This window comes from Delphinapterus leucas, chromosome 19 (assembly GCF_059928025.1).
Source record: "Delphinapterus leucas isolate spDelLeu-1000000601 "Yukka" chromosome 19, BTC_Dleu_Yukka2, whole genome shotgun sequence".
Taxonomy (NCBI): domain Eukaryota; kingdom Metazoa; phylum Chordata; class Mammalia; order Artiodactyla; family Monodontidae; genus Delphinapterus; species Delphinapterus leucas.
The window spans coordinates 56629016-56872808 of record NC_143147.1 but is presented as its reverse complement, the minus strand read 5'-3'; the positions used below and the strand labels follow the sequence as shown (position 1 = coordinate 56872808).

At 40.8% G+C, this 243793-nt stretch overlaps 3 protein-coding genes, 1 long non-coding RNA gene and 1 other non-coding gene across 22 annotated transcripts; 3 read left to right on the top strand and 2 right to left on the bottom strand.

The window, feature by feature from the left end:
- The first annotated feature begins 3078 nt into the window (after window positions 1-3078).
- On the top strand, window positions 3079-135534 carry BPTF (bromodomain PHD finger transcription factor). Of its 18 annotated transcripts, none has more exons than XM_089901433.1 (32): window positions 3079-3945; window positions 36420-37242; window positions 50364-50587; window positions 52606-52809; window positions 53365-53553; window positions 63691-63879; window positions 67738-67925; window positions 69667-70022; window positions 70514-70645; window positions 82670-82799; window positions 83213-83351; window positions 85509-85688; window positions 86762-89075; window positions 93296-93420; window positions 94168-94296; window positions 96073-96223; window positions 97033-97156; window positions 101392-101638; window positions 101998-102159; window positions 102376-102527; window positions 103421-103529; window positions 107353-107570; window positions 110308-110530; window positions 111261-112153; window positions 113987-114069; window positions 114396-114621; window positions 118176-118504; window positions 121343-121516; window positions 122275-122467; window positions 123402-123486; window positions 128984-129170; window positions 134635-135534. In XM_089901433.1, the coding sequence occupies exons 1-32, from the start codon at window positions 3333-3335 to the stop codon at window positions 134669-134671; spliced, it is 9528 nt and encodes a 3175-aa protein (XP_089757559.1). In that variant the 5' UTR covers window positions 3079-3332; the 3' UTR covers window positions 134672-135534. The 18 variants fall into 18 exon arrangements, with proteins under 18 accessions (XP_089757559.1, XP_030617937.2, XP_022444896.2 ...); XM_089901441.1 differs by having other exon boundaries at window positions 3081-3945; window positions 97033-97075; window positions 111261-111727; XM_089901439.1 differs by having other exon boundaries at window positions 3081-3945; window positions 111261-111727.
- On the top strand, window positions 3962-23089 carry LOC149746781 (uncharacterized). Its single transcript, XR_016389021.1, has 2 exons — window positions 3962-16139; window positions 16422-23089. It is a non-coding gene; the product is annotated as an uncharacterized LOC149746781 (long non-coding RNA).
- A 4182-nt stretch (window positions 135535-139716) lies between the features above and the next one.
- On the bottom strand, window positions 139717-144740 carry C19H17orf58 (chromosome 19 C17orf58 homolog). The gene is made up of 4 exons (XM_022589203.2): window positions 144615-144740; window positions 141792-142328; window positions 141350-141541; window positions 139717-140689 (listed from the first exon to the last, which is right to left on the bottom strand). Exons 1-4 carry the CDS (start codon window positions 144688-144690, stop codon window positions 140499-140501), a joined length of 996 nt encoding a protein of 331 aa, XP_022444911.2. The 5' UTR covers window positions 144691-144740; the 3' UTR covers window positions 139717-140498.
- A 14598-nt stretch (window positions 144741-159338) lies between these two features.
- TRNAR-CCG (transfer RNA arginine (anticodon CCG)) lies at window positions 159339-159411 on the bottom strand. The gene has a single exon. It is a non-coding gene; the product is annotated as a tRNA-Arg (tRNA).
- A 3814-nt stretch (window positions 159412-163225) lies between these two features.
- On the top strand, window positions 163226-173109 carry KPNA2 (karyopherin subunit alpha 2). Its single transcript, XM_022589186.3, has 11 exons — window positions 163226-163359; window positions 164698-164795; window positions 164948-165085; window positions 166877-166965; window positions 167844-168112; window positions 168383-168477; window positions 168574-168837; window positions 169029-169262; window positions 169499-169681; window positions 171197-171346; window positions 172757-173109. The coding sequence occupies exons 2-11, from the start codon at window positions 164721-164723 to the stop codon at window positions 172847-172849; spliced, it is 1590 nt and encodes a 529-aa protein (XP_022444894.1). The 5' UTR covers window positions 163226-163359; window positions 164698-164720; the 3' UTR covers window positions 172850-173109.
- The last annotated feature ends 70684 nt before the right edge of the window (window positions 173110-243793 follow it).

Here is a 243793-nt window from a genome sequence, read left to right as displayed (position 1 = left end):
CGCCTGCCGATGCAGGGGACGTGGGTTCGTGACCCGGTCTGGGAAGATCCCACATGCTGCGGAGTGGCTGGGCCCGTGAGCCATGGCCACTGAGCCTGCACTTCTGGAGCCTATGCTCCGCAACGGGAGAGGCCACAACAGTGAGAGGCCCGTGTACCGCAAAAAAAAAAAAAATTAGTGAACAAGATGACTGGACAGGTGGGTGAAGACCTTTTCCTAGTCAACCCAGTGCCTGCTCATTGGGGTCATGAGCTCATCACAGGATTCTCCTCAGCAAGGCTAATCTGTTGCCACTGCAGAATGCCCGTTTTAGAAGGAATCATTATCATGTATTATTTCTGTCAAGGAGGTTAAGTGAGTCAACCTCATTGGGATGAGGTTTATACTGAATTTGGATTTCCTTTCCTACCAGCCATGCCTTTACCATCCTTATCCTAAGTGGGTTTACCAAATACCTTATTCACCATCATGGCATCTTATACATCATGGTATATGTCTTAGTTCAGGCTGTTATCACAAATTACCATAGCCTGTGGGGCTTATAAACAACAGAAATTTATTTCTCACAAGCTGGAAGTCTGAGATCAGGATGCCAGTGTGGTTGGGTTCTAGTGAGAGCCCTCTTCCGGGTTGCAGACTGCCGACTTATTATATCCTCACCCAGAGAGCAGAGATGGGAAGCAGGCTCTCTCATAATCTTATAAAGGCACGAATCTCATTCATGCGGGCTCTACCCTCATGATCTCACCTAATCCTAATTAACTCTCAAAGGCCCCATCTCCTAATACATCACATTGGGGGGAGGATTTCATCTTACGAATTTTGTAGCAACAGAAACATTTAGTCCATAACAGGATCTGACCAAGGAACTAACTTTACAGTGAAATAAGTAAAGAAACTGGCTGTCCTATCAGATTCACTCGCCCTGTATTGTGGACCCCGACAACCAGAAGCAGCTGGCTTTAAGGAATAGTGGAATGACCCAGGGAATTCTCGCCTACTGAGCCAGCTGGAAGACAAGAGCTTGAGAGCTTGGATTCTATTTACAATGGCCCCTGGGTATCCTCGGGGAATTGGTCCAGGACAGCTCTTCCCATACCCTCTCACCCCCAGATACCAAAATCCAAGCTTGCTCAAGTCCCTTATATAAAATGGCATATAACCCACACACATTCTCCCATATACTTTAAATCATCTCTAGATCACTTATAATACCTAATGAGAACCTATTTGTTTATTTTTAATTTATTTTATATTTTTTGGCTGCACTGGGTCTTCGTTGCTGCGTGTGGGCTTTCTCTAGTTGCTGCGAGCGGGGTCTACTCTTCGTTGCGGTGCGCGGGCTTCTCATTACGGTGGCTTCTCTTGTTGTAGAGCACGGGCTCTAGGCGCGTGGGCTCAGGATTTGTGACTCGCGGACCCTAGAGGGCAGGCTCAGTAGTTGTGGCGCACGGGCTTAGTTGCTCCGTGGCATGTGGGATCTTCCCGGACCAGGGATCAAACCGGTGTCCCCTGCATTGGTAGGCAGATTCTTAACCACTGCACCACCAGGGAAGTCCCGAGAACCTATTTTAAAGTAGGTTTCTTCCGTTATGAGATTGTAAACTCTGAAGGCTGTCACCATTTTTAATATCTTTCTATTTAAGTACATAGGGTTGTACTTTATATAGTGCAGGATACAGGTTGCAAACTTGTAGATTCTCAGCTATATCTGAACTGCATTCATTTTGATCAATCTGAAGTGTTGTTTTTTTTTTTAAACTGACAGTTGCCAACATTTAAAAATCAAGAGATTTCATGTGAAATGCACATTTCCACCTTCTCTTGAAAAATTCGAAGGTCTGGCCATTTTAGGCCCACGTTCCCAAAGTTGCGCTCTTTAAACAAAACAGGCATTTCCATCCGCCAAAGTCCTCACCTTGCTCACTTGATTTACTTTCACTAGTCACCTGGTCCCTGAAGGCATATAAGTTTGCCACCCTTGCTGCTCAATGGAACTATATTGAATAAATGAACTTGGCAGTTAATGCTTGTACGTTCATTTTCATTACACATACGCGTTCTATCCTTCTAACTCCATTATAATAAGCCACTTGGTGGACAGAATCCTGTTAACTATTTTTCCTTAAATAACTTTTTGGTGGTCACGTGCTTCAATAAATATTAATGTTTATAAAACCTTGCTCTTAGCCCCAGACCACTGCGAGTTGAGTCTCCCTGCGTTGGTCTGGGGATGCCTAAAATTTCATCATTATGATTCGTTCCCTGGGTTTAAGCCGAGACTTGGTTACTTGTCAGGTAAAGAGATTAAAATTATTTCCCGATAACACAAACATACAACATTTTAAAGTAGGTATGAGGTGGGAAGTTACCCTTTCCACAGCAAATAAAAAAGTTCTTTCAGAGGTGGTCAAGTTTCTAGCTGCGACCCTGGGAAAGGTGGAGGAGACTGGAATGCAGTTGCATTCTGAAGTTTATCGAAGGCTTTTTGGGTGGGAATTTTATCCGAAGAGTCTCAGAGCGACCCTCGCTCGGGTTCTGGCAGCTTTGGGCGTGGCTTCTGGCACAGCCCCCGAGTAGTTGTCACTGGGATCAATTTCAGGACTCTCTAGAGCCCAGCCTTCGGAGTTTCACATTTCTGGGGGCTCGTCTCCCCGCCCTCAGGTAATTTCCCTCCGTTGCTGGCGCTGCCCTGCCCCCTCGGTCGCTGGAGTCTCCCCCCCTGCCCGACACCCTCTCTGGCTCTTTCAGCATCAGTTTCCCCAAGGAGGCAGGAGGGAGACGAATTTGGGGGCTTCCCTGCCCTCGTCTTGGAGCCGGGGAAGGGGAGATGCGGGCAGGAGGCTCACTCTGTGAGTTCAGGCTCGGCAGCCGGCTCCCGAGGCCTTCGGCCCGGGGCACTTTGCGAGGGAGCGACCCTCTCCTCAGAGCCGCCAGCGGGTGCAGTCCAGCCACGCCGAGCGGAGGGGGCCCGGGGCTCCCCGCCCCCGACCCGGCGTTGCCGCGCTCCCCCTAGCGGCCGCCGTGCGGCCTCGCTCCGTCCCAGGCTCGTCGGCGGCGCAGCTCACGTGACCGCGCTCCGGGCCTGCGGCCGCTGTCGGTTCCCCCAGTCACCGAGCGAGAGGGAAGAAACAAGATGGCGGCTGAAGGCGATCCGGAGTGGGGCCCCAGCAATTCGGATTGAGCCTTCTCCCTCCACCCGCTTCCGCCGGCCGGGCCCCTCCCGCCCGGCCCCGCGGGCCTCCCCACCCGGCCCCGGCGCCCCCCACCGCCACCCCTCCGCCCGCCCCTCCCCCCTCCGCTTTCCCTTCTCCCCCCGCCTCGGCTCCGACATGAGGGGCCGGCGGGGCAGGCCGCCCAAGCAGCCCGCGGCTCCCGCTGCGGAGCGCTGCGCCCCGGCCCCGCCGCCGCCGCCGCCGCCTACGTCCGGACCCATCGGGGGGCTCCGCTCGCGGCACCGCGGCAGCAGCCGGGGCAGGTGGGCCGCCGCCCAGGCTGAGGTGGCGCCCAAGACGCGGCTGAGCTCGCCCAGGGGGGGCAGCAGTAGCCGGAGGAAGCCGCCGCCACCGCCGGCCCCCCCTAGCACCAGCGCCCCGGGCCGGGGGGGGCGAGGAGGCGGGGGCGGCAGGACGGGGGGCGGGGGCGGCGGCGGCCACCTGGCCCGGACCACCCCGGCCCGGAGGGCCGTCAACAAAGTGGTGTACGATGACCACGAGAGTGAGGAGGAAGAGGAGGAGGAGGACATGGTCTCCGAGGAGGAGGAGGAGGAGGAGGACGGCGAGGCTGAGGAGACCCAGGATTCCGAGGACGACGAGGAGGATGAGATGGAAGAGGACGACGATGACTCCGATTATCCGGAGGAGATGGAAGACGACGACGACGACGACGCCAGTTATTGCACGGAAAGCAGCTTCAGGAGCCATAGCACCTATAGCAGCACTCCAGGTACCCACCCAGCCCAGTTGCTGCAGACTCCTTCCCCACCTCCTCCCCCTTCTCCCCTCGCTCACTCCCTCTCTGGTCTCCCCCCACCCCCTCCTCCCCCCTCAGACAGAGGGGAAATGCGACGGCACATCAAGTGGCAAAAAACTAGATTTACTAGAGGAAAGAGGCGCATTGTTCAAAATGGAGATTGCATTGTTGCAGTTCGCAGGCCACACACTCGCGCTCTCTCTCCCTCTCCCCCCACCAACCCCCTCTTTTTCCTCTTAAAAATTTGTGCCAGTGCAGTGTCTCCACCGGGCAGGGTTGAAACTTTGGCACACACACATCCATTGCATTCATTTTTCACCCCTTGTTTTGGTTTGGTTTTTTGGAATGAAAGAAGCCTCTTGTTTTTGCAGACCTCTTTGCATTTCTAATGTGGTTTCTTTTAGATATTTATTCTATATCTGTTCCTAAAAAGGGAATTCAGGATTTAGACAGATTGTGCCATACAAACACACACAAAACATGCTTCTCTTCACACCCCGAGCTGTGTGGTTTTAAAAGTGTGTTAAGGAAATAGATCAGTTGGGTTAGTAGGGGAGCCTTATCTGGTCCTGTGTGTTTGTTTTTATTCTTGAGTGCTAATGGGCGCGTGCAACAGTTGCGGGTAAATGGCCGATTAAAAAGCAAAGCAGAAAAACCAAAGGAAACCAAAACAAATTTAGTATTTCATCTGATTCAAAATCATTTCGGTAAAATGCAAAATAAAATAAGAGACCTCAGGAACATGCGTCTTAACTAATTTGATGCCTTTGCCTGAGAAATGCAGTTTCCTGTCACCTGTTGCAGAGACGTATAGTTGATCATGCAGACGCAATTGCTGAAGATGAACTTTTGGACCAACTCCCAAGTCACAGCAGAAGTATAGGGAGATTTATTGCAAAATGACTTTTTATTTTCATTCTGTTTCTGAGGATAATAGTCCTCCCTGATCTGTAATGAATTTCTCCATGGTGACTCCTCTCCTATTTTCTCAGAGTTCCTCTAGGCTGGTGCTGAGATACGTTTTGTTTATTTAAAAAACACACACAATGGCGGCTTTGTATTAAATACGTACTTGCGGCTTACTAAATTGTGAAAAAAAACGTAATTTATAGCGATAACCTACAAGACTTTTCCTTTATATTTTTGTTAATCTGGATTAACTAAATTAGAATCCAGTTTTCAGAGCATTTAAAAAGTAAAGTTCATGAGGGAATAGGATCTTAACGAAGTGATAAAGGTGTGTCACTTGTTTTTAAAAGAGACTAGGATAGTAGAAGTGGTTAAATTTAAGTGTGTCTGTTTTTTTATAAATACCTAAATACTCATTGGAGGAGTATGAGTATTAAGTCAGATGTAAACCTGTTTAGATTGTCCTAACAGCACATGAAAAAGGTAATTTCTTTTGCCTGACAGAATATCTGCCTGTCTTTGGGGTCGGGTGTGGGGAGAGCTGGCAGGAGAATGAAGGGAATGAATCAAATGTCAAGTGTTTGTGTCCTGTATGTAGAAGGGACTACACACCATTCTTCATTTCTTGCCAACTTAATTTTAGTACATCTTTTATAGTAATAGTTTTTACTTTAAGAAATCACATGTGGTCTTTTCTACCAAGAGCCCAGAATGGAAAGACCCGTGGAGAGTAAATTACACTATTGGAGGAAGTTTTCTCAGATGAGACAGAGCTAAGGTGTTTTGGCAGGGTGGTTCAGCTAACTTTAACTCCTCTTTGAAGGCCTAGAAAATAATATTTAGGGTTGAGAGCAGTGTATATGCTGAGTTAAATGACAGTTTGTGGTTAGGTTTCCTTTTTTAAAAAGATGCTTATATCTTTATGTACTTCCATGACATTCCGTTTTTTCTGATGACATTCGTAGTGCACCTTGTGTATGCTTGTCCTATCTTTATGTGAAATTATGGATTATATATCCTTATATTAATCTTATACCCCCTGCATTTCCTAGTACAGCGTCTCTCACACAGCCGGTGCTCATCAGAGATTGGTTGGACAGATGATTGTTAGTAGGTGAGAACTTGTAATAGATGAAGTTGTGCTAATTCTACTGTGGGTGCCATAATTCCTAAATATTTTGGATTTGGGAAACTAAATATTGGTCTAATTAGATTTTGATACTTTGACCAGGGAATGTTTTTAGTAGCAGAGTTAGTGTGTTTTGAGCTGCTGTTTCATATTGCTTGCCAGGCATTTTCCTTTCTTTATTGGATGTGGTGTTAACGTGTTAGATGTTGTACTTTTTGAAACATTATTTCTCAAGATTATGGTAGAAGAGATGATACATTTTGCGTTCTAAACTTTTAGAATACGTCTACTTGCCTAGAATAACAATGCACGACAGTGAGTTGTTTAGGCTAAGCACCTGTTTCATTAGTTTTATTGTCTGTACTTCTAGGTAAGTGTGTATGTATGTGCTTTGGAAGGAAAAATGTTCTAGATGGTTTGATATCCCCAAAGCTCATAAATAAATATGTTTGGTGGATTTGAATCCAGCTGTATTGTCAGGGCTCAGAGAGGAATATACTTTATTGGTAATTTAGAGGAGATTATTAAGCTTTGTAAACTAGAATGTTGGCTTAAGTACTAAATATTCAATTCCTAGTATAAGAAATTACTCATTCATCTATTCATATGTTGAGTACTTTGTAGGTAATATAACTGTTGATGCGAAGACATTGGTTGATGTTACTAGCTTAATTTTCTAAAACCATATATTTAAAAACGTTTATTCACTGGAGGTGAAATGTTTTCCTTTTAATGGAGAAATTTTAAATGGGTACGTAAGGTACTCACATGACAGATATTATTATAGGTATAACAATTTGTTAATACAAAATTGAAATCATCTAGTTTTGCTTCAATTCAAGGCATTTGGTTGAATATGGCTTTTATTTTTATTGTTAAAATTTAGAGTTATTTCAGCCTGTAGGTTTTATGACATAGTTTGCCAGTACATTGAGAAGGATTGTGTAGAAAATCTTTTGAATAAGCATTTGGTAAAGTTCTGACAGCACCTTGAAATCAAGCATTTTCTAATTCAAAAAAGTTAAATTAGACTTTAAACAGAATAGTTCTTGCATTTAACTTGTGTGGAACTTCTGAGAATACCTAGGTGGTATTTTGATTTTTTTTGTTGTTGTTGTTTTGCGGTACGCGGGCCTCTCACTGTTGTGGCCTCTCCCGTTGCGGAGCACAGGCTCCGGACGCGCAGGCTCAGCGGCCATGGCTCACGGGCGCAGCCGCTCCGCGGCACCTGGGATCTTCCCAGACCGGGGCACGAACCCGTGTCCCCTGCATCGGCAGGCGGACTCTCAACCACTGCGCCACCAGGGAAGCCCCTAGGTGGTATTTTGAAATTTGGAGCTTCTGATGACTTCAGAAAGCAAAAGCGCTGGTGTTGCCCTGGGAGAGTTAGTGATTTATGTCCTCTAAGGCAGGGGTCCGGTACTGGTCCGCAGCCTGTTAGGAACCGGCCTGCACAGCAGGAGGTGAGCGCGAGGAGTGAAGCTTCATCCGCCGCTCCCCATCGCTCGCATTACCGCCTGAACCACCACCCCCCCCCCCCCCCCCGTGCATGGAAAAATTGTGTTCCATGAAGCCCTGGTGCCAAAAAGGTTGGGGACCTGTGCTCTAAGGATTATGACAGTGGAGATGGGTGGCGTAGGTGCCATGAATGAACTGTAGATTGATCTGAAGCAGAATTTGTTACCTGCTGGCAGTATTTATTCTCACTGGTGTCAACCAAGTATCTTTTCATTGTGCTTGGAATTCCTGATTGCTGCAAGTGAGGTACGAAGTGCAGTGGAGATTTAAAGGAGGGCGAGATCATACCCTATTTGGGGGAGTTGGTGTGGGTGTATGCTTCCTGGATGGACATGTGGCTACTGAGGACGGACAGAAGAAGGGAGGGAGCAGCATGAAGCAAGGCACTGATTCTAAGGTGCAGGCAGGCTTAAGTAACCTGCTTTAGCAAGAGCCTGAGTATGTGAATAGGAAATAAAAAAATAAAGCACCATTGTTGGGCAGTACTTAGAGAACCAGGCTATAGCATCTCCTCTCTCCCTCATTTGTAGGATAACAATTGGGGTAGATCAGTGATCCTCAGTCATTTTTCACTCCTGGAACACCCAAGGGATTTGCTGTATTCCTATCAGCACCATGTGGGAGCATGAAACAAAACCAAATCAAATCGTGGATACTGTTAAATCACTGATGCAGCCAGTTCTTTCCCCCACAAATTGAGAGAATTAATGGAAGAGGTGATTTCTGAAGTCTCCTCCCCTCCCACCCTCCTGTCTATTTCAGATCTATTTCATTTGTGGGTATTGGGGATCAATCAGAAGATCTGGAAACAAGCGGGATATGATTTCAGGGGGACATCAGGAAGTTTAGCATTACTTCTGTTCTGCAAGATGGATTGGAAGAGGACAGATAACTGGTGGAGATCTGGATGGGTTTTGTAGCCCTGGATGGGAAGATCAATTCAGGAGGTACTTCAGAATTCTCCAGCATCAGAAGTGTAGACAGAGGAATGCATCAGATATGCCTCTGTAAGAGTGGCAATGCTTTCAGTAGGAACAGGAATTCAAGATTATAAGGGAAATTAATGAGATCTGTTTTCAGGTATTGGTACCTGAAGAGGTTAAACATGAGAATTAAAAGAAAGAAAATGCGGGCCCCAAAGAGTTATTAAAAAGTTGGACAACATGACCTGTGGGTATTAGAGAGGTGTGTCTGAGGTATGCAATAATAGATGGTCTGTGTACAGCTCAGGCTCAGTACTCTTCTGGTGTATATTTGGAAGTGGAGCTGGGTATTGAAATGTGGGTGTGCAGCAGGAATGAGGATATTAAGGCCAGGAGCTCTGGTCTGTTCCGTTAGGTCTGCCTTTCCTCCCTCTTCAAGACCCCATGTCCTCCCTGTGACTGCAGATCCTTGGTGGGGGGGGTGCCACGGGTGAGAAGGTGGTGGTAGTGGTGGCAGACTGGTAGTCTGGGTGACACAGACAGGAGCAAATCCTAGTAGATGCCCTCTTTGCATTGGTTAGATTGCTCCCTCCCTGGTCCTTAGCCATGCTCTGGGGATCTCTTCCTAGAAGTCTTCCCAGAGTTCTGTTGCTCACCTTGGTCTCTTCTCTCTCTCTCTCTCTTTTTTTTCTTTTTGGCTGCACCGCTTGGCATGTGGGATCTTAGTTCCCCGACCAGAGATCGAACCCGCACCCCCTGTAGTAGAAGCACGGGGTCTTAATCACTGGATCGCCAGGGAAGTCCTCTCTTCTCTTTGAATGCCTCTTATAGCAGTTATAGCCTCATCTTCATAATTTAGCACTAGTTTAGCACTGACCCTCATTATTCTAATTTTTTTCATGCTTTAAGTTCTTTAAAATGATAAGCTTCAGGAGACAGAACATTTCTTAAAAAAAAAAAACTTACAAAATGCACTTTAAAAGATAGACAGTAAAATGCAGATAGTATTAAGATGCATATAGCTAAATATAATGTTTTAATTGTTTGGTATACTGGTATGTATCAGATTATTCTATATATTTTTCTAGATACTAAGTTACATTCCTCAAGTATTTTTTGATTGCTGGTTGATTTTTAAAAATAGTAACAGTAAGAGCTAACATTGGACATCTAAATTACTGAATTATTTTTGAGAAGTATTTAATAAAAATTACATTTAAAAAATACCAAAAAATTGGGAATTCCCTGGTGGTCCAGGGGTTAGGACTCTGAGCTCTCACTGATGAGGGCCCAAATTCAATACCTGGTTGGGGAACTAAGATCCCACAAGCTGGCATGGCAAAAAAAAAATTTTTTTTTAAATTATACACACACACACGCACACACACACACACACACACAGTTTTGCATTTTTAAAATAGCAGCTTTATTGAGATACAGTATACGTACCATAAAATTTACCCTTTAAAAAAAGTGTATTATTCAGTGGTTTTTAGTATATTCACGGAGTTGTGAATACATCATCCCTACCTAATTCCAGAACATTTTTTATCACCCCAACAAGAAACCCATATCCATAGCAGTCACTCCCTGTTCTCTCCCTCCCCTGCTCCATCCCCTGGCAACCATTACTTTCATTCTCTGTTGATTTGTCTCTTTTGGAACTTTCTGATGAAAGGAATCATACAATATGTGGCTCCTTTCACTTAGCATAATGTTTTCAAGGTTCATGGATCTTGGAGCATGTAACAGCACTATATTTAAATAATATTCCATTATATGGATATACCGCATTTTGCTTATCCATTCATCACTTCATGGCTATTTGAATTGTTTCTACTTTTTGGCTGTTATGAATAATACTGCTGCTAACCTTCGTGTATAGGTTTTTGTCTGGACAAGATGTATTTATTTCTCTTGGGTATATCCTAGGAGTGGAATAGCTGGATTATTACAAATACAATTTTAATAGAATCTTTATAACCAGACTTATTTTGTTCATTACAGTAGTTTTAAAACAGTTCTCTTAGGATGAATGAGAGCTGGTTTGTAAATCTTCCAAAATAGCTATGATTTTTGGATTGCTTTAGGTCAGCTTGGAGAATTTATACCAGGGTTTGTCAGAGAAGGAGCAGTGTAAGTGGAGTCATTTTCCCACATAGTCAGTGTGAGGGCGTCTGGCAGGCTTCGGAGGCATCCACATATGTCAGCCCACCGCAAAATTTTAGGCTGTCATGATACGTGAGAGTCTCAGGATTTTAGATAAATCTTTTATGAATGTCAAGGATCTAGGGAGGTAGCATGTAGCACAGAGTTTTAAAGAGTGAAGGATCTGGAACCAGTCCTCATAGGTTTGAATCTGGGCTCTGTGATGATGGGCATTTTGCTCAGCTCTTTGTACCTCACTTACCTCCTTTGTAAAATGGAGATATCATAGTACTGAATTCAGGATGTTGTGAAGGCTGAATGGGTTAATGCATGTGAAGTGCCTAGAACAGTGCCTGGCATATATATAGTAAAGATTCAATAAATAGTAGCTATTATTGTCTGTTGATTTGTTCCTGAACTGAAAGTGGATATTCTGTAGGGATATAGGGACCTTACAATGTAGTGAGGTAGTATTTTATTCTGTCGAAAGCTGTCAACTGACTCACAAGGTATAAAAATATTTTAAGGACCACATTAAATAAAAATGTACCTGAAAATAGAGCTTTATTTTCCCCCCTTTAAAAGAATTACTAAATGTTTAACTTACCCATTCAAAACATTCAGTTTACCTAACATCTGATTTATTCTAGAACTATAATAAATAATACATTTACTTTAGTTATTTACAGGGGTCAGTTAAAGTAGAAATAGTGCTCTTGATAATTTCAGCTCTTTGGCAGTTCCTCTCCTCCATGCCATTTTCCTCTGCCTGTTCCTTAAACACCAGGTTTCCAAACCAGCCCCTGACCCCCTCACTGTCTCCCTCCTTCCCCTGAGATCTCATTTATTCTCAAGTTGTTTTTAAAAATTGCAATGAAAAATTTAAAAATAGTGTAGATTTACTCCTTTGGGAAAATACATATAATATAAAGATGAAAATGAAAATCATCTGTAATCCCACCAACCAAAGATACTCACTAGACATGTTTCTGTGTATATATATATATATATATATATATATATATATATATATATATATAATTCCACTTACTGTAACCTGCTTTTATCTACACATTTTTTAAAAGTTATAACTAGGATGACACTAAACAAACTGTTTTTCCCTGATATACGGCAAGGTTTTCCCATATCACTGTATCTTTATCAGTCAGTCATCCCTAATGATTAGTAATGCTGAGTATCTCTTCACGTGCTTATTTGCTGTCTGTGAAGAAAATCATTGGTGAAGTGTCTGTTGAAATATTTTGCCCGTTTAAAAAATATTTATTTATTTATTTAGGCTGTGCTGGGTCTTACTTGTGGCATACGGGATCTTTAGTGGCAGCATGTGGACTAATTAGTTGCAGCATGCATGCAGGATCTAGTTCCCCGACCAGGGATTGAACCCAGGCCCCCTGCATTGGGAGCGCAGTCTTATCCACTGGACCACCAGGGAACTCCCTTTGCCCAGTTTTTAATTGGGTGGTTTTCTTATTATTGAATTTGGAAAGTTCAGCTAACATTATAATTATTTATGATATATAATTTCCCAAAGCTCTTTTCTCTGTTCCTTTTTTTTTCTCTTTGATATTGGAGACTTTTTTCAAGTACCTCGTGATCCTCAACTGTTCATATTTAGGAGTGAAGCACTGGGTAGCACTTTGTGGGTGGCCATGGGTTGTCACCTGGTGGGTTTCACTGCAGAGTAATTGGGCAGTGGAACCCCAGGTATCAATATTTGTTTTTGTTTTTGTGAATTTTTGTTTTCTCTTTCACTCTTTTGTTTTTTCCTCCTGTGAGTCTATTTGGTTTCTTAAGGGAAGATTTCTTAAATCTTTTTTCCTGGGGCTGGGAGTAGGGGTCCGAGGGCACGTGACCAATATCCTGGGAAGCCAGATGAGGGAGGGTGACTAGGGCTCACACCTTGGAGTAGGCACACTTCACTGAGTTTCTCTGTTACGAACCCTGAGCCAACTTTTTTTTTTTTTTTTAAGCGTGGTGTAATTGACATACAACATTATCTTAGTTGCAGGTGTACAGCATAATGGTGTGATATATATATATATTGCTGAATGATCACCACAGTAAGTCTAGTTAACACCTGTCAACATACATAGTTACAAAAACATGTTCTTTTTCTTGTGATGAAAACTTTTGAGATCTGCTCTCTTAGCAACTTTCACATATACAATATAGCACTCTTAACTACAGTTACCATGTTGTACAGTACATCCCCATAACTTATTTGTATTGATATTATAACTGGAAGTTTATAGCTTTTCACCCCCTTCACCCATTTTGCCCACCCCCTATCCCCTGCTTCTGGCAGCCATCAGTCTGTTCTCTGTATCTGTGAGCTTGCTTGTTGGCTTGTTTTTTAGGTTCCATATATAAGTGAGATCATACGGTATTTGTCTTTTTCTGTCTGACTTATTTCACTTAGCATAATGCCCTAAGGGTCCATCCATGTTGTCACAAATGGCAGGATTTTCTTCTTCTTTATGGCTGAATCATATTCCATATATGTATATTGTGTGTGTGTGTGTGTGTATGTGTATACACCACATTTTTTTTTTTTTTTTTTTTACACCACATTTTTTAAATCCATTCATCCATCAATGGATACTTAGGTTGTTTCATGTCTTGGTTATTGTAAATAATGTTGCAGTGAACATGGGGGGTATAGATGTCTTTATTTTTTTTGGCGGTACGCGGGCCTCTCACCGTTGTGGCCTCTCCTGTTGCGGAGCACAGGCTCCAGACGCGCAGGCTCAGCGGCCATGGCTCACGGGCCCAGCCGCTCCGCGGCATGTGGGGTCTTCCCGGACCGGGGCACGAACCCGTGTCCCCTGCATCGGCAGGCGGACTCTCAACCACTGTGCCACCAGGGAAGCCCCTAGATGTCTTTTTGAGATAGTGATATCTTTTCCTTTGGATATATCCAGAAGTGGAATTGCTGGATCATATGGTAATTCTATTTTTCATTTTTTGAGGAACTTTCATACTGTTTTCCATAGTGGCTGCACCAATTTACATTCCTACCAGCAGTGCATAAGGGTTTCCTTTTTTCCACATCCTCGCCAACACTTGTTATTTCTTGTCTTTTTGATAATAGCCATAATAACAGGTGTGAGGTGATACCTCATTGTGGTTCTTTTCTCTTTGTTCTAGTATGTTTTTACCTTTTGTACTTCTTTGTTGTCAATTTACCAAGTGTTGAGAGGAAAAGGATATTAGCTCATGTTGCATATTTATCATATATAAAGTGAAGTCTCATTAAGTATTTCTTTACAAAACGGTTAAAAAATAACTTACCTAATACTTATTCAGCGTGCAAGGTACTGTGTTAAAACCTTCACAGAGATCCAGTGATGGATAAGAAACGGTCCCTACTCTCAGGTCTTTATTCTTTCAAGAGGGAATAATAAAACAGTGCATAAATATAAAATAATATAGGGCAGGCTGTGGTAAGTGCTGTAAGAAGAACAATTAAATTAGGGAGAGAGATCATATTCTATATATTTGGGAGATCAGAAATGGTGTCAAGAACAAGGTTGAATTTGAGATATTTCTTGAAGATTGGGTAGGATTTCTCCAGGTGGAGGTTGAACAGAAAGAGAAAGGAGGAGGTGAAAGGTAACAGATGACAGGAAGGTGAATATTCAGGGACTGCGTACTTGATGTCTGAGTGTGGAGGAGGCGAGACTGTAGAGAAGTGGAGATTATGTTTTGGTCCAATTTGAATAAATGCCAGTCTGAGGAATTTGAACTTAGTAGGCAGTGTGTAGTCATTGAATGTTTTAAAAGTGGCGTATGTCATGATAAAGTTGAGCTTTTTGGGAATTCCCTGCCAGTCCAGTGGTTAGGGCTCCACGCTTCCACTGCAGGGGTCATGGGTTCGATCCCTGGTCGGGGAACTAAGACCTGCATGTCATGTGGTGCCGCCAAAAAAAAAAAAAGCTGAGCTTTTTGAAAAATAATCTGGCTTTGGTGTATAGGATTTATTGGAATAGGAGGGGGCTGGTATAATAACTTTTCATAGCTACATAAGATCCCATCCTAAGGCTTTACCAAGTAGTTAAGCTGTGCTGTACAGTCATTCCTTGGTATCTGCAGGCAGTTGGCGGCTGGACCCCCACCCCCACCCCATGATACCTAAATCTGCTGGTGCTCAAGACTCTTATATAAAATGGTGTTGTACAGTTGGCCCTCGAAATCCTTGGAAGCCAAACCTGTGGATACGGAGGGCCGGCTGTTTACGTTTGCTGTGATTACCTGTAGTGACTAAACCTTTAGATAAATCTTGGTTCACATTCCTGGTTTTTTTTAAGGCTTTTACTATGTAATACTAATAATTATAAATATTATATAACATATATATTAGGTAATATATAATATACATATTATACTAATACAATATGTGTCATTATATTATAAATATTAGAAATATATTTCCACCAGTAGTGTATGAAAGTGCCCATTTCACCAGCACCAGTTATTTATAAACCATCTTTGCATCCAGTGGGTTAAAAGCTCCTTGTTTCTCTTGTTTGAATTTGCATTTTTTGACTAATAAAATTTAATGCTTTCATGACCTCTGACACCCAAATCTCTGTAGTCATGGTTTCCTTCCTGTGTTTTAAGTAATGGATGAGTGAATACTTCTTGAACCCCTCCACTTAGAAGTCCTGTAGGCACATCCAGTTCAACATGTTCCAAATAGAATTCATGCTTTAGAGACTGCTCCTAACCTCCCATTTCCTTGTTCAGTGAATAATGGCACTGCCCACTGAATTGCCCAAGTCAGAAGTGAGGAAGTACCAGACTCCTCCCTGTGCCTCACCCTCCATGTGCAGGCTTGTCACCAGGTCCTGTGAAGTTTACATCTTACATATCTCTTAAATATATTTCAGCTCTCTTGTCCATCCGTGCTAATGGTTACCTAAATCAGACCTTCTTTATCCCTTACTTGGCCTCTTAAGGAAACAGCCTGCCTGCCCGCCTGGCCTCCTTTTGTCCATTCATCTCTCATATCCACCTTCCACGTACATACTGCTCTGCTCTGAGACAAATCTGACCATGTTATGCCCTTTCTTAAAAATCTGTAGGAAAATAATTATGTGCTTTAGTGTAGGTGGATAGTTCTGACTTGGCTTTTGCTTCCTCTACCAGCCTCATCTTCTGTTGCTTCATTTATTTGTTCACTTATTTTAAAAATACCTGTTGAGAACCTGCTATGTTCCAGGCACTCTTTGGGATGCAGCCAGGAATAAAGCAGACATGGCCCCTGCCCTGAAACAGCAGGGAAGGTAGCCAGTGTAACAGTGAGAGAAGTGCTTCCAAAAGGGGCAAGTAAGAATGACTTCATGGGCGTGGGGGGGGAGTGTCAGAAAAGGCCTCCCTGAAGAGGTGACAGGTGAGCTCCAAATGGAAGTAGCCGGCAGAGGGGAGGGGAAAGAGGATTCTAGGCCATAGGATCACCACATGCAATGGACTGGAGGGAAAACCATGAAGGATTTCAAAGCCAGCAGTGCTGTGATCAGGTTGGTGTTTTTTAAAAAAAAGTCCCTCTGGCTATAGAATAGATAATGAATTGGAGTGGGATAAGAATTGATGAAGGGAATTAGGCTGTTGAAGTAGACCAGGTGACAGATTTTGTACCTTGGAGAGAAATATTCAAAAAATAATTTAGTATTTAGGATGTCACATCTTAGTGATAGATTGGTTAGTTGGGATATGGTCAAGGTTGAATTGACTTCTAAATTGCCTTTATTTCTCTCTTTATTCACAACTTATTTCTCTTCACCTTGAATTTGATTGTCAAGTAATGCTGAATTCTTTGTAAAAGTTCCCCTCAAACACCTCATAGTGGGGCTTCCCTGGTGGTGCAGTGTTGAGAATCCACCTTCCAATGCAGGGGACACGGGTTCGATCCCTGGTGTGGGAAGATCCCACATGCCATGGAACAACTAAGCCCGTGTGCCACAACTACTGAGCCTGTGCTCTAGAGCCCGCGAGCCACAACTACTGAGCCCGCACACCACAACTACTGAAGCCCGCTCGCCTAGAGCCCTTGCTCCACAACAAGAGAAGCCACCGCAGTGAGAAGCCCACGCACCGCAACGAAGAGTAGCCCCCGCTCGCCGCAACTAGAGAAAGCCTGCGTGCGGCAATGAAGACCCAACACAGCCAAAAATAAATAAACAAAATAAATAAATTTATTTAAAAAAAAAAAACACCTCATAGTTATTCACTGCTGTGATGACTAACTCCTGGTCACCCATCCATCACCTTCTCCAGCTTGTCTTCTCTGGTCACCATTCCCTTTTCCTTAGGTGAGACTAAGTTCCTTTACCTCTCCCTAACCCCCCAGGACCATGTGCATTTATATGTTTAGTTTCCAAATATTTCAAGGTGTTCTAGGTTTCTTTCTTTCTGTTACTGATTTCTAATTTAATTTCATTGTGTTCAGAAAGCATACTTTGTATGACTTTAATTCTGTAAAACATTTTTAGAGGTTTGTTTTGTGCCCCAAAATGTTGTCTGTCTAGGTGAATGTTCCAAGTGTACTTGCAAAGAAGGTGTATTCTGCTGCGGGTGGGTAGAGTGTTCCATAGTGTCAGTTAGGTCAAGTTGGTTGCATTATGAACGCCTTCTGTATCCTTGCTGATTTTCTACCTGCTTGTTCTATTGATTACCAAGAGAGAATTGTTGAAGTCTACAAATATTGTCATGGATTTGCCTATTTCTCTTTGGAGTTCTGTTAGTCTTCATGTATTCTGAGGCTCTGTTATTAAGTACTAAACATTTAGGAAGGATTATTTGACCCCTTCATCATTATATCTTTATTTGTTAAGACATCGTACTGAAATGGACTCTAATTATCTGTCTGTCTCCTTCATCCGAACCTGTCTTAGGGCAGGGAGACTCTCATTCATCTCCCTCTCCTTCGTGCCGCTCAGTCTCTAGCATGCAGTAGGCAGCACAGGTAATTGTTGAACTGAGTGTATGAGTCAAAAAAAATGTCTCTAGATTCTTTTCACCCTTAGTTCTGCCCTGTCCAGTATGGCAGCCACTAGCCACGTGGGGCTATTTAAATTTAAATTGAGTAAAATTCAAACTTCAGTTCTTCATTGACACTAGCTACATTTCCAGTGCCCAGTAGCCATGTGTGATGTAGAACATTTGGGTCACTTCATATCATCACAGAAAGTTCTCTTGGGCTGACCGTGTTACTGTCGCCAGTCTGCTTCTGCTAAGCTGTGAGAACTTACCTAGCATCCCTTTTCCTCTAGCCTTTTATTTGCTCTGAATCCTGCGCGGCCTGGGTAGCCCCAGCACTTGGCTGTGGTTCTTCTCTGTTAAGCCTGTCAGCCCAGCGTTATTTGTGGATGTGATGGTGTTGAATTTCTGCAGTGAGACTTGGGCTCATCTTTGCGACGATGGCATCACTTGTTGTTCTCTGGGGTAGGGGAAGAGGTAGTCAGCTAACCTTCAGTTTTAGAAAATCTGCCATGGTCCTGATAAAATTAAGCTAAGTCGTAGATGCAGGACAAAAGGGAAGGAATTAAAATTCAGAGACTTTTAGGTGAGAAATTTAGTTTGATAACTCAGGGAATTCCTGTATTGTAAAGGTTGGTATGTGAACTGAATTGTCACATACTGGTGTGTTGTTTCAGTTGTCTGAGTTCTATATAAAACCTCTTTCTCAGGAGTCTCTGGACAAATGATTTAATTACTTCAGTAGTTTTCAAGGAAAAGACATCACTTTTTAAGTGGAATTCTTTTGTTACTTAACCAATGTTAAATTGCAATTATGGAACCTCAGAAGATTTGCTAAGAAAGCTCATGCTTACACTCTTCTCTACTCATGGATGTGTTCTAGAATTCACACACTTGGGAGACTGCATGGCCAAGTGATTCATACTGAATGACAGTGTTCAGTAGGTGCAATTTCTACATTTTGCTGCTAAGGCTTCCTGCTTGGTTTCAGGATGTTAACATTGCCTCCTTTGAGGTCTGTTTATAGTGTATTCTATTTATGGAACTTAAAAAGCATTTCAGAAACGCACATATTAATCTGTGTGGAATTTCTCTTCTTGTCCTTTTTCCTTCTAATGCTTGCATAGCTATATTGAGACTTGTCTGAGGAAATAGTCCAGCATTTAAAGTAGCTAATAAAATTTTAGCCCTTCCCATCAGCGCAGTTTTCCCTGTTTTTCTAGACATCAAAATTATTTCACACACTCTTTGCAGTCTTAGTAAATTACCCTTTTCTCCAACTTATGACCATAATCTGCTTTCACAGTGTTATGCAAATAATTAAAAAATTAAAAAGTGATTTTACTGTAATTTCAGATACATATTTGAACTTTTTAGTTTGAATTGTCTGGGTGAAATGCCTCAAATTTCTGATTCTCTGTAAACTTGGAAGATTGCCTTTATCCAGATATATTATTATCCTTAATTACCTAAACAGCTTGAGTTATAAAATCTCCCTGCATTTCAGGAGAAACCTAACAGTGGGAGCTTGTTTATGGCAGGGGACACAAACTCAAATGCTACAGGGTCCAAGTAAATTAAAGATGTGAAGTGGCCTTTTTTTTCCTTTATTAATACAAAACTGCATTTGCTGTTAAAGTTTATTTGCCTTGAAAAACTAACCCTATTGGAATTTTAGTCCCTTTTTGCTTTTACAGACAGTGCTGTTGTAAATGTGCTAGATGTATCTTTAGTCACCCAGCCTGGTGTTTCTATAAGGTAGATTCCTAAAAGTAGGGTGGTTGGGTTACATTTCATAGGCTGAACCAGGTTATACTCTCATTACTATTGTTCTTAGACCTTCCCTAATCCGTGTTTATGTGGCTTTTAAATTGACTTTTTCTGGAACTTACCGAAGTTTACTCAGACCTTTAGCGGGTATTTTTGGATATAGACTAGGCCCCAAATCCTTTCCTCATCAATTTATTGGTAAATACACTTATTTATAATATGAAAGCCTGAGGTTTAGCTCCTAAATTGGGAGGCAGATGTCTCTCTTCAGAGTTTTCTGGCCAAGTGGGAATGGAGTTTTTTTTATTGCTTCTTAGCTTGAATTTGACCTTAGAGGCGTCATTCCTCTGTGGGCCTTATTAGTTTACTCACCTGTAAAGTGTAGATTGGACTAGATGATCTAATGGGCAAGGGATTGGCAGACTTTTCTCTTAAAGTGCTGTATAGTAAATATTTTAGTCTTTGTGGGCCACACTGTCTCTGCTGCAACTACTCAACTCTGCCACTGTAACACGATCGCAGCTGGAGACAATAAGTAGACAAATGAGTATGGCTGTGTTTGAATAAACCTTTATTTGTAAAAACAGTCTGTGGCTGGCCATAGTTTGCCAACCTCTTTCTGAGGTCTTGACATTCATTAATCTGTGATTTGGATAACTAGGTTAGGAAAAAAAGCTTTGAATTTTTAAAATAACACTTTTTTTTTTTTTTTGCGATACGCGGGCCTCTCACTGTTGCGGCCTCTCCAGTTGCGGAGCACAGGCTCCGGTCGCGCAGGCTCAGCGGCCATGGCCCACAGGCCCAGCCGCTCCACGGCACGTGGGATCCTCCCGGACCGGGGCACGAACCCGTGTCCCCTGCATTGGCAGGAGGACTCCCAGCCACTGCGCCACCAGGGAAGCCCCTAAAATAACACTTTTGAAAGTCTAGTAAGAACTTCAAATTTTATTTTTGCTTTTTCTCTTTATCAGGAAAGAAATATAGAAAATTTAGAAACCTCAGAAGATAACATTAATATTTTGGTCACTCTCCTTTGATAACCAGCTTTGTGTGTATATTCATGAGGAGTACTTACATGTGTAGAAACGTACATATTTTTTATAAAATTGGATAATGCATAATTGGTTTTATGAATCTTTTCCCTTATACCATGAAATCTTACTGTATCTTTAAATAATTTGTGTATGAAAATGTCTGCTGTCATGGAGCTTCTAGTGGAGAGCTCATGGATTTTAAAAATTAATTTTGTATTTAGCCACCTCTTCTCTTTTCTAATAGCTTATTTTTTTTTTTTTTTTTTTTCTAATAGCTTATTTTTTGATTGGGTTGGAATTTCTAGGAATAACATTTCATCAGCTTCAAACATGAAGCATATACATACATCTGCTTTTCTTATATTTATACCTCCTTTTTGTTTCTTTTCAAATTGCATTGTCTACCACCTCTAAAACAATGTTAAATACTAGTTGAAATGAGAAGCATCTTAGTGCACTTTCTAAATTTAATGGGACTGATGCTAATATTTCACTGTTAATTGTTATGCTGACCATTGACTTTTTTGTTTTGTTTTGTTTTTTGCTATCCTAATAAGCATAAAGGGATATTTCATTTTGGTTTGGAATTTAAGTGCTTTGTTGCCTATGTGATGTGCATGTATTTTCTCCTGGTCTGTGGCTTGTGTTTCACTCTCTTAACTGTCTAATCAATGAGCACATTTTGTCTCTCCATTAATTCAAGTCTTTGATCTCTTTCATCAGTGTTTTATTGTTTTTGGCATACTGGTCTTTTTCATATTATTACATTTGTACCTAAGTATTTGATGATTTTTGGTGCTATTACAATTAGTACTTATTTTTTAAATTTGAATTTCCAGTTATTTATTGTTATAATAGAAATATAATTGATTTTTGTGTATTGATCTTTGTGACCTTGTTAAACTCAACTGTTAGTCTAATAGATTTTTTTTTTTTTGGTAGATTTCTTGGGATTTTCTACATAGGTAATCATGTTGCCTGGCAAATAGAGATGATTTTATGTTTTCCTTTTCCAAGCTGGATTTTCTTTTTCTTATTGAAGTATAATTGATTTACAATATTGTGTTAGTTTCAGGTGTACAGCAGAGTAATTCAGTTTTATTTAATTCTTTTTTTTGATTCTTTTCCATTATATTTTATTATAAGATATTGAATATAGTTCCCTCTGCTATACAGTAAATCTTTGTTGTTTATCTGTTTTATGTAAAGGTAGTGTTTATCTGTTAATCCCATACTCCCAATTTATCCCTGTCCCCCCTTCTCCTTTGGTAACCATAAGTTTGTTTTCTATGTCTGTGAGTCTGTTTCTGTTTTGTAAATAAGTTCATTTTTACTATTTTTTTAGATTCCACATATAAATGATATCATATAATATGACTTCACTTCGTATGATTTCCTCTAGGTTCATCCATGTTGCTGCAAATGGCATTGTTTCATTGTGGTTTTATGGCTGAGTAATATTCCATTGTGTATATATACCACATGTTCTTTATCCATTCCTCTGTTGATGGACACTTAGGTTGCTTCCACGTCTTGACTATCGTAAAAATTGGTTTCTAATTTAACTTCATATGTCAGAGAACATACTGGGTATGACTAAAAATGTTTAAAAAATGAAGTCATTTGAGATTTGTTTTATGACCCAAAGCATTGTCTGTTTAGGTGAATATTCCATGTGTACTAGGAAGGAAGAGTCTGCTGCTGTTGGGTAGAGTGTTCCATAAATGTGATTAACTGTTGTTGATAGTGTTCTTAAAGTCTTCTATATATACCCTTGCGGATTTTCCATCTACTCGTTCTGTTGATTACTAAGAGAGGAGTGTTGAAATCTACAACTGTTGCTATAGATTTGTTCTCTGTCTCCTTGCAGTACTGTATGTTTATGCCTTATATATTTTGTGGCTCTGTTATTAGGTTCATAAACATTTATGGTTGTTGGTCTTTTGATTATTTGACCCCTTTATCATTATGAAATGACCTTCTTTACTCTGGTAATATTCTTTGCTTAAAATCTACTGTTTGATATTAATATAACCAGTTCAGCGTCTTTCTTTTTGAATAGTGTTAGCATGGTGTATCTTTTCCCACCCTTTTCCTTTTAGTTTGTACTATGTCATATATATATATATATATATATATGTATATATATATATATTTTTTGGCCGTGCTGCATGGCATGTGGGATCTTACCCCATCCAGGGATCGAACCCGTGCCTCCTGCGGTGGGAGTGCAGAGTCTTAACCACTGGACCTCTATGGAAGTCCCTAGTATGTCATATTTTAAAGGGGTTCCTTGTTTTGTTTTTTTAAAAAGCCAGTCTTCTGACAGTGAATTTAGACTATTTACATTTAATATAATTTTCTTTTTTTTTCTTTTTTGGCCGTGCCTCACAGCTTGGCTTGCAGGGTCAGTTCCCTGACCAGTGACTGAATCCGTGCCCTTGGTATTAAAGCGTGGAGTCCTAACCACTGGACTGCCAGGAAATTCCCATCGTTTTTTTTTTTTTTTTTTGGTTCCTCTGTTTCCCTTTCCTGCCTGCTTTTGGATTAGTTGAACATTGCCCTATTTTAATTTATTAGCTTTTTGGTTTATGTCTGTGCTATTTTTTTAGTGGTTCCTCTAGGAATTACAAAATACTTAAAGTTAGCATTTTATCCCTTTAAGTAAAACTTAAAAGTGTCACAACCATAGAGGTTCCCTTATCCTAGCCCTCTCCCCAATGCTATAAGTGTCGGATATATCTACAGTTGTTCCTCTATATCTGTGGGGGATTGATTCCCAGGACCCTTGCGGATACCAAAGTCTCTGGATGTCAGATCCCTTGTATAAAGTGGCACCGTACAGTTGGCCCTCTGTATCAGACTCTACATACATTAAAGCTCCACTAGATGATGTTATAATTTTTGCTCTCAACCACTGTACATATATATATATTTTTTAACTGTACATATTTTAAAGTGCTTAAGAGTTGAAACAACCTTTTTTGTTTGTTTTTAAATTTATTGTTCTTCCTTTATTCCTGAAAGTCCAGTTTTCACTCTGGTATCATTTCTGTTTCTTTTACCATTTTTACCATTTGTTTTTTTGTTGTTCTTTCATAATTGAGATTTTATTGGCTGTTTTGAGGATCAGTACACAGACATTTCAATTTGTACACAATTCTTAACATACATACCAAAACTCTAAAAAATCATGTAGTTGTGATTCTTTTCTGAACAGTTATTCCAGTGACTTTCCAACTTAAAATGTGGAGGCAAATTTTCCTTGACAGGATATCAAGTACCAGTATCTTCAAATATTGATATGCTGTTACATCATTAAGTCCCACTAATTCACAATTTAATATCACATACACTACATACTAAAATTGTCAGTCGTCTACAGCACATTAACAAAGTTACTAGAAGAACTGGACTACCATGACCAAAGATGTTACAGAGTACACAAAATTCTGACCAGGAGAGCCAAGATCAAGGAGTGAGTGGTTTGCTTTAGGAAACTGTTAGTTTTCCTTCATCTGAAATGTTTTTATTTTGCCTGAATTGTGGAAGAGTATTTTTGAAGGATATAGAATGCTGGGTTGATATTTCTCTAAGCACTTTAAAGATGTCCCATTCTCTGCAGTTATTTGAATTATTGTTCTCTCATGTAATGTTTTTTCTCTTGCTGCTTTGTAGATTTTTCTTTAGCTATATGTTCTGGAATTCCTTCCATACTCTGGCTTGCGGGGGGGCCCCTTTTCTTGATCTACTGGCTAGAAAGATGTGAGTTTCTTATAGATTCTGTAGTTGGAGCCTCCCTTGAGGCAGGGGCCGGAAGAGGGGAAAAAAAAGTAAAATAACAACAAAACAGGGGATTTCCCTCATGCTCTTCAGCACACAGGGGACCCTTTTCCTCAGTCCTCTGCCTGAAAGACAGGGCTTCTCTGAGTTTTTTCTGTTCATGCTTTTTGCCGTAGATTCACTGTGAGCTTGTTCTATTCCAGGAGAGAAAATAGGGAAACAGACCTCTGCTTGTTGTTTGTTGTTGCCTCTTCTAGTTTCGACTCCCCTACCTGGTCCTTGTGCTTTTGCTTCCCCCCCTCCCCCCCATAATCCTTTGGTGGTTGCTTTTTCTGTATTTTGTCCAGAGTTTTCAGTTTAGTGGAGCCATTATCTCCAGTGAGCTTATTACTCCATCTTGGCTTGGCTTTGGACCACATTCTTCTTGTGAGCTGCATAGTGTTCCCTTGTGCGGAAGTACAATATTATAGTTTTTTGTTTTAGCCAGTTCCTTACTGGGTGGACATTTAGGTTATATACAGCTTTGGCACTGTTGCAAACAGTGCCAAAATGAATGTACATGTGAGTTATGTTATATGGTAAATTCTTAGAAAGGGGATTGCTAGATTAAAAGGTATGTATTATTCTGTAATTTTTCATAGATATTTATAACACATAGTATGCTTCTGGATTTTATTTGCTATTTTTAACTTTATTTTAGTAACTATGATTGACCCATCATTTCTTTTGTGGAGGGGGTGGTGCATGTCTTTTGTTATTAGGTTTTGGTGTCACTGTTATCCTGGTTTTTTTAAGTGGACTTTTAAAATCTTTTCTTCTTTTTCTGTCCTCTGGAATGTTTTGAAAACCATCCTGGCTGGGTGCTGTTTTAGGGGCAAGAGCTCGCTGACATCTTCTTCAGTTTCTCCCATAATTATTGGTTTGTTTTCTGTTCTTTGATTTAGTTTTGGTGTTTGGTAATTCTCTGACGGTCATCCTTTCACCCAGGTTTTAGACTTTATTAGCATTCTTTTAATAGCTTCTGTACCTGTGGCAAGTTCCCCTTTATCATCACCAATTTTATTTATTGTGCTTGGTCCCACCTTTTCTTGATTAGGTTAGTTCTAGTTGTGCCCTGTAGATTGCCTGTCTGTCCTCTTTACTCACTCTTCTACCTCCTCTTTGTGGACATTTGAATTTGTGACCTGCGTTCATGTTAGCTATTTAGTCAGTCTACTAGAGCTGTTAAGATTAAAAAGAAGTGTCTTAAAGTCTCCTGCTACTATTCTGTTTCTGTCTAGTTCTTCTTGGATTTCTTATAGTTTTGCTTTATATTGTTTGATGCCAATTTATTTGGTTTATTAATTCATGCAGCAACTAATTCAGGAATCTGCCATGTACCAGGAAGTGTAATAAGTACTAGGCCTGAGAAGCCAAACAAAAATTGTCCTGGGCTTCCCTGGTGGCGCAGTGGTTAAGAATCTGCCTGCCAATGCAAGGGACACAGGTTCGAGCCCTGGCCTGGGAAGATCCCATATGCTGCGGAGCAACTAAGCCCGTGCGCTACAACTACTGAGCCTGAGCTCTAGAGCCCGCAAGCCAGAACTACTGAGCCCACGTGCCCCAGCTACTGAAGCCTACGCCCCTAGAGCCCGTGCTCCGCAGCAAGAGAAGCCACAACAGTGATAAGCCTGCGCACCGCAACAAAGAGTTAGCCCCCGCTCACCGCAACTAGAGAAAGCCCACGCGCAGCAACGAAGACCCAACGCAGCCAATAAATTAAAAAAAAAAAAAATTGTCCTGGCCTTTGTGGAAGTTGCAGTCTAGTGGAGGCATATGTTAATTGAATGAAACTGTAAGGCTTTTAAGTGTGATAAAATACTGAGGGAAAAGACCTGAATGAATGAGGAGCTGGCCACTTGACAGAGTGGGAGAGAGTATTCTAGGTAGAGAGAACAGCTGTGGGGAGGCAGCGAGCTTTGCATGATCCAGGAGGCCAGTGTGGCTGAAGCAGAAAGGAGAGGGGGAGGCTGAGTTTGGAGCAGTAGCCAGGGCGTACCTCGCAGAGGGCCCTGTATGTCTCAGGAAGGAGTTCGGATTTTAATCCAAGTATGGTGGGGACTCACTGAAAGGCTTAAAGTTGGGGACTGGCACAATCATATTTACTTTTTATTAAGTTGTTCATAACTGTTATATCTTCATTGTAGACTGCATCCTTTATCATTACAAAATCTTTGTTCCATTTAGGGATTTAAAAATTTTTGTTTTGAATTAAACTTTTGTAACTCCTTTTTATTTCCATTTCCTACAAAGAGAAGTGTACCTGGGACATCCTGTTGAAAATAGCTAGTAGGCAGTTGGAAATAATGTCTCTGGAGTTCTGAAGCGAGGTCTGGGTAGAGAAATGCATTTAGAAGTCATTGATATTTGGGTGGTAATTGAGTCCACTGATAACTGGGGGAAAGCAGGAGAATCTGCTGAGGACTAAACTTTGGGGAATTTGCACATGTAAGAGAGGTGTTTGGCAGAGGGACAGCTGGTCAGGGAAATTGAGTCCTGGGTGGCACAGGAAATTCAAGAAGGGTGTTGTGGCCAAATATGTCAGATGTTTTCAAAGAGAGGCTAGGTAAAACAGGTGGTATGTTACAGCACTTTCTATCCCAGGTATCGGTTGATGTTTACAAGTTTGCAGTTAATTTAATAATCTTATTTAATCTTACTCTGTATTTAGGCTGTAACATGGTATGTCCTGTTAGCTATATATATTGAAAAAATTGAAACAAATAATTGAAACAATTAGAAGTAAGGAGCTTTAGAACAGATTTTCTGAACTTTTTGCTTTTACTTTACGTAATTTCAAATATGCCGAAAAGCTGAAAGAATAGTACAATGAACACCCAGTATACCCTTCTCTTGGATTCACTGATTTTTGTTGTTTATAAATTTATTTATTTATTTATGGCTGCGTTGGTCTTTGTTGCTGCGTGCGGGCTTTCTCTAGTTGCGGCGAGGTGGGGGCTACTCTTCCTCGTGTGTGCGGGCTTCTCATTGCGGTGGCTTCTCTTGCAGAGCACGGGCTCTAGGTGCGGGGGCTTCAGTAGTTGTGGCTCGCGGGCTGTAGAGCGCAGGCTCAGTAGTTGTGGCGCATGGACTTAGTTGCTCCGCGGCATGTGGGATCTTCCTGGACCAGGGCTCGAACCCGTGTACCCTGCATTGGCAGGCGATTCTTAACCACTGCACCATCAGGGAAGTCCCGGATTCACCAATTTTTATAAACATTTTTGCCATATTTGGTTTCTCAGTCTTTTAAAATTTTCTTTTTGCTGAACCACTGAATAGTAAGTTGTAGACATAATAGCACTTCACCTCTAAATACTTCAGCATACTCAAGACATTTAATTTAACATGGATATAACATTACATTTCAAATTTCCCCGATTGCCCTCTATTGCTGTTTTGTTTCTTTATCCAAGATTCAGTCAAGGGTCATGTATTGCTTTTAGTTGACATCTCTTTTGTTCCTTTAATCTAGAGCTCTTCTGTCACTTTTGGAGAGGGAAGGGTTCTTTTGTGACAGTGACATTTTTTCATTGTCCAGGCCAATTGTCTTTAGAATGTCTCACTGTTTGGGTTTATCTGATTGTTTCCGATAGAAACACACATTATATAGAGAGTTATGAGGTCTAGAAGTATGAAAACACTATAAATATTCTTCTTAGAATTAATACAATAAAAATGTATGAGCCAAACTGAAAAGTCTACTGTGGCGTCTGGATTTTAATCTTGGCATGACCTCACCCCTGGACCTCTAGTTTTGCTTCTGGGTATCATTTGTTGAACACACTTTTTTTTTTTTTTTTGGTTATTACAATAAAACATGGTCTGTGCTCTCAGGGAGTTAACAATGAGCTGGGGGCACATGAGTAATTGCCTGTAATATAAATGCACTCACACTATAATGGAGAGCTGTACAAAGTGTCAGAGAAGCACAGTGCCTGGAGGCACAGGAGAGGACAGAAGAGGCGACATTTGATCAGGGCCTTGGAAAAGGTCTAGGATTTCTTGCAGCTTCAGCAAATTAAGGCAATATCTGCTTAAAATGTACAGAGAAGTTTTTAAATTAAAAAAATGAGAAATTAACAAATACAGATGGTGCCCCACGGTGCATATTTAAAAAACCCAAGCATGTAGAAAAGGACCCCAAGCAACAGTTAACACTTGGTGAGTATTGTTGCCAGTTCTTCCAAAGAGCTCAGAGAAGAGAGCATCCCTATAGACTCTATGAAGTAGAATTCTATTGTGGAATTCAAAGGAGTGGGAAGTTTTGCCTTAGCAACTGTCAGGTCGTTCAGATAAGGTGCATAGTAGCATAATTCTTCTATTAAGGTAATAATCTGTCACATGGGCCAGAATCCTTGTTTAGTCAAGAAACTCTCTCCCTTGGGCTTCCCTGGTGGCACAGTGGTTAAGAATCCACCTGCCAGTGCAGAGGACACGGGTTTGAGCCCTGGTTTGGGAAGATCCCATGTGCCGCAGAGCAACTAAGCCCGTCCGCCACAACTACTGAGCATGCACTCTAGAGCCCTCGAGCCACAACTGCTGAGCCCATGTGCCACAACTACTGAAGCCCTCACACCTAGAGCCCATGCTCCACAACAAGAGAAGCCACCGCAATGAGAAGCCTGCTCACCGCAATGAAGAGTAGCCCCCACTCGCCTCAACTAGAGAAGGCCCGCATGAAGCAACGAAGACCCAACGCAGCCAAAAATAAAATAAATAAATTTTAAAAAAGAAACTCTCTCCCTTAACCTAGACTGTGTTGGAAATTCACTGACAAATTCTTGCTGTTTGGTTTCCCGTACCCGCTCCCCACCCCCATGCAGACCACTTTCCATCCATAGCATTTTCTTCTTGTAGGCTTATTAATGTCTTTGATTAGGCTTCAGCTTCCTTTCACACCTGTCCTATTCTAATCATACCTTCTTAGGCAGCTTCTTGATTCTCTTGTTTGAGTTTCCAAAAAAGCCCCACTTTTTGCTTGGTAGTGGGAATATCCAATTTCGGTAAAGCTGTGATTTTCACACTTGGCTGCACATCAGAATTATCTGGGGAGAAAGATAAAAATACAGATTACTGAGCTTCACCTGGGGTTCTGTAAATTTGAATTGCATTTTGATACTCTACTTTTAACAGTTTACCATGTGATTTTGCTGCACTTCTGGTTTTAGGATGGATAGTTTTCAAGGCAGCATGTCAAACTTTAATGTGTACATGAATCACCCGAAGATTTTGAGAAACTGCAAATCCTAATTTAGTAAGCCTGAGATTCTGACTTTATTTCAAGCCTCATAGATAATGCCAATCACATTTTGAGTAGCAAGCTTTGAAGGTAACTGGAATTAGTGGATTTCATTTGATGTGTATTAATTTTTACTCAACTGAATCTCAGAAGGATAACCTTTTTGAGTTCCAGGGCAGTGGTTCTCAAACTGTGGACCTCAGACCAGCAGAGTTAGTATCCCATGGGAATTGTTAGAAATGCAAATTGAGACTCTTTCCTAGTCCTTTGAATCAGAAGCTGTTTTAATTAGAATCAGCTCTCCAGGTGATTCTGATGCGCAAAATTTGAAGACCACTGTTCTAGGACTTCTCATGGTAGTCCTCTATTTATTTATATAGTGAGGAGTGAAAACACATTTCTGACATCTGCAAATAATGTAAAGACATCATTTTCTTGTGTAATTGCATAGGCTAGAGTTTGAAACTACTGATTCTTTCAGCAAAGTGTTTCAATTTTACATATATATATTCTTTTTCATATTCTTTTCCATTATGGTTTATCATAGGCTATTGAATATAGTCACCTGTGCTATGCAGTAGGACCTTGTTGTTTATCCATCCTGTATATAATAGTTTGCGTCTGCTAATCCCACACTCCCAATCCTTCCCTCCTCCACCCCACCCCCGCCCCCTGCTTGGCAACCACAAGTCTGTTCTGTATGTCTGTGAGTCAGTTTCTGTTTCACAGATATGTTCATTTGTGTCATATTTTAGATTCCACATGTAAGTGATATCGTATGGTATTTGTCTTTTTTTTCCCCCTTAAAATTTATTTATTTATTTAGTTTTGGCTGTGTTGGGTCTTCGTTGCTGCGCACGGGCTTTCTCTAGTTGTGGCAAACGGGGCAACTTTTCATCGCGGTGCGCAGGCTTCTTATTGCAGGGGCTTCTCTTGTTGGGGAGCAAGGCCTCTAGGTGCATGAGCTTCAGTAGTTGTGGCACGTGGGCTCAGTAGTTGTGGCTCATGGGCTCTAGAGCACAGGCTCAGTAGTTGTGGTGCACGGGCTTAGTTGCTCCGCGGCATGTGTGATCTTCCCGGACCAGGGTTCGAACCCGTGTCTCCTGCATTGGCAGGCGGATTCTTAACCACTGCACTACCAGGTAAGCCCTGTCTTTCTCTTTCTGATTTACTTCACTTAGTATGATAATCTCTAGGTCCATCCATGTTGCTGCAAATGGCATTATTCTTTTTTATGGCTGAGTAATATTCCTGTGTGTGTGTGTGTGTGTGTGTGTGTGTGTGTGTGTATTACATCTTCTCTATCCATTCACCTGTCAATGGATGGACATCTAGGTTGCTTCCATGCCTCGGCTATTGTAAATAGTGCTGCTGTGAACATAGGGGTGCATGTGTCTTTTTGAATTATAGTTTTGTCTGGGTATATGCCCAGGAGTAGGATTGCTGGATCATACGGCAACTCTAGTTTTTTGAGGAACCTCCATACTATTTTCCATAGTGGCTGCACCAATTTACATTCTCACCAACAGTGTAGGGAGGGTTCCCTTTTCTCCACACCCTCTCCGGCACTTATTATTTGTAGACTTTTTAATGATGGCCATTCTGACCAGTATGAGGTGGTACCTCATTGTAGTTTTGATTTGCATTACTCTAATAATTAGTGATGATGAGCATCTTTTTGTGTGCCTACTAAACTCCTGATTCTTTCAGTAAATATTTATTAAGTATTCACAGCAGCAGAAATACACAGACAAAACTCCCTGCTCTTAAGGAGATTACATCCTAGTGTTGATATTAACTACTAGTTCATATATATATTATATATATACATCCATTCATCCATAAGCAGTAGATAAAACTGTTTTGCATGGTTCCAAATTGTTTATCCTTTTGTAGCAATTTTTTTTGCTAGCAATTTCATTTGTTTCATGGTGTTTTTATGATTGATCCATGCCGACATATGTAGCCCTTGACTGCTCTATGGAATTTTATCAAATGGGGAATTCCCTGGTGGTCCACTGGTTAGGACTCCATGCTTTCACTGCCGGGGGCCGGGTTTGATCCCTGGTCAGGGAACTAGGATCCCGCAAGCCAAGCAGCATGGCCCCCAAAAAAGGATTCTATCAGATGAATGTTTCACAGTTCAGTCGTTCCCCTGTTGATGCACATTTTGGTTGTTTCCAGCTTGATTGACCACTTGCTTTTATACGCAATGTTCAGTGTTCTGCATATGTATAAGGAGAGTTTCTCTAGAGAAGTGTTTTTCTTTCTTTTTTTGAGGGGTTGGGTTGGGGTGTGGCTTGTGGGATCTTAGTTCCCTGACCAGGGGATCAAACCTGGGCCCTCGGCAGTGAAAGCTCAGAGTCCTAACCACTGGACTGCCAGGGAATTCCTGAGAAGTGTTTTTCAAACTGTGGGCTGCAACCAGCATAATTTAAAAGCAGAAAGAGAATGGAATAGAAGGTATTGGAATGGGATGGAAGAGAAGATATTAGTATAAGAGTAGTGCTTTGTAGAACTTTAGTTTTGGGGTAGGTGTGTACTAGATTTAAATGTAAAATGTATTTCTTACTTTGGACCATGGGCAAAAAATTTTCAAACTGCCCCTTCAGGGTTGTGTGCACAACCTTAACCTGACTGTTACTGAATTGCTCTCCAAAGTGGTGATGGCACTTACAGTCCCGAGTGTGGTATACTGGTGTCTCTGTTGTTCTCCGTTCTTCCCAAAAGTTTGTTTGGATGGACTTTAAAATTTTTGTCCATTGTTGAGTATGAAACAGTATCTCATTGTGGTTTTAATTTGCCTTTTCCTGATGGCTAGTGAGGTTGACGTTAATCCCTTTTTTTTTAAATACAGGAAAATTAATATACTTTATCTGCTAGATAGTAGATGAGTGTTGAAAATGGTAATGAGTGTAATCCTCAATGGTATATTATAAATACATTTCCCTGAATAGTTGAAATATCTTGACTTGCTAATACTAATGATTGACAGTTGAGGGGCTTAAGTGGTTTAATTTTATGAGTTTTCTCTTTATACACTGTAATCTGTGCTCAGTTCTGTAAACCCAAATCTTTGAATTTGGCAAAATGACCTTATATTTGTATTCATACAAGACCATCAGTAGCCATTACTGGTAGCATATTAATATTTTTATATATTTGTATAGATACCCGCCCAATATTTTTCTTTAAAAATATTATAATAAAAATATATGCATGTGGTATTTAAGAATATAAAAGGATAAAAAAATTAGTCTTTTTTTTCCTCCATTTCTCCTCCCCAGGAACAGCTACTTTAAAAAGATTCATATATGACCTCTTCGATGTATATACTTTATTATTGTTCTCTTTTCTTTTTTTGTTTCTAATTTTGTTTCTCAAATGACATTCTAGTCATTGTTCTGTAGCTGGCTTTTTCATCTACTTAATTATATATCTTAAAGATTTCTTATTTCAGCACATGAATTTTACCTTATTCCCGCATGCGTGCTGCAACTAAAAGATCCCCTGTGCCGCCACTAAGACGTGGCGCAGCCTAAATAAATAAATTTAAAAAAATTGAATCGATTTAAACTCCCAATAATGCTTCAGAATGAACTGGCCAGCATTTAATGCTAACTTGTAAAAGTGCTCACGTTGTTCAGTATGTATGTAGTTGTAGTTTGAATAGATACTGTTTTGTGGTTTCCAGCTAGATGATAGAATGTAGAATTTATGAACCTTTGTTTGCCTTTCTTCCTTTTACCTTAGAAAGCTAACAGACTTTAGCTTAATATAAAGCTAAATGAACTGTTAAATATTAGAATAATACATGCTTATCCAAAATCTTTCAGCATCTGTGAAAGCTGATATTTTAAAATTAGATATCAAATTAAATTAGACTACTGTTACTGTCTAAGTTAATTTACTACAAAAGAGTACTATCAACAGTTTTTTTTTAAACATTAACTGCTCTCACTGATAGTCTTGAAATGGCAATTTACTGAGTTTCTCATTATAAAAGGCTTGTATACAGTGTTAGATACTGTTTTAATCAGTACTCTTTTATTTGCAAGCAACAGAAAACCAACATGTTCACTTAAGCAAAAGGGGAGTGGTTTTTGGTTTGTGTGACTGGGAAATTTGCTTTTTAAAAATTTATTTATTTATTTATTGTCTGCATTGGGTCTTCATTGCTGTGCATGGGCTTTCTCTAGTTGCAGCGAGCGTGGGCTACTCTTTGTGGTGGTGCGTGGGCTTCTCACTGTGGTGGCTTTCTTGTTGCAGAACCTGGGCTCTAGGTGTGCGGGCTTCAGTAGTTGTGGCACGCGGGCTCTTGAGTGCAGGCTCAGTAGTTGTGGCGCACAGGCCTAGTTGCTCTGCAGCATATGGGATCTTCCTGGACCAGGGATCGAACCCATGTCCCCATGAACCCATTGGCAGGCGGATTCTTAACCATTGCGCCACCAGGGAAGTCCTGACTGGGAAATTTGAATGACAGGCTCTGTCAGTACTCGTGAGTTATCAATACTTATCTCCCATTTCTGCTTCTGTCTCTTGTCCTTATTCCCTTCTTCCACAAGGGAGGTAAAGGTGGGTTAGCCACATACAGCCTCTGGCCACCTTCATGGAAAGAATGGGCTTCAGAGCACTTCTCACTCAGCATCTGAATATAAAATCCCAGGCAAGACTCTCACTGGCCTGCCTTGCCAGTGATCAAGAGGTGGAATACTGTGTTTGGGGGCCCCATCAGAATCACATGGTGTAGGGGAAGGGTAATTCTCTAAAGGGAATGATGCTAGCAAATGCTTCCAATAAAACAAACGTGCCAGATCTTTCTTTGGCATAAGAGGTGGGTGTTCAGCTATGGAGGTGGAATGGATACCATGAATAGGTAAATTGTAGGGTAACAAATGATTCAAAGAAGGCTACGAGAATTCAGAAGAGTTTGGGGGAGTTAGAATAGCGTTTTGGAGGAAATGGTACCAGAGTTAAATCTTAGGGCGGTGGTGTTATGTTCCACACCAGTTGGTTTCTTTCTTCATAAGGTCACTTTTATTCATCTTTTTCTTCATTCCCACAGCCAGACTCTGAATCCAGGTCTTTATCTTCTGGGTAGTTGCAGAAGATGCCCTGTGTCTGGTTTGTTCCCCCTGTCCTATTCATTGTATACACTGAAGCCAGAGAAGTCTTTCTGGAACATTCTTCGCATGTCCCTGCCCTGCTCAAAAAGTCTTCATTACTTCATTCAAAGCCATCAACCTACATTACTGCCAGAATAAAGTGCTGTAAAAATGCCTACACCTAACATTTACGGATCCATGTTCTGATCCTAGAACTACTTTTCCAGCCTTTCCTTATGTAATCCTTTACTTGGACTCTGTTTGACAGCATTTTGCATAAACAGCTGAGAGGTACACAGGGACTGTTTCTATAAGCAGGTTTGTCTCATTTGGTGACTTGTGTTTCTTCTCCTGCACTTGAGGGTATTCCTCTAGGTTCAGTCTTCCCTTTAATCGTTTTCTGCTTTCTCTCATTTATACTTTTGCAAATGAGGCCCAAATAACTTCCAGAAGACAGTGAAATGGACTGGATTACCATCGTGATGCTTATTACTAGCATGGTGATTCTGTGATTTAATTGAATCTGCGAAAACGGCATCTTTGTAGTAGATGGATATTTGCTGAGATGGAGGAGGTTTCTTTCTTACGATGTAGGCTCACCAGCAAAGTCTGGCCCAGAGTGATCCCTTGGACTTTTTTCTGCAGAAACTAATGGATATAATCTTATTTGGAAAATCTTTCCAGTGAATGAATATGGGGGGGTGCATTGTATAAAATAAAAGATCTTGACCTTTTATATTCTTTAGCATACTTTCTTTTCCTGGTGCCCTGTACCCTTTTAGTTTGTACATGATGAGAATTCACTAGATGTGAGGAGGGCACAGCAATGGGGAAGGGAGGAGGCAGTTAAGAGGTGACCAGCAACCCAAAACCATAGTTAATAAAACTTAGTTAATAAAACAATAACACAAAAATAAATTTAATGTTAATTGATCTCATAAAAAGTCTGCTATTTAAAAGTACATTTCCTATTCTGTAAATATCATTGGAAATGCAGGCATGGGCATGGCAATTCTGGAGAAAATTGTTTCTTTCCATAAGTTTCTTATTAATACCTCATAGACTTGTTCAGAGGATTAAATGAGATCTGCTTGCTTGTTATGAACTAAGGTCTCAAGTGCTATATATTGATACATTTACATACATATATATTCCTGGACTGTACATTTCATAAATTGGCGAACAGGCACGCCTCCTGTTGCTTAATTTACAGCTAAAAATTATAATCTGTTGTCTGTTTCCTAAGTGAGTCCCGCTCCCCCTTTTTCTCCCAGTATTGGAACCCTGCTTCTCTTCTCTCTTCCTTACTTCTTCTTCCTTTCTGTCTCAGCCCTAACCTTGTGCTTCACTGTGGAACTCCCCATTACATGGCTCTCAGGAAGAACTGGCCAAGGAAAGGGTGCGCTGCACCAGAGAACTTCCTGTCTGATTGCTGAGAGGCATTTCTTAGTGCAGCTGGCACCATGTGCGATCTGTTACGCCTGTTCTCTTCTTTGGAGATGTCTTTTTCTCACTTATGTTCTTGTCAGATCTTTCACAAATGCACTGTTATTTTTTATCATGGTTACCTGTAAACCAGTTAACCCCTCTAGGTAATTGAGAACTGATTATAATTGTAATTTTTTTTTTACTTCTAGTTTGGGATATAATGGGAACACTTTAAATTTAGATTTTCTGTAGACTTAAAGATTAGAGCTAAATCATTGCTTCTTGGTATTATTTTAATTTGACAGTTACTGGAAAAATAGAAGTATGCTTCTCTCTTTTTGGGGCTATATGTCCAAATAGGAAAAACCTTAGTTTGTAGAAATGATGTATTGATTTGTAATTATACCATTTCTTTATTTACAGGTAGGCGAAAACCGAGAGTACATCGGCCTCGTTCTCCAATATTGGAAGAAAAAGACATCCCACCCCTTGAATTTCCCAAGTCCTCTGAGGATTTAATGGTGCCTAATGAGCATATAATGAATGTTATTGCCATTTATGAGGTACTGCGGAACTTTGGTACAGTTTTAAGGTTATCTCCTTTTCGCTTTGAGGACTTTTGTGCAGCTCTGGTGAGTCAAGAGCAGTGCACACTTATGGCGGAGATGCACGTAGTGCTTTTGAAAGCAGTTTTGCGTGAAGAAGACACCTCCAATACTACCTTTGGACCTGCCGATCTGAAAGATAGCGTGAATTCCACGCTGTATTTCATCGATGGCATGACGTGGCCAGAGGTGCTGCGGGTGTACTGTGAGAGTGACAAGGAGTACCATCATGTCCTTCCTTACCAAGAAGCAGAGGACTATCCTTATGGACCAGTAGAGAACAAAATCAAAGTTCTGCAGTTCTTAGTCGATCAGTTTCTTACCACAAACATTGCTCGTGAGGAGTTGATGTCTGAAGGGGTGATCCAGTACGATGACCACTGTAGGGTTTGTCACAAACTCGGGGATTTGCTTTGCTGTGAGACCTGCTCAGCAGTGTACCATTTGGAATGTGTGAAGCCGCCTCTCGAGGAGGTGCCAGAGGATGAGTGGCAGTGTGAAGTCTGTGTAGCACATAAGGTTCCTGGTGTGACTGACTGCGTTGCTGAAATCCAAAAAAACAAACCATATATTCGACATGAACCTATTGGATATGACAGAAGTCGGAGGAAATACTGGTTCTTAAACCGAAGACTCATAATGTGAGTAAATCTGGTCTTAAATTTTTGTATGTATTTAAAATTAAGCCAACTTCCTTCATGATTGATGTAGAGCTGTGCTGCTGATGTGATATAAACCTTGGTGATTTAATAATGAGTTGTATAGTTTAATAATTTCTAACTTGAAAGAATATGTACATTAAAACAGTTTTTAAAATTGTAAGGAAAGAAGGGTGTATGAAAAAAAGCAAAATACACACCATTGTACTCAATGCCTAGGATGGAAAGCAGAACGTTACTTACTAGGTGGGATGCCACATGCTATTGTGGGCCCTTCGCCCGTTAGATTCCCTGCAGCCCACCATGAGGTAATCTGCATCCTAACTTTGGTGTTAGGATTTTCTTGCTTCTCTTTTTAGTTTTACTATATTTGTATATAAAATGGAGCAGCAAGAACAAAGAAACTGTCTAAGGAAAGATCAGTGCTGCCATGATTGATTGCAGCCTCCCAGGAGAAGCCCAACCTGAGGGTTTTCACGAGATTCTTCCAGGCAGGACAGTGGGAAGGGCGGGAGGAAGTCTGGGGAAGTGAGGGTGCTTGGCAGGGTTGTAGTGTGGACTTGGTTTTGGACATCCTGTAGAAGTATGGCCAGAGGGAGTGGGTTACTTTGTATTTTCAGCTTCTAAAGCTTTTCTTTTTAAAATATTTTGTTTATTCATTCATTCATTCGTTTATTTATTTATTTTCTTTTGGTTGCGCTGTGTGACATGTGGGATCTTAGTTCCCCGACTAGGGATCGAACACCCTGTACACCCTGCAGTGGAAGCACGGTGTCTTGACCACTGGACCACCAGGGAAGTCCTCAGCTTCTAAAGTTTTCAAAGCCTTCTTCAAGCTCTCAGAATTAGGTCAAATCAGAAAATTTGTGGTGAGATGAAATGAAAGAGCAGGCATAGAGAAGAGAGAAGGAACTTCATCAGCACATGGTCAGGCCAAGCCAGGTACAGAGAAGTATCTTAGCCAGGTCCACCTTTAGTTTTTAAAGATGGTACAGAGTAAACAGCGAATTTCAGAATTTTGTACAGTTGTCTTCTTGTAGTGTTGCTGTTGAGAAATCTGAATCCATTCATTGATTCTTTGTATATAACCACTTTGGACTTACCTGGAAACTTGTAGAATCTTCTCTTTGCCTTCAGGGTTTTCTGCAGTTTCCGAGTGATAGGGCCTTGTGTGGGTCTGTTTTCATCCATTGTGTGTGTGGTGGGCACTTGCAATCTGACAGTTGAGTCAGTTCTGAGAACTTCCCTTGAGGACTTCCTCCTCTCCTTTTGCCTGTTGTATTTATCTTGAACTATTACTTTATTGAATGTTGGGCTTCCTATTTTGGTCTTCTGATTTTATCTTTTCACTCCAGTTTTCCTCTTTGTCTTTGTCCTCTTTGGAATGTGTGTGTGTGTGTGCGCGCGCGCGCGCGTGTGTGTTACTCAATTTTTCTAGATTTCCTTATCTTGATCTTCAAGCCCTACTATTTATTTTTTATATTCTATCACATTTTTATTTTCTAAGAGCTCTTTTGCTCTTAAAATCATCCTCCTTTTTAAAAAATAAAATCAAATCTTAGTTTTTTGTTTTTTGGAAATAATAATTTCTCTTTCGAGGATGTTATTGATAGTTTTTTCATGTGTTTTTCCCCACAGTGAATGGTCTGTGTTTCTTCCAGGCTGCTGCTTCCTGCTGTGTGTATTGGTCTGTCTCTTCCATCCTCAGATGTCTATTAATCCTTAATTTTCTGCTCCTGATTAGCACTGCGGGATTATACAGCTGATTGGAAGTTCTGAGCAAGTGTGTAGGCCATATCAATTTTGAGCTTAATCGTTGGGTGATTTTCTTAATCTTTTTTCTTGGTGGTCCCTGATGTCACTCACTATCTTTAGTCCTTCCTTCTGAGCTGGTCAGGTGACCCAGAGAGGCCTTCTCTGGTGTTCTGCTTGGAGCATGAGGGTTTGACTGGCTGGGTGGTGGAGGCGGGCTGCATTTACTATGCACACCGCATTTACTGTGTACATAGCCACTCCAACCAAGCCACCTTGGTTTTCTGTACAGTACCTTTGTTCACACCTGCGCCTGGTGTCCCCTGGGCCAGAGAACCTCACTTTTACCTCCTGTAGAGACTAAACCTTTAGTGGCTTGAAGTGGATTGATAGGTGGCCTTGGGATCTGCTCCTAAAACAGCTTTCAAGCACTTCTCTGCTGTCGATACTCCCCTCCTCATTTTGGTGATTGTTGGTTCTCAGCTCCACCCTTTACGTTTCGGATTGGGCTTTCTTGGCTCTGATTAAAGGCGGTTATCACTTGTCCATTTGCTTTCCTGCTTCCAAAAATTTTTTTGTTGTCTCTCTTATTTTCTCTAATCTTGTAAGTTTAAACCTTTAAAAATATTTCTTTAGTGGTTTTAAGAGGGTTTCAAGAGGGAGCAAACTGAGATGTGTGGATTCAGTCTTTTACCTTAATCCAGAAACTGATATGAGAAACAGTATATGAAGTTTTAAAAGTTTTAAATATACAAAGTATATTTTGTATGATTTGGTTTGGATCAGTTATTTTAAAATTTTGTATAATTTTTTTTGTTTTTTGCCCCCGTATCTCCCAAATATCTGGTTGTGGTGTTTATTGTGCCACCTTTCTCATATCATGCTATGGAGATGTAGCATGGAAACTTGTGTTGGCGAGGTCAGTACAAATGGAAAGATGACTGTAACCACATTTTGGTTTGAAGCTTAATGCAGTTTTTCATTCTATGTGAAAAGTCAGTGAGACTGCCTTTCAGGGAGCCTGGTGCTTGTACTCTCTAGATGTTCAGCACAGCAGTTTACAGACCCTATCCACTCAGTCTCATGTGCCTTCCCGGAAGGTCTCAGAGTCATCAGGATTGCTGTGAACAAATCAGGAAGTAAATGAAATTTATTCTGTGCTCCTGTTCTCCCATTCTTTTGTTCCCTTCCCTATCCTGCCTTTCTTCACCCTTTTTGGATGTTCATTCTCACTGCCTCTCACTTCATTCCCTGTGCTGCTGTTTTGGGCCCCAGACATCCCAAAGGTGTTTTGTCCACATATAGGTAGGCCTTGACATCTGTAATGTAAGGCTTATCACACAATAATCAATGGTGTAGGCCTTGGTGTTAGGGACCTATAGGTGGAACTAGTTGCTGATGGGTTAGTAATAACAATAGCCAACATCAACATTTATTCAGCACTTAATATATGCTGTACAGTTTTTTTGTTTGTTTTTTACATATTATATTTACGTAGGAAAAAAAGGAAGTTAAAATTTCAACAACTTTTTTTTTTTTTTAAACAAAAAGTATATCCCCAGCCAGGAAAATGGGTAAATCTAGAGAGATCCTCAAGGAGTTTATTAAACTGTCAACTTGCCCTACGGACAGTAACAGATTTAATTTATCATTGGATTGAAAAGTTCATTTTTATTTTTATATAACCTAAATAGTAAATTTGCCTTTTCTCTGAAAATTTTATACACAATTTTATAACCTTCAAAAATGACAATAAAAAATCAAATTATGTTTATAAATTTTTGTTATTTCAGTATATAAGAACCTTTTACTTTCTTTTTGACATTTATGGTTTCACAATATATATCTTAAATTTGTATGTTTACTTTTTTTTTTTGTCTTTATCCAGGTCATTTATTACTAGACAGTTGTCATACAGAGTGGTTAAATATTAAAGCTCTGAAACTAGCCCTGGTTTGCATTCCTGGCCTTGTTAATTACAAGTTCTGTGTCATATTAAAGCACCTACAACCCTTCTAAGCCTGATTTTTTTCACCTATAAAATGAGAATTGTCATGGCTTCATGAATTGTGAATGCTTGTATGTTTATTTATTTATAAAATTTATTTATTTATTTATTTATTTTTGGCCGCGTTGGGTCTTTGTTGCTGCATGCGGGCTTTCTCTAGTTGCGAGGAGCGGGGGCTACTCTTTGTTGCGGTGCGCAGGCTTCTCATTGTGGTGGCTTCTCTTGTTGCAGAGCACAGGCTCTAGGCGCGTGGGCCTCAGCAGCTGTGGCAGGTGGGCTTAGCAGCTGTGGCTCGTGGGCTCCAGAGCGCAGGCTCAGCAGTTGTGGCACACAGGCCCAGTTGCTCCACGGCATGTGGGATCCTCCTGGACCAGGGCTCGAGCCCGTGTCCCCTGCATTGGCATGTGGATTCCCAACCACTGCGCCACCAGGGAAGCCCCTGTATGTTTACTTTAGTAATCAAGACACTATTTGTGAAGTATACCTAGTATTTTTATTATTCTGTTATTTACTTTAACAGCTTTATTGAGTTGGGTTTTTTTTTGTTTTTGGCTGCGCTGTGCTGCTTGCGGGGATCTTAGTTCCCCGACCAGGGATCAAACCTGTGCCCCCTGCAGTGGAAGCGCAGGGTCCTAACCCCTGGACCACCAGGGGATTCCCTGAGCTGTTTATTAATTTATGTATTATAAAATTCTATTGTTGTAGATATACAATTCTATAATTTTAGTAAATTAGCACTGAAAGTCCCACATCCCAGGAAACATTTTCTTCTGAGACAAATCCAAGTGGTTGGTTACTCCACATTTCAGTCATTCTGAAAGTGGTCTCATATCTGTTTACAGTTAATCTTACTCCCATTCTCAGCCTTAGAAAATCACTCTGCTGTTTGTATAAATTTGCTTTTTCTAAACATTTCATATAAAAAGAAACATATAATAATATTATTTTGTATCTCAGTTCTTTCACTTAGAATAATGTGTGCCTTACAGTTTTCTAATAAGCATTTTGTATATACTTTTTTTCATTAACCCTCACAACAACCCAGTAATGTGGGTACTATTTTTGTACATTTTATAGATGAAGAACTAAACTCAGAGAAGTTAAATAACTTGCTCTAGGACTTGCCCAAGACTCTATAGCTATTAGGAAGTAGGACCTAGAATTATTTTTTCAGGACCTATTTATAAGAATATTCTCTTTTCTTGTTTCTTCTTTTCTTTTTTTTGACCACACTGTGCGGCTTGCAGGATCTTAGTTCCCCGACCAGGGATTGAATCCGGGCCAAGGCAGTGAAAGTGTGGAGTCCTAACCACTGGACCACCAGGGAACTCCCAAGAATATTTTCAATAGCTAATTTTATACTGTAGTCTAGTTTCCAAGCCATCATCTTGAGAAGTCGGCAATTTGCCTTGTTTTAGCTGTTAAAAGCAATGCTCATAACTGGGGGGAGAAAGATAGTATAATGGTTTTGGCTCTGTTGGGACTGGGTTTTTCTGAGATCTTATAAATTTGAAACACAGGCATTTTTAGAAAATATGACATAAATTAAGTGATGTTTCAAAAAAGTCCTGTTTCTTGATAATTCAATATCAGTATATAAAACAACACTCAGACAAGTAGAAGACCCTTTGAATGTGGTTAAATAGGTGCAAAGCTTTAAAATTACAGGAGTGAAAGGACTTAAGAAGGTACCCATGCATGGATTCGTGGTACATTACCAATGAAATGAAATAATCTACTTTTCTAAATAGAACAAATTCTTTAAATTACATGTTTGTCAGGGAAACTATTCACTTACATTTATTTGCTTTAAAAGCTTTAGTCATAATCTCTCAAACTGCCTTTCTTATTGCGTAATAAAGTACACAGAATTTAATGAAAATCTCAGATGAACAAGTATGATACTTTTTTTCATGTGTTGTGACATTTTGACTATTTTCTTTGTAAAAAGTCAGATACAAAGATTTTTTCAATTTTTAAAAATATTTATTTATTTATTTGGTTGCGCTGGGTCTTAGTTGTGGCTCACCAGCTCCTTAGTTGCAGTACGTGGGCTCCTTATTTGTGGTATGTGAACTCTTAGTTGCAGCATGTGTGTGGGATCTAGTTCCCTGACCAGGGATCGGACCCAGGCCCCCTGCATTTGGAGCACCACCAGGAAAGTCCCTAAATATCATTGTTAATAATAATTGTTCCTTGTGAATAATTTGAGTAAATGTGAGATTTTACATCATTTTAAAATTTAGATCAAAACAATTTCCGTTTAAGCGCCCCCTTGTGGTAGATGATATGTGGACTACTGATGAAAGTTTTGAAACCATTGTAAATTGCTCAGCTTATGTTATGTGGAGATCTGGTATATGTTTTCCCTGGAAGCCCAGAAGCTTAAAATGATAAATCAGTGGACTTATTGCCCAAGGGGGTTATGTCTAAAACAAAGTCTGGGGCAGTGAACACTTTAATTGTGATACCAATAGTTTATAGAAACTATTTTCCTCTTACTGCTTTTATTTGTTTAATACTCATTTAAAAATGTTATTTGAATAGGTTAGGGAATAAAAGAAAAGTTTTTAAACATCAGTTTATAGTCTACCTGAGGAACCAGGATACTTACTGAGCAAACAATTTAGAGATCAATTTCAATCTGTTATGTAAGAGAGCCAGTCTTTCTTAAATATTGCTTTCATTCTATCAGTCCTTTGCTCTCAAATTGGGACTTCTAGTAAAATAGGAACTGCCAGATTAGACTAGCACCGTTTCCTGTCACTGTCTGTTCTGAATAAAATTACCTTGAACACAGCATTTTAAAGCTCTGCATTTTTTCATTTTCCAGATGAACTAATTTATGCTTTTTAACCTGTACAGCTTTCCACCTGCACCTCCATCTTCTAGCCATAAGCCACCTATTTACTTGCTGACTCAGTTGCCATCAGACCTACGCCTGTAATCCTTCTGCCTGTGCCCAGTTCTGCATACCAGCAGCCTCCTGGACAAGTCCACATAGCAGGCACCTCAGATACAACATGTCTAAAACTGCATGCATCACTTGCCCCCATTACCTACCCTTCATTCAGTGTTGCCATCTTAGTAAATGGGATCACCATCCTACTGGCTGCTCAGGCTAGAAACCTGGGAATAGTCTTTTGTCCTATGTTGTTTGTTATATCTTTTAATTACCTCTTAAATATTGAATCCATTTCTCTCCATTCTCACTGTCAACATCATCTTGATTAGACTAGTTTAGTAGTCTCCAAACTGGTGTATGTGTAACTCCCCAATTCTCTTCTCTGTTCCATAGCTGGATGATTTTTTTTTTAATATTTATTTATTTATTTTGGCTGCATCAGGTCTTTGTTGTGGCACACGGGATCATTGAGTTGCGGCATGCGAACTCTTAGTTGCAGCATGTGGGATCTAGTTCCCCGACCAGGGATTGAGCCTGGGCCCTCTGCATTGGGAGCATGGAGTCTTAGCCACTGGACCACCAGGGAAATCCCCATAGCTGGATTATTTTTAAAACAGCCATTCTGATCAGGTCTTTTCCCCCCAAGTTTAAAAACCTTTCAATTACATACTTCCATTTGCTCTTAACAGAAAGTTCACAGATCCCTAATTTTGTGTATTTATTTCTTTTGCTTCCCACCACCCAAAACAAAATCAATAAAAAGCAAACTAAAAACCCGCAAAGCCTTTCGACTAACTTATCCCTCAAGTCAGCCTATTTATGCCATTTCCTAGGGCTTTTTCCCCTGAATTTCTCTCCCTCTTGCACCGTGAAACACATCTTTTTTTTTAAAACACCCATTAAACTTGTAATTATTTGTTTTAAGGTAAATATCATATACTTCATCAGATGAAGAACATAATAGCAACCCTGCAGATTGCACCCACCACGTGCTGTCAGTGTTCGAAGCACTTTATGTGTTTTATCCTCACAACAGCATTTTGATGTAAGTACTGTCACCCCATTTTTCAGAGGGAGAAGTTGAGGCAAGAGAGAGGTTAAGTAATTTATCCAGTATCATACAACTAGTAAGTGGCAGAATCAGAATTCAGTCCCAGGCATTGTGACTCCAGAATGTGTGCTTTTAACCTCCTTGGGCTGCCTTTAATCCCTGACTCCTGAACCGCATTAGTTTCCTGTGGCTGCTGTAACAAGGCAAAGTGAGAGATTAATTTTCTCACAGTTCTGGAGGCTAGAAGTAAAAAATCAAGGTGTCAGTGGGCCCACTCCCTCCAAAGGCTCTAGGAAAGAATTTTTTTCTTGCCCTTTACAGCTTCTAGTGCCCCAAGTGTTCCTTGGTTTGCTGGCAGCATAATTCCAATCTCTGCCAACCTCTGTCTCTTCAAGAAAGTCTAGGCCTTTTCTGTCAAGTGCCTCAAAATTCTTCCAGCCTTTTCCCATTTCCAGTTCCTAAGCCAATCCCACGTTTTTAAGTATCTGTTATAGCAGCACTTCCTTTCCCAGTATCAAAATCTGTTTTAGGGGACTTCCCTGGTGGTGCAGTGGTTAAGAATCTGCCTGCCAATGCAGGGGACACGGGTTCGAGCCTGGTCTGGGAAGATCCCACGTGCCGTGGAGCAACTAAGCCTGTGTGCCACAACTGCTGAGCCTGCAGTCTAGAGCCCACAAGCCACAACTACTGAGCCTGCATGCCACAACTACTGAAGGCCGCATGCCACAACTACTGAGCCTGCACTCTAGAGCCCACGAGCCACAACTACTGAGCCCGCATGCCACAACTACTGAAGGCTGCATGCCACAACTACTGGGCCTGCGCTCTAGAGCCTGCGAGCCACAACTACTGAGCCCTCGTGCCACATCTACAAAGCCCGCATGCCACAGCTACTGAGCCCACGCTCTAGAGCCTGTGAGCCACAACTACTGAGCCCGCGTGCCACAATTACTGAAGCCCGCATGCCACAACTACTGAGCCTGCACTCTAGAGCCCGTGAGCCACAACTGCTGAGCCCGCGTGCTACAACTACTGAGCCTGCACTTTAGAGCCCGTGAGCCACAACTGCTGAGCCCGCATGCCACAACTACTGAGCCCGCGCTCTAGAGCCTGTGGACCACAACTGCTGAGCCCGCGAGCCACAACTACTGAAGCCCTCATGCCACAACTACTGAGCCTGCGCTCTAGAGCCCGGGAGCTACAACTACTGAAGCCCGCGCGCCTAGAGCCCATGCTCCACAACAAAGAGAAGCCACTGCAGTGAGAAGCCCGTGCGCCACAACTACTGAAGCCCTCATGCCACAACTACTGAGCCTGCGCTCTAGAGCCCACGAGCCACAACTACTGAAGCCCGCGCACCTAGAGCCCATGCTCCGCAACAAAGAGAAGCCACTGCAGTGAGAAGCCCACACACCACAATGAAGAGTAGCCCCCACTTGCCACAACTAGAGAAAGCCCACGCGCAGCAACAAAGACCCAATGCAGCCAAAAAAATAAGTTAAAAAATTAAATCATAAAAAAAAAAGCATGAAATCAAAATCTGTTTTAGTTTCCTAGGGCTGCCATAACAAATTGACCATAAAATGAGTTGTTTAAAGCAACAGGAATTTATTCTCTCGCGATTCTGGCAGCTAGAAGTTTGAAACCAGTGTCAGCAGGATTGTTTCTTTCTGGAGGCTCAGGGAGACTCTGTTCCATGCCTGTCTCCTAGCTTCTGGTGGTTGCTGGCCTTCCTTGGTGTCTCCTGGCTCATAGGCAAAGGCACATGACTCGAATCTCTGCCTCCATCTTCACATCACCTTCTCCACGTGTCTCTTTGAATCCTCTCCTCCTCTTGTAAGGATAGCAGTCATTTGATTTAGGGCTCACCCTAAATCCAGAATGATTTCATCTCAAGATCCTTAGCTAATTACATCTGCAAAGACCATATTTCCAAATAAGGTCACATTCTACAGTTTCAGGTGGACATAACTTTTTGTCAACCCACCACACTAGCGTTCCTCACTCTTATTAGTTTCTGTGGGTTTGTTTAGAAATGAAACTCAAAACGTACTGTTAGTCATTAACCTCTTACTTATCTTGGCTAAGTAAAAGCCAAACAGACTTTAAAATGTAGGCATATAATCTGTAAGTTTGCTATTAATTGTATTTTTGGCCCATATTTTCATTCCATTCTGTCCTCCCCTGTGACTTCAGGGAAGCCAGGCCAGTTTGGGTGTGCAGAAGGAACGTTGTAGAGACAGAGCTTCTGTAGAAACCAAATTCTAACCCCATAAACAAAGGTACTTACAAATTGATGTATATTCATCTAGGAAAGCAGTTGTCACTTTTACAATTAGAACAGATAATCTTGGTTATATAAACTGTGTAAACGTGCCCAAGTACATCAATATTAAAACTTCTTTGAAAGCATTAGCTGTTATTGTTCACTCAGTTTTGCTACTTTATGCTTTTGATGAATTTATCCTTCTGTAGCTTCAAGAAGAAAATAAATGGTCATTGTTGAGTATTATCTTTGATGAGCAGAATGAAAAATAGAGCTATTTTTACTTTTTTTTTTTTTTAATATATATTTTTGGCTGCATCGGGTCTTAGTTGCGGCATGTGGGATCTTTCGTTGCATCTTGTGGGCTTCTCTCTAGTTGTGGCATGCTGGCTCCAGAGCGCATGGGCTCTGTAGTTGTGGCATGTGGGCTCAGTAGTTGTGGGTGTGGGCTTAGTTGCCCCGCTTCATGTGGGATCTTAGTTCCCCAACCAGGGATTGAACCCGTGTCCCTTGCATTGGAAGGCGGATTCTTAACCACTGGACCGCCAGGGAAGTCCCCCAATAGAGCTGTTTTTAGAGGGACATTGACAAAACTGTACATTTAGGGGAAGAATATCAGGGTAGTGACGACTGGAAAACATGCTGTATGAGGAATAAAGTATTTGAGCATGTTTGGCCTGAAAAGAAAAAAAATGGGGTAAAATTATAGATGTTGTGAAAGAGTTGATGGACTGTGTGTGGAGGAGGCATTAGGTTTATTTCAGAGAATTCTAGCAGGCAGAATCAGGATGGACTGGTGGAAACACTAGGTGTGTGTCATCTCTTAAAAGGAAAAAACTTTCTAACAGAGCAGTTCCAATCTAGAATAGACTGCCACCACATAAAGTTGTGAATTCTCTGTTAAGATGAAAATTAAGATTAAAATTAAGTGTTCTCCGTTAAGATGGAAATTATGCAGATGCCAGCATGGGCTAAGTCAGTCAACTGATAAGGACCCTTTTAGTAGCCTGTGAGTTGCTTGAAAAATTGGACAGAATGTCCATTTAATTAAATTTGTTCCCATAGCATCTCACTTTCGTGTAGAAATCTTATGCTTATAAATTGTTTTCTACCCCAAAAACGTTTTTATGTAGAATGTTTTTCTTGTTCCATTGAAATTTGTAGATATTTCTGAATCAAGAGGAAAAAAGCAAACAAGGAAAGAATTTGATATCATTAAACAGATGGAAAATCCTTAAGATTGAAATCTTAGAAAACAAAGAATTAGGCTGACCTGTAACTCTTGTGCTCCGTCAAAGCTCACTATGTACTTTTTATTTATTTATTATTTATTTTTGGCGGCATTGGGTCTTTGTTGCTGCGTGGGCTTTCTCTAGTTGAGGCGAGGGTAGGCTACTCTTCCTTGCGGTGCGCGGGCTTCTCATTGCAGTGGCTTCTCTTGTTGCAGAGCTCAGGCTCTAGGCGCATGGGCTTCAGTAGTTGTGGTACGTGGGCTCAGTAGTTGTGGCTCGTGGGCTCTAGAATGAAGACTCAGTACTTGTGGCACACGGGCTCAGCCACTTCACAGCATTTGGGATCTTCCCGGACCAGGGCTCAAACCCGTGTCCCCTGCATTGGCAGGCGGATTCTTAACCACTGCGCCACCAGGGAAGCCCCCTATTAATCTTTTTATTTAGAGGATTCTGACATCTTTAACATTTTAAATTGGAGTAGACCATGGTTCTCACTCAGTCATAAAAAGTCAGTAGAAATACCCACTGTAGAGTGAAATCTAGAGCAGCTTAAAAAAATGATTTTCAGAAATTTTTGTAAAAAGCTTCTAACAGAAATATATTAATATCATATGTCAGCAGATGCTGATTTGAAAGAGGGAAAACAGGGACCCTTTATTAATCTCTTTTTCTTTAAAATTTTTGATAATTTTGATATCCTTTTATTTATCCATGATTTAATATATCCCTTCTTTGTTCAGAATTATTGAATGTCTCATTCCTGGAATTCTGCTACATTTTAATTTATTTACTACCTTACTAGTAACAATAATATTTTCTATTTATTGATTGCTAATGATGTTTTCCAGGCACTATGATAGATGCCTTATTATAATACCTTTATTTACCTTATAGTATCTTACAGTGTCCCTCAAGACAGGTACTGTTGTCCTCATTTTACCAGTGAGGTGAATAAAATGTCTCAGAGGCTCAGAGGAGTTGTGTCTTGTCCCCGTTCACATATCTCATTTAAAGCCATATCTTTAAGAAAGTGCTCTTCTTTCAGCTTTGTGAGTTTGCCTTTGAGCAGACAGGAATGTTAGACTCTTTCTTGTTAGGTACCTCACACATACTCCTGAATTCTTCTGAATGAGAGAAGAACTAAGTCACATATGTTTCTTGAAGTCTGGTCCTAGACATTAATTTGCCTTGTGTTTTTAGTTATTAGTGTTGAAGTCTCCACCTCCATTACAAGTGACTGGCATCTTTAGAGAGATTTAAGCAGGAAAAGAAGCTGCTGTGCTCTTCTTCTCTCCAGTTTGAGCTTTGATTGTCCGTTAAGAAAGAGGGATGAGGCATTGTTACTTGATTGAGATGACTCCTTCAGGGACCAGAATTTAGCAGAGCATTTACACCATTTGGATGGAAATGTTTCTAAACTATACTGTAATGTGAACCTGCTCTGTACCTGCCAAGTACTGAACATAGTTTAAATATTTCTGGTTATTCTGCTCCTCGCATTTTTACAGTGATGATCTTAAAGTTGATTGAAGTGTAACCAAGACTGTCCTCCACCAAGTACTCACACGCTCTGAATTTTAAGGTCATGTTTCTGCATGTCATGTTTTTAGATATCTTTCTTTGCTGCTATACTAATTCCTCTCTTCCCACTACTACAAGCAAATTATTTTATCCTAAGCTGCTATGGGCTAGGAAATCAAAATAATTAGAGGTTCAAATAAAATGAGTACCTTGAGTTTGAATGAGACTTGATAGGATCCCTTATGAGCAAATATACTGAGCTTTAGTGCACAATCTTCGTGTGTTTTAACTTCCACTGGATAGATAAAATTGTCAGGTAAGTGCCATTTTGTCTAACATCAAAGTGTTTTTGTGCTTTTTTTAAACAGAGAAGAAGATACGGAAAATGAAAATGAAAAGAAAATTTGGTACTACAGCACAAAGGTCCAGCTTGCAGAATTAATTGACTGTCTAGACAAAGATTACTGGGAAGCAGAACTCTGCAAAATCCTAGAAGAAATGCGTGAAGAAATCCACCGGCACATGGACATAACTGAAGACCTGACCAATAAGGCTCGGGGCAGTAATAAATCCTTTCTGGCGGCAGCTAATGGTGAGAGGGAAATTTTCTTATTTTACTTTTTGTTACATTTCCTGGTATGAAATCACTACAAAATATGAAAATATATTAAAATTTTCAAGTATGATTATTTTAATTCTCTATATTTCATTTTCTCAAGAGGACCTTGTTCATCCTAACATAAATTGGGGATCCTGTGCATTTTAGTGTTTTGTACCTTGCCTTGCTCATTACTGATGTTCCCCAAATTATATTTGTTTCTTTCTTTAATTCAAGAATTTTATTAATAAACCTTTTAGGGAGTCCTATTTTTAATTATGAGAAATGGTATTCCTTTAAAATTTACTCTTTGCTTTCTTATTTTCTAATAAACTTTTAATTTTAGAATAATTTTAGAGTTACAGAAAAGTTGCTAAGATAACACAGAGGGTTTCACGTACCCTGCAGCATGCTTCCCCTATTGTAACATCCTTTTTTTTTTTTTTTTGCGGTACGCGGGCCTCTCACTGTTGTGGCCTCCCCCGTTGCGGAGCACAGGCTCCGGACGCGCAGGCCCAGCGGCCATGGCTCAGGGGCCCAGCCGCTCCGCGGCATGTGGGATCTTCCCAGACCGGGGCACGAACCCGTGTCCCCTGCATCGGCAGGCGGACTCTCAACCAATGCGCCACCAGGGAAGCCCGTGGGGGCCACTCTTCATCACGGTGCGTGGGCCTCTCACTATCGCGGCCTCTCTTGTTGCGGAGCACAGGCTCCAGACGCGCAGGCTCAGTAGTTGTGGCTCACAGGCCTAGTTGCTCCGCGGCATGTGGGATCCTCCCAGACCAGGGCTCGAACCTGTGTCCCCTGCATTAGCAGGCAGATTCTCAACCACTACGCCACCAGGGAAGCCCCAGATCATGACTTCTAAATCTCATTCTCCAGGGGTTCCCTGGTGGCACAGTGGTTGGGAGTCCGCCAGCCGATGCAGGGGACGTGGGTTCATGCCCCGGTCCGGGAAGATCCCACAAGCTGTGGAGCAGCTGGGCCCGTGAGCCGTGGCCGCTGACCCTGTGCGTCCGGAGCCTATGCTCCGCAGCGGGAGAAGCCACAGCAGTGAGAGGCCCACGTACCGCAAAAAAATTTAAAAAATAAATAAATAAAAAAAATAAAATCTCATTCTCCAATTAAAAAAAGAATCAAGACTCCTTGAGAATTCTAGGGCTGGGACAAAGAAAATACAAGGTAAGTCTGGAATGTCTTGCAGTGCTGGAAAGTGAGGAAGCACAGAAGGAAGGAAGGTGGGAAGGAAGTGTGTTTAAAGGTTACAGGACTCATGTTTTTAAAGGATACAGGACTTACCTGGAAAAGCTCCCAATGGCCAAAAGCTGGACCGATTTGAGCAACAAAGTAAAAATGATAGTATTGGATCATAACCCAAAGAACATTATTAATATACAAGAGTCTATGCTGATATAACTTGTGGTCTGCACCCATGCCGTAGTATCACTCCACCCTAGTTGAAAGAAAATTAGAGCCATTAGGGATTTAGTGACTTCCAGAAAGTTATGGGACTTCAGAGAGAAATGTTTCCAAATGGGCCTCTGTTTTCTCATTTTACAGTGGAGGCCTGAAGATTTAGTAGCCTACCCCCAGGCTCACGTAGTTAATTCAGGTCAGATCTGTGCTCGGTCCTGGGTCTCTAGGTTTTTGTTACTGTACCACACTGCCCAGACTGTGGGTCTGTGTCAGCTTAACAGGTTTTCTCCTATGGCGGAGGATATCACAGTAATCTATATCAATCTCAATTTTAAAAGATAGACTAATTTTTCTTTCTTTTTTTAAAAAGAAATTAGAGCCTATATTATCATGTATTTTCTAGAAGTGAAGATAACCAAATCGATTGAGTTCTCTAAACATCAAAATGTTACTGGTAATCTTGATCCTTATTTCATAGTTCTTAATGCTTTTAGCAAATTTATCTTTAATAACTTGTATTGAAACTCTTAAGTGGCATTTGTAGTACTTTTATACTTGGTATATATGGAAACATACTTTTATTTGTTTTATTATAGAAGAAATTTTGGAATCTATAAGAGCCAAAAAAGGAGACATTGATATTGTTAAAAGTCCAGAAGAAATAGAAAAGGAGAAGAATGAGACTGAGAATAATAACTCCAAAGATGCTGAGAAAAGCAGAGAGGAGTTTGAAGACCAGAGTCTTGAAAAAGACAGTGATGACAAAACACCAGATGATCCTGAGCAAGGAAAATCTGAGGGTAAAAACATTATTTGGTTAAAAAGAAATATTTCGTCAGTGTTACTTACGAAAACTCCAGTTTTACTTGCAAAATGAAAATGAATCTTTTTTATTGCAAACAACTATTTAATTTTACATTTCTGAAGAGATTAGGATACCCTTCCTCCATATATAACATGTACAGTCATTGTAATGAGTTTTATATATTGGTGGATTTACTATAATGTTATACCCATATCTCTATTTATACTTCTTAATAAGGTGCCATTTCCCTATAAGATTTTTTGGTGAAAATCACTGTTTTTATACCAGAATATACACTTTTGTATGTGATATAATATGTTCCTTTTTATGTTAACTACTTAAACATTCTTAATATATCAAATATTCTTAAATACCCTTTGGATTACCTGCTGCAAAATTATCCCAGAATCTAATTGCTTCAAAATGGCCATCGAATAGAAGCCAGGTTTTTTGGTGATCATTCATTTTTAGTAGTTGACTGAATGTGGCCAGTTGTCCTAAAGCAATTTTAAAGGATATCTTTAAAGTTTTGTTGTGCATTTTACTGTAGAGCCAACAGAAGTTGGGGATAAAGGTAACTCTGTGTCAGCAAATCTTGGCGACAACACAACAAATGCTTCTTCAGAAGAGACTAGTCCCTCTGAAGGGAGGAGTCCCATGGGGTGTCTCTCAGAAACCCATGATAGCAGCAACATGGCAGAGAAGAAGGTGGCATCTGAGCTCCCCCAGGATGTGCCAGGTACAGAGGGCAGTGTATCAATGCCTCTGTAATGGGGGGGAAATCCTTCCCTTTAGTAGTAAAAGCTGAATGTCACCTAAAACTTTAAAGTATGTGTTCATTCATGCTGCTTGCTTACATAAGTGCCATCCCTGATTGCTAAGTTGTCACCTAACATTTGGAGTTTGACAGATGTTCTTGCATTTAGTGCTTGAAACTCATCATAATCTTCATGCTTTTTAAAGTTCATTTAGCTGTTTTTGTCTAATAGACTTATTTTTATATTTTATCACCAGACCATAGTGGCAGATATTTTGGTTTTAAGTACTCACATACTAATGGCTCAGTGTTGAATGATTTGACCATTCCAATTCTGTATGTACTAACAGATTAATTTTATGTTTGCATGTGGTCATGTAAGTTTTTTTTAACAACATCTCAAGCCATAATGTTACAATAGAAAACCATTGTCACAATATATTTTGACATGAAAATGTAAATTAACCAGTAATAAATTTTAAGCTTTTTTTTTTAAGCTTTTTAAAATTAAACTCAAAATAAGTTATATCACACCAAGAATGTTATTATGCCTTTCCTTTTGCCTTTTTTAAAAATGAAAAAAAAATTTTTTTATTATAGGAGCTGTGTGTATATTTTTGAAAAACAAATTAGAAAATTTAGATGAGCAAAACAAGAAAAATACTGGTAATCCTATCAAAAGTCAATAATTATAGTTAATACTGTATTGGAAATCCTTAAAGAGTTTTTCTGTGTATTATAAGAATGTCATGTAGTTCTTTCCTTTTTTTTTCCCACCTCTCTTTATTTTAGCCATTCTGGTAGGCATGTAAGGATATCTTCTTGTGATTTGAACTTGTAGTTCCCTGGTGACTAAGGATGTTGAGCTCCTTTCGTGTGTGTGTGTGTGTGTGCGTGCGTGAGCGCGCCTATATGTGTGTGTGTGTATATGTGTATATATATATATATTAGACATTTGGTTAACTTCTTTTGAGAATTGCCTGTCAGTTCTTTTGTTCATTTTCTATCAAGTGGTCTCTTTTTTGTGTGTGTGTATGTTTCATTGGCTGGGCTAAGTCCAGTCCCTCTACTCCATCCTGACTGGAAGCAAAAGTTTCTCCATTGATATTTTTAAAAATGTTAACCCAATCTCATCATATTCCTGGAATAAATACAACTTGGTTGTGATATGTTCTTGCTCTTGTGTATTGTTGCATTTCATTTTTTAATATTTTGTTTAGGATTTTTGCGTCAACTTTCATGAATGAGATTGACTTGCAATTTTCTTTCTGTGATAATGTCTATGTCAGGATTTGATGCCTAGATTATGCTGGCCTCATAAAATGAGTTGGTACAAGTTCCCACTTTTCCTTTTGTCTGCAAGAGTTTCTGTGGGTTGGTGTTATTTTATTCCTTAAATGTTTGCTAAAGTCTTCTGGTCCTGGAGTTTTCATTGTGGGAAAGTTATTAACTGTAGATTTCATTTCTTTGGTAGATAGTAGGCTGTTCATATTTTCTGTTGTTTTCTTGTGTCAGTTTTAGTAAATTTTATTTTTCTAGGAATCTACCATTTCATTTAAATTTAAGATTTTATTGACATAATAACATCCTATTTTTTAAATGTCTATAGCATTTGTAGTGATCTCTTTTTTCAGTTGAGAAATTGGTTATCTGTTTTCTCTTAATCATTTCATAAGACTATTAACAATTTTTATGAGTCTTTAAAAAAATAACTTTGGGCTTTGTTTATCCTCTCTATATTTTTTTTAGGTTTTTATCTTATTTTTATTTCATTCCTTTTATATTTTTTCATTTCTGTGAATTTTTCTTCCCTGTCTTTTTTTTTCCAAAACCACTCTATTGAGGTATAATTAATATACAAAAAGCTGTACATATTTAATATGTACAGCTTGATGAGTTTGGAGATAAATATATACCTGTGAAACCATCACCACAATCTATGACATAAACATATCCATCACCTCCAGAAGTTTCCCATACCCTCTTTTTTTTTTTTTTTTTTTTGGTTGTGGACCATTTTTAAAGTCTTTATTGAATTTGTCACAGTATTGCTTCTGTTTTATGTTTTGGTTTTTTGGCCGTGAGGCATGTGGGATCTTAGCTCCCTGCCCAGGGATTGAACCTTCCTCCCCTGCACTGGAAGGCAAAGTCCTAACCACTGGACCGCCAGGGAAGTCCCTCTCATACACTTTTTTTTTTTAACATCTTTATTGGAGTATAATTGCTTTACAATGGTGTGCTAGTTTCTGCTTTATAACAATGTGAATCAGTTATACATATACATATATCTCATACCCTCTTTATTATTTTTTTCTTCTAGCTTCTTAAGATGGATGCTTTGATTATTTTTTATTTTTTCTATGTCTGTTGTCAAGGCTATAAATTTCCCTCTATGTACTGCTGTAGCTGCATCTCACAAACTTTAATATGTTATTTTGTCTTTATCATTCAGTTTAAAATACTTTCTAAATTCTATTATGATGTGGGTTTTTTTTAACCCATTGCTTATTTAGAAATATATTGTTTAATACTCAAACATTTAGAGATTTTCTTTTTTTTTTAAATTAATTTTTGGCTGCTTTGGGTCTTCATTGCTGTGCACAGGCTTTCTCTAGTTGTGGTGAGTGGGGGCTACTCTTCCTTGCGGCCAGTGGCTTCTCTTGTTGTGGAGCACAGGCTCTAGGCACGTGGGCCTCAGTAGTTGTGGCACGCCGCTCAGTAGTTGTGACTCTCAGGCTGTAGAGCTCAGGCTCAGTAGTTGTGGCACATGGGCTTAGTTGCTCTGCGGTGTGTGGGATCTTCCCGGACTAGGGCTCGAACCCATGTCCTGTGCATTGGCAGGCGGATTCTTAACCACTGCGCCACCAGGGAAGTCCTAGAGATTTCTAGTTATCTTTTTTATTGATTTCTAGTTTAACACACTGTAGTCAGAGAACATTCTGTACATGATTTATGTCCTTTAAGATTTGTTGAGGCTTGTTTTGTGGTCCAGCATTTGGTTAATGTTGATGAACTGTCTCATATACACTTGAAGAGGATGTCTGTTTTTAGTTTTGGGGTGCAGTACAGAACAACTAGGTCAGGGTTTTAATTGTGTTGTTGAAATCTATATGTTTGCTATTTTTTTTCCCCTCTATGGAAGATAATTTTTTTTTAACATCTTTATTGGAGTATAATTGCTTTATAATGGTGTGTTAGTTTCTGCTTTATAACATATGCAAGATACTTTTAAGTTATTTCTATTTACTGTGGGGTTGCCTTTTTATCTTTTAAATATTTTTAGTTTTTGCATTATATAGTTTGAGCCTGTGTTAGTAGGTGCACATAATTTTTATGTTGTTGAATTAACTTTATCTTTGTGAAATGTCCTTTATCTTTAATAATACTACTAAACTACAGAAGCTTTCTTTTGATTAGCGTTTGTATTTTATATCTTTTCTGGAATGGAAAGATACTTAAAAATAACCTGAGAATTTAAAATCTCTTTCAAAATACATCTACTTTAGAAATATATACACACATATGTATACATATATACAGATATGCATATTTATTTATTTCAAGCTGTATTTTGTCAAGTCCTGTCAGAGAGCACTATCATTTTCTTATGATAGACGACATTATGCAAAAGAAAAATTATAAGTCTGTGGTCTAAAAATCTAAAGGAGTGAGAACATAAGAAAAATGGGCAGATTTCATGATTTCAAATTGGGTATGATTCAGAAAGATTTTATGTGGCTGAGATTGAAGTTTAAACTGAAAAGTTGGGCCATATTTTGGGAAATGTTTGTAGACATCACTTTAAAAAGTTAATCTCTGGGGCTTCCCTGGTGGCGCAGTGGTTGAGCGTCCGCCTGCTGATGCAGGGGACGCGGGTTTGTGCCCCGGTCTGGTAGGATCCCACATGCCGCGGAGCGGCTGGGCCCGTGGGCCATGGCCGCTGGGCCTGCGCGTCCGGAGCCTGTGTTCCGCAACGGGAGAGGCTACGGCAGTGGGAGCCCCGCATATCGCAAAAAAAAAAAAAAAAAGTTAATCTCTGAATATCTGTTCCTGAGATTTTCCACCACTGCATCTGTATTCCAGACATTTCACTTCAGTTCATGAAAATGGTTATGTTGCCAAAAACGACCCCTTATAGCAAGTGTACTGTTTATTATTCAGTATAACTTCTTTGTAGTTAACAAATAGCTCAATTTCAGAATTACACTTTCGTTCTGGATTTTAGATTAGAAACTTTTTTACCAGGTTGCCAGTTTTTCAGTATATAAGGAGAGACAGGGGCATGTGTCTTTCTAGCATCTTAACCTCAAATGTACTATTGAGAATTTGTATTCAAACATATAATGAAGACAGCATTTGTTTTATTAAAGTTATGCCTCTAGATTTAATGACTGGGACTAAGAAAATAGCAGCAGTAGATAAAACTGGCTTTATTTCCATAACTATTTATAATTGCTTTGAAAGTGTTTCCATGGACATATTGAAAGTCTAACATCTGTAAAGTTGAACTATAAGAACATATTAATTTAACCTGTTTCTTAACTTTTTGGAATAACGACATCTTAAAAGATAGTACTTTGCTTTAGGTTTGGATTTTATTGTAAGGAAATTAAGTGGAGGTAAGAGGCTGCTGATACTGGATGCTGAACTGATGTGCTTCCCGTTTACTTTTACCTCATTGAGTTGATTGATAATGGCTTTTAGAGGTTCTGCAGCTAAATATTACTTTTGTTTCTTATTCTTTTTTTTTTTTTTTTTTTTGTGGTATGAGGGCCTCTCACCACTGGGGCCCCTCCCGTCGCGGAGCACAGGCTCCAGACGCGCAGGTCCAGCAGCCACGGCCCACGGGCCCAACCGCTCCATGGCACGTGGGATCCTCCCGGACTGGGGCACGAACCCACGTCCCCTGCACCGGCAGGCGGACTCCCAACCACTGCGCCACCAGGGAAGCCCTTCTTATTCTTTTAAATGTGTTTGGTTTTAGCTTCTAGTGTAGAATATTTGAACTGTGAGGACTGTTGGTAGGTGATATCTTCTTTGTGGTGTTTTAAAGCAAATGCTTGAGATTTCTTTAATCCTAATGAAGTAAGGATGTAAAGAGTTCTAGAGCAATTCCTCTCAACTGAAATGGACGAAAACTTAAGGCAAATTAACTTGGGACAAGTCAACAAAAAAGCTATGTATTATGAGTTATGATAGTCCTCAGCTTGTTAGCACCTTGAAAGTTTAAATGGACAGATTCTGAATTCAGTTTGCTTTCAGTGGGTTAATGGTTTTTTTTAAGATCAAAATACCTTGGGATGGGATTGATTGCCTATTCTTTTATGAAGTACCATTATCTTCCTAACAGCAGAGAGCACTTTCTATGAAGTATTTTAAGATACGATTAGGTGGAATCTCTTAAGTCCTATCCCAGAGTTATTGTCTTGGTTAAAACCATACTTGGGGTGTATTGTATGCTGAAACAGTTTTTTGTGGGCTAGTCTAGAACCCAATCACTTTTTATTATACTTCTGTGAGAAAATGCACTCTGAATTCTGAGCTCGTAAATGAGGGGATGTCTATATACTGTTTCATTATTCGAGAAGATGATTTTTAGACAATTATAAATTAAGAATACAGCACATTTCAAAACTAGATCTACAGATGTGAAAGGAATGATTAGTGAGGAATTTGATGCTATTCATGTGAGACTTCTCTTCCAAATATATGCATCTTCCAACATGAGTTAGTTGATTATATTACTGGTTTGCAGCTGTCAGATTTTAAGTTTGCCATTTCTGTCTTTCATGTAAAATTTTCTTATTATGAACATGCACGAAAGTTAAGAGAATAGTATAATGACCCCTCCCCCATATTTTAACACTTAGATTAGAAAATCATCAATATTTTGTCATACTCGTTTTACTCATGCTTTTTTTTTTTAACTGCTTTTTTGAGTGGGGAGGACTCAAATTTTTAAAAATCGCCCCCCTTTGACCCCATGTGTACACTATTAGATAAATCATAATCCTCAGTTAATTGCACTCATCATTGGTCATTACATAGTCCCCCTTAATTTATTCATTCACGTTTGAAATGATCTTTATTAATGAAATAAACACCTAGGAACCTATCACCCAAAACAGAAGTCTAAGTCCTGCTTTGAAACTCACCTGTATCGAGCCATCTCCCCGTTCTCATCGCCTGCATCCTTCTACCCTACCTGAAGTGATTGTCACCCTGAATCCTGTGTTCACTAATATTTTCTTTCCTTTTTATAACAGAAATCCAGTAGAATTAAGACTATTGATACTAGAGGTCAAAGTGATGTATAGCCCACATAACTGTTGCTTCATTGAGTTGATCTACGTGGTTTGCTAAAATCTATGTATTTCTGTTTCTTTATTTTATTTTGCGGTACGCGGGCCTCTCACTGCTGTGGCCTCTCCCGTTGCGGAGCAACAGGCTCCGGACGCGCAGGCTCAGCGGCCACGGCCCACGGGCCCAGCCGCTCCGCGGCATGTGGGATCTTTCCAGACCGGGGCACGAACCCGTGTCCCTTGCATCGGCAGGCGGACTCTCAACCACTGTGCCACCAGGGAAGCCCTCGGTTGTTTTAAACTGTGTAGCAAGTGTGTTAAGTATGTCTTATTAAGTGTATGTGTTAAGTATAACTTCGGGGAACTTAATCTTTCCGCTTTATATTACTAATATAATGTTGTATGTTGCTGGAGTTCTTTCACATTAACTGTATTACAATACTCCTTTGTGTAACTATACCACAGTTTATCCCCTTTCCTGATGGTGTGAATTTGGGTTGTTTCCTTACTGCAGTATTCTAAAGCAAATCCCAGACCTCATGTTATATCAGTCCTACATACATTTCTAAAGAATATGGACATTTTCTTATATAATTACAGTGCCATTATCATTTTAATAAAATTGACAGCAATTCCTTACTGTCATCTACTATCAAGTCAATTTAAATTTCCTCACTTAAAAAAATTTTTTTAAACATTGGCTGTGTTTTAAATAACTCAAAATAAGATCCCCACGTGACATGACATTTGGTTTTATATCTACTGAGTCTCTTAATCTAGAGCATTCTCCCCTTCCCTGACTTTTTAAAGAATCCTAGTATATCCTACTATGGAATATCCCACATCCAGGATTTTCTTTCCTTCTTAGTGTTTAATTTGTTCTAAAGGCTTGATTAAATTCATTTTCAACGACTTTTGGCAAGAATACTTCATAAGCTGTGTTCTGGGTATTTCACATCATATTGCATCAAAAGGCTCATTGTGATGTCTGTATGTTTTACCTTTACAAATTCTAAGATTGATCAGTGAGTTCAAAATCAGCTGTCTATTTGGAAGTTATAGTATATGATTTCTAATTCTATAATTTTTTTCAGTATTTTTTTAACTGGGATTCTTCTGTAAAGAATTTTCCCTCATTAACTAAGTCTATTTGAATACCTTGAAATATAATTAAAGCAGAAATAAATGCTTAATTATTTCTCTTAAAATCTGATTTTCAGAGTCAGGAGTTGGTGTCCAGTTACCTTCAGTGGTGATTTTTGAGTTATGAACTTTGGGGGGAGGGGCATGATTTTCTCATTTTAAGTATCTGTTTGAACTCATGGGTCTTTATGTATGCAGTTTGTTTCAGTCAGTTGTAGTTATCATTAATTTGGTTATATTGATTTTCAGGAGGCCCTTTGTGTTGGATTTTGAGTCCTTTTTGCTGTGTATGACCCCAGTAGTCTCTTTTGCTTTTTTGCTTTTTGGCAGAATAAGATGTATGCGGCTTATCTTATACATTTCTTACCCCAGACCTGGAATCAGTAATTCCTGCAAGAAGCCCTGTTTCCTTTTTGTGGGAAATGATATTTAGAGACTGTCATCTGGGCCCAAGAATATTTACTGCTCTTGGGCTCTCACTGCCTCTAGGCTTTTTTATTGGGTAGTGTTAGGAAATAGGTATTTTGGAAAAGAAAAAAACCAATTCATGTTGACATTTCAAATTCAGATTGAGGATTGCATACTTAGTTTCTTTTTTTACACTTGTATCTCTTTTCCTTTATACTGAATGCCTTAGTTCCTAACAACAGTAACTTAATTATATACTTGCTTTATCCTGTTATAGATGTCCATTAATAATATATATTATTTTTATAATTATTGTTAATATCCTGATGTGCATTAATAACAGTAACAAGAAATGATTTAAATAGCATAGTAATTTCATAATACCAATATTATTGCTCACAGTAAGACTACTGAACCGCATTTAAGATTTTTTTGCAGCTCTTTATCTTTATACCATATTTCCAGTAAGAATGTATAGTCAAATTTCTGTGTTCCAAAGTCACTTGAAATAATCTTTTTCTCTGTGTGGTTATGCCAACAACTTGATACACGATTAGGCTGTTTTCTTTCAGTTTTTAGGGGCTGCATTTCTAACTTGAATTTTTAAAAAATGTAAAACATTTACATGATTCCAAAGTCAAACTTTGTAACTGTTACCTATTCAGAGAATTTCCACTTTCATCCCTTCGTTCTCTAGGTAACCATTTACTTCCTTTCCCTTACAGGTAGCTATTTTTATTAAGTTTTGGTTATTCTTCTAGTGTTGTTTTTTTTTTGTATAGAAAAGCAAAATATGTGCATAAATTCACATTTCTCTCCCTTTCTTACATGAAATTAGCATACTCTAAGTACTGTTCTGCATCTTTCTTTTTACATTTAATCTTGAGATCATTTCATATGTGGATATAATGATTTCCTCAGTCCTTGTTATGGTGCATGATATTTTATTGTATGTACCACCTTTTATTCAGCCAGTGCCGTATTGATGGGCATTTTGTTTTTTCTGGTCTTTTGCCATTATAAATAGTGCTACGGTGAATACCTCTGTAAATATCAGTAAGTAATTTAGTATTTTTGCCAGTGTATTTCAGGGTAGATTGCTAGGTTAAGAGTAAATGCATCTGTAATTTTTCTAGATATTGTCAGTTCCCTTTTATCCAGTTTGCACCATTTTACAGTCCTACAACAATGTGTGGCAGCACCTCTTAACCCACTGCCTCTCTACCTGAGTGTATCACGAGACTTGGATTTTTGGCCAGTCTGGTAGCTGAGAGGTAGTTTCTCTATACGATTTTACTTTGCATTTCTCTTACTTTGAATTAAGTGAGCATATTTCCATGTTTAAAGGCCATTTTTCTTTTTCTTTTTTGTGGCTGAATCGCATGGCTTGTGAGATTTCAGTTCCCTGACTAGGGATTGAACCGGGGCCCTTGGCAGTGGAAGCGCGGAGTCTGAACCACTGGACCGCCAGGGAATTCCCGCCATTTTCATTTCTTTCGTCACTGTTCATATATTTTTCCCATTTTTCTATCAGGTTGTTGGTTTTTTACTCAAAAAAAAAGTTAGGAGCTCGTGATGCATTACAGATAGCCTTTGTGATATACTGTCCACGACTTTTAATTTAGGGGATTGATTTAAAAGGTATCTTAATAGTGGCAAAATGAAATGCACAGGGAGGCTCTAGATTTCTGAACTGCCGAGGAAAGACCTAGGCTTTCAGTTCATGGTAGTATTCATTTTGATATACTTTTAGGAACTATACTCCTAGTGATACTATTATATTGGTCTTAAAATTAACAGTCACTTAGGCATTACCTTCTAGTTAAATTTGGGGGTATAGAATTCAGGCAGAAAACCTTAGAGATAAATAATCCTGTTTAATTCTGTTTCGAATACTGTTTGAATACTTTATGAAAAGTAAGAATATAAACTTCAGATTTTGAGGGATTTTCTTCACAAAATCACTTCTGCAGTATTTGGCACATAAATTTTGTGAGATTGTTATATCACTTTATTATTCTGAAAGATTGTCTGCTTTGTACTATACACTAAGGTGATAAGAGCCTGAGTTAATACTGGGAGACTTAAAAAACAATTCATAGGATGTTGTTTGCAATTTTTTTCATACATTGCATTATTCATACATGAGCAGCTTTTTAAAATCTAGCTTTGTAATGCAACCCTAAAACAATTAAATGTCTTTTCTGACAATTAGTTGTTTTTGATGTGATTTCCAATTTAAAAATCAGATATTCTATTTTTCTAGAAGAACCTAACAAGACATGTGACAGCAGTAACACTAGTGCTACCACTACCTCCACCCAGCCTAATCTGGAAAACAGTAACAGCAGCAGTGAACTAAATTCTTCCCAGAGTGAATCTGCTAAGGCAGCTGATGATCCTGAAAATGGAGAAAGAGAATCTCATACACCTGTCTCTATTCAAGAAGAGATAGGTAAGAATACACTTCATACATTGAAAGGAGCTTTTTTATTTTTTTAATTTTTAATTTTTTAAATAAAAGTTTGATGGGGGTGGGAAGATTTGGATTTTGTTTTCCCTTTTTTTTTTTTTTTTTTAAACACAAGTGACACTTGCACTCAGTGTTTTTGTTTTAAAAAAATAAAAAAGCACTTGGGAAAAAATACATCTTTTTCACACCCCCTCCCCAAAGGTAACCACCATTATTTGGTGTGTAACATTTTATATCTTTCTCCGTGCAGTTACATTAATGTATGTATGTTTACAAAAAGTCTTTTTTTTTTTTTTTTTTTTTTTAATATAAACGGGATCATTCTGCATGTGTTGTTCTGCATCTTGCTTTTTTCACTCAGTAATACATGTAGGGGTTCTTTTCATGTAATGAATTGAATTTATTCTTTTTTAACTGCTGCATGGTACTCCACAGTACAGATGAACCATAATTCATTTACTATTTCTCTATTAATGGACATTTAGGCTAACAGTTTTTTCATTATTACAACTAGTGGTGCTTTTTAACATCCTCACCATGTATCTCCGTGTACTTGTATTTCTGGCAGTATAGATACAGTAAATGGAATTGCTGGATCATATGGTAGGTACATTTAAAAAATAGTGATGGCTACTGCTTAATTGTACGTTAAAAGGAATTTATACTAATCATTTACATGTATGTGTATTTCTTCATATTCTCGCTAAATTTGACATCATCTATCTGTTACATTTTTGCCAATGGTGAAAAGTATTTCATTTTAAAATTTGCATATCCCTGCTTACTAATGTGATTGACTTTCTTTTCATGTGTTTGCTGAACTTTCTGTGAATTGCTTATTCATATTTTTTGCTGATTTGTTCCTACTGAATTTTGATATTTTTCCCAAATGAGTTTTAGGAATGCTTTATGTATTGTGGGTATTAATTTTTGATTTTACCTATATATTTATATAGTCATTGCTTGTTTTTAACCCTTTCTGTTGTTTTATAAAGAAATTTTTACATTTTTTATGCAGTTAAATTTATCAGTCTTTTTCTTTAGGATTTCTCTGGATTTTGTGTCTTACTAAGGAAGACCATCCCTATCCCAAGAACATACATATATTTTACAGTAATTTCACATAATACTTCTATAACTTTGTTTTTAATCCTTCTGGTGTATAATTTTGTGTATGATATGAGATGGAGATCTGTCTTAATTAGAACCTTTTCAAGTGCAAGTGACCAAACCAGCTTAAACTAGCTTAAGCGAAAAGGGAATTTAATTAGCTCATATAATTGGGAAGTCCAAGCCATCACCAGGCATAACTGGACCTCCAGGTATCAAAACTCTTTCCATTTTCCTCTTTCTGTCTCACCTTTTGGATCTGCATATGTTTGTGTGTTAACCTCATTCTCTCCTAATACAGACAGGCTTTCCCCAAGTGGCAGGGAAGATGGCATCAGCGGTTTGTATTCATATCTTTCCAAGGTCTGTGACCCAAAGGCAAGGCCCCTACTCCTGCTCCAAATCAAAAGTCCTTGAGGAAGGAATTTGAGTGGCCTATCTTGGACATATTGTTCCTACTCCTGTGGCCAGGGCAGGCAAGGTATTATGATTGATGGCTCCAGCAAAAGTATATAATTGGAGTGGGGTAGGAATGGTTTTCCAAAGGAGAGATGCTGTGAAGATAGGAAACAGCAAATATCCACAGTTCCACCCTAGCTCAGTACAAACGTGTGTATTCAAATTTAAAAAAGCCTCTGCCTAACATAATGGAAAGATCTCACCCACAACTGAAAATTTTTTTAAAAACTTCTCTCCCAAAATGAACATCTGGTAATTTTAACTGTATCTAGGATTTCTGTGTATTGTGTGTATTATTTTGATTATGTGTGGTTGTGGCTTATCTTGATCTTACAATCCATGAGCCAAATTATGAACTTAGCTACCTGTAACACTCATTAACCTGATGGTGGACGGTGTTCTCTGATAAACCTGGCTGCCCTTTTCTGGGAGAATGGATATGGATGAGAAGTGAGAAGCATACGGGAAGGTCCCTCTTCTGGAGGCCATTCTTCTTTAACAGGCTAGATCCAGCTGACTTCTGTCAGGGATGGCCTGCTGGAAATTGCTGTAGGTTTGAATAATTATACATCCCAGTGTGACAGGTTTGGGGTTTTTTCTGGCAGTAACACCCCCTTATAGATTGCCTGAATACCCAGCTAGTATCTAATGCCCAGAAACTTGGCTCAGAGTCTCTGAGGGTAAACCCCCTCTACTTGCCCAGTTTGTCTGCCTCAGCCCCCAGGTGAGCGAAGTCTGTCTAGGCTCCTGCCTCTTGACTCATTAAACAGTGAGTTAGGGAGGCTAGGGCCAGGCAGCTCTGTACTTAGCCTCCAGGCTGCATCACAGTGATCCACTCCTTTAAACAGGAATGTGGCCTTTGGGCAGGGTGTGCTAGACAATGACCTCCACTCTTAGCCTTGTTCCCTCTCTCTGCTCCTTCAAGTCGTACCCCCAGGGATGAATTTTCTGCCTCCTTTCCCTTATCTGCACTAAATTTAGCAAGTGGCAAAGGATTGACTCTCACCTGTTGGATTGTTGGCTCTAAATTGAGGCGCTTAATTTAAAAAGTGCTGTGCCATTCCCTTTCTGCTTTTAGGAAGTCTGGCCTTGACTAAATGATGTCTAAAAAGTCTTTATTGTAGAACTTCAAAGACAGTCCCAAGAAGTAGCCACTGTAGGGAATTATCTGGTAGTTCTGTGGTTGGGACTCCACACTCTCACTGCTGAGGGCCCGGGTTCAGTTGCTGGTTGGGAAGTTAAAATCCCTCAAGCCGTGTGATGTGGCCAAAAAAAAAAAAAGTTGCTGCTATAGTTCATCATGTTGGCACAGAACTCTAGCATGGGTAGAATCATGGTCTGAGAGCCGAGAGAACATCATGGATAGTCTAACTAACCAACTGCTTTGCTACCACACATTGAAGGTTACTAGCTTTCCAGCCTGAGATGGCAAGATACCCAGTACCCCCTACCCCATCTTGATTTAGTCAGTGCCATATTTTCTGCTTGGTTTTTCATTTGCCAGTGCCACACTGTCTTAGTTTTTAAAAGCTTTAAATTAAGAAAGAAACATGAGATCTTGTTCAGCTGTCTGGCCAGTGGAAATTGGATAGTGATGCAGTCATTTTAGAACGTATAGAAATTTTCAGCTGAAGTGAGATTTTTGGAAAAGCAGAAATTGCTCCTTGGCAGTTACATCTGTCACTTTAAAAAAATTAAGATATTATGAAAATGTGAGAGGCCTTTATTGTATCTAAAAAAGCTAATGTAGTTGATTTTCACATGTACAGTTATCTACATACACAGATAATTGTCTAGATTCTTTAGGAAAGAATTCACTTGACATTTATGTTTATACGCTTTAAATTATTAGGTATTTAAACAGAATTTCAGTGGAAATCTTTCTAAAATTAATTATATCCTTTACTTTTAATATAGAAATCCATGTCGAATATATAAGGCAATATTTTATTAGTGTGCATTTTGAGTTATGTTTGTTACTTGTAAATCTGTAGCAGCCCTTCCTCTTTTCTAGTAGCTAAGCTTTAAAACAGATAACCTGGCATGTTTGAATTTTCTGTAAAATAATAAATGACTCACAGTAAAGTTCTGACATACTTTCTTTGGAGTGAAACTTTAAGAATTAATGCATTTGCTTTGGCTGTTCAAGGACTTTTTATTTTCTGGATCTTAGTTGTCTACCAGATAGAAGTTTTGGATAAGTAAGGTGTTATTACTATATGTAATTTACTTACTGTTAGCAATTACTTTTGGCTTTTTATTTGGTAACAGGTGATTTCAAATCAGAGAAGTCTAATGGGGAAATAAGTGAGTCTCCTGGAGGTGGAAGAGGAGCGTCTGGTTCAACTCGGATTATCACCAGGTTACGGAATCCAGACAGCAAACTGAGTCAGCTGAAGAGCCAACAGGTGGCAGCCGCAGCCCACGAAGCAAATAAATTATTTAAGGAGGGGAAAGAGGTGTGTTTTTCCTGTTTAAAACAAAAATCTCTGGAATGTAAAATAATTTTTAAAATAGGGGCAGGAAGTTTGTAGAGGTACTTTTGAACTGTATTTTCCTCACTTCCGAGAGTGTAACGAGATTAAAAGTGTTAGGTTTGTATTATGATAAGTATAGCTGTACACCCAAATTTCAATCCATGCATAGAAATGCTGTAAATGGGTAGTATTCTTTCTTACTATATGGTTAGTTTTATTGTATATAATTCTAAAGAGATAGAGGCTGCTTCTTCACATGTGGGAACAGGTAGGCTATTTGTGGGCTTTATTAAAGATTTAATACTCAATTCTGGCTGTAGTCATTTTAGATGAACCTGCAGCTAAAAGATAAGACTTACCCCTTGATGGCAGAGCACAGTGTATAGAACAGCACAGCATCTCAACTCTGACTGTGAACAAAAAGATTGAAGCTAGGACTCAGTATTTCTGTCTCCCAGCAAGCCATGATGATAGAATAAGGGCCACAGCTGTGTCTCTCAGATTTGAGAATTATTTGCAGGGTAGATATGCAAGATTATGCAGTGTTTTGTTTTTTAATGCAGTGTTTTTAACATCAAAGAAATGACTTTAAGGCAGTGGCTTTCAGGCTTCTTTTTACTCTGACCCTCACTAAGACATTTTTCATAGCAACCCAGTACATTCAAAAGTTTCCTGAAGTAGGGCTTCCCTGGTGGCACAGTGGTTGAGAGTCTGCCTGCCGATGCAGGGGACGCGGGTTCGTGCCCCGGTCCGGGAAGATCCCACATGCCGCGGAGCGGCTGGGCCTATGAGCCATGGCCGCTGAGCATGCATGTCCGGAGCCTATGCTCCGCAACGGGAGAGGCCACAACAGTGAGAGGCCTGCGTACTGCAAAAAAAAAAAAAAAAAAAAAGTTTCCTGAAGTAGTATTTTACCATGTGGGAAGCATTCTGGTATTTTCTTTTCTAGTCTGTTGTATTATATTTCATTTTTTTTAAAGCTGAATAAGCCCCACTATTGATTTCACAGTCCACTAAAGGATTGGAATCAACTATTTGAAACACTATTTTAACATATCCATGGGCTCTTATCTAAAGCTGGAATGATAAAAGGAGCAGAAGAAAAGGTATTTTTAGGAATATATGTTTGCGGGAATAGTACATGTAATGCCCTCATGCCCTCTTTTGTCTCTAACCCCTGTATATTGTAAGCTTGAGAAAATGATTGGTGAATGATTTATATATCACACATTTAGTTTCATGTGTATATTTGAGATACATGAAAGTACTTAATAATGTCCAACATATAATAGGCACTTTAATAGAGCTTAGCTTTCTTTCTTTTTGCAGACATATCTTGGTTGTTTAATTATAAACAATTAGCTTTAGCTTTTAACTCAACTTTTAAACTTCAGAAGTTTAGGGACTTCCCTGGCTGTCCAGTGGTTAAGACTTCGCCTTCCAATGCAGGAGGTGCGGGTTCGATCCCTGATCGGAGAGCTAAGATCCCACATGCCTCTCGGCCAAAAAACCAAAGCAGAGAAAAACAGAAGCAGTATTGTAACAAATTCAATAAAAGACTTTAAAAAATGGTCCACATCAAAAAAATCTTTAAACTTCAAAAGTTCAGTCATAAGATTTACCTTAACTTATTTTGAATGATAAATTACAAATTATTGAAAGACAATTGATCAAATTTACATATTTGACATAAATAATGGAATCTTCTTATTTTCTTGGTCAGGTACTGGTAGTTAATTCTCAAGGAGAAATTTCACGGTTGAGCACCAAAAAGGAAGTGGTCATGAAGGGAAATATCAACAATTATTTTAAGTTGGGTCAAGAGGGAAAGTATCGCGTCTACCACAATCAGTACTCCACCAATTCATTTGCTTTGAATAAGCACCAGCACAGAGAAGACCATGATAAGAGAAGGCATCTTGCACATAAATTCTGTCTGACTCCAGCTGGAGAGTTCAAATGGAATGGTTCTGTCCATGGATCCAAAGTTCTTACCATATCTACTCTGAGACTGACTATCACCCAGTTGGAAAACAATATCCCTTCCTCCTTTCTTCATCCCAACTGGGCTTCACACAGGTAAAGGAAACTAAGGTTTATTTATTGCTGTAAATATAGTAAATATTTACAAAATGATTATTGCAGTTGCATACTTTAAACTGTCATTATTAATGAATTGAATGAAGTCATTTTAGTCAGCAGAACACTGAGGATGTTAGGAATATGAGTAACTTTACTTCTAAAGTTACCGATCCAACACTAACATTGGGAAGATTTCTGGAAAGCAGAGTCTTTATTCCCGGAACCAAGTGGAGTCCAGAGTTCCAGAACATCATAGAAGGTTTAAAGATTTGGAGGACGAATTGACCTCTGAGATTCCTCCAGTGTTTAAAACCTATGATTCTGTGAGGTAGAAACTTCCAGTAGCAGTGTATTTTATACCTGCTTAGCCTAGAAGCATATGCCGTATAAGATGAAGTCTTCATAAATTACAGCTCTTGTGCTTTTAATTTAAGATCAACAAGATGAAATTTTGTTTTTTCCTTTTTTTTTTCCCTTCTGAAATTTAGGGCAAATTGGATCAAGGCCGTTCAGATGTGTAGCAAACCCAGAGAATTTGCGTTGGCTTTAGCTATTTTGGAGTGTGCAGTTAAACCAGTTGTGATGCTCCCAATCTGGCGGGAATCTTTAGGACATACCAGGTAAGTGAATTCTGAGCCTTGTGAATGGTGTGTTAGTCTCCCTTTTAGAATATTAGTCTATTAATAATGAAAGTTAATGTGTTGAAAAGGCCATAATAAAGACTTAACTCTTCTTGACCTCATTTTCCTCCTATAAGATGGAGGAAAACATGTAAGATGTAAACCTGAATAAACATTAGTTCTTATTTAGGATATAGGATTATAATGAAGATGAGAAGAGATCAGGTATATGAAAATTAAAAATATGTTCTAAAGTGAAAAATGTTTTTATTGAATAGAAGGAATGCTTATATTTTTTGAATATTCTGGAGTGTGCTAGACATCTTGATTTATTTAGAGTCGAGTATCTGGCCAAAGATCATGTAGCTCCTAAGTGGACCCAGAGTTGTGTGACTTTAGCAGATGGTTAACAAAAAAGATAAATTTTGTGACTTGAATCTACTTTTTAGCCCTAATGGATTTATTTTTTAACTTTAATTTTTAAAAAGTTCTTATTATAAACCTAATATAAGCTTATGGTAAAAAATGTAAATTATTATTCAGTGTAAAAAGTAAGGCTCCTTCTACCTTCCCTGCCCCTCTACAGGTCCCACTCCAAAGATATAATGCTGTATTTTTTTTTAATTTAAATATATTTTGTGTTGCTTTCTACACCTGTGTTTTATCTTTTTTTAAAAAATAAATTTATTTATTTATTTATTTATTTATTTATTTATTTACTGGCTGCATTGGGTCTTTGTTGCTGCTCGTGGGCTTTCTTTAGTTGCAGCGAGTGGGGGCTACTCTTTGTTGCGGTGCGTGGGCTTTTCATTGTGGTGGCTTCTCTTGTTGCGGAGCCCGGGCTCTAGGTGTTCGGGCTCCAGTAGCTGTGGCACGCGGGCTCAGTAGTTGTGGCTCGCGGGCTCTAGAGCTCAGGCTCAGTAGTTGTGGCACATGGGCTTAGTTGCTCTGTGGCATGTGGGATCTTCGTGGACCAGGACTGAAACCCGTGTCCCCTGCCTTGGCAGATGGATTCTTAACCACTGCACCACCAGCGAAGCCCCCTGTGTTTTATCTTATAATGAAAAATTTTAAGAAAAATAAATATGCCTACTAAATATTTTTCATCTGCTAAGGGTTGCTTTCAGTTTTCTGTAGTGTTTCCCCCCCATAAATCTTATGGATACTCTTTCCTCTCTCCCTCCTATTTTGATTGTAATTGCTGCTACTGGTAGAAGCTTCCACAAATGGAATGGACTTAATTCTTCCTAGGATTAAAAAAAAAAAACACAACAGGGTTAAGTTAAGGTGCTACGAACGGCGCAGCCCAGGAGAGGAGAGCTAAATGGGTGGTGTGCCTGTATTTTTCTCACTGCCGCCTTTTCTCAGGGCAGGGAGAGCAAGGGGAAAGTCAGAGGCAATTGTGAGGCCTATATTTCTGTTTTTCCTTCTTGCATTTACTTCCAGGCTTTCCCCAAACTCTTCTGTCCCAACAGTCTCCTATTCAGTGCTCATCCTGAAACTTGTGTTGGTGGTCTCTGGTGGCAGAGACCAATATTTTGAGAACTAAAGCTAAGCTAAATGTTGCTAAAGAAAACTTCAGTACTCAAATGTAACTTAAAATGACTAAGTCAGGGCTTCCCTGGTGGCTCAGTTGAGAGTCCGCCTGCCGATGCAGGGGACACGGGTTTGTGCCCCGGTCCGGGAAGATCCCACGTGCCGTGGAGTGGCTGGGCCTGTGAGCCATGGCTGCTGAGCCTGCGCATCCGGAGCCTGTGCTCCGCAACGGGAGAGACCACAACAGTGAGAGGCCTGTGTACCAAAAAAAAAAAAAAAAAAAAAGAGACTAAGTCAAAGCTTTTATAAATTCATTTCTAAATATTAAACATTCTAATGAAAATGCAATTCATTTTTTTTTTTAGTTAGGGTTTTTTCCCCTCCTGGTATGTCATTATGACTAGTCTTTTATCCTGTTTTATTTTATTTTTTTAATTTTTTTTGGTGCACTGCGTGGCATGTGGGATCTTCTTTCCCTGACCAGGGATTGAACCCGGGCCCTCGGCAGTGAGATCGTGGAGTCCTAAACTTTGGACAGCCAGGGAATTCCCATGACTAGTCTTTTAAACCTGTAACTAGAGTTATAAAATTGTATCATGCATTGTATTAGTATGACACATCTGGTAATATATACGAAAGAACTTTTTTTTTATTTTGATGAGGTGATATAAAATAGCATACTCTGAATTTTTAAAAAATTAGAGACCATGATTCATGAAAATTAGAAATTAATAATAGGACTTACACTTTGGCAGTAGTATGGTCACAAATGTTTAGGTGACAGACTTCTAAGACTTGATCCTAAGGCAGTATCTAGAAATTCAACCAAATATTTTATTATAAAATGTTTGTTTATTATGATATTCAATAGTAAAGGTTTGGAGGCAGGATCTTTTTTGAAAAAGTTTATGAAGTCTTGGTTGAAAAACATTAAAGAACACCTAAATAAATGAAAATATATCTCCTGTTCACATATAGGAAGACTCAGTGTCTTGACAATGTCAATTTTTCTCACCTTAATATACAGATTAAGTTCAAACACATTAATAATTATAGTTGGGCTTTCTGTAGAATTTCACAAGATGGTTAAAAAGTTTTTATGGAAAGGGACAACAATAGAAAAGGTAAATTTGAGGGACGAGGTGGAAGGACTTGCCTTCCCATGTAACAAAACTTACTTGGTAGCTATAATACTGTGGTATAAACAAATAGACCAGTGGTACAGAATAAACAGTCCAGAAAGAGACCAACCCATATATGGAAATACAGTATGTGATGGAAGTAGCATTGGAAAGGATGAACTGTCTAATAGAAGATGAGGAGGAAATTAGTTGTCCGTACAGTGGTAAATTGAACTTCATTCTTTATATTATACACAGTAGTCAGTTCCAGGTAGAGTAAATTCTAAATGTGAAAAGCAGACGTTAAAACTCTAAGAAGAGAATATAAGAGATTATCTTTGTGACTCTGGAGCAAAAAAAGTTCTCTTCTTCCTCCCTCCCTCTCTCCTTCTCCATTTCCTTCCCTTTTTCCTCCCTTCTTTGCCTCTCTTTGCTTTCACTCGTTCCTTCTTCCTGCTTTTCTTCCTGCCATACTTCCTTCCTTTTCTTTTCTGATTGTTTTATTTCCTTCTTGATTCATTCAGTATCTCCCCTGACATAGCTAAGGCAGGCTTTATTTATTTCATTTGTAAGAGTGCTGTCTGTCAGATTTGAATGAGTGTGCATGTGTATGCCTGTGTGTGTGCACGTACTAAAAGTGACTTTCCTTCTTCACATTTATTATGTGATATGTACATAAGATTGTGTGAAATACATAAGCTATAATGGGTAATAAAAAAATGAACACCTGTGAATTCACCACCCAATTTAAAAATAAGAACATTATTATTGCATTTACTTTGCATTCATATTACCTTGCCTTTCCTGAGAGATAACCATCATTTTTACATTTGTGTTTTGTTACACCCTTCCTTTTACTGTGTAGTTTTATCACATATGTATATAGCAGTAAACAATGGTTTTCTGTGGTTTGAGTTTTATAGTAATGTGTCATCCTAAAAGACTGAATCCTAGACTGGTTGAAGGTGTTTTTATTGTTTTATTATACTATAATCAAAAAAGGGTTAGTATACACAGTATATTCAAGAACTTCTACAGTTCAGTAAGAAAAAAAATCAAACTATTTAGTAGAAAAAAAGGCCAGAGGTGCAAACATAACTTAGGGAAAAGGAGACACAAATAGCCAAGAAACGTGAAAAGATGCTTAACCTCCCTAGTAAGTTGGGGGAAAAGCACATTAAAACTAGGGGTTGGGCCAACATCGTTTTCAATGATGAAAAACTGAAACCATTTCTGCTAAGATCAGGAACAAGATAAGGTTGCCCACTCTCACCACTATTATTCAACATAGTTTTGGAAGCTTTAGCCACAGCAATCAGAGAAGAAAAAGAATTAAAAGTAATCCAAATTGGAAAAGAAGAAGTAAAACTGTCACTGTTTGCAGATGACATGATACTATACATAGAGAATCCTGAAGATATTACCAGAAAACTACTAGAGCTAATCAATGAATTGGGTAAAGTAGCAGGATGCAAAATTAATGCACAGAAACCTCTCGCGTTCCTATACACTAATGATGAAAAATCTGAAAGAGAAATTAAGGAAACACTCCCATTTACCATTGCAACAAGAAGAATAAAACACCTAGGAATAAACCTACCTAAGGAGACAAAAGACCTGTATGCAGAAAACTATAAGACACTGATGAAAGAAATTAAAGATGATACAAACAGATGGAGAGATATACCATGTTCTTGGATTGGAAGAATCAGTATTCTGAAAATGACTGTACTAGTCAAAGCAATCTTCAGATTCAGTGCAATCTCTATCAAACTGCCAATGGCATTTTTCACAGAACTAGAACAAAAAATTTCACAACTTGTATGGAAACACAAAAGACCCCGAATAGTCAAAGCAGCCTTGAGAAAGAAAAACGGAGCTGGAGGAGTCAGGCTCCCTGTCTTCAGACTATACTACAAAGCTACAGTAATCAAGACAGTATGGTACTGGCACAAAAACAGAAATATAGATCAATGGAACAGGATAGAAAGCCCAGAGATAAACCCACGCACATATGGTCACCTTATCTTTGATAAAGGAGACAAGAATGTACAGCGGAGAAAAGAAAACCTCTTCAATAAGTGGTGCTGGGAAAGCTGGACAGCTACATGTAAAAGAATGAAATTAGAACACTCCCTAACACCATACACAAAAATAAACTCAAAATGGATTAAAGACCTAAATGTAAGGCCAGACACTATAAAACTCTTAGAGGAAAACATGGGCAAAACACTCTATGACATAAATCACAGCAAGATCCTTTTTGACCCACCTCCTAGAGAAATGGAAGTAAAAACAAAAGTAAGCAAATGGGACCTAATGAAACTTAAAAGCTTTGGCACAGCAAAGGAAACCATAAACAAGACGAAAAGACAACCCTCATAATGGGAGAAAATAGTTGCAAACGAAGCAACTGACAAAGGATTAATCTCCAAAATATACAAGCAGCTCATGCAGCTCAATATCAAAAAATTAAACAACCCAATCCAAAAATGGGCAGAAGACCTAAATAGACATTTCTCCAAAGAAGATATACAGATTGCCAACAAACACATGAAAGGATGCTCAACATCACTAATCATTAGAGAAATGCAAATCAAAACTACAATGAGGTATCACCTCACACTGGTCAGAATGGCCATCATCAAAAAATCTAGAAACAATTAAATGCTGGAGAGGGTGTGGAGAAAAGGGAGCACTCTTGCACTGCTGGTGGGAATGTGAATTGGTACAGCCACTATGGAGAACAGTATGGAGGTTCCTTAAAAAACTACAAATAGAACTACCATATGACCCAGCAATCCCACTACTGGGCATATACCCTGAGAAAACCATAATTCAAAAAGAGTCATGTACCACAGTGTTCATTGCAGCTCTATTTACAATAGCCTGGAGATGGAAACAACCTAAGTGTCCATCATCGGATGAATGGATAAAGAAGATGTGGCACACATCTACAATGGAATATTACTCAGCCATGAAAAGAAACGAAATTGAGCTATTTGTAATGAGGTGGATAGACCTAGAGTCTGTCATACAGAGTGAAGTAAGTCAGAAAGAGAAAGACAAATACCGTATGCTAACACATATATATGGAATTTAAGAAAAAATAAATGTCATGAAGAACCTAGGGGTAAGACAGGAATAAAGACACAGACCTACTAGAGAATGGACTTGAGGATATGGGGAGGTGGAAGGGTAAGCTGTGACAAAGCGAGAGAGAGGCATGGACATATATACACTACCAAACGTAAAATAGATAGCTAGTGGGAAGCCGCCACATAGCACAGGGAGATCAGTTCAGTGCTTTGTGCCCGCCTGGAGGGGTGGGATAGGGAGGTTGGGAGAGAGGGAGACGCAAGAGGGAAGAGATATGGGAATATATGTATATGTATAACTGATTCACTTTGTTATAAAGCAGAAACTAACACACCATTGGAAAGCAATTATACTCCAATAAAGATGTAAAAAGAAAAATCTACAACCAATAAATGCTGGAGAGCGTGTGGAGAAAAGGGAACCCTTTTGCCCTGTTGGTGGGAATGTAAATTGATACAGTCACTGTGGAGAACAGTATGGAGGTTCCTTAAAAAACTAAAAATAGGGGCTTCCCTGGTGGCACAGTGGTTGAGAGTCCGCCTGCCGATGCATGGGACATGGGTTCGTGCCCTGGTCTGGGAAGATCCCACATGCCATGGAGTGGCTAGGCCTGTGAGCCATGGCCGCTGAGCCTGTGCGCCCAGAGCCTGTGTTCCGCAACAGGAGAGGCCACAGCAATGAGAGGCCCGTGTACAGCAAAAAAAAAAAAAAAAAAAAAAAAAATGTACAGCAGAGTGAAACAGTTCTTCGCCTGAAAATGTATGTAGTGTGATTCTATTTATGTAAAGGTTAAAAGAATGTATGCTAATATAATGCTGTATTGTTTAGGGATGTAGACATTTGTGGTAAAAGTTTAAAGAAGTGTAAGGCCTATATGCTTGACACTTAAGAAATATACTTCTAAATAAATAACAAATGGTCAAAAAATCATAATGGAAACTAGAAAACATTATGAATTGAATATTCATGAGAATACAACATAAATTGAAATTTGTGGGAAACAGCTAAAGAGTACCTAGGGGAAATGGGTAGCCTTCAGTGCTTACACTGAACAAGAAAAACTGCAAATTAACTAGCTAGGCATGCATCTCAATGAGTCAAACCAAAGATGGGAAATATGTCAATATTTGATGAAATAGAAAACAGATGTGTACCTTAGATACTATTATATTTACAAACCTCTGTTGAGATTATCAGGAACGGGGCGGGGGGGCGGATAAAGAACAAATAACCAATATCAAGAATGAAAAAGGGGTCGTAACAAACAATATTTCTGAATCTCTCTCACTGATACTTTGGATTTCAAACCTTCACAGAGTCCACTAACATAGCATTCAGGCTTCCTACATCCATAGAGAAAGTGCCCCACTGGACTCCTCCTTTTGGGTGGGGGAAGGGTTAGGGAGGAAGAGTCCCACTGATCTGAATCATTGGATAGTAGGGCAGAGGCCACACTCTTGGGCAAGAAAAGGATTTCTGGTTCAGTTTGAAGGATATCACTGCACATATCAGTAAGGAGATGGGCAGGACCAGATGATTTCATAAGGAAGTTCTTCAAATTTTAGGAAACGGGTAATTCTGTTTAAACTGTTCCATAAAATAGAAAAAGAAGGAAATCCGGTTCAGTATTATTTCTGTTAGTACAAAACTGTTCTAAAACTTGTTAAATAGATAAATAGAAAATCATGGCCCTGTCTCATTTATTAATATTTACCATTGATTAATAATTAATAGCAAATAGAAGTGTATGCAAGAAATCTTAGAGCATTAGCAAATATAGTCAAGAGTAAATTAAAAGAATAATAAATCGTGACTAATTTGACTTCCTCTAGGTATGGAAGATTTGTCTGTTCTTAGGAGATTATTAATACCTTGCTATTTTAAGAAGTCAAAGAAAGAAAACTTTGATTTTCTCATTAGATGTCAAGAAGGTATTTGTTTATTAAGAAGATATAAGTTCATTATTAATTCTTGGTTTATAAAAAAACTTGGGTAAGTAGAAATAGATGAATGCCCCCTCCCCTTTTTCGTAAAAATGTATTTCAGACCAAACCGTCATGTTTTTTGATGAAACCCTTGAAGTATTCCCATTAACATTTAGGTGGAACAAAACAGAGATCCCCACTGTTGCTGTTATCTTTTAACTTTTCTTTAAAGTATTAATGCAATTTACTGAGAGAAATAAAACATAAATAGGTAAATGTAATTATATATAGTTGATCTCATTATATACTTAATTGACTGAAAAACTATAAAACAATATGAAAATAAGGTGACCCGCATACTGAACAGTCGGTTTTATATATGCAGATAGTAACCATGAAGAAAAGCGGGAGTTCTGAGTTAAAATAACAAATTGAATGAGCACATCTAATTTTGCTCCCCACTGAACTCCACCAAAACTATGGCAAAGGGATTTTTTCAAAGCATAAACCCACAACGGACAAGGGGAACAACGGAGAAGACAGCACCAGTAAAACTGCAAGCAGTATTGCCAGAGGATGAGTGGTACCCTACCCAGGAAAGCCAAATCCCAAGTCAGTGGGGGAGAACTGAGAATTTTCACCAGTCACGCCATAGAATCCTCAAAAGGCACAAAAGCAGGAAGAGCAGAGCGATGCATGATTCTGTCTCTGCAGTGCACCTGTTTACACATGGTCCTGCCAGGTACCCTGAGCGTGGTGAGCGCACTGTCTTCTAGGCGTTGCTCATGACTGTGCCCTCTGATTGCACCACAAGAGGCTCTTAACTTGTGAAAGGTGACCTGGAGACAAATTCATTTTTTCCTGGGAACCTTCTTTTAATAGTGACAATATTGTTCTTGCTCATGCAGCTAGTTTTCTTCTTGCTGAGTTTTCAAAAGCCAAACTTTATATTGTTTGGGATACACACATAGGTGGTGGTAAAACTATAAAGAAAAGCAAGGGAATGATAACACAAAAGTCAGGATAGTGGCTGCCTGGGGGTGGGACACACTAGTTTTGGATGTAGTGGTTATTGATAAGGTTCTGTTTCTTAACTTGGTTACAGTTTACATATTTCTAAAAATTACAATGAAGAAAATATCCAGCAACGACAAAACACCTCAAACCAGGAATATATTTAATAAATATTTAGGAGCATGTAAAGAAATCGTTAAAACTTTACTAAGGATATAAAGGATACTTTGGGACTTCCTTGGCAGTCCAGTAGTTAGGACTTTGCACTTCCACTGCGGGTTCAATCCCTGGTTGAGGAACTAGGATCCACTTGCCGTGCAGTGGCCAAAAAAAAAAAAAAAAAGATACAAAGGATACTTTGAGTAAATGAAAAGATACATCATATGCTTACATATGTATGTTGCATTTTTCTAAAGATGCCATGCAGTATATTAATTATATTGACTTAATCTATCAAATTTAATATTCATTTGCATTGTGAATAGGAGTTTTCTTCCTGGAGGGAGAGGGAGGCATGACCAAAATGATACAAATATTTCCTCTAGAAAATGTGTAAGAAAAGGGAAGTAGGTATTACAAAAAAAGGGAATAGATATTTAGAATGTATCTTGAAGCTATGATAATCAGAATAATTTGTACTACAGAAGAAGTAGAGCAGTGGAATCAAACAGAGAATCCAGAAATAGACCTAAACACATGTGGGAATCCACTGTGATAGCTTTGCCTGTCAGAGAAGGAGAAGAGGGTGTGTTTGGGGAAAATATCACCCAGATTCCTGCCTCAGCAAAAACATTCAGACAAATGAGGATTGAAAAATACCCAATATATTGTTAAAAACTATAACAAAAAACTTAAGAGCACGTGGAGTAATTTATGTTTCTGTTGTGGTACTTTTTTTTCAAACAGATATAAAACCCAGATGCCATAGATGAAAAAAGTGGATATATGTATTTAAAATTCTGAGTGGAAAAATATTATAATCAAATCCAAAAGACAGATGACACACTGAGGAAAAATATGTGCACCACAAATGGAAACTTTCCTTTTATAAATGAAAAAGACCTTTTATAAATGAAAAGCCCATTACAGATAAGACACAGGATTTGAACAGGCATTTGGCAGAAAAATAAATATAAAAGGCCAGTAGACATAAAAAAGTGGTTACTTCTCTCATAATTAAAGAAATGTAAATAAAAACAATGGGATAGTATTTCTTCTCTCTCAATTGGGCTAGTAATTGAGAAGTTTGGTACCAACTTGAGTGAGGGTGCGGGAAAGCAGGGTTGCTTTATAATTGATGGCAGTGTGAAGCGTACAAATCTGAAGAGCAATTGGGCACCATCTGTCAGCACTTTAAATATAATACTCTTTGGACTCAGGCATTCTACCAGTGGGAAACATAAAGGGATATTCCTCAAGTTTGCTAAGAAACACGTAAAACATGGTTTCCTGTAGCTTTGTTTGTAATAGGAAGAGAAACACAACAAAACCCTGTGGAGGTGGGGAACGGAGTTGAGGCTCAGTCCACACTCCTGGCCCGGCTCTCTGAACCGAGGATGTGTGGAGGGAGCCCCTGCCCCCAGTGCACCCACCAGTACGGAGTGGTGTCTGGAGGCTCGTAGTACCAGCGTCAGGCTGCCAGCAGTAGCCAAGATTTCTGCCCAACTAAATGGAATTGAACCCCTGCAGAGCTCACCTTTCCTGCTGCCTTTTCCCATAAGGATTGTGTTGGAGATAGTGAGAACTGTAGAGTCTATTCTGGGAGAGCAGACATCACAGTTTAGCTACAATACTACCTCGCTGGCCTGGCGTCAGCAAGATGAAGCCTTTGTCTTTGATGATGAAGATGGACCTGTTCCCCATGTGAACACCAAGAGCACAAGCTGAGTGCCCAGCTTAGCCGTGCGTTCCCAGAGTGTCACTGCACTGGAGTTCTCCCCAGACAGTGCTCCATTCCTGGCCACCATCTGGGAAGATGGCTCAGCTGCTGTGCCAGACCTGGCCTTTTATAGGTGTTTAAAGCTGAACCCACAAAAACCCTGTTGAGAAATACTACTTGGTCGTAGCTCGGTCACTACTTCTTTACTCTGGAGAGCTGAGGCTGGCAGGTTATCCACTATGTTGTGCCTCCAGAGTTTTGCCCACTCCCTGGTTGCAAATTATGGTATCTGAGACTAAATTAGTCCCCAGTGAGAATCCACTCCCTTTCCTCTCCCATCAGTAGTGAGAGATGAATCTTTGCTATACTAGTTGTGTGCAGTTAACAGGCATGAGCTCTTGGCCTGGGGGACACTAGATTCTAGGGTGCTGTAATCACAAGGACACAAAACTTTATTCAAATTGGAGATAGATAAATAGGAAGTTTTTGGTGGAGGGACAGAGGTGAAAAGAATTAAATCCCCTCTCACATCTTTCTTCTGCTCCTCCAAGTTAACAAAAGATCTCTTTATTCTTTTCACATAGCTGTGCATTTGAAATTGGCTACATCTGGGTAGGGTATGATAAAAGCAATTCTTCTACCACTAGGGCTCTTAGAGACCGGAGCTCCTTTCTTTGTGGATTTTGGTTAATGTTCTTCATTATGGGAAATATTCCCATTCATGAAAATCTGATCACCTTAAAGTAGAACCTCACCACAGACCTGCCCATCTCCTTACTGGTAGGTGCAGTGATATCTATTTTCTTACCTGGAAAAAGAGTGTGGTCTGTGCCCTAGGCCTAATGATTAATGCCCAGTCCATGTGGTCCTTCCTGCCCAACCCTTCCTGTCATCCAGAAGCAGGAGCCCTGTGGGTCCCTTTCTCTGTGGTTGTAGGAAACCTGAGTTCTATGTTAGTGGACCCTCTGAAGACTTAAAAATCCCAAGTACTAGTAGAAATAGGAATATTGGTTGATAAAATAAGAGTTTTGGGATTTGTTGGTCTTTTGGGGGGAAGGAAAGAAGATATGTATCTTCTGGTATGGAAAGATCTAGTGCAGTTTTTCATTGATTAAAGACTGTGTAATTGTATTTATAATTACACAAAAAGGATATCATATTACAGTGTTGATGTATGCATAAATAAGTCATAAGTGAGTATATTTCTTACGGAGAGGCATATGAGAGGGATAGCATGTTCTGTTTTTTTCCTTTTTGTACTATTTGATTTTTTTCCTATTAGAGAATTGTACATCTACTTATTTTTATGAGTCTGGGTTTTCTGGGCTGTGGGATTATAGCTAACCATTCTTTGTTTTTGTCTTACTAATTTTCAGTACTATATTTTTATCTTTTTTGTTTATATTTTATAGTTGAGTGTAATTCTGTCTTTCTATCCATATATTCTTAGGTTACATAGAATGACATCAATTGAAAGAGAAGAAAAGGAGAAAGTCAAAAAAAAAGAGAAAAAACAAGAAGAGGAAGAAACAATGCAACAAGCTACATGGGTAAAATATACGTTTCCAGTTAAACATCAGGTAATTTTGGTATGATCTTTTAAATTGTGTTAGCCATTTCTGAGACTTTGATTCTGCAGTTTTGAATACTTAGTAATTTTTTTTTTACTTCTGACACACTTTTAATTAACGTAGTTGGAATGAAGTAATTCTTTCTGGCAATTTTATAAGCATAGAATATGCTTAGTAGAATATAGGTGAGTCATTAGACCAATTTGTAGAAATTGTTATAAATGTAAAATTGTTTTATATTTTTCATATTAGAAAGGAATATTAAGTTTCTTCATAAATCTTTGATTCTCAGTGAAAATAAAATGGACTGGTGGATTAATTTGCCTGACCATTGATTTTATTTAGTAAAAATGTGTAAAACCACATGTGCTTTATAAAACATTCTCATCCTTGTTTAATCAGCATGTTTTCACTTACACCAGGTTTGGAAACAAAAAGGAGAGGAATACAGAGTAACAGGATATGGTGGTTGGAGCTGGATTAGTAAAACTCATGTTTATAGGTTTGTTCCTAAATTGCCAGGCAATACTAATGTGAATTACAGAAAGTCATTAGAAGAAAGTAAGTAACTTAAGCTGTTTTTCCTGCATAATTGTTTCTGATTTGTATTCTTATAAATTTGTAGTATATTGACTATATTTTGGATGAAAGTGTTCTTCTGCAATTCTTACTAGAATGTGAAAAATTACTAATGTAGTTTAATAATTATAAACTCTGAAGTTTTTAAAATTACCTTTATTCATGGGATTTTGATATCTAGGATTTTAGCTTAAAAAGATGATAGAATAAAACTTGTTAAAAGAAAGAAGGCCTCAGCTACCTAACTGTTTTTCTAAAATCTTAAATTCAGTACTGCCTGACTTCTTGAGGAAGCACAGTCTGGTGACCTCAGCATTGTAACGTTTAACAAAACCAGAAAGAAAGCGATAGAGGCTTCCATAACACTATCACATAAAGGAGATAGTAACTCAGTTTATGCTACTGGCTAATGACTTCATTTATTTATTTTTTGGCTGCGTTTGGTCTTTGTTGCTGCGTCTGAGCTTTCTCTAGTTGTGGCGAGTGGGGGCTACTCTTCATTGCGGTGCGTGGGCTTCTCATTGTGGTGGCTTCTCTTGTTGTGGAGCACGGGCTCTAGGTGCACGGGCTTCAGTAGTTGCGGCTCGCAGGCTCAGTAGTTGTGGCTTGTGGGCTCTAGAGCACAACCTCAGTAGTTGTGGTGCATGGGCGTAGTTGCTCCGCGGCATGTGGGATCTTCCCGGACCAGGGCTCGAACCTGTGTCCCCTGCATTGGCAGGCGGATTCTTAACCACTGCGCCACCTGGGAAGTCCCAACTTTAGTGTTTAGAATCACAGAACTCTAGAGGTGAACTGCCCTTTTAGGAGGTAAATATTTTGAAACTCATGTTACATAAACAAATTATTTCATGAAGGTGTTAAGTGCCATACTGAAGGTCACACAGATAGTGCTTCCGTTGCCCTTTTTGCACTCTACCATGTTGTCTCTCCTTTGTTATCTAAGCAATTTTCAAAAGCAGTTCTGTTCACTCTGCAGCATATTTGCTAATTTATGGTGTGATATGGTCTTTCCTGTGAAGCCCATGCTGTAGTGCCAAATAAGTGCTATGTACACACCTAGCTAACTGATTTGGCTTCCTTGTGAATGGTTCTCATGAAACCTGAACCAGTAGATTTTTGAAACTGTTAATGTGGGAAAGTTGTCACTGAATTACCTTTTAACAGAAAAAAACATGTATTTTATAGAGCTCACTGGAATTTATATTTTAGGGACTAGGAGTGTCTTGCATATAGCAGATGTTCAATAACTGTTTCTATTTGCTAAATAGAAATATTCAATATTCATTTACATTATCTGATTATATTCAAGCTAAACGTCCATTATAATAAATTCTAAAAGATTGTTATAATTTTTATTACTATTTCATTGTTCCAGTTACCTGTGTAGCACTTAGAAAGTATTATAGAGAGCTTTTCTTTAATTGTGTTTGACCTATGTAATAAAATCCAGATTATCAATATGTAAAATATTTAGGCTTTTGCACATTTATTTTGTGTCCACTTTCCTTAGCATGGGGTTTTCTATTGTCCAAATGCTGGGCCTTTATCTAGCAGGTACCAAGTTGGTCTTGGAGCATCTTTTGAGTCTTTTCCTCCCAGTTGGCAGCAGGGAAGAAACCAGTAGTAAATCAGGTCCAAACAAGGCTACACATTGCATTTGGTTATTTCTCTTTTCTGTGATACAGACTTAAGTATTCTTAACTTGGAATCTATAGATAAACTTCAACTGTATTCAAATTTCAAATGCCATTGAAATTTATTACAAAAGTTTGTGTATGTACTTTTTTTCTGGGTAGGGGATCATAGCATTTATCCAATTCTAATATGGTTCTGTAATACAAAGTATGTTAGAAACCACTGATGCAGACTTTCTGAAGTCAGTGAACAGGTTGAAATAGTCTCATATGTGAAGGCTTCTGAAGTACATCTAAACTGTAGTCATTACTTCTATGCTTTAGGTCAGCTGAACATATAAGAAAGAATGTAATAGCTTCAACTTTTGTATTTTGGGTTTTTTGAATAGAAAAAAGTATAAATTGCTGGAATATACTTGATAATTTCCACTAAACTAGGTGTATTAAAGTAAATTGCTAATATTTGACATACTTGTAATTACTATATACTTGGGGGTTTTTTTAGCTAAAAATAATATGGATGAAAATATGGATGAATCAGATAGAAGAAAAAGTCCACGAAGTCCAAAAAAAATAAAAACAGAGTCTGATTCTGAGAAAGGCGAGGTAAAAGATTCAGATGCTACAAAGGGAGCAGACCAAAGTGAAATGGACATTTCAAAGGTTACTGAGAAGAAGGACCAAGGTAAGGAGAGAAAAGTGTGGAGGGCAGCCTGGGGGTGATAAGAAAGCACTGGATCTAGTTCGCACAGCAGGAAAGGTACTGCAATGTCTCTTTGATAATAGCATTATTGAAACATGATTCATATGCCATATAACTCACCCACTTACAGTGTACAATTCAGTAGTTTTTACTATATTCACAGAGTTGTTCATCTATCACCATACTCAATTTTAGAACATTTTTCATCACCCAAAAAGAAACCTCATACCCACTAGCAGTCAGTCCTCCCTAAATCCCAATCTACTTTCTGTCTCTATGGATTTGCCTATTTTGGACATTCCATATAAATGGAATCAGGTAGTATGTGGTCCTTTGTGTCTGGCTTCTTTCACTTAGCATGTTTTCAAAGTTCATCCATGTTGTAGCATTTATCAATACTTCATTCCTTTTTATTTACAAATGATATTCTGTTGTATGGATACGTCATGTTGTGTTTATCCATTCATGGTGGACATTTGGGTTGTTTCTTTTTGGCTATTAAGAATAATGGAAATATGAACATTCATGTACAAGTTTTTATATGGACATATGTTTTCATTTCTCTTGGGTAAATACGTAGGGGTGGAATTGCTGGATCAAGAGATAACTATGTTCAGCCTTTTGAGGAACTTACATTGACTTTTGTGAAAAGTTTTTTTAAAAACTAAGTTAGATAATGCATGAGGCTTAATATGTTTTATAACCATAAAATAACCATAAAATACTCTGTACAAAATCTTATGTGAAGGTACTGGTATATGCAATAGCTATCACATACTAAGTTATTTTTCCTTGTGGCATTCCATCATTTTTAGATACTAGGAATCAGAATATTTAAATATTTGGAATGTATGTGTTTTTTAACCTTTTATAAAGTTTAGCCCTGTCCATTGACCTATTTTAATCATATCAGGAACTTTTAAATATATAGCTGTTTATAGTTAAGGTTTTGAGTAAAAATCATAAAAACTGGTATTTTTTAAAGTGAAAATATTATCATGGATTCCACATTTCAGACTAAAAATTACATTTATATAAATGTCTTTGTTTCACAGATGTAAAAGAAGTTTTAGACTCTGACAATGATAAATCCTTTAAGGAAGAACCGATGGAAATAGATGATGATGTGAAAACAGAGTCACATATAAATTGTCAGGAAAGTTCTCAAGTAGATGTGGTCAATGTCAGTGAGGGTTTTCATCTAAGGACTAGTTATAAAAAGAAAATCAAATCATCCAAACTAGATGGACTTCTTGAAAGGAGAATTAAACAGTTTACACTGGAAGAAAAACAACGCCACGAGAAAATGAAGTTGGAGGGTGGAATTAAGGGTATAGGAAAGACCTGCACAAGTTCTTCGAAAAGCCTGTCTGAATCATCAGTAATAACAAAAGTAAAAGAAGGGTGTCAAAGTGACTTGCTTACACAAGAACAGAGCTCTAATGCAAGTAACGATAAATCTGAAGACTTGATTCGGGGATGTTCACAAAATGATTCCTCAATTCTTGGAATCAGTGATCCTGATCATACAACAAACAAACTTTATTCAAAAGATCAAATGCTAGATGATGCCTCCATTCAGAGCGCAGAGACAAACTGTCAGAAACAAAATTCTGTTCGAAATGACGTAAATGAGAGTCTCTCTGACCCTGCCAGTAAAGGCCAGGAGCCCAGTAAGATTAAAACAAAAGGAAGTGATTTTCTCATTGATGACGCTAAACTAGCCAGTGCAGATGAAATTGGTACTTTGATCTATAAGAACAAAAAACCACTCATACAGGAAGATAATGACACCATTGTATCTCCTTCCCAGAGCCCTTTACTTCCATCAGTACCTAAAAGTACTGATGATAGAGATATCCCATCTCTGTCAAAAGCAATAGACTTTGAAGGAAAATTGGGATGTGATTCTGAATATAATAGCACTTTGGAAAATAGTTCTGATACTATGTCTATTCAAGACAGCAGTGAAGAAGATATGATTGTTCAGAATAGCAATGAAAGTATTTCTGAACAGTTAATAACTCAAGAACAAGGTAGTGAAGGCTTAGAACCATTGAAACATGAGTTTGTTTCAGATAAGACCACTGGAAACTGTGGCGACAGGCTGCAGGCTAAGGTAAATGAAGCAAATGGTAAAAAAACAAGTCAAGATCAGAAATTAGAGGAGAGACCACTTAATAAATGTATCGATCAAATCAATCTGAAAAATGTCACTGACAAAAAGAATAATGAAAACCGAGAGTCTGAAAAGAAAGGACAGAAAGCAAGTACCTTTCAAATAAATGGAAAAGATAATAAACCTAAAGTATATTTGAAAGGTGAATGCTTGAAAGACATTTCTGAGAGTAAAGTAGGAAGTTGTGACATTGAACCAAAGGTTAATAATATAAATAAAATAATTCCTGAAAATGATATTAAGTCTTTGACTGTTAAAGAATCTGCTGTAAAGCCATTCATGAATGGTGATGTCATCATGGAAGATTTTAATGAAAAAAACAACTTGGAAACAAAATCATGTTTACTGAGGTCTTCGGATACTGAAGGCGACTACCAAGATCGCCTAGAGACCCTGCCATCAACCAAACAGTCTGAGGGTACCCAAGCTACCACGCCTCTACCATCTTGTCCAGAAAGCAGCAGTTCAGCCAATCAGGAAGAAGACATGGAAATTGAAACCTGCGAAGTTAAGAAAGTTACTTCATCTCCTGTTACTTCTGGAGAGGACTCTAACTTCAGTAATGATTTTATTGATGAAAATGGCCCGCCCACCAACAAAGATGAAAATGTCAATGGAGAATCTAAAAGAAAAACAGTCATCACAGAAGTCACCACCATGACGTCCACAGTAGCCACAGAATCAAAAACCGTAATTAAGGTAGCAAAAGTTGATAAGCAGACTGTGGTCTCTTCCACAGAAAATTGTGCCAAGTCCACTGTCACAACCACCACTACAACGGTAACAAAGCTTTCCACGCCCTCCACCGGCAGCAGTGTGGACATAATCTCTGTGAAGGAGCAGAGCAAAACTGTGGTCACCACGACAGTGACAGACTCACTGACCACCGCAGGAGGCACTCTGGTAACATCTATGACCGTGAGCAAAGAATATTCCACAAGAGACAAAGTGAAACTCATGAAGTTTTCAAGACCCAAGAAGACTCGTTCAGGTACAGCTCTGCCATCGTACAGAAAGTTCATCACCAAGAGCAGCAAGAAGAGCATATTTGTTTTGCCCAATGATGACCTAAAAAAATTGGCCAGAAAAGGAGGAATCCGAGAAGTCCCTTATTTTAATTATAATGCAAAACCTGCCTTGGATATATGGCCATATCCTTCTCCTAGACCAACCTTTGGTATCACTTGGAGGTATGTACTTTAAAATGCATTTGGGGGAGGGAGAAAGTTTTTAAAGAATTATCTAATAAAAATATCTCATTTATGAGATAACAGAAATAAGACAGGGAAATATATATTTAATGGGCAAAGTTAGTAATGGAAGTAAGATACAGAGAGGTTTTAACTCGGCCAGCTGGTGGGTACTAAAGTTTACTTAGGGAAAAATGTTTAAAGACTGAAAATGTAAGGGAATCCTTTAGAATGAAATTCAGCTTCACTTTTCACAAGACAAAAGAAATGTGTCAAACGTAGTTGTTTTCGTGGTCTAACCTCCCAAGTTATTGCCATGTGTTTGCTTTGGGAGTGAGATAATCACAGAATTGGATAATCACCAACTTTCTGGAATGTTTGTATTTTATTTCTATTAGGTAATTCATAAAAACATAAGACATAGGAAACATGCCTGTATATCACACAAGGTTCATCATAATGTAGGAAATCTTCTTGATGTAATTTGTTTGCATGATAGGCATTTGTTTTGGAGTTCTCTGTTATTTATGTGAGAAAAGGTAGTCTGAGATTCCTTAGGGAGTTTCTTTAAACCCAGAAATAGTCTTAATTTAAAAGTTTCTGGGCATTAAGCTTTGGGGATAAATTATAAGTACGTAGAGAGTTGGCAGTTGTAAGATCATGTAGTTTTAAATTGGGAAAGGATCTTAGAAATTCGTATCTTTTTTAGATGCATAATAATTTGCCTCTGGTCCCAGAGGGACTGAGTTAGGAATAGTGCCTGGTTTTCCTAAATCCCAGTCCAGTACTTTATCTTCTATATCACATTTCACGTATTTGTCCTTGCTTTGTGCTTTTCCATGTCCTTGTCTTTTTATCTTTTCACCCTTAAAATTGAAAAGGATGGAACATGAACATTGAAAACATAAGAGTTCTGTGGGACATGCTCAGAAACTAGGAACGGTCTTGTTTGCAGTGAGATTTCGCTAGGATCCTCAAGTTCATGATGTCAGCAGGTTCCTGAGCAGACTCCATTTCACTTTAGGCTTCATTTCTGTGTGTCTTTAGTATGGTTCCTTTTAGTTGAAATCATACTTTTCTTGTTTTCTTTATATTACAATTAGCTAGTATTAAAAAAAAAAGACTGTAAATGAGTACTCTCTATAAAGGAATTAATTAATATGACCAGTCATAGTTGGTTTGACCAAGTTTTTAATAACTCATCTTTTGATTTGAATTAAAATATCATCACTCCATTACACATTCAATAGAGACAGCTGAAAAGTACAATTTCTCTGCAGGGCCTGCAATGAAGGATTTGCAGAATCCTGCAGGGAATCAAGGAACTCTTCATTACAGTTCATGGATTTGTAGGATTACTCTGCACTTTTCTGCTTTCTTCATTGAGAGCGGTCCCAAAATGTATCCTTGACTGTCCTGCAGGTAACTTCTTTCCCACTGGAAAAGTTACTATGTACAAATACTTTAATTAAAGTGACCTGGCAGTTGTGGAGGCCGACCTTTCTGCTCTTTTCTATTCTGTAAATGGAAGGTAGGCTTGACTGCGAAGCACTTTTCTCTGAACCAGTTCTGTTCACGTGTTGCCCAGGGCCCTTTTCTGCACGGCTGGGTTTCAGAAACCTTGTATTGTTATGTTTTAATATGCACTGGGGGCACAGTTTTTATCTGTTTAGTTAATTTCTCATTTTTTAATGGAAGGAAGTACCTTCCTGTATGTTTTAAACAGATACTGCCTTCAGATATATGCTAACGTCTTAATTTGCTGAGGTTGAGAGAAACATAATCCCTTCTATCTAACGGAGGCATGGGTAAAAATGTAAATTATTCTTGACTTTAGAATGCATTTTTTAAAAACGTATCGCTATAAAAACCATGCATGTGAAATGCATTTTTCTACTCACACTTGAATAAAATACGTCTGATGCTTAGAGTAGGTGCTAAGAATGCCAAAGGCGCATGTTTGGTCTTTATTAAATTTAACATTAAGGCTGAGCAGTATTGAAAAAGTGAAACTTGTCTCATTGACTCATTAGGGCCTCTTTTTCCCTCCACACTGTCCATTCCCTTACTCCCTTTTCCCCAGGCCCTGATTCTGTGTTTCATGATCACTTTGAACCAGTAGTTTTCTCCATGGTGCTGTCAGAAGGATCCTCCTAAAATGCAGATCTATCCTGTGAATGTTCTGACTGAGCTGAGCAGGCATTTAAAGCGGATGTGTTAACCACCACAGGGCTGGGAAGGGGAAAGCGTTTGTCACCTGTCCACCACGTCTATGAGAAGTACTCCCCTTTATAACCCATGCAGAACTGGCTGCATTGCAGAGATCTCCGTATAGACGGCCGCTGACGCTCTTTAATCCTTCCATTCAGTGCAGCACATTTTGGCTTCTGCCTTCTTCCCTCGTGCCAGCTTCATCTCTCGCTGCACCTTCACACCCCTTCCCTCCAGCCAGAGTACGCCGGATGTGGTTTTCAGGAAGAAGTGTGTGCTTTTGTACACCTTCCTCCTCAGCGCATGTGTGCCCCCTTGCCTTTGGTCAGCCGCCCCCTCACCCTTGTCCTCTGAGGCTCCAGCAAAGCTCTCATCCCCATCCCTGGGCCCAATCAGGTACCACTCCCTTGTGCTTTCCTCTGTTACAGCTCCTGAGGATGCAGGAAGACATTATAATTCACTTCTGTGTCCCCAGCTCCTTTCACTTAGTTTAACACATGGAAGAAACTCAAGTATTTTTTGAATGAATAAATGAATGGACAGGCTCTAATGCATGAGATGTGTTCCCCACCTGGTGTTGTTTCCATTGTAAAATAGAGAAGCTTTCAAGTTGTTGCTTGTTGAGAGTGATTGGAGGAAGAAGAGAGAGAATGAGAAACAACTCTCTTTCCAAATAAATATTCATTTGTTTTCTCCCATGAGTACAGAGTTCCCTAGGCATTTCTTTAGGGTGTGATCTGAAAGTGACAGACACTTTCCCCTTCTCAGGACATCCTTGCACTGATTAACATTTGCCCTCTAATTTAAGAACCCTCTGTCCAGGTCAGAGGATTCACAGGGTGATAGCACAACAAAGAAAATAATGGTGTCACAGCTGGAGAGGGGAAATTAAGAAGTTGCAGCAACTTTTTGGCTAGAGCTTTCTCTTTCTCACGTTGTTTGCTTTTCTAACTTAACGTTAAGAATAGAAAGCATTGCTTTTCAAATATAAATTGTCTAAGACTTACCTTGTATACCTCTATTAGAGGAGGAAATTATTTCGTTTCATAGGCTTTCCCTACAGTACAATCAATCAGTATATTCATTTAAGTATGTGGAAACGTCAATAAAATATTTAATTATACAAAACCACTAATAGAGAATTGACAGCCTAGGGCTGCTTTAAAATGTTCTATGGTTAACTCCATTTTAAGACATGATGTTCATTGCAGTTGTAAATTCATTCTGAAATGTGTTTTTAATATTATTTTTAAAAGAATATCTAAAATGTTCAATAACTTTGTATACAGTGTTTAGAAAAAACCTGAACACAGAGATTCCTTTGTCTCCTGACTAGTAACTGACATAGTAATGTCCTTTTTTATTATTCATTGTATCATAGGATTCTAAAACTACACTAATGTTGTTAAAGTAACGTTAGTATTAGCAGCATTCATCATCCAGTACTTCGTGTTTTGCAGAACCACCATTTCAGTACAAAATTTCTGTCCATCTGGAAAGGTCTTATTGGATTTGTGAGGTCTTTTTGTTTTGCTTTTTGAGAAAATTGAAACATTTTCAGTTTGTTTCAGCAAAAATCAGTTAAGATTTTATTCTTCTTCAGATCACTTATCACATTGTCACACAATTATTTATTTCTCCATATATGCTCTCATTCATAATTTTTCTAACACATATTTTAGAATTAGGCTAAATTTATAAAATCTTTGTAAATTGTTGCCATATCAGTCTTACAATGAAACATGCTTTGTTTTACATATTTATATGGCATTTGAGGTAACTACAGCCCCTTTGTGAATTGTTAGATGCATGTCATGCCTGGGAACAAAAAATTCTTTTATTAAGGGACATATAATAACCAAAGTGCTTATAAAGCCATATGATAAATATTGAAGTCACAATGAGGACAAAAAACAATCCTTCAGTTTAGTAGAGAGAGAGAGAGAGAGTGTGTGTGTGTGTGTGTGTGTGTGTATACATACATCGTTTTTCTTGGGTTTTTCTTTCAGGTATAGACTTCAGACTGTGAAGTCCTTAGCTGGAGTGAGTCTTATGTTGCGGTTACTGTGGGCAAGTCTGAGATGGGATGACATGGCAGCCAAGGCTCCTCCAGGAGGAGGGACTACACGGACAGGTAGCGGTTTTTTATTTTCGAATTTAAGTTTAAAAGAGAAAAATCTCTTGACAGTTCACTTCATTTTAAGCATGTCTGTTATTTATTAAAATATAGTGCTAGTATTTTAAAAACAAGGCTTTGGTCAAGTTTAGCAACACATGCCATAAATTCCTGGGGGCCGGGCAGGGGCGTTTCACATTATAAGGGTAGTCACTAATGTGTGAACCAGTGTGAATTTTTAAAAGATATTTCTTACCGCACAGTATAAATCATTTAAATTGGGACATCTGGAACCCTGTGCTTGCTGCTGCTCTCCTAGGGTTTTTATTATTTTGACCGAATTTTGCCACCAGGAACTAAGCTGTGCCCAAACAGCATTTTGCTCAGTTGAGAAATTTTCAGTGACGAAGAAACTCAGTATTGTTGCAATCTAGTGATGGTCCTGCAGCTGTTCATTAAGCAAATGTTTCCAAAGGTTTAGTCTTTTTTTTTTTTTGCGGTACGCGGGCCTCTCCTGTTGCGGAGCACAGGCTCCGGACGCACAGGTTCAGCGGCCATGGCTCACGGGCCCAGCCGCTCCGCGGCACGTAGGATTCTCCCAGACCGGGGCACGAACCCATATCCCCTGCATCGGCAGGCGGACTCTCAACCACTGCACCACCAGGGAAGCCCCTAGTCTCTTTTTTAAAGTACCAGATGTTATACCTTTTTATTCTCTGAATATTTGGGGTGGTTATTAATACTATGTGAATTAAATCACCGTAGAAACATCTGAAACTGAAATCACAACAACAGAAATAATTAAGAGGCGAGATGTTGGTCCTTATGGCATTCGATCTGAATATTGTATCAGGAAAATCATCTGCCCCATTGGAGTTCCAGAAGCACCAAAAGGTAAGGAGTAGAAAGAATTCTTTTATTATTTACCTGTTAGCCATATCTTTTGTGAATTGAAGTTTGATTATAATTGTTTCTTTAACTCTTTAATCATCTTTTGAAAAAAATACTTTTTCATCACAAACTATTCTGTTTTTAAAATGATATTTAATCAGTAAACATAGCAAAATTCCACTAGACACACAGTGATGCCTACAGTCATGGTACCAGGCAGAGGAAGGGTACAGATACCTCTTTTATCAGTAATTAAAGATACGGAGCAGTGGTTGACACCAGACCGTCAGCTCCAAGACTCAAGCCTTTGAGTCTGTCTGGTTGTAGTCCTGGAACCTGCTGTAGAATCTGACACATAAGTGGTCAGTGAAGATTTGTTGACTCAAGGGTTCAAGCTATTGTGTAATACTTCAGTGCTCAGGGTAGAAGTAACCTAAGAGGCATAAAGAGTTACTCAGGAAACATTTATAGACACCTACATGATAGGCCTTAGGTGACAAATACATAGAACAATGGAATCCAGCCCCTATTCTTAAAGGAAGCAAAGAAAAGGTATAATAATTCTGTACTTGAGAATCAAAATTATTAACACTAAGAAGAGTCCAGCAAGGTGTCCAGATTCAAGATATATCATTAGACAAAAATAAATAGTTTTATTTTACCTGTGTAGTAAAAATACTTAGGGGAACAACTATGAAGAAACGTGTAAAAAGAAGATGCTGTCTATAAATAGAAGCTTACTATTTTATAGAAGTTAATTGTCCCCAAATGGATAAATTTAATTTTTTGAATCTTGATTGAATCAACTCAAAAGCTCATCTTGGAGAATAAATGAGAATGGCTTTTTTGAAAAGAGTAACAATAAGTGGGTAGCTGTCCTAATAGATGATGAAATATTAGTATAATTAAAACAATGTCCTGGAACAGGAATAGACAGCTCAGTTGATAGGCAAAGACACACAGATGGAAGAAGGCGTTCCTGACCAGTCGTCCGTCTTGACTCCACAGCCGTTGATGCAAACCACTGCTGTCTCCTTGAATCACTTTTCTTTTCTTGTATCACTTCATACAATCCAGATCCTGCTGCTGTTTCAGTTTCCTTCTGTTGCTTGCCTGTGATTCTACTGCTTCCCTCTTCCCTGAACATATGGGAAGGTTCAATGCTTGTCTGTCCCTACTTTTTATTTTTAGAATCTTATCACTGGAGATTATATCTATTCTTAATAGTTTCCGATCCCTCCTTTACATTAGTAAGTCTCCAGTCCCTCTTCTCGGTGCCCTGATAGGGAAATACAGATCGCCAGAGTTGTACATTTCAAGGACACCCAGCCCAGCTGGGAGGAACACGCTACGCTTCTTGAAGAAGGTTGTATCCACATTGCGGTCTGAAGGATGAATTAGGCACCAGTCAAATGAGGGGGAAGGAGGCTAGGAGTAGTGTTCCAGGCATAGGGAACAGGCTGTGGAAAGGCTAATAGGGCTTTTATATCAGGGGCCAGCAAACCATGAGCTTTGACCCACCATCTGCTTTTGTTAATAAAGTTTGATTGGAACACAGCCACACTTTCTGACTTATGTATTGTCTTTGGCTCCTTTTATGATACAGAGTTGAGGAGTTGTAGTAGAGACCATCTGGCCTGCATAGTCTAAAGTATTTACCATCTGGCCCTTTAAGAAAATGTTTGCCAATCCCTGCTTTTCATGATATAAGAGAAGATGCCAGAAGTACTATAATTTAGAAACTATATTGCTTAAAATACTCTGATTTCTTTTCCAAAGAAACACCTACGCCTCAGAGGAAAGGCCTTCGATCGAGTGCCTTGCGGCCAAAGAGACCAGAAACGCCCAAGCAAACTGGCCCTGTTATTATTGAAACCTGGGTAGCAGAGGAAGAGTTGGAATTATGGGAGATCAGGGCGTTTGCTGAGAGGTAAGGAAATAGTTTACATGTGATCAGATGCTGAAGATTTTTTATCACTTCAGAATTAAAGAATTACCCCTTTAATAGTTTATTCAATATGTCCTAATTTTGCTCCACCTTTTGATTCTCTAGCTGTGTATCGTTTATTAATGTCCTCTTTCTAATTTTTATGAGTTATTATCTACTTGTCAATTTTGAATTACCTTAATTTAAATGTTTTATTTTTAAATTGAAATAATTTTATACTTTTTGTATGATGTGGAACTTAACCAGATTTCACTTAATATTAGATGCCAGATGCCTAGTAGGATACAGGCATACTCATTTTATCGCGCTTCACAAATACTGCGGTTTTTACAAGCTGAAGACTTGTGGCAACTCTGCATTGAGAAAGTCTGTAGGCACCATTTCCCCAATAGCATTTGCTTACTTTGTGTCTCTGTGTCACATTTTGGTAATTCTCACAGTATTTCAAAACTTTTCATTATTATTATATTTGTTATTATGATCTATGATCAGTGATCTTTGATGTTACTACTACGACTCACTGAAAGCTCAGATGATTATTAGCATTTTTTAGCAATAAAGTATTTTTTAAATTAAGGTATGTACTTTTTTTTTAGACATGATGTTATTGCACACTTAGTAGACTACAGTATAGTGTAAACATCACTGTTATATGCACTGGGAAACCAGAAGAATCATGTGACTCACTTCATTGCGACATTTGCTTTATTGCAGTGATCTGGAACCAAACCCACAATATCTATGAGGTATGCCTGTAGTTTCTGATAAATTCCTCCTTTCTTTCCCTGCAGAGTGGAGAAAGAAAAGGCACAAGCAGTTGAGCAACAGGCTAAGGTTAGTGAACAGAAGAAGGCAGAGGACTTCAAGGCCCAAATGGAGGCTCATCTCAAACAGCAGCGATTGGCTGCCCAGCAGGTGGGGGAGTTGGTACCAGTCCCACCTGGCAGCGAATTGACATTTTTAGCCAAATTCGTGCACACTAAAAGCACAATAATTTTATATTCATGTGGTTTTATTTTTACGTGTATCTCATATATATCTTAATTTCAGTACTTGAAAATAGCTCTGTGGATATACCAAGCTTTGGTTTTGCAAAAAGTGTACACATTTGAAGAACAATGTTTGAAGTATAATTTCTCTTATTTATTATATTTATAATTCAAAGGGTAGTTTCTAAAGATAATTTTTTCCTGTAAAATTCCAATCCGTAAAATCTCTGTAGTCTATGAAAAAGTGAGTTCTACTAAAAGTATAAGTTTGTTGTAATTGGTGGTCATCAGGCTACTGTGGTCTCTTAGTATTTCCATACTGTGATGTATCATATGTGCCTGACTATTTAGGGACCCAAATAAAAGATAATTACCCCTTCCTTCTAATAAGAAGATACTATGAAAGTTTTTAGCCAAACTTGAATATATAAACTTTCAGGATATTGATAAAATAGAAATAGATAAAATAGGTATCATTAACTTAGTTACACATAACTTACTTAAAAATTACATATTACATAAATAAATCAGACTCACTTCCTCATGTTTTACCTTTTTCCTCATATTTTATAAAATATTTTTTCAAGTTCTTGTATATTTTACAGTGGTTTACTATAGGTCATCTTCACTTAGATCAAAGTTTGAGATAACAGCACTTCTGGATTTTGTCATGTCTATCTCTCCACTCATAGAAAGACTGGCTAGTTGTTTTGTTTTTCATTTTATGGATGTGTTTTGTCATCTCTACAATGTAACCCAAGGTATTACTTTTTGGGGGGGCCAGGGGGTCAATTTCTTTAATTTGATAATGAGCTTTTCTCTGGCAGTTGGAAGTCAGAACCTGAACTTGGTGATGTATTACCTCTCTGAGTCCCCCAATAACATTGTATTCTTTGCTTTTCCTATGTGTGTCAGTTTCTGAGGTGATGGACATGCACCTGTATATAGCTTAATTGAACAGAGCAGTATATACTTAATCTATATATTACTTCAGAATTTTTATTTAGGGGCTTCTCTGGTGGCGCACTGGTTGAGAGTCCGCCTGCCGATGCAGGGGACACGGGTTCGTGCCCCGGTCTGGGAAGATCCAACATGTCGCGGAGCGGCTGGGCGTGTGAGCCATGGCCGCTGAGCCTACACGTCCGGAGCCTGTGCTCCGCAATGGGAGAGGCCACAACAGTGAGAGGCCTGCGTACAAAAAAAAAAAAAAAAAATTATTTAAAATATCTTTCTCAAAACAAGTCAATCTTCATTTTAATATGTTTTCCAAATTTAGCAATGAAGATGATCGAAACTTTTTTCCATGCAAAAATTGAGAAATAATGACAGCTAGAGTTTAATGACAAACTTGCCGTTTTGAACATGTGTACAAACCCAGCAGATTTTGTGGACATGTCAAACCTGTGATTTTTTTCCCCCTGAAATTTTTTAAAACTTTTTATACAATTTTTAAAGGTTGTACTCCATTTACAGTTATTACAAAATATTGGCTATATTTCCCATAGTCCACATTTCCAGTTTTTGAAGGCATAGCCCCAGAAAATAACTATGTGTTTAGTTGTTTTGTTTTTCTTGCCTCCTTTATTTTTTAACTGATCCAATTGGATGACATTTCCAAGAATCCAAAACTAAGCTCCTTTTCTTCTTTTTTTTTTTAAATATAAATTTATTTATTTATTTATTTTTGGCTACGTTGGGTCTTTGTTGCTGCGTGCAGGTTTTCTCTACTTGCGGCTAGTGGGGGCTACTCTTCGTTGTGGTGTGCGGGCTTCTCATTGCGGTGGCTTCTCTTGTTGCGGAGCACGGGCTCTAGGCGCACAGGCTTCAGTAGTTGTGGCTTGTGGGCTCTAGAGTGCAGGCTCAGTAGTTGTGGCGCTTGGGCTTAGTTGCTCCGCAGCATGTGGGATCTTCCCAGACCAGGGCTCGAACCCGTGTCCCCTGCATTGGCAGGCAGATTCTCAACCACTGCGCCACCAGGGAAGCCCTCATTTTCTTTTGAGGAATGAGAAATTATGTAAAATACCTCACATTATTTTAAGGCATAGAGGACATATACAAAAGTAACAGTAAAAAGACTAGGTATGCTGTCTTTGGTGAGCAGTGTTTGATGGCAAGAAATAGTTCAGCATTGGAACTTGATCTTCGTACACAACTCAGCTCCAGCATTTACTAGCTCTGTGACCTTGGGCTAGTTTTACAACCTCTCTAAGTCTCAGTTTCCTCATCTTTAAATCACAGTACCAGCAACTTTATTGGGTTGGTCCAAGCATTAAATAAGATAATGAAGGAGTAAAGGGTTTGCCACCAGGTTTGTAGTCAGTGCCAGCTGTAGGGTTTTTTTTGGTTTGTTTGTTTGTTTTAACATCTTTATTGGAGTATAATTGCTTTACAATGGTGTGTTAGTTTCTGCTTTATAACAAAGTGAACCAGCTATACATATACATATATCCCATATCTCCTCCCTCTTGCGTCTCCCTCCCACCCTCCCTATCACACCCCTCTAGGTGGTCACAAAGCACTGAGCTGATCTCCCTGTGCTGTGTGGCTGCTTCCCACTAGCTGTCTATTTTACATTTGGTAGTATATATATATGTGCATGCCACTCTCTCACTTCGTCCCAGCTTACCCTTCCCCCTCCCCGTGTCCTCAAGTCCATTCTCTATGTCTGCATCTTTATTCCTGTCCTTACCCTATGTTCTTCAGAACCAGGAAAACTGGACAGCTACATGTAAAAGAATGAAATTAGAACACTCCATAACACCATACACAAAAATAAACTCAAAATGGATTAAAGACCTAAATGTAAAGCCAGACAGTATAAAACTCTTAGAGGAAAACATAGGCAGAACACCCTGTGACATAAATCACAGCAAGATCCTTTTTGACCCACCTCCTAGAGAAATGGAAATAAAAGCAAAAATAAACAAATGGGACCTAATGAAACTTGAAAGCTTTTGCACAGCAAAGGAAACCATAAACAAGGCGAAAAGACAACCCTCAGAATAGGAGAAAATAGTTGCAAACGAAGCAACTGACAAAGGATTAATCTCCAAAATATACAAGCAGCTCATGCAGCTCAATATCAAAAAAATAAACAACCCAATCCAAAAATGGGCAGAAGACCTAAATAGACATTTCTCCAAAGAAGATATACAGATTGCCAACAAACACATGAAAGGATGCTCAACATCACTAATCATTAGAGAAATGCAAACCAAAATGACAATGAGGTATCACTTCACACCAGTCAGAATGACCATCATCAAAAAATCTAGAAACAATAAATGCTGGAGAGGGTGTGGAGAAAAGGGAACACTCTTGCACTGCTGGTGGGAATGTGAATTGGTACAGTCACTATGGAGAACAGCATGGAGGTTCCTTAAAAAAGTAAAAATAGAACTACCATACGACCCAGCAATCCCACTACTGGGCATATACACTGAGGAAACCATAATTCAAAAAGATCAAGTTGTAGTTTTTACATGTGTAAACTTAAACTGTCATGTCGATAAGCTGTCAGGAAAAGGCAGCAATCTCTGGGTAAAGAAACGCAAATCGTCTTTAATAACACTATAGTCTGAAAGATCCGATTATACCGTTCTGTATAAAATAGTCTAAAGGATTTTTCTGTAAAAATATTTGAACTGAAAAATATAAATCTAGTAAAATTATTTATTATTTTCAGCTTGTTTGATTGCAGGTTTGCCAACTTGAATAGTGGTACTTAAATATTGACATGTTCTTTATGATTGGGTAAATTAACATGACAGGTCCCACCATTTGCTGTCTGTCTGTTCTAAACCCCACAGCTGAATCGCAAGGTATCCCTGTCTCCAGTAAGATCACCCACGTCTCTTGCACTTTCAGTCTGAAAGCTTGGACCTTTGCACAGACTGGAAAAACTTGATCATTTCAAATTTATGTTACCAAAAACTTACTGCTTTTAATAAAGTATATGTGATTTAGAGTCATAAAAATGTTGCCTCCCTCGAGAAATTAAATTCAAGTGTAAATTTGTACGGGCATATTTTCAGAAGTTAAATATTTTAGAAGTTTGGTGCACTTTCTTAGATTGAGAGGAATTGTGGCTGGACTTCATGCAGAATGGTGTTTTTATTTGGAACGATTTTGGTTCATGATTTCTCTCCCTGACTTTTCTAGAAACGATTGGAACAGCAGAAGCCTACAGTAATTGCAGCTTCCACTACTTCCCCAACAAACAGTACAACTAGTACCATCTCTCCAGCACAGAAAGTTATGGTGGCCCCCATAAGTGGCTCAGTTACAACTGGCACTAAAATGGTACTAACTACTAAAGTTGGATCTCCAGCTACAGTAACATTCCAGCAGAACAAGAACTTTCATCAGACCTTTGCTACCTGGGTTAAACAAGGCCAGTCAAATTCAGGTACACAACTGTGATTAAATAAAAGATTGCTTTCATTCAAGAAAAAGAAGTTTCAGTCCTTTACCTACTGAAATGAAATGTTTCTTTAGAAAAGTATTTTTCTTCTGCAGCTGATTGAGCAAACAAACTGTAACAGTAGGTTTGTTACAGATAATATTCATAATATTACATTAGCAAAACTCCTCTCTTACATTATTTCACTTTCAGCATTTACATGGTTCACTTACTTTGAGTGGAGAGGAATGTTTTCTTAAAAATACAAAATGAGCCACATTTCATGCATTGGTGCCTTCCTAGAAGTCACTACGTTGCTGGTTATTTTAAATCTGAAGCTTATTAAATGTCTTATACCCCATTAGCCACCAGCACAGCTGCCACATCTGCTACAACCATTGCCAGCACAGGTCAGACGTTCCAAATTACAGGCAATCCAGTCACTATGGCAGGAAAAGTAATTACCAAACTGCCACTTCCTGCAAACAGCAAGATTGTCGCTGTAAATGTGCCAGCAACGCAAGGAGGTAAGGGAAATGTGAAGAGTTTTAATTCACATTTGCCAGATCATACTGTTGCCATTATTTTTCATTTCCTTTTCACTGATTTCAGTCTTCGGATCTCACATTTTATGTAGCCCACTATAAACCCCCGCCACACCTGGTTTCTCCTCAGGAACCAAGCAATACCTGATGTTTTATGAAAGGGGCAGTTATCAATTACTTCTTCATCTTTTTTTCAAGGCGTTGTTCAAGTACAGCAGAAAGTCCTGGGTATCATTCCATCCAGTACAGGTACAAGTCAGCAAACCTTTACTTCATTCCAGCCCAGGACAGCAACAGTCACGATTAGGCCCAATACCTCAAGCTCTGGAGGAACTACAAGCACTTCCCAAGTAAGAGTTCTTTACAGGTTTATTTGGTGTTAACCACATTGGTTGAAGTTTTTAGAATGGCCTCTTCCAGGATTAATCCAGCTTCTAATTTTTCTTTACCTTTTACTTAATCTGTGACAAAGTACTGATTTTTAAAAAAATCTGTTACTTACATTTCAAGTGAACTGTTAATTTTTAACATTTAGTTAATAGCACATTAGTATAGCTTATGAATCATAAGAATTGCTTTCCAGGATTTTACAAAGAAAATGTCTTTATTGAAAACAATGGGCAATACTGGATCACCCAGGAAAACGACGTGCTATGCAGCTAAGAAGTAGAGTGAAAACATAATCCACAGCATTAACTAGTCTGTCACCTGATATGCACACATATTAGATACATCATTTCCTTGGCACTAGTATTATGGAAAAAGTTTAATGTTTTGTAGACTTGAGAATGTTCTAAACCTAACACTGAAAATAATATGCTGTGTAGTCTCTCCTTTAAATTAGGAAAGAACTTCTGGTCTCTGATCTTGCCCCTGTGTTCCCCAGGTTACAGATAAGGATTGGAGCTCAGGGAAAATAGGACTCATCATTTTAATGTGAGCAACCGTGGTGGTTATAGAGCAGAGCTTTCTTGGGTCTTGTATCCTTCCTTTTAGTCTGTAGGCTATTCTTGGTATCATTGACAAGGAATTTCTTGCGATCTCATTTAAATTACTTTTTTCCCCTCAAAGTTCTATCTTTATTCTGATGCTTAATATAATTTAATATGTAATGTCCAAGAGCTTCTGTAATTTCTGTAGACATGTTTATCAATATGGAAAGTTTAAAGATATCTGTTCTAAGTCCATCATGCTTTAGTCTTTTAAAAACATTTTAATTCATTGTCCTTTGTGTTATTTGTAGGTAATCACAGGGCCTCAGATCCGCCCTGGTATGACGGTGATTAGAACACCACTCCAACAGTCAACACTAGGAAAGGCAATTATTCGAACACCTGTGATGGTACAGCCAGGTATTCATCCATCCAGTATTATCATTTTACATCTAAAGAGTCAGTCTGGGAAATCTATAATATTCTGTATTTGGCACTCTACATACTGGAAAATACCAATATGAATTAAGATTTCGAAGCATACTAAATTTCTGATTCATCATGGGATACACCCATAAGATTTTGTTTCATTTCTGGCATTGTCAATAAGAGAAAAGCAGGTCCAAGTATGCTTGTTAAAAATGTTCTTAAAACCTCTAGTAAATGAGATAGATACATTCAGATCATTGGAGTAAAGAGAATGAGCAAAGAAAACAGTCTGTGTGGCAAAAGATAAAATCAAGGAAATGGCTAAGAAGCATTTAAATGGAAAGCATAAAACAAGATTACAGAGGCAGTGCCTGCCCTTTTTAATGTAAATAAGTTAAAGCTCCCATATTAAAAGTTGAAGCCTGTAAAGATTGAGTGAAAAAAGAAATCGAACTGTGCATTTATGAGAAACATTCCTAAAAGCAAATCACCAGAGAACGTAAAACATAAAAAGACGGTCAAAGACACATGAAATAAAGGACAAAAAAAGAAAGAAAGAAAGAAGGGATAGGCAGAGGGAAGACATGCATAACCCTACTAATATTGAACAGAGTCGAATTCAGTATTTTAAAGAAACAATAACTAGGACAAAGAAAGTCACTTTATATTTGGCTTAAAGATATAGATTGCAGTGAAGGTGCAATCTTGGATCTTTAAATAAGATGTCATTGAAGTGTATAAAGCAAAAACTATTTGAGATCAAGGAGGGATTAACAGAAGCATAGTAGACCAGAAACAGACTGTATCAACTTTTGTACCTTTAGGAATACACATTAGTTTTAAATATTTATGAGCTATTTGTATGAAAATGGTCTTATAATGAGCCACAGGTAAAACCTTGATGAATTCCGAAAAGTAGAATGTGTATAGGCTACATTTTTTGTAGTAAAGCTAGAAATTAACATTAAGGTATTATACTAAGAACGCTTACTTGCTTGGAATTTAAAAACGTATGTTCTCAAAAGTAGCTTTTATGTTAAAGAAACATCAAATGTGTCATCACAAACAGATTATCAAGTAGCAGCTAAGCCAGGCTGCAAAGCTGAACTGAGAGGCAAATTCATTCATTCAACAAATATTTTTGAGCACCTACTCTAGGCAGTTGAAACACATTGGTGAACAAAACAGACAAAAAAAAAACCATATTAAATCTTAACCAGAAGTTAGAAAAATATATAAAACAAGTCTTAAATGAAAACAGGAAGAAGGAAGTGATGATTATAAGACAGAAAAGGCAAATATTAAACCATTTTCTTTTTGCAAGTCTAGAGAAAGGGGAACAAAATGCTAGTTTACAAAAAGTAGGAATGAGAATGCAATAAAAATAGAAGGAACTAAATCTGTTTGAATAACAAGGCATAATTATATACTATGCTTATAAATTTCAAGTCTTAATGACTCACATCAAGGAAAGAAATTTGGAAAGTTGCCATAGTGTTACCTACAGAAAAGAATTCCAGACCTCATGGTTTTATGGATAAAATTCTTTGAAATGGTTAGGAAACAATTTCCTTCTTATAAAAAATAGTTGCAGGCCATAAGGGGAAAGGGGTAGATAAATTCTTTCCCATTCATTTTACAAATTTAGCATAATTCTAATATGAAACATAGCATAGTAATTTTTTTAAAGGAAATATCCTAATGCCTAAGCAAAATTTACCCCAGAGAAGAAAGTATGATTCCTTATTTCAGTTAATGCTACAGAGACAATTGGTAAAATTCAGTATCTATTCATGTTTAAAAATAGCTGTCAGTTAGGCAGCCAACTAAAAGGAAAGATAAAACTAATGTAAAGAAGAAAAGTTTATGAATGATAAATGGTAATATACTTAGACTTGAATATGTGAATATATAGCTTCACATATGAGTGTGTCTGGTGTGTCGTATGAAAAGCAAGGTGGCCAGTGAGGCTGGTGGGGCCCAGTGAAGACAGTAAGAGTCTTAGGAGTTGTGGTCAGAGAGGTCGAGGGTGGATGGATGTGTGTAGTGTGTGTCTGAGTGTGTGCAGGTCAACTTATCCCTATTCCTACCACCACGCTAGCCTTTCCCAAAGTTGAACACTCCCAGGTTGTAATAAAAAGTGTTTTAATTTTTGAATTTTGATGATAATCTAAACATAATTGAACATGTACATATTGGGGATCATCTGAATGACCATCATATAATCAGTCAATACCAGCCCTTTTATCCATCTGTGTTTATGATGACACCGTATCAATACAAGGTGATATAAGGATGTATGTATACATATAGCCGATTCACTTTGTTGTACAGCAGAAACTAACACATTGAAAAGCAATTATAGTCCAATAAAGATGGAAAAAAGAAAATACAAGGTGATAAACGAAAGTAACTTTTCATTAACTGTTCCTCAAACTGCAGTACAAGGACAGAGTGTTGGGGTCCAGAAGTTCTCAACTTCAAGCACTTGTCTATATGTACTGCACTGTTTTTTGATTCATCTTGAAGAATAAGTGGACAACAATAACCAAGTAAAGTTTAGAAGAAAGAGTAATGATGAAAAATTTACACTGCCAGTTTCTATAGCATATTTACAAGCCACTAGAATTTAGGAGCATGATACCAAAGGAAAGTAGACCAACTGAAGTAATGCAGGCACTGTGATGCTATCATACTATTTCTGATTGCTGGAATGTGATACTTTAGTGATAGGGTTGGAAAGGGTTCAGTGAAATGGGCACCCAGTGGTGATGGGAGTATGAATGGGTATAACCTTTCTAAATTCAATTTAATACTATGTTCCTGCTATGAATCCAGTAATTTTGGGAGGAGTATATTCTAAGGAAATAATTAGAAGCACATAAAAATTTATAAGCAGGGATTTCACCAGGCTATTATTTAAAAAAAGAAAAAGGGAAAGTATTCTAAATGTCAGAATAGGTTTAATTTTATACATAATGCAGTAATATTAAGCACCGGTCATTTTAAAAAATATACACAGAAATATATATGTAGACATATGAGGAAAAACAGGAACTGAATACAAAATTTCAGAAATATAATATTTACTAATTAATAATGAATTCAGATTTTATAAGTGTAAAATTAGCTGCCAAATAACTACCACCTGCTTTTTCTTCTAGTTTCATCAGGTTAAATGAGAAACAGAAGTTTTTAGAAGACTATGGAGCCATTTCAGTTAAACTTCATTCATTCTATAGATGTTTATTCAACTAACTATGGAAGCACTTGAGCACCTTGCTCTAGTATTGAGGATACAGTGGTTCTTGCCCTCTTGGTTCCTCCCAGCTAAGTAGCAGATAGCTGTAAGAAAAACTCATTTATAAATATAATTGTCCCAGAATATTCCAGATTCTATATGTTTTGTTTAAAAATCACATAAATTAATTACTATCTTTTCATTTATATTCCTAAGGAAAGGCAGCCTAATGGCACATTTTACATAGGCTCTTCCATCTTCCCTATTGTCATTTTGGCTTTAGATTCATAGGAAGAGCATTATTATTTTTTTTTTTATTATTTTTTTTTTTTGACTACTGCAGAGAGCAGGAATGGGAGAGTGGTTGTTAGTGAGCTGAGTGGAAACAGGCTCACTGACAGCCAGGTGGGTCCTTTGGATGTGGATATATGGCTGAATGCATCAGTATGTCAGCATCCCGTAAGTCTTTTTGAAAATTGAGAAGAATACATTCATCTGAAGCGTTAAACGACATTTCAACTCAGAGTATTGCTTAGGGCATAGAAGCATTCTAATGTTTTGCTCTTTGCATAGGTACTCCTCAACAGGTTGTGACGCAGATCATCAGAGGGCAGCCTGTTTCCACTGCGATCTCTGCCCCTAGTACAGTTTCCTCAACACCTGCACAGAAAGGACTAACTTCAGGAGCACCCACTGCAAGTCTACAGCCTTCAACCTCACAGCCCCCTCGCCCCCAGCAAGGACAGGTGAAGCTTACCATGGCTCAACTCACCCAGTTAACACAGGGCCACGTAAGTAATGTGACTTCCATTTTAACTTTACAAGTGATCTTACTTACTCTTGCTGTAAGCTTTAAAACACGTACTTAATCTTTGGACGTTTAAAAATCTACTTACTTTTTTAAATGTCTGGTTCCTAGAGTCAAACAAAAATACTTTTTTTTTTAAAATTTATTTCTTTCTTTCTTTTTGGCTGCATTGGGTCTTCGTTGCTGTGCGTGGGCTTTCTCTAGTTGTGGCGAGTGGGACCACTCTTTGTTGTGGTGTGTGGGCTTCTCATTGTGGTGGCTTCTCTTGTTGTGGAGCATGGGCTCTAGGCATGCGGGCTTCAGTAGTTGTGGCTCACGGGCTCAGTAGTTGTGGCACACAGGCTTAGTTGCTCCGTGGCATGTGAGATCTTCCCGGACCAGGGCTCGAACCCATGCCCCCTGCATTGGCAGGCGGATTCTTAACCACTGCACCACCAGGGAAGCCCAGGAAAGGCTTTCTTAAAGACAGAAAATACTAGCCATAAAGGAAAAGATTTATAAATTCAACAACCTTAGAAATAAGAACTTCAGTTCATCAGACATTATAAAAGAGTGAAAAGAATGAGGAAAGGTATAATTACAACCAGCCAAGGACTATTCTGCAGAATACATGAAGAATTACTACTACAAATTAAGAAAGAAAAAAATCCAGATAGTTCGGTAGGAAAAAAAAGCAAACAAACTTGTCGAGAAAAGAGGAAATCTAAACGTCCATAAATCTAAAAAACTGCTGAATTTTGTTAGTAATGAGGGAAATGCATATTAAAACCATATATCTAAGAGATTGGTATAAACTAAAATGTCAGACAATATCAAGAGACAGCAAAGACATGGAATGGAGCAGAATGAACTCTCATACACACCTGGTAGTATTATAAATTGCTTTAGCCACCTTGAAAAACTGTAGACAGTATGTAGCAAAGCTGAAGACACATGCCGCACGTCATGGTAGTTCTCCTTCTAGGAAAGTTTCCTGGAGAAGTTCTTGTTCGTCTGAGCACCAGGGCGATGGACATGAATATATACAGCAGCATTGTTCATAAGAGTCAAAAACTGGGAACAACCCAAATGTCAATCTGCAGTCAATTAGATAAATAAGTTGCCTTCCTCCAGCAATGGAAGTGAACAAACAACAGCCATATAGAACTACATTGCTGAGCTAAATAAAAAAAAAGCAGGTAACAAACAGAATTACAGTATGATCTATTTGCATAAGATTCAGAAACAGACAAAACTAGCTACATGTGTAGGGTTATGGGCCTGCTGCATTGCCTACCTGGAGGGGACACCATTTGAATTCTTCCTGAATGGTGCTCCTGAAGTTGTGAGTCTGTGGCCCTTAGAGAGCTATACCTAAGTGGTCGCACTATGAAGAACTGCAGTTATTGTAACAGTGAGAGTAGTCCTTACCTCTAGGGCAAAGGAGGGGAATTAAGACCAGAGCAGCTCACATGGGGGCCTTCTTGGATACTGGCAGTGATGACCTGAATGCTGGTTTTATAGACGTTCACTTTACAATTATTCGTTAAACTATACTTGGTATTGTATGTAGTTTTGACTGTGCACAAAAATGTTTTAGAAAAGCAATAGTGAATAAGGCAGGGGTCCTCAACCGGTTTGCGGCCTGTTAGGAACCAGGCCACACGGCAGGAGGTGAGGGGTGGGCGAGCGAGCGAAGCTTCATCTGCCGCTCCCCGTCCCTCCCCGTCCCGTGCGTCACTGCCTGCACCGTCACCCACCCACCCACCCCGTCCGTGGAAAAATTGTCTTCCACGAAACCAGTCCCTGGTGCCCAAAAGGCTGGGGACTGCTGTAGTAAGGGACTCCTGAGTAAAGTGCATGGAGCTTAGCATCACTGTAGGAACTTTGTAGCATCAGTTTTGGCTGTTGGGAACTTAGGGTGGCTTGTTTTTATGTTTGCTTTCTAATTCTCCACCACGTTCCTGATGGTTGAGGAGAAGTCCTGGACAGAAGAGGCAGTGCAGATGGAGTTTTTAGTTCCTAGTCCCTATTTGGATGATTACTCAGACATTAGTGACCTTCCTCACATGGTGTTTGCATTCCACGTCTAGAACCCTAAGCTTTCTATACGTTGGCACACACCAACACACTCCATAGGTCATTTGGTACATAGTGAAAAAACTGAAACTAGGAGACCTGGGCTTCTCATTATGTCTCACCTTGAACTTGCCCTCTCACTCTGGGTAGGAGACTTGAACTTTCTAACTTGAGTTTCCTAATTGGTAGAAAGATTGTAGTAATATTTTCTCTCCCTAATCCGCAAAGTCACAAGTCTGTTGTGAGAATCAAATGAGGCATGTCTGAAGTATGTCTAAAGATGCTTTGAAAGTTATAAAATAAGATGATTTAAAATCAGAATTTTGTGCAGACCTTAGTTATTCACTTCACACCCTTATTTGATAGATTGGGAAATTTAGATCCAGAGCAGCGATGTTACTTACAGACAGATAACCTGGCTGTCCGTTTGGAGAACTCAGACTGGAACTCTGGATTGTTAGTTCATGCTTTTTCCACTAAACACCATCAGTCTTTTAAAATAAATATTCTTATTTTAGCTTATCTGAATTTTTCTTGGTACCATTCCATAGACATTCAAATACATATGTTCATTATTTTAAAGGATCTGTTCAACATAAAAATGGTATACTTGCAGATCGATCCTTTGAACACAGTTTACATGTTGTGTGTTTTTTCCGTAGGGTGGCAATCAAGGTTTGACAGTAGTGATTCAAGGACAAGGCCAAACTACTGGACAGTTGCAGTTGATACCTCAAGGGGTGACTATACTTCCCGGTCCAGGACAGCAGCTGATGCAAGCCGCAATGCCAAATGGTACCGTCCAGCGGTTCCTCTTCACCCCACTGGCAACAACGGCCACGGCAACCAGCAGCACCACCACCACTGTTTCCACTACAGCAGCAGGTAGAACCTGGGCTTGTGGGAAATGCTGCTTGTTAGTGTCACGGGTTGCTAGGTGACAGAGGGGGCCAGAGGGCCGGTCTTTATCTTTGGGAGGATGTGCCTCAAGCTGGTGAGTGTCACAGCTGACTGGTCAGCCTCACAAGAGCTTGACCAGATCTCTTGCTCTGATAGCCTCCCTGTCACCACCACCCCCCGTTAAAAACTATAGAAAGCGGGGGGTTGGCACAAAACAGTAAAGTATCGTGGTGACTGTGCCCACTCCTAACTCCTCACCAAGCCTGTAGGAACTGATTGAGTCATGACGTGCTCTCAGGGCAGGTCGGTATTTCCAGCTCATAACCTATGATTGGGAGCTTCAGGACCAGAGCACTTGGTGAGCCTCCTGCTGCAAGCGGCCCGTCACTCACTGGCATCTCGCCATAGGAGAGGAATGTGGGCTGGCCTTAGCCTGGGCCAGAAGACCTGGCTGATTTCCAGAGACTGTGCCTTGCTTTGGAAGCCAGCCCTCTGGAGACTTAGCAAAATGTGCGGAGGGCAGCCATGAACAGGGCCCGTGTTCCCCAATTTAGGAGAGTCCTGACCTAGGTGTTTCTAGATGGAGCATTTCTAGGGCATCAATCTTCTGTACTGAAATGCAAAATTCTCACCTTTAGAAAATCCCCTTCAAATTCTTCTTAAACCACAGTCTCATGTTCTAGAGTAAGAAATATTTGGTCTTTCCTTTTCACAGGTACAGGTGAACAAAGACAGAGTAAATTATCGCCCCTGACACAGGTGCAGCCAGCCAAGAGCCTGCCTCCAGCTCAGCCGTCGAGCGTGAGTCCTGCAGAAGCCCAGCCTCAGACTGCTCAGCCCGCACAGCCCCAGCCCCCAACCCAACCCCCGTCCCCAGCTCAGCCTGAAGCCCAGACCCAAGCAACTTCTGCCTCCCACGTCCCTCCTGAAGCACAGCCCACCCAAGCACAGTCCTCCAAACCCCAAGGTGCAGGACAGTGTCAGCCTCAGAGTAATGTCCAAGGACAGTCTCCTGCTCGTGTCCAGAGTCCACCACAGACTCGAATGCGTCCATCAACTCCATCCCAAGTGTCTCCTGGACAGCAGTCCCAGGGTCAGACTACAGCCTCACAGCCGATTCCAATTCAGCCACACACATCTCTTCAGCCACCTTCCCAGGGCCAGCCACAGTCACAACCCCAGGTACAGTCTTCAACTCAAACTCTTTCATCAGGACAAACGTTAAGCCAAGTTACTGTTTCGTCCCCATCCCGTCCTCTGCTCCAAGTACGGCAGCCTCAGCCCCAAGTCCTTGCTGTGCCGCAGCTGCAACAAGTCCAGGTTCTCTCCCAGATCCAGTCACAGGTTGTGGCTCAGATACAGGCTCAGCAAGGTGGTGTGCCCCAGCAGATCAAACTCCAGGTCCCCGTTCAGATGCAGCAGAGCAGCCCTGTGCAGACTCATCAGATTCAGAATGTGGTTACAGTGCAGGCAGCCAGTGTGCAAGAGCAGTTGCAAAGGGTTCAGCAACTCAGGGATCAGCAGCAAAAGAAGAAGCAGCAACAGATAGAAATTAAGCGGGAACACACCCTCCAAGCTTCTAATCAAAGTGAAATCATTCAGAAACAGGTAAAGTTATTAAGTAAAAGCAGCATGTTCAGTAGCTTGAATTATTGTGCTGTGCATTAGACTTAGTGTTTGGTTGTGTTAGCTTTCCTTAAATAAGACACAAAAGTCATTGATGCTTCAAGTTAGAAGCAGCACTGGATTGACCAAAACGTACTGAATGACTGTTATGGTTTGGAACTCTGTTGGATATAAACAGTCAGTGCTTACTGGAAAAACTACGTGTATTTTGGGAGAACTAAGTTGGAAAGAGTGGACTTAGGAAGTTTAAGTATCATTGATATGAAACCTGAAGGTTTAACTAAGTTTGGAAGCCACTTCAGGCATCATAGCAATTTCTTTGCAGTTATTTGCAGTTGTCATTCCTTAGTTTGCACGTAGACTAAGCAAATTTTATAGACAGATTAAACTCATTTGTGCTTCCAGCCACACCCTCGTAAAAAAAAGATTTAAATAGTATTACTCCATAGCATAAATAAAAAGTGGCATTGTGCAGTAGCTTTGTAGTGAAGTAAGGCAATTTAGATGAGTTAGAATTATTCTGCTTGAAACGAAGCCACGTGTATAGTGACATCCTCTATAGCATTGCGGGAGAATGTGCAGCGTTCCGCACTAGTCAGGAGTTTGTGTGGGTTTCAAGTGTTCCCAAGTCAGGAGAATCCAGTTCCTGGGTCTCCCGTTTACAGTCTGTGAAACCCACTGACCTCCCCTGAGCTATATCCTCATTAAAACTCTCTCCTTTTCAGCCACACAGGGTTACTGTAATGATTAAATGAGGTCATGTATGTAGAAGCACCTTTTATTTTATTTTTTATTGAAATATATTTGACATATAACATTGTATAAATTTAATTTAAGGTATATGTCTTATTGATTTTATACATTCACATCTTGTAATATGACTGCCATTGTAGCAATAATTAACTCCCCTATCATGTCACATAATTTTCATTTCCTTTTAGTGGTTGGAATAATTAAGATCTAGTCTCTTAGCAACTTTGATGATTGTAATGTTGTTAGAAGTGTTTTAAGCAGCAGAGGAACTTTTTTTTTTTTTTTTTTTGCGATACGCGGGCCTCTCACTGCTGTGGCCTCTCCCGTTGCGGAGCACAGGCTCCGGACGCGCAGGCTCAGCGGCCATGGCTCACGGGCCCAGCCGCTCCACGGTATGTGGGATCCTCCCGGACCGGGGCACGAACCCGTGTCCCCTGCATTGGCAGACGGACTCTCAACCACTGCGCCACCAGGGAAGCCCCAGCAGAGGGATTTTTGAAGATGTATAGTAATATTCTTAAAAAATTAACGTCATATATAATGTGTTAAAATGCATTATTATCCAGCTTTTAGCACTGTATGGTCCATGAACTGAGAATTATTACAATGTCTGTCTTTACCCTAATCTCTGCACAAGGTGGCAATGGGGCGGGGGTGGGGTGATCTTTAAAATGAATGCCTGGGACGGAGAGCATAATGTTAAAAACATGGTTATTGGAGGATGATAGCTGGGTTAAAATTAGAGCTGTATTAATTCTTTAATCCCAAACAAGTTAGTAAGTTCTTTATGTCTCACTATCTCATTTATAAAAGTTTCCCTACCTTTCAGCATTGTTACAGTGAATAAACAAGGTAATGTCAGCTGCTTCCCTGGGCACGGTGCGGGGTATGTGATAAGCACCCGGGCCACACAGTAGCTCTCATTTTATTTGTATTACGATATAAAATTTTTAGTTTCTTTGGGAAACACATACATGTGCTCAGATTTCTACTGTTGTTACCTGTGTACCAACTTGTAGTCATTATAAAATATGCATTTTTGGATTTTGTTCTGTCCTGAAGGTGGTGATGAAGCATAATGCTGTAATAGAACATTTAAAACAGAAAAAGACCATGACTCCAGCTGAAAGAGAAGAGAATCAAAGGTAGGGAGAAATGTTTATAACCCATTACACTGGGTCTCACTGTATATCAGTCTCTTCTCTTTAGCACACACACACACACACACACACACACACACACACACACACACACACACAGAGGAGTTCTGAGTTTGTATTGTTTTTATCTTGATTGAAGTTTATTAAATGAGAACACTCAGTGCTAGTAGATGCTCATAACTGGTTCCAATCGCTCTGAAGCTTCCCAGTCACAGAAAGTTTGTACCAACTGTAAAGACGTAGAAAAATTTTGTCTTAAGCCTTTCAGAAGGAAATGTCCAGTATTACATAGATTGTGTATTTCTCTCTAGAATGATTGTCTGTAACCAGGTGATGAAGTATATTTTGGATAAGATAGATAAAGAAGAAAAACAGGCAGCAAAAAAACGGAAGCGAGAGGAGAGCGTGGAACAGAAACGTAGCAAACAGAATGCCAGCAAGCTCTCTGCACTGCTCTTCAAGCACAAAGAGCAACTCAAAGCCGAAATACTGAAGAAGAGAGCACTGCTAGACAAAGACCTACAAATTGAAGTGCAGGTAAGAAGGTATTTTCTATCCTCCTGTGTTCAGTGTTTAGCATCAAATTTTATTCTTCTTTTCCCCTTGAAATTTTCATTAAGCTTAAAATTTGAGCTTGTTTTCTAGATTTTACATTTTTGTCCCTAGAATGAGAAGTAGTGGGACATATATCTTTTAAAGCATGACAGAGATTTTTGTACCTACATGTATATTGTAATCTCTAAACTAGCCACTCGGGGAGGTTAGTCTTTTGATTAAAACATTCGAGGACCCTCTTGGCAATAGCCCTTATTGTCTGTGACGCAGTCTTTGCCAAAAGTTATCAGGAGCCACGTTTCTTGAGAAAGGTAGACAGAGAAACTGCAAAATAATGTTGAAAGAAAAATAAAGTGTGCTTATTAAATAAGACCAGATTTCTTTCTTGACTTGTAAATGATCTGCAGGCATGGCTAATCCTCTGCTTACTTAGGGAATTTGTTGAAAATTGAAAGAAGACATCTATTCATACATATTTAAACAGTTTTTTAAAAGAGAAGTGGGCTATATAAAGCATCCCTAGAAGTGCCTTGTACATTTTAAGAAGGTGAGAGATGTTAAGACAACACTGATCATCCTGCTAACAAACACTGTACATAACTGTGAGACATTAGAGATCTTCCCACTGAAGTCAGAAACCAGATGGTAGTGCCCAGAATCAACGTTATTGCTTAGCATCTCTAGAAATTCTAGCTAAGGTTAAGCCAAAGAAAGAAAGGAGATAAAATTTGTTATTGTGTATATATGATTATTATATCAAAACCCCAAAGAAAAATTATTAAGATCTAAGAGAGAGTTCAGTAAGGTAGTCACTGCTAGATAAATACTGAGATCGTGACCATTGTCCAAGTAAACAAAAATAAGGGTCGGTAATCTTTGATCATCCCCAAAGATGACCATTTTAAAATAATTTTAGGATATAGCTTACATATATTACTTTTAATAAATGTATTCACATATAAACACATTTTAAACAAAATCAGAATCACGCTGGAGACAACATATACTGAACATTTTTCTTTTTCTGCACTGTACATACTATGCAGCCATTTAAAAATGTTAACAACTACTGCAAATATTCTAGTATACAGTCGTGGTGTTGTTTCTGACAGTGTATCGCTTATCCAATGAGGAAGAAAAATTATACTTAAAGAAAACGTTCGGCATTATTTTAACTATAGAATTTATTGCTAAGATGATTTAGCTTGAGGAACAACATTCAAACGTATATGTACTAGCATATTTTAAAATTTATTTTTAATTATAAAGATTTTATTTTTTATTTTCAGCATATGTGATTGGTCCTTTATATCTACCTGTTCTTATATCATTTATGCTTGCCTTTTTAGAAAATAGACTTCATTTTTAAGAGCAGTTTTAAATTTACATAAAAATTATGCAGAAAGCAGAGAGTTCTCGTATACTACCCCCAACCCCAGTTTCTCCTATTATTAACATCTTGCATTAGGGTGGCATATTTGTACAATTCATAAGCCAGTATTGATACATTATTATTAACTAAAGTCCATAGTTTACATTAAGTTTCACTCTTTGTGTTGTATAGTTCTGTGCATTTGACAAATGAGTGATGTCATATAATCATGTTACATAACAGAATACAGAATCATATTACAGTATCATACAGAATAGTTTCACTGTCCTAAAAATGTGTTGTCTTCTACCTTTTCCTCCCTCCTCCATCCCCCTCTGCTTGTCTTTTCAATATTTCTTACTCATTTTTAATAGAACTTATGCCTTCATTTAACTCTTTGAATGTCTCATACATATTATAAAGTTTTTTGTCAGATTGTTCTATAAAACATAAAAATTCACTTGGAGTAAATTCAGATTCGCTTATTGATTTTTGTTGGTTGCTTTTTCTTTTTTTACATTACATGTTTTTATTGTTTATCATTTGATTTTGCATTTGGAATTTTAAGTGAGAGGAGTTTTATTTTTATTTCCTTCCTCCAGAAGCCTAGTGTAGCACAGCCAGCCTTTAACATCCAGCAGGGAGCCTGCACTTCCCAGTTCTGAATCTGGAGCCCAGGAGGCCTGCAGTTTTAGCCCTGGTCATGGTTTTGTGTTTCCGTTCCATAGAGACATTTATATCTTATTCAAGCATGGCTATCTTTTCAATTTTCTCTTTTTTATATCTTACTACCATGGGAATGTTCTTGAAGAGGTATGTCAAAGTATGTACCTACCACACTGTCTTGACGATCTTGATTTTCCTAAAATCCATCTCTTTAGGCTATAAACACATCATATTATTAGGAAAATGAAACTCAAGATTTACTTTCTTCCCTAGGAATAAGCTCAGACTTTGTTTTTAAGTAGAGAAGGACTGTAGAATTGTCACACAGCATATCTTCTCAGTTATAAGACTATTTAGACTCCAGATAGAGGAAAGAGGTTCATTAAACCAGGATCATTCTGGTTTATTTGTTAGAATTTTTTTGATGTTTAAAAACTTGGTCATAGCTCTGGTTTAATTACACCAAGCTTGTTCATGAATGCCAATCACAGTGATTTTTCTCTAAGGAAATAAAAGTTCTTTTTTTTTTTAAATTTATTTATTATTTACTTTTGGCTGTGTTGGGTCATTGTTGCTGCACGTGGGCTTTCTCTAGTTGCAGCGAGCAGGGGCTACTCTTCGTTGCAGTGCGCAGGCTTCTCGTTGCGGTGGCTTCTCTTGTTGCGGAGCTCGGGCTCTAGGCACATGGGCTTCAGTAGTTGTGGCTCGCGGGCTCTAGAGCGCAGGCTTAGTAGTTGTGGCGCACGGGCTTAGTTGCTCCGCGGCATGTGGGATCTTCCTGGGTCAGGGCTCGAACCCATGTGCCCTGCATTGGCAGGCAGATTCTTAGCCACTGCACCACCAGGGAAGTCCAAGGGAAATAAAAGTTCTTTCATCATCATTTCTCAGAATAAGTTGTAGCACTAGGTAGCAGAGGTGTGTCTGTAAAATACCTCACATGGGAAAAAGTATTTTAATTTATGCAAAATTTGTATTGAGAAAATAGCTCTCCTTGCAGTCTTAAATTCTAGCCACAGGAGCACAGTAAATAAGGCACATCTGTCTTACTCTGCTCTGGGCTGGTCAGGCCACATCTGGAGTATCATGTCCAGTTCATGTCGAGACTCACTCTAAGGAGACACAAGGAAATTTGCCGGAAGAAAGCAGCCAGCGAGCGAGGACACTTGAAATCATGTCCTGAGTGATGACTGCAATGACCAGGGCAGGACCCTGGCATGCGGGAGGGGCCGTTCTTTCTACACACTTGCTCATCTTTCTGTCAGACCTCCTTTGAAGAGAGCTAGCAGTTTTCTAGTTGTTGTGTAATCTTCATCTTCTATTTCTAGTTGTTTTAATTGGGTTTAGGGTGTAGTAAGAACCCTCTTGTTTGGAGTTAACAAGACTCCCTCACTTTAGAGTGAACTGTGGAGCTAGTCAGACAGGGGAGGTGATGTAACGTCCTCTGGCCAGAACGTTACATAAGTCAGTTGATGGTCTTATATTCTTTGATTGACAACAGGAAGAGCTCAAGAGGGACCTGAAAATTAAGAAGGAAAAAGACATGATGCAGGCCACAGCTGTCGCTGCCACCTGCCCCGCCGCAGCACCGGCACCTCCAGCCCCTCCGCCTTCCCCGCCACCTCCGCCCCCGCCGCAGCACTCGGGCCCCCTAGCCACGGCCACGACCACGGCCACGCTGCCTGTGGCTTCCCAGAAGAGGAAGCGAGAAGAGGAAAGAGACTCAAGCTCCAAGTCGAAGAAGAAGAAAATGATCTCTACTACCTCAAAGGAAACGAAGAAGGACACAAAGCTTTACTGTATTTGTAAAACGCCTTACGATGAATCTAAGTGAGTAGATCTTTTTGAGCTCTAGTTTATTTTCTTAAAAGTTTAGCTCAGTTTCCAGTTTTGAAGAAAATGAGTATATCAGTAGCAATGTAAATAAAAACAGTTAAAAATAAGGATAATAATATTTCATCTGTGGTTTTGCAGCTGATATTTTTAACGTTGACACTAGAATAAAAGTTTGGTTCTTTTTCCACGTGTTCATGATTCGTGTTTGTCCTTCATCATATTTTCTGTCAGATAAGCTTTCTGTTGCTCCTTTGCTGTCTCCTCTTCTCTCTGGATCAACTCCAGATCAATTAGTAATGCTGTCTGGAGAAAGGTGTACTACTGTCACCACCCAAAGTTGAGATCATCTGTTCTGGAATCTTCCCAACCGCACGATTACATCCAATCCTAAAGACGACCTACATACGAATGGTGCCAAGGGGCTTTTGAGTTTGAGTGGTTTTGGATTTTTATCATGTAATTTTAAGTAATTCTATGGTTTTTGTATTAGAATACTGTAACCTAATATTATTTTTGTCAAAGTTCCCACTTTCTTATTGGGGACAAAAGTCAGAAAAATACAAAAAGTGATTTCTTTCACTCATTCCTCAAGTACTACACTCAAAAATTTGATAAGCATGGCAGCTGGAAGCTGCTTTTGACAGTTGTAACTTGTATTTGGTGATATATACAAGATTTTAGAGACAGTAATCCATAAACATGGTTACACTTTTTTTTTTTCCTATCATTATTATCACTCAGCTGGGTATTTAGCTTCCATTTTCAACATTCAAATGCAGGCCAAGTTTTTAAAGCCAAAATTAACCACAGTGTTAATTTTACAGTACCCAACAGTTTATTTGATTGTGATAAAAAAGTATGATCATTTAGAATTAGGAATGCTTAATGTCTACTGTAAGTGGATGCCTAATCAATTTATAAAATAAAATTGTTTAATGATGTTTAAGCTGTAACATTGAAGCTGCTTTAGTGGTGCTATTTAAATTACAGTCTGTTTGCAAGTGCTAAATCAAAACTTTTTGTTGGTAGATTTAGCTGTGTGTTGAATCAAACACAGATCAGTGTAGGCATCTGCACTTTTCATTGTCTTACTTTATGAGAAATTAGACATGATTTAAAAAGTAGAACCCTATTGATTGATTTTCCCCTTAGTCCAGTACAAGTCCAATGCAATTTTTGTAAATTTACTTTCTTTACAAAAGATTTTCTTTCTTTACAGAAAGATCTGCTTATGGAATTTCCTTAAATAACAGGACATTTTGGCCTATTTAAAATATTCAGATCAGAGAAATTCATTTCACACACAACTTTTTTTAACACCTAAATTGCATAAAATGCAGCACACGTGTACGTATGCTCATTCTATTGAGTTTGCCTCATTATTTGGGGGATATTTCATATTTTTTAGTTTTTCATTATTCACATTTCAGTATACCGGCTTCATTCATTCCCTATTCTAGTTGGGAAGAGTTAGTGGTTTTTAAGGAGTATTTAGTGATCTCTTGTTCCAAAGTAGGCTCCTTTGGGAATCTAGTGAGAGTGACTAAAACCTGAAATTCAAGTCCTGAACTCACTTCCAGAACACACAGCCCACCACCTGGTGAAGGCAACATACCAAAACGCCCTGAAGGCCTCCACGTGCGGCAGTGAAAATCATGCGGGAATCATAATTCAAAAGAAAAAAGTTGGTGGCAATAGGATACACCACACAACCATTATTCCTTTACGTTCAAAAGCAGGTTAGGTGGAAGCTTGAGGACTATTTCGATTCCTGTAGGCGAATCTGCCAAGAAACACCTTGGTAGAACCAATGGTATCAGCAGGGCCAGTCTGGTTCCCTGCAATTCACACGCTTATTCTTGCCATGACTTTGTCAAGGCGTTCCTCCGGAGCATTCGTCAACACTTTGATACACTGTGTGTTTGTCATAGAGATGCTTTTCACTTTACCGTTTGGGATCTTACATTACAAAAGACTTGAGGATTAATTAACTGATAACCCACAGTTACACACTCATACAGCCCCATCCTGTAGACCCTCTTGCGGTTTTAGATTAACTGTCCTTACATCACTCTCCACTCCGTGTGTCCCTGTTTTTGAATTGAAGTAGTTCTTCACCAGCTAATTAAACTGGCCACTCCACATTGTCACACACATTCTACTAACTGAAAAACTGGCCCATGTCATAGTCTGTTAAAATTAGATTAAATTCCAATATTTACTTAGAAAACTTGGTAGAAACTGAATTACTACATGTACCTTTTTTAGTTTTCTTCTTCATACCATGTTTTGACCATTTTTCTTCTACAACTGGCTGACCTCCTGCATGTTCCTTGTAGTGTAACTTCTCCTTGGTGTTTGCGCTTTGCTTTGTTTTCAAATTTAAATCGTGAGATACATTTTCAAACCTATCTAAGAAATAGCCCTGATTTTGAAATGGCTTCTGTGGCATAGGTTTGACAGATGTAAGTCTTTGATTCTTTGGCTTTGGTTTTTGTGCCTGTTACAGTTTTACACACATTCATTAAGAGGGAGACATTACCATCAGTGTGTTGTTTATTTTTTCAAATTCCGGTGTGTTTTTAAAGACCCACATTTCACTAAACAGTGTATTTGTTGAAATTGATGTGAGCGACTCTGTGTCCCCACACTTGATATAGCATCAGATGCTGTAGTTTGTCAGGGTTAGAATGGTTGGATTCAGGATGTTTAGCTGACTCATTGCAGAAAGTTATCCTGTAAGAACGTGAATCAGGACAGGGAAGACAGACTTACGTACCATGCAGCTCAAAATGACAATTACATTGTCATTTTCATTGTGAATGCTTTTAGGTTCTATATTGGCTGTGATCTTTGTACTAACTGGTATCATGGAGAATGTGTTGGCATCACAGAAAAGGAGGCTAAGAAAATGGATGTGTACATCTGTAATGATTGTAAACGGGCACAAGAGGGCAACAGTGAGGAATTGTACTGTATCTGCAGAACACCTTATGATGAGTCACAGTGAGTTCTGATAAGAGCATCATATTTAATAATTTAGGAAGCCAAATTGCTCTGACTGGTTACTTATTTGTTTTAAAATAAAAAGCAAGGTATTTTTCTGCATATATTATACACTTACATTACAAATTCTTTTCCAATTTTTTTTCTCTTCTTCCCTCTTTACCTCCCCTTCAAAATTTATGTTGCTTCGTAGTGAATGTTTGAGATGCATTGGGGAAAATGTGGTTTAATGGTAGACTTGATTCTTCAATATGTAACATAGAAATTAATGAGATTAAAATGGCCTGACTTGTTTGGACTTTATCAGTGTTTTGAAATGGTGCTTTATTGCAGGTTAGAAAAACACTAATTTGGGTACAAGCTCCGAGACTCTGTTAAACAGCTTTTAGGATTTTGAACTCCCAGTTGGGTGGCCAATATCAGCTTCCCATTTGATATGGTATTAGTTGAAAGATTTTTGTCTTTATTTTGTTTTGAGCTTTGAAGTCAATTAAATGTTTTACATTTTTCTTCATATTGGTTCTCCAATTTTGACAGTGTTCTTAAACCTTTAATGCTTGTTCTTAACATCAGAAATACTAAAGTAACTCATTGGAATGTCAATCTTCAAAAGTATTAAAACAATTATAAATACTAAAACTACTTTATATCCCAGGGTTAGAATATATTCAATGCATGTTTTATTACTTTTTAAAGTAAATTATAAGTAATGTGATCCCATCTGTTTTGAATTCACATTTCCATTTCGGATCTTGCAGATTTTATATTGGCTGTGATCGGTGTCAGAATTGGTACCATGGGCGCTGCGTTGGCATCTTGCAAAGTGAGGCAGAACTCATTGACGAGTATGTCTGTCCACAGTGCCAGTCAACAGAGGATGCCATGACAGTGCTCACGCCGCTAACAGAGAAAGATTACGAGGGTTTGAAGAGGGTGCTGCGTTCTTTACAGGTGAGAAACCACGCTCTGTGCAGCATTTAAAGATGAAATCAATCAGCGTGACCTTGGAAACACGCCTGGGGTTTGACCTTTACAATCTTAGAGCACCTGACTATTTAGTGACTCCCAGCTGAAGTGCTCCACAGACTTCAGTCCTTCCCATGCCGACTGTTGTTGTTTAGCTAATGCTCATGTTTAAAATGACTCATTATTTTTAACCTAAATTTTATTTTTAAAGAAAACCATCTTACCACCATTGATTGAAAAGCAATTTGATTAAATTCTAGTGAGATACAAATGCTTATCTAAGGCTCTGAGCCAAAGCCTTCCCTCCCTTATTAAAAACAAGAAGGAAGGTGGGGGTGGCTTCTAAGATTAGCAAGCATTAGAGATGTATTCCAGGCATAGGAGTGCTAGATTGACACTTCCTCCTGTTGTAATCATAATTAGAAGCGTTGAAAGAACTGAAACGAGAACAATAGTCTCAATATGTGGTTGAATGTTATTTAACATCACCATCACACCTCTGCCACATCATTAGCCTGCAGAGGTAACCATTCCACACTTGGAACCCATCCCACTCCAGTTTAATTGGTGTGATTGCAGTGCCAACATCGCTCAGTTGGCAGGTCATCGTGAAGGGACCAGAGTACAGATTCCTTGACCCCTAAGCTAGTGCTCCACCATCCCTGCTCCAGGCCAAGGTTCCAGACCTCTCTTGGAGAACCATTATTACAGAGCATGCTCGTCTGAGATAATTTGTGACTACAGCAAAAATCATCTAAGTATAAATAATTTCATCTCTCAAGTTTAAAACTGACTCTTCCAGTTTAAAGGTCGATGGATGCAAGAACTCAAATGGGAAACTTAAGTGATATTGTCATTTCCACCTGACAATAACCTGACAATAATGATGCCTTTTTTTTTTTTTTTTTTTTCATTATAGGCCCATAAGATGGCCTGGCCTTTCCTTGAACCAGTGGATCCTAATGATGCACCAGATTATTACGGTGTTATTAAGGAACCTATGGGTAAGTGCTTGAGTTGAACATGGAGTTTTTTCAGAAGTCTCAGCAGCTACTTCATTTATCATCCAAAAAATTGATATATCATGAACATATGCTGAGCAAGACTGGTGAGAGTCCAAACTGGTATACGGTCATTTGTAGGATAAACTGGGAGCACGTATTAAAGTTCAAGTGTGTGTACCTTTGGACCCAGCAGTTGCATCTCTTAGGATTTACATGTGCACAGGTATGTTGTTCATCACAGTAGTGTTCATAATTGCAGAAATACTGAAAATGAAATAAATAGCCATCAGTAGAGGAGTAGCTAAATCAAAGGATGAGCAGAGTATTCTCTACTGTATAATGAGTGAAATCAGTGAACGGATTGGGGTCCTTGTGAGCCTCTCCTCTTTCCTGTCACCTCTTCTTCATCTTTTCCTGAAGGAGAGCAAAGGTAGAAATCCAAGAGAATATAGCCTCATTGCCCAGAAAATAAAAGTGGTACTAAATAACAGCTACAAGTAACTGTACAGTAAGTCCCCTACATAACAAACCTTCAAGTTGCGAACTTTCAAAAATGCGAACGTGCATTCGCATGTCCAGTCATGTAAGTTCATGTGTCTGGTGTCCATTGTCACACGTGTGCATCCTCTACAAGTGGTTGTGCTTTTGTGTACTTTACAGCACTGTATAGAGTACAGTAGTACAGTATCTTTATTTCAAGCCCAGGATGTCTGGAAGCAAGTGTAAAAGCATCGGTGATGTGGCTGGTACTACTGTATACTTTTCAAGTATACCGTACTATACTGTAAGATTAAAAATGTTTTCTGTGTATTATTTGTGTGAAAAGTATTACAAACCTATTATAGTACAGTACTATATAGCTGATTGTGTTAGTTGGGTACCTGGGCTAACTTTGTCAGACTTAACGAACGTGCTCTCGGAACGGAACTCATTCATATGTAGGGGATTTACTGTATTAAGATGAACAGCTACCGGTGATTATATTAAAAATACTTTATCTACGAAAGAAGTTATAGAAATTAAAACATAGCTAAAAGCTTCCAAAACTGCCCAAAAATTAGCTCTAGCTGATGAAAATATTCCAAACGGCCAGCTAAGCATTTTTTAAATGGGTATGGTTTTATTGTATATTTGAAAGTTGCCAGGGGAGTGGATCTTAAAAGTTCTCATCACCAAAAAAAAAAAAGTTTGTAACTATATGCGGTGACGGATGTTAAATAAAAGTATTGTGGTGATCATTTCTCAATATATACAAACATCAAATCATCCCATTGGGACTTCCCTGGTGGCGCGGTGGTTAAGAATCCGCCTGCCAATGCAGGGGACACGGGTTCGATCCCTGGTCCGGGAAGATCCCACATGCCGCGGAGCAACTAAGCCTGTGTGCCACAACTATTGAGCCTGCGTGCTGCAACTACTGAAACCCGTGTGCCTAGAGCCCGTGCTCCGCAACAAGAGGAGCCACCGCAATGAGAAGCCCGTGTACCGCAACGAAGAGTAGCCCCCACTCACTGCAACTAGAGAAAGCCCGCACAACAACGAAGACCCAACACAGCCAAAAATATATACATTAAAAAAAAAATCATCGCATTGTATACATAAAGGTACCACAGTGTTCTATGTCAATTATACCTCAGTTTAAAAATAAAAGGAAAAAATTAAAGGAATTAAAGTTCAAACAGGTTTTTAAGAAAAAAAAAAAAAGACGGGTTGTATTGACGGTAACTTCAAAGATGCAGAAACATGAAGAAGAGATAAATGAGGGCTTATCTTCGGGAAGAAAAACCATAAATATGTTAAGTAGCCGTTACCTCTATCCTCCTCATGTCTAAGATAGAAGAAATTAATCATTGTACACATTTCAGATTTGAATAATCTCCTTTGAGAAAGTACCTGGGGTGTTTATTTAGATAAATAGATGTCTTTTGCTTCTAAAAATAACTTGATTATAGAAAATTTAAGAAATAAAAAAAGTAAGAAAAGATAAATGCACTTTTGATCTTTTTCTCACTGAATGCTATCACATTTTGGTGTGTTCGTGTGTGTGTGTAAAAATTGAAAACTTTTTTTTTTTTTAAAAGTATTGAGATCATATAGTAAATGTTTGTGTCTGGCAGTCATTTTCCTGTGTCATTAATCTTCAATAACATGATATTAATGGCTTTGTATAGTCTGTAAATTGAATATGCCTTAACTTATTTAGCCAAAATTCTTTTCTTGAAGAGCTAGAATGTTTTCCTGTCTTTTTCTTTTCTTTTTTTAATACCACCAAGATAAACAGCATTTTATGTGGGTATGTACATACAGATAATACAGGTCTCCCAAGCATACTGTTGAAAGAAATAGGAAAGTTACAGAGCAATCCCTGGGTTTTAAGCAGTAAACAGTTGTATGTTTTCTAAGGGTATGTACATGTGTTTAGAGATGCATAGCAAATGTCTGGAAAGTTACTAATGTGATTGATTGATTGATTATAAATTGATTTTACTTTTGGCTGCGTTGGGTCTTCATTGCTGTGCGTGGGCTTTCTCTAGTTGCGGTGAGCAGGGCTACTCTTTGTTGCGGTGTGCAGGCTTCTCATTGCGGTGGCATCTCGTTGTGGAGCACGGGCTTTAGGCACGTGGGCTTCAGTAGTTGTGGCATGGGGGCTCAGTAGTTGTGGCTCATGGGCTCTAGAGCACAGGCTCAGTAGTTGTGGCACACGGGCGTAGGTGCTCAGTGGCATGTGGGGTCTTCCGGACCAGGGCTCGAACCCCTGTCCCCTGCATTGGCAGGCAGATTCTTAACCACTGCACCACCAGGGACGTCCCCCCTACATCGTTTTTAATTGTATGACGTTAAGGTAATTTATTTAATCACCCCTCCATAATGGATTTTTTGGCTGTCTGCAGTTTTTACTGCTATAAATGACACTTCTGTGAACATCCTTGTGCATCTGCCCTGTTCTTGTTTGTTTTCTTAGGAAAAATTTCTAGAAATAGAATTTCTGTGCCAAAGGGTGTGTATACTTTTTAGGCTTTTGGTAAGTATTTTCAAATTGCACTTCAGCAGATTGAACCAGTTTCCACTGATAGCATATATCTGTACCCTTTTCTCTGCACACTTGAAAACCCTGAGCATTATCACTCTTTCGAGGAGAAAAAGTTTTCTTTGTAAATATTTATTTCAAAAGAATATGTTTGATGTACAAATGCAGACGTTACAGAGATATAGGGAGTAAAATGTAAAATTTACCACCACTTTCATCCACCTTTAGAGGTTGTCCCTGTGAATAGGCTGATGTTATTTAATTTTTAATTTCTGCTAATTTGGGCAAAGGAAGTGACTCTTTGGCTTTGCCTGTCTTCAGTAACTAGTGATGTGCTTATTACTGTTTGTACTTCTGCATGAGTTCCCTATTTATGTATTCTGCCATTTTGCTCTTGATATATTCATACTGTTGTCAGTGTTACTTAAGGGTTATTTATAAACTAAGGATATTTTAATGTTTTATGGCAATTTTTTGGTCATGTGATAGTTTTTAACATTTTTTTAATTCAGACCTATTAATCATTATGAATTCTACCTTTAGAGTTGTATTTTTAGCCTTTTTCCCTACCCCAGATATATAAATACTTACCTGTATGTTCTCCTAGTACTTTTTTTTTTTTTAAGGGATACTAATTAAGTTGAAATCATTAAATGTCCAAACACTACTCACATACTTTATTACAATTAGTCAGGAAGTGCCCAGAACTTAAGTCTGAATATGGTGATATTCGGGCGGGCTGTGTTAAGCTTTCTGCCTACCTGTACAGCTTATGTGACCTACACAGAATGGATGCGCCCAAGTCTTGTTCGGAATTTAATCAGGCTGGGTACATTTTTGCAGTTGTTCTTGTTTACACGTTTTTCCCCTACCTGCGTAAACTGGAACTATCAAAGACGTGTTTGTGTGTTAAAATATTATATGTATAACATAAAATTGCCATTTTTAACTACTTCTATACGCACAATTCAGTGATTAACTACATTCACTTTTGTCCTTAAATTTTAATTCACCTCGGATTACTTTGGCATATAGTGTGAGGTAGAATTTTTCTTCAGATATAGGTAGGCAGTTGCCTCAACCCAATTTATTAATGCATTCTTCCTGCCTCTGCTTATTTGAAATGACATCCTCAACATAGGTGAAATTCTCACGCTGAATACAGTCATGTCTGTTCCTGTTTTGAATTCAGTTCCATTAATGTTTGTATCATGTTGTGCAATGCCACACGTTTTGTTGTCACAGCTTTATAAATTTTTTTATATAAAATTTATTTTATTTATTTATTTTTGGTTGCATTGGGTCTTCATTGCGGTGCGCGGGCTTCTCATTGCGGTGGCTTCTCTTGTTGCAGACCTGTGGGCTCTAGGCACGCAGGCTCAGTAGTTGTGGCACATGGGCTTCATTGCTCCGCAGCCTGTGGGATCTTCCCGGACCAGGGCTCGAACCCATGTCCCCTGCATTGGCAGGCGGATTCTTAACCACTACGCCACCAGGGAAGTCCCTGTAATTTTTTTTAATGTCTCATAGATTAAATTTTCTCCCTTTACTTTTATTTTTCAAATGTTTCTTAGATATTCCTACACTTTTATTTTTTGAATGTACTTTAAAATTATTTTCTCAAATTCTAAAATAATTATTGAGATTTAGTTAGGAATTGTGTTATCTGTCAATCCTAGATTGATTTGAGATCACTGACCTTTTACTCTCCCAAGTTTTCATGTCATGTTGTATATGGAATTTTCCTTCAAGCACAACTGTCTCCTGGGACCCACTGTTACTTTGGGTGGATTTAGCTCAGTATTCCACAGCAGTTACCTGTGTACCACCCTAGTAATTTTTTCCATTTCTGCACACTACCTCTACTATTACATACTGCTATTTTTATTCATATCAGCTAATATTTTTCCCTTAAGTTTATTTTAAGTAGACACTTTATATCATTACCAACATAATCGGTAAGTCAGTATCACTTGTCACCAATAAAAGGTAACAATAAAAATTTAAAAGGAAACAAAATTATATTATTAAAGTCTAATACAAGGATCACAAAACCACAGAGATTTTATTCTTAATTCTGGACTCCTTCTCTTTGTACATGTAAGGTATTTAATCAGTTGTTTGCATGTGAAAATGTGTTATACTTAGATACGTATTGTTCATGTTGGTGTAGTGTTTGCTTTGTTTCAAACCAATTGAATAAAGAGCTATTCTCTGTAGTTAATTGAAAGTAAAAGACCCTTCTTAACGGTAGCCAAGATTTATCTTTTAGACCCCGAATCAAAAACAAAATTGGAAAAGTGCTGCTATTTTCTTCAAGAATTGCTACGTAGTCTTCACTGGTAAACCAGCCTGGTTCCAGGACTGCTTGGGCAAGATGTTATGTATTCTTATTTGTCAGAACTGCAGGCAGTATCCACACTGGAACAACCTTAAAGCTTTGAAAATCTTTTACATTTTGTTTTTAAGACCTCGCCACCATGGAAGAAAGAGTACAAAGAAGATATTATGAAAAGCTGACAGAATTTGTAGCAGATATGACCAAAATTTTTGATAATTGTCGTTACTACAATCCAAGTGATTCTCCTTTTTACCAGTGTGCAGAAGTTCTTGAATCATTCTTTGTACAGAAATTGAAAGGATTCAAGGCTAGCAGGTAAGCAGATGTGTTCAGCGCTCTGAACTAATTCAGCTCCTAACGAGAAATTGCTGGGTTTGTGTATGATCTGCTTAAAATTATAGTCACTTTTTAAAATTCAAAAAGCATTTATCAAATGCTTACAGAATGTAAGATGCTGTGTTAAGTGCCCTGGGGCACATACAAAGATAGTAGTAGTAAGAGTTCTTGCTCTCACTGAGTTTACAGAAGTATAAAAATGACTGTCCTGGGACTTCCCTGGCGGTCCAGCGGTTAGGACTCCACGCTTTCACTGCAGGGAGCGGGGGTTCGATCCCTGGTCAGGCAACTAAGATCCCGCAAGCTGCGCGGCCAAAAAAATAGTTTTTTAAAACTATGAGACTAATACTCAACACAGCATATAGTAGGTGAAATGCTCAAAGACTGGTAGAATTCAACAAAATAATGTTTTAAAAAAAAGACTGTTCTGTAGGGTAGAGTAAGGGGAAGACCACCAAGTGGGGATTTTAGCGCTTTCTCTTTCATTTGCGTTTGCTGTATCTTTGAAATCATAAATTGTTTTATTCTAATGGATGTTTTCTGTGGACAAAACTAAACTTTAATCCAAGTCCACAGACCTTTTCTTTGAACCTCTCGTAGCATAAAAACATTGAGCAGCTTTGCATGCTATTCAGGTACTGTGACCTTCGCGCTTTCTGTTTCTGACCTTCCGCACCTGCTCCTCCCCAAGCCCATGACTTTCTTCCTTTCAACGGAAGCCTGTTTCCCTTTTCTTTGAGAGCTGCCACCGCTCTGTAGCCCTGAGATTCATTGTTCACCATCCCCCATCCACCAGCCCGCAAGCTTGATCCTCCCTAGTCAGATTGGGTAGATCTTGGCTGGGCTGGGGTCTGGGCATCTGTATTAGCTAATGAACTCCCACGGGACTCTGCATACCAAAGCATAAGAATCAGTGCTCTACCTAGTCATTTTTCTCGGAGGAAAATCTTCAGGGTATTTTCTCTCCTTCTCCTGTAACAAGGTAGATCAAGAACTGTACTTCAGAGTCAGTTTGCATAAGCTAAAAGTGAAGGACAAGCACAACTGAAGTATCCAATCACCTTCTCAGTGAAGGAGTCAAAAACTATAGGCAAGGAGGGAAGGAAAGCCGGTGGGCAGGCAGGCTGTGTAGACCACCAACCAAGAGACTTCACAGAATCTCTAAAACTTTCCCATTTTTATCGTTGCCTGTCTGTTAACCCGTTAGCTGTAAAACTTAAAATGGAAGAGGACTTACTTAATATGACAGAGTCCCCAGGAAAATAATAATAAAGGAATAAAGAGGGGTAAACTCAGAGTGGTGAAAGGAACATGGTAGAAGTTAGTTAGCTGATGAGATTTCAGCAGATTGTGAGGGACAGCAGATGGAAGGCGGCTGACCAGTGAAGGCGGGCACGCGCAGCCAGACGACTCCTCGCGGGCTCCTGCCGACCAATAGGACCCCAGACAGCCTCCAACACGGAGACTCTGAAATAGAATCGAAGGCTCTAGAGAGTAGGAGGAGAGAGCGGCTAACTGAAGATCTAAATCTGGGCTAGTCACACCCTCCTCTAACCCCAGTGTGCAGCCTGCGTAGGATGCCCAAAGAGCTGGAAGAACACAGGGTTCTTCTGCAAAGGAGAAAAAACCATCTGCAGAGAACTAGAGTAGACAGAAGAGAATGGGACCCAGAGGAAAATCCCCTGATCTCTGAAGGATCGGCTCCCTCATTCTAACGCTGGGGCTCTCAACAGGATAATTTACTCACCCCCACCCCGTAAGGGATATTTAGCGATGCCTAGAGACATTGCTGTTTGTCACACTTGGAGGTGGTTAGTGGTACTGGCATCTAATCAGTAGAGGCCAGAGATGGTGCTAACCGTCCCACAGTGCGTAGGATAGCCTTAAAGCAAAGAATTATCCAACTCCAAAATGTCAGTTGTGTTGAGACTGAAAACTGATCTAAAGCAAAGCCTGCCAGTCAGTAAGCCACACACACATGCACAGGGTTCTCCAGGCACCCATCTAGGCTGTTAACTTACTCTTCATAAGTGGGAACAGACAGGGACGGACGGATAGGTAAGGAAAGCCTGCAGTGTAAAGGAGAAAAAGGTCAAGGTGTAACCGAAAAATAGATTCCAGAGAGAACAAGAGAGAGCTTTAAAAAAACAAAACAAGCCTCTAAGTCATGTCCCGAGAGAAATTTTAGAAGGTACTGCATCTGCAAAATAGTGAACAGGATATTAGAAATAAAGAACAATCTGAGAAAAAGAGAGTAACTGGAAAATTTTTTAAACTTATTGTACACATTGAAAGTTAAAATCAAGGAACTCTCAGTGGAAAGAGCAAAACGACAAGGGGATGAAAAATAGGAAAGAAAAAAATGTTATAAAGTATCCAGTATTCATTTCATGGAAATTCCAGAAAGAAAGAACAGAGAAGACAGAGGAGAGGAAATTATCAAAAGACTACTCTAATATAAGAAATATTTCCAAACCAGTGAGAGGCACACAACTTCAAATCCAAGCAAAGCTATTCATTCAAAAAATGGTTATTGAGGGGCTTCCCTGGTGGCGCAGTGGTTAAGAATCCGCCTGCCAACGCAGGGGACACGGGTTCGAGCCCTGATCCGGGAAGATCCCACATGCCAGGGGACACGGGTTCGAGCCCTGATCCGGGAAGATCCCACATGCCACGGAGCAACTAAGCCCGTGCGCCACAACTACTGAGCCTGCGCTCTAGAGCCCGCGAGCCACAACTACTGAAGCGCACACGCCTAGAGCCCGGTCTCCGCAACAAGAGAAGCCACTGCAATGAGAAGCCTGTGCACCGCAACGAAGAGTAGCCCCCGCTCGCGCAACTAGACAAAGCCGCACGCAGCAAAAAAGACCCAACGCAGCCAAAAATAAATAATAAATTTAAAAAAAAAATGGTTATTGAGCCCCGGCTGTGTGTCAGAATTGACTATAGCAGCAGATCAAACCAAGTTCCCGCTCTCCACGGAGCTCATGTTCCTGTGGGATAGGGAGATGGACTGGGGCCGGGGCCGGGGCCGGGGTCATGGAGTGGAGTGGATAAACAAACGTCTAAGCCAGTCTGGACAAGTGGGAAAAGGTCCACCGCACATATACATCACTGTAAAACCTCCAGAGGCTAAGGATGGAAGAAGCTCTTCTGAAAGCTTGTAAAGAGGATAAAACAACTTATAAATTAACAGGAATTAGACTGGTATCAGACTTCTCTGTAGCAACATGGAATGCTAGAGGATTATGGAAGAATAAATCCAAAAGTTTGAGGAAACATGAAGTTTGTGTCTAGCCAGTCAAACGTAGAGGCAGCATAAGTACATTTTCAAGTCATACAAGGATCAGAAAGGGCTTCTTTTCCTTGCATACTTCCTTAGCAAGTTATTTTAAGATGTGCACTAGCAAAATAAAGAAGCAAATCAAGAAAACAAAAGACCTTGAATTTCAAGAAAGCAAAGAGAACGACTCTGACCCAGAGTGACATTTGTACAGCAGGCCCATGCAGCAGGCAGTTCAAATTGGAGCAGGAGAATGGAGCACTCCCAAGAGGGATGCGTCTGGAGGGGAAAAATTGATTCATACATTAGATAACTTAAGAATGTAAGGGGGGAATGAAAGTCAATTAGAAACTCCATGAAAGGCAAAAAGTTGTATAGGTTACTAAGAATGCCCTCCTAGCAAAAGATTAGGTGCTACAGAGAAAAATATTTACATAGTCATGTAAACAGTACATTGATTTTCAACTTTTGGAATGTCTGCAGACAAAGCATGGAAAGATTTAATTTTAAATTACAGAGAAATAGAACTTGTACTCAAGAAGGGAGGAGGGAAAATGGTTCCACGAGCTCAGTTCTCGTTTGCCATAGCAGGATTTAAACAATATAAAGTTGATAAAATAAGAAATAGCAGTGTAAGAGATCTACCTACCTAAGAACTGAAAGTTCCAGGTAACTCATCCTGGAGAGCCTGGTTTTCAGGGTGAGTGAAGATAGGACCGAGGACCACAGCTTAGTACAAGCCCTCCGTGCTCTTTTGCTTCCTGCTTCGTGCCTCGTGTAGTCATTACTCCAGTTAAATTTCTAGAACTGCTTTTTTCAGCTGAAAAGGCTTTAGCCTTTGGTGGAAGTGGAAGCTGGGGGATTTGAATCCCACCCTGCTGCCAGGCTTGCAGGCAGGACGCAGAGGGGGATGGTGGCGGCAGCTGCCGAGGTGGGCCTGCTGCAAAACCAAGGGACTGGGGGAAGGAGAGGAGGCCCAGAGGCGGGGTCTGCATGGTGAAGGGGCCGCTCGGGAGAGCTTGCCACTTGGTGGTTTCGTGTAGCTTTTTATTATATTCTGGTTTATGTAATTTTTATTAAAGAACATGGGAGCCAACTGAGACGTTTGCTCAAGTCTGCTTATGTAAATGATATGTGAAGAGATGTTAGGGGATTTTTGTTGATTTTCCAGATTTAGGGCAGAATGAAACATATATGTAGCCAGTCACTGAAATATTATTTTTTATGGATTTCCAGGGTTTCCTTTGCCGTATTTTCCCCATTTTTAATTTGTGATCTCCAGCATTATTTTCATAACTGTTCTTTGTTATAATTCATCATTTATATCATCCATGTTCTTTCTTTTCTTACAGATTGTGATATCTTTAGTCTGAATTTTTAACTGGAATCAGAACTGGATGTTGGGGTCACTCTTTTATTGTACCACTTGATTACCTAATTCAAAATTGCCCCCCAGAGTTCAGATGAGTTAATATAATTTTTTAATGTTTAAAAAAAGATGTATAGTAGTAAACAATTTATTCTAGCAGCCATGTTGAACAATGTATTTAAGAATTGTAAACTCCGAGAAGACTGTATTTATATACACTATTGCAATAGAACATACTTGATAACTGTACAGTAACTTGGTTTACTAACAAAAATTGTTAATAAAACTGTGAAACTAGAAAGGACACTTTCTGAAATTTAATAGAAAAATGTGATTTTAATACTGTTATTTCTCTCCTTTTAATATTTTTTTCCTTCATATTCCCCAACTCAATGTAAATAAATGTGTGCGTACGTACACACACACACACACACACACACACACACACAAACACACCTTCTACCACAATGGTAATGCTTCTGTAAATGTCTCTATTTGTTCCTTTGGCTAAAAATGTTGTATTGGACATATATATATATATGTATATATATTTATATATTTTTTTTTAATATTGGCTTTTTCTAATGAATTATCATGTTTAGTGTACAATGAAAAATTTTAATTTTATAGGGTAAAAATTTCTTACTTGTTCTCATATATTTGCTTGCCAAGGGTGAATGAAAGAACATGGCTGCTTTCCCCAGACAGACTGACCTTGGCATCCGCATAAAGCATCACTGTTTTCAAAAATGAAGGGTGCTTAATTGTTCCCTTTTTTCTGTATTCTGTAGGTCTCATAACAACAAACTGCAGTCTACAGCTTCTTAAAGTTCAGCGTGTTAACCTAACATAAAACACAGCAAGAATCTGGTTGAACTGTTTTAAATTAAGGAGCCAGATGTTTTTAGTCAGGTTATCCTGACAAGACTTGACCTAAACTTCGTTTTTATTGGTCATAACAGTCCAATTATATTCTTGGCCAATTTTGTCCAACGGACAAGGGAAAAGCAAAGTCAACGACACCATTATCTTGTCAAGATCAAATGGTTTTACTATTGTGGCAGAAGCGGGAAAACTTTGTTTATTGAAGAAAAAAAAAAGAAAGAAAGAAAGAAAAAAAGATAATATGGGGTCAAGTGTAACTCCATGGAAATGCCACGTCTGCTCTTCAGTGAAGAAGCTGGTTTAGAGTCTCACAGAAAACTTTCGACTGTATTTATTTATTGTTGCAAAAAAGACGCTTTTTTATTGCTGCCCTCATTTGTCAGCTAATTATTTTTTCTTATAAAATCCAGGCCGGTTACATGTAATCCATTCTGTATCTTATCATGATTCCTGTAGGTAAAAGTACAAGACGACCTCTAGATGTCTTTTCTTTCTATGAAAGGAGCTGCTATGTACACATGTGCACACACACACAACTGGGAATCAACAATGAGTTTATTGTTCATAGTAGATAAAAATTAAGCTTGCATAAAGGTTGGGCTAGTGGTCCTGGACTACAGACTCTGTTGCCTTGAATATAACAGTACAATTTGTCATTTACTCTGCACCAGGTTAAAATGAGTAAAATCTATTTGAAGGTATCTTGTTTGTAAACATTTGTCAGATTCTAATTTTTTTTCTTTTTGTATTAAAATTCAATTATGGATGTATATGAAACAAAATAAATGGAGATAATTTTTCTCCCACAGACGGTGTCTTTGAATGTGCGCTAATGATTCTCTGTAAGCCATTGAGGGGAAAGGGAGGGCTGGAAGGTAAATAAATAAAAGGCAGAAGGATCTGATTGTACCTGGATTTCTCCAGGGTAGTAGTGGTCCTTCATTTTATAATTCCCAGCCCACTGTCATCACATCGAAGGAAAATATTCAGGGGTGCTAATCCTGTTGCATCAATTGATCAGACTAATAAAAAAGGTAATGTGACAAAATACACATCGCCTTCATCTGTACGTTATATGATACCAGGCAAATTATCAGTTACAGGCCACTGCTTATATTTTATGAAGGGCATTTTTTTAAATGACTTCATCCTTTTTGTATTTGTTTGTTGGTTGAGTTTTTTTGGGTTTTTTCCCCACATAAGAAGAAGTAGTGTAAGCGGTAGGGGAAAAAAATGGAAGCAGCAGAGGAAGGCGTATTTTGCATGTTTTTCCTTTCAGTGTTCTAATCTTACATGTTGTATTTCTTCATTGTAATAATAGCTTCTGTGAGATCTGCCATAGTTGGTTTATGCAGCTTTGCAAAAATTTTACTAGATTTTGCACTAATTCGTATTAGCTTTGTCCTACCAAGTTCTGGAATTTATCCAATTATTGTTTTTTAAAAGTTTCTTTCTGTTTAATATCACCCTGCTATGCAAAACCTTTCCCGGACCTTAGTTTCTTAAAAGAAAGACATTGCTAACAGTTTCCAGTTCTTTCTTCTTACAGGCTCAGGTGTACAAGTTATTCTGGGTTAATTTTATCTAATGAAGCCCATTCCTTTTTGTACATAAAAATATCACTTAAACTTATGCTTACAAACTAAAGAGACTAATTGCTCAATATTGAAAACATAGAAACAGTTTTTGCTTAAAATACTAACATGGAAGTAGTCAAATATAGGTTATTTTGTCCTTTAACTTTTAAAAAATGTTACATATTGTATGCACTGTGCTGATGCAAGAATCCTACATTTTAATGAATTATAAAATTATTCTGCATCTCATCATGTCACAGTATTTCTGTACTATTTATTCATAAATATATATAGATATAGATGGGCTTAATCATTTAAAACTTGTTGCAGCAAGAACTTTCCTACCTGTAGGCAATAGATTGCTATGTTTTTAAGAGATTGTGGCAAATTTAAACAGCAGTTCTTTTTGTACGTAATAGGACATTTCATCCTAGAAAAATAAAATAATGTTTTTGACGTTGGATTTGGTGCGGTTTCTAATGAAACAGTGGTTGGTTGGTTAACATTTTCTGTAGATGTTGGCATTGCCAAATTGTACAAAAAAGGTAAATTTTGTGGGAATCCTCAGGCCAGGAATATGTTAATTTCATATATGTATTTAATAGTATAAAGCCTTTTGCAGTTTCTATCACCATATAAATACATAGACATTTTATGGTTTTATCAACTACAGAGCTTTAGTGTTTCAAAAGTAATTTTTGGAAAAACATGCATTCTTATACTGAGTTTCAAAAGCTGCTTTTCTACGAGTATTTGACAAGCTTCTGCTACTCAGTAAAATATACATATTACAGCTATTTTGCTTTCAGTAATCCAAGTAGTAGAATGCACATTTGTTATACTGTTTTGATTTTTCTACACAGTCTTTGGGCTTGTATATATGTTTAATTTGCATCAACAGATTTCCTTTGCTAAAAGTATTTTCAATGCTTGTTATATTTCATCTGCCAGGTTCACAATCCTTGAAACCATTTCATAAAATGTATTTTCATAATATTGGTAAGGCTTTTTTCTCCTACCCAAATTCTGCAGGATTTGCACTTTAGTTAATGTCCTGCAGTAGTTTTTTAAAATGGTGAACTTTCAGAGATATTTTCTAAAGTAAAACAATTACCTTTTTATATTTCAAGTGGCCTGGAGTGTTATTAAGAGACTCTGAGATTTGCTGCTGTTTGTAATCTACCTTCCTGGAATCTGCAAATAAAAGTTCTTTCCCTATTTCTGTTCATTTGTTAGGCAAACTCCCTGCATCTTTGTGTGTTTCTGATACTAAAGAGCCAGTGTGGTGACCTTTTAAATCTACACACTTAGCCTCACGACTGAGGCCATTACCCACAAGTGTCAGATTTCTTGTCCTTAAAATGAGAATGGTGGTCTCTCATGAGCAAAGTAATGTCTTGGGGGAAGGATTTTTAATAAACTGAAATATTCTGAAGTACTTCTGGATACTTGGAACAAGATACCGAAAAAGACATTTCCTAGATCACACCCTGCTTGATCCAGTTTGGACCAAATTCAACTAAAGGAAATAAGTGCTGTATTTTTTAAATGATAAAGTCCTGTACCCAAAATTGAAGTTACTCATTGTAGGTAGTGGGTCAGTTTTTAGGTGTTTGCATATACCTGTGTTTGATCAACCTTAAAAATGATTTTAAGAGAAACATAAACAGTGCTAAGTGATACCTCTCAAAGACAGTTAAAAGCTAGTACAAAAAAAAATGTATGTTTTATAGACCTTTCCCTACCAAAAGAAAAACACTTTTTTCTGCTTGAGTTCCAACAGCTTGATGGAAGGAGGGATGTGTTGAGCTCCTCTTGAAGGCAACAGGGTATTTTATTGTGCCCGTGATCCTTTAGTCTTTGGAACACAAACCATGTGCTAAGGAAAGTCTATCAACAGGAGAAAAGGATTCGGAACTACAGTGAATTTGGGAATTAAAATTTTCCATAAAATTAAAAGATTGTACGGAAGGTACTGACTGAATATTGAGAAGATTCTCCTTAAACTTTTTTGCCTAACCTGGAATTCCCAGTCTGTTGTGCACCGCCTCCAGTGCATATATCCCCATATGAACCACTGTTCTACCTCATTTGAGCCTCAATCACTCTCTTTTTTTTTTGGCGGTGCCTCTTGGAATGCAGGATCTTAGTTCCCCGACCAGGGATTGAACCGGAACCCCCTGCAGTGGGAGTTCACGGAGTCTTAACCACTGGACCGCCAGGGAAGTCCCCGAGCCTCGCTCATCTTTCATTGCAAAGCTGGTCTTGAATGATGGCCTGAAGTTTAACAACGTTTCTAAGAAACTGGCCTGCTTGTGTTTGCCAAAGTGTACATACTAACCGTGTGACCTCCAAGTATCACACAGATCACAGTTTTGGCACTTTTTGTGTGATTCCAAAACATCTCAGAAACAGTATTATCAAAGCAATCTAATCAAACCCTAACCCTCAGGCTTATATCAAAGTGATTTTTTTTCTATCTTTTAAACCAGAGCTATTTATAACACTTCTCTTTATGCTCTAACATCTGACCATCCAACTAATAATTTATCTATTTGGCCGTTTTGTAATTTTCCCCACCATGTTACTCAGGATCACCACTTAGCCATTTGACTTTTAAAAATTCGGCTTTGGTTTTTGTGACCGGTGCTACTTCTGTCTTTAATTTTTATCCTAAAGAAAACTAACACAGAAGCTCTTCATTCATTGCATACTCTAATCTACTGCCAATGGTTTGTGTAGTAATGCAGTGGATTCCCAAGAAGCAATTCTAAGATAATTTTTAATAAGCTTGGGCACAACTCATTCTTGGCAAATACTCTAAAAAATCCCTCAGTTAGTGCTTTACCACGGCATAGTCAGAAACTCTCAACTTTTATTTTACCTCTTTGCCCCCTGTTTGGGACAAATAAGGTAACAGTATCTCCCGTCACAATCAGTTGTTATGTCTTACAGTCTCTCTGTGCTGTCCTGACATCCTGTGTGTATATAGTGCTTCTGTGAGGCCTTTAAAGACTCTGCGCCATTACAGACTAATGACACATCCTGAGCTCCAGAGTGAATCTCATCTGAGACCAAATGGACTGTTTTTGTCTCTTCAGTGGAGTTCTGCGCAGTAATCTTCAACCATGGATTATCAGTGTCTCTATTCACAGCGTTTCAAATTAAAGCACAGCTTGGTCTTCTGAAAAAAAATTGTTAATGTCTTTGTGGGCTGAGGTATAAAATCAATAATAAATTCAGTTCGTGATTAAATCTTTTTCAAGCCAACTGGAAAACGTTTAAAATTCACGTGCTTGCAAACTGTCATTAAATATTGGTTCCAGGGTTTTTGGAGTAAGTTTGAGAAATGCTTTTTCCCAAACCTTTTGGGGCTCAGTGAGGCTGAAAAAACCAGGTGCATCCAAGATCTGATTTCACAGAAAGATTTACTGCTTTACAAACACAAACATGATACTTGGTCTTAATAGAAAAATGACATCAGATACACCCAGAATATGTTTGGTATTGGGATAGCTGCCAGTATGGCACAAAACATAGGATTTTAGAAGCAGGGAGGCATGAAAATAAACTGTATCTTATATTTTGGTACATCAGGAACACTTGTTTGAACAAACATTTGTTTGCTTGAATAAGCCCTTCAGTACTCTAAATGTAAAACTTTAATACTTGTCTCGGGCTCTGACTTTAGTGTTTGATCTAAATGTGATCTAAATGACATTTCATACGTCTGACTAGTGCACTTACTGTTATGTACAGAATTTAAAATGTGATGGTTTTAGTATAAAATTTGGTTTGATACATGATATAAACTATTCAAAATTGTATATTTAAAATCAAGGAAATGTTTTTGTGAACTATTTCTACTGAAGAATGTATTTAAATTAAAATAATTAAAAATAATCAACATGAAGCAGTGATCTATTATCTGGACAGGTCAGTTATCTGAGCTTGTGTGAGTAACTGGCACACCAGTTGAATAACCACCACAGAGCTCAGAAGCATAACCATTTAAGAAGCATTTTGTAAAAAAGTGACAACTTGAAGATGAGAGTTGGCACTTTGCAACTCGTTCCTAAAGGAGCTGTGTGCCCTGTTCTAAAGGAAAATCCGATTACTTAATGATAGGCCTTTCCTGTCTTGCTGCTGAATTCCAAGTCTCTTATGATCCAGAAATGCCAGGCTGGTATGTTTCAAATGCACTGGGTGTGAATTGCCCCTTGCACTTGCCCATCCCTTTTCCGGTTAAATCTTTTCACATAGCTGCTGCTGCTCCTGAGAAGTCCATCTCCTGGTCGGAGGCGCCCTCTCAGGACCTGAAGCAGAGCTGTAGGTAGCTGCCTTCTCTTATGGTAGATGTGGCCCATCACAATATACCTGCTGCCTGAAAAAAAAAAAAAAAGCCAAAATATAAATTCATAGTTATCTTTCAAATACCAGGTAACAATAAGAAAATGTAAGGCTTTTAAGAAATGCCTAAGCTTGAATCTCTTATCTTGCTGCACATGTTGAATCTCAGACATTTAAACCTCAGACAGCAGGTGGAAATAGCCTAGTGACCTTTATAAGATAATCAGATTACTCAGCCTGTAAACAGCCAGCACTAGAAACAAAGGTCCTAATCACAACAGTGCCAGCAGGATTTTACTGAGCACATCTCTAGAAAGACGTGGGAGTGGGCATTACCCGCCCGCCCCAAACACACACGCCCAGCAAAAGACGTCTCTAAACTCAGTTTAAAAAGCCCCTTAGGCATCCTGTCTGGCAACGGTGTTTCGTCATTCACTCCACTTGTCAACAAATATTGAGTGTTTGCTTTGTGCCAATCCGCTCAGTTCCCATCTTTAACCGGAGGCGCTGATGGAATTTAAATCACAGAGTGGCCGAAATAATACCTGTCTTCTAAATTCTATTCATTTTAGAATAGCCCCCCCCCAAAGAAAGGTACTGGGGTAACCTATAGAGACCGGGCTGTGGCATGTCAAAGTTACAATGGTGACATAAAGAACATATATAAAATGATCACTTAGATCAGTTTTAATACCAGGTTTAAATTCTGGGCATGGCTTATTGCAACTAGAGGAGTCTAGGGCTAATATGTGGACTCGGAAGAAAAACCCGTCCGGAGTGATGTACAGGCGGTTCATCTTGTACAGCCCGTCCCGGTCCACCAGCAGAGTCACCAGCCGGATCCCTGTACCGAGGACGTCCACATCATGCACGATTCCGTTGACTGCTGCTTTCAAAAAACAAAGAGTTTGGAGAAATGCATAGCGCTCACATCCTCTTTCTCTCCCCAGTGCGTTTCTAACAAATCACGAAATAGTCCACACGGCTCTGGGGCCTGCAGGACCGAGTGGGTGGGTTTCTCTAGGGTTTGGTTTAGGGGTCCCGATGCACAGCCCGGCGCTCTCGGCTCGGAAAGGCTCGCCCCGCGGCCTGGGCTCGGCCGCCCGGGCCCGGGAGGAGCTGCGGGCGGGGCTCACCGAACTCGCTGGCGCAGTAGGACTCGCGCTCGTCCAAGTCCACCCTGCAGGCGCGCGCGCAGGGCTCGGCGCCGAGCTCCGCATCCTCCCTCCGCTGGGGGCTGAGGCGCGGCGGCGGCGCGGGCGCGGGTCCCGGGGGCGGCGCGGCGGCGCGCGGCCGGTTGGGGTGGGCGGGGCCGGCGGGGGCCTCGGCGGCGCGCGTGGGAGGCCGCGCGGCCGGGAGGCGCAGGGCCCGGGCGCGCGCGCTCCGCGGGGAGTCCTCCAGCGCGGGCACGCGGCGCGGCGACGCACGGTTCTCGGCCTGCGAGAGGCGCGGGCTCGGCGGGCCGGCGGGCGCGCGCGCGGCCTCCCGGAAGCCGGCCCGGTTCTCGGCGGCCGGCTGGGGCTTCCGGCGCCGCAGGTCGGACCAGGCGCGGGGAGCAGCCTCGGCTGCGCGCGGCCGCCGCGGAGTCTCGGGGACCGGCTGCGGCCGGGGCCCAGGCGTCTCCGCACTCGGGCCGCCGCCGGGGTCGGGCTTCCGGTTGTGGGGCGGCGAGGCTGTAGGGAGAGAAGAGGAGAGGCCGGGGAGGCCGTCAGGGTAGGAGAGGCCGGGGAGGCTGAGAGGAGAGGGGAGGGGTGGGGAAAGGGGAGACTGAGAGGGGAGGGAAGGGGACGGGGGTGGGGGGAATGGGAGAGGCAGAGAAGAGAGGGGAGGGAGGCCGAGAGGAGGGGAGGGGAGGGGAGGCCGGGGAGGCTGAGAGAGGAGGGAAGGCGGGTAGAGATGAGGCTGTGGAGGGGAGGAGAGGCCGACAGGGGGGAAGAAGAAATGGCTCTGGGAGGGGAGAGGAGATGGGGGACAATGTAAACGTAGCGTACACCTGCGAGAGGCGACGTGGAGAGGGCAGCAGACATGGAAGTGAAGGAAAGAGAACGGGAGGGGGAAGAGGAAGGCGCCCCGGCTTGTGGTGAGCACAGGTTTCCTAGGCCCCAAGAAGACGGAGACGAGGGTCTTGCCCTCTAAGAATGAGGGCAACTAAGAATATTTTTCTCACCACATGGGAACATTTCATTTTGTTAAGGAAGCTTTGCAAATCAATAGCTTTTCAAATTACAACCACCTATTTGTTTTAGGACTAAAGATAACTGACAACTTCGGTTAAATAACAAACTCTTTTGCCCTTTCTTTAATATATATGTAAACATCCGCCTTTTTGCTATGTACAGTTTGTTGAGAAAGTACCAAGAGCAAACCCCAGGGAGAAAGGTCTCCTATTACAGGTTCTCCTAATTGTTTAAGCGCCCCTGACAACAGAACTATTTGGTTTTCCCATCCGTGTTTACACTGTCATCTTGGTCTGTGCAGAGTCGAGCATCTGTGAGTGGATTTTTATCTGGCTTCTTGGACACCACTTAGTAGTAAACCACAGCTTAGAAGGAGGTTTAAAGCGTGGCTGGGCGCAGAGGCCCCTGGTTAAGTGTAAAAGCACCCGCATCGCTTACCCTGCCCGACCCCCACCCCTTCCCATGGTGGAGGAAAAGCTCCTAAATGGCAAACGGCATGAAAACAAATTTTTGAAATTGTTAGTGATTTTCCCCAGCCTTGCAGGCAGGTTGGTGAGCAAACTTCAGCAAGCTTAGAAGCTGGGCCAGTTTCCATGCCCAGTTACACAATATCACCTCCCCGTTTGCCTGGGTCCCAGTGCCCTCCAGACGGGCACAAGAGCCCATCATTTTTTTTTTTTTTCTATTATTTTAACGGCTGGTTTTCAGCATTTCTCTCTGGCATCGAAGAGCTTGGTCTGCCCATTTGCAGTTCTTGCAACACTTCATTTAAAGTGATTTATCTTGCCAAATTGACAGTCTCCTTTAAAATCAGCTTCCACCCAGCAATAATAGCTGGTTATAGTTCATGTTTTTGCAGAGAGGTTGATTCTGGCTCGTTATGTTCAAGGTTGCCCATACACAGCTGAATAAAGTTCTGGTGGATATCCAATTCCTGACTGTCAACTGTTGACCTCACAACTGCTTCCCCATTGATATCACCATCTGTTGTCATGGGAAAGATTGTCTGATATTTGGGTTAAATGCCACTGAAGTCATTCCATTTCCATGTGGAAAAATAACCCAAAGTAAATTACCCTGTAAGGTGCGGAAGCTATTTTTCCCAGAGATAGTGAATCAAACAGAACATCCAAATAAAAGCCAGACAAAAACACCTCCCCGCAGAGAACCTCTTATTTCTTCATTCCCTCAGTAATTTTCATCTCAGGCATGAAATTGTGTGTGTGTGTGTGTGTGTGTGTGTGTGTTTTAAAGACTCAGGTGTCCCAAGGCCATTGGTTGCGGCTGCAGGGAGAGGGGAGAAAGGTCCGATTTCGGCTCCCTCCGCTCCCAGCCCCTGCGGGGCGCACCCAGCTCCTCGGATCGCCGGCGGGACGGGGACCCGGGCGCTGGGCGGACCCCGCGCTCCTCCGGGCGCCCGCCGCCCGCCGCGTCCCGCGAGCCCGGCCCGCACGGCTCCCGAAAGGCGCGCCACGACCCCTTTTGACACTTTCCCTCCTCTGTGATGGAGCAACTACTTAACATGCAAAGTTTCTCCAGCCTGCCCGGCTCGCTCGAGATCATTTCAGTAGCTGAACAACTGGCTTCATTCCGATAAAGGCTGCCAAGACACACACAATCTTGGGGACACATTTTGCTCCTTTCGAACAGGAACACGGACCTGGAATCTCCTCTCTGGCAAGCCCTGACCTCTTTCTCGTCCCGCCCTTCATCGCGCCCTCTCCCCAGCTCGCCCCCGGATCCCAGCCCCTCTCCCAGGGCTCAGCGTTTCATCGATCTTACCTTTTCTCTCCGCCACTGGGGCTTCGGGAGATGATCCAACGATCAAACAGAGGAGCCAGAAAGCTCTAGCTGTCATGTTTGTAGACACGGTTCCCAGGCTCTAAAACTGAGCCTGGGCTTTTGCTCTTTCTCTCCCCCCACCCCTTCTCCACCCCCCCACCCCCGTTCATGCTAATGAGGGGCAGCCTTTGGGGAAACGGGAATCACTCACTGAACAGACCATTGGAACAAAACCGAGCTGCAGGGATTTCTCCCACCTCCTTAGGGGGATGAGCACGTGGCCTCTCAAAGTTGTCCCTGGGAACGTCTGTCCTGCGATCTGTGGGCAATGAAAGCATCAAAACCTACACTTTAAACCCGTATGGGTTTGCGGGCCAGGGTTGGGTGGAGGAGAGGGTGGGGTGGCCAGTGGAGAGAAGAAGGATGTTGAGGGGCTGAGGGACAGGGTGGGGGAGTGTGAGTGATAGGGAGATTTGTCTAGATTAAGTCAACAACAAATAGGCAAATTAGAGCTTAAGACAGTTTGGGCTTGTGGAAAGGAGGAGATTCCAGATGACAGAAAATTCATCCCAGATTGTCTCAGGGATTCTGAGAGGAACCAAGTCACTACATCCTAGGTCTGGTTACACTGTTTTACTATATATACAATATTTATATTCTAGAATCAGGAAGGAAAAAAGCCTCAGTAAAATAGCTTTTCTTTTCCCTCCCCCTGTCCCCAGTTGAAATTGGTAGCAGGTTGGCTAGATGCATTAAGCCCAGGCGAGTGCCTTTTACCCACCAGGAGCTAGAGAATAAAAAAGTAAAAATCCTTCCCAGCTCTCTAATGATGGCTCATTTCCTCAAGAAAGGTGGATTTTTTTTTTCTTTCTAAGAAAAACTCATTCACTACTTAGGTCTGAATTCTTGAAATGGCTCTGTATATTTGTCCTGAGCTAAGGACACTGTCCCTCAGACTGAACAGAAACAGCATTCACCAAAGGGGGAAGTAAGCTCACCATAGTAAACCCACAGCCTTACCGACATGTATCTCATTTCAACAGCTTCAAATCCAGAAGGAAGGGGAAATGCATTGAGATGAAGGCATTTTTATCTGAAGCACATGAGCCAACAGTGAGATGCAACTGCTAAAAGAAAGAACAAACTTTTGCTGCACTAATATCTTATGTCTCAAAGATAATAGTGCTAGTGGACCGATCAGCTTTGGGGCGGGGGGGGTTCATGTTTTCAAGAAAGACACTGGAAAGCTAGAAGGAAAACAACTGGGTGGTGAGAGGGCTGGAATCCATCATGGTCAAGTTATTTTGGAGGAACTGAGAATAGGCAGCCTAGGCACAGAAAAACATTTGTTATATTTTGGGAAAGAACCAGTAAGTAGAAGTTATGAAGTGACAGATTTAATTTCAGTTTAAGAAACAATATTCTAACAACTGAGATCTCCAAGAAAGCAGGCTGCTTTGAGGTGTTGTGACAATGAGGTCCTGGCCATTGGGGGTATCCAAAGAGAACGTGACTCGGGGATACTGTAGAACAGGTTCCTGAATTCAGTGTGTGTTGGTTTGAGGGATGTGGTGAGATAAATGTGTTCTAGGGAGGAGTTGGCTGTCTAGTCACAGGCTGACAATATGTTGGAGGGGGTCACTATGTCTGTAGTCTGGTTCTCAACTTTCCTCAGCTTGAAACTCAGTTTTGTCAATGGATTAGATTTGTGGGACCAACTCACGTTAACCAAACTCATAAAAAGAAGATGTATAAACCAGAATGTCACTTATTAATTTGTAATAGGATATAGCAAAGGTGATTCAGAGGTCTAATTATTAATCAGGAGATTGCCTGTTGAGCACTAAATCAAATTGCAGTTGAAGGTGGGCTAATTTTCCCTCATTTGAGTTTTAGAGGAGCAAATTCTCTGTTTCCTCCAAAAGAGTATATCTCTTCAGTCACTGCAAGGCTTGGGTACACCAGAGTCAGTGTCTCCAGATTCTGGCCAAGACCAAAAAACACTGTGAAATTCATGCTTTGGGGTTTATAATTTATAGATGTCCTTAGATCCCCTTCTTTCACATACTCTTTAAGTCAAGTGGAATAAAATTAACTAGGCTTAATCTTTCTCAGTTACAACCGGATCTCAGACATAGCTGCCTGAGATAATATTCAAGTCCCCCAGATCCAGTTTGGGGTGTTCCCAAAACTCTTCTGTTGCAGGAATGTTGTGAATGTCCTGAAGCCCACACCCTGAAATGTAGAGGCAGAGAGCTGACTGGAAGGCTCCTAGAGGCTCCCAGGGTGGCACCAGCCTGGAAGAACTTGCCAGGGTCCAAGGCTGCGTCTTGGGCAGCACATGGCTTGCAGGAGCAGAAGCCATATTCATGGTGGAAAGCACAGAGAGCTCGAAGAGACTGAACTATGTAAGTCAGAATGCCACTTTATTAATTTACAACAAGAAATCGACTCAGGCACACCTGCAGGCTCGTGTCAGCCTGGCTAGCGTTCTCTTTCTAAAAACAAGTCACCTGGGAAGCCAAATTACCATCAGAGTGCTTGGTAATATAAGCCAGAGCACAGGGAGTTCGTCCTACAATTGGAATGTTTAAAGGTATTTGTTTCTCATAACCTAATATGTCCACCTTTACATGCCTATCTTCCACATGTCAGGTGGAAGAACCTAAGAGCCTAATTGCCTTCCTCTCCCCTGCCAATTTCTGGCATTTTGAGTGTATCTTTCTGCTTTGCAAATAATTGTTGAGCATCTACTGTGTGTTGTATAGTAAAGGATTTGTGCCAGGTTCCTGGCATGGAGCTTCTAACTCTTGGAATCTCCCAAGTGATGGAAGCGTCTTAATGATTCACGAGCTTCCTGGATCACACCTGAGTTTATGCTAATGCAGTGACTCTTGGAGGGCCCCTTGATAGCTTAGGGCTGGGAGCTGGTCATCAGAAAGACCAAACATGTAATTAGAGGGTTGGGACTTTGAGCCTGTCTGACCTCCAGGGGGCGGAGAGAGGCTGGAGATTGGGTTCAATCAGATGGTCAATGATTTAATCCATCACGCCTGCTTAATGAAACCCATTGACAGCTTCCTGGTCAGTGGAGCTTCCTGGTCAGTGACCACATTGATGTGCTAGAAGGGTGATGCACTGTGATCCATGGAGAGAAAACCTTGAAGCACCTGGGACCCTCCCAGATCTTGCCCTATGTGTCTTTTCATTTGGCTGGGTCTGATTTGTATCCTTTATAATAAAACTTTGATCGTAAGTAGAGCACTTTCCTGAGTTTTGTGAGTTGTTGTAGAGAATTATCAAGCCTGAGAGGAATCTTGAGAACCACCTAGATTTATACCCAGCTGTCTGAAATGAGGGCAGTCTTGTTCTGGGTCATCTGCCCTTTAACTAGTGAGGCCTGCGCTAACTCTGGATGGTTACTGTCAGAATTGAATTGCAGCCCACCACTTGGTATCAAAACACTATGTGCCCTGGGAATTCCCTGGCGGTCCAGTGGTTAGGACTTGGTGCTTTCACTGCCAGAGCCCAGGTTCAATCCCTAGCTGGGGAACTAAGATCCCACAAGCTGCGCAGCACGGCCAAGGAAAAACAAAAACAAAGAAACACCATGTGCCAGGCGTTTTAGAAGCTGGAGATACCCGTCGTCATCATCTTTCTTCAAAAAGAGTACAATACTGTTGCTCTGGTTCCCATTAGGTAAATTAGGGTCATGTTCTAGTTCGAGTGCAGGACCATCCTGAATGGGGCCGAGGTCTCCCCAGATTCTTCAGGCTTTCACAGATAGCTGCTAGGTTTACTCCTACAGGCACCAGGCTAGGTCCTGGAATACTGGGACATAAATCCTCCCCTCAAGTGGCTGACAGACTGCTGTGGGGAATAACGTTCCGTTATAGTGTTAAGTGCAATATTAAAAGGCTACAGGAGACATCACATAAACTCTGGTTTGAAGAATGACTGGGACGCACCAGATAGACCAAGGAGGGCAGGCATTGCAGGCTGAGACAACAGCACATGCAATGGCACCAGGGTACAAGAGAGCATGTGAATCTACCCAGGCCCGGGAAGCATGGCGGCACACTAGGGAAGGAGCCCCAATGGGGGAAGATGCTGAGAGCCTCGATGCCCTATAGATGGACAGTGGTAAGCAGCTGCTTTTTATTTTTTAATTTTATTTATTTAACTTTTAAAATTTATTGGCCATGCCACTCGTCTTGTGGGATCTTAGTTCCCCGAGCAGGGGTCGAACCCAGGCCCTTGGCAGTGAAAGCAACGAGTTCTAACCACCGGACCTCGAGGGAATTCCCTAAGTAGCTGTTTTTTAATTCTTGATTTTGTTTTCCTATCACTCTACGTTACTGTAATGAAAAATTTGGAAAATAAAAATAAAGTAGACACAAGAACTACCTCCATCAATCACTTCCATGGTGGCACAGTGGTTAAGAATCTTCCTGCCAATGCAGGGGACACGGGTTTGATCCCTGGTCTGGGAAGATCCCACATGCGCGGAGCAACTAAGCCCATGCGCCACAACTACTGAGCCTGCACTCTAGAGCCCGCGGGCCTCAACTACTGAGCCCACGTGCCACAACTACTGAAGCCCACGTGCCTAGAAGCCCATGCACTGCAACGAAGAGTAGCCCCCGCTCACCGCAACTAGAGAAAGCCCTCCTGCAGCAACAAAGACCCAACGCAGCCTTAATTAATTAAGTAAAGGAAAAGAAAAAAACAACAATCACTGCAATGTTCCCATGTTTTTCCTTCCAGGCTCTTTCTTAGATACCCTTTCACACAGATGCCATCAGAGGACCAACACTATTTTGGATCCTGTGTTGTTCACATGACACCATGACAAGGGCACTTCCCCATTTCACCTGTCATGTATACAATTTTGTATTCAATGAAAATTAAAATATTATAACAAACTCTTTGTAGATACGAAATCTCATAAGTCCATAATATGTTCTCATTTAGACAAACCGTCATTTGTGAACATTTTAGGCTGTTTTCAATTTTTGCTGTTGTAAAACGTTCCATGTCGCCGTTAACAAAGGAATGAATGTATTGAGACATACTGAAATACTCTAGAGCAGGGTTTCTCCACCTCGGCACTATTGACATTTTGGGCAAGATAATTCTTTGTCATGCATTGTTAACCGATATCTCTGGTTTTATCTACTGGATTCCAGTAGCGCCCCCCCACCTCCAGTTGTGACGATCTAAACTGTCTCCAGACATTGAGATGTCTCCTGGGGACAAAATCGTGAACCATAATCATTGCTAGACAACAATGAAATTAAATGAGCTACAATTACAAAAGCAAAGTAAAGATGAATCTCATAAACATGATATCAAGTAAAAGAAGTCCGACACAAAAGACTATATACTATGTAATTTCATTTCTATAAATTCACAAATAGACAAAATTAATCTATGGAGTTAAAAGTCAGGTTATGGTTATCCTGGGGATGGGTAGTGACTGGAAAGAATACAGAGGGGGAGGTGTTCTGTGGTGTTGAAGTGTTGTATAGTTTGATCTACTAAATTTTTTAAAAAATTTATTTTTGGCTGCTTTGGGTCTTCATTGATGCTCATGGGTTTCTCTAGTTGCCTCGAGCAGGGGCTACTCTTCCTTGTGGTGCACGGACTTCTCATTGCAGAGCACAGGCTCTAGGCTCTCAGGCTTCAGTAGTTGTGGCATGCAGGCTCAGTAGTTGTGGCTCGTGGGCTCAGTTGCTCTGAGGCCTGTGGAATCTCCCCAGACCAGGGATCAAACCCGTGTCCGCTGCATTGGCAGGTGGATTTTTTTTTTTTTTTTTTTTTTGGCAGGTGGATTTTTAACCACTGTGCCAACAGGGAAGTCCCTGATCTATTAATTTTTGATATCTTAAATAAGAAATGTTACTGTTGGGACTTCCCTGGTGGTCCACTGGTTAGGGCTCCCCGCTTCCACAGCAAAGGGCAAGAGTTCAATCCCTGGTCTGAGAATTAAGATCCCACATGCCATAAATAAATTTAAAAATCCTTAAACATTTAAAAAAAAAGAACAAATTGTTCTTAAAAAAAAAAGAAATGTGGGCTTCCCTGGTGGCGCAGTGGTAAAGAATCCGTCTGCCAATGCAGGGGACACGGGTTCGAGCCCTGGTCCGGGAAGATCCCACATGCCGCGGAGCACCTTAGCCCATGCGCCACAATTACTGAGCCTGCACTCTAGAGCCCACGAGCCACAAGTACTGAAGCCCACGCACCTAGAGCCCGAGCTGCGCAGCAAAGAGTAGCCCCCACTTGACACAACTAGAGAAAGCTTCGTGCAGCAACAAAGACCCAATGCAGCCAAAAATAAATAATAAATAAATTTATAAAAAAAAAAAAAAAAAAAAAAAAAGAAATGTTACTGTTTATATGGTTGAATCTATTGGTTATTTTTTTGTGATGTCTTCCATCCATCTATAAAAGCTTTTAAAATGTATATGAGTAATGCATATTCATAGCAGAATAATTAGATATTACAGTTAAGAAAAAAATCAACTATAATCCTATTGTCTAAAAAAAACTACTATAAATATTTTGATGGATCAATTTCCAGACTTTTGGGAATTCCGTGGCAGTCCAGTGGTTAGGACTCCTCACTTTCACTACTGAGGTCCTGGTTCAATCCCTGATCGGGAAAAAAATCCGGCAAGCAGTGCGTTGCGGCCAAAAAAAAAATAAAGCTCAGAAACTTTCCAGACTTTTCTCCTATACATAGATGTACATGTAAATGTGTTATATAACTTCTTTATATAAAAAAGGGAACATGGTATATACATATTTTGTATATGACATGGTTTTAAATTTTTTAATGATATGGTAACGTCTTTTCATTTCAATAAATATAGGCTTCCATGATGATTTTTAATGACTGAATTCCTAGACTATTACATTGCTGAGTCAAAAGATATGATAATTTCAATCTTTTTATTATGTATTGCTGAATTGTTCCCCAGATATGTATCAGTTTACACTGACCGTCAATCAGTGTAGGTGTGTAATAATGAGTATTTCTCCACATTGGAATATCAAAGCATCATTATTTGATACTCTTTCTGTTCTGAAGAGTTTTTGTTTTTTTTTTTAAAAGATTTCTCTTTTCTAAAAATTTACATTTCTTTGATTGCTGGTGACATTGTACATTTTTTCATAGACTTATTAGCCATTTGGATTTCTTTTGTTAATAGCCTGTTCATATTCTTTGTCTATTTATTATGAAAGATCAGATTTTCCTTTATGATTTTAAGAGCTATTTATAGCTTTAGAATTTTAACCCTTTGTCCATTATATATATTGGAAATATTTCTTCACAGAATTTCATTTGATTTTAAGCTTTTTAGTGATTTTTTGGCCATATAAATTTTAAATTTTGTATAGTAAAATCCATCAATCTTTTTTTTTTTTTTTTTTTTTTTTTTTTTTTGCGGTACGCGGGCCTCTCACTGCTGTGGCCTCTTCCGTTGTGGAGCACAGGCTCCGGACGCGCAGGCCCAGCAGCCATGGCTCACGGGCCCAGCCGCTCCGCAGCATGTGGGACCTTCCCCGGGCCGGGGCACGAACCCATGTCCCCTGCATCGGCAGGCGGACTCTCAACCACTGCGCCACCAGGGAAGCCCAATACTGATCTTTTGATTGTGTCTTCCACGTATTTTATCTTCTCGCTCATCATTTTTATCAATTTATCTTTTTCCTTTTCATCCTGATTTCATTTTCAGTAGCATCAACTATGCATTTGGCTCCTTCCAATAAGGAATTTAATCCTAAGAAATTATTATTAGTTAGTTCTTTTTTGTTGTTCATCCTATTGTTCTTTCATCTGAGTCTACTCCCTGCTTATAATTTCCTGATTCACAAGGACCATTTCTTATGCTTTTGTGAAAATGTCTGTTTCTTGAAATTGTCTTCGGGAATCTTTGTCATCATTATTTGAGCTTTGTCTTCCTCTGAGCATTTTTAAGGGGAAAATAACATTCAGAAAGCTATTGAGGGACTTCCCTGGCGGTCCAGTGGTTAGGACTCAGCACTTTCACTGCTGTGGGCCCGGGTTCAACCCCTGGTCGAGGAACTAAGATCCCACAAGCCACAAAGGGTGGCCAAAAAATAATAAAGAAAAAAGAGAAACCTATTGAAAATAATATAATGAATACCTGCATAAGCATGACCCAGTTTCCCAGTTTTATCAACCCTTAATAATTTTTTCCATATTTGCTTCATGTTTTTTTAAGGTTAAAATATTACAGATATAGTTAGTGGTAGCCAGTCTCCAGGATGACTGGTCCCCGGTGATCCCTACTTCCTGGTATTCACACCTCGTGTAGTTCCTTCCCACTACAAGTCCCCTGTAGTTGCAGCAGGACTGGTCAGAGTGACCAATAGCATATGGAAAAAGTGATAATATACACTTCCAAGACTAGGTTACAAAAAGACTGAACTCTCACCTCTTTCTTTTAGATCGTTTCCTCTGGGGGAAGCCAGCTGCCGTGTTGGGAGAACACTCAGGCAGTCTGTGAGAGGCCCACAGCAAGGAAGCAACTGAAGTCTTCATCCAACAGTCAGTGAGAAGCTGAGGTATGCCAACAGCTAGTAAGTGAGCTTAAAGGCAGATCCTCTCCCAGTTGAGCCTCCAGATAAGACTGCAGCCCCAGTGCAGAGCTTGACTGAAACCTCCCCCTGAGACACCTGAACCACCTGGTAAACCTCTCCCAGATTCCTGGCCCAGGGAAAGTGTGAGTAATAATGTTCATTGTTTTAAGCTGCTAAATTTTGGGGTAATTTGTTTTGTGGCAATAAATAACTAATACACAGTTGAAGGCCCCTTAGGCTCCTCCCTCATCCAATTTCTTTTCCTTCCCAGAGGTAATCATTATGCTGAACTTGGGGTCTCTACCATTCTCCTGGATGTTTTTCCTACTATGATTGTGTCAACTATGGTAAAAAGATATCTTATAAATTAATGTTGAGGGGTTTAAAAATTATAATTACAAATTTTGGAACATTCCATATAAATATGCAATTGTAGTTCAATAAATCATCTCTGAAATGAATAATAAAATTGGGAAATCTTTCCCTTCTTAATTTGGGAACTGCCTTGTCTAATATTACTTTGAAATGTAAAGGAAAATCTATTGTTAATAACAATAATAGTAGCTGCCATCTACTGAGCACCATTCCAAGTATTAAATCTTTGTATAAACATATGAGCTTATACTTTTATTATCCCAGTTTAGGGATAAGAGAAAGGTTAAGTAACTTGCCCAAGGTTATACAGCTAGTAATTAATGGATTCCAAAACTATTAGCTACTACCAGTGCTATTTATATAAGGTAGAAATTAAAGAGAAGGGAAAAGATCCAATTCACATAAATGTAGCTGTTAGAAGGTTCCTCTGCAAATGGCCATGAAGTCTAAGTTGATCATCTTAACTGCCTTCTTCCATCATTTATTCCCTGTTCCTCCTACCCTCAGCTGGGCAGGGGTCTATGCCTGGTAAGGAGGCTCAAAACTTTTCTCCTGTAGGACCTGAGTTCTTGGTGGTCGTGACTTTATTGGATTGCTGTACTTTCCCATTAACTGGGTCTTTGGGACAAGGGCACACTAAGATGTGCCCCCCAGTGAATCCTTGGATTCCAGACATTTCCTCTTTCCTCCACTAAGTAGCAGACCGTTTTCCCGTTGCTAATCACATCGTTCACCAAGGCTTAGTTCAGGGACTGTCATACCTGGGGCTGCTATAACAAAGTACCACAGCCTGCACGGCTTAAACCACAAACATTCATTTCTCATAGTTCTGGGGCTGGAAGGCTGAGATCAGGGTATCAGTATGGTTGGGCTCTGGTGAGAGCTCTCTTCCTGGCTCCCAGATGGCTGCCTTCTTGCTGTCTCCTCACACGTCAGAGAGAGACAGACAGACAGACGGACAGAGTGCAACAGAGAGACAGAGAGAGACAGAGACATAGAAAGGGCTCTGGACCCTTCTTCGTTTTATAAGGACACTAATCCCATCCTGGGGCCCCAACCCCCATGACCTCATCTAAAAGCCTCACCTCATGATACCATCACACTGTGGCTTCTACCCATCGATTTGGGGGTAACATAAACATTCAGCTCATAACAGTGACTGCCCCCCTTCTCTGCCTATTGATTCAGCAGCCTGAGGAGTCCCAGATGGCCAAGGGGCAGCCTCAGATCCAATTGAATGGGGCCATGATAGTATTTCCTGGCCTAAAGATCTCTCCACTGGGCACTAGAACCTCTAGACCCACTGAGTCTTAGATCACTGTCAAGCAAAGCAAAAAGATTCTTCCAGGGAATTATTAGGGGTCATAGTGGGAGAAGCCACCCCTACCTCCTCTCCTTGGTTCCTGGACCTGCGCATTCTGGCAGTGTCTAAGTCCAGGAATGGTCGTGCTAGCAGAAGCCTTGCAGGCAAAGAAGACAAATCCATACCCGGAACACGTGTCTGTCCCTGTGAGGACGGGACGCTGTCCGCACATCCCAGTCTTACTGCAAACAAGGGATTATTGTTTTGCCTGTCAGGGTGCGACCCTCCCCTTGGAGAAGCGCCCTCTGCTGGCATTTCCTAAGATCTGCGTCCATGAGCATCCTCTTCTAATTGGCATCTATCCGTGTTGGTTCCTCGCTGCTTTTGGTAGCCCTTTCTTCTCCTTTTATTTGAGGAGTCGCAGATATCTCCTAGTTTCATTGATGGTGTTGTTTGTGGTTCTGCTTCTCATTCCCCTTGTGCTTTTGTAGGACTTTTCGAGAGGAGTGGAGGAAAATGGCAACTTTACTGTAGTTTTTAATACTGAAATCTGGTAAAATTTAAACGTATGACCACTCTGAATGTTAATATCATTGGCTTGTATTTTAATATTAATTCTGGTGTACTTTCTGACATTCTTAAATGAGTTTTGAAAAATTGGACTAATACAATACTAATATTGTACCCTTTGACCCACTCCTCACGTTGCCCCTGAGATTGCTTGGGGACAAAGGAAAAATGATAAAAAAAGGGGACAATTAGTAAGGCCCTAAAATGCTTTTCATGAGGTCCATCAATAATATAGTCATACCATCCCTGTTTGTCAAGCTTCTAAGGCAGTTCCTAGACAAGGGGCCCGATGATTCTTTGTTATGGGGTTAACCTGTGCATTGTAAGATGGCAAGGTTACCAGGTCTGCCCAGAAGTGCAGAAGGCTAAATGAGTGTTATCCCCAATACCTGCCACCCCAGTCTTAATCAGTGGTGGAAGAACGGTCTCAGAACTGTCTCAGTGGGCCATTTAAGTTTAATAGTATGAGCCTGGTTGATGATAACAATGCATCGTAAAACTTTCAGACGGAAGGGAGAACGTTTTGTGGACCGTGTGTGTGTGTGTGTGTCTGTGGCAATTTTAAGTTATTAGTTCTTAAAATCAGAACTTTTTAATGGAAGCAACTGGACCAAAAATCTGTCAGAGGATTTTGAGACTCATTAAAACAAAGTTGAATGAGAAAAAAAACAAAACAAAACCAGTTTACATCACCTAAAATCAACAGTCATGGTGGAACAATTAATATAGAATACTCAAAATAAAATGTACAACGTTTGTGCTGAGGATAGGTGCCGGTGTTTTGCATGGCTAGTTAGCATTCATGCCTCTTTTTCTTTTTAAGGAATTACCTCTTCCCCTTTTAGGGAAGAATTGGTGGGAGGGTGATTCCTTTGTGGCCCCATGAATCAACAGGAGAAAGTTGGGCCAATTGTAAGCTTTTCCTGGGAAACTTGATTCTGGAGCAAGTGACCCTAGGATGAAGAAAACTATCAGAGGCACTTATTGCAGGTCTAGCTGCGTGACCAGGGGCAATGATGGCAGCAGTGGTGGCCTCCTGACAAATGTCCCTGGCTCTGAGAGTCACTGTGCTTCCAGCTTCTTGCTTTTGGGGGGCCATTGGTGTGTCCTTATTCTGGCTGGTTCCCACGACTGGTCCTCCGGTTTTGCCCCCCTGTTTAGTAAGCACCTCCCTTCCCCATGTCTTTCCAATGAATTCTCATTTGCTTTGCTCGGGTTGGGCTGGTTTGTTTCCATTGTTGGAAACAAGACGGAACTAGCAAAGGAGATTGAGAAATTGACTGGAGAACTGAGAAAAAACACATTTTTCTGGAAGCCTGGGAAAAGGGTGTGTTTCAAGAAGAAAGGACCGGAGGCTTCCCTGGTGGCGCATTGGTTAAGAAGCCTCCTGCTAATGTAGGGCACACGGGTTCAAGCCCTGATCCAGGAAGATCTCACCTGCCGCGGAGCAACTAAGCCCGTGCGCCACAGCTGCTGAGCCTGCGCTCTAGAGCCTGCAAGCCACAACTACTGAGCCCACGTGCCGCAACTACTGAAGCCCACGTGCCTAGAGCCCGTGCTCTGCCACAGTAAAAGCCACCGCAATGAGAAGACCGCAAACCGTGACGAAGAGTAGCCCCTGCTCGCCGCAACTAGAGGAAGCCTGTGCACAGCAACGAAGACCCAACGCAGCCAAAACTAAACAATAAATAAATAAAAAATAAAATGAATTTCAAACTTCAGGTCAAAGTCAAGCAAGAAAATGACTGAAAGTTATTTCTTAAATTTGCCAATTAAGAGGTCCCTCTCCAGGAGGAGTGTGGCCGGTGACAGAGGAATGAAGAGAACATGGCAGGTGGAGGGAAGGAGACCCTGGGGACTCAGAAGCCGCCCTTGAGGCAACCTGAATGCATGGAGGGAGGTGCCCAGGACTCATGCCAGGTGCCCAGGACCAAGGGTGAGCTTTTAAGGACTGGAGAATCTGTAGAATGTTTGAGGCTCAAAGGAAACAGCCAGTAGAGGCAAACGAAAGACATAGTCAAGGGGGGGAATTAACGGGCTTCCACCTTCTGAGTGTTTACTAAGTGTCAGACAAGTTTCCTAAGGAGAGAGGGGTTCAAAGCAAAATCAGAGGGAGGGACTGGCCTGGGACTGGAGGAGAGACATCTCTTCATGTGAGACAGAAGAGGGAAAACACGGAGGAGATGATGGAGGTGAGGGAAGAGGAAAATGTGGAATTTGCATGGAATGACTTGCATGTGGGGTGTTCAGTAGACATTGACTTCAGCCAAATGAACTATGGTGAATGAGTCACAAAACATCTGCCAGAGAGAAGGAGCTGGGCTGAGAGGAGAGGCTGCAGGAGAGAAATGAGGTGGGAGGGTGAGCTTGCTGGAGGCTGAGCAGGCCAGTCAGAAGCCCAGAGACGGGAGGACGTGTGAGGAGTTTGTCCTGCCCAGTCCTCAGGCTGAGTATTGTGTACGAGAGCAACCTTGCCTTTGGACCACGGAGACATTGTCACTCTCCGTTGTCCCCAGATGCTGCCTACAGGTAGGAGGCAGGAGACAATGCAGCTCCGATTTTTTGAGCACCTACTGTAGCAAGGACCTAATGTGGCCGTCAGCGCTGAAGTACCAAGAATGCAGCTGGAAATTATGTCCTGGGCTTATTTATTTGTTAATGTGTTCCGGTTTTTAAATTCAGCACTACATTCCTAATCTTAAAAAAGGTGGGGGGCGCTTCCCTGGAGATCCAGTAGTTAAGACTCTGCGCTCCCAATGCAGGGGGCACGGGTTTGATGGGTGGTCTGGGGAACTAAGATCCTGCACGGTGTGGCCAAAAAAGAAAAAAGAAGCGTTGGGGGTAAAGGTATCAGCTAAATTTCCCCATTGATTGTTTAGGGTTTTTTTTCTTTAATAAATTTTAATTTTGGAATAATTTCAGATTTACATGACAGTTGCAAAGATAGAACAGAGGGCTCCCATATACCCTTCACTCAGTTTCCCCTGATGCTAACATCTTATATTACCATGTACACTTGTTACAACTAAGAAATCAACATTGGCATACTGTTGGTAACTAAACTCCAGAATGTATTCAGATTCCACTGGTTTTTCCACTAACGTCCTTTATCTTTTTCAGACTCAAATCCAGGATACCACATTGCACTTAGTATTTAAGTTGTTTTTCAGAAGTAGGACTTATTCCTCGATATTCCTCTTGTACAAGTTTTAGAAGAAGAGTTTAAACTTTTCAAGCTAGTCAACTGAACCAGTCTGACAAACTTAAACTCTGATTGTATTTCTTTTATTACAGTAATTTGCAAATTAAATACACACACACACATACAAACCTTATGTTCCAACTACAATTTGTTGTTCATTATACTTTAGGGGCAGAAACCATAAATTATATTTATTATATTTGTATGTTTTAGCACAGATAAAAACACAGTTGCTTATATATTCTCCTTAGTACTGGAAATAAATGTTTGGACCCAGCACAGTTGAATCTGCTCACACACCCCTTGGGATAAGAATGGGGAGGAAGTTTTGCATGTGTGGCTGCCCATGATGAAACCCATTTTTAAAAGATAGAAAAAGAAATGATGCCATCTGTCCAGTTGGCAGTTGCTGTTTCCTAAGGCTTTTCTCTTTTAAAGATCAGTATAAACTAAGCAAGAGTAAATGCTCCCCTTTTGGGTCAGATTTTAGCTTTCACTTGCAAGGTATCAATTCCAGTGCAGTTAGAACTCGGAGATGCATTTCCTAATTTGTAAATAGGATAGCCCTCGAGATCGCTGTAGAGAAAGCGAAATTACGACATTTCAAAATCTACTTTCGAGCTCATCAGGGCATTTCTCTCCATCAAAATTAAACTCCGTGCGACCCAGATGGGACTCGAACCCACAATCCCCAGCTCCGGAGGCTGATGCCTTATCCATTAGGCCACTGGGTCATCACGGTATCCGGGTTCTCACACCGTCCCCTTACGCAATGCCATCATCGCGCACCGCCCTCGCGCTCTGCGGCCTCCCTTCCGGCGGTGTGTGATTTGGGAGCCGCCCCCAGTGCCTGCAGCACGCGCCTGCGCACTCCTGCGCCCTCGACCCGTCCCGCCGCCAGAGCCTCCGCGCGCATGCGCAGGGTCTGCCCCACCCCATTGCCCTGGTACTGCGTGGCCCGCACGCGGGTGGCTTTGGGTGTCTCTGGGGGAGCTGTTTCCTCTTGGGTTTTCGGAAGGGTCTCAGTCCTGGCAGCATACTAGGCGCGCTTGGTGGGCGGGGGAACTCTAAACAAAATTCCAATGCCTGGCCTCTCCCCGTTCTAATTCTATTTACCAGGGCGGTCCCGGGCCTCTGCATTTTGCAGAGTTCCTGCGACCTTCCTCTGGGGTGAGGTCCTACCGCATCCCCCCAACCTTCCCGTCCCTAACAGCTCCCTCCTTCCCTTTTTTTCCCTGCATTTATTCAAAGTACGTTAATTGGATAACATTATGTGCTGGGAGCTGTTGGGAGTTTGCAGGGTGAACAGGCTTTTCTTCAAATCTGCCCTTCTCCCCCACTCACCTACAAACATTTTTCTCCCCATCTCTTCTTTCCCTCCGAATTGAAGGGAAAATAAATATAACGAGGTCCCTAAATACAAAATAATACGAATTTTGTTTTGTTTTTATCCTAAAGCTAGGTCTTTGATAAAGATTTAGAGATTTTTTGGTTCCATGCATAGTATCTGTATGCTTGTTGCATATAAAGGTGCTGCATTTGTTATTTTTAAAAATACACGATTTCGTTTTCTTCTTAGACACATAATACCTGTTCATTTAAAAATTGTATAAAATGGGGGTAAGCCAAACAAAAATTGAAATTGATTATAATTTTACCATTCAGAGTTAACCACTATTAACATTTTGGTGTGCATCTTTCAAATCTTACGAGTCAGTGTGTTATGTGTCAGTTTTATTACCTGCGGATCCTGAGTCATCCAGGAAATTCTTTTCACAAAAACTAGGACATTTATTAGTGAATAATAAATAATCATATAGCAACGATGGTGCAGAAGCAATGGTGGGTAAAACTGACACAGCGAATCAAGGCAGTGACACTAAGCAATAATCGTTATTCTTCACCTTTGTGCAGTGGAGGGAGGGGAGGGAATTTGGGCCAGCTTCACTTAAGAACATCCTTGATGACACTATAAGAATTATTAATTTAAATCTCGACCCTTGAGTACACATCTTTTTAATATTTTGTGTGACAAAATGGGAATTATGCATAAATCACTTTTACCACAGAATTCAATGGTTGTCTCTTGAGGAAAACATTTGTTCAGTGAGTTGCAGGCTAAACTGGCTGCTTTTTCAGTGGAACATAGTTCTTGAAAGAATGACTGACAGGTAAACTATAATTATTCAGACTTGGGCACACTTGGGTTTGCTTCTCTGGAGCAGCTTCACTCTCAGGCTCACATCATCAGAGCACGCAGTCCACTGGAAGAGAAGGGATATCTCACAAAAGTCTCAGTAAATATTTTACTGCATTGTGTTACATCTTTATCACCAAATTCCTGTGTCTGGGAGATGGAATGTACTGATTGGCTTAGGCCAGACAGACCCTCTCCTGAATCTCCATCCAAACTACAATAGGAAGAGTTGGGGGTGTATGCTTTCCCAGGACAAGGTTGTATCTTTCAAAGGCAACTTTCACTTTTGACATTTTACTTCTGTTTCAGGTTATTTTCAGGTGCAAGCACAGAATAGTGGTCAGAGAGCACGGATCCTGGAATGAGATGGCCTGGGTTTGAATCCTGTCTGCCATTTACTCCTGTGCGAACCTGTACAAGTCACTTAACCACCCACTCTTCTGTGAAATGGAACAAATAATAATACTACCTCACAGAGTTGTGAAGATTAAATGTATTCATAAAGGTAAAACACTTAGAACAATTCTGGGCACATAGTACCCAATACTTGCAAGCAAAAGAAAACCCAATTTGGGGCTTCCCTGGTGGCGCAGTGTTAAGAATCCAACCGCTAAGAATCCACGTGCCAACGCAGGGGACATGGGTTCGAACCCTCCTCCGGGAAGATCCCACATGCTGCAGAACAACTAAGCCCGTGCGCCACAACTACTAAGCCCGCGCGCCTACAGCCCGTGCTCTGCAACAAGAGAAGCCTGCGCACCGCAACAAAGCGTAGCCCCCCTAGCCGCAACTAGAGTAAGCCCACGCACAGCAACAAAGACCCAACGCAGCCAAAAAAAGAAAACCCAATTTAACGAGCTTAAACAGCAAAGGAAATGTATTGGATGATGTAATTTCAAAGTCATATAAGCAGCTTTCTGAGGTAAGGCAGGCTGTTGATCCTGGTTTCTCTACAACTAATTCAGATTTCTAGGACTCACATCTCTCCGTTCAGAAGAACAGAGCCTGCTTTCCAACCTCTAATCATTAAACAAAAGGCACAGGCTTCCCAACTGGATGAATTTAGGTCACATGACTTCCCCAGAACCATTCACAGTAGCCAAGAGAATGACTTGTAGTGACTGGTTTGGAGGTGAAATCCTTCCACATTTTTGCATTTAGGGTGATAGGATTGTGCTGATTGGTTAGGTGGGAGTAGAATCAACCTCCTATGACTCTCATAGCTGCTACACAATGAGTGAGGCTGGCAAAAGTGCCTGCGAGAAGGGATGAAGATAATTGTTTGAATTTATCTATAGTAAAAAATAAGCCAATACAGCTTTTCTTAAAAATACCCTTTTCAGAATACAGAAAAGTTGCAAAAAGACAACAAAGTGGCCCATAATCCTGAGGTTCTGATAACCATCACTGATGCTTTTTAAAAAGTACAAGAAAATACAAACATTTTATTCAGAAATGTATAAAATATAGCATAGATCATTACTATAACAATTGACAAAATTTGAACACAGACTATAAATAAGTAATCGCATCAAAGTTCAGTTGTCTTGAATTTGATGATTGTGGTGTGGTTATATAATAGAATTCTTACAAGATATAAGCCAAAATATTTAGGGGTAAAGGGACATGATTTCTCAGACTTGCTCTCAAATGGTTCAAAAAGTAATATGTAAAAGCCGTGTGTATATATATTTACATAGAGAAAGAAATAGTAAATGTGGCAGATGTTAACATTTGGCAAATATGGATAAAGATTTGCAGCTCTACTGTATTTGAAATTATTAAAAATAAGACTGGAGAAACAGGCATAATAAACCTTTTGTTACCATATTTATGCCTTCTATGCAGTCTTTTGCATGACGCAAGTTAAACAACAACATCAACACCACCTAAAAAATGCAGCACATATCTGCCTTACCCCTCCCCTCCTTGATGGCCAGAAACCCCGGCCAAGTTCCTTCTGAGTCCTATCAGGGGAAAAATGCATAGCAATATATTTCTATATCAAGATTTTGAAAGAGAATTATTTTGGGAATCATTTGTGGTACTTGTTTAAGGCAAACATCCAGGGAAACTACCATCCACCATACAGGCATAAACCCACTGCTAAAAGCCAACGCTCCAGCCATGGCTGACTGGGAACTGGCCCTTCGCGCTGCATGCCGGGATCTGGAGTCTTTCTCCTCCAAACTGCAAGGCGCTCTGGGATAGCCCGGCCTCTCCCTTTTCTCGCGATGCTATCCTCTCTTCTTCGGGGCCGTCTGACCCCCGCCCCAACGTGTTTTTCAAATCCACCAATGGGCGCATAGCGTAAGCTCGAACCAGCCAATCGGAATGCGGGGCCACCGGGAAATTTAAATCGCGCCGGCCGGCTGCTCGAGCCACACCGTCCTCTGGCTGACCGTGGTGGACGTCTTGAGCGCAGTCGATCCGCACCCTGTGCGCCCCGCACCGCCTCCTTTGGAAGCTTGAGCCGGCTGTGTAGGTACGAACTGAGGCCGCAGCCCGGCCCGAGCGGCAACGGCTGGCCCGCAAGGCCGCGCTCGGATTGCAGGCGGCGGGAGGGGAGGCCCGGGGTAGGTGCCGGGCCTGGCTTTGGTCTCTCTGGTTAACGAGGCCTCGGGGGGCGTAGTTCGTTGGCGAGACGGGCGTTGCACGATGCTTGGCTGTAGGGCTCGAGGCCCTCCGAACAGCCGCGATCGTCTTTGAGAGAGAATCAGAGTGAGGCCCGAAGAGGAAAGCCTCGGTAGGGGGCCCAGCGCCTCTGGCTCCTCCTCCTCCCGTTCCCGCTGCTGCTTCCCCGAAATGGGGTCGGGGGTGGGGGCGTGGGGCAGGGGAGGGGACTGGAGATGGAGGTGGCAGTTGCAAGTTCTGTCTCTTAACACGTAGGCCCAGGTTTGGCTGTGTCACAATTTCGTAAAAGAACAGAATGGAATTAAAGATAGCCACTTGTAAGGAGGACTTTTACTTTTGTGCTCTCTTGGAGAATGCTCTTAAGTAGCTGAGTTTGAGTGAAGCACAGCTGATATCAGCCTAATTTAGTGGATTCGCTCAGAATTTCTGGAAATGAAAATGTATGCGAGATGCTGAAGATGCAGAACTGCGTCGCAGGTGTTCAGGGTGGGTGGGCAGGAAATTTTATGAAAGACTCCACAATGTAATGATGAATCCGATTTAAAAAAAATTTTCAGACGTGGAGAATGTACCTGTTTTGGCCTTTTAAAGACAGTAGAGGCTCCAGAGGATCGGAATTTATGGCCCCTAGGACATAGATTTTAACTGTAACCTCACTTCCCCTACTTTGTCTTCAATTAACTATTTATAGATCCAATATAGAGTTTAGAGGCACACTGTCCGGTGTGGTAGTCCCCAAACGCATGTGGCTAGTCTGAATTGAGTTATGCTGTAAGCTTAAAGTCCCTGCAAGATCTCGAAGAAAAAAGAATGTAAAATATCTCAGTAATTTTTTGATGTAACGTGTTGAAATGAGAAAATATATGTTGGGTTAAATAAAATATATTATTGAAGTTAATTTCATTTTGTTCCTTTTTGCTTCTTTAAAAATGTGGCTACTAGGAAACTTAAATTTATGCAGCCTGCATTATATTTCTGGTGGACAGTACTGCTCCAGGAAGTATCAGCCCTTCAGAGGGGAGGGGCCGAAGATCATTTGGCCAAAGCTGTTTAATAGTGTTGAAAAAGGAAGTTCTTGCTCTAATATAGAAATGTAGACTCAATATGTGTTTGATAATTCCATTAATGCTCATCTTATTGCACATCAAAATGATAAAAGGGAAATTTTTTTCTCTCCCTCATCTTACAGCTTTCTCCCTTTGTCTCATAACCATGTCCACCAATGAGAATGCTAATTCACCAGCTGCCCGCCTTAACAGATTCAAGAACAAGGGGAAAGACAGTACAGTGAGTACCTTCTGTTGCTTTCCTGTGATATTTTTTAAACGGGAATATATTTGGAAAGGGGGTCAAAATTTTGAGCGAATTTGAAAAAGTGCCCTCACTTGGCAACAAAAACTGATTGTAATAGGTGAGATAATATGTTGTCTTTTCTCAAGGAAATGAGGCGGCGCCGAATAGAAGTTAATGTGGAGCTCAGGAAAGCTAAGAAGGATGACCAGATGCTGAAAAGGAGAAATGTCAGCTCTTTTCCAGATGATGCTGCTTCTCCACTGCAGGAAAACCGCAACAACCAGGTAAGGATATTTTAGCTTATGAATTACGGTAAACCCAGAAAAATCAATATGGGGCTTTTCTTAGAAATTTAAATAACATGCCTAGCTTTGTGGTTTTAACTATCAAATGTGAAGATCTGTTTTTGTGTGCTCCCCGGCAGTAATTCTGATGGGTTGTCTTTTTCTTGCCCACCCTCCGAAATCTACTGAAGCTGATTCTAAGGTTGTCTTTAGCTCTGATCTCCCTTCAAGTTTCCCTGCATTTCCAGTTGCCAGCTCATACCTTGACCTGGCCAGTTAACTGTTAATTGAAAGTTAATCATGTCCAGATCCATCTTATTTCTACCTCTTTCTTTCTCTTTCTCTTTCCCTTCCTTCCTTTCTTCTCTATTTTTTGTACTAGTCACCAGCTTTATTCAGGTCTTTTTCCTCAGTACTGAAATACTTTCAGTAGCCTCCTAATTTTATCTTTCCCTTCATTCTGTGCCGCATACTACTTACCTAAAAATTTTCCTAAAATACTGCTTTAAACATCTTAGAAACTTTATGGTTTTAAATCCTTATTTTTTGAAGGTTTTTTGTAAATTAGACCCATCTTAGATTTTCAAATTTATGTATTTCATCTTTCAAAGATATTGGGCACTTTTCCTACTTTTTTTCATGTTATGCTTTACTTAAGCGCTCTGTATTTTATCAGTTTTTTTTTAATTGAATTCCACCTATGCGCTATTTCTCGAGTTTTATACTCAAATCCCATCTTCTCCTTATAGCACTCTTTGGTTAGCCTAATAGGAAAAATGCTCCCTTCTCAGAATTCCTGTAGCACCCCATTCTGCACCAAAAAAGGAGAGTAAATTCTGTATAACACTATATACGTATAACACCATATATATATATAGCCATTTATTATATGGTTGTTTGCTTGTCACATTTTCCTTGTTAAGTTGTAAGCCTATAGGGAGAAAGGGACACTGTCTTTTTGAGCTAACTGTAGCATTGGTTCTCAAAGCAATGCTACAATTAAATCAAACCTATGATCACAACCTATACATGTATATTTGCAACACTACTGTGGAAATGAATAGATAACAAACTTAGATATGAAAAATCCCAGCATATCTAAATACAAGTGATTTAGACTAAGGTAGGAATAACCTTCACAGTGCTCTAATTCATTTTTTTAAAGTTGTTCACAGCTACTTTATCTAGTGACTAAATGCTGGGATACTCCATTACTTGAGACTTTGTTTAATCATGACACCAAGTTTGAGAATTGTTCTACATATTAAAAATGAATATTTCATTAACAGGCAAATTTTAATGTAGGGCTAAACTCTTAGTAACTGATTATAAACTTAGGAATGTCTTCATGTTGGGATTTTATTGCTTGTATTTAATCCTTTTTTTAAAATAAATTTATTTTATTTACTTTATTTTTGGCTGCGTTGGGTCTTCGTTGCTACACACGGGCTTTTCTGTGGTTGCAGCAAACGGGCTACCCTTCATTAGTGGTGCTCAGACTTTTCACTGCAATGGCTTCTCTTGTTGTGGAGCATGGGCTCTAGGCGCGTGGGCTTCAGTAGTTGTGGCACACAGGCTCAGTAGTTGTGGCTCACGGGCTCTAGAGCACAGGCTCAGTAGCTGTGGTGCACAGGCTTAGTTGCTTCGCGGCATGTGGGATCTTCCCGGACCAGGGCTTGAACCCATGTCCCCTGCATTGGCAGGTGGATTCTTAACTGCTACGCCACCAGGGAAGTCCTGTATTTAATCTTAAAAATGATAATTTGCAAAATTAATTCCATTTTCTTGTAGGGCACTGTAAATTGGTCTGTTGATGACATTGTCAAAGGCATAAATAGCAACAATTTGGAAAGCCAGCTCCAAGCTACTCAAGCTGCTAGGTAAGCCTTGTCTGCTATAGCATGGGTAACCTAAGAAATCACCCTTTTTACATTTTTTGGTAGGAAAGTGATGAGCAGGTGGTGTGGGTAAAGTAAAGGTTAAGCCAGGCCTAGGCCTATTTTCATTAGAATCTTCCCTTAGGAGGATGTAAAATTTTCTGTAATTGCCTAAATTCCATCTACCTCTAGTGATAATCACTGTTAACCTTTTGGTGTACTTTGTAACAAAATTACAAAGTTTTTGTCGGAGTGGCATTTCAAGTCTGTCAGGGAAAGGAGGAATTATTCAGGAAGTGGGATTAGCTATCCCTAATAGCTAATGGGAAGGAGGTGCTATCCCATTTATTTAGAATGGTCCATCCATTTAGGAAATAAATATATGTAGACTCTTATCTCCCACCGTACACAAATATTTGTGATATCCATAATAGAAAGGATTAATAATTTCTGTAGATTGACAGTGTGGGGAAAAGCAAATCCAGTTGACAAATGATCATGGAAAAGATGTTTAGCTTCACTAGTGGTCAGAGAAATGCAAATTAAATTAACAATGAGAGTGCAATGCTATCAGATTGTCAAAGTTTTTAAAAAGTGATAAGATCTAAAGTAGATTTCTGCAGAGATGCAGAGAGAAGGTTCTACATTATTGGTAATATCTCAGTTTTGGAAAAAAAATCGTTTACGACGCAACTTATGGTAGCGCCATGCAGCCAGTCTGCTCAGCTCCTCTTAAATTCCAGGATGTCTCAGCATTTAGTGCTTTACTGTAAAAGGTTGTTTAAAGTTCTAAACTCTTGAGTTGCATTTTAAATTGTTTTTTATATGAACGTGTTTGATAATCACCTTCAATTTTTGTTTCTCTTTTTGCTTACCCTTAGGAAGCTGCTTTCCAGGGAAAAACAGCCCCCTATAGACAGCATAATCCGGGCTGGTTTGATTCCAAAATTTGTGTCCTTCTTGGGCAGAACTGATTGTAGTCCCATTCAGTTTGAATCTGCTTGGGCCCTCACTAACATTGCTTCCGGGACATCAGAACAGACAAAGGCTGTGGTAGATGGAGGTGCTATCCCAGCATTCATTTCTCTGTTGGCATCTCCCCACACTCACATCAGTGAACAAGCTGTATGGGCTCTAGGAAACATTGCAGGTACTTGGATTTAAGATTCTTTTGACTGAGTGTCTTCAGTCATACTGAGGTTAGTAGAAGTGCCTTGTCATAAGTAATAGTGACGTCTGTGTTGGGTTTTGAACTTACTTGCTTCCAGTGCATATAAGGGGTGGAAGTGGCATCTAATTTAAGGAATTTCTGAGAGTGTTTTCTTTGCTTCAAGACACTGGTGCACGCAGTCACTGAAATTGATGGTGCTAGACAAGTAGTTACGGTTAACTTTTGCCTTTTTTTTTTTTTTTTTTAAAGGTGATGGCTCGGTTTTCCGAGACTTGGTTATCAAGTATGGTGCAGTTGACCCGCTGTTGGCACTTTTGGCGGTTCCTGATTTGTCATCTTTAGCGGTAAGTTACTTAACATACATCAAGTTATTCATTGATTCTAATTTTCCCACCTTCTCAAAAAACAGAGCACTTCATTGCATTTTTCTTTTCCCCTAGTGTGGTTACTTACGTAATCTTACCTGGACACTTTCAAATCTTTGTCGCAACAAGAATCCTGCGCCCCCCTTAGATGCTGTTGAGCAAATTCTTCCTACTTTAGTTCGTCTCCTGCATCACGATGATCCAGAAGTTTTAGCTGATACCTGCTGGGCTATTTCCTACCTTACCGATGGTCCAAATGAACGGATTGAAATGGTTGTGAAAACTGGGGTTGTACCCCAACTTGTGAAGCTTTTAGGAGCTACTGAATTGCCAATTGTGGTAAGTTAACTTTCAGGTGAGAATATAAACTCTAAGGAGCATAATCAGTTGGTACTAATATTGACATATTGTCTATTTTAGGCCATATAATGAGCCTCTTACTTGTCAAAACTTTTAGGGTATAGAGATTTTGAGCAGTGCTGGAAAAGATAAAAGATAACCGCCAGCATCAACATTTTTTTCCTTTTCAGACTCCCGCGCTAAGAGCCATAGGGAATATTGTCACTGGGACAGATGAACAGACTCAGGTTGTAATAGATGCAGGAGCACTTGCCATCTTTCCCAGCCTGCTTACAAACTCCAAAACTAATATTCAGAAGGAAGCTACATGGACAATGTCAAACATCACGGCTGGCCGCCAGGACCAGATACAGCAAGTTGTAAATCATGGATTAGTTCCATTCCTTGTTGGCGTTCTCTCTAAGGTAATGAAGTCTTAGGACTTAATAAGGGATTGTTAGTGTTTATGGACAGGCACTTGGTAGATTCTTAATGTACTAATGTTAAGTTCCACTTAACTGCCTTTGCTAAAGTCATTTCTTTTACTTAAGCTTGGATAGAACCAGTTGGTAGTTTTAGTCACCGTTTTTCTAAAACAGTACTTTTGGAATCTTATTTTTATGACCATTCTGAAATAAACCTGTTTCCTTATGTTAATTAGGCCGACTTTAAGACACAAAAGGAAGCTGTATGGGCTGTGACCAACTACACAAGTGGCGGAACAGTTGAGCAGATTGTATACCTTGTTCATTGTGGCATAATAGAACCATTGATGAACCTCCTAACTGCGAAAGACACTAAAATTATTCTGGTTATTCTGGATGCCATCTCAAATATCTTTCAGGTAAGTCTTAAGAAGGTGGCATGTATTTGAATTTGGACTTGATAATTGGTTTGCTATGAAGGTGACGGGGGTGGGGGCAGCTGAGCTTACTCAGGGGGCCACAGAATCAGAGAGACATTTATGGGGGCCACACTCTTGATAAAAGGTGTGACAACGGATTGTAAGAGAGATAAAAGGAGATGACAGGTGAATGATGTCACCTGAATTGAGGTCAGGTACATATGTGGACACTATTCATACCTATTTATTTTGTCAAGAGTTTTTAATTCCCCAGTTTCATACTGAATTTTGGTGAAATTAAATTTGAATGACCTAGTTAATTATATTTTTCTTCTGGTTCTGTTTCTAATTGATCCAAGCATGCTAGCACAGGGCACTTGTCATAGTGTTTGGTGGTAGGTAGGTCTTACTCAACAACTTTAAACTTCAGATTATGGAAATTTGTACATAATCAAAGTTGAGTTTAGAATAATGATCCCTAGTGTATCCATCACCTAGCATAAATAATTGTCAACGTTTGGCCTCTTTTTCTACTCACCTTACCTAAAATTTTGTTTTTTTAAAATTAATTAATTTATTTTTGGCTGCATTGGGTCTTTGTTGCTGCATGCAGGCTTTCTCTAGTTGCGGCGAGTGGGGGCTACTCTTCGTTGTGGTGCGCGGGCTTCTCATTGCGGTGGCTTCTCTTGTTGTGGGGCACGGGCTCTAGGCACATGGGCTTCAGTAGTTGTGGCATGTGGGCTCAGTAGTTGTTGCTCACGGGCTCTAGAGCGTAGGCTCAGTAGTTGTGGTGCACGGGCTTAGTTGCTCCGCAGCATGTGGGATCTTCTCGGAACAGAGATAGAACCCGTGTCCCCTGCATTGGCAGGCGGATTCTTAACTGCTGCGCCACCAGGGAAGCCCTAAAATTTTATTTTATTCCCTTGCTTACAGGGAAGCAAGTAAGTAATTTCATTTTTAAAAATTTATGTTTCTTCTAAAAGTTGAGAACTTTAAAACATATTTAGCCACAATATCATTCTTACACCTAATAGGTTCTTGATATCATCAAATAATCTAGTCCAGGGAATTTGTTTTTACATACCGTAGGCCCTCTTTACTCTTGGACAATGGTTCTCTTCCTTGACTACATACATTTTGAGATTATCTGGGGTGCTTTTACACTAGTAATTTCCAATTCCCATCACAGACCAACTGAACCTGGATGTACTGTCATTTTTAAAGTGCCAAGGTGATTTTGATGCACAGAAAAGATTGAGAACTATACTATGATCGTTGTAGCTGAAGGCTACAGAAGTAGTTGCTAAGAGCAAGTACAGGTCTGATTCCCTTGAATTTTTAAAAAATGTGAAATGTAGATAAAAATGGAGATAGTTTTATCTATTAGGATTATGGAAGGAACCGTTGTGTTTATTTCTGTCTGTTATATATTGATAGTCAAACATAGACATTGTTTTCTTCATTAAAACAGAACATTCAAAGTTTAAGCTACTAAACTTGGAAATTTTTTTTTAGGCTGCTGAGAAACTAGGTGAAACTGAGAAACTTAGTATAATGATTGAAGAATGTGGAGGTTTGGACAAAATTGAAGCTCTACAAAACCATGAAAATGAGTCTGTGTACAAAGCTTCATTAAACTTGATTGAGAAGTATTTCTCTGTGGAGGTGAGTAACCTGGTAATGTTAATAAGCACTGGGAAAATACACACTTAGGATTAAGCCTGTAAGATTTTTTTTTCCTCATACTTTTTTAATGAGCCCTGATAAATACAGTAAAATATTAGTGTAAGTAGGAGATGACATACATATTTGCTCCTTTAATGTTTGGCTTGATAATACCATCTTTGTAACTTGAGATATTAAAAAGTCACCAATTTACTTTCGAATGAAAAGCCTCACGAATCTTAGAATATCTTTTTGTTGTTGTTGTTTAATTTATTTATTTGGTTGTGCTGGGTCTTAGTTGTGGCATGCTTGTGGGCTCCAGTTCCCTGACCAGGGATCGAACCTGGGCCCCCTGCATTGGGATCGCGGAGTCTTAACCACTATGCTACCAGGGAAGTCCCATGAATCTTGGAATATCTTGAGACTAAGTTTGTGTAGGAGTTGGAGAAGTAGGCCGACCCCACAGCCATCCTCTGGCCTAATCGGTTTTGCTCTTGCCTACTGAAAAGTGACAGGTTAAAAAAATCTCTATTTTTCTGTTAATTGTAGAAGCTTTCTTTAAAAACTTTTTTCTTTTAATATTATTTTTTATTGAAGTATTGTTGATTTACAATGTTGTGTTAATTATTGCTGTACAGCAAAGTGATTCAGTTATACCTATATATATATTCGTTTTTGTATATATTCTTTTCCACTATGGTTTATCTTAGGATATTGACTATAGTTCTCTGTGCTGTACAGTAAGAACTTGTTTATCCATTCTATGTATAATAGCTTACATTTAACGCCAGCCTCTCACTCCATCCTTCCCCCATCCCCCTCCCTCTTGGCAACCGCCAGTCTGTTCTTGATGTCTGTGATTCTGTTTCACAGATAGGTTCCTTTGTGTTGTAGTTTAGATTCCACATGTAAGTAATATACAGTATTTGTCTTTCTGACTTATTTCACTTAGTATGATAATCTCTAGTTGTATCCATGTTGTAGTAGCATTTCTTAACCCATTCAGAACCTTCCCCTCTCAGGCAAGTTCAGTATCCCTCCCTCCACTATTTGAGATATTGAAGTGTGTTTCAGGATTAAAGGTGAAATACACAAATGAAGACTTTAAGAGTGAATACCTTATAGGCATTATGCTAAGTGAAATGAGTCAGACAGAGGAAGACAAATACCATAAGATCTCTCTTATATGTGGAATGTTAAAAAACACACACACACAAGCTCATAGATATGGAGAACAGATTGGTGGTTGCCAGAGGTGGGAGAAATGTGTAAACTTTTCTTTGTTTTTGTTTTTAGCCTAAATAAATTGAGATAAAAGAAGAAAAAAGTAAATATAGACTTCTAGGCAGCTACCTCTTAGAAATGTGCCGTATTTATGGGATTATGTTGTTTGTTTTTAAATACTTCCAGGAAGAGGAAGATCAAAATGTTGTGCCAGAAACTACCTCTGAAGGGTTTACATTCCAAGTTCAGGATGGCACTGCTGGGACCTTCAACTTTTAGATTGTACATCTGAGGCATAAAGTTGTTTGTTGTGTACTATGTTTGGTAGAAGTTTGTCTTACTGTTTCTCTACTAAGAACTCTTTACACGTGGTTTGTTATTGTAGCACTTTTTACAAAGAAACTATACTTGAACAGTTCCAAACTGTACATACTGTATGAAGCTTCTCCTCTCAATGGGTTTCTTATTTCTTTGTGGAATTTCATATCTTGCAGTGTCCTGTAAATAAAGATTAAATTCCACCCTTTTCTTTACTTCACCATGCCGATGTGTTACTTTCTAATTTAGAGCTCTTAAAGGCTGCAAATGAAGGGGAGCTGAATTGAACGGATGTGACTCTAACCAGGGGTGTAGTTTTGGTTGCAGACATCATTTAATGTAAGGTTTGTTATGTCATCAAGGATACAAGATTGATAACTTCCTGCCCACTTCTGAATTCTGGCTTTGCTCCAGGCTTCTTCCCCTCTTGGTTGGTGAAAATGGCCATTGGCACTTCCAGTCTTCACATCCGTTTCACACCAGTCAGAAAAATTTTTTTCACAAGTTTTCACCAAAGAACAAATAAAATTTCGCAGAAGCCCTGAGCCAATGTCTTCTCAAGGCTTACTGGCCAGGGAGATGGGATAAAAATCTTAAATTTAATCATAAATTTCTCCTGGAGCTACAAGTGGAATTCATTCCTCTGAAATTTCAAGGCTAAAGTGGTTTCAAGGCTGCACCTTGGCATCAACAACTGGGAAAGTTTAATTGGTAAGGGGTGGGGTTGAAATAGTGTACTTAAGTTTTTAATTTAATCCCCAGGTGCTCCATCTGTGCAGCCTGGGTTGTGAAAGCCACTACTTGAAAGAGTTGCTATGCTGTTAGCAGAAAAGGAAGGGGTTGGGGGGTGGAGTGTTAGCTACAGTATCCCAGAAGTCTCAGGAAAACGAAATGCATCTTTAAAGTACAACTGTTAGTTTCTGCCTTTTTTTTTTTTAAATTTATTTTTGGCTGCTTTTTTGACTGGTGGAAAAGTGATGAGCAAAGCCTCCACTGCCTTTTTCCACCACAGAAGATAAAAGCTGGGACTTCCCTGGTGGCATAGTTTAAGAATCTGCTTGCCAATGCAGGGGACATGGCTTCGATCCCTGGTTGGGGAAGATCCCACATGCCGCGGAGCAACTAAGCCCGTGCACCACAACTACTGAGCCTGTGCTCTAGAGCCCATGAGCCACAACTACTGAAGTCCACGTGCCTAGAGTCCGTGCTCTGCAACAAGAGAAGCCACCGCAGTGAGAAGCCCATGCACTGCAATGAAGGGTAGCCCCTGCTCTCTGCAACTAGAGAAAGCCTGCGTGCAGCAATGAAGACCCAACGCAGCCAAAAATAAATATTTTATAAAAGCGGGGTGGAGGGGGGGGGTGGGTGGGAGGGGGAGGAGGAGAGAAGTAACCAGACTGCGGCTCTGCAGCCTGTCCTCCCTTCCCTGCCTACCTCGTGCTCCACTCCCCTTTTTCCCTCCCCTTTCCCCAGCATAAGTCCCTTCTTGGTTGCTGCATCCAGAAGTCTTTCACTTGAGAAAATGTGGAAGTAAACCTGGACATCCTAGGCTTTTGCTTTAAGGTAGGTGGAGCTTTATGGCTTTAAAGGGACTAGTGTAATACACACTTTGATAAGAGTACAAGGCCTGGATTTGTTAGCGTAAAGGCATGACTCAGTGAAGTAATGGACGGGAGGCAGCTGATTTCTAAAAATACATTTTCATATTTTAGATAAAATTCTTAACATACTAGTTTCTTTGGAGTTAAAATCCAGAGAGGCATTTGTATGTTCTTATTGAACTTAACTGGATAAAATCTTAGGTATTTTTTGAGGTTTTATATTATATTCAGCTTAATTTTAAAAAGTGATAAAACACTGTACAGCCACCAACTTTTCCCTCTTTCATAAAATAATGTCTAAATTGCTTTTATTAATGCACTACATTTTTAAGCTAGCAGTTTTAAATCTCGTCTAAGATTTTAATTATCTTTGCCTATAACTGATTTTTTTTTTTTAAGACTAGTCCTTTGTTTTATTAATTTATTTTTGTTGTGTTGGGTCTCGTTTCTGTGCGAGAGCTTTCTCTAGTTGTGGCGAGTGGGGGCCACTCTTCATCGCGGTGCGCGGGCCTCTCACTATCGCGGCCTCTCTTGTTGCGGAGCACAGGCTCCAGACGCGCAGGCTCAGTAGTTGTGGCTCATGGGCCTAGTTGTTCCGCGGCATGTGGGATCCTCCCAGACCAGGGCTCGAACCCGTGTCCCCTGCATTAGCAGGCAGATTCTCAACGACTGCGCCACCAAGGAAGCCCTGTTTGATTTTTGTATTAGTTGTAAGTAAGGGTGGGAAGGTAACACAAAATTTTAGTGAAATATAAAAGTAAAAACTGCAGACACTTATTTTGCTTGTTGCAAAAATCTTTAAAAAGTTAACGTTATTGGGACTTCCCTGGTGGTCCAGTGGTTAACACTATGTGCTTCCAATGCAGGGGGCTGTGGGTTCGATCCCTGGTTGGGGAGTTAAGATCCCACATGCCACGCAGCCAAAAAAAAAGTTAACATTATCATTAGAAGATTGAACGTCAGTGTTAAATATTTCCCGGAGTATTGATTCTTTTTTTTTTTTCTTGGCTGTGTTGGGTCTTCTTTGCTGTGCGTGGGCTTTCTTTAGTTGTGGCGAGTGGGGGCTACTCTTCGTTGCGGTGCACGGGCTTCTCATCGCAGTGGCTTCTCTTGTTGTGGAGCACGGGCTCTAGGTGCGCGGGCTTCAGTAATTGTGGCACACAGGCTCAGTAGTTGTGGCTCACGGGCTGTAGAAAGCAGGCCCAGTAGTTGTGGCTTACGGGCTTCGTTGCTCCGCGGCATGTGGGATCTTCCCAGACCAGGGCTCGAACCCATGTGTCCTTCACTGGCAGGCGGATTCTTAACCACTGTGCCACCAGGGAAGTCCCTGATTCTTTAAATTGCTACATTGTATCTTGGCTTTAAATCGTATCAAGCAACTTAACTATTCTCAGAATTAAGGTAGGAAATAAACATTCTTTTTCTTACTGATGTTTGATTTTTTTCCCGTCCCTCTCTTCAACCTTTCTGTGGCTGCATCACTGAAAAGAAATTCTGGATAATTTCTTGTTATAGTGAATCCTCATTGTTGAATAGGATTTTTGCTTCAGCATTAGGCCTCTTAAATTACTCTTGTTTATTCATTTATTTATTTTTTTGAGCTTCCCAGAACCAAGAATTAAAACCAAAATTGTGGTCACCAAAGTGGCAGGTTCCTTTCCATTCTAAATAGCAGTGGAAGCAAAGTCTTCAGTTTTGTTTGTATGGGCAGTTGGAAACCTTGTGAGCTACAGGACCCCAAGTTCAGAAGGCCATTAAGGAAAGTGTAGCTGGCCACTCCTTCCCTCCCTCCACCCTTGCTGAAGCTTGCCAAGACCCAGCTGGCTGATTTTGCAAAGCCCTTGAAATATGTCATTAATGGTTCTTTCTTTTGAGGTTGGGCTGTTGACCTAATTTGTGATTAACAAAACCTGGCCAAATCATGCCGTGCTCCCCGCTCCCAAGAGAAAGTGTTCGTGAAAAGTGTTTTAGTAATGTCGCTGATTTAACTTTCCTAACCCCAGCTAATAAAGATGATAAAAAACACTCAAGCTATCAAGTAGGGCTTTTTGAGGGCAGAAGAGCAATTTAATTTTGAACACTTGTATGTTAAATGGCATGTTTTGGGCATAGTTTGAAAGCATAATTCTGGTGTCCACGAATGCCCAGTTCCTCCTAAATATTTGGGACAGTTTCATAACACTGTGTAGGTGTTGTAGTCACCAAACCCTCTTAAACTGATCAGTTTGTTCATTCCTCCCACGCTTTTCACAATCAAAAATGTCTTTCCCTGTCCTAGTTTGGAGAGGTAGTGCTATGGAATGGACTAGTAATGAGGAGCCAGATCAGCCTGAGTTCAAAATCTGTCTCTACTATATTTTAGTGAGTGAGTGACCTTTGGGCTATTAAAGTAGCACAATCTCTGACGTAAAATATAAGTACAGGTACTAATTACTATATAGTATTAATATCCTAGCTAAGTATCGTAGTCATAGAACAGCTATTCCCAACCTTTTAACAGCAAAGTTTTCCTTCAGTTCTTCCACAGGCCTCTATTTTGGCACATTTTATCTCCTAGACTAAGTTTGTTATTACTCTCCCCTTTTTTCCCCCTCTTATCAGTCACAGATGTACATCAACATGAGACATTACATGGCTTGTTTCTATACTCAAAGGTAGGAGTCTACCCCAACGTTGGATGTTCTGTCAGCCTTTAGTTTTGTTACAGGCTTGCCAGAGCTTTCCAAACTGGAACTGGCCCAAGGCTCACCAGCTTTTTCCGGGATGGCCTTTGCAGCTAAACCCTGCAAGAGCTCTGAGTTCTCTTCCTGTGCCCCGCCCCCATTCCCCTTTCTCTGAGTTCTGTTGAGCAGTTTATTTGGGGCACCAGCCATGAGAACAGCCCCATCTGAGCCACCCAAGCCAGCTTGGTAATGGTTTGCTTAGAAACTTGTCACTATAGACAACAAATTGGCCTTTACTTAAGAGTGATATAAAGTTCCTTAAGTGAGCAAACATTTCACAGTGAGACAGCCAAACAGAGCTGTATTTTCTGCTCTGAAAAAGGTTGGATGTTTAGAAAACAGGTTCAGGTAGAGAGATATTGGAAGCTTAGCCACAAAAACAAGGGAACTTGAGGAAGGATTGGATGAATCAGAAACTTTGAATTCATTCAAAATGAATGAAAAGTTGAAGGATAATATAAATATCTAAGGATCAGAAGGCTGTTCTGATTGTAGCTACGAAAGACACATATGATTTTTTTAGCAAAACTGTTGGACAACAGGAGAAATGTGGGAAAACACGTAGAAATGAGAAGACCTTTTCAAACTCTTTGGCTTGGACCAAACTTTTAGGTGACCAGTGAGTATCCCCCCACTACATTTTTGACCATCTTTTCAGCCAATGTCTGTCATTCCAAGGAAACATTAACTTAGTGAATATGAAACTTCTTTCTTTTCTTTCTTTTTGGTAACTTTGTAAAATAACTTGTCCTAGTTACAAAACTAATGCTAATTTTGGAAAATTTTAAAAACACAACACCACAAAGATTAAAATAGCCTAAAGTCCCACCATTGGATTGTATATTTTTTCATAGATAGGAATTCTTTTTTTTCAAGTTATTTTAAACTTTATTAAAAAAGAAAACAAGGAAAAAATATAACCACAAGACATTTACTTAAACACATGAACAGTATTGGATTTTTTTAATTGAGGTACAGTTGATTTACAATATTAGTTTCAGGTGTATAACTAATTGTACAATAGTGATTCAAAATTTTTATAGATTATACTCCATTTATAGTTATTATAAAATATTGGCTATATTCCCTGTGCTCTACAATATATCCTTGTAGCTTATTTGTTTTATACATAGTAGATTGTAGAGATAGAAATTTTTAATGTGAATAACCTGAGATCCAGGATACACCTTAAGGGACCCATGAACCCCTGAAATCGTATGCAAAGTTTACTGTTAGATACAGGAGTATGAGCTTTTCTGAGAAAGGGGCTCATAGGCTGATGAAAATTAGGTTCTTAAAGGTGTAGCCACCTTCAAAATATTAGAAACTTCAGGTGTAGATCTTTCCAATTTATTTTCTACACATTTGAGGCGTGCTTTATTTTCTTTAACGTCACCATCTGAGCCCGCTTCACGCAGTCCTTTAAGACCTCAGACCAAGAATTTAGCTGTAATTTGACTAAACAGCTCAGGTTGAACGGGAGTTTTAACTGCTGTCCCTAAAAGATGGCATTTGGTGGACATTCATTCCAAAAGCATGATGAAGCACACGAAGAATGTGGTGCCTTTGTCCCCGGCAAGAGAAGATGGCAGGGGTTTGTATTTCTCTCTTTGGCCTCAAGTTTGGCTTCCCTGGAGGCCCCAGAGGGCGGGCGGCAACAAAAATACTGTTTGGCTCCCCATCCTGCTGCCAGGTCTCCGAGAGGCAAATCACACACTTCCCAGGGTTGGATCCTGAGCACGGCTGCCGCAGGGGGAGTGGTTCCTAACTGTTCTTAAGGAAGCAGGGAACTTGCCTGGCCTTCACCAGCATAATCAGATCTGTCATTCTCTTCAGAAATTGGCTTTCTTTCTAGGCCTTGTGCTTTGCTCTGGATGTAACGACTGCCATTTCCCCCTGGTGTTTCTGCTGTGGTAATCATGCTTGCCCTTCTCCTAGGAGGCTGGGGGAATTTGCTAGCCAAAGTCACAGCTGGCTCCCAGATGGCTCTCCGTCCCGTGACCTCACCAACATCCCAACATCGATTTGCTCGGGAGGCTTAAACTTGGCTTGGGGGGCAGGATGCCTGTGGACCCCCACCCTGAGAGATTTATGGGCTCAAGCCTTGGAGAGAGCAAATCTCTAGAGGTGGGATGGGACTAATCAGTTTCCTTTTGTTGCACATTCTAGAATTCTGCCTAAAACAGAAGAGGTTGACCTCATTCTTACCCCACCCTGGAGATTAAGTGGGGGTAACTAGATAACTAGCGAGCTATTACTGATGATGCTAAATTACCTGGCAAAGAAAGTTTCTGTCTCCACACACACGCACGCACGCGCGCACACACACATACATGCTAAGAGAGTTCTCTTTCAGGGAATGTTCTTTCGGACACTGAGTATGACATCAAAATGATCTAACAAGATTGCTATCTCCAGCTCCCAGAATGAGAGTATCCATCCCATTCAGGTGGAAATGAGCAACAGAGCCCAAATAGTTTCTTGTTGCAAAGAAATTCTTCGGGGTCTATTTCCTGGAGATAATGTAGAGAATGCTAGCAGGTTTCTAACATACTTCAGCTGTTCAGGAAATACTTTAAATAATTTCCTGCTCTAGAGAATAGGAGGAGGGCCAGAAAGTTGGAAAGTATTACTCTCTTTCTTTATGGTCTCAAATGCACTTCCCAAGGACGCCTTCACTATTCACACACACGCTCCTATGAGCTCTTTTCTGGCTTACCCCAGCCTTTTTATGTGGGAATGTTCTTTTAAAGAGTGTGGCGAGAATCCCAGTAACTTGGACTTCCCATAGCATCCTGGCCTGAGCTTCCTAAGGAACTTGACAAATATGAACTAATTAAGCTTGGAAAGCCCCATGAGAGTCCTCCCAGCCGTTGCTGAAATGCAGCCAGCTCTGAGGTGGAGCTGAAGCTGTTTTTGCTCTGCACAGCAACAATTCAAACAGTGGAGAGGAAGGAAAGCCAACAGCCAAATGCAACTGGAGCTACAAGGAAGCAGCAAGTTAGGCAGTATGTAATTAATTGCCTCCTTGATTTGCTTTCTGTTGCATTCAGTGGGGTTCAAATACTGATGTTGAAATTGGGTCATTTAGACTTGAGGTAGATTTCAGGTAATTGCAAAAAAATTTAACAAGTCTAAGGTGAATTTTTATCTAAAGCAGTGTTTCTCAATCAAAGGTGATTTTGCAACCCCCAAGGGGATGTTTGACAATCTGGAGACATTCGGGGTTGTTGCATCTTGGGGAAAGGGACGCTACTGGCATCTGAGTGGGTAGACGTCAGGAATCCTGCTGAATGTACTATAATGCACAGAACAGACCCCCCGCAATAAAGAATCTTGTCCAAATGTCAATAAAGATCTTGTCCAAAATGTCGATAGTGCTGAGGTTGAAAAACCCGGATCTGAAGGTTCAAAGTGACTCAGTGTTGGCTTGTGTCTTCCCTCTTAGCCATATATCTTACATTGGTGACCTTTCAGCCCATTCAGATCTAGGTCTAAGCTCCTGGAAGCACCCTGGGTTCCTGGGCTCAGCCCTGTGGGTGATGACAATCTCCCAAACCATGGGGTGTTGAAGACACACCTCTCACCGCACCTAGGTGCCCTGGGAATCGGGTGCATTGTGCATCTTGTGAGCGATCTTTGTGGAAAAGGAACCACTTTTTGCACGGTTCCCAGTCAGGCCCCAGAGCTTTGAGGTCCTGTTTTTCCTGCAGTGAATGAGCTGCTCTGTTTCTCTGACAGGGCCTATTCAGCAAGCAGCTATTTCTTTTCTCCTTCCTCAAGGCCCAGCTGCCAGGGAGACCGCAGGCTGTCACCGTTTGTCCCACCTTCAGCAAGAGGCAGCCACAGGGAAATTCAGCCAATAGACAGAGACCAGGAATTTTACTTCAATCTTTCTTTTTTGCAAACTTAAAAACTGGGAAATTCCCTGGTGGTCCAGTGGTTAGGACTCTGCGTTTTCACTGCCGAGGGTGCGGGTTTGATCCCTGGTCAGGGAACTAAGATCCCATCAGCTGCACAGCACAGCCAAAAAACCCCCAAAACCCCAAAGCAAACAAAAAAACCCTTAAAACCTGTCCTTCATGGAGAAAACCTGAGAAACCTTCATCTCCCCCAGGGAGCCCCCTGGACACCCCCATGTGGCCCCTCCCTTCTCTCTGCTGCCCCCTTTGGCCTCCTCCTGCCGCCCTCACCAAGCTGTGTCTACCTTGTTCCTTGGGGGAAGGGTGTCCCCTCCATCCTGCTGCCCATGGGCAGCCTGAGGGCAGTGTCCAAGTCTTGGTGCCCCCTGGGTTCCCCCAGGGCCCAGCCCTGGGCACTGGCCCACCCAACACCCCAGGTGGACATTTAAAGGCAGAAAGTCCAGTCAGATCTCACCAGATGGGTGCTATGGATGCCCGAAAACTTGCTCCAAACGCCGGGCAGCCTACGGCCTCGGGGCTCACATGGTGGATCATCTGCTCCTTTTCCAGTCGAGTCAGAAGGGCTATTAAAAGTGACCTGACAACTGTCTTAGCCTCCTAGAGCTGCGGTAACAAAATACCACAAACTGGGGGGCTTAAAGAACAGAAATGTATTGTCTCAAGTTCTAGAGGCCACAAGTCTGAGGTCAAGGTGTCAGCAGGGTCGGTTCCTCCGGAGGAATGTGAGGGAAGGGTCTGTAACAAACCTCTGCTCTTGACTTGTAGATGGATGGCGTCTTCCCCCTGCCTTTCTTCACGCCATTGTCCCTCGATGCGTGTCTGTCTCTGTGTCCAAATTTCCCTTTTTAAAAGGACTCCATTCGGGAATTCCTGGTGATCCAGTGGTTAGGACTCTGTGTTTTCACTGCCAAGGGCCCGGGTTCAATCCCTGCTTGGGGAACTAGGATCCCACAAGCTGTGCAGGGTGGCCAAAAAAAAAAAGTAAATAAAATTTAAAAAAATAATAAAATAAAAGAACTCCATTCATATTGGATTAGTGCTCACTCTGATAACCTCAGTTTAACCTGATTACCTCCGTAAAGACTGTATTTCCAAATAAAGTCACATTCTGAGGTCCTGGTGGTTAGAACTTCAACATATCTTTTTTTTCTTTTTCTTTTTTTTTTTTTTTTTGAGGGGAAACTATTCAATCCATAACAACAACTAAATGCAGTCCCTGATCTGGGACTGGATCCTTGACTGGGGGAAAAATTACATTAAAGGGATTACTGAGGCCATTGGCAATATTTGAATATGGCCTCCCGGATGGATGATGCTGCACTGCAGGATGGAAACAGCACAGAGGCAGGGCAGCGCATGGCAGTGGAGGGCAGAGATGGGCCAGGATGTGGACAGTAGAGGCAGAGACTCTGTCTCTTGAGATAGAACAGGGAAAAAGAAGAACATGAAACCAATTTGCCTTTAAAAGGTAAAACTCAAGCCGGTGGCAATGAGAAGGACATGCTCCCTTTCTTCTCCGTCTCCCTAACAGAGAGTAAAACTGGAACAGGAAGTACCCCTCCAGTTCATGCAGCAGCCAGAGGGACTTGTTTTCTGTTTGTTTTTTGGCTGAGTCGTCTGGCTTGTGGGATCTTAGTTCCCCGACCAGGGATCGAACCAGGGCCCTCGGCAGTGAAAGCCCGCAACCTAATCACTGGACCACCAGGGAGTCCCCGGGACTTGTTTTTTGGCGAACCTTGCTCACTCTTAATGACATCTTCCCCTGGATTTCTCCTTTTCATTTGTCTTTCTTTAATATACTTTTTTGTGTGTGGGGGGAGGGGGGGTGCTGTGACACACGGCTTGAGGGATCTTAATTCCCCAAGCAGGGACTGAACCCAGGCCCTCAGCAGTGAGAGCTCAGAGTCCTAACCACTGGACTAACCTGGGAATTCCCATGACTTTTTTAAAATTTACTTTTTATTTTATACTGGAGTACAGTTGATTTACAATGTTGTGTTAGTTTCAGGTGTACAGCAGAGTGATTCAGTTATACATATACATATATCCATTCTTTTTCAGATTCTTTTCCCATATAGGTTATTACAGAGTATTGGGGAGAGTTCCCTGCGCTATACAGTAGGTCCTTGTTGGTTATCTATTTAATTTAATTAATTAATTTATTTATTTTTGGCTGCGTTGGGTCTTCGTTGCTGTGCGCGGGCTTTCTCTAGTTGTGGTGAGCGGGGGCTACTCTTAATTGCGGTGTGCGGGCTTCTCATTGCAGTGGCTTCTCTTGTTGCAGAGCACAGGCTCTAGAGCGCGGGCTTCAGTAGTTGTGGTGCACGGGCTTAGTTGCTCCGTGGCATGTGGGATCTTCCCAGACCAGGGCTTGAACCCGTGTCCCCTGCATTGGCAGGCAGACTCTCGACCACTGCACCACCAGGGAAGCCCGGCAGGTGGATTCTTAACCACTGTGCCACCAGGGAAGTCCTATCTATTTTATATATAATAGTGTGTATATGTTAATCCCAACCTTCTAATTTATCTGCCCCCCCACCTTTCCCCTTTGGTAACCATAAGTTTGTTTTTAAAGTCTGTGAGTCTGTTTCTATTTTGTAGATAAATTCACTTGTATCATTTTTTTTTTTAGATTCTACATATAGGTGATGTCATATGATATTTGTCTGTCTCTGTCTGACTTACTTCACTTAGTATGATAATCTCTAGGTCCATCCATGTTGCTGCAAATGGCATTTTTTCATTTTTTAAGGCTGAGTAATATTCCATTGTATATATGTACTACATCTTCTTCTTTTTTTTTTTTTGGCTGCACTGTGCAGCCTGTGGGATCTTAGTTCCCCAACCAGGGATCAAACCCTTGCCCCCTTTAGTGGAAGTGCAGAGTCTTAACCACTGAACCACCAGGGGAGTCCCTGTACCACATCTTCTTTATCTATTCATCTGTCAACGGACATTAGGTTGCTTCATTTGTCTTTATTTGATTTTATTGAGGTAAATATACACACAGTAATGTGTGTAAAATGCTCTAATCTTAAGCGTATAGCTCAATGCGTTTTTACCTATGGACACACCCAGGTAACCACCATCTGGATCAAGATATGGGACATTTCTGGGACCCCAGAAGGTTCCTTCAGGCCCCTCTCCAGTCAATCACCTACTAATCTTTCCCTCAACCCTCCCCTCCATAACCTTAACCCCTAGTCCCCACTCCCCAGCTGCCAGAGGTAACCACCAATCTGACTTCAGCCACAGAGGGGTCTTTAAAAACACAAATCATATCCTATCACTCCTCCATTTCATACTTTCCAATGGCTTCACATCACACTTAGAATAAAACCCACTGCAGCCTGCAAGGCCTTCTGTGAACTAGCTGCCATCGGGCACCCACCCCTCTGACCTCATCTCTCACACTTTCCCAAGCTCACTGTGCTCCAGCTACACTGGCCTTTCCTCTATTCCTCAAACTGTAACCTTGCTGCTACCACAGGGCCTTTGCTTGTGCTGTTCCCTCTTCCTGAGGTAGTCTCCCCACACATCTCCATGTGACTCATTCTTCTCATCCTTAGGTCTTGCCTCAAATGTTACCTCTTCCTAAAACCTTCATGACGTCATCCCTTTCCCTAATCACTATCCCTTTACTTTGTTTGCAGGGCTTTTATTTCCTGAAAAAGCATTGCTTGTAGGCCCAAGAACCCTAAAATCTCAGTGGCTTAACACAAAGAGGTTAGTTCTTGCTCACATCACATTCTGATGCAGGTTTGTGTGTCTGTGTGTGTGGCGGGGGTGGGGGTGGGGCTCTGCTCCACATGCCCATTCAGGGACTCAGGTTTCTTCCATCCACAAATGGCTCTGTCATTTTCTAGGGGTTTAGTATCTGACCAACCAAACAGGGAAGATAGAGCATGGACGACCACAGCTGTGTTCTTAGGGACCAGGCCTGGAAATCACATACATCACTTCTGCCCACATTTCACCAGCCAGAACTGTTCCGTGATTCTGCCTAACTTCGCAGGAGGCCAGGAAGTGTAGTTCAGTGGTGTGTCCAGGGAGAGGAGGACTTGGATATTTGTGTGTACAGGGTTTTACCTTGTCTGCTGCACTTATCACAGTACCCAGAACAGTGGCAGGCATATGATATGCATAAAACAGGCATTCACACTGAATGCACACACACACACACACACACACACACACACTTACTTTCCCAATAGATGGGCAGAAAGTGCCTTCATGATGGTACCAGTGAAAACTCAGAAAACTGGGACAACAATGTGGGAGAAGTGAAGAGAAGGCACATATCAGTCATGGAATTAGATCCGCAAGGGAGAGAAGAGACTAATTCCACCTTCTCTTTCTCAAATGGGTAAACCGAGGCACAGAGAAGGGGAATGACACATCCCAGGTGGCATCACCTCCCCCACTCTCTTGGGCTGCTTTTTTGTCACCCTCCACATTACTTGGTAAATAGTAAGGAACCAAATAGCTAATCAAACCTTAATTCAATCCATCTCCCACAGACCCCATCGGCTCTGTTCTAATCTTCTACACATTTGCTCCTAATCCCACCAGATACATCAAACCAGCCCCACCCACCAGGACCCTCCTCCCCTGCCACCCCAAGCCTCACCCACTGTAGCACGAAACCAGCCTCCGAGGCCAAAAACTTTTGCTTTAAACTTTAAAAGTTTTAACAGGGGTCTTCCCTGGTGGTGCAGTGGTTGAGAGTCCGCCTGCTGATGCAGGGGACACGGGTTCGTGCCCCAGTCCGGGAAGATCCCACATGCCGCGGAGCAGCTGGGCCCGTGAGCCATGGCCGCTGAGCCTGCGCGTCCGGAGCCTGTGCTCCGCAACGGGAGAGGCCACAACAGTGAGAGGCCCGCGTACCGCAAAAAAAAAAAAAAAAAAGTTTTAACAGGAAGAAAATAAACCTGCCTCCCTGCCATCTGGAGGTATCTGAAACACCGATGTGAAGAACAAGATGTTTCTAAAACTTCGGAGATGTAACCTACCCCAGATCCAGAGTTGACAGTGAGTGAATTCTTTTGGTTTCACATAGATGGGTGAGAAAAAAATGCTTTCCTTACGATGGCCTAGAGTCAGAGAAAGTGGAAGTTATTGGTTTAAAAAAACTCAAACCAATGTACTTTTTTTTTTCTCCTGGTGGATTAATATTTTATGCGTGTTGAAAATGTAAACACGAGGTGTGGGGCTTGTTATGAGAAGCAACAGGGGGGCACTGAGTTCTGTGTTATCAGGTAGGGAGGGATTTGTGAAAGCTGGTGGCTTCCTCCTGACTGGAAAACCCACCACAGGGAGGCAGTAGAGCCTAGTGGTTAAGAGTGTGGGCTCTGGAATCAGACAGATTTGAGTTTGAATTCTGACTCTGGCACTGCATAGCTGTGTGACCTCCAGAAAGTTACTTAACTGCTCTGTGCCTCACTTTCCAAGTCAGCCAATTGCGGATGAAACTAGTATCAAACTCCTAGGGATGTTTTAAGGGTGAATAGATAAACAGCTCAACAAGTAAGCTCTTAATTAGTGTTAATTTAAAAAAGCAGGAGTTTAAGGATGGAGGGAGACAAATTTCAGACAGAAAGATAAGTGAATAGATTTTTTTGAGAGTACAATATATTTAAGGCTGTGCAAAATGATCTAAACAGTTACTCAAAGAACCTGTCCCCAATCCTCACCTACAATCACATCCCACTGTAATCATGAAGCAAATTCCAACAGCTGCTTCAGAGGAAACTTGGCGGCCCTCCACGAAGTTATTCCTCTAGCTCTTTCTTGTCATGCAAAGTCTGTGTAATTTGTTCCATTTTGCTTTTGAGTGTGACAGCCTTTCTCTTAGCCTTTGGTTGAGTGTATACACACACATGGAAATGATGTATATTCTAGAATTATTTTGTTAATATATAATAATTATATTATGGAATAGAGTATGCAGTTATATTTTAAAATTATGTATAAAATTTATCTTTGGTTTTTTATTTTGAGGTTTTTTTTAATTTAGGATTTCACAGAGATGGGGAAGGCTGCTGCTTCTGCTCTTTTTCTTGTTTCAAGGTTTCAAATAAGAGCTTAAAGCAAAAGCTTTCAGTTTTGTGTGTTGATTACCCTGAGCAGTGTCCGAGTTTCAGGGGGTAGTTAGATTGTGGCTGGTAGTTAAGTGGGTGATTGTTTGAGGGATTGACATAATTTTTGGAGGAGGAGAGGGGTTAATTGGGTGTATTAGAATCTGGGTGATCAGTTGATTCACTTTTTTTTTTTTTTGGCTGCACGGTGTGGCTTGTGGGATCTTAGTTCCCCAGCCAGAGATCGAACCCGTGCCCCCTGCAGTGGAAGCTGAGAGGCCTAACCCCTGGACCACCAGGGAAGTCCCTGGATTCCTCACTTGTGAAAGGAAGAGAGAGAAACCAAATGAGAGAATAACTCTCCCGCAGTTCCCCTGGTAAAGCAGAGTTGAGCTTGAACCCTGGCAACTTCTAAGCTACTCAGGAGGAATTATTTAGTGCTGGAGAGATTCCAAATGAGAACTAACATTCATAATAGTGATCACTGAGTGAGCACTTATTATGTGCCAGGTACTGTACTAAGTTTGCCCCTTACATACTCGAACCTCTAAGGAAGCCTTATTGTACTCTGTAAGGTGGGTAATATCTATAAGCCCTTTTAACAGATAAGAAAACTGAGGCACAAGGAGGCCAAATGGTTTGCTTAGGTGTAACCAGCCTCTCTGGTTTCACCTTCTTCTCCAAAGGACCAAGGAAGGTGGTACCCCAGAACCCAGACCCTTTTGCTCTGCAGACCTGATTTCTGGCCGGGGCTCTTAGCCACAGATGAGAGTCCCACTGAAGCCGCGTGGCTCCCAGGGAACACCCAGGAGGGCACCGGAGAAGAGAAGCTGGTTGCATCTGGCAAAGAGGCCATGTCCTTTCTATATATTTGAGGACAGCAACAGGCGAGACCAAGGTAGGAAGCTGAGACCTCCACTGGCTGGGATGTGAGACTCAGAGCTCTCCTCAGACTGAATCAGCTCTTTTCTGGCAGCTGCCAATTTTTGAAGAGGAAAGAACTAATGCCAGGCAGAGAAAGGGCCAAAGCTGGATGGTTTTAAGAGATGTTTTCCTGATGTGCGTTCCTTCAACTCAACAGCTATTCTTTGAGCCTTTAATATGAGTCTGGGAAGGAAAATAGCACATATACCCTGACATGCATTGCCTCTCTCAATTCTCACAAACACGTGGGTCACAGGGGCAAGGATTCCACCTTTACAGAGAAAGAAACTGAAACTCAGAGAGGTTAAGGAAGCTTCCTTTTGGAGTCACACAGCCACCAAATAGTAAAGCCAGAAAATGAAATGTCATCTCTCTGTCTCCTGCCTCATACTGTCAGAGATGGTACTAATTGCTGGGGTACAAAGCCTGGAAGAAAAAGTCCTTTTTTCCCCTCCTAAGATTTTTACTACCCAATAGAAGACAGAATACTGGTATCCAAATGACCAATAGGAATGGCAGACACGGATGGAGAGCTTTCTGGGTTTGAATGGGCCTTTTGTCCCGTGACTCTAATAATAGGCTTACTGTGGCCCGTGAGGAAGGAATTTTTGTTCCCATTTTCCAGATGGAAAAACTGGGGCTCAGAGAAGTTAAGAAATTTCTCAAGATTCCACAGCAAGCAGTTGTGCCTTCCCAGCCAAGGGAGGTACCACGGGAGGCACAGACAAGCCCTGTAGGTGGAGGCGATTGCATTTGGTGTGTGCACAGATCCAGCTTCATTCTGGTCCTGAAATGAGTCATCAGCAAGTCATAGAACCTGCCCCTCTGTACACATGATGATGCTGTTTTGTACATTAGGCAGAACTGGGCCCAGATAATGGGGTTCTAAGCAGATGGCCTCATTCCAACCACGGCCCCTTTGCAGGCCCTGGGGAGCTGGCCAGGCCTGGTGACCCACAGAAGAGGTGATGCTGTGCCCTCGTGTCTAAGCAGCAGGCTTGGCCAAGTCTTCTGGGCTTCTTCCAGCTCAGAAACCCGTTTGCTTTTACCCTTCGATGTGAACCAGAGGTGGAGCAGCTCACTCTGCAGGGCAGAGACCACTGCAGGGGGCCATCAGAAGCAGCAGCTGGTAGCCCAGCCCCATCCCCTCTTTCCCGCTCCCCTCCCACATCCCATGCCTCACTGGCACCTCCTGCACCTTCCCTCCCCACCAACAGGAAATGACACTGGACAGATCTCAGAAGTCCATATGTCCTGGACTGTCTCTCTAGGAATTTTATGGGCCTCCAGTTTGCTCTATGTGTCATATCCTTTCCACTCAAAGCATTTTTTTTTTAAATAGGAAAAAATGAAACAGGAAAAAGTGAGTGTCCACCTTACCCCCTCATGATCTTGGGCAAGTACTTTATTTATGTCTGCATGGGCTTGTGGATTCAGTGGGTTACCGTCCATTACTCTCATTACTTAGTTTGATAATTAAATTATTCCCGGTGTGGCTGGTGGGAGCCCATTCAAGCTAGTTGCTGTGTCCTTTGGCCATGATCTGTCATTCTTTGAGCTTTCTAGCACTAGATGTTCTAGGCTCATCTTGTATTTTCCTGTTTCAACCCTGGAATCAGCCATTTCTCCAAGGAACATGGTTGGTTTTAGTGGAAATGGTATTTCGAAGTCAAGATCTGAATACTGACTGTGCTCATTGCTACCAGGGCAAGGCCTCCCAGTCCCTTTCAGTGGACAGAGGGAGGGAATGTAGGTGTGTACACACACACACACACACACAATATGACACACACATACAACATGACATACACACAATCATTTACATCTACATTTATTTATCATTTTAAAAAACTGTGGTAAAATACACATAATGTAAAATTTGCCATCTTAACCTTTCTATTTTTTTTAAATTTATTTTTGGCTGCATCAGGTCTTAGTTGCGGCACGGGAGATCTTCGTTGAGGCATGCAGGATCTTTCGTTGTGGTGCGCAGGCTTCTCACTAGTCGTGGCGTGCGAGCTCCAGAGCATGTGGGCTCTGTAGTTTGCAGCATGCGGGCTCTCTAATTGAGGCGCACGAGCTCAGTAGTTGTGGTGCACGGGCTTAGTTGCCCCGTGGCATGTGGGATCTTAGTTCCCTGACCAGGGATTGAACCCGAGCCCCTTGCATTGTAAGATGGAGTCTTTACCACTGGACCACCAGGGAAGTCCCCCATCTTAACCATTTGTAAGTGTACAGTTTAGTGGCCTTAAGTACATTCACATTGTTGTATAACCATCACCACCATCCATCCACATCTTGCAAAACTGAAACTCGACCTATTAAACACTCATCTCTGTAATGATTCATGTATCTCTCTGTATAGCCTGCAAGCCATGAGTTCACACTGTGTCTGATTCCCATCCAACACCACAGTGTTCGTTCCAGCCTTCTCCCTTCCATACTTGTCACTCTCTTCTTGAACAGCCATGCTTTCCTCTCACTGTTGGCCTCTGACGCCTCATTCCAGGCCACTCCTGGATGGACACTCTTCCCACCCTGCTCGGGCTCTGACTCCTTATGTCAGGTTCCCCGCTACGTGGGCACCCACTCTGGGTCACCACATCTCCCCACCTCCTTCGACGGTGGGCGCCCACCTTGCTCTGTCCCAACTAAGTTTGAGGACTGAATTGTTTGAGAAAGGAAGAGAAAGGGGAAAGGGATTTGAAAAGGAAGAGCTACTAGTCCCATGATTTAAAAACTAAACTACAGACTTTATTCAGGTCTCACCAGTTCTACTCACAACCTTTTCCAATCCCAGCATCCAGTCCCAGGTACCACATTGCACTGAGTTGTCCTGTCTTCTTAGTCTCCTCCAATTTATGATGGTTTCTGTTGATCCTTGTTTTTCTTTATCTTGACACTTTCAAAGAGTCCACTCAGACATTTTGTATAACTTTCCTCAATTTGGGCTTGTCAGATGTTTTCTCATGGTAAGACTGGGGATGTAGATTTTGGGAACAGATACCGAAGAGATGAAGTGCCCTTCTTATTATAGCTTATCAAGGGGTGTGTCATATCACACGTGTTAGTTACATTTTAAAGATGGAGAAAACTGAGATTCCAAAGGTTTCACCTGCCTAAACTCACAGCCAGCAAATGGTGGAGGGAGGATTTGAAACTGCGCCATTCTGAGCTTTGTGCCACTTGCCTTGTTTGAGAAGAAGAACTGGCCAGTGTGGGAGATGAAAAAGGTCCCTGGTATTGAAGTGAAGGGTGGGATGTGGGGAGACTTTACATCCATATTAGTTCTGTCAGCCAGGGTGATTCACCACCCATGGTCTCTTCCCCAGAGCCCTGTCCAGTGTTGTCTTAAATTCCCTGTGTCTGGTGCAAGAGGCAATGAGGGCTCCTCTTTAAATAGATCTGGCAAGCCCATCTTTTGTCCATTAGATGAGATTGTCTGGTCTTTGTGCCTCTAGTGCCAGGATGAAAATAATCTGATAATTCAAAAATGATGCATTTTCCATGAGTTATATAAGAATCCTATAACCAAACCAGGTAGCAGTCACAAGGCTGCTGTTCCCCCCACCCTCCTTCCCAGCCTTCAGTTTCTCCTGCTCTTTGGACCTCTCCCAGTGGGATACCTGCAGAGGAGGCCATCCAGATGGAATTGGCTTGTGGATGATGGTGACATTGGCTTTCCTGTGCCTGCTCTTGACCTCTTTGCCTATCAGTTATCAGCAAAATCACTATCACTGCATCAGAAACGACAGAACAGCCTAAGTTTCAGAGTAGAAGTTCTAAACATGTCTTCTGGGCAGTGGTCAACCAGCATATGTGTTTTGTTTGGCCCTCACTTAATTTAAAAAGTGTAAAATTAGCTCACAACATGAAAAAAATCAGGAGCTCATCATAAAAGTCTGGATTTTGGCTTCTCTTGAAAAATCAAATGAGGCAATAGATGGTCCACATTCTCCCATGGCAGCAAGTGGCTGGAGCTGAGTAGTGGCTGCCTCTTTAGCCATGGTGCATGTGCTCCATTTCACTCTAGTTCTCACCACTCCCTGCTACTCACCACCCTCAGCCTCAATCACTTGGAATGTCTACGCAGGCCTCTCACTGTTGTGGCCTCTCCCGTTGCGGAGCACAGGCTCCGGACATGCAGGGTCAGCGGCCATGGCTCACGGGCCCAGCCGCTCCGCGGCATGTGGGATCCTCCCGGACCGGGGCACGAACCCGTGTCCCCTGCATCGGCAGGCGGACTCTCAACCACTGCGCCACCAGGAAAGCCCATGGTTTCTTTTTTTAAATTGATTTTTATTGGAGTATAGTTGATTTACAATGGTGTGTTAGTTTCTGCTGTACAGCAAAGTGAATCAGTTATACAGATACATATATACACTTTTATTTTAGATTCTTTTCCCATACAGGTCATTACAGAGTATTGAGTAGAGTTCCCTGTGCTCTACAGTACGTTCTTATTAGTTATGTATTTTATATATAGTAGTGTATATATGTCAATCCCAATCTCCCAATTTATCCCCCCCCCACTTTTCCCCTCTGCAGCCATAAGTTTGTCTTCTACATCTGTGACTCTATTTCTGTTTTGTAAATAGGCTCATTTGTACCATTTTTTTAGATTCCACATATAAGTGATATCATAAGATATTTGTCTTTCTCTGTCTGACTTCACTCAGTATGATGATGTCTTGGTCCATCCTGCCTGGCTTCTGAAGGCATTTTCATCCACAACCCCTGTGTTAGATTCTTACAGTTTATTTATTCACTCAACAAACACTCACTGAGCCCCTACTCAGGCGAAGTTCTGTGCTAGGCTCCTAGATCATCAGCATACACACTAGTGATTCTAGAATCATATGGTAAGTCCCTGATAAATCATGTTGATGAGAGCATTGAAGCAGGGGCTCCTAGCTCAGCCTGGAGGGGGTCAGGGGAGACATCCTGAAGGAGACACACACACCCTTAAAAAGCCAGTCACCATCTAAATAAGGTTTATGGAGGAAAGCTGCTCCCTTTACTCCGGGACCCCTGACCCTGGGCAGAGCCATCTGCCTGTCTGGACTCGTCATGTGGTTTACTCTTCAGTGGCCTCAACTTTCTGCTAATTCTTACCACCTCTTCCTAGAGTAGGATTTTCTGCATTTATCTCAAGACCCACCTGCAGCTGTGAGGGCATGTGAGAAGGACAAGTAGGATGCTCAGCTGTGGCTTGAGATGACATCAGGGCTGGAATGATCTACTGTGTGAGCAATGGAGGCTCCATTCTTTGGAGTTTATTTATGGATTAGGAGGTTACTTGAGGCAGGCAGGGGAAAGAGCAAAAGGCTTGGAGTCACACAGATTCGGTTTAAGTCCTGGTTTTGCCGCTTCCCTGCTGTGTGATTGTATGTGGGTACTTGCACTCTCTGAGCATGTTTCTTCCTCTTTAAAATGGGTCAGTAGGGTTCCCTGGTTGCGCAGTGGTTAAGAATCTACCTGCCAGTGCAGGGGAAATGGGTTCGGGCCCTGGTCCGGGAAGGTCCCACATGCTGCAGAGCAACTAAGCCCATGAGCCACAACTACTGAGCCTGTACTCTAGAACCCACGAGCCACAATTACTGAGCCTGCCTGCCACAACTACTGAGGCCTGCGCACCTAGAGCCCGTGCTCAGCAACAAGACACCACAATGAGAAGCCTGTGCACCATAATGAAGAGCAGCCCCTGCTCGCCGCAACTAGAGAAAGCCCATGTGCAGCAAGGAAGACCCAACACAGCCAAAAATAAATAAATAAAATAAAATTTTAAAAAAAGTTTAAAGAAAATAAAATGAGTCAGTAGTATTTATTCACATGGTTACTTTCAATTTCATGTGTTATGTATGTAAAGTTGCAAGAGTAGTGCTGGGAACATGAACTCACTACAGACACTCATCGTCATTAAAAAAAAACAAACCCATGCATTCTTTTATGGGTGTGTGTGTAATTCTATGAAATTTTATGTGCCGATTTTCCTCCAAATAAGGGGGAATCCTCCTGCCTGATGTGCCTTGAGCTGGGATGTCGATTTTTCCTGCCTTTAGACTCAAACTGAAACATCAGCTCTTTCTGGGTTTCAGGCCTTTGGACTCAGACTGGAACTACACCATTGTCTCTCTTCCGTTTCCAGCTCGCCAACTGCGAAACTTGGAACTCGTCAGCCTCTGTGATCATGTGAGCCAATTCTTTATGATAAATCTCTCTCTCTCTCAAACTCTCTCCCTATTTGTTCTGTTTCTCTGAAGAACCCTGACTAATACAGGACTATTACAAACAAAGCTGCTATAAACATTGGTACACAGGAAAACACATGTTTTCATTTCTCTGGGATAAATTCCCAGGAGTGCCACTGCTGCATCTTATGGTAAGTGTATATTTAACTTTATAAGAAACTGACAAACTGTTTTTTAGAATGGCTGTATCATCTTTACATTCCCACTGTTCATCATTGTTATTATTTTACTATACTAGTTAAATTCATTAAATTTGAAATGGGCTGACACTTTCCGAATTTAATGAAGGCTGGTCATGGAGGGATTTTTGCCCACTTGTATTATAAATCGCAGCTATCACGTGCATCCTTGTTTTAACTTTCTATTTACCAGCCAAGCACAGAGGTCTGCAGGGTTAGAGATTTGAAATAACAAACCTGGCTGCCTCAGATTTTCTTGGCTGGCACCAGGTCTTGCCAGGTCTTTGAATCAGCTGGGTGCAGGAAAGGGTCACCAGGAAACTCAGGCTGCTGGACCCGACAGGAAGTGTGGGACGAAGCTTACTCTGGGTCTGGCTCGTGGTCAGCCTGGCTGGGGCCTGAGGCTTCCAGGCCGGCTCAGCATACACTGTCAGGAAACAGCCCCGGCTCTTTAAATCACCCCACCCCTGACAAATAAATTCATAAACAAGAAAGCTCTGAGCTCCTTCCTTTGAGAAATAGCATCTTAGAGGCTGGAAGAAAATCCACTTGCAGAGCAATTATGACCATGTGCTTCTCAGGCTCCACACACTCACAAGTCAGTGACTGTTGCTTTGGGACTTCTCTTCCTGGAGGAGACTAGTCTGGAGTTGTCTACGGATGCTTACTGCCATGACCTTCTCCTTCTACCCTCCCTGCATGCCTCCCCCCAAGTTCACTTGTCCAGAAGTATTTTTTTTAATTTAATTTTTATTTTTGTTGGCCACGCCACGTAGCCACACGGGATCCTAGTTCCCTGACCAGGGATCGAACCCATGCCCCTGCAGTGGAAGCATGGAGACCTAACCACTAGACTGTCAGGGAATTCCTGTCCAGAAGTATTTATCTTGCCTATGGTTATGATTATCTAAGACTATAATTTTTTTTGGCTGCGTTGGGTCTTCGCTGCTGCGTGCAGGCTTTCTCTAGTTGCGGCGAGTGGGGGCTACTCTTCGTTGCGGTGGCTTCTCTTGTGGTGGAGCACGGGCTCTAGGTGCTTGGGCTTCAGTAGTTGCAGCATGCGGGCTCAGTAGTTGCGGCACGTGAGCTCAGTAGTTGTGGCACACGGGCTTAGTTGCTCCACGGCATGTGGGATCTTCCCAGACCAGGGATCAAACCCATGTCCCCTGCATTGGCAGGTGGATTCTTAACCCCAGGGAAGTCCCGATTATAATTTTAATATATTGCATTTTGGTAATGATAAATAGATTCAATCAGACATCACAACTGTATGAACCTTTGTAGTTGTATATTGTCTCACTGGAGTCTTCCAACAACCCTATGGTCTAGGCAGGTGAACTCTTAACTTCATTTTATTAGGAATTTCTCAGGACTAGGAGTGAGATTCTCAGCTATTAAGGCACTTTCCATAGGTCCCATGGTTGTTAGTGGTGGAGCTGAGCAGGAAGCCAGGGGACTGAGTGCTCGTTCAGAATCTTGCCCCTCAAACTAGCCTGGAGCTTCCCAGTATGGAAGCCAGGGGCCACATATGGCCCTTGAGCATTGAAATGTGGCTGGTTAGAACTGAGATGGGTGGCAAGAGCAAAATACACATCAGCTCTTAACTTAGTATGAAAAAAGTAATGAATGTACTATATCTCCTTACTGATTTTTTATATTATTTAAAGCTGAGATGATATTTTGTATATGCTGGGTTAAACAAATATTTTGGAAAAATAAATCCTCCTCCCAGTTGGTTTTTTTTTTTTTAATGTGACTACTAGAAATGTAAAATTACACACATCTCACATTGTATTTCTACTGGACAGTGCTGCTGTAGACCACATCACAGGCATTTTTTCTTAATAGAGGAGAGTTTTAGACGTATGATGTCATTATCTTGTAAAAGCGTATTCATCCCAAGTGTCTGCTCGCTAGACAGCATTTATGCAGATTTCTCCCCACCGTCTTTAAATGTCACCTTTCTTTGATAAATGTGGGGAAAGGGGGTTTGTCTCCTAACTGTTCCTGAATGGTTATCGACTTTCTTTTTGCTCAGATTTTTAAAATTGCAGTAGAATATGCATAACATAAAATTGACCATCTTGGGCCTTCCCTGGTGGCACAGTGGTTGAGAGTCCGCCTGCCGATGCAGGGGACATGGGTTCGTGCCCCGGTCCGGGAGGATCCCACATGCCGCGGAGCGGCTGGGCCCGTGAGCCATGGCCGCTGACCCTGCGCGTCTGGAGCCTGCGCTCCGCAACGGGAGAGGCCACAGCAGTGAGAGGCCCGCGTATCGCAAAAAAAAAAAAAAGAAAAGAAAATTGACCATCTTAACCATTTTAAAGTGTGCAATTCACTGGCTTTAAGTGTGTTCACAACATTGTACAAACATCACCACTACCCATTTCCAGAACTTTTTTATCATCCCAAAGAGAAACTCTGTACCTATTAAACAGAACTCCCCATTCCCTGCCCCTAGCCCCTATTAATCTCTGTTATATTTTCTGTCTCTATGAATTTGCCTATTCTTAGTACCTCATATAAGTGGAATCATATATTTGTCCTTTTGTATCTGGCTTATTTCACTTAGCATAATGCTTTCTAGTTTCATCCATGTTGCAGCATGTATCAGAACTTCATTTCTTTTTAAGGTTGTAATATTCGATTGCATATATACACCACATTTTTTTATCCATTCATGTGTTGATAAACATTTGGGTTGTTTCTACTTTTGGAGTATTGTGAATAATGCTGCTGTGATCATTAACTTACAAGTATCTGAGTCCCTGCTTTCAGTTCTCTGGGGTATATACCTAGCAACGGAATTGCTAGATCATACGGTAATTCTATACTTAACTGGTTTTTTTTTTTTTTTGGCCACGCAGCATGTGCGGTCTTAGTTCCCTGACTAGGAATCGAACCTGTGCCCCATGCATTGGAAACACAGAGTCCTGACCACTGGACCTCCGGGGAAGTCCCTATGCTTAATATTTTGCAGAACCACCATACTGTTTTCCACAGTGGCTGCATCATTTAATATCCCCACCAGCAATGCACGAGGGTTCCAGATGAGAGGTTACCTTTTAAAACATCTGTATTCTAACATCCAAATTAATGCATACCCATTATAACAAATCCAAACTATATCAAAGAATAGGAAGTTAAATGTGACTTGGAGGTTAACTGCACTGAGAGTTGGCTATGTATCCATCTGACCTTTATCTCTGCTTGTACATGGAAAGCTGTGCCTCTCTGCCTCCATTCCTGCCCCCCTACACTCCATCCTCTGCACAGAGTCACAGTGGGCCAGCCTCTTAATACAAAGCAGAACATATGGCTATCCTGCCTGCAACCCTCCCTGGACCTCCCATGTCACCTTGTATTTATGCCAAGTCTGGATGGTGACATCTAGGCATAGGCGGAACCTAGCATCTTCACCACCTCTCTCCCTTGTTCACGCCGTTCCAGCCATTGTAGCCTCCTTTCTGTGATTCAGACTCACCAAGCTTGCTTCCACCTCGGGACATGTGTGCTTTTTGGTGTATGCAAAGTTTGTCATTGCTCCCCATGCCTCTCATCCAGATCTCTGCTGAGCATCACCCTGTCAGAGAAGCCAACCATGAATGTCCTGTCTGCTATCCAGATACTTGATCCCCTCAACCTGCTCTTGCTGACAGTATAGTATTTATCACCACCTGCTTTATATGATCTATGTTCATTTTCGGTCTCCCCAACTAGAACGTAATCTCCATTAGAGTCGGAGCATTTTCTCCTCTGTTCATCTCGTCTCCCCAGTGCCTGGCAAGTAATAGGTGCTCCTTTGTTAGGTACATCTATTTGTTAGATGGATGGATAAGTGAATGAATACACACACATATGAAATATGCATATTTTTATTTACAAATAGTTTATTTGAAATGCAACTGTATTCAGATCTGCTCATGAAACGAGTGAAAGTGATTGCGCATTGAGAGACCACAACCAATCATCATGATGTGACTAGAGCAGTCTCACATGTACATTCAAGGCAATGATGCCATCTTAAATATGGAGCAACTTTTTAAGCCATCACATGCACTCCAGAGCTCATTTGTTTCCGGCAATCGAGTGTGTGCTTTGCTTGTCTATAGGATAAATTGGCAAACACTCTTGATACCACAGAGCAGCCTGTAAGACTGGACTTCTGACACAGGGCTCCAGCTTCATTTCCTCATGGTCTCCCAGGGAGGACAGGCTTCTGAGCAACCTCTAAGTCATATACCTGTATGCTGTCCTGAGCCTTCTCCGGGGGAGAAGCGGGGGAGGGAAAGAGCGGTTTACAAACTCCAACGTAGGATCTGCAATGCATTTTTTTTAAATCAAAGTATAATTCATTTACCATAAAATTGACCCTTTTGAAGTGTATGATTCAGTACTTTTAGTCTATTCACAGAGTTATACAACCATCACCACTATCTAATTTCAGGATATTTCTTCACTCCCCAAAGAAACCCCGTACCTATTAGCAGTCACTCGTCGTTTGCCCCTCCTCCCAGCTATAAGCAACCACTCATCTGCTTTCTGTGTCTCTGGATTTGCCTCTTCTGCACATTTCATACAAATGGGATCATACAATATGTGGACTTTTATGTCTGGCTTCTTTCACTGAGCATAATGCTTTCCAGGTTCATCCATGTTGTAGCGTGTATCGGTTCCTCATTTATTTATTTATTTCTTGAGCTTTAACATTTAAAAAAATTTTCAACAGCTTTGTTGAGATATAAGTTCCTCATTTATTTTTATTGCCAAATAATGTTCCTGCTGTATGGACATATCACATTTTGTTTATCCATTCATCAGTCGATGGACATTTGGGTTATTTCCATTTTGGGGCTATTATGAATAATGCTGCTATGAACATTGTGTACACGTTTTTATGCAGACATATGTTTTCAGTTCTCTTGGGTATATAGTTAGAAGTGGAATTGCTGGGTTATAGGGCAACTCTACGTTTAATATTTTGAGGAACTGTCAAAAGTTTTCTATTCTCACTAGCAATGTATGAGGGTTCCAGTTTTTCCACATCCTCACCAACACTTCTTATTATCCATCTATTTGACTATAACAATCTAGTGGATGTGAAATGGTATCTCATTGTGGTTTTGATTTGCATTTCCCTAATGACTATTGATGTTGTGTGTATTTTCATGTGCTTATTGGCCACTGGTATATCTTCTTTGGAGAAATGTCTATTCAGATCCTTCACCCACTTTCTAATTGGATTATTTATCATTTTATTGTTGAGTTGTAAGGGTTCTTAGTATATTTTGCACACTAAGCCTTTATCAGATATATGATTTGCAAATATTTTCTCTCATTCTGTAGGTTGTCTTTTCACTTTCTTGATAGTGTCCTTTGAAACACAAAAGTTTGAAATTATAATGAAGTACCATTTATCTATTTTTAATTTTATTACTGTGCTTTTGGTGTCATATCTCAGAAATCATTATCTAATCAAAAGTCACAAAGATTTATGTCTATGTTTTCTCCTAAGAGTTTTACTGCCTTAGCTCTTACAATTAGGTCTTCGATCCATTTTGAGTTAAATTTTATATGTGGTGTGAGGTAGGGGGTCCAACTTCATTCTTTTGCATGTGGATATCCAGTTGTCCCAACACCATTTATAGAAAAGATTAATCTTTCCCCACTGAATTGTCTGGGGACCCTTGTTGAAAGTCAATGGACTGTAAATGTAAGGGTTTATTTCTGGACTCTCAATTCTGTTCCTTTGATCTATATGTCTATCTTTATGCCAGTAGGGCACTGCCTTGATTACTGTAGATTTGTAGTAAGTTTTGGAATTGGAAGGTGTGAGTCCTCCAACTTTGTTTTTTTTTTTTTTTTTGGGATTATTTTGGTTATTCTGTGTCCCTTCCATTTCTATATGAATCTTAGGGTTAGCTTGTCAATTTCTGCAAAAAAAGGCTCCATGTAGAAAAACTGTTAAACACTTTAAGCAAAAGTTCAGAGTTTAATATAGTATCCTCTGCACCTACTATCTATTTGAGTAACTTTTAACATTTTGCTATATTTGCTTCCAATTTTTAATTTTATTTTTAAGGAAATGAGTTTGCTACCATTAGTCCTGAAGTATAACTCTCACCAATCTTGTTTCCTTTCCTCCCTTCTCCAGAGGTAACTACTCTCCTGAATTTCTATGATGTCTTCATAATTCTACAACATATATAGCAACCACAAATAATATATAGAATTGTTGTTTGGGCTATTTATTAACTCTATTTAAATTATATCATGTATATATTATACTTCTGCATGTTTCAATTTACTTATTTTTTCATTTATATTTTGGCTGCATTGGGTCTTCGTTGCTGCACGTGGGCTTTCTCTAGTTGTGATGAGCGGGGGCTACTCTTTGTTGCAGTGCACAGGCTTCTCATTGCGGTGGCTTCTCTTGTTGTGGAGCATGGGCTCTAGGTGTGTGGGCTTCACACAGTAGTTGTGGCATGTGGGCTCAGTAGTTGTAGCTCACGGGCTCTAGAACGCAGGCTCAGTAGGTGTGAAGCACAGGCTTAGCTGCTCCACAGCATGTGGGATCTTCCTGGACCAGGGTTCGAACCTGTGTCCCCTGCATTGGCAGGCAGATTCCTAACCACTGCGCTACCAGGGAAGTCCCCATTTCAGCATGCTTTCAAATTTATGCTTCTGAAATTTATCCATGATGATATATGTAGCTCTAGTTTTTTTTAAGCTTCTGCGTGGTATTTGTGCATGTACAATCCTACTGCAATTTACTTATCCAGTATTTTTTTGATGGATACTTGAGTTGTTTGCAGTGTTTTTGCTATTACAGAGTTGCAGTGGACATTCTTGTTTCTCCCTCTTTGGGTAAGTGAGTGAGAGCTTGCTTATGGTGTAAACCCAGAAGAAAATTGATAGATTGAAGGATTTGTTCACCATTGATTTTCACTAGCTGTGGCCAGCATTTTATTCAAAGTGGTTGTACCAATTTACACTTCTGCCAGCTGTGCATGTGAGTTCCTATTTGTGCACATCTTGGCTAACGCTTGACATTGTCAGTCTTTTAAATTCTTGCCAATCTGAAGGATGTAAAGTGGTCTCTCAGGGTGATTTTAATTTCCATTTTCCTGTTAATGAGTTTAGGAACTCTTCCCTCACACTCTTGACCATTTCTGAGTTTCCTTTAAAATACTTTGTCCATTTTTCCACTTGGGTTTTTTGTCGTTTTCTTCTTGCTTTGATAGGAGTTCTTTATTTCTTCTGAAAATGAATCCTAAAGTCTGTGGCTTTATTTTCGCTGTGATTATGGTCTTTTATTTTCCTTTCTTTCTTATTTTCTTTCTTTTGGTACAGAAGTGTTTATTTTTCCCAATTTTATAGTTTATCCTGTTTGTGTCTTATTTAAGAAATCTTCTTCTACCCAATGCTATAAAGACTATTCTCTATATTTTTTTCTGAAAGTTTTAAAGTTTTGCTTCAGCATTTAGGTCTCCAATCCATCCAGAATTTATTTTTGTGTATTCTGTGAAGTAAGGATCTAACTATTTTCTCCCATTCGTATGACTAATTCTTCCAGCACCACTTTTAAATGATATAGTCATCTTATTTTCACTGATATGTCATGTCCCCTCTGCCATATATTGTTTTTATATGATATAGGTTAGTTTCTGGCCTCTCTATTCTGTTCCATTGGTCTCTTTGTTTTTCCCTGCATGAATACCACTCTGTCTTTATTATACTATTATTACAGCATTTGGAAGGGCAAGTCTCACTACATTGTTCTTCAGCTATTTCTTAGCCTTTTAAAAATTTTTATCAATTCAATAAGAAAAAACTATTTAGATTTTTACTGAAGTTTCATTATAGATTATAAAGTATAGATTAATTTTGGGGGAAAATGACATCTTTACAATATTGAGCCATCTGTGAACAGGTTATATTTCTCTGTTTGTGGATATAGGTCTTATTCTTATGCCCTTCAATAATGGTAGGTGATTTCTCCATAGAGGTTTTGAACATATTTTGATACATTTATTCTTAAGCATCCTAGAGCTTATGTTGTTATTGTACAAGGGATATTTTTTCTAATTGATTATTCCATTGTCTAAGAATGCTGTCAGGTTTCTGTATTCTGATATTATATCCAGACACCATTCCCAACTCTTTTAAGTCTAGTATTTTGTCCAAACATTCTCTTGGAGTTTCCTATGTAGTTATTATATCTTCTGCAAATAAATGCTGTTTGTATCTTCCTTCTTAATTCTGATACCTCTTAATTTCTTTTTCTTATCTTTGTTGCATTGCCTAGTCCTTCCAATACAATGTTAAAGAGAATTACTGACAATGGGCTTTCATTTTCTTTTTCTGGTCTCAGAGAGAAGGCTTTCTGCATTTTCATTATTTTTCCTAAACACATTGATAGAAAACTTCATCAGGTTAAGGAAGTTGGCAGCTAGTCTGGTTTCCTATGAGTTTATTATTCTTTACAAATGTTGAATGCTATTGAATGCTTTTTCTGCTTTTATTGAGATGATCATTTTCTTCCTTAATCTATTGATATAGTAGATTACATTCATTTTCTTTATTATGAAATACATCAAACATAGAGAAATAGAGAACAAACAAGAGCACCAATCAGAGTTCCTGGTTGTAGGATGCAAGAATCAACTCTAGCTGATTTAGGCAGAAAAACAATTTTTTTTTTTTTTTTTTTTTTTTGCGGTATGCTGGCCTCTCACTGTTGTGGCCTCTCACTGTTGTGGCCTCTCCCGTTGCGGAGCACAGGCTCCGGACGCGCAGGCTCAGCAGCCATGGCTCACAGGCCCAGCCGCTCCGTGGCATGTGGGATCCTCCTGGACCAGGGCACGAACCCACGTCCCCTGCATCGGCAGGCAGACTCTCAACCACTGCGCCACCAGGGAAGCCTGAAAAACAATTCTTGAGGAGGAGAGTGGCCTCTCTCAGAATTTTAGGACCAGTCCTTTGAGTTCTAGATACATTGCTGACACCTCAAGCACTAAATGGTGGTGAATCCACCAGCAGGACTGCCACAGTTAAGCCAAGAACTCTATCCTGTGTCACTAGAGATGGAGTTACTCATGGGCCATGCAACTCTGGGCTGGATGTTTTTGAATGGCTGAGCCTTGGTCATATGCTCGTACCCTAGATACATGGGAAGAGGGTTCAGATGCCGGGTGGCCAAAAAGAATGAGAAATGCCCACTATAATTATCAACACTCAAGTCCCTACTAGCTAGCTTGGTCATTAAGGGACACAGATTAGTGCAGTTGTTACGAGCATAGATTCTGGAACCAACTTGCGTTAGGTCAGTAGCTGTGTGATCTTGAATAAGTTACTTCACTTTTCTGTACTTTAGTTTCCCATCTGTAAATTATGGATAACAACAGTAGCTACTTCATGGGGTTCTAGGGAGGATTAAATGAGTTGATGTATGTAAAGATCTTATTACCAATACTTGGCATATAAAATGCTATTTAAGCTATATAAGCTATTATATTGGTTAGGATCCCACTTGAAATTAGAGGCGAGTTTAGTAAAGGGATTATTTACATAGGTGTGTGTATCAGTCAGGGTTCTCCAGAGAAACAGAACCAATAGGATATATAGATATAGATATAGATATAGATATATAGAAAGGGATTTATTATGAGGGATTGGCTCATGCATTATGGAGACTGAGAATTTCCACAATCTGCCATCTGCAAGCTGGAAGCCCAGAAAAACTAGTGGAATAAGTTCCAGTTGAGACCCCAAAGCCTGAGAACCAGGGGAGCCAATGGTGTAAGTCCCAGTCCAAGTCCAAAGGCCTGAGAACCAGGAATGCCAGTGTCTGAGGGTGGGAGAAGATGGATGTTCCAGCTCAACAGAGAGAGCAAATTGGCCTTTCCTCTGCCTTTTTGTTCTATTCGAGCTTTCAGTGGATTGGATGGTGGTCATCCACATTGGTGAAGACAACCTTCTTTACTCAGTTTACTGATTCAAATGCTAACCTCTTCCAGAAACACCCTCACAGGTGCACCCAGAAATAATGTTTTAGCAGCTGTCTGGGCATCTCTAAGTCCAGTCAAGTTGATGCATAAAATTAACCATTACGGTGTGGGGCAGTTGTAGAGGTCGCCAGGATTAGGAACATTGGGCAGCCTTTACCACCTTTAGACCCAGAGGGGTAAGAAGAAGGGCAACTACTGGGATATAGATGTAGAGAAGGCTGTGTGGATTGGGCCCCTTGACTGCTCATTTGGCAGGGCATTTGGTCAAGGGATGTAGCCAATCTACAGTGACCCTTCAGGGAGGGAGAAAAGGGAATGGATCTTCTAAACCCACTCTCCTATCTCTTGTGAGCACTCCCTTTGGTCAAACATGAGTGGTTACCAGAGGTGAGGGGCCCCATCATTGTAGTTCACACAGGGCATCCTCCTATGGCACAGAGCAGGGCACAGAGGAGGATGGAAAGTGAATCTGGAGGAGAGGGCAAAGAGAAGATACCATCCCAGTCTGCAATTTTGCCTGTCAGCAGACACTCTTCCTTCCATCCATTGAGAAATGAGTGGCTTTGGTAAAGGGGGCCCATTGAGTCTCATTAATATTATGTCATTGCACAGTGATGTCAATTTGGCCCTACTACCACTCTCAGCTGAAACTTCAGCTTTTCTTCATATAAGCTAAAGGATAGAAAAAAGAGGTGACAGCCCCAGCCTCTGTAACAGGTCATGAGGCCCAAGTTGCTCCCAGAGCCACCAGCTTCTACCACTAACTCTACTGTCCCCTTACCTTCTACCAGCTCCATTGGACAGGGTCTTTGCTTGATGAGACCTTGGTGGTTTGGTCTTTATTGGGCACCACAGTTTTTCATTGATCAGTATCCCCGAGAAAGGAAGAACTAGGAGACACCTCAGTGAATCTCCTGGGTTCCAGACATGATCCTTCTTTTCCTCCATTTTGCAGCAGAAATCAAAATTTCCCTTGAAACCAGAATCAATCACCCCACCCAGTAGAGGGATCTCCTTCTCTGCCTGCTGGCTTAGTAGCATGAAGATCCCCAAATGGCCAGGGAGAAGTTTAAGCTTCCAATTCCTTAGAACCATGAGTGTGGCGGAACAATTACCTAGTGGAAACAGTCCCCACCTCAGGCACTAGAACCTTCAAACCCCCAAATCCAAGGCCAAAGGGAGGTAAAGCAAGACTTCTTCAAGTGCATTATTAGGTATAAGAGTGAGAGTGGCCATTCCTGTGCGACTCCTGTTTCCTAGACCTATGCTTTCTAGTTTTGAAGAAGACAACTCCAAGTATTGGCAGCTTTTAAAAACATAAAGTCACACCTAGTAGGCCAGCACACCTACCCCACAGGGTGTCATCTCCTAGCTGATCCTGTAACTGAGGCTTCAGTAGTCCATTCTTCTCTTTTCCAAACCAGCTGCTTCTGGGTGGTGGGACATGTGTTAAGACCAGTGAATTCTGTGGATGTGAGCCCATTGCTGTACTTCTTTTGCATTAAAAGTGTTTGGAGATGACATCTTGTGGAGTATACAGTGATGGACAAGCTATTCTGTAAATCCACAGATTATGATATTGGCAGAAGCACTGCAAGCAGGGAAGATAATCTGAACCTGGAATATACATCCGTTCCTGGGAGGATAAGGCACAGCCCTGCCCATGATGGAAGGAGTCCACATGTTACGAGGTGACTGGCTGGTCTCTCCACCCTGGGAAGGATGCCATATTGAGAGATTAGTGTTGACCTCTGTTTGCAGAAAGGGCCCTTAGCAGTAGCAGTAGTCCAATTAGCTTGGGTAAGGGGAAGTCTTTGTTGCTGAGTCCAGGCATAGATTCCATTCTGGCTGCCATGGCCACTTTGGCCATGGGCATTGAGGAAGCACTGGGGTGAAAGGATAAAGAGCCCAAATGACATCCACAGGGTGGATCATCCTATCCACCTCATTTATGGGCATATATGTGGCTCTTATTAAGCATATATGTGGGGCATAAATATTTTCACATCCTGGGCCCATTCCAAAGGGTCCATCCTCATAGGTCTCCCACAGAAACTTAAAAAAATTTTTTTTCTTTTGATGTGGACAATTTTTAAAGTCTTTATTGAATTTGTCACAATATTCTGTTTTATGTTTTGGTTTTTTGGCCTCGAGCCCTGTGGGATCTTAGCTCCCCAACTGGGGATCGAACCCACGGCCCCTGTCGTGGAAGCACAGAGTTTTAACCACTGGACCACCAGGGAAGTCCCTATTTTTTTTTTTTTTTTTTGCGGTACGCGGGCCTCTCACTGTTGTGGCCTCTCCCGTTGCGGAGCACAGGCTCCGGACGCACCGGCTCAGCGGCCATGGCTCACGGGCCCAGCCGCTCCGCAGCATGTGGGATCTTCTCGGACCGGGGCACGAACCCGCGTCCCCTGCATTGGCAGGTGGACTCTCAAGCACTGCACCACCAGGGAAGCCCTATTTTTGGTTTTTTAAGGAACCTCCATACTGTTTTCCATAGTGGCTGCACCAATTTACATTTCCACCAACAGTGTAGGAGGGTTCCCTTTTTTTAAAAAAATTATTTATTTGTCTGCATTGGGTCTTAGTTGCAGCACATGGGATCTTCATTGCGGCACGCAGACTTCTCTCTAGTTGTGGCACATAAGCTTAGTTGCACCGCGGCACTTGAGATCTTAGTTCCCCCACCTGGGGTTGAACTCGCATCCCCTGCATTGGAAGGCAGTTTCTTAACCACTAGACCACCAGGGAAGTCCCTAGGAGGGTTCCCTTTCTCCACACCCTCTTCAGCATTTGTTATTTTTAGGCTTTTTTAATGATGGCCATTCTGACTGGTGTGAGGTGATATCTCATTGTGGTTTGCATTTCTCTAATAGTTAGTGATGTTGAGCATCTTTTCATGTGCTTATTGGCCATCTGTATGTCTTCTTTGGAGAAATGTCTATTTTGGTCTTCTGCCCATTTTTTGGATTGGGTTGTTTGGTTTTTTTTTTTGTCTTTTAACTTTTTTTTTTATTGAAATAGAGTTGATTTACAATGCTGTGCCAATCTCTGCTGTACAGTAAAGTGACTCAGTTATACACATAGAGACATTCTTTCTTTTCCATTATGGTTTATCCCAGGAGATTGGATATAGTTCTCTTGTTTTGTTATTGAGTTGTATGAGCTGTTTGTATATTTTAGAAATTAAGCCCTGGTCAGTTGCATCGTTTGCAAATATTTTCTCCCATTCTATAGGTTGTCTTTTCATTTTGTTTATGGTTTCCTTTGCTGTGCAAAAGCTTATACATTTGATTAGGTCCAGTTTGTTTAGTTTTGCTTTTATTTCTATTGCCTTGGGAGACTTAGAAAAACATTGGTACGATTTATGTCAGAGAATGTTTTGCCTATGTGAGGGAGTATTCTAACTTCACTGATTTACATGTGGCTGTCCAACTTTCCCAACACCACTTGCTGGAGAGACTGTCTTTTCTCCATTGTATATTCTTGCCTTCTTTGTCAAAGATTAATTGACTGTAGGTATGTGGGTTTATTCTCTAGAAACTTCTTGTCACCAACTTTCCAGTCTTGTACTTTCTAAGCCCCTGACCAGTCAGCCAACCCATTAGCCACTGGCAGTATGTCAGTGTAGATCCATATCACAGGCCACCTTTCATTCCATACAAAGGGGACAAACCAGTTGTTTGGTCTGAAGTTCTGCCCAGTGGGAAGATTTTCCTTCACCACTGTTGTTCAGGGCTATGCCTGAGTGGGATGTAGTTGTCATCTACTTCAGCTGATGCCAGTGGACAGTATGAACTCAGCCAGAAACCAGGCCTACTGGTTCTTCTTCCTCCTCTTTTAACTGGTCATAAGGAAACTGCCTTGAGTCCCTAGGTATAGGATTGAGGGAAAGATGACAAAGCAGCGGGAACACCTTGTCACTCGCTCATTTGAACACTTGTGCTTTCTGGATCCTCTCAGGCCTGGATCCAGGTATACCAACTGCATTTTATAGTGGAATGCTGCCGTGCATGTGACTTGGTGGCCTGTGATCCGGTGTTGACGCTCTACCTGGGCCCAGAAGCAAACCAGGAGCTGCTTTTCAAATGGAGAATAGTTACTGGTAGAAGAAGACATGACCTTTCTCCAATCTGTCACTCTCTTGTTGGGGCTTGTCAGTGCGCCAGAGAGTATCTCTGTTGGCCAGACACTCTTCCAGTTTCATTAGGTGTGCTGAGTCATAAGGCCCAAAGGCAGGGCAGTCTGCACTGTAGCCTGGATTGCTAGAGAGCTCTTTCTCACTCTACGCCCCACCAACACTGGCAGACTTCAGGTCACCCAGAGTGGCATGTCCAAATGTGATATATGCCATCTCTGAAATTCAGAGGTCTACCAGGGTTGCACCTTTTCCCTCATGGTGAACCATGCAAAGTGCAAAAACTTATCTTTTATTTTAGAAGGGATGTTCTCACATGCCCCAGACCGCTGGACCCTAAAAACTTCACAATATCGTAGGCTTTGAAAGGCTATGCGGTTTATCTTCTACCCTCTGGAATGTGTCGGTTTACTAAGATATCTAAGGTGATTACTACTTGCAGCTCATCATTGTAATGAACCAACGTGATGTCTGTGGGCTAGCAAGATTATCGACGCTTTCTGGACCAGAATATGAGGGAGGAAGGAGGGCTAAGGGAGCCCTAAGGCAAAGCAGTAAAGATCATCTGTACTGGTACCTCCCTGTGATTTCCTTTCCTGCTGGGCATGGGGAAGAGTGTTTTTCTGGTGAGTAGCTGTGTATTAAGTGCCTAGAGCTGTGCTGTGACTGGCACAGCTGGCACCTGATTACATCTGGGCAGCTCTCCTGACATTCTCCATAACCGCTTGGGACTTACACTATTCAGACAGGGGTGTTATAGGGCCTGGCCTTGCATATTTCAGGTCTTTGATGGTGGCACTAATTACTGCAGTTTCCCTAGGGGTTTGGTGTTGGTTTGGTTTTTGGTTTTTTGTTTGTTTGTTTTTTTGTTTGGCCGTACCACACAGCTTGTGGAATCTTAGTTCCCTGACCAGGGATTGAACCTGGGCCCATGGCAGTTAAAGCGCCCAGTCCTAACCACTGGCCCGCCAGGAACTCCCTGTTTTGTTTTCTCTGTTTATTTATTTATTTATTTTTGACTGCATTGGGTCTTCGTTGCTGCACGTGGGCTTTCTCTAGTTGCGTTGAGCGGGGGCTACTCTTCATTGCAGTGTGCGGGCTTCTCACTGCGGTGGCTTCTCTTGTTGTGGAGCATGGGCTCTAGGCACGCAGACTTCAGTAGTTGTGGCATGTGGGCTCAGTAGTTGTGGCTTGCTGGCTCTAGAGCGCAGGCTCACTAGTTGTGGCTCACGGGCTTAGTTGCTCTGTGGCATGTGGGATCTTCCCGGACCAGGGCTCGAACCCGTGTCCCCTGTATTGGCAGGTGGATTCTTAACCACTGTGCCACCAGGGAAGTCCTGTTTTGTTTTTAATTGAAGTATAGTTGATTTACAATGTCATGTTAGTTTCAGGTGTATAGCACAGCAGTTCAGTTATACATACATACATATATGTATTCAGGTATAGCTCCCTGTGCTATACAGTAGGTTATATTTTTTCTGTATAGTAGTATGTATGTGTTAATCCTGACCTCCTAATTTAGCCCTCTCCCCCACCTCCCTTTCCCCTTTAGTAACCATAAGTTTGTTTCCTATGTCTGTGAGTCTCTTTCGCTTTGGAAATAAGTTCATTTGTATTTTTTTTTTTAAGATTCCACATATAAGTGATATCATATGATATTTGTCTTTCTCTGTCTGACTTACTTCACTAAGTATGATAATCTCTAGGCCCATCCATGTTGCTTCAAATGGCATAAGTTCATTCTTTTTTATGGCTGAGTAATATTCCATTGTATATATACACCACATCTTTATCCATTCATCTGTCTATGGACATTTAGGTTGCTTCCATGGCTTCCAAGCTTCAATGGCTTAGCTATTGTAAATAGTGCTGCAGTGAATATTGGGGTGTGGTCCTGTTTTTTTTTTTTTTTGCAGTACGCAGGCCTCTCACTGCTGTGGCCTCTCCCGTTGCAGAGCACAGGCTCCGGACGCGCAGGCTCAGCAGCCATGGCTCACAGGCCCAGCCGCTCTGCGACATGTGGGATCCTCCCGGACCAGGGCACGAACCCACGTCCCCTGCATCGGCAGGCGGACTCTCTACCACTGTGCCACCAGGGAAGCCTGTGGTCCTGTTTTTGATTTGCCGTCCTAGTGGGGCATTGGGTAAGAGGGAAGTTCCATAGCTTCTATCTGGACATTCCTACCATAATATCCTCACTGCGCAGGTCAGAGCACCAATGTGGGAATTCTGCCCTTTATTGAGTGTATGGCACTGTAACAGATTGCCACAAATTTTGTGGCTTTAAACAACGCATAGTGATTATCTCACAGTTTGGGAGGTCAGAAGTCTGAAATGTGTCTCAATGAGTTCAAATCAAGGTGTCCACAGGGCTCCATTCCTTTCTGAAGGGTCTAGGGAAGGATCCATTTTCTTGCCTTTTTTAGCTCCTGGAGGCTGTGTGCATTCCTTGGCTTGTGGCCTCTTCATTTTTAAAGCCGGAGATGGCTGGTCAAATCTTTCTGCATCACTCTGACACTGACTCTTCTGCCTCTCTCCTCCACATTTAAGGATACTTGTGATTACATTGGGACCACATTCTCCAGGATAATCTTCCTATTTCAAGGAAATCTGATTAGCGAACTTAATTCCATCCTCTCCCTTAATTCTCCTTTGCCCTGTAAAGTAACATATTCACAGGTTCTGGAGATAAGGATGTACACATCTTTGCGGGGGAGGACCATTATTCTGCCTACCACACGAAGTGTGTGTCTTCCTTGTATACATTCAGGGACTAGGAAAAGAACCACAGGGCCCTGGACTTGGGCCAGGATTCTGTTTACATCTGGTCTCCATAAATTCTTATTCTGACTAGTAGACTGCAGTGGTCTTTGGGGTCTCCAGAGACATCCATTCAGCGCCAATATCTAAGAACCCCGAGAAAGTCTGGGTGTATCTTTTCCCCTACTGCACAGCCACCATGGTAACTGGCCCTGGGACCCTCTATGGAGGGTTTGGGGAAATATTCACAGTATATACCTGTGACTGCATTACAGACCTTGTCCCAAAAGGTCTTGGCCTCTGTCTCAGTCAGTGGGACCTGGATCTGGAAAATGGTAGCTCTGGGAACTGCACAGGAGGCCATGGCAACTATCAGGGAAACTTGAGTTAGATTTCTACCCACCAGACCTGGAATTTTTCCTCCTTATGTGTCAAGTAGCATCTTCTGAGGCTGCTCACCTACTTAATTCCCAGGAACCCTGTGATCAATTGGCCATCAATATAGATCCCCACAAGTCAGTGTAGTCTGATTACTATTCCTCTCTGTTGTTTATTAAGTAGTAATTATGCCATGTGGTGTCTGGCAAACACCCACCTGGCCTCTACCCTTCTGGCATTTGGCTATTCTCATTGAGATCAAAGACTCCTATTCCTCTGTGGCACCCTTGACCTCACCTCCAGTCCACAGTGACAGTCACCACAGAGCTCCTGAAGGATACTGGCGCCCCTGTCACATTTCTGTAAATGTCCTGGTAAAGGGAGTAGCCTCCAGGCCTTGAGGTAGAGGAAGGGAGATATGGTTGGCTGAGAGGCCACATAAAATTGACTCATTTAAACATCCCTATTTCTTTGAGTTTTCAGACTCCTTCTTCTATAGTCAGCATGCCAGGGAATTTTCAACCTCATTAACTTTAGGTCACAATTAAATTCAGTCTGAGTTAGCCATTGTAGGAGATTACTCATGCCAAACTCCAATGCCCGAACCTGGCTACATCCACGTCAGTGAATTCAACCCAATCAAACCTTTATTTACCCTCCTTAGGTTACTGTGCTTAGAATCCATTCCCAGGCATATATGCTCCCAGGACTCTTCCTGTGAATTGGCAAGGTCCTGCAGCTCTTTCCGTGTGTAGGCCATCTCCTTCTGGGGCAGGCCAGCTGGGCTAAGTTGGGAATCTAACACTCCTTTTGGTCCTGGAGGAATGAGGAGATTGGACATCCGTTTTGTGAAGCAACCGTGCTAAATGCAGTCACTGAAGGTAGGGGTGAGTTGGTCCCCCAGACAGGAGAAGGGTTACCTGAGATTGTAAGGGAAGTTCAAGGGGGTTTGAGAGTTCAGACTTCTCACCCTTCTCTGTAGCTACTCAGATGTCCCCATCCTAAGCCTCAGGGTCCCACCACTTCCCCACTGTGCCCTTCTCTGAACATTTAATTGGAGCTGCATTTCTGCTTTATGGAGAGTGAGGTCCTGGGTTCAGTCTTCAGCCATATACAGTCTGCAAGGACGAAATGAGGGCTCCTTCAAAGCTGCCACCAAGCCTTTCTCACTGGCCATTGGATTCTCAGTTCGACGTTCACAGCTTTCAGTTTTTCCTTTTCCCCACGTATTTTCTCTAGTGATGTCACTAGAAGCCAAGTGACTCCACAGTCTTTATAATGACCATTATTGCCGTAGTATAAAAGTGCCCAAGTCCTTCCAGATCCTAGTGCCTTATCCTCTACCTGCCCTTCATCCCACGCCACCCCCAATAAGTTGAGTGATGATAATGCCACCGAACGCCGTTGATTACACATGACCCATCTGTGCCCACCACTCCTACGAGGAGGTTATTGCCGCTCTCCTCAATTATATAAGCAATCCATCACAGGATTCTATTTTGAGGGGCTGCCCTGGGTACCGGGCCACCCCTGGTACCAATTAGTAGCAGGAAACAGGTAGCCCATTCAAATTGGGTAATATGAGAAGAGCTTAATGAAAGGAAGGTGAGGAAAACAAGGAAGAGTGGAATGCTTTGCCATGCCTGGTCCTGAAAGGGCAAGGGCAGGAGTGGTGACTGAAATCCAGAGATGGAGAGGGCTGCCTGACAGGAGCTGTGACCTTCGGTCGAGGGATGTAGCAGCCCGGTGGCAAGCTCTCAGACAGGCAGCTAGAGGAATGAGCACCCCGACCATGGTCCCTTCCTCTGGTGTTCTCTTGGTGCCCCCATTGACTGAGCCTATCAGGAACCAGGGTGAGGAAGCCCACTAATGTGGCCCTTAGATACCAGGGACATAAAACAGGATGGGGAAGGGTGAAGAGTGGATTTGAAGGGTCAAAATGTCCAGCAAGACTGTTATTATTATCATATGTATAATTCTGATGTTTAGCAATTCTTGAATTCCTGAGATCCATCTTACTTGATCATTTTAATTTATTTTCTATTCCCTAATGACTCCACTCAGCAAATATATTGTTTGGGATTTTTAATTCTCTGTTTTTATTTTCTAGCCAACTAAAGGATCGTTTCCCCAGTTGCAATTAGTTTTGAGGGAAATGTCCTTGTACTGGTGATTCTTCTTTTTGTGAGAGTCAAGGGGGTTTGTCCTAATGTTCTTGTCCTTAATATCCATCCCCCACCATACAATACCAGGAGAATATTTTCCTATTCTTTTTTTAAAAAAATGTTTTCCTGTTCTTTTCCAGATCTCTATGCCACCTAGTGACCTTACAAGTCAATGGAACCCAACATTTGCACATCATGATACACACAGGAAGTTGGACTTTTGCCTGGTGTGCTGGGGTAATCCACCAGGCTGCTTGTGGCTGGAGATACCCACCATGCCGGCCTCCCCTAATTGCCTGAAGGGCCGAGGGGACCACCCTCTCAGGCTCACCTCTACTCCGTTTGCCCCTAGATGTGGTTATTATGACCATGTTCTAATCTGTAAAATGTGAGGAGAAATAATGTGTTCAACTTCCAGGCTGTGCCCTTAAAGGAAAATTGTGCCTTCCCCTTCCTTTCACCCGCTTCTTCTGGCTAGAGTGTGAATGTCATGGGTTGAGCCGTCTTGAACCATGCTCTTGGGATGGAGGAGCAACAAGACAGAAAGAGGCTGGCCCCGACAGCTAACAGAGAGAGAAACTTAGCTTCTTTTTTTTTTTTTAATAGATGTTTATTGGAGTATAACTGTTTCACAATACCGTGTTAGTTTCTGTTGCACAACAAAGTGAATCAGCCATATGCATACACATGTCCCCATATCCCCTCCCCCTTGAGCCTCCCTCCCATCCTCCCTATGCCACCCTTCTAGGTCATTGCTAAGCACCCAGCCGATCTCCCTGTGCTATGCTGCTGCTTCCCATTAGCCAACTATTTTACATCCGGTAGTGTATACATGTCGATGCTACTCTCATTTCTCCCCAGCTTTGCCCTCCCACCCCATGTCATCAGGTCCATTCTCTATGCCTGCCTCTTTATTCCTGCCCTGCAACTAGGTTCGTCAGTACCACTTTTTTTTTTCTTTAGATTACATGTATATGCGTTAGCATACGGTATTTGTTTTTCTCTTTCTGACTTACTTCACTCTGTATGACAGACTCTGGGTCCATCCACCTCACTACAAATAACTCAGTTTTGTTTCTTTTTATGGCTGAGTAATATTCCATTATATATATGTGCCACATCTTCTTTATCCATTCATCTGTCGATGGACATTCAGGCTATTGTAAATAGTGCTGCAGTGAACATTGGGGTGCATGTCTCTTTTTGAATTATGGTTTTCTCAGGGTATATGCCCAGTAGTGGGATTGCTGGGTCATATGGTAGTTCTATTTTTAGTTTTTTAAGGAAACTCCATACTGTTTTCCATAGTGGTTGTATCAATTTACATTCCCACCAACAGTGTAGGAGGGTTCCCTTTTCACCACACCCTTTCCAGCATTTACTGTTTCTAGCTTTTGTGATAATGGCCATTCTGACCTGCGTGAGGTGATATCTCATTGTAGTTTTGATTTGCATTTCTCTAATAATTAGTGATGTTGAGTATCTTTTCATGTGCCTCTTGGACATCTGTATGTCTTCCTTGGTGAAATGTCTATTTAGGTCTTCCACCCATTTTTTAACTGGATTGTTTGTTTTTTTCGTATTGAGCTCCATGAACTGTTTGTATATTTTGGAGATTAATCTTTTGTCTGTTGTTTCATTTGCAAATATTTTCTCCCATTCTGAGGGTTGTCTTTTTGTCTTGTTTATAGTTTCCTTTGCTGTGCCAAAGCTTTTAAGTTTAATTAAGTCCCATTTGTTTATTTTTGTTTTTATTTCTGTTACTCTAGGAGGTGGGCCAAGAAAGATCTTGCTGTGGTTTATGTCAAAGAGGGTTTTTCCTATGTTTTCCTCTAAAAGTTTTATAGTGTCTGGTCTTACATTTAAGTCTTTAAGCCATTTGGAGTTTATTTTTGTGTGTGCTGTTAGGTAGTGAAACTTAGCTTCTTTAAACCACTGTTATTTTGATTCTCTGTCACAGCAGCCAAATCCATTTCCTATTTAATATACCATTCAGTATATATTGACTTAACCTTATGATTTAAAATTTTCTTTTACATGGTGATTATTTTAAAAATTATAAGCAACGAGAAGCAGCCATGGACCAAGTGTGGACCCAAAGCAGGCAGCTCTGAGGCAATTACTGATAAAGTGTAGAGTTGTATTAAAAGCCTGCACCTTGGAGTCAGACAGCCCTGGGTTCAAATTCTGATTCAGCTAATACCTGCCTGTGGTCCTAGGGTGAAGAATTTAACTTCATGGGTCTCAGTTGTTGTTTTTCTTTTTTCTTTTTTTTTTGGCTGTGCTGCATGGCTTGTGGGATCTCAGTTACCCCACAAGGGATTGAACCCGGGTCCTGGCAGTGAAAGCGCTGAGCCCTAAACAGTGGACGGCCAGGGAATTCGCTCGGTTTTCTTATGTGTAAGATGCTGTGATAACTAAATCTTCTAGCAGCATTCAGTGGCCTAGACAGGGCTTTAGCCAATAGGAGCTGCACGCCACTGCCCTCTCTCCCTAGGGATTTGTCTCCCTCTCTGCCTCTTTTCCTCCCATCCTGTTCTTGATCTCCTGTGCTTTCTTTACTTTCACTTTCTGGGTTGCTTCTGCCTTAAGCAGGACTCCTATGACCAGTTGGTGTGTTTTACCTTTAGATGCCTTCAGGAGGCCAGGAGGTCTTCCTGGCTGACCTGTTATTTATTCTCCCTTCTTCTGCAAAGATGCTGCTTCAGCTCACTAGGAGATTCTCTCTCTTTCTTTCTCTCTTCACGGGACCAGACCATGGGCTGCAGAGAAATCCCCCCGGCGCCATGGTGACCAAGCCCAACTTTGTGACCCGCCAGGCCATCCCGTCGGTGCAAGCCATCCCCTTTCTTTTCCTTTACCTTCCCTCTTAACCCTGAGGAAGCCCAGGACAGGGAGCTGGCGCCCTGGGCCACCAAGTCAGTGGTGAGGCACGGCTGGCAGTGGAGAGTGTTGGGCCAGGACTGTCCCGGGTCTTTGATATATCAGATCTTGAAGGAAGGCCACCCACTCTTCTCCATGTTTCTCTGGGGGCTTGTTCCTGGGAGTTGCAGTACATGTTTGATACTTCCTTGGAGAATGTATGCAGAAAAAAAAAAGAAGAAAAACAGAGAGGGAAGGAAACAGGAACCAAAATGTCACTTATCCCATGAGGGAGCTGAGGCCCAGTTCTGAGTCCCTCAATCGGCAGAGGGGAGCCCGCTTCCTGTGGTGGCCTCATTTCTCAGGCATGGGTACCACCTTGGCCCCGAAGGTCCCAGATCACCTCACCCTTCCCTGAGCACTCGACTTCTTGTGCAGACACAGAAAGGTGACCAGTGTCTGGTGGCTTGATGGGACAGACTTGTAGGGACTTCCTGCCTTTTGATGCATGCCATTCCTGTGAGCTGGGCTGGGCCTCTGAAGGCGAGAGGACCCTTTAGACTTCCTGAGTGTTTCAACATTTGGACTCTTGGGGTTTGTGGTCAGAGACACTGGCATGAACATTGTGTTCTATAATGTGTGCCTCCCAGGCCCAATAAAGTTAACAAGCAAAGCTTTGTGCAAACCGCCCCCTAACCAAACTGACCCAGAGGGTCTGAATGACCCTTGACCTTGCTGCCTTTAGTGGAGGATGAGTGAACGGCTGGCTGGCTCTGGGAGGACAAGGGGAACTGCTCGGCTGAGTGGGAGGTGACAGCATGACCTTCTACTGAACCATCCCCTGGCCTCCACTCCAGCACCTTGGAGCTCCCTCCACATGTCACTAGAGATTTCTCGATATTGCTAAAGGCCACACGTATGTTACTGCATTCTAATCCTCTTCTCACTTTCAGATGAGGAAACAGAGGCTCAGTGAGATTAAGCCATTTCACGTGAGGCCAAGTGGGAGAGTCTGGGGAGAGGTTGTGGCTGGTTTCAGCCCTGTGAAGCCTCTGCTGAGTGGAAGGGGTCAGCGTCCCCAGCGGGTCCCCTTCCTGTTGGCTAGTTCTCCTCTGCCTCCCAAGCATCCATCCCCTGTCCTGGCGACTGTTTCCAGGGTGGACATGGGACCTAAGCAGGCCCAGTCGAATCTCAGAGAGCGTGCCTTTCAGAAACTTCCAACCTGACCTGGGTAGAACTGTGAAAAGGGGATCTCTAGCAACTTAGTCAAACTTGACCATGTCTCCCCTCACCCCCCATGATTCTGGGAATAGGGTGACTAACCCTCCTGGTTTTCCTGGGACTCTCCTGGTTTTAAAACTCAAAGTCCCATGTCCCGGGAAAAACCCTCATTCTCAGGCAAACTGGAAGTGTTGTTCACGCTACAGGAAAGATCGGTTGCTTAGCCTTCCATCTCCAGCTTCTAGAAAGGAAAAAATGAGATGGGAGTAAGGTGAGGGGAAATTACAGGAGAGGAGAGCTCAAGACAGCCTAGAGGTGTCCCCACCTTTCTGGCTGTCACACAGAAGAGGGGGCTCAGAAAAAAGATGGACCAGTTTCTGCTAAACGTGACCAAGGGCTAGGGTGGGGAGCTCCTCCTGTGGGAGCATTTAAAAGAGAATTTAGCAGAATGGATGCCTGCTTTGGGGCCCACCTCCAGGCCATTCCCAAGGTGATTCCATGTCTTCCATCAAGAAAGATCCCTTTGTTTCTCAGTCTACAGGAAGCACATAGAAGAATGTAGATTTTTACATATTGACGTAAAAAGATGCTCATGACAAATTGCTTAAGCAGAAAAAAGTAGGTTGCAGATGCTTTGCACCATATGAGCTCTTTTCTGTAAATAAATGTATTAGAAGAAGCCTGCCAGGATGACACCTCCTGCTACCTTTAACGTCTTATCAAAGACAAGCTTAAAGATTCTTGCTTTGGTTTTCAGAGAGGAAGAAGACAAAATACCTCAGCTTTTATTATAATACTCATAATGTTCATAACAACTTTCCAAGCTTTGAGCTGCTCACTGCGTTTCACCATAAACACAAGGCCCAGAGCTTGTCTGGAGATTGCTGTGGTCACGCCAAGTGTTGAGAGAGTTTTCTTGCTTTTTCTGTTCTTCTGGGAACTTGAATTAATGCATCTGCCCATTTCTATGCCGAGCACTGTGTTTGTGGTTCTTTTCTTTTCTTTTTTTTTTTTTTTAATCTATTTATTTATTATTTATTTTTGGCTGTGTTGGGTCTTCGTTTCTGTACGAGGGCTTTCTCTAGTTGCGGCGAGCGGGGGCCACTCTTCATCGCGGTGCGCGGGCCTCTCACTGTCATGGCCTCTCTTGTTGCGGAGCACAGGCTCCAGACGCACAGGCTCAGTAGTTGTGGTTCACAGGCCTAGTTGCTCTGCGGCACGTGGGATCTTCCCAGAACAGGGCTCGAACCCGTGTCCCCTGCATTGGCAGGCAGATTCTCAACCACTGCGCCACCAGGGAAGCCCTGTGGTTCTTTTCTTAAACAGCCAAGTTAATTTTCATCAAAAGTTTCCTGGTACAGGTTTTATGACATTAATGCCCTTTAGCCAAAATGCAGAGTCCAAATTTTTGAGCCCACCAGGGCAGAGCTACTGTGGAGAATCTGCAGGAACTGTTTTTCTCTCTTCTGGCTGCCAAATAAGACTTCAGGCCACAGCCTCCATGGTCTTGAGGCTAGACCACCTCAGCAATGCTGGGAGATTCCTCTGCTCGGGCCCCTGAGCGTGCGCCCCGGGCTCGTTCAGGCCAAGCTTGCTTTCTTGCCCACTCTGGGGAAAGGCACAGAAAGCAGGTTTCCTAGAGATCTCTGGGCAATGGGCTTTTAGACCGTCTAACCTCTGACCTCAAATCAAGATTAGTAAAACGACTTGCTAGAAAGGTACTCCCTTTGACATTTCCTACAGAGCCTTAACACAGCCACTCTCGATCCTCTCTCTGCCACTGAGTTATTCCTCCCCCAGATGGCAGACACGGCACCAAGACGTGGTGCCTTGCCAAGTGTTCATTTCCTCACTCATATCATCCCCAGGAAGACGCTGGCACAGAAGCAGGTTAATCTCACAGCCCACCAGAGCTGGCTGTGGGCTTGGAATCAGCATTCTCTCCCCTTCAGCAATCAGTCACCCAAGCTGGGAACCCCAAAGAAGGAAACACCTGTTCGCCCTGTCTTAGGGTTGGGCTGCACATTCCCCAAGATACAGTGAGTCACCATGAGACCATGGAGCAGAATTTACTCATCCCCCAGGAATGGACCCTTGGAAGGCTCCAGAATGACTAGCCTCAAGTGTTCTGTCTCAGGCACAGGGCATTTCCCCCCCAACCATGTCTGCAGTCACTTCCTCTCTGGACATATCCTGTTTCTGAGAGCAGGCAACTTGCCAGGCAGATCGCAGCCTCTGTTGCTGGAAGCAGACGGGCGGAGACATCCTTCCTCTAATTTCTAGTACCTAATCCCATCTTCCTTCCCAGTCAGAGATATTGATCAGCATCTCCACTTTTCCCAGGTCCCTGCATGCCAGGAAGGGAGAGTATAGAAGGAAAATGTTTCTATAGGCAACTCCAACTTACTGGAGATGCTTAGAAACCACCTCTGATTTGTCATCAGCTTCTCAGGCACAGGTAATCAAGAAAGGATCTGGGGCAAGGATCCTTTCCATCCATTCATTCACTCAGACAATAAATATTTATTTAGTACCTACTATGTGCCAAGCCTATTCTAGATACTGGGCTACGAAGGTAAACAAAACGGAAAAATCAATGTCCTCATGGCAATTAGGTATGATCCACTGGCAGGGACAGCTGATAAACAGATAAAACATATAAAAATTATGGCATGTAAGAGTGATAAATGCTAAGTGGAGAAAACAAAGCTGGGAAAGCAAATATGAAATGCTGAGCACAGAGAGAAGTATGAAATGTTCAACAAGGGGGCTGGAGAAGTGTTTGCTGGAAGAAGAAGTTTTGAGTAAAGACTGGAAGGAGGCAAGGGAGTGAGCAGTGGGGGGCAAGAGCATTCTAGGCAGAGGCAGTAGCACGTGCAAAGGCCCTGAGGTGGAAGTGTGCCTGGGCTGTTTGGTGAACAGGGGAAAGGCCAGTGTGGCTACAATGGAGTGAGGAGGGGAAAGGCACAGGAGTCAAAGTCAGAGAGGTAAAGGGAGCCATACCATGCTGTAACCTGTGAGTAGTAGTATGGACTTTGGTTGTCACTCTGTGATATGGGATGCCACAGGAGAATTTTAATACAAGAGTGACAGCGAGCCAGGAGACCACTTAGATGGGCACTGCAATAGTCTAGGGGAGAGATAATGATGGTCTAGAGAGGTAGGGCAGGGGGTATGGTGACCAGTGGTTCCAGAATATTCTGAAGATAGAGCTCACAGGATCTGCTGATAGGATACAGGGTATGAAAAAATACAAGGAGAAAAAGATAACACCAATGTTTTTAGCTCAAGTAAATTGAAGAATGGAGCTGCTATTAATTAAGATGGGGACCCCTGTAGGAGGAGCTGGTCCAGGGCAGAATATCAAGAATTTGGTTTTGGCCATAGAAAGTTTGAGATGCCTATTAGACATCCACATGGAGTTGTCGAGTAGGCTATGCAGACATGGGTCTGTGGTTCAGAGTAGAGGTCCTGGCTAGAGATATAACTTTGGAGTCATGCTTTTAGTGCTGGCTCCAGCTAGCTTGGGTTTTATTTCATGTGCTGAACTTTTGAAAAATATAATCTTTAAAGACTTCTAGTAAGTGATCCTTTAAAGATGTAGGTCAGATTATGCGATTTCTCTACTTTGAACCTTCAAATGATTTCCCTTTTCACTCAGATTAAAAAGCAAAATCTGAGGACAGTTTGGTAGTGTCTACCAAAGAAAAACCCATGCCCCCAGATCCCATCCCTGATAGCTACTCAACTGAAATGCATACTCATGTGTTCCAAAAGACACAAACGAGAATGAATGCTCATAGCAGTATTATTCGAAATAGTCCTCAAATTGGAAACAATCCAAATGTTGATCAGTGGTAGAATAGAGAGAGAAATGGTAGTTTATTCACACAGTGCAATACCACACAGTAAAGAAAAAAACAAACCATGACTATACATAACAACGTGGACAAATCTCATGAACATAACATTAAATGAACAAAGTCAGACACCAAAGGGTAATACTGTATGATTCCATTTGCATGTAGTTCAAAAACAGGCAAAATTAATCTATGGTAATAGAAGTTGAAGTCGTGGTTATCCTTGGGGTGATAATGACAAAGGAGGCATGAGAGAGGCTTCAGGGCTGCTGGCAGTGTTCTGAAGTTCAGTTGGGAATGTGGTTTAAATGGGTGAGTCCAGTTGGTGAAAATTCATTGAGTTGTACATTTACAATTTGTGTACTTTTCTCTACCTGTGTTGTATTTCTATACAAAGCTTACACAAAGTCCTTATCTAAAAGGCCCTGCATGGCAATGCCACGCCCTCTCCCCAACCCCTTTTTCCGACTGCACCCAAACTTTGCTCACTCCACTCAGTATGTTGTTCTCCAACATACACTGTTGGTTGTTCCTCCCTTGAGGGTTTTGTACTTCCAGCTCCCTCTGCTTCCAGATCTCTACACAGCCTGCTTCCTAGCCTAATCAGTTCTCTGCTTGAACTTCTCCTCATCAGAGAACTCTCCCCTGACAAACCTCTGCGAAATAACATCTTCCACCACTTTTGTCTCCTTAACCTTCTTAATCTTTCCTAAGCATTCACCACTGCTTTACATATTATGGGTTTCTTTCTTCATTAATTTATTGTCTATCTCTCTTACTAGAATCTAGATTGAGAATAGATACTTTGTTTTCATTCATTTTCGTATTTGCAGTGCCTGAATCGGGGCCTGGCACATGGTAGGTGTTCAGTAAATATTTACTGGATGAATTAATGCAATATACAGCACAAATAAGCCAGACATGGTTCCCGCCCTCATTGAGAAAAGAACGCTTAGGTCTTTAAAAGGAGTGTAAATAGTCTAGCTAGCTCTGAGGTAGGAGTTGTATTTCTTTGCGTTTTCATAGGGTCTAGGACAGGGACTGACCTATAGAGCGGATTTTCAATGAATGATTATTGTGGTCTTCAAAGCTACATTTCTGGGCTTAGAAATTCATTCCCTCAAAGAAAGAATGAAGACAATTGACTGAATAAATACATGAATATTTTTAGTCCCATCTGGTTTCCAAGCCATAGAAAGGAGACTGGATCCTAGCCCACTGGCAAGTTCTTGAAATCAAGTTTGTGCGTGTGTGTCTGGTGTGCTAACACCATCAATTTATTGGAGATCACCAAATTGTACCACATTTGGACATCTTGACAAGAGCACTACATTCTGAGTAGCAATTCTAGGGTATCGGGGCTCCCAGCGTGCGGAGACTGGACTTGTCTTGGTAAGTAGGGTTAAGGCAGGGCAGCAAGGAGCTCTAAGTAAGAACTTAAGACAGGGCTCCAGAAAGGGAACCCTCCTACACTGTTGGTGGGAATGTAAACTGGTGCAGCCAGTATGGAAAACATTATGGAGGTTCCTTAAAAAACTAAAAATAGAGTTGCCATATGATCCAGCAATCCCACTCCTGGGCATATATCTGGACAAAAACTCGAATTCAAAAAGACACATGCACCCCTACGTTCATAGCAGCACTATTCGCAATAGCCAAGACATGGAAACAACCTAAATGTCCATCGACAGATGAATGGATAAAGAAGATGTGGTACTTATGTACAATGGAACACTACTCAGCCATAAAAAAGAATGAAATAGGGGGGTGGGAGGGAGGTCCAAGAGTGAGGGTATATATGTATACATATAGCTGATTCACTTCAGAAGCTAATACAATATTCTAAAACAATTATCCTTCAATTAAAAAAAAAACTAAAAAAAAATGAAATAATGCCATTTGTAGCAACATGGATGGACCTAGAGATTATCTTACTAAGTGAAGTAAGTCAGAAAGAAAAAGACAAATAGCATATGATATCACTTATATGTGCAATCTAAAATATGACACAGGGACTTCCCTGGTGGCGCAGTGGATAAGACACTGCACTCCCAGTACAGGGGGTCCGGTTTGATCCCTGGTCAGGGAACTAGATCCCACGTGCATGCTGCAACTAAGAGTTCACATGCCACAAGTAAGGAGCCCGCCTGCTGTAACTAAGGAGCACATGAGCCGCAACTAAGACCCGGTGCAACCAAATAAATAAATAAAAAAAATAAAAGATGACACAAAAGAACTTATTTACGAAACAGACTCACAGATATAGAGGACGAACTTGTGGTTGCCAAGAGGAAGGGGGAGTGGGGGAGGGATGGATTGGGAGTTTGGGATTAGCAGATGCAAGCTATTATATGTAGAATGGATGAACAACAAGGTCCTACTGTGTAGCACAGGGAACTATATTCAATATCCTGTGATAAACCATAATGGAAAAGAATATGAAAAAGAATGCATATATGTGTATAACTGAATCACTTTGCTGTACAGCAGAAATTAATACAGCATTGTAAATCAACTGTAATTCAATAAAATAGATTTTAAAAAGACAGGGCTCCAGATTTGGGGAGGAACAGGGGCATTGGGTAGGGGACCAAGGAGGACAGGTCACTAGTTCAAGGATGTGCCTGGGCTGGTATCCTGGCTGGGAGTCTCACGTCCATTCATATCTTCAAGTTGGCCATCCCTGCCCTGTTCTGATAGTGATGTGAGCATTTGGCCACAGCGTGCAATAGGCTTCACCTGCACTGCCCAACTCTAAACCCAGAGTGCTGGCCTTCTGGGTGCATGAGAGGATCATGGGATTTAAAGGGTTACATGACTGGTAATAACCCTCCTCCTGCCTGTTGGGTCTTTTATCCCACCAGCTCACATACCTTCTCAAATAGTAATTAACCTCCCCACAGCCCCAAGTGGAAGCTAGAGACTTTAAACACAGTGTTCCTTGTTCAGCTGGGAGAAAAGAGGCAGGAGCACTTCTAAGTGTCTTGGCTGGAGGGCACGCACAGTGAGTCAGCGACATCTCCCAGGAGGGGAGTCTGGAGTCCTGTCCACAAGTGACATGTTTTACTTTAATCACTACCCCACCCAGCGCCTTCTTGTCGCTTCCTTCACAGCTCTGTGGTGTCTGTTACCACTCCTCCACCAGCTTGCCCTCTCCCAAAAATGTGTTGGAATTTTTCAACCATGAGATATTTTGCTTCCTTTGTTTTTCTTCTTTCCTCATAGGTTTGTAATCTTTTTATTTCTTTACTATCATTGTAATGAGGTCTCCCGAGACAGAGGAGAAAAACCCATATGGACAGTCTGCCATTATTAAAAATTAAATTTGAAAATTATACTGATACCACCGCTTTCAAAAAATTCAGGGAAAAAAAGGTAGGGGGAATCTCTTGTCTCTCCTCCCAACAAAACCACTATTATCCTCTGGTGTTTTGCTCATATGATTCTTTGCTATGCATGTTTTCAGAATGTGGTCATATTCTTGGTTTGCATAAAGTTTATATCCTTCCTTTTTCACTTGACATTTGTATCAGAAGCATTTCCCCTACATTTTGACATACTCTTTTTAATCATCACTTTAAAGGGATTTCATCAGGGAGATTTACAAGAATACACTTTAACCAGAATCCTATTGTTGGTCTCTGTTACCAGATATTTAAGGTGTCCCTGGTATTCATAAGGGGTGTCTATACTCAGTTTTTTTTATAAACTAGAAGAAGGTATCACTTGAATGTTTTCAGTGAAATTTGATATATTATAAGGATATATAAATTAATGGGGGATATAGATAACTAAAAAAAAAACAGTGTTGGGGACAGCCGAGTAGCCAACTGGAAGAAAAAAACCCTCAAATCCATATCTTGAACTAGGACATATTTCAAGATCACCAAATATTTAGATGTCCAAAAAAAAAAACAACCCTAAGAAGCTATAAAAATACCTGAAAAATCCACTGGAGAATTTTTTTATTATTTCATAAATGAAAATCTTGTCCAAGTATGAAACGAAGTCCAGCATCCATAAAATTTAAAAATGAATAAATATGATCATATAAAATCTAATTTCTTCATGGCAGAAACCTCTATACAAACTGTCAAAAGAAAAATGACAAACTGTGAAATACATTTTCGATTTTGAATACAGAAAGGGCTAATTTCTCTAATATATTAAGAGTTTCTACAATTGGTAAGGGAACAAGCCAGTAACCTAGTGGAAAATGGTCAAAGACTATATAGAGATATTTCACAGAAAAGGAAACAAAATATTTTTAAACATATGAAAAAATGTTCACTTTAAGAGCAATTCATTGGAAAATTACCTGGACAGTAACACTATTTCTTCAGATTGAGAGGGACCAAAAATGCAGTTTAGCTTCACGGTTAAGATCCTAAACCCTAGCTTAGAGAACCTTGGTTTGAATCCCCATCCCACCATCTATGAGTTAGGTGGGTACGTTTACCATTTAACTCATTGATTTATCATGAGCAACGATGCCCTTTTGTGATATTGTGATTTATACATTTGGTCTTGGTCCTGTGGCTGGCACAGAGCTCCTAAAACCCTTGGAATTTCCAAAGTGAGGAGAGTGGTAAAGGTGTCTTTTGTTTTGTTAATATGATCTATGGTTAGGGGCTGGTTGCCAGGAGACCCAACCATGTAATTAGAGAGTTAGCACTTTCAGTCCCACCTCCCCGACCTCCTGGGAGTGGGAGGGGCTGGAGATTGAGTTCAATTACCAATGGCCAATGATTTAATCAATCATGGCTGTGTGCTGAAACCTCCATAAAAACCCAAAAAGGAGAGGGTTCTGAGAGCTTCGGGGTTGGTGAACATGTGGAGATTGGTGAGGGTACCGCTTTGGGAGAGAGCATGGAAGCTCCTTACCCTTTCCATGTACCTTGTTCCATGCATCTCTTCCATCTGTCTGTTCCTGAATTAAATCCTCTTGTAATAAACTGGTAATCTAGTAAGTAAAATGTTTCTCTGAGTTCTGTGAGCTGCTCTAGCAAATTAATTGAAACTAAGGAGTGGGTTGCTGGAACCTCTGATCTGTAGCCAGTCAGTCAGAAGTACAGGCAATAACCTAGGCTTGTGATCAGCCTCTGAAGGGGGATGTGGGCAGTCTTGTAGGACTGAGCCTTTAACCTGTGCAATCTGACGCTATCAGGTAGTGTAGAACTGAATTGAACTGTAGGATACCCAGCTGGTGTCAGAGCGTTGCTTGGTGGTGTGTGGGGGAAACCCCTATCTACACATTGGAATTTGGGTGCAGAACCCTTTTGACTTTATAAGGGTATTTGTTGTACTGTTGACTAATTAGCAAAAGATTGGCAACAACCTAATAAAGGATGGGTTAAATAAGTTAAGATATAACCAAGTTATGCACTGAGAGGGATGAGAATTCAAGAAAACAAGGTGTGAAAAAGATTGTGTATTATCAGTTTCCAAACTGTAATATTGGCTAGTCCCTAATATTGTCCCTAAGCGGGAGGCTGGGACAAGATTTCACTGTGTATCCCTTTGTATTTTTTGATTTTTGAGTGAAATTTATTGCCCATTCACAGAAAACTAACGTTTCCATTTTAAAAATAGAAGCTGCCAGCAGTAGGACTGATCTTTTTTTTTAGAGATCAAAATATCAGCTTTATTATCAATGAAATAAAGAGCTAGTTGACTTGTTCTCCAGTCATGCCCCCTGCGAGATCTCCCTGGTTAGAGAGAACTGCCGACCTTGCCTCGGAGGGACAGAGCCCATCTTTGCATTAGGAGACCATTAGCTTTCAAGGTGAGAGAACCAACCCCTCAGGGGTGGGGCCATACATGCTCAGTTCCTTTTCCCAAAATCACTCATCAGATGAGACACCTCTCTGTTGAGACGGAATGAAGACTGATCTTTTAAAAAAATTTATTATTTTTGGCTACGTTGGGTCTTCGTTGCTGTGCGTGGGCTTTCTCTAGTTGCGGTGGGTGCTACTCTTCTTTGCGGTGCGCAGACTTCTCATTGCAGTGGCTTCGCCTGTTGCGGAGCACCGGCTCTAGGCGTGCAGGCTCAGTAGTTGTGGCACACAGGCTTAGTTGCTCCGCAGCATGTGGGATCTTCCTGGACTAGGAATCGAACCCGTGTCCCCTGCATTGGCAGGCGGATTCTTAACCACTGCGCCACCAGGGGAGCATAGGACTGATCTTTAGGAAGACCCCCTTGGGTGGCTCCTTGTGGTCAGGTACATGTAAAGCAAAGACCACCCCAGACTCAGGGCTTCCAAGAGTTCAGAGTGTGAGACCATTCCATCCAAACTCTTTGGACGGCAGAGCTCAAAAGTTGTGGGGAAGTGGTGGGAAAATCTTCCCTTAATGGGGCTTCATAGTATTAGTCTCACTAATGGGCTGAGATGATCCTCATTGTCGTCCAAAAGACACCGGAGGGTGGGGGCGTGGGGTGGGGGGAGGGGCTGGAGGAGGAACTCACCAGGGTGAGCCAGGGAGGGGCTGGGGCCAGAAGCCTGCCCTCCTGGGGGAATGAGCAGGGGTAGCCAACCTGTGCCCAAGTGCCCAGCAGCCTCCTTCCAACCCTCTGGGAGAGCCACCCAGCAACTGTGGCAGAGATGGGTCCCTTTGGTGACTGACCCATTTTCTCAGTCAAAAAGAAGCACAGAAGCTTTTGGGGAAAGCTTCTTGGGATAAAAGAAAGACAGCAACTTGTCTCCAGTCATGTAAATTATAAAGAAGATGGGTCCTTATTTTTGTCCCTTTGCTGGAGAAACAGGGCACATGCTTAAATAATATCATGATGAGCAGCTTTCTACTTAGTGCTTTCCCACATCCTATATTATTGGTTTTTTGAATCAGATTCTGAGAAGTGAGATTATGGTAAAGCTATGGACATTTTATATATGACTTTGTCAAAGAGTTACATCCAAGTTATATATTTCCAGCTGTGTAAAAGACAGAGTCCTTCCACATGAAGACTTGAGCATGAAAGTTCATAATCACCAAAGAGTAGAAACATCCCAAATGCCCATGATGAATAGATAGACAAAAATGAGGTCTATTCATACAATAGAATATTATTCATTAATGAAAAGGATTGTAATACTGACACATGCTATGACATGGATGAACTTTGAAAACATTATAGTGAGTAAAAGAAGCCAGTCACAAAAGACCACTTACTGTAAATCCATTTATTTGAAATGTCCACAATAAGCAAATCTAAAAAGGCAGAAAGTAGATTTGCGGTTGTCTACTGCTGAAGGAGAGAGGGGTGGGAAGTGACTTTTAGTGGGTTCAGTGTTTCTTTCTGGGGTGATGAAAATGTTCTAAAATTAGATAGTGATATGGTTGTACAACTCTGTGAATACACTAAAACCCACTGGACTGTACACTTTAAACGGATGAATTGCATGGCAAGTGAATTATACCTCAATAAGGCTATTATAAAAAAAAGGCAGTGAGTTCTATGAAACTCTAACATGAGGTTATTCTTTATTGTTGTATTTTCCTGATTCAATTAATTATACATATTTTAATGTTTGAATAATTTAAAAAATTTTTATAGGGAAACCTTTATTTTTAAAATTTTTATTTTTTTAACATCTTCATTGGAGTATAATTGCTCCGCAATGGTGTGTCAGTTTCTGCTTTACAACAAAGTGAATCAGCTATACGTATACATATATCCCCATTAAATATTTTTGAATATTAAAAATTTTTCTTTGAACTACATGTGCAAGTACTTTGTCCATTAATCGTTTGGGTTCTTGGGTTTTTTTTCTTGTAAATTTGTCTACATAATAAAAATATTAAAACTTTCCTAATCACATTTGGGAACAGAGTGCAGTCTGTTTCTTTTACTTTTGTGTTAATTTTTCTTGGGTCTGCATAAGCTTTAAAAATAATTTTATAGAGTTAAATTCATAATTTTTTCCTTTGTAGTCACCTTTATTGTTTTTAGGCTTGGGAAATTATTCTCTGAAGGAAATAATAAAGAAAAGTAAATGAATCAGAAATAAGTTTGAATTGATAAACAAATTGAAGGGCTGATTCTTTGAAATATTAAAACAATCTGATGATCTAAGTAGACAAAAAAAAGGGGGAACCCTCACAATAACTACAATTAGAAATGAGGAAGAGAACATAATATCAGATGGGAAGAAACCCCTTAAAAATTAAAACATATGATGTTCAACTCAATTCTAGTAAATCTGCAATTCTTGATGAAGTGGAAAATTTTTCAGGAGAACTATAAATGACCATAATTGATCCATGAAAAAGTAGTGTATCAGAATAAGCAAACAGGTACGGAAGAAACTGAATATGTATGTCATTAAAGAAAACAAATAAATTCCAAGAAAGTCTCTGAGTTCAGAGAATTTGCCAGGACACACTGTCAGCTTTTAGGAAAAGAAAGGCTGGTGGGAGTGTAGTGAGACTGAGTCTCATTTTTCTGAAAAAAGGCTGTACCTAGAAAGAGTTCATGCCGTCTGACCTCAAGGTAATCCCAGTTCTAGGACTCAGTCTAATAAAATGACCAGGGAGTCATGAGCAAGTGTATCTTTTTTTTAATATATAAAATTATTTATTTATTTATTTATGGCTGCATTGGGTCCTCTTTGCTGCGCACGGCCTTTCTGTAGTTGCGGCGAGCGGGGGCTACTCTTCGTTGTGGTGCATGGGCTTCTCATTGCAGTGGCTTCTCTTGTTGAGGAGCACGGGCTCTAGGCGTGCGAGCTTCAGTAGTTATGGCACGCAGGCTCTGTAGTTGTGGCACGCAGGCTCAGTAGTTGTGGCATGCAGGCCCAGTTGCTCTGCGGCATGTGGGATCTTCCCGGACCAGGGCTCGAACCCATGTCCCCTGCATTGGCAGGTGGATTCTTAACCACTGTGCCACCAGGGAAGCCCAGCAAGTGTATTCTTTATAGATGTAAACTAGTGGAAAATTGGAAACAACCTAAATATTCATCACTATTGGAATGGGCAATAAATCAAGTATATTTACAGTATAAAATACTGTATAGCCGGGCTTCCCTGGTGGTGCAGTGGTTGGGAGTCCACCTGCCGATGCAGGGGACATGGGTTCGTGCCCCAGTCCGGGAAGATCCCACATGCCGCGGAGCGGCTGGGCCCATGAGCCATGGCCGCTGAGCCTGCACGTCCGGAGCCTGTGCTCCACAACAGGAGAGGCCACAACAGTGAGAGGCCCGCGTACCGAAAAAAAAAAAAAAACTATATAAAAAAAAAATAACCAAAATACTATATAGCCACTTATAATAATAATATTTAATGATATGGAAACAGTCTCATGATAGGTGAAAAATCTGGATGTAAAATTGTTTTTACAGTATGATTACAACTTGGTTTAAATTTTTTTACGTTTATACATAAAAACACAAGCTGGATTGAAATATTAATAGTGATTTTATCTAAATATTAAAAATTTTCTCCTTTGTACTTCTCTGATTTTCCAAATCTTCTACATTGAACATGTATTACTTTTATAATCAGAAAAATATTATTTAAAATACATAAATTTGCATAGAATCAGCAGTCAAAGGAAATATACAATGGTTATCTTTGAGTGATAGGTAAGTCATTTTTAGTTTCTCCTTTATAGTGTTTACCATTTTCCAAATTTTATAATGAGCAATTTTTCCTTTTTTTATAATAAACATTTAAAAAAACAGTCTCCATAGGCTAGATAACCTTTTAAGTATATTTTTAAGATTCTCATAATTACTTTTAAGAGAATGTTAAATACACATGGTAAATATCGCATTGTACATATTATTTTGTAATTTATTTTCCCTTAATGTATTATGACCATTTTTAATGAACATTTTAATGCTTTTAAATATTCATCTAAGATATAATTTTTAATGGCTTTGTATTTTCTCATTATAGTTTTTACCAGATTTTGATTTTCTAATTCAAACTCTGCTTCAATGAACATTCTTATTCATAAATCTTTCTCAGATACTCCTCCAGTTTAAGTTCTCCTCAGTTTCCTGAATGACGGTAGCTCAGCCTCTGATTTCTCTCCAGCGCAACAGGACACTTATCCCCTCCCCAGGTGGGCAGTCCAGATCAGTGCCCCCGCAACTTGAATGTACATTTGAGTCACCTGGGCATCTTTTTTTTGAACTGCAGGTTCTGATTCAGTATGTCTTGAGTGAGACCCAGCACTTATTTCTTTTCTTTTTTTTAAAAAATAAATTTATTTTTTTATTCATACTCTTTATTTTTTTTTCTGCATTGGGTCTTCGCTGCTGTGCACAGGCTCTCTCCAGTTGCAGTGAGCGGGGACCACTCTTCGTTGCAGCGCGCAGGCTTCTCACTGTGGTGGCTTCTCTTGTTGCCGAGCATGGGCCCTAGGCACACGGGCTTCAGTAGTTGTGGCACGTGGGCTCAGTAGTTGTGGCTCGTGGGCTCTAGAGTGCAGGCTCAGTAGTTGTGACACACGGGCTTAGTTGCTCCACAGCATGTGGGATCTTCCCGGACCAGGACTCGAACCCGTGTCCCCTACATTGGCAGATGGACTCTCAACCACTGTGCCAGCAGGCAAGTCCCCTAGCAGTTTTTTCTAGTGGGCTTCCCCTGAGGTGCATGCTGTGGTTCTGCAGACCACATTCTGAGGAGCAGGTTCAAAGCCAGTGTATCTTCTGCCAATTCAAATGACTCAGAAAGCCTTCTTCCTGTCTCAAGGTCTGTCTCAATAGAATTCTAATCCCAACTCCACCACACTGGTCATGGCTCCTCCCTGCAAAACCATGTGGAAGAATTTTAATTCACCTGAACGAGATCTCTTACCAGTTATTTTAAGGCAGCTGATGTGTTCCTCTGAATTTTCTTTCTCAGCTTTTCATTCTGCATGGGGCATGGCTTGAAGTGCCTCAGCATCTTGATTTCTTTCTCCTTTGTCCTTTTTACAGTATAGCACCCAGAACTGAAAGTATTGCTTACGGCGCAGGCTGATGGGCTGTGGGTAGAGGGCGACTATCATGACCCTCATCCCCAATAGAATCCTGCTGTGAATTCAGCTAACAGCCCATGACACTGGAATGACTCATGGTGAACCCACTGTCAGCTAAGAGCCTGAAATTTCCACAGGGGGTGTTGTTGGTTCACATCTCCCTCAGCTTCTACTTGAGCAATTGAATCTGAATCTAAGTGACCCAAGAGATCCCTGTTAAGCTCCAGTTTTCTCACTTGAATTTGGCATAGGGCTGTCCTTGTCTCAGAGAAAAATGCTATGACCACAGGAAGGGGGCGATGTTGACTCAGGGATCCCACCACCATTTGGACCAATACAAAGGTGTTGCCGGTATTTGCAAATTACTGTAAACCTTTATTGGCTTCATTTAGGAATCTTGCCATTGACAATCACATTTCTGAAGAAGGAATCTACAGCAATTGATGATAATGCAGAAGTTTTTATTTTTAGTTTATTGAAGTAACCTTTCTCCTAACTAACCATTTCCTTTCCCCTGCCCATTTATCCAATATGGGGTGAAATAATTTCTATTAGTAATATGTAATGTTACTAACATATGAAATATGATTTTATACTCTTCGTGGAAAATTCAGAAAACATCGAAGTTAAAGAGGAAAATAAAAATCCCATATGATGCCATCATCTAGTTGATGATGTCATGTAGTTGATACACCCTTGTTGGTGTATGTCATTGGTTGGTGTATGTCATCCTTTCATTCTTTTTTATTTGCATGTTTTTTTTTTGGCTGCGCCACACAGCATGTGGGATCTTAGTTCCCCAATCAGGGAATGAACCCGTGCACCTGTATCAGGAGCATGGAGTCCTAACCACTGGACTGCCAGGGAAGTCCCTGCATGTTTTTAATCTTACTAAAAAGCCAATATTTTAAACTTTTATTACATGAGTAACAGATGTTCATTATAGAAAAAAGTGGAAATACAAATATGCAAAAGAAGAAGAAATAGAAATCCTATTATCTAGAAATGACTTCTTGTTACATTTGGGTGTGTTTTTTTAAAGATGTTTAAATCTGCATATATATTTTATTTTTGTTAATATATTTATACAGTAATACTATATTATAAAGGTTTTTTTCACTTGACAGCATATTGGAAGCATTTTCCCACATAAAGAAATATACATATTAATAATATTTAGGGACTTCCCCAGTGGCACAGTGATTAAGACTCTGCCTGCCAATGTAGGGGACACAGGTTCGAGCCCTGGTCTGGGAAGATCCCACATGCTGCGGAGCAGCTAAGCCCGTGAGCCACAACTACTGAGCCTGTGTGCCACAAGCACTGAAGCACTCGTCCCTAGAGCCCGTGCTCCACAACAAGAGAAGCCACCGTCCGCGCACAGCAACAAAGACCCAACGCAGCCAAAAATAAATTTAAAAAAATTTTTATATAAAAAATAATGTTTAATATTTATGCATTATAGGTATGCTATATATCTAATATTTTAAAAATATGTTTCTACAATATTTTTTTTTTTGGGGGGGTACACGGGCCTCTCACTGCTGTGGCCTCTCCCGTTGCGGAGCACAGGCTCCGGACGCGCAGGCTCAGCAGCCATGGCTCACGGGCCCAGCCGCTCTGCAGCATGTGGGATCCTTCCAGACCGGGGCACGAATCCGTGTCCCCTGCATCGGCAGGTAGACTCTCAACCACTGCACCACCAGGGAAGCCCTACAATATTATTTTAATGGCTGAATGTATTCCATAATATCAATGTACCATAATTTATTTAAGTGTCCCTCTATGGTTCAATATTAAGACAGTTTGTTATTTCTTGCTGGGACATAAAGTTTTTATTCGAAACAGAATCACTCACTAGGTCATGTGTTCTCAACTTCTTTCTTAATATGTACTACTTGGTGATGCTTAACTCAATGTTCTTAAATATTTTTAATTTATTTATTTTTTAATATTTATGTATTTATCTGGCTGCACTGGGTCTTAGTTGCGGCATGCGGGATCTTTGTTGCGATGTGTGGGCTCCTTAGTTGCAGCACATGGGATCTTTTTAGTTGTGGCATGCGAACTCTTAGTTGAGGCATGTGGGATCTAGTTCCCTGACCAGGGATCGAACCCAGGCCCCCCTGAACTGGGAGGGCGGAGTTTTAGCCACTGGATCACCAGGGAAGTCCCCTCTTAGTTTTTAAACTTAACTTTATTACAATTATACATTTCAGTGTGCTAATATAGTTTACCTACTTGGCATTTTTAATGGCCAATATGGCATTCTATTAGTTGCGTATATTATAGATTACTTAGCATCACAAATAGCAATTTGAAATTGCTATTTCCAACAAGAAAATTCACAATGAATGTTGAACAATACAGTAGATAGCGTTTGTTTTTATTTTCCATGTATCTTTCTATTCATATTCATGAACATTTTCTAACATTTTCTATATCCATGCCTCTACTCCAGGCTGTAAAAGCTAAGTCAACAGAACCTCTCCTTTCAGGCTACTCTACCATGAGGGTAGGCAGGTTTCACTTTGATTTACCCAGAGTTCTTTCTTGTGACTTCTGCATGATGATGCAGGAGAGGAATTCCCTCCATGGCCTTGACTGGCTGAATCACTTTTCATGGTTTCGGTTCTGTGGAAAACTATTCTAGAGAACATTTAGTGAACTGACTCTGAATGGTTTCACAGTGTGAAATTTACTTTGTAAGAATATTATTTCACCTGTAGTTGAAGCAAGTTGCTAGTTTTGGCAATCCCTCTCTTGTTATGAGAACTCACATGAGCCAAATTCCACTTTCAGAAACGATGCGGGCCAAGCTTCATGCTGTGTAAGTTCATAACTAAAGATGGCAAATTTCTGAATGGGTTCATAAGATGAAAAACAACTTACTTGTGCTCACTGCCTTTCCTTAGAAATTAATTCCAGAATGTTTTAAATGCCTACATACAGTCATAGATTTAAACTGCTAATGACAGTAGTGAATGAATTCAGAAACAAGGCATATCAATATTTTCAGATGGATTACACCACATGCTTTAATAATTTTGCAAATAGGGAAATTCTGATATTGAAGGGAAACCCTCTTAGTTCCTATAAAGATAATATGTCATCCTGAAGAATATTTTTAAAGACAGCAACTTGAAAATTAAGAATTCCATTCAAGTTTGACAGGGTTTGGTACAATAAATATTTGATGAATGAATGTATAGTTTATATTTATTCTACCAGGATAGTAAAAAATATGGCTGTAGTCTCTCTCTCTCTCTTTTTTTTTTTTGGCCGTGCCTCGAGGCATGTGGGATCTTAGTTCCCCTACCAGGGATTGAACCCATGCCCCCTGCATTGGGACCGTGGATGGAGTCTTAACCACTGGACTGCCAAGGAAGTCCCTCTAGTCTCTTGATTGCCATATGGTATATCTTTTGGTGGGAGCACAAGACTGGCTGTCATTTTGTCTTTGGTTTTTTTTTTTTTTTTTCTTTGCGATGCACGGGCCTCTCACCACTGCGGCCCCTCCCGCAGCGGAGCACAGGCTCCGGACCCGCAGGCTCAGCGGCCACAGCTCACGGGCCCAGCCGCCCCGCGGTACGTGGGATCCTCCCGGACCCGGGCACGAACCTGCGCCGCCCGCATCGTCAGGCGGACTCCCAACCACTGTGCCACCAGGGAAGCCCTGTCTTTGGGTTTTAACATTTGGTTTTCAGATGCTCCCCTCATGTTGTCTTATTCCAGCCTCAGTCTATTGACCACGGTGCTACTTTTCTAATTCTGTGTACTGAATCCATGTTCCACTTCTTGGCATCATCTGCCAGCTCTGGTTAAGAGTCCTTGCGCTCTGGAAGCCTAGGTGATGTTGGCCATGAAATAGGCCAACCTGTTGATCACTCCCTAAGCTACAACTATGGGGATGAGGCATAATGTTGCACAAAAGTGTTTATTGCATTAATCTTTCTGTGGAATGAGAAAAGAAAATCCTTTTTCAGCTCAGTCCCTAATAAAGTAGTAACTTTTCCTAGAGCCGAGTTAGGATTCCATAGGCCTTACATGGTTCCACTCTCCCTCTTGGCACTCTGCCCAGACTCCCTGTGAACAAGCCCAAGCTAGCCTGCTGGAGGATGAGAGACCACGTGGAACAAAGGCAAGCCATCCCACCTGAGGCCACCTTAGATCAACCAGTCCCCAGTTGATCTGCTAGCTAACCAGCAGCTGACCAAAGATGCATGAGTGAATCCAGCTGAGCTCAGAAGCCCAGTCTAAATTGCTGACCCATATAACTGTGAGCTAAATAAATGATTGTGGTTTTACACACTGAATTATGAGGTGGTTTGTTACAGAGCAAAAGCGAAGTGGTTCACCCTGCTAGGGAGGTCTGGTTACATCACAGGTTTAATAAACTGGCTCAATTTTACTTGATTTTGAGCTAATCTTTGGAGCTATTCTATTTTTCCCTAACATCCTCAGTTCTACCATAGCACATTAGTGTGGTGATGGAGGTCGTGGGCACTGTAGTTGCAGACCTGGATCTGAATCCCTCTTAGGAGGGGCGTGCATTGGCAGGCGATCTCTTAACCACTGTGCCACCAGGGAAGTCCCTGAACCTTATTTTCTTATCTGTAAAACATGGAAAAGAATATCACTTAATAATATCACTTGTGGTTGCTTATCCAATATCTATTCCTGGCCCCCCTATTTCCTTTCTAACAGAACTCTGATTCCATTCAGGTATTCATACATCCTCTGCATTGTTCTCTGAATTCTCTACATAGCCTAGATCAGGGGTGATTCCTGATTAGTCTCAACTAAATCTTGGAAACTCCATTCTGCTCGCCAATGATTAGTTTAAGAGTGGGCTAGGATCAAATTCTGACCGATGAGAGCTGAGAAGGAAAGATGCTAGTGTGAAGGGGCTTCTGGGAAGGATTTCCTCACTCCTAAGAAGCAGATGAGGAAGGGATGATCTGTCTCTTCTGAAGACTGTTTGGTCTGGACACATGGCCTGGGACTGTCATAGCCATCTTGTGGTCATGGTTACTTGAAGGCAAAACCAAAGCCCTGAGGAAGGCAGAGGCATGAGATGGAAAGAACCTGGGTCCTTGAATGTATCACTAAACCACTGAAACTCCAATTATGGAATCAACCCTATCTCAGAGCTACTTGTTATGTGAAATAATAAGTCTCTATTATTTAAGTTTGTCTGGGTCAGGTTTTCTGTTTCTTGCTAATCCAAGCATCCTGAGTGATATATCCTTTAGGACAGCATCTGGCACATAGTGAGCCCTCAATAAGCATTAGCTCTTGTTTTTTTTTTTTTTTTGACTGCCCCACTTGGCATGCAGGATATTAGTTCCCCCACAAGGGATCGAACCCGTGCCCCCTGCAGTACAAGTGCAGAGTCCTAACCACTGGACCCCAGGGGAATTCCCAATAACCATTAGCTGTTGTTAGAATTGTATTGGTGGCTTTCCCTCAACCATTAACTAGTTTCAGATTTCACAGATCTTGGAAAAACACTTTACTGAATTCTACTGACCCTCCCAGTTATGATGCTGTGCTCTTTACCTATGGCCTTAGATCTAGAGCAGGGGTTAGCGCTATGCACGGTAGGCCAGATCTAGCCCACCGCTTGCTTTTGTAAATAAAGATTTATTAGGACAAAGCTACACCCATTCATCCATCACTGCTCTTGCATTACAACACCAGAGTTGAGTAGTTGCAGAGGGGGCTCTATGGTTGGCAAAGCCTGAAATATTTACTCTCTGGCCCCTTACAGAAAAAGTTTGCTGGCCTGTGTTTTGGAGCCAATTCTTTACCTCCTCAATGATTATTCACTCGGAGACCTTATTAACCAGGCAGATTACAGCTTCCACCCCAGAGATTCTGCTTCCCTGAATGTATCTGCTAGAACTCTTGTGGGCAAGTGACTGAAGACCTGACCCAAACTATGTGATGGCTTTAGGAATGGCTGGATCCAGGGGCTTAATGGGATAATCAAGATCATATTCCACTCTCTTCATCCCTTGGCCCCTCTTCCTCTGTGTTGATTCTAATCTCAGACAGTGTCTGCCATTGAGGGCCACAATATGGCCCTGCAGTGTCTGTCCTTCCTAGTTTATGTTTAGTGGGAAAGAGGTAAAATCTTTCTCAACATGTTTGGTAAAACTTTGGAGAATCACTGTGATTGATTTGACCTAAACATTGAAAGTGCATTCTAAAGAGCAACAGATAATTCTCTTCTTACCCTTTGTATTTTATGTATTGTTTCCTCATTGGTTGTCTTCCTCCACTAGATTACAAGCTTTAAGAACAGTGCTCAATGCTATCATATGTTTAGTAAATATCATTTTGAATGAATGAATGTATATGTATATTTATTTAAAAATTGGAATTGGGATCATTCCTCACGTATATTTTTGTTTTCTGCTTTTAAAAAATTTATGTATTTATATCATGAGCATTCCTTTTATGCCACTAAAGCTGTTTGGATTGCATTCCAAAGGCAACAAGCAGCCACTGAAGGTTTTTAAGCAATGGTTGACATTGACCCATTGGCTTATGAGCCATGTTGATCTCATTCTGGCCCATATTCTCTGCATTACCCATAAAGACTGCATCATACAAATATTTCCACATCTCCTCCCATCCCACCCTTAGAGAATTATGTTGTAGCTACTACAGTTTTTATTTTGAAGATGATTGGATATGACTGTTTTTTAGAGCCTGCTCGTGTTGCTCAGTTGTCCAAAGTGGTTGCAGTTGAGCGATGCGCCCGCTCCCTTTCCCCCGGGGCTGGGGCTGCTACCTCATCCTGAAAAGATGTGTTGCTTCATGATATCAGCTTACAGCAAACCATGCACAGATAACTTTTCAAACATTTCATTGTAATACTTCCACGCTTAAATCACCAAATTGGCTTTGGAAAATATGCAATCCCTTCAAATTACATTCTCTTTTAACTCAGAATTCACAATATCATAGGGCAGTGTGTATACTTAAGACATTTGAAAATGGGTACATAAAAGCTGCCTAGATTTACAGGATTTTTAATTTTTTTAAAAAGCACACTATTGTAAATGTAACAAATAATGAAAATCAGTTATACAATGTGCCTTTTTACCTGTACTGTATATAATATAATTGGGTATGGAAGGGATTGAGAAGTTGTTTTAGTTTCCTAGGGCTCTCGTGAGAAAGTATCACAAACTGGGTGGCGGAAAACAACAGAAATTTCTTTTGCCCCCATTCTGAAGGCTAGAAGTCCAGAATTAAGGTGTTGGCAAGGCCATGCTCTCTCTGACAGTACGGATAGAACCCTTCCTTGCCTCCGCCCAGCTTCTGGTGGTGGCCAACAATCGTTGGCTTTCCTTGGCTTGCAGCTTCACTCTCCGATCTCCGCCTCTGTCATCACATGGCATTCTTCCTGTGTGTCTCTGACTTCAAACAGCATTTTCCTCTTCTTTAAAGATACCAGTCGTATTGGATTAGGACCCACCCTAATGGCCTCATCTTAATTAAAGACCCTATTTCCAAATAAGATTACATTCACAGGTTCAGGGGGTGGAGTTTAGGACTGCAACATATCTTTTGGGGGGACAAAAATCCAACCTGTAACTGAGGTCATCTAGCCCATCTCTCTACTGGACGTATGATCTGCTGTATAAGATCTGTCCAGTCGTAAGACTTAGGCACAAAGTATGATAGTCAATTTAGGTCAAACCCAGGTAGGTGGAGTAGGGGCAGAAAGAGGGTCCTGGCACAAGATCGTCCCACACTCACTAGGGTGAGATAGTTGCTGTTGTATTGACCTAGTTATAGAAATTGGTTGCAGAGCTGGGTGGGTAGGATAAGGTCTAAAGAGTGATGCAGGGAAAGTCCGGTGCTGGGCAGAGCACAGAGAACACTGGTGGGGAATCCAGCTGGCTGGTAGCAAACATTCTGGGTAGATGTTTAGATGGGTGGGATGGTCATTATCCTCTAGATCACCACTGTTCAATAGGAATATAAAGTGAGTCACACTTGTAGTTTCAAATTTTCCAGTAACCATATCAGAAAAAGTAAAAAGAAATGGGGAAATTAAGACTTTATTTTACTTAATCCAAGATATCCAAAATATTATCATTTCAATATGTCATTAATATAAAAAAGATTAACATATTTTGCCTTCTTTTTTTTTTTGCCCCGTACTAAGTCTTTAAAATCCAACGTGCATTTTATACTTGCAGGGCATCACAAGTCATATTTCAAGAGCACGATAGGCATATGTATTAGACTGCACTAGATCCTAGAAGTGCTGCCCCTGGGTGGTAGGATCCAAGCCACAGGCTGGGTTGTAGGTGAGACTCAGTTCTGGGGAGAACACAGGCAGGAACAAGGCAGAATCTAAAGGTGTTTAGGGAAGAGTTTAGGACAGCCTGAAGAGGAAAATGTGTTCCAAGGAGAGACAAAGTGAATGAAAGGGGGAGGGATCTGCTTAAACTTGCTTAAGTAAGGGATGGGGTGATTATTCTGCACTGTGAGATCCCTTGGAAATGAATTGTAAGAAGTCACACCTGGGCTGGGAGTACTGGCAGGAAATTGGTCACTCTCTTTGTTTCCCTCTTTAGAGTTATGAAGCCTCTTATCTCCATTTCTCTCTGCTTGTCTGTTTTGTTAGTCTCCTTCTACACACTCATTCCCTCTTTTATTTACCTAATTGAACCTTAAAATGGCTTCCTCAGCTGCTAACTCTAGGACATCTCCACTCAGCTGCCCACCACTAACTCAGTGGCTTAGTGTTCCATGTCATGTTCCAAGGAGAGAAAATCTGACCTGCCACTTGGTCACTCATCCACCTTTGGCTCAGTTAGCTGAGGCCAAGCTCACCTAAGTACAAACGGAGCCACCCAGGCTCATCCCTAGTCTAAGGCAGTGGTTCTCAAAGTGGGTTCTCTCCACCAGCAGCATTAGAAACATAAATTCAGGGCCCTCACCCCAATCTATTGAACCAGTGTCTCTGGGGGTGGAGCCTAGGATACTATGTTAGAGCCATGGGTGAGGGCAGATTCCCTCAGAAGAGGATGTGGGTAAGGACTACCATCTTAGTACACCAAGGTAGAGGTGGAGAAGGCCAGAGCTGAGGTGAGTAGCATGGGGGAGCCCACACCTGGAGAGAGAGGTCCCAGATGTGACTGCAACTTCCATCACTGGGGACCAGTTGTGCTGGGAGGGTGTGAGGGAAGGGGTCACAGAGAACAGCTCAGAATGTGACCTAATCCTAAATCATGTCAGAACAGGACTACATGTGAGGGTTTTTAGTGAACCTAACTTTGAGGACCTGGGACAGGCAGAGGCAGAGAGGAAATGAGTGGAGGTTGGAGAGGGAGAGTCAGGTTGATAACAGCAAGTATATGGGGGCTGTGCTTGGCTGCTTCATCAGTTACAAGCTGATTTGGAGGAAGCTAGAACTAAATATTAAATCAAATTAATAACAGTTAAACATTAAAGAAAGTTGAATTTTTAAGCAGTGGTAGAAACTGCTGAGTGCCTGATGTTTGCTTTTTCCATGGCACATAAACTGTATTAAATTTGAAATTTACACTACAAAAATAGCTTCACAGGAGTACCATTATTAACATAACCTTACCTCTGACAGATTTTTTATTACTGGAGACAACTCTTCTATGTACAAAATATATTAACGGCTAGAGCAGAAGAAAAATACCAACTACAGATGGTAAGCATTTTCTTGCAAAGTCACATCAAATTTAACATTAGCCTTGGAAAATAGAAACATATTTAAACAAAAGATTTTAGATATTCTTAGAACTCTGTGTAGATTTTCACCTCTGGTCTAGGATACCATCATAAAGAGTGCAACTTTAAGTGATTAAAATAAGTTATTGAAAAAGTTTACCACTTCTGCTCAAAAATGCTATTTAACGTGTTGTTACAGCATTTTCATTGGCAGGTTCTATTAAGTGGCATTTATGGAAAAAGACATATTTTATTGGTATAAAATAGGTGGAGTCAGTATACTTGAGAAAGATGCCTAAAACAATGATTCAATAAAAGGTGCACAATTCCACTGAAAGCAAATTAGAAGTCATAAGGGAATAAAAAGGCTTTGAAAAGATTTTCTGCAATTCCCATACCCATTAGAGACATGTGCAAGTACAATCTACATTAGAAGTAGATTTCTATTTTAGGCAGAAAGAAAAGAGTGAATTCCTAAGAATTGTTATTACTCCCTTTCTTTCTCAAAAATATGTCTAAAAGTGTTGCCATGATGAAGCAATGCTGTGCATCTAACGCTGAAATGTAATCCAATGAAAGTTTAGCTCTCCTGAATAGTATAAATGGTTTTATTATTTTTTTTTAAATTTTATTTATTTATCTGTTGGTTATTTTTGGCTGCGTTGGGTCTTTGATGCTGCGCACAGGCTTTCTCTAGCTGTGGCGAGCAGGGGCTTCTCATTGTGGTGGTTTCTCTTGTTGCCGAGCACAGGCTCTAGGCACGCGGGCTTCAGTAGTTGTGGCACACGTGCTCAGTAGTTGTGGCTCGCGGGCTCTAGAGCGCAGTCTCAGTAGTTGTGGCGCACGGGCTTAGTTGCTCCGCGGCATGTGGGATCTTCCCGGACCAGGGCTCGAACCCGTGTCCCCTACATTGGCAGGCGGATTCTTAACCACTGCTGCGCCACCAGAGAAGTCCCTAAAGTATTCTTACATGAATCGTTTTTTTAAACAATGAGATTTAAACTTACATGCAGGCAAGCATAAACAAATCCTCCTCTGCATATTAAGCATGTATACATTTTTCTGAATTGTCACTTACATATTTGAATGTACTGCTTTAAACTTCACAACAGGCAATCGCCACAGCTCCTCC

Bases quoted from the DNA above. Each gene is read 5' to 3' on its own strand.
- KPNA2 (XM_022589186.3), top strand. From the start codon at position 164,721: ATGTCCACCAATGAGAATGCTAATTCACCAGCTGCCCGCCTTAACAGA. The intron at 168,838-169,028 runs GTAAGTTAACTT...TTTCCTTTTCAG, and splicing joins CTACTGAATTGCCAATTGTG to ACTCCCGCGCTAAGAGCCAT. The intron at 169,263-169,498 runs GTAATGAAGTCT...TATGTTAATTAG, and splicing joins TTGTTGGCGTTCTCTCTAAG to GCCGACTTTAAGACACAAAA.
- C19H17orf58 (XM_022589203.2), bottom strand. From the start codon at position 144,690: ATGACAGCTAGAGCTTTCTGGCTCCTCTGTTTGATCGTTGGATCATCT. The intron at 141,542-141,791 runs GTGAGCCCCGCC...TTTTGAAAGCAG, and splicing joins CTACTGCGCCAGCGAGTTCG to CAGTCAACGGAATCGTGCAT. The intron at 140,690-141,349 runs GTATTAAAACTG...TTTTTTTTTCAG, and splicing joins ATGCCCAGAATTTAAACCTG to GCAGCAGGTATATTGTGATG.
- BPTF (XM_089901433.1), top strand. From the start codon at position 3,333: ATGAGGGGCCGGCGGGGCAGGCCGCCCAAGCAGCCCGCGGCTCCCGCT. The intron at 101,639-101,997 runs GTACACAACTGT...ATACCCCATTAG, and splicing joins ACAAGGCCAGTCAAATTCAG to CCACCAGCACAGCTGCCACA. The intron at 102,528-103,420 runs GTAAGAGTTCTT...TGTTATTTGTAG, and splicing joins GAACTACAAGCACTTCCCAA to GTAATCACAGGGCCTCAGAT.